The sequence below is a fragment of the Sorex fumeus genome, unplaced genomic scaffold (genome assembly GCF_029834395.1).
Source record: "Sorex fumeus unplaced genomic scaffold, SorFum_2.1 ptg000006l, whole genome shotgun sequence".
In the NCBI taxonomy this organism is placed as follows: domain Eukaryota; kingdom Metazoa; phylum Chordata; class Mammalia; order Eulipotyphla; family Soricidae; genus Sorex; species Sorex fumeus.
In genome coordinates, this window is record NW_026606063.1 from 4,534,376 (window position 1) to 4,820,317 (window position 285,942).

Here is a 285,942-nt window from a genome sequence, read left to right on the forward strand (position 1 = left end):
AAGTGGTAGTAATCAAAACAGCATGGCATTGAAGTAAAGAAAGACCCACAGGCCAGCGGAACAGAGCTGACTATCCTGACACAGGTCCTCAGGTAAATACTGAACGGAAAGCCTCTTCAACAAGTGGTGCTGGAAGACTGGTCGGCTATCTACCAAAAAATGAACTCAGTGATTATCCCTAAAGAAATGCCTTTTCTTTTCTTTTCCTCTGGTATTATACTGAGGGTAAGAGCAGGCAGCCATAGAATGGAATAGTCTATGTACCAGAGATCCATCACCAAACTCACAGAGGCTTTAATGATGTTTTTAATGGTGCTTTTTAACATAGGATGTACTTTCATTGATTGAACTTCCAAGAGCCCTTGAAACTCACAAAGGAAGGACTAGAAATTATCCAGTGTATAAATTAGAACGTGGAGAAAAGCAAAGACCCCCGTGACGTGTGTGAGACGCAGGAATGCAGTTCCACGCCAGGATTCAGCATCCACGCCAGCCACCCCCGTGTGGCTTCTGCAGGAAGAAGACTCGCAAATCAGAGTCCTAGGGGATGATTTCAAGAGGAACAACATTAGAATCACTGGAGTACCAGAAGGTCAGGGATGCAGGCAGAGTCGGCTCCACGGCTGCCTTCAGTCCCGGGTCCCGACGTCACCGCTGAAGCATTTGCTCCGGGATGTTGGTCATGTGGCACCTTCACGTGACTGTGCTGATGAGCCCTCCTGAGGCCTGGAGGATCCAGTGCGGAGGGTTGGCCTGGTTACCAGTGGCTTATGGTTGAGTCAAAGTTTGGATCCTGTCCAATTTTCCCCTTGTGTGTTGTTGATTTCAGCGTTAAGCCACGCCCCAATCTCTCCACTCAAAGCGTCAAGGTTTCCATCGCTAGGTTGACTTTCTGTTTTTTCAAATCACTTCGGGACCATAAGAGCTGATCTAACAATCCCACAAACTTGCAGTGTGTGTTTTTCCTATTTGTTCTGTTTTTCCAAAGAATGACCTAATGCATCTCAGGCTGCGAGAGGATAAAAACTAGGCGGAAAAGACAACAATGGGTTTTCTTGCTCTTTCTGCTGAAATGCCTCAAGAAGGAATGTCCTGCATGTGACTAGGATGACGGTCGCAGAAAATGGGAATGTTCTGCCAGCTCTCCGCCAGAAAAATCAGAAAATCATGAGACCAAGAAGGTAAGACATATAAGACATTTGTTTATTTCTAAAAATAATAATAATATTAATAATAATAAAACAACAACAATCACTCTCTGGTGTTGTAGGAATGCAGGTGTAAGAGACTGGGAGGAGAGAACAGCCGGTCAGTACTGATTCCGAAGCTGGTTGCTCAGGTCCTGGAGCTCCGTGACGAGCGCGTCCATGGCGGCCACATCCCCGGCCAGCTCCTCCGAAACCTCCCCAGTCGCCACATCTGTGAACAGTTGCTGCAACGTAACAAAGCAGGTGATCAGACGGCGACAGCCTCTGTCCAGCGAGTCAGGCCTGAGGGCCCTTGGCTTGGCGGTGCCTCAGCACAGAGGCGACGCTGGTGGCCCCCTGGGCAGTGCCAGCTGCGCCCACCGGGCAGGGCAGGAAGACAACCGGGCACATGCCCCTGAGTTCTGCCGGCAAGGGCAACGCCACAGGGGGAGATGTGGACGGGCAGACGGGATCCCTCGAACAAAGCACCATGCGCCGGGCAGACAGGCAAGACCACTTCATAGTCACACTGACCACGGCCGTTAGACATGTGGAAACTAAGTCCGGAACAGGACTCAGGGGCCACGGAAGACAAAGATTTGGTGAAAGCAAACTGGAAAAGCCAAACAAATAAAAGACACACCCTCCTGCTGCAAAAAGGGTAACTCTGGGAGGCTTACTCTACTCTAATGATGCCGCTATGGGGAGCAGAACGGAAGTACAGCGGGTAAGCCACCAGCATGCGGCCGACCCGGGTTCGATCCCTGGCGTCCCATATGGTCGCCCGAGCACTGCCAGGAGTGATTCCTGAGTGCAGAGCCAGGAGTGAACCCAGAGCACTGCTGGGTGTGCCCCCCCCCCCCCAACAATAAATGAAAACAATGCAACTATAGGGCTGGAGTGGAAGTCACAGCAGGTACAACAGTTGCCTGGTTCGCGGTCGGGCGGGGAAGAGAGGGAGGAGGGAGGGGGCGGGAGTGGGAAGGGCGGGGGGGGGGGGAGGCAGGCGAGCTTCTGGACTGTGTGTGCATGACTAAACGTCACCACAAAGCTACCTGCTTTCTACCAGCCGGCTGCCTTCCCGTGAATAACGTACGTGCGTGTGTGTGTGTGTGTGTGTGAGGTTACTACGACAGATGGGGGCATGTGAGTAGGGCCAGAGAGGGGCTCCGTGGGGTCCCAGAGACGGGGCGGCAGCTAAGCGCGGGGCATGGTGTGAGGCCCGTGGGTCTGGGCTCTCCCAGACATTTTCCCACTTGGGGAAACTCACAACCCCCGAATCCAGGCAGCGCTGGTGTCCAGCGTCGGGCCAACCCAGAGCGGCAGGACAGTGGGCAGGGCCCTTACTCTGAGTGTGACCGACTCGCTTCCATCCCTGGTGCCACCCAGGGTGCCCGACCCACTCCGGGAGTGCTCCCTGAGCACCGCCGGCCTGACCCACAGTGCTCCCCGCCCCCGAGGGCGGCTGGTGGGGGTGTCCCGTCCCGGCACTCACCTTGGCCTTGGCCAGCAGCCCCCGCAGGTTCAGGCGCACGGAGGAAAGCACCTGCACGGCCTCCTGGGGGCTGGCTTTGGTCCCGCTGCACCTGATGGCCACTGCGTGGGGAAGGGGACACGTCACGCCACGGGAGCCGCTTCCTTCCGACCTGGTCTTCGCCTCAGGGGCTGCCCCCGGCTCTGGCCCTCCCAGGCTTCCTCGGCCTTGAAACCGGAAGCGGGGCCAGGCGTGGCCACCCTGGAGGGCGAATCCTAAGGGCACTGCCCCAGACGGCATCGAGCCAGGTGGGCGATGCCACGGCAAATGGCCATCCACGCCATGTCCTCCAGTCCCTCCAGAAGGGGTCTCGCTCCGACCGGGAGGGGTCAGCTCTCGGGGACAGTTTTGGGGTCGGCAGGTTTACGTCGGTAAGAACCGTTTCGAGGCAAATGGCAGCCTGCTCGGGTCAGGCCACGCTGTCCTGACCAGGGTCCCCGAAACCAGGACTTTGGCACCAGTGTCTGGCCCCCGTGTGACCTGCCCTGGGCCCAGCCGCCCCCACCAGCCCCAGGCTCGGAGCTGCAGCTTGGGGCAGCCGCCTCGTCTAGAAGGGCCAGGCGCCCCAGCAACGGGACACTGGCACTTGCCAGGGGTCGAAGGCCACGAGAGGGACGGTGGGGTCCCAGCCGGCTTCTCAGAGGCCAGGTGAGACTTCGCCCCACTCGGCGCTGCACCATCTGATCGGACCTGCTGTCCGGGGCCCTCAGAGATCTGCAGGGCCAGCAGGGCCATTAGGGTTAGGATTAGGGCTAGGGCTGTCACCTGAGCGTCGGGTGGGAGAGACTCTGTGCAGGCTCCGTGGGGCCCATGGGGTGTCCCCGCTCTGGCCGGTCACCACTCCCCACACGCTCCCGTGCTGGGATCAGACTTGTGAATCTTTAATTTTTGGGTCACACCCAGTGATACTCAGGGTTCTTCCTGGCTCTGCACTCAGGAATTACTCCTGGCGGTGCTCGGGGGACCACAGGGGATGCTGGGAATCGAACCCAGGTTGGCCGCGTGCAAGGCAAACGCCCTTCCCTCTGTGCTATTGCTCCAGCCGCGAGACTCGTGAATCTTTTCATCCGGAAAGGGAGACGAACCACCCCCCCCCGCCCAACACTGTGCCTGGGACCAGGTGTTTAGAAACTGCACCCGGGACACTGAGACATGCCCCGGCCCCAGGGTGACATCACGTACCGCGTGCCAGGTCCAAGGCGCTCTGGACCACGGCCCTGAACGACGGCACCTCCTTCTCCCAGCAGCCGGCCTGGGTGTCGCACTTGTAGGCCTTGGAGAGATACTGGAATGCCTGCCGGGGGGGGGGGGGGGGGGGACAGAGCCACTCAGGACGGCACAGGGCCGCCAGCCCGAGGGACACCGGAGGCCACGGCCTCTCCACGGCCGGAGCGGAGCAGCGGCCCCGTGGAAAGTGAACCAGAAGAACGGGGAGCGGCGGGCGGGAGGGAAACCATGGCAGGAGACGCCCGCGGCCGCCCCCACCCTTGGGGATAGGACGGGGCCCACAGGGAGGCCTGAGGGCTGGGTGCGGAAGGCAGGGACACGGGCAAGGGAAGGGAAGGGAAGGGAAGGGAAGAAGAGGAGGAAGGAGGGAGGGAAGGAAGGAAGGAAGGGAGTAACCCCTGAGCATTGCCAGGTGTGAAAGGAAGGGAGGGAGGGAGGGAAGAAAGAAGGGAAGGAAGGAAGGAAGGAAGGAAGGAAGGAAGGAAGGAAGGAAGGAAGGAAGAAGGAAAAGGAAAGGAAGGCAGGCGTGCAGGCATGCGTGTGTGCGTGCAGAGAAAGGCGTGCGGCCACCCCGGCCGTGTCCCAGCGGGAACCAGGTCCCTCTGGCATGCTCCAATCTGCTGCCGGTGCCGACCGACCTTGTCCAGTTCCTCGGGCGCCCCGTCCTGTCCGTCGCCGTAGAGCCGGGCGTACAGCCTCCAGATGGCACCGTCGCTGGTCACTCTGGACGTCACCCGGCCCAGCAGCTCCCGCAGCTGCCCCTGGAGGCAGCCGGCACCGTCCCCGTGGCGGTCAGCCGTGCCCTCGACGGCCGCGCGGACCAGGACCGTCAGCACCTGGGCAGGACAGGGGGTCACTGGTCAGTGGGCGGGGCCACGCAAGGCAGAGAGCAGCCCCCGTGTGACACGGGAGTTGCGGGCCCGACACCAGGTGCCCTGACACCGCCACCCCGGCGGGGGTCCTGCGGCCAGAAACAGACCCAGGGCCGGGGAGGTGGGACAGTGGGAGGGCATCTGTCTTGCACGTGCCCAGCCCGGGTTCGAGCCCCGGCACCCCACAGGGCCCCCGCAGCTCAGAGCCAGGAGGGACGCCCTGAGCACTGCGGGGGGGGGTGGCCCCAAATCCAAACACCAAGAAGCCAAAAGAAAGTAAGACGAGGCCCCAGACAAGTGCACGGGGTGGAAATGGACAGCAATGGCCCCATGAGGCCCGAGGGCCGAATGCCTGGTGGTCAGTGGAGGGGTGGGGTGTGGGGGGGCCGGGGGTCTGCTGCGGCCTGTGCCCTGAGGAGACCGAGGGGAGAGGAGGGGGTGGGTCCCTGTGCCTGCCTCCAGCACCCGGCAGAGACCGCACTGGGGCAGAGCTGGCTTTGAGCCTTCCTGCCCCAGGCTGAGCCCCAGGGACCCCCACAAAGGCGGCCTTGGGCCGTCACCTTGCTCTGCTCTGCTCGGGGGCCACTTCCTGTCAAAGGTCAGACCTTAGGGGCAGGAGGTGTGTTTTGTCCTCCATGGGGGGTGGGGCTGGCTCACGCCAGGCGATGCTCAGAGCTCACTCCTGGCAGTGCTTGGGGGACACTGTGGGTCGTGGGGGGAGGGGGGGGTCGAACCCAGGTCAGGGCAAGGCAAATGCCCTCCTGCCCCTGTCCTCTCTCTTGGGGCCCCTGGGGATGGGGGTTTTAAACTTCCATATATCTCGATCCTTCTCTTACTGGTACCGGGCTTCTGTGTGACAGGGGAGAACGCCCGACGCCAGTGCCGCCCCCCTTTCTCCGAGGGGACGTCTTCATCGTTGGGACGAGGGTGAGGTGGCACTAGCCAGCCCTGCGCCAGCCGGCCTCTCCCGAGCTCGGCCCCGTGTTTACGCGCCGACTCCTCCAGTCCCGTGAGGGGCCGCCAGCCCTCGCCCTGAGCGAGCCCCCCATCCCCCTCTGCCCCCCGTCCCTGAGCAAGACCCCCGACACCAGGCCCTGCTCCCCGGGGGCCACACCTATCTTTGCCCGTTCGAGTCTATCTGGGTGGAAGGTGGCCGGCGGCGCTTCAGGTTTTGGCCCCCGACACCTGGCCGACCCCCAAGCCCCTCTTGAAAATCCTATTCCGAACATCCCCGGATGTGAGCGTCCGCCCCGTCGGCGTTCTCCACTCTGCCCGGCGCGTGCCCAGGCGGGTGCTCACTCCTCCCGGGACAAGGGCGTTCTTCGCCTCCGGATCTCCCCTACTCGTGACGAACATTTGGCCACATAGCTCTTGGATGTGGTCATGGATTCCTTCCCCTTTTCTCTTCCATCGCTTCCAAGCGCAGGGGACTGGGCACGTGTCCACTCCGGCTTCCTAACTTTCCTCTGAGGCAAAACAGGCGAAAGCAGAGTTGGCAGACTGTCACCGTTTGGAATCCATCGTGTGTGTGTGTGTGTGTGTGTGTGTGTGTGTGTGTGTCAGGCGGCCACTGTGTCCCTGTCCTCTGGGCCTGGGCCTGGGCAGATGTCCCTCGTCGTGGAGACAGCCCTGCTGGCCCTCGCCGTCCACGCCTGCGTCCTGCAGGTGAAGCTCAGGCCTTGGGAACCGCGGGGAGCCCCCAGCACCCCCAGAGGAGCCCGTCCCCTCCCGCCCACCCACCGCTGCCGCTGACTCGCTCTCTTATCCATACACTGCGTTTTTCTTATTTTTTATGCTTAAGATTTCGGTCTCTAGGAGAGATCGCGCAAAACGTGCCTTCCTCAGGCTTGTGCGATGAAAACGACAAGCGCTAGTTAATGAAAGAAATGGGTGGGGGTGGGGGGCAGTGGAGGCACAACAAAACAAAAACATTTCATGCTCACGGACGGGAAGAATTTTTACTGCTAACGTGACCGCCCTAATCCGATCATACAGGCTGAAAGCGCTTCCACCAAAATTCCAACGGCCTTCCTCACGTGCAGAGTTAAGGTTCAGTGCTGGATTCCTACGGGACGGCAAGGGACGCCAGGACAGACAAACCAATCCTGAGGAAAAATCGGAAGGGGGTCCCCGAGGTGGCCCCGAGAGAAGGGCCCCTGGCCCGCACGCAGCTGCCATCGCACCCTTGCACCCTGGGCCACAGAGGGTCCCCGAGACCCACCAGGCGTGGCCTGAGCACAGAGCCGGGGTGGTCCCTAGCCCCAGAGCCAACGGTGGTCCCTCTGTGGCCTTTTGGCCAAGCTCCAGTGTCGACTCTGTTCTTATCAGCTCAGCAGAGCCAAGAGCGGCCGCAAGCGCTGGCCCCGTGTGCTCCTCCCACTCTCCCCCACACAGGAAAAGGACCGTCCTGGGCCCGGGAGGTAGCGCCAAGAGCTGGAGTGCTGCTTTGCAGGAGGGAGCATGCCCTGAGCACTGCCTGGAGGAGCCCCTGCACAGCACCAGATACAGCCTGACGACTGCACATGCAGGAGCGCATCACGCAGCCTAACTTCAAAGCACATTCCAAAGCTGCAGTACTCAAACCAGTGTGGTCGAGTCTACAAGCAGCCCGGGAATCCGTGGCACGGAATGGAGAGCCACAGATACACCCAGACGCCTGCAGACAGTATCCAGGCCACAGATGCGTGGCTCCCGGGAGGGGCCGTCTCTACGACCAAGGGTGTCGGGGAGACTGCACGTGAAGGAATGAAACTGGATGACGTTTCCTGTCACAAACACAAATGCACTCCAGAGAGGAACCGGGCCAGCAACGCTCGGGGGACCCCGTTGTGGTGGCTGGGATCTGAACCCGGGTCAGTCTCGTGGCGGGCAAGTGACTCGGACCCACTGTGCTCTCTCTCCATCCTCCACAGATCTTCTTCACTGTGAGACCTTACGCCCTAAACAGAAAGACGAGACCAACGGCGACCCACTCGCCTCGGCCAACTTCAGTGCTGCATCAGGAGATCAAACTCCAGAGGTAAGAAAAACGAACACAAAGATTCGCAAATGAACTAGGAACTGAAAGGCTTCTGCACGCCAAGGAAACCGTCATGAGAACAGAAAGATCCCGTCGCACGCGTTCTACGAGTCCAAAAAAACGCCAAGAACTCACAAAATCAGCACCACAACACGCTGACTCCCTGACAACAACAAAAAAAAATGGGCCAAGGAGGGGAACAGAACTTCCCCAAAACTGACAAACTGTCAAAGGCACAAGTGTGAAACGCTTTCTCCCGCTCTGCCCAGGAAAGCCAGCACCCACCTCACACCCGTGAGGCTGGCAGCTCCCATCAGCCCCAGATCAGGGGCTGCTGCAATACAGAGTTTCTCGTCCCCTAAGGGGGGTGGGGTGGGGGGTCTCAAGTCGGCCCGGCGTTCGTGGGACACAGCATGGAGAGTTCTCAGAATACTTCAGGCAGATGGGCCAGCTGAGCCGCGCAGCAGAAGGCTGTGAAATCATGACTCCGAGAGGACGTTTGTGTCCCAGCGATCACCGCTGCTGTCCGCAACCCAGGACCTGGCAACGGCCCCCGGGCCCCGGTGACGGATAGGCGGACGAAGATGAGGAGTGAAGCGCAGTGGGCAGGACTCAGCCCATGAGGAGACCCTGCCGCATGCCAGGGAGCGGACGGGTCACAGGAGTAAAGGAAGTCTGAAGGCAGAGAAACAGCCGAGGGTTTAGTCCCAGACTAACGGGAAGAAAAGGAGTCGAAGCAAACAGTTTCCTTGGCTCTGCAGGGGCTGCTGTGGAGGTGCGAGATGGGGTCCGAGGGACCGGTGGACACCCCCCAAAGCTCTGCAGATGGGGCAGTGTGAAGCTGAGGGTTTGTGGGGGTTGTGGGCTGGGCGCGGCAAGGCACATCCAATGAGATGGCATTTATGTACAACAGCCTACGATGGGTGCCATCATGCCAACTGATGAGAGCACGTTTAGTATTCTGAATTTGTCTTTCTCTGATTTCACTTATCAGATTCCACCCACAGTGGTCCAAGAAGCAGTTCAGTTTATTTTCAGGGCTGAGTAATACTCCACTGCACATCGCATTTTCTTCATCCGTTCCCCTCCTCGTGGATACTTGGACTGTTTCTGGGTCTTGACTGGTGTAAACAGCGCTGAGGCGAGCACAGGGGTGCACAGATCCTTCTCAATGAGTGCCTTCCCTTCCTTCCGGCCCGACCAGAAAAGGCACAGTGACTCATAGGACAGCTCCGATTTCAATGATGTGAGGTCTCTCCATCCTACTCGCAGCACCAGCTTACAGCCCGGTCCACTGTGTATGAGTGACTCTCTTGTGTACGAGCGACTCCTTTTCTTGACATCCGCGTCAGCGCTTGAGGGCTCCTGGCTCTCATGCCATCAGGTACAAAGCAAAGGCTCTCGGTGGCCTGGTGGCCTGATCTGCAGTGTGGGCTGGATTTGGAAACGCGCATCTTAGCAGGGACCTTCCCGCAGGCCCGAAGGCAGGACCCCCGGGGACAGATACCCAGAGGTGCATAGCCGTGACCCAAGTTTCACAGCCGGTCAGGGCCTCGGAGCCAGCCTCGGCAGGGGGAGGGATACTGACGGTCTCCTCTCGGATACTGTCTAACCCTGACCCCAGCTAATCCGCGCGGCCAGTCAGAAGCAAAAGGGCAGAGACACAGTAAGCATCCAGGGCACGCTAATCCCCTCCTCCCTGCTCACAAACAGCAAATGCGGGACGACGAGGCAGCACGCACATTCTTTTCCCAAAATGACCGGGCCAAGTCATCAAAGGAGAGCCGGGAGCAGGGCGAGAAGAGGGCGAAGACGGCGAGAGACCAGCTCACAAACCCACGCCCGGATCGGGCCGGGGCGGGGCTCGTCCTGGGGGACGCTCGGGGTACGACTCCGGGAAGTGACACAGCAACAAGCGAGTGTCAGCATCGGGAAAGGTGTGTCTGAGCACAACTCGAGCAGCTGTGAAGCCACACGCCTGAGCTCTGCGCGTCTACGCAGCGGTCAGAATGGGGGGACAGAGAGAAATGGGAGAAGGGGACGAGAGAGAGGGTCACCCAGCCAATCCTCCACAGAAGCCAGAGAGGGGACAGTGTCAGGCTGACTGATCCGCTCTGCGTTCAAATGAGCACAGATTCTCACACACACACACACACACACACACACGGGAAACTTGACATGACAGCAACCTCATCCACACAGAAGCAGAAAAGCTCCGTCACGGGGCTGCAGCGAGAGCACAGCGGGAAGGGTGCCTGCCTCACACAGGCCTGGCCCGGGTTCGAGCCCCGCTAGCTGGAATTCCTGAGCGCAGGAGCCAGGAGTCAGCCCTGAGCATCACTGGCTGCGGCCCCACCCCATGCCAAATAAGAAAAGCGACATAAAAAGAAAATCCGAAAGCAAATGAAAATAGCCTGGGGTCGGGCGGCGGCCGGCGTAAGAATGCCAGAGTTATTCTGGAAGACACCTGCTGCCAAACTTGCGGCGTCAAATTAAGTAAAATTGTTTTTAGCGGAGATAAAAATATTCTGAACACCCCGGCGAGTGCTCCTCCCCCCGAGGGCCGCCCCGTCGGCCCCAGGTCATGGGAGCCTTGTCGTGTCCAGAGCGATAGAGGAGCGCTGAGGGGCCGGCAGGCGGAGGCCCCAGTTCAGATTCCCAGTGCTGGATGGCCCCCAGCACCACCGGGTGAGGGCCGGACCTTAGCCCCGGGCCGCAAAGATGACCCCTTAACTGGGACCCGCCACGGCCTTCGAGCCGTCAGATCCTTGGTGCTGTTTCCCCAGACCCCCCCAAAACGCCAGGCTCACGGCCACTCCGAGGGTCCCAACGGCCCTTTGCTAAAGGGCTCCGTGAACAGAGGAGATTGCACCTCGGGGGCTGCTCCTGGGAAGACATCACAGACCGGCCGGGACACTCAGCCATGCCAAGGACACCCTTGGCACCCGCTCCTGCAGGCCGGCTTGTTTCCAGTACACGTCATTGCTCTTGGGGCCAAACCTGGCGGTGCCCAGGGCTTGCTCTGGCCCTGAGCTCGGGGCTCAGTCCTGGTGGGGCTCGGGGGACCGTATGTGATGCTGAACGCTCGGCCCCAGCCTGGCCTGACTCGTCACATGCGAGCGCCTGCAGGAAGGCGAGTCACAGAGCACCAGGGTCACAGCCTACAGGGGCACACACACGCGACGGGGAAACGTCAGAGTTCGTGAGGAAAACTCCGCCAGAGAACACGCAATTTTTAGACACGGCATCTGGCTTTCGCAGAAATGTGCTTAAAACAAATTCCTAGGCATACTGACGGTAGTGGGCTGGAGCGATAGCACAGCGGTAGGGCGTTGGCCTTGTGTGCCACCGGCCCAGCTCGGACGACCCGGGTTCGATTCCTCCGCCCCCCTCAGAGAGCCTGACCAGCTACCGAGAGTATCTCGCCCGCACGGCAGAGCCTGGCAAGCTCCCCGTGACGTATTCGATATGCCAGACACAGTAACAACAAAGTCGCCAATGGAGACATTACTGGGCCTGCTCGAGCAAATCGATGAACAACAGGAGGACAGTGACAGTGACAGTGACTTTGTAATTATATATGCATGTATATGTACACACACATACACACACACACATAGATACATATATAGAACTGGGCTGGAGCGATAGTACAGCAGTAGGGTGTTTGCCTTGCAAGCTGCCGGCCTGACTGAGCCGGGTTCGATTCCTCCTCCTCTCTCAGAGAGCCCAACAAGCTACCGAGAGTATCTCGCCCATACAGCAAAACCTGGCAAGCTCCCCCTGCCGTATTCAATATGCCAAACACAGTAACAACAAGTCTCACAATGGAGACGTTACTGGGCCCGTTCGAGCAAATTGATGAATAACGGGAGGATAGTGACCGTGACTGACAGTAGCGGCTTGATTCAGAAAACCCAGTCCGAGCACGGCGCGCCCAAGGAAATACCCGTGAACAGCCCACCTGGACATCTTTGTACTTGTCCCGCAGGTCCAGGAGCCGGTGGTAGGCCTTGATGGCTTCGGAGAACTCCCCCACGTCGGTGCAGGTGAGGATGTAGTTCTCCCAGATCTGCCAGTGCTCGTAGTTGCACTTGAGCGCTTCCTGCAAGGTCCGGAAAGCCTTGGCCCTGCGGGGAGCCGGGTGCAGAGGGCGATGACGCAGGAGCACCCAGGGGAACCCTCGCCGAGCACACAACGCTCGGGAGACTTGGCCCGGCCCCGGCCCTCGCGCTGATCAGGAGGCTGCGACGTCCAGGACCCCCAAAGCAGCTCAAGCTCCCCTGCAAAATGGCCTCTTAAAAACTTAAGGATAGGGGCTGGAGCGATAGCACAGCGGGGAGGGCGTTTGCCTTGCACACGGCTGACCCAGGTTCGATTCCCAGCATCCCATAGGGTCCCCTGAGCTCTGCCAGGGGTGATTCCTGAGTGTAGAGCCAGGAGGAACCCCTGTGCATCGCCGGGTGTGACCCAAAAAGCAAAAGACAAAAACAAAAACAACAAAGACCTTAAGGATAAAGGAATCGCAAAACAGGAACAAGGAGAAATGAAGACCAGGAGGGAGAAAATAAAAACCTCACGGATGATGACCTCTCAGTTCCTACACTGCAAACCATAATGCCCGAAAGGAGAGAGAGAGGGAGGGAGGGAGAGGGAGAGAGACAGAGACAGAGACAGAGACAGAGAGAAAGGCGGGCAGGGGGCAGAGGGTGGCGGGGGGGAAACTGGGGACGCTGGTGGTGGGGAATGTGCACTGGTGGAGGGACGGGTGTTCGATCGCTGTAGGACAGAAACTCAAACAGGAAATTTTTGTAACTGCATCTCACGGGGATTCAAAAACAAAAAAAAGAAAAAAAAAACCACCTAACCGTGTATAGACAATACTCTCTGAAGCCTGCAGCTCAGCCAAGAAATACATAATGGAGCATTACAAATATCATCTCCGGAAGCTTTGAAATATATTCCTCCAAAAAAAAAAGAAAGAAAGAAAAGGAATTCACGTAGGGTGGAGGCTCAATTGAAAAAAATCAAAACCAGTGGCTGGAGCACAGCGGGTAGGCAGGGCACTTGCCTCGCACTGGGCCCACCTGGACACTACCAAGAGAGACCCCCGGGGAAAAGCAGCCCAGAACGGCGGACACACGGGCCTCAGCCTGGGTGCATGGGCACACTCCAGGGGGATGGGGGGCGGGCGGGCCTGGGGGGGGGGGGGCGCGTGCCTCTGCCCCCACCCTGCACCGGCACAGCTGCGCCTCCTGGGGGTTCCCGGACCACCCTTGCAGGTCCCTCTGTCACGCTGGCAGTGGGTGAGGTGGACCCCAAGATGCCGGACTCTGGGCGCACGGGGCCTCGGCCTGTTTCACAGCCGGAGGTCCACGCGGAGTGTAGGCATGTCAGCGGTACCGGGGCCTGAACCCGGGTTAGCAGAGCACAAGGCAAGCGGCCATGACCGAACACCGCCTCTCGGGCCCAGACTCCAGCCCCGTTCCCAGAAGAAACAGCTTCTATCTGTCGTTCTCAGTGAAGTCGAGAGAGCAGCGGATCAGAAGCCACAGGCCTGGCGGGCTGACGACAGGCTCGCGGGCTGGGACCAGGGGAAGGCACAAAACCTCAAACAACAGTTCTTTCCAGAGAGACAGTTCCGGGGCATAAGGTGTTGCCTTACTGCACATGGCCGACCCGGGTTTGAGATCCTTGGCACTGACCCGTGAGCACAGAGCCAGGAGTAAGCCATGAGCTCTGTTGTGAGTCCTCTTCAAAAAAAAAGAAAATCAAAACAGGAATTCTCTTGGAACCGCATATTAAAATGTCCTCGAGAAATAAACCTCACTCCAATGACTGCACAGAGCCATTTTAACGCAGCGATGTGAGTTGGGTGAACGGGAAAGAGGGCGGGTCCGAGAAAACCTGCCCTGACTCTGGGAGCGAAGCCCGCCACACTCGGCAGGGGAACTTACTTCTGTTTCAGCCGGATGTAGGACGTCGAGAGGTTGTTCCAGGCCTCGGCGTTCTGGAGGGAGAGAGAGAACCGTGAGACGCTCTCGGGCACCCCGGGAGGGCAGCCGCCCAGCCCACGGCTCTCGAGGCCAAACACCAGTTCATCCGTGGGTGGGAATATTCGACTTCTAGGATTTCGAACCAAAAAGGTCTCGGGTGCAAGAGACAACAAACTAGGAAATGGCCACGAGAGCCAAACTAGGAATTTATTTTCAAGTTTCCATGTGCAAAAGAACTGGGCAATGAACACCCGGGCCCACCGGACAGACTGACGAGCTACAGCTCTGAGCCACGCAAAAGGCCGTTTTTCCCCACGTGCAAAGGCTGGGCTGTTCCACTGCCGGCTCCTCGGGGAGCAAAGGAGAAATGTTCCCCGGCGTTACTTCTCAGGATTTCACCAAACATCTTTCTCTGCCCATTTTGCCAGGTCACGACCAAGCAACTGCATCTCTCGTGAGGACGGCAAGAACCGTACTGGTTGCTCTTGGTCCCACTGTCGCTACAATGGGAGCCTGGAGTTCCTGCACATGACTCAAGCTCTCAGAAGCGAAGGGTCTCTGCACGCAGACCCGTCACGGTCAGGACCAGACTGGCTTATCACCCGAAAAGCCACGGGCAAAGCGGACAAAAGTTAGGGATCTGCCACTGTCCATAAGCGACCAGCCGGCTCAAAACTGAGTCCCTGGGAGAGGGGCAGCAAGCACAGGTCTCCGCCACCGAGGCAGACATCTACGCATCTCCGCCATCGAGCTAGACTTCTCCAGAGCAGGCCCTTTCAGGCCACAGAGCACAGGGGCAGGCAGTGCCCAGAGCACAGGCCAACCGAGCCGGAGAGAGAGAGGGGGGAACCCAGAGCACCCCGCTCTCTCTCCAGGTGCCTCCGCCCTCAACAGCACGCACGCTGGGCAGGACTCTGGAAGGGTCTCACGGGGGACACAGGCCAGGGCCCAGCCGAGGCTACGAGGCAGCGGTGCAGAGTGGGGCGTCCTCGTGACCACCTGTCCCCAGCCTCCGTCCAGAAAGTGGACACTGTCAGCGACACTGTTTCCCCCGGGGGGGCAGCTCTGACCCTCCTCACCAGGCTGAGCCGCAAGTGAGTTGAACGCCCACGAACGCTCACGGGTGTTCTCAGGGGGATCAGAACCCAGCAGCCAACACATCTTCGTAGGAGGCGACAAGAACAAACGCCTTGCTTCCTTCAAGCAAGCAGGAAAAGCTTTCGGACCAAGACGGATAAGCAGCTTCCTCGGGCGATGATGCAGTGAATATGCCCAGCAGCGGCTTGGTGAGAGCAGGGAAGTGGTGTCGGAAGGGGCAGGCTCAGACTCAGAAGCATCATCACGTGTGTGACCAAAGGTCTGAAGAAGGGCCGGCACGAACGACCGGGGAAGCTCAGGCGGACAAGGAAACCAGACTAGGAGCAAAGGGAGAGATCTGAGCTAAAGAGTCAAAGAAAAAAGACAACACCAACTGCAACCTACTTGGTTTCTACTGAGACAAAACCAGCGTTGTGTAGGTTTAAGGTGTCCACCTACCGCTGTGACCGGCGTACGTGCATGCAGGGAAAGTATGAGATTCAGAGAGTTTAACAGCATCCCGGAGAGAGCAAGAGGGAAAAAAAAAACAACCCCCGAGCAAGAAGACAATTATCAAAACAACCCAGACAGAAGAAGGGGGGAAAAGGCAGAACAAACACACAGTGTCGAGGCCTGCTGGGACCACACAGGTGGCCTAAAAGAGCGGAAACTGGAATATCGGAAGGCGTGGGGGGTGGGGGACATTTGCAGAAAGGGGCGGGGGAGGTGGTGGGGTGGCCAGGGCACTTGCCGGGCACCCAGGTGGTCTCTGCGCCCCGCGAGGAGGGCTCCCGGGCACAGTGCCTGCGTGCAGGGCAGATACACCAGCAACTGCTGACGACCGGAGGGGCAACTTTCAAGGCAGAGGAAGACGGTGACAGACACAAGGAACAGAGGCCCGGAGCACAAGCACACAGAGCGCACGGTCCTGCTTCTGCGTGACACCCACCGGCTGCCGCGGAAACGCCGAGAGGACGGGGGCCTCGAAGGGCCGGCCACAGGCTCTGCGGACGAGCGCCACGTGTGTCCCCCAGCACAGGGCCAGGAACGGGCCCCGAGAATGTCCCAGACGGTAGCCCCACAGCAGAAATGACAGCCGGGCGAGGGACACCCCACGCTATCATCCGGGCACACAACCAAAGACACAGTTCACAATCGGTGGCACCAGACACACGGGAATAGTGCGCAGGCAAAGTCAGGGCACCAGGGACCCCGAGGCAAAGGCCACGCCGGCGGGGCACAGGAGGAGTGTGGCCACGGTGCGGGGGAGGGGACACAGGCTCCCCGATGCCTGCTCAACACGCGGACACGGCACGCATCACGCGGGATCCAGCCATCCTCGAGATGCGTGTCCATTCACCGTCGTTTCCATTCACTGCATTTAAGGAATGAAAGTTGGGGTGGGCTGTCCCCAGGGGGTGTCCTAAGGGCGGGAGACAAGCTCTGCGGTGAGAGCCCCAGTGCCCTGGGCCCCACCCTGGGGGCACCCAGTCCTGTGCAGAGAAGGGCAGTACCAGGTGCCCCCCCATCCCACCCCAAAGAGCATCTGAAGAGGTTCATGGATTTAGTGACGTCCAAACCTCCCCACGGAGAAAGCCCCAGAACCAGCAGACTTCACTGATACATTTCACAAAACGGAAAATTCCTTTATAATCTCTTGTAAAAAAAAAAAAAAAACATAAGAAGGAACAGCTCCTAATTTATTCCACGAGACAACTATTACCCTGAAACCAAGCCCAAAGAAAGACATCGTAAAAAATACATATATATATAGAGAGAGAGACCAGCGTCTCTGAAGAATTTAGATGGAAAAATTCTTCAGAAAACACTAGCTGGGCTGGAGAGATGGTGGAAGAGATAAGAGATTTTGCTTTGAAATTGGTCAACTCTGGTTCAGTTCCCAGCATTGTCAGAGGTCAATTCTGAGCACAGAGCCAGGAAAATTAAGTGTGGACCCCAAAACCAAAACGAGAAGACCAAGTATTAGCAGGGGCTGAAGAGACAGTACAGCGGGGAGGGAGCCTGCCTCGTACGCAGCCTACCTGGGTTTAATCCCCGGCATCCTATACGGTCCCCTGACCACAGAGCCAGGAGGCAGCCCTGAGCATTGCTGGGCGTGGCCCCCAAACAAACAAACAAAATTTGAAAATGAGTAAAAGCCGGGCCAAGTGGAATTTACCCCAGGAATGCAAGGTTGAGCCAACAAGCAAGTAATTTACTGAAATAACAGAATCAAGGATGGAAGAAACCACACAATCATCTCAAGAGACGCAGAAAAAGTGTTTGGCAAATTCCACTTTTTGTTTTGTTTTTTTGGGTCACACCCAGCGATGCTCAGGGGTTCCTCCTGGCTCTGCACTCAGGAATTACTCCTGGTGGTGCTCAGGGGACCATACGGGATACTGGGGATCGAACCCGGGTTGGCCACGTGCAAGGCAAACGCCCTCCCTGCTGTGCTATCGCTCTGGCCCCCCAATACCTTTCCATTACAAAATTACTCAACAAACCAGGAGTGGACGGGAAGGTCCTCAGCCCGATAAGGGCACCTGCAGAGAGCCAGGCTTAAGGCAGCCTCCTGGTAAAAGACAGAAAACCAAAGCCGTCCCGTAGGTCAGAGAGGAGGGAAGGCCCCGCCTCTGCTCCTTCTACTCAGCCCTGACCCCAAAGGACAGGAAAAAGAAAAGCGCCCCAGAGGGAGGGGACAAGGCTGCCCCCACAGCAAGAGGCACGGCCTTCCGTCCGGAGGACCCTCATGAACTAATGAAACAACTGCTAGGACTGAAGAGTCCAGGGCTGCAGGACACCAGACGGACGCTCAAGGGATGAGCTGGGCTCTACACAGTAGGAAAGAACATTCTGGAAGTAACACTAAGAATCCGATTCCTTGATAAGAGCCCCAAGAGCGAATGACGCAGAATAACTCAACAAGGGCGGAATCTCGGGGCCAGAGTGACAGCACGGTAGGCAGGGCGTTGACTGGACAACCCAGGTGGGATCACCGTTTGGCCCCCAAGCCCCGCCAAGGGTGAGCCGTGAGCACTGCTGGGTGTGGCCCCAAACAAACACATAAAATGTATGAAATCTATACTCTGGAAATTACAAATGACTGTGGAAAGAAGACGGAAATAAACGGAAAAACATCCCACATTCATGGATTAGAAGGTTCAATATCGCTTCTTGCCCTGCTGAGACCATAAGCTGCCTCCCACGAGTGGCTCTCCGGTACAGCCATGGCCCCAGAGGCACAAGGACCTAATTCGGAACCCAGCAGCCTCTGGCAGAAATGTGAATGGACTATGCAGTAAGCCACGTTGCTGTGTCCCCCCCACCTAGAGGGAAAGGGTGTCTGCCCCCACCTCCCCCCACACACACCGCCCCCCGGGCATGGTAGCCGCTGCCTCAGAGCTTATTGGACAGCCGGGTATGAGCCGGGGGTGATGGGGCGACTACGGCCTCATGGGATGGGGGCAGAACCGACACGTCCTTCTTGCCCTGCCGAGACCACGAGTTGACCCCCCCCACGCGTGGCTCTCCAGCACGGCCATGGCCTCAGAGGCACACGAACCACTCTCGGAACTATTTGGCTTTGGGCAGAAGTCCCTCCAGACTTCGTGGTCTTCGTAACCAGCAATAGAAAACAGATCATTTCATGATGCCTTTTCAGCAGGTTTGATTGTTGGGGGGAAATTCCAAATAATGACGGTGCATCTTTTGTTGAACTAATGAATGTAATCAAAGTACAGAGTTAAGTGGAAATCATCTGCCTCACAGGCCCGGGGTGGGGTGGCATGGGGGGATATATTGGGGGTCTTGGTGGTGGAAAATATGCACCGGTGAAGGGAGAGGTGTTTGATCATTGTATGATACATTGTATGATACATTGTATGATACATTGTATGACTTAAACCTAAAAGCTTTGTAACTGTTGTAAAAAAAATGAGTATTATTAAGATGGTATCAAAAATACTTCCCAAATTGATCTACAAGTTTAAAATCACAGCCAGGCGGCTGGAGTGATAACACAGTGGGGTGGGCACTTGCCTTGCGTGCAGCTGACCCAAGTTTGATGCCCAGCACCACATGTGATCCACTGGGCCTAGCCAGAAGTGATCCTTGAGCACAGAGTCAGGAGTAAGCCCTGATTGTCAGCTGTGTTGCCCCCCACCCCCAATACATAAATATTATAACTAAAATAAGGGCCGGAGCAATAGGACAATGGGTAGGCATTTGCCGTGCACGGGGCTGACCGGGGTTCAATTCCCTGCATCCTCTATGGTCCCCCAAGACCGCCAGGAATGACTCTGCGCCCAGAGCCAGGCACAAGCCTCTGAGCACTGCCGGGTGTGGCCCCCAGAGCAAGAATATATCAATAAAATCATCACCATGGTGGGGCAGGAGAGACAGCCCACTGGGTAAGGTACGAGCCTTCCACAGAGCTCCACACCGCCTCCCGCGGGCCCCCGAGTACTGCCTGGTGTGGCCCCCAAACCCAGCCACCGCTCCCCCCCAAATCACCGTTCTCAACATGGCATGGGTTCTAGCTGGGGGTGTGGGAGTTGGGGCTCCCAAGGGGGTCCCTGGGCAGCCTGGAGTGTCCGGCTGGGACTGTGAGGCCACACCGGGCCGGGAATCAAACCGGGGGATGCCGGGGTGACCCTGGCTGAGGCTGTGGTCAGGGTTGGGAGGATGGAGGCAGGTGCCCGCTGACAGGGGTCTGGCCGCCGAGCTGGACCCTCCGCTCTAGGCCTGGGAATCGGGGACCAGGGTGGAGAGAAGGGCAGGGGGGGCGGGGTGGGGGGCGGGCACTGAATGCTGTGACAGACACAAGGACTATCTTCTGGTCTCCCTTTCCCCGTGCTGAGAACCGCAGCCCGTGGACGCCCGTGGGAGCCCCCGTCCGCCACCCTCCACCACGACAGCGGCAGCCCGGAGCAGCGGGAGCATCGGGGGCCGCGGCAGAGAGCAATACTCACGTCAGGCTCGAGCGTCACGCAGCGCTGGAAGGCTCGCGCCGAGCCCGCGTAGTCCTCCAGGGCCAGGTAGGCGCAGCCGAGCGAGAACCACACCCCCAGCTGCAAAGGCCAAAGGAGGCGTCACTCGCACGCAGGGCGCCACGGGGCACCACAGGCGACCCAGCCACCCACGATGCAGAAGCTCCCGGCGAACGTCACAAGGAAACTGACCAAAGACAGCCGCTGTGGTCCAGGGCGCAAACGGGAAAGGGAATTTTTTTAGCAGACACCCGCGTCCTCTGACCATCTCCATAGCTGGCTTCGCTCAGTGACGTTTCCCTACTCACGTTACTGGTTTGGGAGGACTAAAGTACTTTCAGTTTTTTTAATACATAATTTAAAAACTCAAAATCACAAAATGACCTGCTGGCTGGAGCGATAGCACAGCGGGTAGGGCGCGTGCCTTGTTTGTGGCTGACCAGGCTGACCCGGGTCCGATTCCTCTGCCCCTCTCGGAGAGCCCGGCAAGCTACCGAGAGGATCTCGCCCGCAAGGCAGAGCCTGGCAAGCTCCCCGTGACGTATTCGATATGCCAAACACAGCCACAACAAGTCTCACAATGGAGACGTTACTGGGCCCGCTCGAGCAAATCGATGAACAATGGGAGGACCGTGACCGTGACCCAGTGACCTGCTGTCTATTTCAAAGCTGTCACTCATTGTTCACATCAAATCTGGCAGCGGTATTTTCAGCTGCTGCAATTCTGAACACATACGCACACACACACACACATACACATACAGTTCACAGAGGACAGTGCTGGCACGAGCCACCCTGGGGGTCCAAGGACCTGTGACGAATCCTCATCCACCAGCCCCGGAAACTGACTTGCCCGGTGGCTCGACAGCCTGGGAGGCGAGGCCCAACCCCGCTGCTGGAAACGCCCTTCTGCGGGCACCGACCCTCCGCTCCGCTCACAGGGCTTTCTTCCATCAGAGCTTGACTCTGCAGGGTCTCTTTAGAGAAGGGGCCGCTCCCAGTGGTCCTGGGGCTCAGGGTCTCTGCTGGCCCAGCTGAGGCTCTGGGGACGGGGTGTGTGTGGACGCGGTGCCGGCCCGGCTGACCCAGCCAAGGCACGCGCTGCCCACGTCCCCAGCCCAAAGCCCTTTCTCGGCTTGGCTGGCTGAGGGGCCACACCCAGTGGGTCAGGAAACCATACGTGGGATCGGGGATGCGAACCAGGCTGGCCACGTGCCCCGCAAGCACGTCCACCCGGTGGCATCTCGCTGGCCCCATCAGCCAATATTCTTTTTTTTTTTTTTTTAAATGCTTTTTGGGCTACACCCAGCGATGCTCAGGGGTTACCTCCTGGCCCTGCACTCAGGAATCACTCCTGGAAGTGCTCGGGGGACCCTGTGGGGTGCTGGGAATCGAACCCGGGTTGGCCGTGTGCTATCGCTCCAGCCCTCAGCCAAAATCCGTAACAAGACGAAGCTGACCAGGAAAGTACTTTCTGCTTCTACTTCTGTGCGAGTTTCACGGAATTTAGACCCGACCAAGTTACAGACCTGCTCCTCCGAGCTCCCGGGGTCCCCTCGGGGGCTCTGCAGACTCCCTTCCCCCGGCCCCTCTCTCTCGCCTCCCTTCCCTGGAACCTTCCGGGGGCAGAGGGCGGGCCGGGGCGCTGACCTGCATGGGGTTGATCTGCACGGAGCGCTCGAAGCAGGCGGCGCAGTCGCGGAACTGGCGGTGGCGCAGGTGTAGGAGGCCCTTGCAGCGCTGGGCGCGGGCACTGCGGTGGCCCGAGAGCTCCCAGGCCCGGTCGTAGCAGCTCTGGTCCCCCAGCACGTCGCCCAGCAGGCAGTACAGGCTGGGCGTCTCCTTCTTGGCCAGCTCCTGCCTCAGGATCTCCTCGGCCTGCAGGAAGGACAGAAAACCCCAGCGGCCTCAGTGGGGGCGTCTTGCTGTCGGTGGAGCCCGGCACGGCCTGTGTGCCAGGCCACCCCGAGTTTGGTTTGCGAAGCCTGGGAGGAGACGTGGGCCGGGGGCCGAGTAAGAGGAGCCCACGGAGGACACAGAAGGCAGGGACAGGTCAGTGTTCCCTTTGTTTCCCAAGAGGATCTGTCTGGGGGCCGGAGAGATGGCCCAGTGGTTAGGGTGCTGGCCTTGCATCTGCTTACCCTGGCTCGATCTCTGGCACCACAGGGGTCAGAGCCAGGAACAGTCCCTGAGCACTGCCAGGCGTGAACTCAAGACAGAAAGTTAACCAAGAATAGCCGAGATAAGTACCAGGAGGTTCACTCCATGGCTTGGAGGCCAGCCGCACATGCTGAGGGAGAAGGCAGCTCAGATAGAGAGGGGAGCACCAAGTAAAGGGTGTTGGGAGGATGGGAGGATCTTCCCAGGATAGGAGATGTGTGCTGAGAGTGGACTGTGGACCAAACATGATTGTCACCCAATGCCTCCTTTGCAAACCACAGCACCCAAAAGGAGAGAGAGAACAGAAGGGAATGCCCTGCCACAGAGGCAGGGGGGGATGGGGGGACGGGGGTGGGAGGGATACTGGGATCCGTGGTGGTGGGAAATGGGCACTGGTGGAAGGATGGATGGGTACTCGATCATTGTATAACTGAAACCCAAGCACAAAAATTTGTAAGTCTACAAATGTACCTCATGGTGTTTCATTAATAAAAATCTAAAAAAAAAATAATCAAAAAAAAAGAAAGTTAATCAGTGTTCAAAAGCTAATAAAATTAAAACTCAAGTGGAAATACTAAGCATCAGTCGGTATGCCCCTGCGCCCCTCCCCCCAAAAAAAAGTGGAACTGGCCCGTTTGGCCATTGACTAACAACGGGGCAAGGGGTGGAGTGACGTCCACTCAGTGGATTCTCCTCTGTACAAAAGCTCCAGGGGCACTGCCCAGGAGCCGCGCGGCTGGGGACAGACTCCCGAGGACATGCAGAGCACAGGGAGACCGAGGAAGTCCGCAGAACTCCCCGTGCGGAACTCCCCACAGGTCACCCGGGCGGGAGAGGAGAGCGGCCAGGCAAAGTGGGGCAGAGAGCTGGGGGCCCGGCACGCACACCAGTCACACGGCAGGAGGACGTACGCTGACAGAGACACGCCAAGACCGTCCCTGAGGCAGAGTGGGACACAGTCTTTGGGTTTGGTTCTGGGGCCACACCCGGCAGTGCTCTGGGCTTACTCCTGGCTCGGTGCTCAGGGCGCACTCCTGGTGGGGCTCGGGGACCAAACGGGAGGCCGGGGATTGAAGCCCCGGCCGGCCACACCCGAGGCGAGGCGAGCGCCCTCCCCGCCGTCCTGTGTCTCCAGCCCCCCGCAGGATTCTCGCAGAGATGATCTCATGGTGTAGCTCGAATGGAAACGAATTCTCCCTCCTTTCATTCGCCTGAAAATGTCTTTATTTCGCTTGCATCTAGGAGGGGCAGCTTCACTAGACCACGGTTCCTAACGGCCCGTCTCCCCATTCCTTTTCACGTCCAGTGATTTTTCATTAAACGATGAACAGAACAGGTAAAACGCCCGGGCCGGAGCCACAGCACAGCAGGCAGGGCGCTGGCCTTGGCCGTGGCGGGCCTGGGTTTGACCCTCGGCCCCCCTTACGGCCCCCGAGCCTGCCAGGGGCCGTGTGCGTGGGGGCAGGCACACAACGGTTCATGACTCAGAGCTCCGAGGGGAGACGACATCTCGCCTTCTGCTGCGAAGACGGGTGGGACTGGAGGCGAATGAGGGAGCCAAGAGGAGCGAGGTGACCTCACGCATCCCAAGCAAGGGATGCGCCACCCCCGACAGAAGCTGGGGAGGGGCAGGGAGAGGAACATTCTGACCACAGCCTGGGGCCGGGGCTCAGCGCTTAGGGGGCTTGCCCTGCCCGTGACCTGCCCTGTCATCATTCCTGACACCCCAGGGATGCCCCAACGTCGTCAGACCACAGTAAGGCCTGAGCACCGCCGGGTGTGGCCCCCAAATCCCAGGCAAGAGAAGTTTACGTTTTTTTGTTTTTTATTTTTTCGGTTTTTGGGTCACACCCAGTGATGCTCAGGGGTTCCTTCTGGCTCTGCACTCAGGAATTACTCCTGGCAGTGCTTGGGGGATCGTCTGGAATGCCAGGGATCGAACCCGGGTCGGCCGTGTGCAAGGCAAACGCCCTCCCCGCTGTGCTATCGCTCCAGCCCCAACAGTTTACATTCTTATGAACCAATGTTCGCGCAGTGGAAAAATGAAAGAGAAAGCAAGTCAAAGAATTCTTGCGGGCTGAAGCGAGTCCAGCAGGGAGGGCGCCTGTCTTGCACGCAGCCGTCCGGGTTTGACCCCCAGCACCCCAGATGGACCCCGAGCCCTGCCCTGCACCCCTCTAGCGGCCTGGCCAGAGAGCACTGGCCAGCGAGCACCTCTCCCAGGGATTCACCCTCTGGGCGACCAATGCCTCCGGGCGTGCGAGCATTTCACAGCCAGGCCTGGCGTGGGAAGCGCGGGTCCCCGCTCAGCAGGAGGCGGCCGCTAGCTTAGCGACTCCGGCCGGGGCTCTCCTTCCGTCCTGTCCCAGAGCGACCGACCCGCTGGAGGTGGGCGCACCTCCAGCTGCACTGCGGGCCCCTCACCCCGGGGTCTGTGTGGCTCCTCCCTGCAGGGCCAGAAGCTGCCCGGGCACCAGGGACCAGGTCGAACTTGTGGCCCGTTCCAGCAGCCAGGACAAGAGGCCACAGGCCAGAGCCAGAGAGACGTACGGCGAGGGGAGGGTACCTCCCAGCACGCGGCCCACCCGAGCCAGTCCCGGCAGCCCGTATGGTCCCCTGAGCCCACAGAGCCAGGAGAAACCCGGAGCACTGCCGGGTGCGGCCCCAAACAAACGCCACTAACCACGTTTCCAGCCCGAGGGGCACACCTAAGCGGCGCGTGGCCACCACGAACATGGGGCACTGGCAAGAATCCTGCCAGCCCCAAGAACTCCCTCCCCCACTCCCCCTACACACACGCACACACACACTTACATACTCACACACACACGCACGCACGCACTGGCACCCCATGCATCTGGGCGCACCCCACTGGCTAACCCCAAGAGCTCGAGGCTGGTGGGGAGGGCCCGAGGGAGGGGGTCCCAGCCGGTCAGCGCAAGGGAGCACTGGGCCTCGTTCCTCCAGCCCTAGCCCCCCGCGCTGTGCTCCAAGGGCGGCCGGCTCAGAACGGCCCTTCACTGCAGGCCGTAGGCGCGGCTGTGCTTGGCGAAACCCAGACTTTCCTGCATGGGTGGGATCAGGCCTGGCCTCCCGGGGCCACCTGGGGCCACCTGGTCGGAGTCACGGGGCTGCCTCGGGGCAGGCTGTCAGCCAGCAGAACCCCTGCCTTCACCTGCAGGGATGGGGGAAGGGCCGTGGGCGGCAGGGGGTCGGGGTGCTGGGCTGGACTCTGCATCAGCGCCAGGCCCGTTCCCGCGTCCCTGCAGAGGCAGCACTGGAAGGGGTGAAGTTGGCCCAGGACTCTGCCACGCTGGGCCGAGGAAGGTGGACGGCAGAGAGGAGCGACAGTGGTGGGGGGCAGAGGGGCCCCCCCAGACTCCTTCCAAGGGAGCTCCTGGTCCCAGTCCCCACTCCCGGGGTCAGGCGTCCACTCACTGCTCTGTATTCGCTGTGACCACCCCCAGGGCTCCCGCTGTGGGCACCCCTGGGTCAGGGCACCCGCTGTGACCATCCCCTACCCGGCCCGTCCCACACGGAGCGTGGGAGCGTCACACTCGGAAGGGTCGGGTGCTATCCCGGGCTGTCTGGGGTGGGTGAGGGGACAGGGGCTCAGATGCAGCCCGGTGAGTCTAAACTCGGTCACCAGAATCCTCCCCTTCACCCGTCAGGGGCAGAGCCAAGGAGACTCTGGGGTCCTGGTCCACGTTACGGCGACCACAGAGCACTTAAAGAGCATCGTGTAAGCACAGTCACAGGAGCACAATGATAAAGAGCAGACCCGGCGCACATACTTCACTCGCTGCCGGGTTCCCTCCGCACTGCCGGGGGTCCCCCCTTACTCCCCTCCCACCCCCCCCACCCCCCACACACACCGAACAAGCAAACAGTTAAAGGGGCCAGAGAGATGGCACAGTGGGGAGGGCGCCTGCCTTGCACACTGCTGATCGGGGTTCGATCCCCGGCATCCCATACGGTCCCCCCAGCCCCGCCAGGAGTGATCCCTGCGTGCAGGGCCAGGAGGAAGCCCTGAGCATCGCCAGGTGTGGCCGCGCCCCTCCCCCACCAATAAAAGAAATAAAACACTTGTAACTTAGAGAGAATTCTGTGCAGCTGGGCCACGAGGGCCCACAGAGGCCTCGAGGAGTCGGGAAGCCAGAGAAAGGCCGTCGGAAACACCCCTCGCCCATCCCCAGCCCTGCCGGCTCAAGGCTGGGGCTTGCACTTAAGGACCAAATCTACTCCCCAGAGTCAAGCTCTGTCCGGAGGTTTGCAGAAGCTGCTAGAGCGCGCCAGACAGTCGTAAGCAACTGAAAGCTAACGGAGGCGAGTGCGTGCTGGCCCCTGGCCACGCAGACCCGACCCGACACCATCAGGCAGGTACTCGCTCCCTTTCGAGCACTTCACGGGGAGCCCCTCAGCCAGAACGTCCGAGGCCCCCACGACAGGGGGGTGCATGCATGAGCCCCACAACACAGGCATGAGAATTCGATACTTTTCCCAAGTTGCCTTTTAAAAATGAATCACACCACTAAACACTGAAGGCAAGGATTAAAGGTTCACAAACTCATAGTGAAATCACAGCACGGTGACAGCCACTGGCCCGGGGCCAAACACGGACAGAAAGAATCTCGGCTGCTCTCGAAATAAAACATTTGCTTCCAACGTGAAGCGAGCCTTCGAGGTCTACAGTCAAACCCGCAAAGGCGGCACTGGAAAAAGCAACAGAGCCGGGAAGGTGTTTCCGGGACAGACAAAATGCTCGATTCAACCTTTAAAATCGAGACTTGAGGGGCCGGAGTGACAGCCCAGCAGGTAGGGGCCCGACCTGCACCTGGGTTTGAGCCCGGCCCCCGGTCTGGTTACCTGAGCACAGCGGGGGGTGCCCCAAACCAACCAACCCAAGAGAAATGCAATGACCACAATCCAAGTTTCAGGGACGTTCGACCCACAGCAGATCTAGGCGAGGCGGGGACTGTCCCTGCAAGGAACAGACGCACGTCGCTTGGGGGGTGGCCTGCGGTCTTTCTTAAAGGTCCCCTGCAAATTCAAAAGAATCCCTAAGACGGCCAAGAGCAAGCTCAGGGTGGCACGGGGAGAACAGGGTTCGAGCGCCAGGAGCCAGCCCAGCCGGGCCCAACCCCGTCCCCAGCAAGACCCCAATCAGCGAACAGCAACGTCACTCGGGCCAGAGTCACGCCAGGCTCTAAAGGGACGGCAGCCCCACGACACCCTTCCTCCTGCGCCGGTCACTCAGACCCCTCCAACCCTCACCCACCCACAGCCCCTCCGACACCCACACTCACTCAGTCCCAGCACCCTCCCGATGCCCCACAGGGAGCGACAGGGGCTCCGTCTAGCAGATCAGGCTGCAGGGACCCGCCACTCCCCCAACTGCTATTCTAGCAATCACGACGCTTTGGTCAATGCTGGAAACGGGCCACAGTTGAGTGTACCTTTTCGATTTAGTTCCTGACCTGTGAGAAGAACCAGGCCCGTGAGGAGGGCTGTACCGGTTCTGCGCTCCCCTGGCCGTTGCTAAACACCCCTGAGGGCGGAGGGTCACCGGGTGGGAGGGCGTTTGCCTTGTATGGGGCCAGCCTGAGTTTGGTCCCCCAAGCACCGCCAGAAGTGATCCCCGAGCACGGAGCTGGGAGTCAGCCCTGAGCACAGAGCCAGGAGTGAGCACAGAGCCGGGAGTCAGCCCTGAGCACAGAGCTGGGAGTCAGCCCTGAACAGAGCTGGGAGTGATCCTTGAACAGCACCTGGTTTACCCAGAAACCAGAGTTAAACAAAACCCCAAATTCCCTTCATTCACGAGGGCAAGCCAACAGCTGAGAAACAGGCCAGTGCACCACCCCTAGAGCACGGTGGGGAGGGCGGGCTGGGTGCTCACCCACCGCACTCGGTCCCAGGCCGTGGCTCTTCCGAAGGACCTCCCGCCAGCTGAGTGCCCGGGAGGCGGTGGCTGAGCCATGCCGCCCTCTGGCTCTGCGCTCAGGGTCCCTCCCGGTGGGGCGGGGCTCCCTGCGTGCTGCCTCGGTCGAACCCGGGTCGGCCGTGTGCGAGGCGAGCGCCCTCCCCGCTGAGCTGTGGCTCCAAGGACCCCCCTTCTGAGAGTTCACTCTGTGCTCGTGCTCCAGGAAGCCAGGGAAGCAAAGCGACCAAAATGCCCCCTCGCCCCCGCAGAAGAGACGGTTCCCGGGGCCGGAGCGTGGCCGGAGGCGGAGTCGGGCCCGGCCTCTCTCCTAGACGGACAGACACCCCCCCCCCCCCACACCTGCAGAAGGCCCAGCAGGAAGCGGCAGTTAAAAATACATTCAAGAAGGTTCCTGGGCCGTGAACGTGGGAGCGTGAATGGGCCGAACGTGGGCTGGAAAAGACGCGAGTTGAGAAGCTCCGAGCACGGCCCAGATGCAGCCCCCCGCCCCCGCCCCCGCCCCGCCCCTTCCCGTGCGCCCGGGCCCCCCATACCTTCCCGTGCTGCCCGGATCTCTCGTAGCAGATGACGACGTCTTCCCACATCTCCAGCTTCTTGAAGATCTGCAGCGCCGAGCTTGTGCATCCCAGCTCCACGAGCAGACCCGCCAGCAGGCGCTGCAGACGGTGAACACGTCCTGCTGGGCAGGGCCCGACCCGGGGACGGACCCCTCCCGCCTCCCGGCGCGTCCCCCGAGCTGACCAGGAGCGCGGGGCGGTTCAGGCTTCTTTAGGACGGGTGCGGTTACCTAAGAACCGCTCAGAAATCTCAACAGGCAAACCAACACCTTCCCCGAAGAAGACCAGAGGGACATGCAGGAGCTGGAAGGGCTCAGCCTGCACACAGCCCAGCCACGCTGGAGCCCCCAATCCCGGCCCAGGGCTGACCCCTGAGCACAGCTGGGTGTGGCCCCCAAACTAAACACACCAGCAAAAAACACAGAACGACTGGAAAAGTCTGTTTCCGGCCTCAGCGAGATTCTATTAGGACCCTCTGTGGCTGTTGAGCTGAGCACTGGCACAGCCTCTGTTAACGCCGGGGGAGGGGGGCGGGGCTGGCAACGGCCCTCACCCGGGGGCACTGTGGGTGGGAAGACGGGTGAGCCTCCAGATCTCAGCGACAGGACGCAGTCAGCACCCCTCTCTCCTCTCCCTCTCTCCAAGAAGCAGCCGGCCTCCTCTCTCTCCGTCTCAGGTACCTATCTCCTGATTGACTTATTCTGGGGGCCGATGCAAGGAACTGTGTCTGGCTTGGTGCTCAGGGGTCACTGCTGCTGGTGCCAGGGATCAAACCTGGGGCTCTCGCAGGCTGAGCCTATGCTCCGGTGCTCCGTGCCACTACCCAACCATAATTCTATCTATCTTTCTTTTTTTTTGGGGGGGGGGTCACACTTGATGAGGCTCAGGGGTTACCCCTGGCTCTGCACTCAGGATCTGCACTCAGGAATTACTCCTGGCAGTGCTTGGGGGGCATACGGGATCCCGGGAATCGAACTCAGGTCGGCTGCTTGCGAGGCAAACGCCCTACCCGCTGTGCTGTGCTACTGCTCCGGGCCCCCCACAATTCCATCCTCATGAAAATGAGTATTTATCTGACCACCGAAAGATGGGTAAATCCCCAGCGCCGTGGGCAGACCAAGGAAACATTTGGTCTAAATTGCACGCGAACAGTTTGCTGTTCTCGCAATGCTTCTGTTCGGAACAGATCGAAGCGACGCCCACCAGACACACGTTCTGTCTACAACGGCGGCCCCGAGTCTGCGGTGTTCACCCACCACAAACCACAGGGCCCAGAGCACTGATGCTTCACGGGGCGGGACCCGACAGGTGTCAAAGCGTTTCGCTTAGTCACTTCTTCCCGATGAGCTGCTCCCTTGCGTGACTCTGCCCCCACCCGGCCGTGCTCAGGGCTCACCCCAGGCAGTGCTCGGCAGACCCACACGGGCGCCGAGGACCCCAGCCAGCTGACCCTCGCGAGGCAGCGCCCTCCCCGGCCCGGCGACACCAGCAGAAGTACCTGCACGGCCCAGTGCGGCGGGACACGGCAGCAGTGGAAGACCTTGAGGCGCTCCAGGACGGACGTCGTCACATCTTCAAACTGGTCCGCCAGAGCCTTGGTGCAAACGTCAGAACGGATCGGCGTCATGACTTTTGCACAGACACACAGTTTTGTTTCGGGGCCACACCTGCTGGTGCGCAGGGCTTACTCCTGGCTCTGTGCTCAGGGGACCACAGGGGTTGTCAGGGGTCGAAGCTGAGAGTCAGCCACGTGCAGGCAAGCGTGCCCCCCCCCCCCCCCCGAGGTACTATCGCTCCAGCGGCCGAACATGACTCTCTGCTGTTGTCAGCGTGATACTGATGTCCCGGCGGGGAGACCAAGCCCAGGGCCCGGTTCTGGTCGCCGGCACACACCAACACCACCGTAGGCCCGGAGTAGCCCCCGAGCACCACGCGGTGCGACCCCGGACACAACAAACACAGGAGAGACAACGAGTAAATAAATCACAAGACCACGAAATCAATCTATGAAGAAGAGCTGTGGGTCTTTCTTTTTTCCTTAAGTTATTCTTAGAAATACTCGAAAATGCTCTCAGGAGCATGGACACAGACACGTCCAGCACCCGACCCGCCCAGGGCTCCCTCCTGCCTGCTGCCCGGGGCTCCCGCCCGCCCGCCCGCCTGCCAGGGGCACTCACCTGCCCGCCCGCTGCCCGGGGCACCCACCTGCGTCTGCCGCAGCGCCCGTTCCATGCGCCGTGAGCTGCCACGCTCCAGCTTCGTCCGCAGGATGAGGGCTGCCGTGTGCACGGCCCAGAACTTGGGCTGCGAGAGCAAACACTGCAGGGGAGGCCGAGAGAGAAGGGGGTGAGCTCCGGGCCCCCGCAGCGGGGCGCGACCGGGATTCACCAAAGCACCACAGGTACCCGGAAGCCCCGAGGTGGGAGACCGTCAGGACTGCAAACACCCCCCGAGCACGGGACGGCAGGGAGGGCGCCCACCTTGCACGCTGCCAATGCAGGGTCAACGCTCCATGGTCCCCCACACTCTCGGGGGGTGACCCCGGAACACAGGGTCAGGAGCAACCCCTGAGCACTGCCGGGTGAGTCCCAGAAACCAACACCACACAAACCAGAAAACGCCACAAACCCTAACGACGCCAAAGGCTCTGCCTGGCCAGGGCCCAAGGCCCCAGAACGTGGCAAGAGAAACGTGCCGGGACCGAGGGCCAGGCCTGGCCGCTCCACAGGACACACGCATGTCCCCCCGATGGGCCGGCCGCAGCGGGAGAGGCGGTCTGAGAGGCTGGTGGCCGGGCTGTGGCAGCCACAAAGGCGCGGGCCGAAGACGGAGCCGAGACAAGGGGAGAGACGATTCCGGGTGGCTGCACGCCCTCGCGTCTGACTGAGGACGACCCTAACACACGAGGGTAACAGCACTTCCTACTCTTGACAGTAACTGAAGGTTTTTAGGGAGCAAAGAGGCTTTTACTCTCCGTCCTTTCCCGCTCGCTGAAGTATCCAACACAGCACGTAGCTTTCTCACCTCACGTATGTGTTCTAAGTCACTGTAATACCACGTCTCTTCCTCTATGAAAGAACCAATTTAGTTGAGTCATTCTTCCCCACCCCTCCCTCCTTTTTGGGTCACACCCGGCAATGCTCAGGCGTTATTCCTGGCTCTGCACTCAAGAATTACTCCTGGCGGTGCTCAGGGGACCATATGGGATGCTGGGATTCGAACCCGGGTCGGTCGTGTGCAAGGCAAACGCCCTACCCGCTGTGCTATCTATACTCCAGGCCCAAGAGTCATTCTTTTCAAATGCTATTTAGCACTCCATCAAATGACTGAGACTTGATGCTCAGACTTACCCTTTCGGGGGATAATCAAGTTCTTTTGAGCCTGGCGGTGGTGGTTGTGTTATTTTGCTATCACGTTTAACACTAGAGAATATAAATCTACAGGCAGGATTGCTCCCTTATAAGTTCACAAGTAGAAATTTTAATTAAATTTTACTTTGAATAAAAAAAAAAAAGAGAAAGAGGAGGGGTTGGTGTGATAGCACATTTGCCTTGCGCGGTGCTAACCTGAGTTCAATCCCCAGCATCCCATATGGGCCCCCAAGCCACTGGGGGTGATTCCTGAGTGCAGAGCCAGGAGTAATCCCTGCGCATCATCGGGTGTGACAGAGAGAGAGAGAGACACACAAGATGACCATCCTTACTTTCTCTGGCTTTAAATAATTAACAGTGTCTGGATCACACCCCGGGCAGTGCTCAGGGATCACTCCTGGTGTGGCCTGGGGACCCTGCAAGACGCGAGCGATTAACCGGCCTGCTGAACCGTCTCACCGGCCTGTGGCTGGGGCTTGGGAGCGCCACTGGCGAAATGCTTGGCCGCCGTGACCTGAAAGTGTCAGGTGCCGCATCCTTTGGTCATGGTCCCAGCCATCAGAGTCCCCTCATCAAAGTTCCACTGTCTTTCCAGTCCTCGTCGTCCTCGTCGTAGTCCTACTCTCTTCTCTTTCTCCTTACGGCACCGTTTTAGAGAGACCAAGAAGGGTGGGCTGAACATCGTCATGACAACAAACAGAGGTAAAGCCCCTCCTTCTGGGGAAGTTCTAGATGAACTCAAGGACAAGATCTCCTCATCCGAGCGTTCAGCACACCAGATTACGAGGAGACCCGCTCAAGGGCGGGATTCCATCCAGGGTGCGTGGCCTTCTCCTTTCCTCGGCTGGTAATCCATTTAAACAACCACAGTCAATTTACTTCTCGTAGTATTTCTAGTCATTTTGCATGGACACAGTAAGAGATATAGTGAGCTTAAAGGCTGGCTCTTCCTGGGAACGACTCGCTAGATGTCCCGGACCACAGTCATCAGGCAGGTGAGTCTTTCCTAACCCCAGCAGGGTCCTTATTCAGTTCCTTCTTTTTGGATCATGACAGACTTCGTTCCATGACCATGCTCTTAACTTTTTTTTTTGGCTTTTTGGGTCACACCCAGCAATGCACAGGGGTCCCTCCTGGCTCTTCACTCAGGAATCACTCCTGGCGGTGCTCTGGGGACCATATGGGATGCTGGGAGTCGAACCTGGGTTGGCCACATGCAAGGCAAACGCCCTCCCCGCTGTGCTATTGCTCCAGTCCCCTTAACTTAACGTACTTATGGTGCTTAGCTTCTCCTTTCGAAGCCAGGGGAGCTTACTGCTTGCCCTGGGTCCATCCAGTCCCTTGGTCGGGACTCTCCTTTTGGGAGTATTAGGAAGTCAGGAAAACGGAGGCTTAAGTCAGGTAAATATGATGGATGCCCAGGAGTAACCACTATTTCAAGTCAATTACACTCCCATTTACACAAGCTTAGCATCGACCGTCTTCCTGTGTACACAAAAAGGACATCGCTAAACCGTGCAAGTGACGTAACGGAAAGAGAAAAGCAACGTAGGAGTATTAGTGCCCGATGGAACTGGGTGTGCCTCAGGGGCACTGTTGTGGGAGTAACCCAATACACCTCAGCTCCCTGCGGGAGGAGCAAGGACAACCCGATGTTGTCCCCAACAGAGGAGGAAGAACAGGAAGGAGAACAGACACTGGCGGAGGTTTACGGGCGCCCGGGCAGCGCTGGGGCGCTGATTCTGCGCCTTGATATGCTGACACGCGCTTGTGACCGTGTCACCTGCACTACAGGAATAATTTCCTGGGAAAAGATCAAGGAAAGAGAAACGCACCCAGTCCCGCCTGGCTTCTCTCCTTCCCCCCCTCGGCCGGGCTCCGGGCAGACCCAGGCAGGCTGCCAGGATCACTCACAAAGCAGCGAAACTTCCGCCAATGAAACCGACACCTGAATGAACCGCGCAACAATGAGAGGAAATGGACAGCACAACCGAGTGCCACGCCGGGCGCATCGGGGAGGAAGGGACGCAGGGGAGACGGCTAATTTTAGACGGCACTCGGTGGCGCCCAGGGCCTGCCTCGCAGACGCCGTGTGACTCGGACTCTCCCAGTGCCCTGAAGCGGGCAGCCCGGCGTCCCGGGAACGGCCCGAGGCCACAACCTCCCAAGTGCCAAGTGCTCCTTCAGGACTAGCTTTGCCCCACAGGGCTTAGTCAGGGCCTTTCCTCGAAGCAAGCCACATTCAACGTGGAAATGGCTGGACGCTCTCTCCAACAAGCAACCCCGCCACAGCTGCAGTGAACTAGGATGTCTGTCGGAACTGAGCAACCGGGCCAAGCACCCTTCTTGCATCATGCAGGAAATCGTTTTTTGGGGAGGCAGGGAAGTTTGGGGCCACACCAGCTGGGGGTGGAATCAGGGTCGCCCTTGAGCCAGGCGACACCTTGGCCCCTGTACTGTCACTGGCCTATGCAGGAAATCTTGCCTGGGGGACAGCAAGGGCGTGGGGCTGCTCCCCGCAGTGCTCAGGGCATCATGTGCCTGCAGGGATGAATGTCTGCAAGACAAGCACCACAGCCCGGGACGTTCTCTCTGGCCCTATGCAGAAATCTTTTTTTAAGTAGCTTTTAGTTCTTGAGCCCACACCCGGAGCTCAGGGGACCATATGGGATGCCGGGGACCAAACGTGGGTCAGCCGCGGGCAAGGCCAACGCCCTCCCTCTGCCCCTCTGTGCAGGGTCTTGGCCACAGCCTAACCCCATGCCGGGCCCCACGGGGGGCTCTGTGGCCAGGGGTGACCCCTGGGTGCTGCTCCTCGCTGCCCCCCATGCCAAGGGGACAGGTTGGTGACCAGCGTGGGGCACGTCACTACACCCTCCCAGCGCCCTGAACTCCTGACACCAATGTCCAGCCCCATGAGCTAGGGCGCCCCCAGGCCTCTAAGGACGGCGGCTGCAGCCCTGATCAAGCCCTGAGTGGGGCAGGGCGGATGGGCAGCATGGATGGGCCCTGCCCACCAGGTCAGCAGCGGCGGAAGGGGACCTGACAGCTCTGACCTGAGAAGCAGCCAAGACACAAAACAGTCCAGATGCACCTGGACCGTCCCCGAGCTGAATGCTCACTTGGACATCTTGGCCCGGTGGCCAGACGGCGGCAGGGAGGGGGCGGGGGCCCGCTTGGACCCCCTGGCACGGAACAGCCCCTGCAGGGCGGGATCCCTGAGCAGAGCACGGCGGGGGCCCGGACCCACGCCCCAGTTGCTGTACCATGAGCACTTCCTTGGGCTCGGCCGAGACCCGGCTCTGCTCCTCGCAGAGGCCCTCTGGGCTCTAGAATATTTCAAGCGCCAAGCGCAGTCTTATCAATCCTCTTCTTTTCAGTTTTTTTATTTTTGTGTGTGTGTTTTGGTTTCGGTTTGCCTCTGGGCCACACCTGGCGGTGCTCAGGGCTGACTCCTGGCCCCAAGTTAAAATTCAGAGTGGAGAGACAGGACCGAGGGAAGGAACTGCCCCAATCCCATCCCAAGCACCCCAGGAGTGAGCCCCGAGCCCAGCCGCGCTGGCTGCAGCACCCCAACCCCAAACAACCAAAAACGAAGAGTCTGAACCTGAAGCGAGAAGCACACACCGCCCCCAGGGGGAAAAAGGGCCTGTGACCCCACGTCCTCCCCCCCCCCCCCACGAGGCAAAGGGGCACAGGCCAGAAGCAGAAAGGAGAGGCAGGACTCACAGCCGTGAAAGCCAGAAGCTCCTCCTCCGTCAGCTTGTGCACCGGGTTATTCTTCTGGAAATTTGTGCTTTAACAGACAAAAAAAAAAAAAAAACAAAAAAAAGTCACGCATCAATTCAAAACTACAGGTTTTTTTAAAATTTTTTTTATTTTATTTTTTTGCTTTTTGGGTCACACCTGGCGATGCACAGGGGTTACTCCTGGCTCTACACTCAGGCAGTGCTCAGGGGACCATATGGGATGCTGGGAATCGAACCTGGGCCGGCTGCGTGCAAGGCAAACGCCCTACCCGCTGTGCTATCCCTTCAGCCCCAAAACTACAGGTTTTAAGGAACAAAATACAACGATCTTCGACATGACAGAGGACACGTAAACATCTGAAGGCACACATTTTGCTATTATTGTACAATTTACAACGTATGTGAGCTTCCCAAACTGAAATACAATCTCTTCGTCAGAAACAGGCTCAAGTGTTCAGGGATCAGAGCACCGTGGCCCGAGGTGGCCAGAGGTGGGCGGTCCCGGAGGGGGCTAAAAAGTTGGGGCGTGGAGAAGCCCGTCACCACAGATTCCAGGCTTGGAAAACCCACGCGGGGCACCGGAAACAGAGAATCCCAACCAGGGGCGGGAAAGAGAGCCGAGCAGGCAGGGCGCTCGTTGTCCCCCACGCGGTCAGGCGGGTTCAATCCCTGGCACCCCACATCGATCGTCCCCGAGCCAGGAGTCAGCCCTGAACACAGCCGGGTGTGGCCCCAAAGCACAAACCAACCCCCCAAATGTAAGTGCAGTGCACAAGTGCAGGCACACACGAGTGTTCACAGCGCCCGGCACTTGCAGCTTTGGCTCCAGTTCTGAAATTACTCTGACGAGCTGGAGCGATAGCACAGCGGGGAGGGCGTTTGCCTTGCACACAGCAAACCCGAGTTCGATTCCCGGCATCTCATATGGTCCCCCGAGCACTGTCAGGAGTAATTCCTGAATGCATGAGCCAGGAGTAACCCCTGAGCGTCGCCGGGTGTGACCCAAGAAGCAAAAAAAAAAAAAAAAAAGAAAAAAAAAGAAATTATTCTGAAAGGTTAGAGGGAAGGGACCCGCCAGGATTTCCACTCCACACTAGGGCCCCCCGGGGAACTAAAGGACAGTGCTGCTCTTTGACACGGACGGGTCTTCCCACACAGTCACGGTCGCCTACTTTCTTTTTTTGCATGTTTATATTTTTATGACTTACAGCAGTTTTAAAGGGATGCTGCCAGTCTCATACAAAACAATGTCGCCTATTTTAAATACTTATCACTGAACAAAGAAGACAGCTGAGGGCCTTCCCACTGAGAGAGAGTGAGGGGCTGGAGCGACAGGGCCCGGGGACGACCCCCGCATCCCATATGGCCCCTGAGGCCCACCAGGCGTGATTGCTGAGCACAGAACAGGAGTCAGCCCTGAGCACTGCCGGGGGTGGCCCAAAACACAGCAGAAAAAGCTTTTCAGGGGCTGGAGCAATAGCACGGCGGGGAGGGCGTTTGCCTTGCACGCGGCCGACCCGGGTTTGATCCCCGGCATCCCATATGGTCCCCTGAGCACCGCCAGGGGTAATTCCTGAGTGCAGGGCCAGGAGTAACCCCTGAGCATCGCCGGGTGTGACCCCCCTCCCCCCAAAAAAAGAAAAAAGAAAAAAAGAAAAGAAAAAGGTTTTCAAAGAGGACGAGCAGCCCTGAGGGGCCCAGCCTCCTCCCCGCCCTGCAGAGCACCAGGACCCCGCGCTCACCAGACCCCCAGGACCACGGCCAGCTCCTCGGCGCACAGGTCGGGCGTCCCGCGGTGCTCGCCGTCCGCCAACTTCACGCTGTCCAGCACCGTGTCATCGTCCAGCTGCAGGTCCTGCGCGGCACGGGGAGGGTGGACGGGAACAGCGCCCCATCAGTCTCTGCTGCGGCCCGCGGCTCACCCTGCTCCCACCCCCCGCACCTGCCACAGGTGATTCCTGAGCACAGAGCCAGGAGTCAGCCCTGAGCACTGTCAGGTGTGGCCCCAAGGGGGGGTGATTTTCTCTACTGTATGAGAGATTTCAAAAACACCCACTGGAGAACTGGGACTTCTGGGGCCGGAGGGATGGGACAGTGGGTGAGGCGGGGCTGGCCAGGTTCGATCCCAGCATCCCCTCGGGCCCCCGAGCCCCACCCGGAGCGAGGCCTGAGCGCGGAGCCTCCCTGAGTAGCCCCCAAACAAACGGCAACAAACAGAGGGGATTCTTGAGGTCAGAGTGACAGGACTGTGGACCGGGCACTTGCCCTGCATGGGCCGAGTTGGGTTCCATCCCAGGACCCCCAGGACCCTGTGTGGTCCCCCGAGCCCCGCCGGGAGTGACCCCTGAACAGAGGCAGGAGGGAGCCCTGAGCACCGCCATGTGTGGCCCAAACAAAAACAAGCAGTCGAGAAGAATGCTGAGTCCGGGGGGGGGGCGGGGGGCAGAGAGGGGCTGGGGCAGGGGAGTGGCCCCCAAACAAGAAGAAGAAGCCTGAACCCACTCGCTCTAGGACGGCGCCGAGGAAAGGGCCGCAGCTGACACAAGAGCGTTCCCAGGGGAGCAAGGGGGTTCCCCCCCCCCAGCACTGACGCCCTCAGGGAACGGGCCGGCCGTCCCCTGCGGCTCGAGTCCGCTTTCTGCACAACCCTGGCAATAGCAAACCCGAGCACTTAACCAAGAGCATCGAAAACATGTTTACAGACGCAAGAATCACAGTCCGAGCAGCGAGATGCAGAAGAGCCCCAGCTGAGCACTGTCCCCCGAGCCCCCGACCAGAAGTGGCCCTGTACCTCACGGCTCACTAGAGCGATGCCCAGTGCTCAGCCACACGCAGCAGTGACCCGAGGGCACCCGAGGGGGCTGAGGGGCCGGCAGCACTCCGGGGCGCAGGCCCCAGGCCGATCCAGCACCGAGCCCCAGCACCCTCCCAAAGGCGCCTGGGTGACAGCAGAGCCGGCAGGGCGGGTAGGGGCGCGGGGGACGAGGCCACTTGTGCGGGCCCCGGGTTCCAGCCCCAGCAGAAGCCAAAGCAGAGGCCGCCCCGAGCTTTGGAATTCTAGAAAATGCTGCTGGAATGCAGAGCAGATGAGGGTCAGGGCCGGGGAACAGCAGCTGGGATCTGTCTGCGCTGGATCCCAAAACCGCGGGGTCTCGTGGGCACACGGAGAGCCACTGTGGGAAGTCGTGGCCCCCGGGGTGCTTCTGCCCCCCCCAGACCTCAGGCAGCCCCTGGAAATAATGAACAAACACGCGCTTTTTTTTTTCTTTTTGGGTCAAACCCAGCAATGCTCAGGGGTTCCTCCTGGCTTTGCACTCAGAATTACTCCTGGCGGTGCTTGGGGGACCCTGTGGGATGCTGGGAATCGAACCCGTTTGCGCGCAAGGCAACCGCCCTCCTGCTACTGCTCCAGCAACAACACACGCTTTTTATTCGCTGCAAGTCTGTCCTCAACAGCAGGAAATTTGGGGCAGGGCGCTTGCCTTATACCAGCCAGCCTGGGCTGGAGCCCGGCACCCCACGACTGACCCCTGAGTGCAGAGTCCCGGGGGGGGGGGGGGGGGCAAAGCACTTTCTAGAAGATTTCCCGAAAGAACAATAAAAGCACAGGAAAAAAGCATAGAAGCCTCAAAGCCCTGGCGTGGTCCGGCCAGAGCGTGCTCCGCTCCCGGAGAAACCGCAGCCCCACGCCCCACACCCAGGGGTGCTGCAGAGGGGCCCCAACTCCCAGCCCACCCCACACCCTTCTCCAGCAGGACCGGCAGCTGCACAGTGCCCCCTGGTGGCCACGCATCTTCGGAAAACCGGCAAACCCCAAAAGCATCCCTGGGGTCAACATCCCTGGACAGGGGCCGGGTGCAGCCCACAATGCGCCCAGTCTCGGAGGTGAGGTGCACCTTGGGCCTAGACTCTTGGGACCACCGCGCAGTTCTAGAACCTTTAAAACTCCCGATTGCCAACAGCCAACCGCACTGACGCTGGCCTGGGCTCAGATGCTTCAAACAAACGTGACCCAGGAAAAATCTCGCTGAGACTAGCTTCACGATGAAGCTGAGACTAGCTCCCATCCCAAGCACTTCTTCGGGGGCGGGGTGGGCGGGAGGGGGCCAGCCCGCGATGCTCAGGGCTCATTCCCGCTTCAAAGCCCTCGTCCTGTGTCTGGCTCTGGTTTGGAGCCTGCGACGGCTCCTTTTGTTTCTCCTGAGGATCCCCCTGTGCTGCTCAGGGGACCGTGGGCAGAGCCGTGGGCTGTGCCCGGGTCAGCCACGGGCAGCCCTGATGCCCTGGATCAGTTGCCAGGCTCTCACCCTCCTGGATGGCCAGGACAGCACAAGAGCCCAAGCGCCTGGCCCTGCCCGAGGCTCCCCCACAGGCCAGCGCTGGCCACAGAAACCTGATCTGTCAGACACACGCAAGGGCGCGAGAGAACATCAACTGTCATCCAGATCTTCCAAGCGCTCGCCCGGCTCTTTCCGGAACCAGCAGAGTGGGCCCCCAGAGTCAGAGCTCGGGGTTCACTCCCGGCACCGCAGGAGAAGCCCCAAAGCCCAAGTCAAAGCACCCAGCAATGAGCAGTGCACGCCATCCCGGTACCTTGGTTAAGTGCTCCCGCGGAGTCGGGGCGGGGCTGAACTCTTGTTCTTCGAGGGCGGCCCCCTCCCGCCGGACGTCCAGAACAAGCTGCGCCACGTAATTCTCCTGGAACCGCGTCCTTTTCCCCAAAGCGCCTGCGGGAAACGTAAAATGTCGTCACCGGTTTCTCGGTCAAACCAACTGCCCGCTCGAGAACATTCTTGATATGCGCCGGGTGCTGACTGTCCCCTGAGCCCCATCAGGCGCGATCCCGAGTCCAGAGCCCAGAGTGGGTCCTGAGCACGGCCCGGCTGGCCCACGGAACAAGCCCAACGCCCGCCCGAGATACAGAGCGGGTCCAAGGCGAGTTCACGCAACCGTGTCTGCCGAGCGCCGCCAAGAGGCGTGTCCAGGGAGAAAGAACATTTATCATTTCACGCGGGTCCTAAACCTGAAAGAATTCAGTAACATCTTCTTTACAACGCCGAGACCGAGACACGGAGAATCAAATCCCCGCCCCCCACCCCACCCTCACCCGTCAGGTCGATGCGCAGCTTGCTGATGCCCTGGGCGATGTCCAGCTGCTCTTTGGCCTTCTTGTACTCGTAGTAACACAGAAGCGTGTGGGCACACTCCAGGTGGAACTGCACGGCCAGGCAGCGGCCGCCGGCGCCCTCAAACAGATGCTCCAGTTTCCTCACTGCCAAACAAAGGGTGACCCGGACTTGGGGGCCAGGAGTCTCCGACGGGCAGGGCCCTCGCCACACAGGCCGCTAGCCGGGCCCACTCCCTGGCACCCCACCGGGCCCCCGAGCCCCGCCAAGAGTAATCTGGGTGAGTGGTGTCGTCCCCTTCACACCCCGGAACAGAACCTTCTGGTCCCTGAGCGAGTCCCAACCACACCACAAAGCTCAGCTCTCCCTGATGGTCACGATGGTCACACCTGACTGTCCCAAGCACAAAGTCGGGGCGGGCCGCGCCCATCACTCCCGGCCACCCACTCCTGCAGGGGCCCATTGGGGGTATCAGTCCCCATCACCTGGACCCCAGCGCGTGCCGGCAGCCCGGTACCCAGGGCCTGTGGGCAGGAAGACGGGTCTCCCCCTCCGGGCCCGCCCCAACCCCGTCCTCTCCCGGGGCCGAGCTGTGGCCGGGTGGGCTGGACAGCACAGCGGGGAGGGCGCCTGCCTTGTACGGGGCTGACCTGGGTTTGAGCCCTGAGCCCAGAGCACTGCAGACTGTGGACCCCAGACAAGAAAACCCCAAGAGCAACTGCACAGAGAACTCCTTCTGTTTAAGCCAACCGTTTGCTCCTAGATCAGGAAAAAAAATTTTTTTTTTTTGGGTCACACCCGGCAATGCGCAGGGGTTACTCCTGGCTCACGCACTCAGGAATGACTCCTGGCGGTGCTCGGGAGACCATATGGGATGCTGGGAATCGAACCCGGGTCGGCCGCGTGCAAGGCAAACGCCCTCCCCGCTGTGCTATTGCTCCAGCCCCCAGGCAAAAATATTTTTAATGTATCAAGTCAGAATCCGTTCTCTACGGACAAAATCCGATGGGATGAATCCCACCCCCCATCCACACGGCACCTGAGTCTCCGAGAGTAACAGGGCTGAGGAGACAGCTCAGAGCGGGGGCCGCGAGGGCAGGGCCCGGTGTCGCCCGGCGCCCACAGTGCCCCTGGGTCCCCGCGCCAGCAATCCAAACCCAACGGCACTGCGTGGGCCGGCCCCGGCTCAGTCCCAGCACCACGTGTGGCCCCTGAGCCCACCAGGAGCGACCCCCAAGTGCAGAGTTGGAAGCGAGCCCGGATGTGGCCCAGAAGCCAAGTCAAAGCTAAAGCAACGAAGACCCTGAGAACTATTCCAGCTCAGGGGCAGGAACACGGCGAGGACGGTGGCGGGACGCGGTCAGCGGGCACGGGGACGGGCGCTGAGAGGAGGGGCCGGGCCCCACACGGAACCCCAGTAGCAAGAGGCTGGAAGCCACGGTGCCAACGAGTGCCTCAAAAAAAACACGCCTTTCATGGCGCGACAGCACAGCGGGTAGAGCGCCCCCCTTGCACGCGGCCGACCTGGGTTCGATCCCCGGCATCCCTTAGGGCCCCGAGCACCAGCAGGAGTGATCCCTTAGCGCGGTGAGGAGGACCGATATGCGCGGCCTTGGGCTCGTCCCTAACTCCTCTCTGAAGTGTCCAGAACCTTCCCTCCCTGTAAGCAAGCGCTGCAGACGGATAGGCTTTGAAAAAAGGCCACTCTGGGGCCCCGAGGGGTTGAAGATTTCCCATCAGGAGGAGAAGGAAAGGGTCTTCTTTGTCTCGGAGTGGAGAGACAGGACCGTGTGTGTGTGGGGTGGGGTGAGGGGGGCCGGTGGGCCTCAAACCACAAGTGGGGGGCCAGAGACAGGACACTGGGAAGGCCTGTCGTGGACCCAACCCCAGCTCCATCCCCAGCACCACACGGTGCACGAGGCGGGGTCCCCGCCCCGGCCCCAGCTGACGCTACCCACCTTGCTCGATGCAGTCCTCGGCCAGGGCACGGAGCCGCGGGGAGCGCTCGTCCAGCAGCTGCTGGTGGATGCCCACATACCGCAGTGCCCACCAGGGCAGGGTCTGGGGAAAGAGGCCATGGGTGAGAGGCCTCCAAGGGACACAGGCTGCGGCCCCACCCCCGCTCAGCCGACTCCAGCACGGAGACTCATTGACTCTTTGATCTCACACGGACCGGCATGTCCAAGCCGTGCCCGCGCCCTGTGACACTGGTAGTGTGGGCACGTGCAGGGCTACCCTGGCCAGTGACGCTGCCGGGAACCCGGGGCCTGGCGCTGGCCAAGCCTCCCAGCCTTTCCACTCTTCCTGCGTCGGGATCCGGGGTGACTCCAGGCTGCAGTGCTCAGGGTCTCACCCAGCACCCAGCAGTGCTCCGTCTCCTGGTCACAGCAGTGCCGGGACCCCAGGGCTGCACCGTGAGGTGCTGGGAACTGAACCAAGGCGGCTGCTTGCGACCCCTGAGGGGCCGGAGCAACAGCACAGCAGGGAGGACGTTTGCCTTGCACGCGGCCAACCTGGGTTCGATTCCCAGCTTCCCTTAGGGTCCCCCGAGCACCGCCAGGAGTCATTCCTGAGTGCAGAGCCCGGAGTCAGCCCCGAGCATCACCGGGTGGGACCCCGCCCCCACCCCCCACAAAAAGGCCGGTGCCCTAATCCCTGACCCATCTCTTGGCCCCAAGACCAGGTCTTCAAACTGTTAACAGGGCCGGAGCGATAAGCACAGTGGGCGGGACTCTCGCCATGCACGCAGCCAACCCGGGCCCAGTCCCCGACACCCCACAAGGTGCCCAGGCACTGCCAGGAGCAATTCCTGAGTGCAGGGCCAGGAGCAACCCCTGAGCTTTGCCTGTGGGTGCGGCTAAATGCCCGCAGGTGGGGCTAGGTACCGGTGGGCGTAGCAGGGATGTGGGTGGGTGTAGACGGGGGTGCCTGCAGGTGTGGAGGTGGGAGCCAGCGAGTGTAGCAGGGGGTGTCAGTGGGTGTAGCGGGGTGCTGGCGGGAGCGAGTTCCGGGCCGCACTGCTCCCTGCAGCTGCGCTCACTGCGGCGCTGCCCGGGGGTCCCGCTCCTACCTGGATGCTGGAGAGTTTGGGCCCCAGGCACACCAGGATGACACGGGCCAGCAGCAGCAGGACGGGTGTCGCCGTGAGGCTGTAGACAGCCTCTCCATCCAGAACGAGCGTACGCAGAACAGCCGTGTCCAGGCCCCTGACCTGAGGGCCGAGAGGGGCGTCAGAGCCGGCCCGGCACCCAGGCTGGAGGAAACACCCTGCCCAGGGACCCCAAGGACCTCGGGACACTGGGAGTGCCCCACCACACACACACACCACACCCCCAAACACACACACACACACACACACATACACACACAGACACACAAGCACACGCACACCAAACAGTTCACAGAATATGAATCTTTATGGACTGGGATGATACATTTTCCCTTTAATCTTGCTTTAATCCAAACACAGTAACAACAAAGTCTCCAATGGAGACATTACTGGGCCCGCTCGAGCAAATCGACGATCAACGGGAGGGCCTTTACCTTTACCTTGCTTTAATCACACCCCCCAAACACACACCCCCCCCCCAAATATACACATACCCCAAACACAACACCAAATACACACCCCCAACACACACTCCCAAATACACACCCCCCCAAACACACACACACCCAAAAGCACCCCCCCAAATACACACCCAAACACATACACACATCCCAAACATACACTCAAACACACACACCCCAAACAGTTCACAGAATGTCAATCTTTACAGACTGGGATGATACGTTTTCCCTTTAATCTTGCTCTGAAGTCAAACAGCTCATCTATATACCCTGGACAAAGGAGAACGTTCTAGATGCGCTGGGAACATGCCAATTCTGGTGGTCACCCCCCCGCTTCTACTACAGGGGAACAGGTGACTCGGGAAAATGCTGGGGCCGGGCCGGAGCACAGCCCAGCAGCTGGGGTGCCTGCCTCGCACACGGCTGACCCGGCCTCGGTCTCCCCCCCCCCCCCACACACACACGAGTGTCCCCCAAGCACTGCCAGGGGCATGGACCTGCTGGACTTCGGCTCTGGCCTCCCGCCAAGGTCAACCTTCAAGGGCTCCGGGTGGGCACTCAAGTCCTGCTTCTGTCCCCGACAAGGGCCCCCGGAGGAGCGGTCAGGCCCATCCCGCCCCGCCCCGCCGAGCCGACCCTACCTCACTGCCTTGTGGACACAGAGCGGCCGGAAGGAAGTCCTGCGGGCGCAAAGCGACAGGGGGCCCCGTCCAGTTGCTCTGAACGAAGAGCTGAAGACTGCTCACGCCAAGGAGGAAGACCAGCTGCTGCCTGCACAGGGGGGCAGAAATGGAGAGCACAGCGGGGAGGGCGTTCGCCTTGCACGTGGCCGGCCCAGGTTCCATCCCCGGCATCCCAGATGGTCCCCCGCCAGGAGTCATTCTGGGCACAGAGCCAGGCGTGACCCCTGAGCATCGCCAGGCGTGATCCCCAAACAACAACAATAAAAAAGTAACACAAGGGAAGGAGAGGCAGTACAGCGGGTAAGATGGCTGGCTTGAAGCAGGCGATCTGGGTTCAATCCCTGGCACCACATAAAGTCGCCCAATCTCTGCGTGGAGTAAGCCCTGAGGAAGCCAGGTGTGGCCCCAAACTCAAAAACAAAAGAAAAGGAAGTCTTACCTGTGGCTAAAGCCTATCAGACCTAAGCATCTGGAAGTTCAGGTCAGGATGAGCACTTTCCACCCAATCAGATGTCAGTGTCCCTGAAACACACACCCTACACCACTCTGCTTGTTCATCCCAACAGGATTGTGCCTGGGGGCCAAACACGTCTACTCGGTCTTTCTGCTTCCTCGAGAATCCTGACTCCATAGACTACACGGAAAATCTCATTCTTCTCCGACCCGTGGAACAATGCCTTCCCCGGACAAAGCACCTTAAACGGATTCAGTGTCCCCATAAGGCAGTCAGTTACTTGGCGGAAATTTCAGATAAAAGCCCTACCTTGTAATTTTGTCGAAATCTGTGGAGCTATCCAGAAACGTTGCTATCTGCTTCTCGAGGTAGCTGCCAATCTCTCCTTCGGTCGCCGTGGCTGAATTCAGGATGCCCTGAGCCACGGGATGCGAGAAGACGGCCTCATACTTCCCTTCGAGCAGCAGGTGCAGGAAAGAGCCACTCTCTGGAAAAGGAGAATAAGGCCCAAGCCTAAGGCCTCGCCTCGCGTGAGCTGCGGCCGGCCCTGGTTTGACTCCGGAAATGTTTAGGCTCCCCCGAGCACTGCCAGGTACGTGAAGACCAAAAGTACACGTGGCCCCAAACCCAAGACAGGAACAAATCCAAGAATTCAAGTCATCCTTTTAGGAAGCAATTTTTTTCATCATCCTCAGTGATGCTCAGGCGTAACTCTCGGCTCTGCTTTCGGGAATGACTCCTGGCAGTGCTCTGGGGATGAGACGGGATGCCGGCGATCAAACCTGGGTCAGCCAGGTGCCAGGATGCCCTCCCTCCTGCACTACGGCTCTGGCCCTAAAGCAACTTTTCACGCTACGGCTCTGGCCCTAAAGCAACTTTTCACGCTAGCAGGTAAATCGAATGTCAGTAAGGAAAGTGCATCCTGAGAATGCCACCATACAGTATCCCAAAGCTCGGGGCAAAGTCCCATCATTCTCTCAAATATTTTGGAAGAGCAACATGACGGACCTGAGACTGTGGGCAATATTCCTCAGTAGCCTACCACCCTTGTGATGGGGACGGAGAGTCCGACTGACCACAGCCGTTTCCTCAGCTCCTGTGAGGTCTGCCCCACTCCCCCGACGAAAGGCAGCCTGACTCACTGTCCCCTAAGAGCCTCTGCACTTTGACCCTTGTGATTTCTTTGCTGCCCAGCTGTTTTCTGCAGGCCGGGCTGACCCCTAACCAAAACTCAGCTTCAGCCTCCTTTCTTCCGTGAAACTTCTCCAAACCTCCTCTCCTGCACCTGGACAGTTCCTAAACGACGCCGGCTCTTCATCCAGCCTAGACCCACGGCCAGAGGCGTCCGAGTCCCACTAGCGGAGACTCCTCTGAACTCTCCATCACGGGTGGCAAGCATCCCGTCTCTGCTGCCCCGCTCTCTCCTCTGCTTGCCAACTGTGCGCCTTCACCTTATGACTGGGCCCACTAATGCCCCGATGTCTCCATCCGTCAAAGAGGACTGAGGGGCTGGAGCGATAGCACAGCGGGGAGGGCGTTTGCCTTGCACGGGGCCGACCCGGGTTCGATTCCCAGCATCCCATAGGGTCCCCCCAAGCACCGCCAGGGGTGATTCCTGAGTGCAGAGCCAGGAGTTAACCCCTGTGCATCGCTGGGTGTGACCCAAAAAGCAAAAATATATAAATAAGTAAGTAAATTAATAATAATAAAAAAAAAAAGGATAGCTCCTACGAGGCTGGCAGGCAGGCACTGTGGGCATCCACTGTCGGCCCAAGTTTGATCGCTGCGGCTCCTGGAACAGCCACAGGGCACTCACTGAGCAAGACCAGGGAAAAGTCTCGGAACCGCCGGGTGTGGCCCCAAAACCAACCCAGGAACCCCCGGATGTGCGCCCCCTCCCCCACCAAACCCGAAAATACGGATCTGAAGCGCCTAGGAAAGCAACAGACGGGCTGGAGAACAGCTGGACAGCGAAGGTGCTGGCAGGGCCGGACCCCCGCCCCCAGGAGGGTGCCAGCCAGGGGCAGGGCCAGGAGCAGGCCCGGCCCGGAGGGGTGGGCGCGCGGGGGGCGGCGCCGTCGCTGCATTTCCCCGCCCCCCCCGCGGGCCGGGGGCACGGCCAAGGGGGGCAACGGCCCGACGGGACGCGGCCCCCGAGCAGGGACAGCAACGACCCGCCGCGGAGGCTGAGCCCAGCAGCCGCCGTCCCCCCGCGCCCCCCGGGCCTGAGCCCTCGCGGGGGCCCCGCGCTCACCCGAGTCCGCGACCCCGTCCTGCTTCCAGCGCTGCCGCTCGGCCCCCGTGGGGAAGCCCCTCAGGACGGCCGCCTCGGGGCCCCACATGGCCCCGGACCCGGCGGCGGCGGGAGCGGGCGGCTCTCCCGAGGGCCCACCGAGGCCGGAGTGGACGCAGGACGCTCGGGGCGGCTACGCCCCCACGTGCGGAGACCGGGGCCAGGGCGCGGCCATGACGGCTGCGCGAGGCACCCTGGGAAAAAGCCCACCCGCGCGGCTTCCGCCCCGGGGGCCAATCAGCGCGCTCGGTGCCGCGCAGGCCCGCGGGGGACGCCCCGCCCGGCGCGGGGATTGGGCGGGGCGGCCGCTGGCCCCGCCCCCGGGGCGGGCCCACGAGGTCGGCGCTTCCGGGATCCGCCTCTTATTTCCGGGCGTCCAGCTGCCTCCCTGCCCGGCTTGCGCCCGCGGGGTCCGAGGGCATCCTCCTCCCGCCGCCCCAGAGTGGAGCGTGGGGGGCGACCCTGGCGGCGCCAGGGGGCTCCCGGATGACCGAGGTGTAGAGAAGTGGGCTATCCCGGGTGCCAGGCCCGCCGAGGAGCAAAAGCACCCCGGGGTGGGATGCAGCTGCGAGTGCAGGGAGAGCCCGCCCCGGGGACCCCCCACCCACCCCGGGAGCCAGGCGAGATGCTCGCGTCGGTCCGCCCGGGACCCCCGCAGCCTCGGCCGGGAAGCGGGGCCGGCCTCCTCGTGGACTGACAGGGGTCCTCACTGCCGTCACCACCACTGGGCACCGCACTTGGGTTCCCGGCAGAGGAAAGCCCCTGGGGATGGGGGTCCTGACTCTTCCCCCTGCACCGCCGGGGTCTGGCCGCCACAGGCCGCTTTCCTGGCCAGGGCGCACCAAGGACCCACTCCGGGTTGCGGGGTGCTGCCCACTCACCCCTGGCGCTACCCGGGTCAGGTCTTAATCCTGTGCCTGGCACCAGGATCTTAAAGGGCAGCTGGGGGCAAGGGAGCGGGAGAGAGAGGGGGTAACGTGCCGGCATTGAGCACCCACACAAGAGAAGTGAGGTGCTCAGATTCAATGCACGGTCTACCCAGTCTTTTTTTCTTGGTTCTGGGGCCAAACCCGGAGTGACTGAGGCATCACTCCTGTCGGGAGTCCTGGGACCGTACCTGGCCCTGGGGATCAGCCGCCTCCCGCCAACGCCCCAGCACCGTAGCCTGGCTCCCGCCACCTCACCACCTTTCCTGGCGCATGTCTCACTGCACTTCTCTGCCAGATGGCAGGGCCAAGGCAAACTCCGGCAGCACCTGCTCGGCCCGGTGGGCCACCGTGGGATGGCAACGTGTTTTTTTTCTTCTTTTAGGGTCACACCCGGTGATGCTCAGGGGTCACTCCTGGCTCATGCACTCAGGAATTACTCCTGGTGGTGCTCTGGGGACCCTATGGGATGCTGGGATTCGAACCCGGGTCGGCCGCATGCAAGGCAAACGCCCTACCCGCTGTGCTATCTCTCTGGCCCGCAACACTTCTTTAGAAGACAGTCGTGCTGGGTGTTTTGAACCGGCCGTTTGGTTCCGTTGGTTTTGGATTCCTTCGGATCCTCTTGGCCATGCATGCTGCGTGCGGCCTCCTTGGAAGACGGGTCGGTACCCATCCTCCCCAGGCTCTTCAGCCCGCACTCATGCCACACCACACACATCAGTGGGCACCTTCCCGCCCCTCACACTGTTCCCCTTGGGACCTGGCTGCAGGGAGTCGCAGGATCATCTTGAAACTTCTAACCTCCCCCCAGTTCTAGCAACATCCGGGGCTCCAGGGCCACGGGGCTTTACTGCCACCTCAAAACGGCCAGCACAGACTCCGGGTGGCAACTGTTTCTCCAGCCCCTGCCCCGCCAAAGCCGTGACCTCACGCTGGGCCATGAGTGTCAGGTTCACTTGCTCTCCTTGCGTGGGACGCTGCCGTGCCTGGCAAGTGGCAGCTTCTGCCTTTCACAGCCTTCCCGGACCTCTGCCCAAGAGCGCTGGGTCCGAGAAGGTCCCTCCTCGGGGCTCCCACAGAACCCTGGGACAGCTCAGGGACCAGAGGGCCGGGCAGCGCAGGAAGCGCCACGAAGCGTGTAGGCAGCTGCAGGTGCGGTACAGAGCGCTGCTTTCACCTGGTGGATGGAAAAAAGGAGTGTGCCAGGTCCGGTCTGGGTTCCGAAGGACCCGCTTGTGCGTCATCTGCTCAAGTGTTAATTCTGGCGGCGGTCCTTCAAGAACAGGAGCCAGACCTTTTAGTCCTGACCTTGGGCTTCCTTTTCTCGAGTCTTCCCCGGGGAGATGCGGCTTCCCGTCGGGCTTGGGGCGGGCAGCTGCTGGCACCACTTGCTGGCCCTTGGCAGCGGGGCCAGGAGCAACCACGCACTGCAGGGGGTGACCCAAAGGCCGCCCCGCTCCTGCACAGGAGAAGACCATTTGGGCTGGGGACGCAGCTCAGGTGGACGGCACTTGTGTGCATGGGAGGGGGGCCGTGCGCCTGTTTCTGGCACCAGAAGGAAAGCCCAGAGAGAAGCCACTAACGCAGGACGTCCCGTGGTCTGCACCTTGGCATGGTCCCTGAGGGTCTAAGGGACAAGAAGCCCCCAGGCTGCCCCACTGGCCCCCTGCGGCAGAGGGTGCTGCGAGGGGCTTCCTCTATCTTGGGGGGGAGGGACAGACAGAAACAGACACAGAGAGACAGAGACGGACAAAACGGGAAAGGGGCCGAGGGGTGGCCTTCGCGTCCCCTGGGGTCCCAGATGGGGCTGACCGGCAGGCACGGGACATGCCCCGGTTCCGGGGTGCTCTGGGGTAACGGGTGCAGGGTCGCTGTGCAACTTGGCCGCTGCGTCTCGGAGGCTTCAATTCAAAGAACAAATGCACCCAGAGGCCCAAATGTTGGCATAGAATAAAATCATGTTCATTTATTTTCTTTCTGCGTCTTAGAATTAGAAGGCATAAAATTAAATACGTTGAATGTAATAAATTCATCCATACAAGTGCAAGTTTTCCATCTATAATGCATTTTATGGCAGATTTACCATTTAAAAAATGTATCAGTAAATCAAAAAACAGGGAGTATGTCCATGTAACTTTTATTGAAGTGTACGTAAGAGGTCTTCAGAAGTCAGACAGAAGCATGAAGGTGTGGCCAGACAGACCCAATTCCGTGAAACGGGGCCGACTTTAAATAGCGGTTGTAAGAATGACCAATATATATCCTTTGTTAACAACCCCTCACTCTACAGTAAAAAAAAAAATAATAATAATAAACATTCAGTAAACATTCTTTCCTAAGGTAGCTCCCCTTGTAGTTCAGTGATTTATCCGCGTCTTCGTATACACAAATTTGCCGAACAGACCAATCAGTGGTTCTCACAATCGGGAAAAAAAAAAAAAAGCACAAAAAAGTTTCCACTCTGGTACAGTAAATGAAAGACCGCTGCGAGTCCGCGGGGTCTCCTGCAGGGCGTGGGCCGGGCCCCACGCGTCCCCTCGCACATCATCGGTTTCTTACATACAAACAGTGACATATTTGGCTTGTGCTTCGGAGCCGTCGTGCCCACGAGGTCCGTGTCCACGCGCTCAGAGCTGGAAGTCGCCGGGGAGGTCTTTGCTGCCGCTGGCCCTGCCCTGCTCGGGCAGCAGTGTCTCCTCGGGCCCCGCCGTGGCGCTGCACAGCTCGGCGGTGTCGGCGGCGGCGTCGGGGTCCAGGCCGTCGGGACAGGGCAGCTTGAGCAGCTCCTCCCGCAGCTGAGCCGTGTGGCGCTGTGGGGAGGGAGGGCGGGTCACCGGCCAGCCACAGCTCCGGGGCTGTGAGCCCCGAGCATGGCCCAAGCCGCCCCACGCCAGAACGGAACCGATCCCGGCTCCCCCCGGGGCCGGAGCGATAGTGCGGCAGGGAGGGCGCTGGCCCGGCTGGCGGCCGGCCCAGGTTCGACCCCTGGCAGCCCGCACGGTCCCCTCCCCCGAGCACCGCCAGGAAGGCAGGAACTACTAACCCGCTGCTACTTAAGGGACAAGAAACTCCACCCTACAAAACATATGCACGAAAGATGTTTCATTGAACGCTGGGAACAACCCTCAGAAATAAATGCATGGGGAGATTTCTTGAATTTAAGCAAACAAAGATGCTGACGGATTGGTTCTGTATCACTTAGAGATGATCAGAGAGATGGTGAAGGAAAGCAGTTTGGGTTTGGGTTTCAGAGATGATGCGAAGTTTCATCCATAATCCTGCTAAAAAAAAACACTCAAATATCGCTGTCACTGGCTTTGTAAAGTCATCAGGTTTCAAAGTCAGCCGCTGACTTTCAAAGACACTGACCAACATGTACAGAACCGGTTTTATGTTGCAGGGACTTTACGGAACACCAACAATAAAAAATCATGAGAGTAAGAAAATATAATCTGACTTCACAGAGGAACCAAGACGCAAAACAAGAGAATACAGGGGCCCTGGAGACGGTACAGGCGTTCCTGACGCCTTGAAGGCGGCTGACGGGACAGAGGGTTCCCCAGACACTGTCAGGGTCTCTCCCGAAGTCAGACCTGGAAACAGCCCCGGAGTAGCACAGGGTGTGGCCCACCCGCCTGGGCTCCCCCTGCAGCCACCGGCAAGGATGCAAAGTCCCTTGACAGGCTGAGTCCAAAGCTCCAACTTCCCTCCCACTGTGAACGGGGAAGACAGCAGCGTAACAGCGAGAGAAGGATGAGAGCGGGGCGGGCACGGGAAGACGAGTCCTTCCCGGCACAGTCAGGCGCTGCTACAGCCTTCCACCCTGAGCGCGGTGAAGGCGGGCCGGCTGGGGAGAGGGATTTCCCGGGAAACCATCTGCGGGACACCGGCCAACGGGGTCAGGAAGCCAATGAGGGTGTGCGTGGGAAAGACAGTCGGACCTACCACAGCAGACCGTGAGGGTGTGAGCAGGGAAAGACAGTCGGACCTCCACAGGAGGCCACTCAAGATGTGCGGCGAACAGGCAGCAGAGGGAGAAGTGGGGAACACCAACAGGCGTGCCAGATCTGACTGGGCTCAAGGTCACTCCGGCTGCACTCAGGGCACCGCACGTGGCAGTGGGGAAACAGGAGCTGGCCACGGTACAAGGTGACAGCTCTGCTCACTGTCCTATCTCGAGGCCTGAGTCATGTTTCTGCCCGGGATTTGGGGCTTTCTCCAGCGGTGTGCAGAGGTCACTCCCGCAATGCACAGGTGACCCCGGGCCCCACACGCACACAGAGAACAGCGGGGAGCCTTGGTGAGAGCAGAGCATCACTGTGTCGGACACGGCCTCGGGCCGCCCAGCTCTATTTACGCTGTCTGGCGGGTGGGGGGTAAGGGGGGGTGGAGGGGCGCTCCCCAGAAGTTGCCTTGCACACAGCTCCTGATCATGGCGTGATTTTTTTAAGAGGTTTTAAGGACCAGGGAGACATGAGTCAGAGCCACAGCACAGCGGGTAAGGCACTTGCTTTGTCCCTTTCCGTAGGGACGGGCCTGGCATCCTCTAAGGTCCCACGAGCACCAGCAGGAGTGACCTCGGAGTGCAGAGCCAGGAGTCAGCCTCGAGCACCGCCCACGCGGCCGAAGGACAGGGACGCTGCTGGGTTTGCGGCAGCTCAGGTTCCATCCCTGCTGCCACGGCCTGAGCAGCTTCAGGAGGGCTGAAAGGACAGCCAAGAGAATTCTTTTTTCATTTTTTTTGCTTTTTAGGTCACACACCCGGCAATGCTCAGGGGTTACTCCTGGCAGTGCTCTGGGGACCATAAGAGATGCCAGAGACGGGATCCAGGTCGGCTGTGTGCAAGGCAAACGCCCTCCCCACTGTGCTATCGCTCCAGCCCCCAAGACAAATAATTCTGAAAGGAAATAATGGAGGGAAGAGAAACACTAAATGTTAAGCAATCAGTGAGGGGAGGACACACCCAGGCTCAAAACCCAAGAAAGCAAATCGCCAGCAGCAGCCTGACGCGCCGCCTTCGGTGGGGACAGGGCCCCCAGACCCGCTCAGGCCAGCTGCCGCCCCAAAGCCAAAGGACCTCCCCGCTTACTGGACTTTAAAGCAAGCCCAGCTCCCACTTGGCTGTACAATCACAAATACTTCCGTACCTAACGGGACAGTGAACATGCCACATAAGACACGAACAAACCCGTGTTGTCGTCAGCTAACCACTTTCGAACAGAGCTACAAAAATGGAAGCAACTGAGAGGGAAGATAATGTCGGAGAACAAGAATTAAGAGAGGGCTGGAGCGACAGCACAAGGGACAGGGCGTTTGCCGTGCACGCAGCCAACCCGGGTTTGATCCCCAGAGCACTGCCAGGAGTAACCCCTGTGTAGCACCGGGTGTGACCCAAAAAGCAAAAAAAAAAAAAAAAAAGAGTTAAGAGAAAGGCAGGTTGGCCCAGTAGGCTCAGGCCAGGAAGCGGGGTGACCAGCGAGGGGACCAAACCCCGACTCCGGTGCCAGGCAGCAAGGGCGGCCTTGCGGGCAGCAGCAGCCTCCGTGCCGGACTCCGGGTCCTGCACTCACTCTTGGCGTCGGGGCCAGCCCCTCCGTGCGGGAGGAGTGGACTCGGGGGAGGCGGCGCCCGCCCACACTCACCTTCAGCGCGGCCGCGTGGTGCGACATGGTCCGGCCCACCCGCTTGTCGCTGCTGTACTGCTGGATGTCCGCGATCCACTCCTCGCACTGGGCCATGATCTCCACGCGCTTCAAGTAGAAGTGTCTGTGTATGACCTGCCGGGCAGCCAGGGACAGGAGGGGCTCGCGTCAGACCCGAAACGCAGCGACGGCAGCTTCCGGCGAGACCCGCGCCTGCTCCCGGCAGTCCTCAGTGAGGGGACGGGTCAACGCGGAGACGATCAGGAAACCTGCCCGACGGGCACCAACCCAGAGAACCCTAAGCTAAGCTGCGCCCAGGCGAGAGGCTTGTATGCTATGAAGTTTAAGGCACGACTAAAATTTAAAAAAAAAAAAAAAAAAAGAGGAGCCAATGGCCCAGAGACACACAAAAGAATCTCCGAACCGAGCCGCTTGCTGCAGATTTCTCCAGCCTCTAGTTATCTAAAATTTTAGAATCCCAGGAGTATTATGGGGAGACTGTCTGCCACAGAGGCAGGGGGAGGGGCGGGATGGGGGCACGCTGGGGACACTGGTGGTAGAGAATGTGCACTGGTTGGTGGAGGGGGTGGGGGTGGGTGTTTGATCATTGGATGACTGAACCTCAAACAGGAAAGCTTTGTAACTAGATCTCACGGTGATTAAAAAAATAATAATAATAAAATTAACATTATGGGGAAAAAAAAAGTCATGTGGAGTTCGTGCCCAATTCAATCTGCTTAATTAACGGCTGACTAAATAGCTGTACTCCTACATTTAAAAAAAAACAAGAGGGGCTAGAGAGAGTGGACAGCCGGGAGGCAACTGCCCTGCATGGGGCCAACCCGGGTTCCATCCTCAACATCCCCTGTGGTTCCCCAAGGCCTCCAGGAGTGGTCCCTGAGCACAGGACCAAGAGGAAACCCTCAGCAGTGCTGGCCTGGCTCCAAAACACACAGCAGCAAATCAAACAAAAAGAAAAATACAAAAAATGGGAAGGTGGGGGGCTGGAGCGATAGCACAGCGGGTAGGGCGTTTGCCTTGCACGCAGCCAACGTGGCCGACACAGGTTCGATTCCCAGCATCCCACATGTCCCCCGAGCACCGCCAGGAGAAATTCCTGAGTGCAGGAGCCAGGAGAAACCCCTGAGCATCGACAGGTGTGACCCAAAAAGCGAAAAAAAAAAAAAATTAAAAAAAAAAAGGTATCTTTCACTCAAGAATTAACAGAAGAAGTAACATTGTGAAAATCACAATTTTACCTGAAGAGACATTCAGTTCCAATGCTCTCGCAAAATCCCAAGGGCATTTGATGGGCAGAACAAAATCCTCTTAGAAATAAAATACCCAAAGAGTGAAAATAATCTTGAGGAAAAAACACAATTAGCGGCACCACGTTTCCAACTTCAAGCTAGAATACAGAGTGAGGATGAGTAGGGGCCAAGAGGGATCCCTGAGCACTGCCAGGGAGCCAAACCCCCTCATACCCCCTCCAAAAAAGAGTCCAAATGGCTCCAAATCAAATAAAATGGAAACTGAATACCTGTCCAAAAAATTGTGTTGATGGCCACCAAGTGCAGGCAAGAAGCTCTGTTCCCTTATTAACAGAAATGCCAATCCAACTCATCTCTCTGGATAGGGCATCACCCGCTCCCCCGTACCTGCCAGGACGGTTGTTACTGAGAAGTACCGATGGGGTTTCCCGCACCCCACATGGACCCGAGCCCACAGCACCGAGCCCCGAGGAAGCCCCGAGTACAACGAGTGGGGCCCCCCACACCCACCCACAAACAAAGCACAAACAAGGAGAAACACCCAGAAATCATCAGACTCCTTTTAGGATGTGATGTCCCGAAGCTGCCTGGGCTGCTGGAGGACTGGTTTACTTTGCAATCGACTGGAAAAGTTCGAGCAAAACCTCAACGCGAAAAGGGAGAAGAAAAGGAAAAGGAAGCGACCGAAGGCGGCCGGGACAGGCGCACCTCCTTAAAGCAGGGGGAAGGGTTCCGGATCTGCTCCAGCATCGCCCACTTAACCGTTGCCTGCCGGATGTTGCCGTCGTACTCGCGGGAGCTCTGCGTGCCGCTGGGCGTGCCCCTGGAGCGCTCGTAGCCCGGCTCGTTGAAGTAAGGCTCCGCGACGAGGATGAGGGACTGGACGGACACCAGCACCTGGGAGAAAGGACGCCCCGTGAGTGGCCGGGCCGGCGTCGCACGGAGAGGAGCGACAGGCGGCCCGGCCAGGGGACAGCGAGGCTCCCGCTGCTTCCTCGCTCCGGGAACGACGGACGAAGCTGCTCGTGACGCCTGTCACGTCCTCCTGTCCGGGGCTCAAGCCGGGGCCTCCTGCACGCGACGTGGGGGCTCTGGTGGGCTGCGGGCCCAGCCCGGGCAGCTGCGAGAGCATCTGTGTGTCTTCTTTTTCTTTCCTTTTTCTTTTTCTTTTTCTTTTTTTTTTTTTTTGCTTTCTGGCTCACATCCGGTGATGCACAGGGGTAGTTACTCCTGGCTCTGCACTCAGAACTTACCCTTGGCGGTGCTCAGGGGACCACGTGGGATGCTGGGAATCGAACCCGGGTCAGCCACGTGCAAGGCAAACGCCCTCCCTGCTGTACTATGGCTCCAGCCCCCTGTGTGTCTTGCCGTAACTGGGTATTTTTTGTTTTGGGCCAAGGGCCACGCTGGTTGTTCTCGGGGCTCACTCCTGGCTCTGCGTTCAGGAATGACTCCTGGCCGTGCACGGGGGACCAGAGGAGGTGTGGGGGGCTGAAGCCAGGTTGGCCGCAGGCTGGCGAGTGCCCTGCCCACTATGTATACATCTCCGCAGCGCCACCACCTTCCGTTCTTGAACTCTCCGATCCGTGAGCACCCCATCTGACTCGAGCATACTAAGCCTGGGGCCAGAGCGACAGCACCGCGGGGAGGCGGTCACCTGGCATGTGGTTTACTCCCAGCACGCCCATGGTGCCTGAGTGCATCTGCAGTGAGCCCCAGGAGCACAGCCAGGAGTAACCCTGCCGGGAGCCAAAGTGTCAGTCCAGCCTGACCTGCGATTTAAGACTCATCTCTTCTTGGAAAAACGTTGAAAAACACATTGTGTAAGTTGCTGAGCTATGCCCGGGCTAAGTGCCACGAGCCCACCGCTAGGGCTCACACCATGATTTTTTGGAAATCTGCATGCTTTGTTCATTCCCCATTTTGCCCTCTTCCTCACGTAATCAGTTATATGAGGCCAGCTTGGGAGAAATAAAGTGGGAGCTTGATCAGTCTCCCCTTCTCTCCCCTCTTCTTCCGCCCTCTCTCTCTCGACTAGTCCTGCGGGTCGGGGCATAACCCCAAAACGAAACAAAGCAAAATCAAATAAGAACCCCTACGTCTTATCCGGCCTCACCGTTACCGGCCGCACATGGCCAACTATGTTGCTTCTTTTGTCCTTTTGGTTTCCTCGTTGTGGCCACGCCCAGCCGTGCTCGAGCTGCAACATGCGTGGCCCTTGAGCCAGGTCTGCGTGTGCAAGGCGGAGCCCTGCGGCTGGCCGGGTGCTCTTCATGGGGCCATGCGGGAACGGGGAACGTTTCCCACAAGCTGAGCCTGGGCAGTCGCGGTGCCCCCTTCAGTGGCCACTCTGTTCCTTGGTTTCCCAGTCACCCCTGCGATAGTCTCCTCCTGTGGTGCCTGAGCTCCTGACCCTCATCTCCCGCAGGCCAAGTCCTGGCCCCTGTCACCTCCCCCAGCTCGGGGGTCTCCAGTTTAGGAAGAACAGCAGGCAGTAAACGGGAGGACGAAGCCCCCACACTCGGGGATGCCCGGGGCTTACTCCTGGCGGGGCTCGGGGACCCTATGGGACGCCGGGCAGGGATCAAACCTGGGTCGGCCGCGTGCAAGGCAAACACCCTCCCCGCTGGAGTTTCGTTCCAGCCCCAAATGCTGACTTTTAAAATCACGCAGAGACAGATGATTACAGAAATCCTACATCTGGTTCCTCTTGAGGATGGCATCTTTACTGATGCCCAACTGGAACAAGCTATTTCTAGGTATGAACTGTCACGCTCATATTTTTGGGATCTGGGCCACACCTAGGGGTGTTTAAGTCTGACTCCTGGCTCTGTGCTCAGGGGTCACCACTGACGGGACACGGGGAAACTTAGGTGGTACCGCGAATGTGGACCACGGCTGGCTGCGTGCAAGGTAAACACGGTCACCCCTGTACCACCTCTCCGGTCCTGACTGAAACAAAACTGTTGACTTCTGTTCTGCCTCTCATCACTGCTGCCCAAGGCCTGTGGGCCACCTACACTGGTCGCAGGGCCAGGAGTCACAGTGGCAGCGCTGGGCCCGGGAGAAAGGCCACAGCAGCGCCCACCCTCCGGGACTCAGTCTACACGTCGAGCAAGTAAGCGATGTGAAAAGTAAGTCACGTGAGCATGACCCTCCATCTGACCCCGAGGAAAGGCAATCATTCTTTCGTATTTGGGGACCACGCCGAGCTGTGCTCAGGCCTCCCCCGGCTCTGGCTCAGGGATCACTCCTGCTGGGGTTCGAGGGACCAGCTCTGGGGCTGAGGACTGAAATCCGTCCAGCCGCATGCAAGGCAAGCATCTTACCAGCTTCCGACTGCTCCGGCCCCAGCATGGAATCACTCTTGACCCACAGTTCTAAGCACAACTGGAACTGTGTAAAAGTTACACGGTTCAGACTATTACGAAGTCAGTTACTGCTGGATAAGAAACCTATGGCGTAACCAAAGGAGAAAGAAATCTTCGAAAGGCAGCACCACGGACTAGATGCAGTGCTTCAGACCTGGAGCCGCAGACACAGTGACCCACGGCCAGGCTGTGGCTCCACACGCCTGGCGCCTGAGGCCCGGGTGAACCCGATACCGCAGGGCTCTGAGAGCTACTTGGGAGGCCTGAGGGGGAGAGGAAAACTCATATGCCATCCCGAGGGGATCTGAAAGAATCATTTTTTTCATCTCTTCCTTTCATTCGGCAGAGCCTGGTAAGCTACTCATGACGTACTCGATATGCCAAAAAACAGTAACAATGAAGGCCCTCATTCCCCTGACCCTGAAAGAGCTTCCAATAACCATCGGGCTATACTAGCGCATAACAGGGACAAATGGAGACGTTACTGGCGCCTGCTCGAGCAAATCAATGAACGACAGGACGACAGGTGATACAGTGATTCCTTTCACTCAAAAGCAGAAAGTCGGAAAGGAATCCTGGCAGAGTGACTTTCGTGAGCACAGCTGAGCGAGTTCAGTGTCTTCTTTACTGAACACTGTCTAGTAAGTTTGTACTTCAACTATTATATAGAAATACGGATGGAAAAGCCAAAAGTAACTCTTGTTATTAACACACTTAAGTCTTCTACACTTCACTAAGGTCGTGTTAAGACAAAGCGTCTGAAGGTATTTGCCAGGCTGCTCGATAGTGTTTTAGGTCTCCCAGTGGCCCCTGGCTTTGACTTCAGCCCCCTATGGCTGTGAAACAGAAGCCAACAGCCCTTCCTGCAAGCAGCTGAGCCCAGCCCGGGTTCTGGCACCAGCAACCCCCACGCACACCCAAGGGGGCCCCCCAGTCCCACGGGTCAACCCCTAGCAAAGGGCAACTCTGAGGAAATGCTCCGACTCAAGATTCTAAAATTCAGGTGGCTTTCACTGCATGGACTTTATGCCAATGAATCTCCTTAACGTCTATCTTTTACTATTTGTGTCCTCGGGTATTAGACAAACATTTAAAAGGCCCCCGTGACTATTTTCTAAGCAAAACTGCCAATGAAATTTGTTTACTTGCAAAAAGCTCGAGGTCTGCGGGTTCCACTTCTCCTCCGGCCTCCCGTGCCACGTGTTCAGGATGCTTAAGCAGACCTGCGGGAGGGGCGAAGAGCGTGAGACCTGCACCGGGAAAGACGCCGTCTCCCCGAGCCAAACTGCCGCACAGCAAATGGAACGAAACGCGAGCACGTTCTCAAAGAGATCGTTTAGGGCGAAAGAGATGGCCCAGTGGTTAAGGCGCCCGCTGAGCAAGTGGCTGACCAGGGGACCCAGGCCCCCAAGTTCTGCCGGCATCACCCCTGAGCTCAGAGCAGGGAGTAAGCCCCGAGCAGTGCTGGGCGTGGCACGAAACCCCAAAACAAGAGCCAAGAGGAGCCTGCTAGGGTCCGCCTAGGAGACAGGCTGGCATCCCCGCCGTGATGTCTTTACAACGGAAGAAGACACAACCACTGTTACGCTGTTAGGAATATTTTCAACTAGGTCCACACCTGGCCCGGCTCACAGCTGGTGGTGCCTGGGGACCCTCTGTGGTGCCAGGGATTAACCCTGGGCTGGCTGTGAGCAACACAAGTGCCCCTCCTGCCGCACTCGCTCTTTAAAGGAAAACAATTTCCACAAACAAAAAATTTCAGCGACAGGACTGTGAGAAGTGCAGAGGGGAAGGCAGCTGGCGCGATAGCACAGCGGGGAGGGAATTTGCCTTGCATGCAGCTGACCCGGGTTCGATTCCCAGCACCCTATACTGTCCCCCGAGCACCTCCAGGAATAATTCCTGAGTGCAGAGCCACTGCATTGCTGGGTATGACCCAAAAAGCTTTAAAAAACAAACAAAATAAAAACACACCAGCGGCCGGCCAGACTGATCCCAGGGCTGCCAGGAGGGATCTTGGAGCTGTGAGCCCGGAGTGACACCCCCCAAATGCACCCCCTCAAAAAAAAAAAAAAGCAACAAAAAGATGTTATTTTTCCCCAAATCTCAAAATTTATTCAATTTTGATAATGGAATATCGTTTAATGTTATCAGATTTAATATTGCCTCCTTATTCAAGTTATTAAAAATATTACTTTAGTTGGGAGGGTGAGTCCATATAGATATAAAACCTTGCTCAGACATAAAGTCGGGGCTGGGATGAGCACACAGACCCCCGCAAGGGTCCTGGGGGTGTCAGGATTCCCTACAAGAAACCAGGGGAGAAAGCAGCTCTTGGCATCGGCCCAGCGCAGCAGCATTGAACACAAAGCCCAGGAAGCGACGCGCGGGCGGCGGCAGGGACAGGCTCGTTCTGCAGTGCCCCATCCCCACAGACAGGCAGGCCGGAGATGCCCAGACACACTCTCCCGCTACCCAGTACCTTGCCGTCGTTGTAGAGGTTGGGGTTGAACCGCACGCTGTGGCCGCCTGTCGTCTCGAGATTCACGAGCGGCGGCGAACTGGGGTAATCTTGAGGGAAATACACATCGAACTCAAAGCAGCCGTTTGCGTAAGGGGTGTCGGCTGGGCCAGTGATCAGAACCTGGGGGCAAGCACAAACGCAGGCTGGGTTGCTGGCTTGCCAAGGACACGCAGGCGTGACGCGAGGGGCTCCTCGCGCACACAGGACGCACGTGTGGACACGCACGCACGCCCAACTGGGAGAAACAGACCGGCACCTGAGGTTTCTGCAGGAGGGTGGCCGCCAGGAGCAGAGCCCACACAGTGCCACGGGCAAGGTGAGGGCTCCAGCCACGAGTGTCAGAAAGATGGACAGCGACCTCGACCACACGCCTTGAGACAGGACCCCGCCCGCCGCCAGGCGCCACAGCTGAGGGTCCCCGCAGCGCACCAAGCCCCGCTCCCGAGACCAGGTGATCCCGGCACTGAGACACAAGGTGCACCGGGCTGCCGCTGCACCATAATCTTTAAGGTGCATCCCGCTGCCAGCCAGGGACAAACACTGATGGCCGATTGACATCTCTGATGACCGGAGAGAAACATTTGACGCTTCCCGGGCACTTGACAGACCACACCCAGCCTAAGCTTTCTTCCAGCCATGGTCCTGCCAAGAGGGCCAAGCCCTGGACACTGAACCCCCCCGCGCCCACCCCCAGGCCAAGGGGCCCTTGTCTGCTGTGGCGAGCGGCCAGCGGGGCCCTACCTTCATGATGTCCAGGCGCTCCTCGTCGCAGCGCACGAACACGCTGGACGAAGACGAGAGGGGCAGCGAGGTGGACAGGGTCACGGCTTCCTGGGCCAGGCGCCGGGCCCTGGCGGCGCTGTTGGCATCGTTGGCGTTTTTCACCTGAGACATGTAGTGGTAATTCACTTTAAAACCCAACTTGCCATCCTCGTCTTCAGAAACCATCTCAAATGTATCTAGAAGAAGAAGAAGATTTAAAAAAAAAAAAAGGCACTAAAAAAAAAAAGGGAGGGGAAAAAAAGAAAACACCAGAATGGAGGATAGTTGTTACACAGACAAAAATCAGAAACCAATCATACTGTCCGCCCAGATCACAGAGCTGCACGGGCAGCGGCTGGCTGGTGTGTGTGAGCCCACAGGGCGCCCGTGGGTCTGTGCTGGCGCGACGGGACGGAACGCAGAACGGGCAACGCGCAAAACAGGGCCGCGGACATGTGCCCTAGTCAACGGCCTTGCCTGCACCAGACCCGGGTTCAAATAACACTTCTAGCAAAAAAAAAAAGCCAGAAATCTATCTCAAACTGAATCCACGCTATGTTCTCACGGCCAGATTGTATTTTATCAAGTTGTTAACCAACAATGTAAAGCAGTAAAATTTTAAAAGCCAAGTGCCATGGCTAGGGAGAGCGTCCAGGGAGAACGGCAGTGCCCGGCAGCCCAGATGGCTCCCCGCGATTGCAAAGATATGCCTCTTGCCTGCCCTGGCAATTCCTTTCTTAATCTGCCACAGGGAACGATGCCAGGAGCCGGAGGGCCAGCCCGAGGCACTTGCTCTGCACTTGGCCAAGCCTCGCCTGCCCTGGGCTGCTGCACAGGGCCCCGAGCACTGGCACGAGTACTCCTGCAGGGAAGCCCTGGGCCCACTGGGTGTGTCCCAAACACCCTCCTCCCTCCCACTGCACACAGACACCCAAAGGGAAAGAGAATCCCGGGAGCACCAAGGCAAGGATGCCCACCGAAACGCAGCATCTACCAAAAATGTCAGAAAACGCCGGAGTTGAGTGGGTCAAAGAAATGACAGAGCGTCGCGTGATGGCCAACAGCAAGGGGCGCCAATGGGGGCCGGGCATCCAACTCGGGGCCTCGCATGAGGAAGCATGACCTCTGACCCTGAGCTCTGGCCAAAGTGCTGGGCAACGTTTTATTCATTTTTTTTGCTTCTTGGGTCACGCTCAACGATGCACAGGGGTTATTCCTGGCACTGCACTCAGGAAATCACTCTTGGCCATGCTGGCGGGTAGGGTGTTTGCCTTGCACGTGGCCAACCCGGGTTCGATTCCCAGCATCCCATAGGGTCCCCTGAGCACCGCCAGGAGTAATTCCTGAGCGCAGAGCCAGGAGGAACCCCTGTGCATTGCCGGGTGTGACCCAAAAAGCAAAAAGAATAATAATAATAAAATATTTTCTGAAGACAGAGCTTCTCAAGGACAAAGGTTCAATGCTGAAATAACTTGCCCCGCAGGTACTGAGCCTAGGGCAGAATGAATGAGCATGGCCAGCTGTTGCTGCCAGCAAAAGCAAAACCAACGCAGGAAACCAAAAGCACAATGGTGAGACAAGCGGCATGCAGAAAGGAGGAACCATTTAAAATCCTGAAGCAGAAATCCCAGGACTCGGTCCCGCTCCTGTGCCTGCTCCTGCCGCTCCCAGCCCCGAGGCGCCCTCGAGTCTCGGGAGCCAGACACACGCGCCGAGGGCTACACCTGGTTTCCCCAATAGGTTTACTGTTCACCCGGCTCTTTGGTTTGGAGTCACACTCCGGGTAATGTTCTGGGGCCCACATGTGGTGCCACGGACCAAACCCAGGTGAGCGACATGCTGGCCAAGCGCCCCATCCGCTGACCACCTTTGCGGCCCTCACATCTGCGGTCGGTCAGAGTTTTGCGATTCCAAGCCGGGAGCAGATAGCATTCCGGCACTTGCTGTCACAGTCACAGAGACCCACAGTACGGAATGAATGAGAGGAACGTGGGTTCACTCTCCCAACGCCAAGCGTGGATTAAAAGGCTGGAAGCAGGCGACTGGAGCGACAGCACAGAGGGGAGGGTGTTTGCCTTGCAAGCAGCGGACCCAGGTTCGATTCCCAGCATCCCACATGGTCCCCCGAGCACCTCCAGGAGTAACTCCTGAGTGCAGAGCCAGAAGTAACAACCCCTGTACATCACCGGGTGTGACCCAAAAAGGAAAAAAAAAGGGGGGGGAGTCGGAAGCGGGCGGCTGGCCCATGTCCCCAACACTCTGGGTCACTAGGCGGAGCCCATTCAGGCCGCTGTGAAGACCACCTTACACTCAAGAGCTTGGTCAGCAATCTCCCAGGTTACACCACAATTTTAAGTAAGGAGTCAAAAAAAAAAAAAAGCAGTACAGTCTTTCAAGTTATTTGGTAAAAGAGAAAAACAATTTAAAAAAAAAATCAATGTTTCGGGCACTCAGAACGTGCCCACTTGGGTACAAAACACTTTGGAATGATCTGCAAGGACAGAAAGCCAGCGGGTTAAGGGCAACAGGCATCGACAAAACCTGGGCCCGTAGGTGCGGGACGCTGATGTCCCTGCCCCCGCCGTGGTCACCTACGCGGGAGACCGATGTCCCAGCACGCTCCGACCCAAGGAGTCTCAACACAGAAAGGGAACTATGCGTAGCTACACTTCCAAGAGCAACCTCAGGGGAGATGTTTTCTTTGAAAACGGCATATAAACAAGCTCCAGGTTTTGGCTTCCTTCAAACCAAGCCGCAGTGAAATGGAGCCACTGCGAGCCCTCCCTAGACATTCGGTTCCTTCTGTCACTGATCTGGACAGGATACAGTACGTAAGCGTAACTACAGAGACACGAATTAAAAAGATAGAAGCCATCGTATTTATCAAATAACAAAATAACGAGCAATGCGTGTTAGAAACTTAAGTCTTTAAAGCAGTAACTGAGTAGTACAACTTAAAAATGTAATCCAAAACTTACCAAACTGTAATTTCTTCATAACAGCCACGTATTTTTCTTCAAGTGATTTCAATACTGATAAAGGTTTGGGTTTCATAGCCACCTTCTTTGAGTATTCACCTAGTTTTTTTTCTGTTATTTAATATTTCAAGATAAACAGCGTTAAGTCAACATTCTTAGAAAACTAAAAGAAAACACAATCAACTTCTACGTTTCAAAATGTGAACTCCAAAACCATAACACCCACCAAGCTCTTGGCAATTCTCACTATTGTGACTCGATAAGAATGAGAGACTTTTATTTTTCATCAACGGAACTTATCAACGTGACAGCTTGAACCACCAACTCGGTTTCATCCACAGCAGAGATAAAATGGTAAGTGACTCAGGTCCATTTATACCTTCTATAAGCTATAAAAAAAATGCCAATTTCTACTAAATTCTCATCCATGGTCTAGAGCTAAGGGCGGGAGGGCAGAGAAATTTGCCAGGCTGGGGGTTCTCGTGACTCTTCCCCAGGGACCGCTTTGTCACCCTCCAATTACAGGACTCTCGGGGCAGTAAGAGACAGGCAAGACGCTGGCTGGCCGCTAATGGAGTCCTTCTTAGCAATTCTACGTAGCTCAGTTGAAACATTTCAAAACGAAGAGACTGTTCATAACTGACTTGCAAAATGGACATCGAACAGAATTTGAGGTACAGCGGCTCGCCTCACGCCATCTAGGCAGAGGGACGTTTTTAAATGCAGTGGCCAGGAAGTGAACCGGAGCAGGGGGACCAGACGCACCTTGGCTGGCCCGCCGCAGACTGGTGGTGGCCGAGCACACGATCTCGGCCGTCCTCTGGATGTCGGGGACCAGGAGTGTGAGTCCCTCTGGCTCCGGGTCGGCCGCGTCCGGTTTCACTCCTGTCTTCACATTTTCCCTTTTAGACCTGAAAAATACAAAGAATCGCGTAGGAAGAAGCACCAGAGAGATTTTAGGACTGAAAAGTAAGCATGGCCCTCAATCAGTAAAAGTTCTTAAAAAGAGCCACGTGCCAGCGTGTCCCTGGGCCCAGAGCATCTGCATCTGGCACGGAGAACAGACCTGGTTTATGCACAATATTTGTACGACATCTATGCTAACTGTGAAAGCTGCACATTCACCCAGGATACCGCAGAGACAAGTGTTTCAGGGAAAATGCGAGCTAAACTAGGGGCTTGAGGACAAGAGAAGTTTAACTGAATACTTCATCACCACCTACTTGCAGTCTAAGATGTACCCACGCTTCTATCAAACTGCGAGTCAACATACATGTGACAGCAAGTTTTCCGTTTGTAAGTAATTTTTTCAGCGTACAAACTTCAGAGATGAATGCAACAGAGTTTCACGTCACTGACAATGAATACAAATTTCCTCTCTCCCCTATTTTGACTGGGTCTGTTACTCGTATCAGAAACATTACGTTACTGATTTCATATTAAAAGCCATACCTCTATTACTTCATCGACTATTAAAATGAAATTAAGTAACTTCCGAGAGTGTTTAGAATACTCCTGTGGTCTAAAATGCGATCAAAACCCCCTCTCGCGCCTCTCGGGCTGCGTGCCTACCCATGCAAGAGCCTGACACCTGAAACGACCTCACAAAGCGAGAATGCTAAGAGAACCGTAAGAAAAGCAGGAGAAACCGAAAAAGCCTTAACGAAACAGGATTTATTTCCGACAGACCAATCAACCACTCTTTAGTCCGAAGACAAAAATCTGTGGAGAAGCAATTCTGGGCTTGGCCTCATGCAAGGCAAACAGCCTCCCCGCTATCCTGTCTCGGGCCCCATCCCAGGGGTTTTTAAGAGAGCAAGAACTCACCCAACAGGATGACCCACGTCTTGCTGGATCAGAGCCCTCTCGCCTCTAGCTTCTCCCTGGCGGTCCTCAGGGGACCGGGAGTGAGGCCCGACAGACCGCCCACTTGCGGTGCTGGGGGTCACCTGCGGGCCACGTGCCTCCACCGCTTGCTTTCACTATCCCCCGGGAGAGGCAGGGAACAGCTCTGCCGCCACCCAACAGTCACACGGTGGCTCTCCAGGGCTCCTCGACGCACAGACAGACGTGCGGCTGTGGGTGCTCCAGGCCGGGGAGCAGGGGCGCTTCTGCCGGCACCGGCAAAGCCTCGCCCTCTCAGAGCTATGGGACGGGCTTAGGAGTGAGTCTCACGGGATTTCTTAAGTAAAGAGGCTATTTGACGAGCCTAGCTCAGAGTCTCCGATCTGGCCTTTTCCACAGCTACTCACAAGCAATGTGAGAGGCAGGAGGGAAGAGAAGGCGCCGGGGCTGGCCAGGCCGGCCAACGCTCAGGTGGCCACCGGCTACAGCACTCCGCCCGCGGGCACCATGCCGGCTGCCCAGCTTAGACGCCAGGAAGAATTTTACAGTATCTTCACCACAACAAAAGATGGGGTCAAACGTCCTACTATCGTCTTTCAAGAGACAAGCAGTGTTACCCCGTGTATCTTCCCGGCTCCCTTCTCCGGCAGGGAGAGCGGCATAAGCCCAGGGGTTTCTATGTCCTGACCACTGTTTGCTTCTCATGGTTTCGGGCAACAGCCCAACTACCCAACAGAACCAGCGCCTTCCCAAACGCTGGGTTTCCCTGATCAAGACCAAAACCAATGAGTGCCCAGCGATGACCAACACTCTGCATCATTCAACATATGCCTTCGCTGAAAACGTTTCAGCTCCTGGAGCTGGAGTGATAGCACAGTGGGTAGGGCGTTTGCCTTGCCCGCAGCCTGACCCGGGTTCGATTCCCAGCATCCCATAGGGTCCCCCGAGCACGCCCAGGAGTAATTCCTGAGTGTATGAGCCAGGAGTGAGCCCTGTGCATCGCTGGGTGTGACCCAAAAAGAAAAAAAAAATTTCAGCTCCCAAAACAGCAGCAAGATCAACCAGGTCAAACTTGCATCCCGGCAGGACGAAGGGGAGGTTCGGAGAGAGGCGCCCACATCTCTCTGGATTCCAGCTCCCAAACCACACACCGTGCGGGGGACGGAAGGAGTGAGCCCTGAGCACGGCTGGCTGGGGGGGGGGGGGGGGCGACAAACCCGAAGCGAGTCCTGATCCACCCCAGAGGCAGGCAGCACCGAGAACCTCCCTGGGAGCGGAGTTCCCCACAAACCACGATCAGCGCATCTGCAGACGCAAGTCCCAGAGCGAGGGAACGAAGAGCGTTCCGGGATGCTGCAGGGGACAGGGCGCCTGCCGCAGAGGTGGTGGCCCCGAGCACAGCCAGCAGCAGCCCCTGACCACTCACAGGTTTGGCCCCATGCCCACCCGGGCCCAGCACGAGGGAAAGAAAGGAGAAGCTGACGTGTCTTCTCTTCAAGTCTTTGGAAACCTCAACGCAGGGAAAAAGACATTTCGACCCACGGTGCGTTTAAAATGTAACTTTCCATAAAGACACCCACTAAAATGCTGACGAATACAGAATCTTGTCTTTGGAAAAAGATCGCAGGAAGAATTTGCGCCTGTGTGTGTGTTGGGGAGGAAGGGAGGGATAGAAGAAGGGAAGGAGGGAGGGAGAGAGAAAGAGAAAGAGAGAGAGAGAGAGAGAGAGAGACACACACACACACAAATACACAACAGGAGTAACTCGCACCCAGAGAATGATTCAGCAACTGAGTGGCCTGGGGCGTTGAGTGCAGAGTTAGGTGCCACCCAGCACGCAGTGTCAGGTCTCGGGCAACGAAGCCCAACCCCGCGTGGGTCCCAAAGGACGGCGAGGCCGCCTGCCACTCTGCCCGCACACTCGCGCCCCTAGCCCGTGTCCCCGGAGCCCCGCAGGCCCCACGAGAGGCCGTACCGTAAGCGGTTGGTGTAGGTGTCCACGCAGGTCTTCATCTTGGCCAGCAGCGTGCCCACGGAGGCCTGGCCCTCGGGCTGCTCCTCGTCCTCCTCGCCGTTCTCCGTGGACAGGGGCAGCAGCAGCGGGACCATGGACGCGCAGGACGCGATGGCGCGCAGCAGCTCCAGCACGGCGCGGTACAGCGGCACGTGCCTGGCCATGTCCAGCACTGCGGGCGCGAGAGGGCGGGCGTCAGGCCCCCGCGGCGGGGCAAACAGGGAGGCCCCCGACCCGGCCGGCGTGGTCTGGGGGTTGGCTACCGCCGGCGATGCTCGGGGGGCCCTCCTGGCAGTGCACGGGGACTCGAAACCCCGGTGGGCTGAGTGCAAGCAGCTTCCCCGTAAATCCATCACAACGCACCACCCCCGCGTGAGCTCCGGGTTCGATTCTGTACACCGCGTTGTGGCGGTGAGTCGCCCGGTGAGGTCTGCGGCTTTCCTCCCTCAGGAACCGACTGTGTGACTAAGAGCAGGACCCCTCCCGGCTTCTGTCCCCAGTATCCCCCGGAGCACAGTACCCCATCAACATCCAGGCACAGAAGCAAAGGCCACGGCAGCCGAGGGACCCCCGGGACCACAGAGGGTGCCCTGAGAGCCCCCAGGAGTGACCCCCGAGCACAGGCAGGCCCGCGCCCGCCCTCTTCCCTGGAGAAAAACTCCAACTGCACGCCATCCCCACAGCACCGGCACCCAGAGTGCTGGGAGCCTTGTCTGAGTGGCCGGGGGGTGGGGGCCAGCAGGGCCGCCCAGGACACTGACCTGAGTCGTTGCGCAGGTAGGAGGACATGGCAGGGATGAGGCAGGACTGGCTGAGCAGCTCGAGGAGCACTGGTGGGAGAGCACTGCTGTTCTGGCCCCCGCTCTCCTGCGCGGCCTGGGCCTCCCCGTTCACCGTCCCGCTCACGGGGTTGATGTAGCTCGCCAGAACCTGCGGGACATGCAGGGGTCAGGTGGGAGCGTGGCCGGGGCCCAGCAGCACGAGGACCGCTCCGAGGCCTCTCAGCGACGACCCAGTCCAGACTCGCCCCATCTTCGAAGCGGCGTGGCCCCAGAGAGCACGCGACAGGACGTCAGTTCCCCGGGCCCTCGCGGCGCCCTCCCAACAGGACTGAGCACTGTGCTGGGGCAGGGGTGAGAGCCGAGCCCCCCGGCTGCACTCCACACACTCAGCTTCCGAGGGACCATGACGGCGTCTGTGCCAACCCCAGGGAACCAGGCGCCAGGCCTTCGCCATGCAGGAGGCGGTTTCTAGGGGCCACACAGAGACTCCTCCCCCAACCCCCCCCCCCCCGCCCCTGGGGCTGGCTCCTCTGGGCTCAAGGGTCCCTGCTGGCAGTGCTCAGGGCACTCTGCCTTGTGGCAGGGCCGGGGACGAGCAAGACAAATGCCTTAGCCTTGGCGTTACACTCTGCCCGCCCCGATGAGATGAGGACGTCAAGCCCCTCTTTCAGCCCCGACCCCCGGCCCTTTGCACTGAACACCCTCGGGTCAGAAGGAGGAAGCGGCTCCCACTCGCTCGCTCCCTCCCTCCCTCGGGGGTTGGAAGCATCTTCCCATCTGCGGGGGAGGGGCCACGTCACAGGCAGGAAGAGAAGCTCGTGTGTGCGCGCGTGTGTGTGTGTGTGTATGTATGAAATCTGTCATGCAAGGTCAGCGCCAGGGAGGACGCGCGGCTCACCTGCAGCAGGCACGTGACGTGCTCCTCCTCCAGCCGCTGCTTGGTCAGGGCCTGCTCCACATCCCAGCCCGACGCCGTGGAGCCGGTGCCGAAGCCCGTCCCCTTGGCCCAGTACAGCTGCTGCTCCTCCGTGGACGCGGGGTTGGGGGAGCTGGACACCTGGGGCTTTCCACGGAACAACACGCGGCGTTAGTGTGGGCTGCCTGGCGCCCCCCCATCCTGCCACCGAGGCCTCGGAGCTCACAGCGCCCGGCCCAGGGGCCACGCACCATGGCGCGGAGCATCCGGGAAAGAACAGAAAAACGAAGAACTGAACGTTTCTGCAGAGCAATGACAAATTGGGACATGCCATCGGCGCCACTCATAAAACCAGATCAGGGAGGTGAGGACAGAGAAAGGCCGAAAGCTAGACAGACGGGAAACGGAACCAGGAAACGGGCACTTAATTGGCAGAGAAAAAGCCCTTAATTAAATTTGAGGGCATTTATAACTATTACTATGGCTTTTTGGGCCACACCCGGAGATGCCCAGGGGTTACTCCCGGCTCTGCACTGCGGAATGACTCCTGGCGGTGCTCGGGGACCATCTCGGATGCTGGGAACTGAACTCAGGTCGGCCGCGTGCAAGGCCGAGCCTAACCTGCAGCCTGAGGGAAACTCCCCAGGCAAGCATTACTCGCAGGCGTGCTCCGAGATGCGGTGAGTGACCGCGGAGGGCTTGGGAACCAGGAGGGCAGCTGCCCCCTCCTCCTCCCGCTCAACGGCCTCCAGGCCCGCTACCAACTACAGAGCTTGACTTTCCCTGTCTGCTCATTAAACTTTCTCATTTTACTTTCGTTCTATGAACATGACGCAACAGAGTTTGGTTAAGAGTTTCGTTCTCCTTTTATTTGGAGGTCTTGGCAGGGGCAAGTTAGTGCCACAGCTGACGGTGCTCAGGGGACTCTCAGCTTTGTGCTCAAGTTCATGTGCAGAGCCAGTACCTTAATCCCCATACTCTCTCTCCCACCTGTTCTGTCTCCTTCTTAAATACATGAATTATGGGGCCAGAGTGACAGAGCGGGTAGGACCTTGTCCTGTGCACGGCCAACGGGGGTCACCCCGGCACTGCATATGGGCCCAGGTGCAGAGCCAACAGCCCTGAGCACAGCTCTGCGTGACCCAAACACAAACACACATTAAATCAAAAACTTAAGTAAATAAATCTACGAATGTCCCTTGTAACGTATTTTAGTTGTAATTCTGATTTTAATCAGTAAACCGTGTAGTTGGCTAAAGCTGTTGACAGCCTTTACATTTTATTTATTTGAGGGGCTTGCGGAGGAGGGCTTTGCTCAGCCCTGACTCCAGGCTCAGTGCTCAGGGTCACGGCTGGTGCCAGACAGCGTGTGATGCAGGGGATGGAACTCAGGGTCCCACGCAAGGCAAGCCCCGGGCCCCTCTACTACCTCTCTGGCTCCCATTATACTGAAGAATACAAAAACGAAGTCTAGGGCCAGAGCCACAAGACAGCGGGGAGGGCGTCTGCCTTGTAAGCGGCTGCCCGGGTTCGAGCCCCGCGTCCCATATGGTCCCCCAGGTACCGTTAGAAGTGATCCCTGAGCAGAGCCACGAGTGGACCCTCAGCATCCCGGTGTACAGCCAAAAGCAGCCCGACACCATCCACTGACTGCCCTTCCCATGGTCCAGGGGGCGAGACCTACTTGGGGCTGTGAGATTTTACACATTTTGATGGCTGTACAGTTGTAGGTATTAAATGTTTTCACTCTGACTTCACAAACGATCAATGAAATATCTTTTCACGTTATTTAGTCACTAAATCTTTCTAAGTCGCAAATTTAATCTATAATCCTGGAGCTTTCTCTTTTCCATGCTGCAGCGGTGAGGAACAGAGCTCAGCTAAACGGAGTTCTGGGGGCCGCACTGGCGTTGGCACGTGCGAGGCGAGCACCCTCCAGACCCGACATTGGGACTTTTTTTTGTTGCTTTTTGGGTCACACCCGGCGATGCTCAGGGGTCACTCCTGGCTCATGCACTCAGGAATTGCTCCTGGCGGTGCTCAGGGGACCATATGGGATGCTGGGAATTGAACCTGGGTTGGCCATGCTGGCTACGTGCAAGGCAAATGTCCTACCTGCTGTGCTGTCGTGCCAGCCCTGACATTGGGACTTTTAAAGACAGTCCCTCCCCCTTTGAATGAATCCACATCTTTGTGCAGAGGGGAGGTGTCTCCCCGGGAGGCCGGCTGGGACATCAGCTCAGCTTAGCACAGGGCCCTCGGACACGGGGACCGAGCCCAGGCAGGCGCATGTTGTGTGCCTGAACCACCTCCTGAACCCTGGTGGGGGGAGCACTCCCAGCCCTGTGCTACGGGATCCCCCTGGCTCCCCGGGAGCAGGAAGCCCCACGGGCAGCGCCCCAAAGCCCTGGTCCCCAGAGTGTGTGGAGAGTATGTGGTGCACGGACCACCTCCCAACAGAGAAAGCCCAGCGAACACCGCGACCAAAAGCCACGAGCACCGAGGGCGGAGTGGAAGGCAGGTGAGCAGATGCGGCAGGACTCCCAGTGGGCAGTGCCACCAAGGCAGGCACAGAGTGGAAAGGGCAACCCCCGGCACGCCCCTCCCCCAGCACAGGCCAACACGCGGCCCAGGGTGTCCTCGAAGTCCAGCTGCATGGGATCCTCATGTGTGCGCCTCCCGGGCAGTGCTGTGTGCGGGGGCCACGCCCAGGGACACTCAGGCGCAGATGGGACACCCGAGAAGATGGGACGCTGGAGTCAGTCGGTCCCGAGGCCAAGCGCGCGGCCTGGCGGCCAACCCGAGACTCCCCCTGGCCCTCCTCAGCGGCTGCTGGTGGCTTGCAGCCACACCCACGGGCCTCAGGGAGTGTCCACCTGGGCGGGCGTACACAAGGCAGCACCTGACCTGCTCCGCTCTCTCCCCGGCCCTGGTATTCCTGTTCAACACTTCATATACCTTATGAACACAGACGCTGGGCATATTTTTTCGGACCCTGTTGTTCTTTTCTTCTTATGCCAATCTAAAAGACACCTTAGGGGGCTGGAGCGATAGCACAGCGGGTGGGGCGTTTGCCTGGCAGGCGGCCGACCCGGGTTAGATTCCCAGAATCCCATATGGTGCCCCGAGCACCGCCAGGAGTGACTCCTGAGTGCAGAGCCAGGAGGAACCCCTGCGCATTGCCAAAAGGCAAAAATAAATGAATAAATGACGCCTCGGTAAAGCTGACATGTTTGGGGGTACATGTATCGTGTGTATGTATTGACCTACGCTACGACGGCCTCACTCAACCCACCCGTGCCAGTCATTGTTTTTTGAACTTCTGCTGAGCAACCAAATGTCTCCAACAACAAAGAGATTTTTTGCTCTCTGCTTCCTGTGCTGCCCTGCCTAGAATCGCCCTTGAAGTTCAGGAGAGGACAGAAGGACCCCGACGTAAACCCAGCATGCCCCTCCAGGGAACTACGGGACGCCCAGGAAGCTACTCGGGTCCTTTTGATGTTTGCCCAGAGGCGGCCTCAAACCACCAAGTCGACGCTGGGGCAGCCGCGAGCCCAGAGGAATCTGAAATCTCTTTCTGCCCCGGGGGCGCCACGCACCTCGGCCTGGTTGAGGCTGGAGCTGGGCACGCGGGGCGCGTGGTGGCTGAGCGCCGACAGGCACGCGAGGATGAGGTGCAGCGCGCCGATCTCCAGGGCCATGCGCCGCAGCAGCACGCCGTCGTCCGTGGTCAGCGGTGTGCAGCTCAGCAGGGTCCGGAGCACGTGGAACGGCAGCGTCGGGAGCACGTTGGCCGACGGGGACTGCAGAATGTGGCCTGGGTCCGAGAGAAACAGGGAACGCCGCATGCTGAGCCAACCACGGACAGCCCGGAAAGACGCTTCCGCAGAAACATGACTCAGAACAAAGCGGAAAGAAAGCAACCACGGAACCACAGCCCCCGTGTCAGAAACACCACCAAGCTCTGAGACCGCGGGCAGCTGAGGGGCTCGGGGAGCCGGGCCAGGGCGGAGGCATGTCCCGTCCATACGGCCTGGAGCACGATGCCTCCTCCTGCGCCCACCCAACCTCTCCTCGGGGTCCCAGACAAAACGATTTACTGCGAAAACATTCTTATCGTGGAATGAAGACAATTTCCTGCCCTGGAAGCAGTTTAAGCCGTGAAGTAATGAAAGAGTAACACTGATAGGTTTTTTCTACTGAAAAAGTACGTATTGAGCTGAAAATATCAAAACATTTGTAATCTGGATGGTGGCTGAGATTAGTGCAAGGGAGATGACCAGAATTAAGGCGGGTTCTCCCTCCATCTCGCTACATTCACGACAGATCCTCCCCCTTGTTTGTAGTTAAAACTAAAAAAAAAAAAAAGTCACGGTAATCAACTTGTTTTCCTCCAGCCACGTAAGTATATAACAGGTATGAAGCTGAACTTGAACCAGTTGGTATGTAGAAGCTATAATTTAGTAATAATGATCAAAATAAATTTTAACCTGTCAATATTTTGGAAAGAATTCCATCAACGTGAAAAAAAAACAGGAAAGTAAAAAGTGTGCAGCCTGATACTGCATGAGCTTCAGCTACAGAACACACAAATAAATCATCTTTTTTTGCTAGCGCTACTGAGCGTCACAGAATATAAGCTGGTCGTGACAAAGGATCAATGTCTCTGGAGTGAGCAGCCGGTTAGCTGCTGGCCGTGTGCGCAGCGAACCCCGGCTCAACGTCCAGAGAGAGTAACCCCTGACTCGGGCTGTGTGTGTGGCCCAGGAAAAATCCAAGAATGAAAGTCAGAAATGAAACAGAACGAAAGGGTTCACTTTCTCAGGTAAACCAAATGAAAACCCGTTTCTCACGACTCCACTCTAGGTAGTCAGTCCCGTGAAAACCACCCCCACAGCTGCCTGTCGCTTCACATGTGCCAAACAGATGCTACTTAGGGTCCTGAGCTCCCGGGGCCCTGCCACGGTCACCACCGGGTTCCTTCGGCGCGGGGCTGTGGGCAGTGGGTGCCGACTCGGCAGAGCCCAGGGGCTATGGCTGGCGCCCGCTGCCTCCACACACAGCCGCACCGACTGTCATCTCAGTTTCATCTCAGCTTCGTGGTTCGGTTCTGGGCCACGCCTGGCTCAGCGCTCGGCGACCACAGTGGCGAGGCCCAGAGGCCCCATGTGGTGCCGGGGACTGAATCTGGACCAGCTCCATGCAAGGCAGGAGCCAGCCTTGCTGTCCCCCTTCTCCGGCCCCTGTTGACACATTCGAGTAAACCTTCATCGTCGGGAGGCGGGGAGTCACCTTTTCAGGACTTCCCACGGCCTGCTACAACAGCTAGTTATTTATTTCTTTGGCCCCGAGGGGTGGGGGGATATTACGCCTGGCGGTGCTGAGGTGCTGGGAACCAAACGGGGGTCAGCCACGTGCAACCCGGGCCCCCGAGGCCTGCACCCTGTTGGCCCACTGCTCTCCACCTCGAGCTGGGGGCGGCTGCACAGGCCGCCCCGCCCGCCCCCTCTCTCGGGGACCTCAGCGGACATCACGGGTCTCTGAATGAGTCAAAAGTCTCCTTCAGGGACCACCAGGACCCAACAGGGGAGCCGCGTGGCTGGGACCCGCGGGCCCGGAAACACGGAGCTGCCCCGAGACACGCCGCCCGGTCCGACAGTTCCACGCGGCGGCTGGCCCCCCGGGACCGAGGCCAAGCACCGGACTCACGGGGAGCCCCCGGCAGCAGGGCCGCAGCGTTCCTGCAGGTGCCAGCAGACGCCTTCGCAGCGCATCAAGTGGGATCAAGGGGTCGACTGCAAACCGCCGGGCCAGCGGAGGCCGAGAGGCGCGAGCCGGGCCCGGGGAAGCCCCCCTCCCACCCGCCCCCCGCAGCAGGACGGCGCCACTCACTCCCTTCGCCGTCGTCCGTGACGCCCAGCACCAGGCGCAGCAGGCACTGCGCGTGCTTCCGCTCCTTCAGCAGCACCTCGGCGTAGCCGGGCAGGCGCAGGAACAGGCCGAAGGCGGCCAGCGAGTGCGCCGGGATGGGCGACATGGTCTGCACCGCCGACTTCAGCGGGGGCGGCTCGGCCGCGATGGTCTCCGGCGCCTCGTAGACCAGCTCCCCCGACTGCTCGATGGTCACCCACTCGAACTGGTCGCTGTCCTTCGGCTTCTCCTGGGCGGCGGACGTCACCACCGGGGCGCTCACCTGGGGGAGAGGGAGAGACGTGGCGCCACGCCCCGCCCCGCCCCGGACTGTCCCCCTCTCGGCAGGGGGCAGGAGGGCGCCTGGCCGAGCTCCTCCAGGCATGAGCCACCGAGGCTTTCCCCCGAGGAGAGGATCCCTGCTCCTCAGTCCTACCGAACCCGTCTCCGCTTCCCGTGAGCCTGGCCATGAGCACTTTAAAGTCAGGTGCACCCTCCCGTCACCGCCGGGACCTCGGCGCAGAGACGAGACGCATCTCTGGCCGGGACAAGACGTGCTCTTCGACTCACCCGGCCCGCTGTCCCCGTACGTTTTCATGTATTCATCAGAACAACTCCCCGCTCTGAGTTTCTAATGACTGACTCCTAGGGAAAGCGTTTTCATCCAGCAACGATAATCCAGACCACGTCGAAGTCTCTTTCTCTTGTTTTCTGACTGCGTTACAGGTGTTTACAGGAAGTCTAGTTCTAGCCTTATTTTTATCAACCACCTTATGGTCAGGGTTCTAACATCTCAAAATAAAAAGATCGGGGGCTGGAGATGTAATACAGCAGGTAGGGCGTTTGCCTTGCAGGCGGCCTGACCCTGGTTCGATTCCCAGCACCCCATATGGTCCCCCGAGCACCGTCAGGAGTAATTCCTGAGTGCAGAGCCAGGAGTAACCCCTGAGCGTCGCCCGGTGTGACCCAAAAAGCAAAAAAATAAATAAAAATAAAAAACCAAAAAGATCTCCAGGTGGGCGATGACTCACCAGGGAAGGCCCTCCATTTGCACGTGGCCACACCCTGGTTCTATGCCAGCATCCCAGAGGACCCCTGAGCGCCCGAGAGCCAAGGCCCCACCCTGTAAAGCAACAGCCACCTGCTCGGCACGCTCAAGACCCAAGCTCCACGACCTCACTTGGAAATGAGAGTTTTCGCAGAAGTCGTCAGTTAAAAATAAGGTCACTGCGAATTCAAGTGGACCCTGAATCCCAGACCTGGTGTCCTCAGAAAGGGGAAGAGAAGCAGAGACGCACACAGAGACGGGCCCGGGGAAGCTACTGGAATGACGCAGCTTTACGGACCCCCGGGAATCACTACAATGCAGGGACCTCGGGGTCCTGGGGAGGCTGCCCGCCGGCCACCTCCTGCCCACGACTCCTCTCTTAGGCTCAGCCAGTTTGTGGCAACTCCAGGAAACAGATAAAACACCAAGAGTGCCTCAAATCGAGAGAGAGTTTCCGCTTGAGAACCAAGCCCAGCCCATGCATGGGCGGAAAAGGCGGACAGCGGGTGGGACTCCCGTTAGGGGGAGCAGCCCTGGGAACCGTCCGACCTTCCAATCCAGGGCTGCTAACACCCCCCCCCAAAAAAAATCACACCCAAAGGCACATGCCACAACCACGAACTCAAGGTAAGTAAGTGCCACGGGGTCGTGATCTGGGCAAACATGCTCACTCCGCTGGCTCCTTGGTGCCAGCTAGCTCTCAACTGAAACCCGCATGCAGCTAGCCTCCGAAGGTCAGAGCCTCTGGGCCTCCAAAGGTGTGCACGCACTAACGCCGTCCAGCCGGGAGGCTCACCTGCTGAATCACCTCCGGGTAGAGCATCGGGAGCCGCTCGGCGATGAGGGCCAGGCCGCCCATGCCCGCGAAGACCTGCAGCGGGGACGGGATGGGGCAGGTCTCCAGCAGGGCCTCATCCAGCACCCCGTCCATGCACTCCTCACCGGGAGACAGGGCCTCGTCCTCGGGACAGTTGCCGAGCAGGTCTCCGTGATCTGGAAACACCGAGGAGAAAGCCTGAGAAAGGATCTCGCTCTACAAAGCGGGTTCGTATTTCTTAACGAACCAAGGTAAAACTTCGCTCCCGGGGACCCGCGTGGGCTGAACGGAACCCAGCTTCCCACACGCAGACAGGCATTCCAGGCCTGGGACCGCGTCTCCAGGCGAGAAGGCGGAGAGTTCCCCCTCCTGGGACGAGATACGGCCATGCAAAGAGTGATCGCCAAGTGGGGCTCACAGAGCAGGAGCGCCCCAGCTCAGCAGAGAGCCCGTTCCTGCAGTGCTTGTGGGAGGCCTAGCCCTTGGCAAAGGGAAAGGGAGGACGGGAGGCAGCTCAGGGACCTACAGCGTAAGAGTCTGGCCTGTGCGGGCCGGAGAGACGAGACCGTCCAGGGGAGAGGGGGCTTTCTTATCATGTGGACGGCCCAGGTTCCAGCCCTCACGCCACCAGCAGTGGCCCCTGAGCACCCTAAGGTGTGACGCAAACAACATCCCCCCCCCCCGAAAATGTACCTGCATCTCAGGGTTTACTCCTGGCTGTGCTCAGGACCGTATGACATGCTGGGAATCGAACCCCGAGCCAACCGCGTGCAAGGCAAACATCCTACCCAGGTGTACTATGACTTTGGCCCCTATCGTGTATGTTTCCTGCTTCAGAATTTCAATTATTGGGCCAGAGGCAGTACCGGGGCGAAGGCACGTCCTGAATGCAACTGAGCCCTGCAGCACACGGCCCTCTAGCGCAAACACCTGGTCCCTGGCCTGATGAGCAAGGTGGACACTAGTGTCTCCACACTCACAAAATACAAGGAGACTCAAAACAGTTCAGGAAATAACTAAAACCACGCATGCCGGCTCATCAACAACCTCTCACAGAGGAGAACCAAGAGATCAGTCCATACACAAGGTCAGATCACAGAGAACACTTGAAAAGACAGAGCAGGTAAGACTCTGGGGATCTGCACGAAAATTTACAAGAACCGAGGAAAGCTACTGGCGACAAGCTGAAATTTAAACAGAGGAATAAACGGAAGCTAAAATATGACAGACCACATTCACACCAGGAAAATTTTCCTTATAAGGCAATTATAGTAACGAAATGTTTTAAAACGATCAGAATAGCAACTGAGGAAAATGACTATCCCACGCTTTAGAAGAAGCAACGCGCTTGTTCCACCCCCGAGACGCCCATGCTCGCTCTCCTGCACACACAGTCCCCTCTCTCCCCTCACATCTCTCCAGGAAATCATCTCCCAGGCGCCAGCGATCGAGGCGTGGGGAGTGCCTGCCCTGCACACAACTGACCAGAGCTCCGAGCCCGGCCCCCGGAGTGAGCCTGAGTGCAGAGCCGGGGGTCAGCCCTGAGCACTGCCCAGTGCGGCCTCAAGACAAACACACAGCAACGATTTCCCTTCACTTTACGTAAAAGAGGCAAGAAAGGGCCTAGGAGATGATACAGAGGTTGAGGCATTTTCTTGGCAGCCCCAAACGGCCCCGGGCCAAATCCCGACCCACCAAGGGTCCCCAGGGCACTGATAGGAACAGCCCCCAAATGCTATCAGGTGCGACCCAAACCACCCCCCCAGCCCCACCCCCTTCCCTCAAAGAGCAAGAAAAACTCCCATTTGGAACTGTTTAGTGCTATGCAGTGGTAAAAGCAAGTAAAATGCAATCACTTGGTTTCTTAAAAAACGTAAAGGCGGAAAATATTAACCAATAACAAGAATCAGAAGTCCATTATATAATAACAGGACTCTCATTTTCATAGAACAAGCCGCACGACTCATGCAAAACCGCAAGACTGCATGGCGGCTGGGGAGCAGGTGTGCAGAGCTAAATGCGGCCAGAACGAAGACGACGTCGCACTGAAGGGAGCACACTGGCTCACACTCGCACCGTCACAGAGAGAAAGGAGAATCTCAAGTACCTCAAACTTCAGGTCGGTTACTGGCTACCAAAATACCTGCTTCAAACCCTCCCGGGCCCGAGCAGGGGGGTGGGGCGGGGGGAGTGCACCTGAACCCCAGGGGCCGGCTCCTGTTTGCCCACCAGAACAGAGCCGGCCGCCAGGAGTGTGGGGGTGACAGAGCAGGCGGCAGGCCAGAGAAGTCTGGTCCCCTCTGGGCCCTACGGACGGGCACTCCCACGCACGTACCTTTCTCGGGGTGTAACCGTTTAAATGAATCTGTTTTCGACAGACTTGGGTCTGTGATCACTCGCGATCCCAATTTCACAGTCAGATCTACTGAGTGGTAGCCCTGAGGAAGTTTTCGGTCATACAGGATTGTTAAGAGTTGGGCGAGGGTCATTTCAGCTGGCAACGGCTGGCCTGAAAATAAAACAACAAACTTACACCCGAAACCCAAGGAGACATCAACTGAGGGCCTGAAAGAGAGGTCAGTGGTTAAGGCTTCTTCCTGTGCAGCATGCCGCGACCTGGATTTGATCCTTGCACACAGGGACAGGAAGGAGCACGGGACACAGCCAGGGACGGACCCAAAACCAACCCACACCATCCCGAAACTCAAGCAAACCAACCCCACTCAACGCATCTACCGCTGTTACAAGAGCCCGGGTTTGGGATGGATTTTAAGATCGTCTCTTTGCAGACTCTTGGCGCTGTCCTCAGCAGTGACCCCTGGTGGTGCCGTGGGCCCATGAGAGCTCCTGGCATTGCACCTGGCATTGCACCGAGGTCAGTGCATAGCAACTGCTTCACCCCCAAGACAATCTCTCCACCCCCCCCCCCAATTTCATTTTCTCGTTTCGATGGCCCCTCCGGGTGCTGTGCAGTGACCCTTGGCCTCGCATACCCTATGTGGTGCCAAGGCCCTGAGTGGGATCCTTGGCCACCACAAGCCCAGCCAGGCCGGCCGGCCGGCCCTGTTAAACCTCCAGCCCACCACAGGCCTGGCCAGGCCAGTGACCAGCATGCCCTGCTGACTCTCCAACCCAGTTCCATATTAAAAACATTTTGAGTCAGCACTTGGAAAGTTCTTTAAAAAACCGCGAGGCAGGGTGGGATGGGGGAGATGGGGGGTGGGAGGGATCCTGGGATCAGTGGTGGTGGAGAATGGGCACTGGTGGAGGGATGGGTACTCGATCATTGTATAACTGAAACCCAAGCACAAAAATTTTAGGTCTACAACTGTACCTCATGGTGTTTCACTAATAAAAATTTTTAAAAAAAAAGCTCAATCTGAATTTCACAGAAAATAAAAAACCAACTTGCACACACATGACAAATGTCTTGACAAAGGGTGAACAGGTTATTGAATAAATCCCGTCAAGGCACATGGGAACAACAGAACAGAGAGAGGCAAAGCTTTTCGCGCACACGGCCAGACAGCACGACAACCTCTGAAGGCCAAACGGCTCCTCTACACGACAGCGAAGTACTGGCCTCAGGCCGATCACTTTCCGGCAGAAAACACAGCCTCGGGGCACTGGCACCCGAGTCCCCCACTTCCGCTGGAAAAACAGGGCCCCGCTGACTCTCGCCGCTTCAATAACACCTGACTAGACGACACTGGGGGGGTCACACATCCCATATGGGGCGAGTATAAAGTTAATAAAGGAAGTTCCTTGCTGCCTCGAAGGGTGACCTTACCTGCCAGGAGTTTGTGGAACAGGTGGAACACGGGGACCGTGATCACTTTGCCGGCGGCATCTGCGCCCGAGGAAGTGCTCCCCACCTTATCGGGCATGGTCCTCCCTCTCCGGGACGGGGGCCGCGGGGGCGTCCCTGACACGGCACGTTTCGACTGAGACTTCAGGCCTAGAGAGAGGGACGCGGAGATGCGGCAGGGGCGGCGCCACACGGTGCTTTGCCCAGGCTTCTGAGTCCTCCCGGACACCCCCTCCCGGACTGAGCCCCAGACAGCCTCAGGACCACGAGGGCAGTCCCCCAGGCTCAGGGACGGAACACGAGACGACGACACGCCTGGCAAGTCCCTGCCGCTGTCCCCCTCCCGTCCCCACCTCCAATCTTGCGTTTCGTCCCCGCACATGCCAACTCTCCCGGGCACCCCATCTGCACCCTCTGCAAGCAAGCAGAAACTGGCACTGTGACCCCTGGCACGGCCCGGGTCTGCCCACGGGGAACCTTCTGCTGTCGTTTTCTTTTTCCCTTTTTCGATTTTGGGGACACGCCCTGTTTTGGTGATCGGGGTTCGCTCCTGGCTCTGTGCTGAGGGACGGTGACCCCTACGGGTGCTGGAGTCCAGCCCACATCCTCGCCTGTGAGGACAGTCTCCCCCATTGCCCCAGAGTCTGGCCCAGACTTGATTCCACAGACCAGCCAACTCAAGGGGGGACCTGAGTGAACTCAGACTTCCCGAGAAACTGAGGCCATCGCAGCTGTGCGAAGTGAGACATTCCGCAAAAGGAGCATCCGCTATCGTGGCCGAGACTCTCCTCCTTAAACCTGGCACAAATGAGGTGATTATGTGCGTACTGCCCAGCTGAAGAGGACTGTCTCAGAGACATGTCTGATACTCTTAAAAACAGATATGCACTGGTGAAGGGACGGGTGTTTGGTCATCGTATGACCGAGACTTAAACCTGAAAGCTTCGTGACTGTTCTCACGGTGATTCAATAAATAAATTAAAAAAAAAAAAAACAGAGTAAGCTGTGGGCACAGGTGGCATTTCACATCTAGGATTAAAGACGACACTCGCAACAGGGCACCGATCCACTTTACCACTTGAGATTCCCAACGACAGGTCCATTTTATGGAAACCAGAAGTCCACTGAAAACCCACATGCGTACCGGAAGCAACGACAACACTGTAATTCTCCTGCAATCCATTTTCTGCCTTCACTTTTTCCTTCTCTTCATGGTTTTTCTTTTCTTTGTCATCTTTTTGCTCACTGATTAGCTTAGCGGTGATACTCGGTGTATCTGTAAGAAAACGTACTCTAAAATACAGTGCTCCTTTCAAAATCATTTAAAAGTACCACACACGGTGGGAAATGGGCACCGGTGGAGGGATGGGGACTCGATCATTGTATAACTGAAACCCAAGCACAAAAATGTGTAAGTCTGCAACTGCACCTCATGGTGTCTCACTAATAAAAATTTAAAAATTAATTTAAAAAAAGTGCCATACAGAAAGTTCATCCAAGATTGTGACAACCCTCGCAGAGAGGCAGAGTAAAGGAACCGGGCAGTGCGACACTCGCCCAGGCTTCCGGCCAACCCCAAGGACCTCAGCGCTGCTCCGAGGCCAGGATTTGCGTCGAATCCTAGAAAGTCTTACGAATTAACGCAGTCTTCCTGGAGGGGCGGGGAGAACATGGGCGGCCACACTGGTGGGCAGGTCACCAAATGTTTGAAACAACTGCATGACCAACAACTTTGTACATCAAGTGTTTTTAAATAAAACTATCTTTAAAAAATAGACATATACTATTCTCCAAGTATTCGTAATATTACCTGATTAAAAGTTAAACTTGAGAGGCAGAGAGCAGGGAGGGGCTGGCCCTCAGTCGACAGGGTTCAACCCCCAGCACCCCACACAGTGTCTGGGCCCCCGCCAGGAGTGAGTCCTGAGCACTGCGGGTGGTAACTGCAGCACTCTCCTAAGACACTCCCAGACACCCCAAGGGCTGTGCTGACACACAGCAAACGCTCAGGCTCCTGACGGGTCACCCACCACTGCCGGGCGACTGATCGGTATCTGATGCCGCAAGGATTGCTTTTCCTTTAACTAATCTTTGTGCTTTTTAAAGGGATCTGAAAGGTCTTGGGGCCCAAGCAGGAGCCCTAACGGGATGTCCCTCTGCTTCCTTCACCGGTACGAATAACAAGTGTGAATTCTACCTCCTCCGCTTTGATCTCCCGATGACTCATTTCTTCCTGAGAGCCAGCGAACGCTTATTACTAGGAAACCAGGCTGCAAATCTAACACGCTGCAACGTCTCTCCACTTGGAGTAAGCCTCTACTGCGGGAAAGTCCAGCCCGGGCATCCCACGAGCAGCCGGTGCTTTCCGCTGACCTCGGCACCCCCAGCACAGCAAACACAGCTGCAGTGCACCCGCCTGGACTCTCCGCAGGTGAAGATGACACCCAGAGACAGTCCCTCCGCACCCAACAGAGCTAAGACGAAACACGTCGGCCTGACTTACCCGACACTCTGTCCAGAACTTCTGACAACGTCGTGGAGACGGGCAAGTGAAGCGTGCGGAACTTGTGGCCTGCTCCGTACATTGGATGCTGGATGACGTGGCTAGTCGCGTTGATTCTACCTTTGTACAGCTGAAAATTAATTCGAAGTAAGATTTTCAAGATCTTTGTCAATACAGTGAGTCTGGTGGTGGGGAATGTCCACTGGTGGAGGGATGGGTGTTTGATCATTATGTGATCGTAACTCAAACACGAAAGCTGTAACTATCTCACAGTGATTCAAAAAAAAAAAAAAAACACGCAGTGAATCATGAAGTAGCCAAAAGCAAAAAATAACCTCAATTTTACTGAACTATTTGAATTTATCCATTTCTTTCAATATAGCGCACAGGTAGGCCACAGGTGTTTGGTGAAATTCTGAATATTTTGTGAAATTTTCCACCAATGCTAATGTCCCAAATCCCCTGTCTTTCTTGCTTTGTGTTGGGGTCACACCCAGTGACGCTCAGGGATCTCTCGCGGTGGGGCTCAGGGGGCCATATGGATGCAAGCACCCACCCCGCTGTCCTATCTCCAAGGGCCTCTATTCGTCACCTTCTCCACAAATCCTGTTGCAGTGCTGATGAGAAAGACTATTTCAAGGTTTCTAACCCCTGGACATTAGAACCTAGCAACGACGACGTGCTCCAGTATGACATTCCAAGTATCTGCACACTCACCGGGCAGGGGGACTGGAGGAACATGGTCACTTTCTCGTCCTCCAGCATCAGCTGCAGGAATAATCTCCGGACAAACCCAGAAATGTTCCCCGACGTGGGCAGGTTCCCCCTCTGGGGAGACGTCTGGAACAGCTCACAAAGCACCTGGAAAGGCAGGAGGATTTGATCCGTTAACGCTTATACGTTATCGGCAGTGTTTCACCTGCAAAATGTACTCTTTCTTTTCATTTTTGCTTTTGGGTCACACCCAGTGATGCTCAGGGGTTCCTCCTGGCTCTGCACTCAGGAATTCGTCCTGGCGGTGCTCAGGGATGCCGGGGATTGAACAAGGTCGGCCGCATGCAAGGCATGCCCTCCCCGCTGTGCTATCGCTCCAGCCCTGCAAATGCACTTTTAAAGGAAATTAAGAGTGTGGATTAAAAAGCTTATTTCAATACTCAAACTGGCAATGAAATGTTTCACTAGAAAACATCGCACAAAAGTGCAAGTCTTAAGGTGCAGAATAAAGGGGCCAGAAACGCTGCTCCCTCACAGGTCCCTTTTGGGGGTCAACAGAAGAAGTTCAGGGCTACATAGTTTTCCTTAATGACCATCGAGCTGTTGACTTCCCGTTAACTTCAGTGTCCCTGTGGTTCCAGTGCAACATGTGTCACCCACAGCGATACATTAAGAACAGAAAAACAAAGCCACAACAGGAAGCTGAGGGGTGGTTAGGCCAGAGAGCAGTGGGACGGAGCTTCTCCGCATCAGCAAGAGCCTGAGTGAGCCGTGGAAAACCGATGACCACGGAGCTGGACAGACGCACAGTGAGGAGGTGCTCGCCGGGTACCCGGGGCATCTGGGTTTGATCCCCGGCACCCAAGCACCGCAAGCAATGACCCCTTCGCACAGACCCAGGAATGGACTCTGGGCACCACCAGGGGCGCCCCCAATCCTGTCATGAGAAAAGCCGGAGGGGGGAGAGGCCACGGCTGGCAGCGACCAGGTCCAGGCTGCGCTCAGGGACCACGTGTGGTGCCAGCGTCCCACCTACGTCAGCCACGAGCGAGGCAACTCGCCAGCTGCCACCCCGGGTCTCCAGCTCCCGTCCGTGACTCTGGAAACAGACACATCCATGGCTGAACTGGTAACTCGAGCCTCTCCTAGCAGATCCCCAACGACAAGTTATTTTCCGCTATGAACGATCTTGCTCTTCATTTAGAAAATTAAACCATTTGGTCTGTTTCCAATCAGCATATTTGATTCCTAGATCTGGCTAGAATACAAACCGCCAAATGAGATCACTCGGGAGAGCCTACTTATTTTTGCACACTGTGAAGTACATGGGCTGGAGCGATAGCACAGCGGGGAGGGCGTTTGCCTTGCACGCAGCTGACCTGGGTTCGAGTCTTCCATCCCTCTCAGAGAGCCCGGCAAGCTACCCAGAGTATCCCGCCCACACGGCAGAGCCTGGCAAGCTCCCCGTGGCATATTCGAGATGCCAAAACCCAGTAACGACAAGTCTCACAATGGAGACGGTACTGGTGCCGCTCGAGCCAAGCGATGAACAGCGGGAGGACAGTGCCACGGTGCAGTGTATAATTCTCTCAAAAGAAAACAAACTTTAGCACTACTACAGCCCAGCTTGGAGTTAAACGCCACGGTCTAACGATTAGAAAGCAACAGATTCTGACAAAACGCAAGCCGAATCCAATCTTTAAATCATGCTTTCCTTTGGTTCCATAGACGCTCAGGAAATTACATGCCTGGGGGAGTTGGTGGTGGCGTTCGAGCAGCGCCCGCTCTGCGTTACCAGCCACGGGCAGGCGCGGCCAACAGGCTGTCCAGCAAGTTCTATGCTGCCCCCAGCACTGCGGGCCCCAGTGCAGCACCCAGGAAGCAGTGCCTGGCTCTCCAGGGCTGCGCCTGGCAGGACAGAGCCGTGGGGTGCCGGGCATCGAACGCAGGACCTCATGGACAGTCGGTTTCTCTGGCTTAGGTGCCCTCCCCAGAGACTGGGGTCAATGCCAGACTGCCCGTGACTGTGTGTTTTCCTCTTACAGGGTGTGTGTGTGTGTGTGGGGGGGGGGGGGGGTTCTCCAGCAGCAGTGCTCACAATGCGTGGCCAACAGGAAATTAAATTAATCTCATGCCATGCCAGGAAGTAAACCCAGGGTCCCTCACCTTTGAGGCCAAGCGCTGCCCCTCCCTCACCCTGCCCCTGGTGGCGGAGGTGGGTTGTTGCATTTCGGGCCTAGCCTGGTGGAGCTCACCCGGGAGGCTCCTCCTGGCTCCGTTCCCGGGGACCACTCCTACCCGAGGGACCATATGGGGAGCCGGGGATCAAACCCCAGTTGGCCGCGTGCCAGGTGAGACCCCCACCTGCTATGCCGCCCTGGGGTGGGGGTCGGGGGAGGGAGTTCTGACCAAGAAAGGCCCGACCTTCTCGTGGAATCTCCAGGGTTCCTTGTCCCTCTTCTCCTCGGCCGAAGGAGGGACTAGGGGATGGAGAGCCCGCACATTTTTAACCACGGTTCCAGACTCCGACCCTGCAACGCACCCACCCACGGCGCCCACCCGCGGCCCGGAGCCCGTGCGAAAGGAATCGCACCCGGGGCTCCTGTGACCCACGCCAGCCCCCTCCCCCCATCACCTGGGCCATCAGCTTCTGGTTGTTCGGGTGGCACGAGATGCACTGCAGGAAGAAAGCCACGGCCGCGTTCTCGATGGCCGTCCTCTGCTGCGTGGTCAGCCCAGGGGGCGCGCTGGTGGGGAGCGAGGCTGGCCGGGCGCTGGCCTGCGGTGGGCCGAGGGTGGCGGCGGCGGCGGCGGCCCCGGCCGTGGAGCCCGAGTGGCAGAGCAGGAAGAGCAGCGCGGTCCAGAGCGGGGTCACCTCGGAGCCCCCGAGCCAGTCCTTCATGACGTGGCTGTTGCCCACCTCGGTGAGGAAGCGGAGCACGGGGGCCACCAGGTCGGCGGTGATGGGCATCTTGGGGCACGGGGCCACGTGGTGCCGCCGGAGCTTGTCCTGGGCCGCGTCGGGCGAGGGGGCGGCGCCGTCGGCGGGCGGGACGTGGCTGGAGCAGAAGGCGGCCAGGCTGCGCACCAGCAGCGAGGGCAGCCCCGAGTCCAGCAGCTGCTCCACGGCCTCGGGGGACTGCGACGAGGACGCCAGCGTGGCCAGGTGCGACTCGGTCAGGGCCGGGGGCGCCTGGGCGTTCTTGGAGTCGTCGGTCAGCGCGGCGCCGCCGCCCAGGTCCTGCTTCTTGCTGTCGTCCGTCATGGGCAGCCGGCGGTGGCACGGCACGGGGGGCGGCGTGACCCCCATCCAGCCCATGAGCAGGGAGAAGTAGGCCGGGTGGATGTGGCACATGGAGCACAGCAGGCTGTCCACCGCCTTCTTCAGCACCATGCTGCAGGGCAGCGACATGGACCAGTTGAAGAGCAGCCTGGGAAGGGCGGGGGCCACGTCAGGAGACGCCGCCGCCGCCGAGCTCGGCCCGGCGAGCTCGGCCCGGCAGCGGTGACCCGCCCGAAACCCCTCCCGGAGACGGCGGACGACAGGGAGCCTGAGGGTCTGGGCAAACCGAAGACTGGACTTGCCGATGAGAAGAGAAAGCTTTCCAAAGAGATCGAGAGCACAGAGGGGAGGGCGTCTGCCTTGCAGGCGGCCGACCCGGGTTCGATTCCCAGCATCCCACAGGGTCCCCCGAGCACCGCCAGGAGTAACTCCCGAGTGCAGAGCCAGGGGTAACCGCTGTGCATCGCTGGTTGTGACCCAAAAAGAAAAAAAAATCCCAAGAGAGGTCTCTTTTAAAAGAGATCATGGGTACTCGATCACTGTATAACTGAAACCCAAGCACAAAAGTTTGTGAGTCTACAACTGTACCTCATGGTGCTTCACTAATAAAAACAAAAAAAAATTCTTAGCTCACACATAAAACACATATGCATTTAACATGACTGATATTTGAAAATAGCACTGGTGAAAAACGCTGATTTATGGATTATTCTGACAATATAAAAAATGACAGTCTCTTCGAGTACCCCACTAAGCCCCTGCAGTCATCAGACAGCCTCTCGGCATTTCGGGCGCTAACGTCCCTGCCCCTGAGAGCACCTCCCAGGCAAAAGCACCCCGGACAGAGGACATCTGCCACGTGGCACCTTCTGGCGGAAAGAGCGGCCGACGAGAGGCATCTGTTTATTCCGCAGAGACACAGAGTCTGTGCGGCACCGCAGCAGACGTGTGCTTGGTCCTCGTCTGACCGCTCCCGTCGGAGCGCGGAGCCAACTCAGACTGGGAGCACCCCCGTTTCCCCCAAAACCCGCGGAGAGGAAGCTCCCCCAGACTCACTCGAAGAGCTCCCTGTCGAGCAGCGCGGGCAGGTCGTACTCCACCAGCAGCTCGTAGCTCTGCCAGAGGATGGCGGCCACGCAGTGCAGGTGCGACGGGGACGGCATGAGCAGCCCGTACTCCACGGGCGAGGCGTTGGGGCTCACGGAGCTCAGCCGGCCGCTGCGCTTCATGGCGGCCACGCGCGCAGAATCACTCACCCACTTGAGCAAGGCCTGGATTCTTAGAAGAAGAACACGGATTCACATGACCAGCTACCCCCGGCGGGCGGCCTGGGAGGGAGGGGCCGCTGCCGCCAGCCTCCCGCGCTGGGGGACTGTCCTCTGAAACGGGGGGACCCCGAGGAAGTAGACACCAAGGGCGGACCAGTGCTCGGGTTTCCTGAGACCTCACTACCGCGAGTCCGTAACCAAGCGTTTGAGACAGTGCGACTCGGCGACTGGACTCACTGTTCACGAGATACATGAACGTCCCCAGTCACGAGATACATGAACGTCCCCAGTCGCTGAGCAGTAGCTGAGACGGTAAGAGTGTGTGTGCCAAGGCTGATTTCACCGGGGTGCCTCAGACGGGAGCAAGCGTCGCCCCCCACCTGCCCCCTAAAATCCCTGGCGGCCGCCAACCTCCAGAACCCGCTGAGAAGTACAGGTCGCGGGTCCAGGGCCGGCAAACTCCAGGCCTCAAGGGAAAGGGGATGGGCCGGTCCCTCTCATCCTCCCATTCCCAAGGGACCCTGGAGCTCATGCCCACAAACTGCCTCCGGCTGCTACTTAAGCTCCTTTACGGCCTTGACCCAGAGACACACAGAAGAATCTCAGGACCGAGCAGCTCGCTGCAAAAATTTCTCCAGACCCTAACTATCAAAGAATATGTTAGAACTCCAGGAGAACACGGCCGTGAGACATCTTATGCTATTCATAGCAAGACAAAATAAATCAGCTAGCATCTACCTCTTGGGCAGGATTGAGTGGTGGCGGGGAAATTCAAAATAATGACGGTGGGAAGGTACCACGGTGGTGGGACTGACATTCTAGTATTGAACGTAATCCATCATTGTGAACAACTTTATGAAAATCAATTTAAAAAATTAAAAAAATATAAAGTCTATGGCAGTAGCTCGTCGATCTTTGTGCAGCCCTATCTTCGAGGCCTTGAGTCCAACAGCTGAGTGTTACCCCGGAAAAACATCCTCGCATGCGTTTCACTCTCCCCACTATCCCGTGGAAGTGAACGTCACCAAAAGTGAAAACTTTCCCAGGTGAAAGCTTCCCAAGAAGCGGGAGGGGGACTGTGAAGTCAAAGTTCTGACAGGGTCTCCCTCGTCAGAGCTAGACAACGAGGACGGAGAATCTGATAAACACAGTCGGTAAGAAACAACTACCACGGGCATGGACAGCACCCAAAGAGTCCGAACACCTAGTAAGGACAAAACAGTCTGTCCAGGGGCTGAAGCAATCGCACAGCGGGGAGGGCGTTTGCCTTGCACGCAGCCAGCCTGGGTTCAACCCCCAGCATCCCATGTGGTCCCCCGAGCACCGCCAGGAGTAATTCCTGAGTTCGCAGAGCCAGGACCAAAAAAAACCAAAAAACAAAAAGAGTCTGTTCAGCAAGTGCTACCTGTGATAGATGGATGAGGATGCCCACGGCTTACTAACCCTGCGTCACAGAAAGGGCGATGGGAAAGCAGCGTTCCGTTTTACTCCATTCTGCACCTCAAAAAGCGTGCAAGAATTCTACTGGGATTCTAGTTTGCCTCAGACATATTCGAATAGACAGAGATCGATGTTCGACGCTCACAAAAATCACAGGGAAGAGAGACGCCCGCTCCAAGAAGCATCCCGAGCTTCCATGACATGGAAAGACCCCGCAGCAGAAGTGCCGGGCCAGCTCACGCGTGGGCGTGCGTGCCCACGTCTCCGCTGAGCAAAGCGAGGCCGTGATCTACCTGTCTTTGGTGCCGGGGTCCTGCGTGGTTCCGAGCTGGTAAAGAATGTCTATGGTGGAGTCCGAGGAGAGCCCGTTCAGTCTTCCGAACAGCAAAGGGCTGTTCAGATCTGGGGACAGAGAACGGAAGGGCGGGAGAGCTGAGGAAGCCGGCCAGGCGGGAGGCTCCCTCCTCCACGGCGGGGCTCTGGCAAGCCCCCGAGCAGCAGATCCCCGGAGAGAGGAGAGCGGCTCAGGGCGCCTCCAGGACAGGCCCGAAGACGCGTCCTCTGGCCCCGGCAATGCCCGCGTCCCGCTCACCCGTGGGGTCGCTGCCCGAGGCGGCGCAGTTCCGCAGCAGGATGTCGATGAGCTTGAGGCCGATGCGCGTGGACTGCAGGCCGATCTTGACGAGCACCACCTCGATGTTGGGCGAGTGCATGCCGCAGTAGGGCGACATGAGCAGGGCGGCGCACGTCTGCAGCAGGTTGGCCGTGGGCGCGGCCGCGCTGGCCATCAGCCCCTCCAGCTCGCCGATGTGCGTCAGGCAGTGGTGCAGCAGCCGCAGCCACCCGATGCTGCAACACACAACGCGAGGGCTGCCGCAGGGACCGCGGGGACGCGCAGCCGCACTCGGGCCGAAACGCACGGTGGGGGGGGCCGACGGGAACGAAACCCGGGGTGGCCGTGCACAAGGCCAGTTCCCTCCCCGCTGTGCTCTCTCCCCCCCGCCTGGGAAACCAGCGGGTGTGCATCTACAAGCAGAGATAAATGCTGGTGCGCGCGCACGTGTGTGTGTGTGTGTGTGTGTGTGTGTATTCAGACACACATACACACACATACGCACAAACTTCGCAGGATCACAGATATTACAAAACTATAATATCTCGACAATTTCGGGGGGAGAAACATCAGAGTGTTTTTTAAATGCAAAAAAAAAAAAACCATACTAAAACCATCCATTTACCATAGGAGCTGGAGAGATAGCACGGTGGGTAGGGCACTATCCTGGCACGCCGCACATCTGGATTCAATCCCCGGCACCCAGATCCCCTAATCCCCAAACCTGAGTGATTCCTGAGTGCAGAGCCACAAGTGGGACCCGAGAACAGCTGCGTGTGGACCCAGACCCAAACACACAGTTCTTTTATTGTCGACTCGCCGATAAGGGCAGGTCGCGGGCCTGCGGTGCACGGGGGAGGCCCGGGCTCGAACCCGGGCACTGCACAGGTCCCTGAACACCACTGAGAGCAGCTCCAGAAAGTGACCCCAGCACAGAGCCAAAGTGGTAACCCAGAGACCCCTGGGCAAGGTCCAAACACAAAGACGGAGCCATAAAAAAACGCCAACTCAGGAATAAGGATGGACGCTGGTCTTCGGGTCCTTGGGTTTGACTCCGACCCCTCTGATGATGAGCATGGAGGAGATTTCCATCACAGCACTGTGCAGGAAAGACAGCCCAGGGGATAAGGTGCCTGCCTTGCGTGCAGACGACTCTGGGTTCGATCCCTAGCACCAGGCGGTCCCCTGAGCACCGCCAGGAGTGGTCACTGGACAGACACGGGAGGACACCTGAGCACAGCTGAGTGTGACCCAAACGGGGAATAAGAAGGTCTGTACGGAAAATCTCTCTGGCTGTGACAGGCATGCGAAATTCCTTTGGAGGGGAGTTTTCAAGCCGCAGCCTGGAGGGGTCCTCCCGAGGTACCAGGCCAACTCCCCTCCCCCCAGGAACTATTCAGAGAGTCAGGACCCACACTCACTCACCAACGCAGGCGACCACCTCAGGAAGTAAACACACACCAGCCTAAAGCTGAACTACACCCAGCTTTCCAATTCTGTAAAATTACTCTTTCTCGGGGCCAGAAAGATACCCCAGTGGGTGGGGCCCTTGCCTTGCAGGAGGCCAACCAGTTTCAGTCCCTGGCGGCCCATAGGGTCATCTGAGCACTATAAGGAGTGATTCCGGAATGACCCCAAAATTAAAAAAAAAAAAAAAAAAATGAAAAAAAATTCAACAGTTTGACATTGATGTGTGTTATTGTGGATTTCTTAAAATTTTACTGTTAGGATTTATTGAGATCCTTATACCTGTTTAAACCACTCCCCCCCCCCCCCCGGGGGGAAACACCCCTTCCTATTATCGTTAAAACACTTCAGATCCTGCAGACACCCTGAGGACACAGAGATGTACAAGCGACAGCAGAGAAGAATCTTACACAACAAACTGGTTAACCTGAATTCACTCTTATGCGTTGCCGGGCACTGGAGCCCGGCGCAGGCACGTGGGGCTGTGCTCTCGCACCGCGTTTCATCCCAGCAGAAAAGGCGGAAAAAGAAAGACCCGAGATGCAGCCCGGTGGGCCGGCGCGCGCCCCGTGCATTAGCGGGCCCAACATCCAATCCCCAGCTCTGACGGTCCTCTGAGCACCGAGGCGGGCCAGTCCACGCACCAGGGCGTGTGGCCCAGGCACCAAAACACAACAAGGAAGGAAACGAAGGGTCAGGAATCAGCCGCAAGGGAAGGCACGGCAGTGCCTGCAGAGACCCCGGGGGAGACCCAGCACTCCAGGGACCCACGGTGCGTCTCCGGCACGCCCGGTCTCCCTCGCAGGACTGGAAAACGAGGCAAGGAACGGGGCCTACCTGGTTTTAGACACCTGGTCTTCCGACGGAAGAAACGGGTTGTTAACGGTGGCGGACGACGTGGTTCCGAAGGCGGTGAGGCCCAGCAACTTAATCTGAGACAGGCCCAGGGTGCCGGCGTCTCGCGGCCGGTGCAGTCGCAGGCAGACGGCGGAAGCCACTTCGGCTCTGACCAGCTGGATCTTAATGTAGGTCAGGCCGCTCGTGATGACGGGGGTGGACAGGGGCAGCATGTTCACGCCGTCCGCGCTGACTTCCACGGACACGGAGGAGGGACAGGCTGGAGGGGACGGGAGGCAGCGTCACCCCTGGGGGCCTGGGCGTGAGGCGGGCCCGTCCGAGATGGCCCAGGCTGTGCTTGGGGGCCCCATCCTTGCCGCCTGAGGCAGGTGCTCAGGACACAGGGGCCCGGGGAAACCCAGACCGACGCCACCATCAGAGCCCAGGGCTCAGACCGGGGACGGACGCCTAACGCCCGTCCTCAAACAGGAAGAAAACCCTCAGGCGGACGCACCCTCTCCCCGGAGGCTGGTTTGAAGTCCGGCATCCAACAAAGCCCACCTCACCTACACCACACAAGCACCCTGAGCACTGTCCCGGAGCACTGCCCCCCCCCCGAAGAAAAACAAAAACCAAACTGGGGTGTATCTGACCAGATTTCACCAGGGCCTCGAAACCAGCCACTTCGGTGACTGTCCCGGTGCACGCTGGAGACGCACGGCCCGGAAACCCCACGCCTGTCACAGCTGGGTCAGTCCCGCTTCCTCGTCCCCACCCGAGCAGAACCGAACCAGCAGCACTCACTCGCCAGGGACGCCAGGTGGGGCTGGATGTGGATCTCCTTGAGCAGCACGGCGGCCGGCAGGTGGATGGTCAGGTCGCACCAGGCCTCCTCGGGCAGGAAGATGTAGGACCAGGCGGCCGAGCGCGCGCGCCGGTGGGGCGGGGTGGCCTGCAGGAGCACCTCGGCCGGCTGGGCCGTGGGGCTGCTGGAAGTGATGGTGCCTGCGGGAGGGAGTCGGCGTGACACGCGGCCCCGGCCACGGAGCCCTTCGAGTCGTCATGCGAGCAGGAGAACGGGCGTCAGCTGGGAGCGGGTCGGCCACAGCTGAGCGCCGTTTCCTCCGCATTGTCGCAGCACTTAGGTGCTCCGCTGGGAACAGAGTTCAAGAACCGCGCCATCGGGGCTGGAGCGAGAGCAAAGCAGGGAGCGCCTCGGCCTTGCAGGTGGCCGACCCGGGTTCGATTCCTAGCGTCCCATACGGTTTCCCCAAGCATTGCCAGGAGTGATTCCTGAGTGCAGAGCCAGGAATGACCCCTGAGCATCGCTGGGTGTGACCCAGAAAGCCAAAAACAAAAAAAAAAAGAACCTCGGTACCGTTTTCTTACAGAGCGACAATTTCCTACAGTGCTCTCCCTCCCCGCCACCCCTGCCCCCCAGAAACGAACAGGGGCTGAGTAACACAAGCACAAGGTAATTCTCCAATAATTCAGCAAAAGCACCTCTACTACAGCCTGAGGACAGCGTCGCCCTCTGAGGAGCCAGCGGCGCTTGGTATGGGGTCTGGCAGGGGGCCAGGGCGCGCACCACGCCGACAGCAGCCCTGGGAACACACGCGCCCCACAGGTCACAACCAGAGCCCAGACCCCCGGGGAGGCAAATAAAAACAATTTATGAGAAGAGAAATCTTGACAAAATATGGAAAAAAAGTATAAAAAGCAGTATGTTTCGGAACAGGAGAAAAATAGCTCTGCTGTAAATCGGGAGATTTCTTAAGAATAACATCCAAAACAGGCAAAATTAATCCGATAATACCAAGTAACATTTACAGTAAAAACTGATAATCAAAATAAAGGTGTTGAGAGGATCCTCCCAGGAGGGGAGAAGCATGCTGAAAGTAGACTATAGACCAAACATGATTGCCGCTCAACGCCTCTTTTGCAAACCACAACACCCAAAAGGAGAGAGAGAACAAAAGCGAATGCCCTGCCACAGAGGTAGGGTGGGATGGGGAGGATGGGGCCTGGGAGGGATACTGGGACACATGGTGGTGGAAAATGGGCACTGGTGGAGGGAGGGGTATTTGATCATTGTATAACTGAAACCCAAACACAAAAATTTGTAGGTCTACAACTGTACCTCATGGTGTTTCACTAAGAAAAAAAAAAAAAACCTGGTAATCAGAAACTCCTACAGAGTTTTGCTGTGTTTCGATTTAAATTCAGAAATAAAAACCCAAATTTCACCCGTGGTGACTTATAACGGTTTAACGCTATAAACTTTGTAATTTTCTTTTCTTACCAAGGGGGGCAAAGTTATGAATCCCTTCCGCATTGTCTGGCTCAGAGGGTAGCATTCTTGTTTTCAGAGTGCTATCGGCAGCTTTATTTGGACCAGAGTCCAGAAACTTCATGATGGTTGACACCATACTTCTTGCAGTGTTGACAATGGCTCTTGTACTCGTGACCATATTGTTGCAAATCAGCTGGACGCCACCTGAATTCGCAAAGAGCACCAAGTGAACCTTCCCGCAAGCTGGACGGCAGATCACACAATTCAAGGCTGGCTACACGACGAGCATGTAGGTACATTTTCGACTCCCCTCGGAGTCTACGCTCACCCATATCGTGGAACGCCTTCAGGGCATCGCTGGTGTCCAGCACCCTCAGTATAAACCACAGTAACGGCTCCGACAGCTGGCAGGTAGCGAGAGAGCCCTGCAGGACACAGCGACAATTTCCCAGCAGTGAGAACAATGGAACTGCAGGATGCTATAAGGATGCTGTATTCAACTCCCATCTGCCATGGACTCTGCAGAAGACTGTGCTGCCTCTTAAACAAGTACCCACCCCCCGATCTCTCCCCTCAAGTTTCTCTAAAAAAGGCCTTTCAATCGGCTATTCGGACAGGCCTGGGACATGACACAGCACGTACTGGCCTGGCATGCAGCCGGCCCGGGTCTGACCCCTGCACGGCAGACGCTTCCCCGAGCATCTCCAGGAGTGACCCCCGAGCACGAAGACAGGAGGAAGCCCTGATCACAGCTGAAGGTGGCCCCGAACACCACCACCTCCAGACACCCCCCTCACAAAATCCCAAAACCATTATAAACGAAAGCCTTACACATTTACCTAAAATCTGAATCAGAACGTAAACAAGTCTCAATCTAACTCAGAACAACTTAAGAAACTGTCCTTGCCTACTCTACTAATACAATTTTCTGGGCTAACACATATTAATTGCTATTCACTAATGCTGATTTCATTTCAAAACTGGAACCCTCTGAAATTATTGCATCTTCCACTAGAAACACATAAGTACTACACAAAAAAAACTCTACCGGGGCTGGAGTGATAGCACAGCGATAGTGGGTTTGCTTTGCATGCGGCCTGACCTGGGTTCAATTCCCAGCATCCATACGGTCCCCCTAGCATGGCCAGGAGTAATTCGTGAATGCATGAGCCAGGAGTCACCCCTGTGCATCACTGGGTGTGACCCAAAAAGCAAAAAAAAAAAAAAAAAAATCCTACAATAGTAACCACACAAGGACACATACAATATTCCTGAAGAAATTATCTAATGAAAAGAGTACATGGGGAAATGGTCGACTAGAAATCACAAGGGCCGTAGCAGTCCCAATATCTTCAAGTAAACAAGTACAATATACTAGCACACAGTTCTGTAAAAGTTGCCCTAATCCCTTTCAAATAAAAGGAAACTTGAAAGAAGCCTATTTTAACTTTTCACTTTAATGTCTAGAAAGAACGTTTTCTTCTTCCAGTATGCTATTTTGGAAGAAAAAATAAAAATCCACCTGTTGGGCTGATCAAACGCCTATGGCTTTTAAACATAAACACGAAGGCGTTCCCCTTAAGTCACTGCAGCTGTCAGTGAAAACGCTACTTCGAGGCTGTGATTCACGCTTGACTTCTTTAAGCGCTCGCAGCCCCGCCTGCAGTTCCTTTCCCAGCACACGCTACGTCCCCTCTGCCCTGTCGCCCTCAACCGCTCCCGGCCGGGCTGGACTGACCTGCCTGCCCATGTAGCCGCAGGCCATGTAGGTGAGGATGGGCTGCAGCATCACGTGGACCGTCGACGCCTTCTTGCTGAGGGTCGTGAGGATGGTGAAGAGGCCGTCCCCGACGGAGATGGCGTCCAGCCCACCATGGAAGTTCTCGTGCTTGGTGAGATGCAGTCCGCTTGCCCCTGGTTTAAATGACAGAGTTTCTTACCAAGTATCTTCAGAACCAGCGACTTGTACGAGGTGCCACGAAACAAGCTCCACCAGGGCCCACGGCCATCTGTCCATAGCACCGACGCGGGTGGCCGGGAGAAGTTCAGCCACTTTAATCAATTCAGCACTAACGTCTATGTTCAGGAATCAAATGAGATCCAAAGAGGGTTTCCTACTCTGTCCTCACCCGGAGCTGGCTGAGGACCCACGCCTGGCTCTGAGGCCTCGTTCGGGTGGGCCTGCAGGGCCCGGAGGGAGCCCAGAGCGCAGGGCTGTGAGGCGTCGGTGCAGCCCTGACTGGGGTTATTCATCAGGATGCGAGCGTTTTTGAGAGCCGAAGTGTTATTTGGCATAAACCGACAGATCATGTCAAGAGCAGTGGGAAGCCCTCCCAAACACACTTAGGAAAGCTCAGGCCTTAAGACCTTTGGGCTCGTTCGAGATTTCACACAAGAACTATTTTAACTTAGAAAACCTCTTTGCGTGGTTAATACTCATGCACATTACTCTTAGTAATTATACCATGAGAAAAAAATGAGAATACTGATGTAATCACCAAGTTTTTGCTTCTATCTCGTATAGTAGCTACGTTTCTGATAATAACAAAAAGTTTACTGCTAAGGAAGTAATAGCGAACTGGATTTTATCACAGTTCACGGAAGTTCCATTATTTAAGTAGCTCTCAAAGACTTAGAAAGGTTAAGTGATGGTACCTGATAAGGAAGTTAAAGAGACTTTTCCCTTAATCTTTCAGGCAAAATATATTGTATTTTCCGTTTGTTAAAAACAAAACCAATATCCACATGCTAGAGAGATAGCAGAGCAGACTTGCCCGAGTTCATTCCCCGGGACCCCTGAGTTCTGATGCCCTGAGCCCCACCGGGAGCGAGCCCCGAGCAGAGAGCCAGGAATTTTTTTTAACAAAAATTTAAATAAATAAAAGTTTTTTAAACACTCATAGAACTTTTCATCTTTAAATGCTGTGACTGAAATCACCCCACAAAGATCACTATTAGGGGACGGAGCGCTAGGAAAGTGGGTAGGGCGTCTGCCTTGGGCTTAATCCCTGGCATCCCACAGGGTTCCCCGAGCACCACCAGGAGTAATTCCTGAGCGCAGAGTGAGGAGTAAATCCTAGGCATTGCCAGCTGGGACCCAAAAAGCAAAAATAAATAAAAATCACTAATAAAAGTCATTAAGTAGGGGCTGGAGTGATAGCAGATCGGGTAAGGCCTTTGCCTTGTTTGCCTTGATCCAAAAAGCAAAAATAAATAAACAAAAATCATTAAGTAGAAGGGATGTATCTGCACGTGCCCTGAAAGTACAGACAATGGCTACACTAGCACGCAACAGGGACGAATAGAGGCGTTACTGGTGCCCGCTCGAGCAAATCGATGAGTAACGGGAAGCCACGTGATCAAGTAGAAGGGACGGTGGCAGTCTGCTGGGGACTGTGTTACTCCGCAGAGGTAAGCGTGAGGTTCAGACCAGACACGTCCCAGGCGGTGAGGAGCTGGAACTGCATGCAGCTGACCTGGGTCTACACATGCAGCGCCCATGCACGACCAGGAGTCGTTCCTGAGCACGGGCTGACTCCTGCATTTCAGCAACCCACCAAGAATCGCAAAACGGAAACGCTCCTGGAACCCGTTACAACCTCCACAAATCAAAACCACACGGCGCCCACTTCCGACGCTCAGTAAGAAACCTCCACGCGAAGAGTAAACGGAAACGAAGGCGCGTGGCTGGGACAACGTGTCCGGTCCCGCGAGCACGGCCACACCTACCGATGATCATGGCCATGGCGCTGCTGTTACACAGGCCCAGCGCGGACAGGATCTGGCTCATGATCTGCTGGTTGGCGAGCACCAAGTCAGCCACGTAGGCGGCCGCCCCCGGCACGCTGCCGCCGCCGCCGTTGCCGTCCTTGCCTCCCGAGACCTTCTCCTCGTCCGAGACACTGTCCGTGGTGTTGGCGGGGACGGACACCCTGGCGCTGTGCTCCCGGTTGCCCGAGAGAGGCAGCTGGACCAGGATGTTGACCAGCTTCAGCAGGTCGAACATGAGCTGGTCCCGGGTCATCTCCCCGCACACTGCCTTGGCGTCCCCCGGGCGGATGAGGTTGGCGAAGAGGCCCCCGAAGCAGGCGCGGGCGCCCACGGAGCTGTCCGACCCGCTGCGCGACATGACTTTGTCCGAGCAGGTGATGTAGTGGTGCACCAGGAAGGTGACGGACTCGATGACGGCCGAGATGGTGCTCACCGACACGACCTCGAAGTTCTGCTCCAGCGTGAATTCCAGCAGCTTGATCTGGGCGTCCAGCGGCCCCTGCCCGGTCTGGAAGGCGCCCCTGCGGGAGGAGGGAAGGCAGGCATGAGCCAGGAACAAGAGAGCTCGCTCAGGTTCCGTCTCGTGGGGACAGGCTGGCTCTGAGTCAGTCCTTGATTCTGCCCCCGGCTGCACCTCAATAAATAAAAAGTTCAAAAAAACTGAAAAAATACACTGCCTTCCAAATAGAAGTCAAAGAGACGAGCAAAGTTTGAAACCCTAACCTGAAATATTTCATGATCAGAGGGCAACCCCCGTACTAGAATGAGCTGTCTTATGCAACACTTTTGGGGGGCTGAGGAGAAGAGAGAGGCCGATGCTGGAAATATTTTAAAAAATAATAATAAAAAACGTTTTTGGAGGGGTGAGAGACACGCACACACCATGTGACGAAGAATGAGCCAGCTGCACGCTGGACGCACACCCTAACCCCAGTATGACCTCTGTGGGTTCACCGTGAAGGTTTGATGAGGAAGTCTCGTCTCCTAACGATCCCAGAGTCATGCTCTTCATTTGTTTGTTTGTGGTGGGGACCGACCGGGGGCAGGGAACAACCAGCAGTGCCCAGGGAAACAAAGGTGGAGGCAGGGATGGGACTGAGAGAAGCCACGTTCAAGGCCAGCGCCTAACCTCTGGACAACGGCTTCCGCCCAGGTTCATGACCTTGTCTACAGAGAGGCCGAAGGGAGAGTGAAGTGCGGTCGTTGGGGGCTTGCGGTGCGGGCAGCCAACCACCTTCGATCCCCAGCAACCCGCAGGGTTCCCTGAGCCTCAGCAGGGCTGAGCTGTGAGCCCAGATCACCACCCAGTGGGGCCCCCAACCTACACAGACAGAGAAGGCTGCACCTACAGTCGAGACTAATCCTCAAGATGATTTACAAATGAATGTTTACGTTTTACATACGATTGTTACATGAAATTAGAATGTAACTTTTTTTTTAATCAAAGAGTTTATTTAGAGAAACAGAAACAGCAGGACAGGGAGAGAGAAGAGGAGAAAAGGGAAGAAAGAAGCAGGTGCCTTTTGCAGGAGCAGTTAAATTCTCATTCGAAAGTGACAGAATTTGGAGAACAACAACTTTAAGCAATAGGATATGGAAACAAAATTAATTTTACGACTTGAATTAATATAAACAGGAGTTAATTTTCTAGAGAAAAACAAAGATTCTGCACCACACTAAGTCGATCGATTGCCTCGAGCAGGCCCCAGTAACGCCTCCTTCGCCCTAGCCCTGAGATTTTAGAAAGTGCCACATTCGAGGCTCTTTCAGAGTTAGGAGAATGAGACCCATCATTGTTACTGGTCTTTGGCATATTGGGTACGCCACGGGGAGTACGCCACACTAAGCGTAAACAGTATTTTTTCGTCCTGCCACACGCCTTTTCTAAGCCTGGAACCCAACTCTGTTGTCCAGAGAGAAAATTAGGACCTAATTCCAGAAAAAGAAATTCCTTTACATCACAGCATCAAGTCACATTCCGACACTCAACTCTCACTGAAACAATTTATGGACGCCTATCAACCTAACCTTCCACATCTTTGGTATTTAGGAATATATCAAACGAAAAGGGAACCAAGACACAGGAGGTGAATTTGCAAATTTCATGCAGTCTGTTAAGAAGCATTTTTTTTTCACCAACATTACAAAGAAATAATAACAAAGTTACTTAAGAAACTGTTTCTAGCTGAAAATTGAATCACTAGTAGCTTAAATACTGACAGAATAATTTCCCCAGTTTTCCCTACTAGATTTCTGAGAATTAATCTATAAAGCCATCAAAAGCAGATTTGTCATAATTCACTCCCCGGAGAATACAGAAATTTCGTGGATCTGAGAGAGTCGCAATGACTAAGAGCTATCAGAACATACATCAACAAAAAGAAAACACTTCAATAAACTCTTTCCCGCTTAGTGCCTAGTATTTTCTTGCTTTATGCTTCCCACATGAAGGTCAGGATAAATGGGGAGGGAGACTTTATTTGCAGGGTTACATGCTGCCTCGCTCAGGGATGTCAGTATACACTGAGATGTACCTTTCTGTTGACAGTATATGAACGAGCTTGAGCAGAAATTCACTGAATATCTGAGGACAGGTTGAAGAAAGGTGCACTTGGAGTCGGGTGAGAAATTCTTGCATAGCCTGGGTAGCTGTTGGACCAACCTGAAGAGAAATGAAACTCGACTGAAATCTGTGGACTGACAACATTTGCAAAGTTATTCACTGAGAAGCCCTCAACTGTGGTAAACCAAGCACTGCCCCCAATTTCCGTAAGAGAAAAAAATTAAAAGGCGTACACAGAAACCAAATCAATTCTCGATTACTGATGTACTATGACCTGAAAAGTAGGATTCTGTTCACTTTGCATTATAGTTTAGAACTTACATTAGGTATATTTGAGAGTTAAAAATACGTAAAAATGTATCTCTAATGTTTCAAGACCACAAAGACTTTCTATACAGATTGTACAAACTTTTATCCCATCGCTAAACAAAAAAACTCAAGTTCAGTTGGGAAAAAGTTCCACAATAGGCCGTTCCCGGAAATGAAGAGAAATATCGAAACAGGTAAAATTTTCACAAATTTCCTTCTACGAAAATATTTCTTGACCATCCCATTAGCTACTTAGTGGTAACAGGCAATATTAAATAAATTCTTGCGGGCCTGCAGGCAAGAGGCCGGCTGGGAAAATGAAGGCAAGGGAGAGGGAAGGTGACCGGGTGATGGGGCTGCGGATGGGACCGCAAATGCCGTAGGAAGTCATCCCGACCCCCTCTGTAAACCACCACGTTTAACTAAAGTGGGGGGAAACTAAAACGATGGACCGATAGCACAACGGGTAGGGCATTTGCCTTGCATGCGGCCGACATGAATGACCCACGTTCGACTCCCCCGCCCCTCTCAGAGAGCCTTGCAACCTACTGAGAGTATCTCGCCCACATGGCAAAGCCTGGCAAGCTCCCCGTGGTGTACTCGATATGCCAAACACAGTGACAAGTGTCACTGGGAAATTTATGGGAACTAAACTAAGTCTACACGTTCATTCACACAGGAAGTAATATTAACAAAAAGACTTTCTTGCCACTCAATGCATCTTAGCACTGTAGCACTGTCCTCCGTTGTTCATCGATTTGCTCGAGCGGGCCCAGTAACGTCTCCATTGTGACACGCTACTGTGTTTGGCATATCGAAAAATATATGTTAGATTTCTAGGCAATTCTCCACAGAAGGAACATTTTCAAGTCAACGCTGGGGCCGGCAGAGATAAAAAACAAGGACTGCGGAGATGCGTTACACACGGCCAGTCCGCATTTGGGCCACTGAACACAGAACCAGCGGTGTGGGCCCAAGCCAAGCCGTTAAAAACATACATAAGCGTCATGAGTACTATCTTCATATGTGGGGAAATCTATTTCAGAAGCTTGTAACATAAAAAAGAATCTTTTGAAAGACACGGCTAGTGGTGGTGGGAAATGTGTGAGGGTGAAGGCGTCAGCACACCATGTGACGGGGACGCGACCGGGAACGACTTCGTAACTGCGTATCTCCGGGTGATTCGAGAAAGATTTTTAAAAATATCAACAGCCTGGACCTGGTGGGTGGCTCAGCGGCAAGGAGCAGGGTGGGCGTCTAACCCTCCACGTGCACCAGCAGGCTGGCAGCTCTCCGGCCTTCGAGCCCGGGGCCACAACAGAATCATCTCAAGCACACGGAACTCCATTCCATCCGGATGTCAACGTTCTCCGTCCATTCACTTTAACATATCCGGAATTAAAGACAAAAAAAATGTAGCAAAAAACCCAGCCAACCCGGGTTCGATTCCCAGCATCCCCTATGCCCCCCCCCCCGCCCGCCAAGCACCGCCAGGAATTCCCGAGTGCAGAGCCAGGAGTAACCCCTGAGCATCGCTGGGTGTGGCTCAAAAAGCAAAAAAAATTAAATAATTAAAAAAGCAGAAGAAAACGCTAAGAGCTGTCAATCAATTTCAACGAGGCTACTGCCAACCACTCGAAATATTTCCTTACGAAGTCAAACGAAAGGTCGCCACAATTACTTACAAACTCAAAACACAAAAGAGTTCCTGGACGCCCTGGCCGAGTGTGTTACCTGAGGACTGTGTTGGTTTGTGCCGTGCGGGCTCGTGCCAGACAGAAACTTGACCAGCACGTGGATGAGGTTCGGGTCGGAGACCAGCAGGTGGGCGGTGCTCTCCTGGGCCCCGATGGCGCTGCTGGGACCCGCTGCAAACAGAAGGCTCGTCAGTAAACGCCCTCAGTCCTGGGCCCCAACAACGGAAATGCAGGGCTTCCAATGCCATTGTCCTCGGGAATTGGCCCACTGCAAGCGTCTGATGGGTGAAGGAGCGTGACTCCCTCCTCTCCTCACTGGCTCTCACAAGAACACCGGGTGTCCCCTCAGGACAGGCAGGGAGGGACGGGTGGATGGACACGGTCCCCTGCCTGAGCCCCTTCTCCCTCATTAGCTTCCTTTTTCAGAAACAGATCTATCTTCAGGTGACTTTTAATCCGGTGTTCAAAAATATATTCAGCTTGAGAAGTTTATTTTATACGACTTATTTGTAGAGTGTCACAGTGACGACCAGCGGTTTTCAGAAACGAATTACATTTCCTCCATAAGTCAAGCCTTTGAAATTATCTCTAGAAAATATTTTCCCAATTTTTTAAACAAAGTGCCACTTTCGTGCTCAGCTATGATTTAAAGTACAAGTTTTATTTGTGACACCTTTTTTATTTCATATCAAGCCCCAGAAGAAAGATAAAATATAGCCACTTGTCATAATCTAAAAATTTCCACTGGAAAAAAATCTTACTCTATTTCTCTAGATTGAATTTGCATGCTGCCTCAAAACAATCTCAAAAAATATCAGGAAAAAACCCTACATCGAAGAGTGAGTCGTGACCACAGCGCCACATGAGACAAGAGTCAGAAGGGCGCGTGTCACAGCCGCAGGAAGCCTGACGTGTTTCTCTGAGATAGCGGCCGGATCGTAAACTTGACCGAGGTGAAAAGAGGAGAGTGAGTTTAGAAAACTCAAACTCTGCTTAGCCTGACAAAAAGGTACCTTGTTCAGAGCGTATCTAGTTTGCTTTGGTTTCATTTTAGTTTTTAAAAGGTGGCTCCCAGGGGCCCGGGCAGCAGTACGGTGGGGAGGGCGCTTGCCTGGCATGCGGCCACCCAGAATGGTGCCCGGCACCCCGTATGACCCACCAAGCCTGCCAGGAGCCCTGAGCAAGTGGGAGACGCAAGCACTGCCTGGATCCAACCCAAACCCCCGTCAGCCCACCGAGAACTCTCTCCCCAACTCTCAATGGAGATTTGAGATACTGAAGAGGAGATTCGGTTGACCTGTCTGTACATGAACTTGAACAATCCTTTCTATTCCATGCAAAGGGGCATCAGCAAACCTAACAACGGGGCCTGAGAGTGGCTGACAGGGCTGGTGTGCCCGCCCGCTGGCCACAGAAGTACCCACCAAGCCCGGGCCGGCAGCCCCCCGCACTGCCAGCTGACCCAAACACCAAAACGAGCACACAGGGTGGAGAGCGCAGCGGCCGGCCACGCAGCCTGCAGGCCAACCTCAGCTCGACCCTGGGACATCATGGTCCCGGACAATCCCCCAAGACCACCGGCGTCCCCTGGGAGATGCTCACAGGTCAGCCCCGAGCGCTAAGCCAGCAGCCTGATGCCAACCAACCCACAAGACAAGGACAACGCACAGACTGAACATTTGTCTTGAGATCTACACTGACCACTATACAATAAACTATCATTACAGTTCATTCTAGTACACACGTGACTGTGTAACTATCAACTCCAATACTATCCTACCGTAAAATCGCATCCCTCTAATAAACGCAAATGCTTGTGGGAACAATGACTGGGGCCTGTGACAGCACGTAGGTGAAAGCACACTATCAGTGTGCATGGAGAGTCCGGGACGGGCCAGGGAATGCGCAGACAGCCTAAAGAGACGTTGTGTGTGCGAAAGGCCTGGAGTCCCTTCAACAAGCCACCGCAGAGCACCGAGCTACGAGCAGCCCTCGAGCGACACTAGCTGTTGGCTCCAACGAAAAACGCAGGAGGAGCACAAAGGGAAGCCCTCATCCACCAATGCAGAGCCCTGCAGAGAGAAGAAACTCAGTCCTCCCTGCGGCGCCATCCCTGCCTCCCGGCCGTTCCTGAGGACCAGCTGGCGAGAACCCTGGGGCCGTGTCAGGTGCCGACAGGCATCACTCACAGTTGAGCTGCATGTTCGTCATGAGCGTCAGGCTGTGGAGCACCAGGCACCAGGTGCGGAGGAGGCTGCTGGGGTGCCAGGCGAGCACCGTCAGGAAGGTCGTCACCGACGCTGCGGAGAGAGGCAGGGGCAGACGGGTGAAACAGAGCCCAAACGGCTACGAGGAAATCAAAACGGAACAATGATTTTTTTTTTTTTTTTTTTTTGCTTTTTGGGGTCAGACCCAGCGAAGCTCAGGGGTTCCTCCTGGCTCTGCTCTCAGGAATCCCTCCTGGTGGTGCTTGGGGGACCATATAGGAGGCCGGCGATCGAAACTGGGTTGGCTGTGTGCAAGGCAAACGCCCTACCCTCTGTGCTATAGCTCCAACCCCCAAAACAACGGATTTTAGATGCAACCTTTTAGTATGGGTTTATGAGCACCGTCCTCAGAATGTACCCACGGAAAGAGCCTCCCTCTGACGTACTAAAGCATGGAGGAGAGTGACTAAACCTTCCAGCTATTAGGTCTGCAGCCTGGGGCTTAATGTGGGGCCACACCCAGTAGTGTCCCGGTCCCACTGGGCCAATCAGGGTACCGAACTCTATCCCCCTGGCCCAGACAGCCGCGTCTCAACCACTGTCTCTTCCAAACTTCGAAACTTCCTACAGTAACCTAATTTGCGATGCATTAAATCCTCACTTTCTGTAAAACCAAACACTGGGTCTGTATAGCACAGCGGGGAGGGCGTTTGCCTTGCACGCGGCCGACCCAGGTTCGATTCCCAGCATCCCAGAGGGTCCCCAAGCACCACCAGGAGTGATTCCTGAGTGCAGAGCCAGGAGTAACCCCTGTGCATCGCCAAGTGTGACCCAAAAACCAATAACAGCCAAAAGAAAGCTAGGGTGCACTGCCTAGCAGAGGGCCACACGGTCTGGGTCTGTGTGGTTCAATCCCAGGCACCCCTATGTTCCCCCGAGGCCCACCAGGCATGATCCCTGAGCCACGGAGTCGGGAGTTAGGCCCCGAGCACCCTTCCTTCTAATAAACGCATCCTTCTAATAAATGCAAATGCGTTTATTAGACCCAGTGTTTGGTTTTCACTTTGGAAATGACAGGAAAAGGCGATTCTCTGTTCCTCCCCATGAAACCTGTAGTGAATTGTCACTGAGTGTGGTAAGTGTGGACTGCCCCTCGGGCGTCCAGAAAGGATAGCACAAAAACTGCGATCTCGCCAGTCACGGCAGGTGAAATGATCGCAAGGAAATTCACGTGAGGAGTCATACAGCATGGCGAGTTCCAGCTGCGAATTGTTCATAAACGCTAAAATGAAAACGGCCAAGATGGAAGCTTTTCCAGGCCCAGAATTTAACTTGGCCGACACGCGGCCTGTCTCAACCCAACCCTTGCCTTTCCCGGCCGCTGTCTGCCACGCGAGCGGGGGTCTCGCCAGAGGGCCTTACCTTGGTTCAGGGAGATGACAGGGACGCGGCTGGCGTTGTACAGGAGGATGTCGGGGCCGCTCTCTCTGCTGCCAGCCGAGCTCGAGTTCAGGCTCAGGCTGAGCCACAGCTGCAGCAGGGATTCCAGCTGCGGAGAAGCAAGGGCAAGGCAAGCAGCGAGGCTCGCTGTGAAGTGCTCCCCGGGGTGCCGGCCAGCGGCAACAAGCACGCGCTAGAAACCCCCGGGAAATAAAATCTAACTAGATGAGAATTTGCGGAGACGAGTGACTTTCGAGAACAAAAGACGAGAGTCAGGATCTTCAAAGGCGGGGTCGATAACCTGCCTGGCTGGGACTGAAGTACCAAAAGCATTTATTGAATCGCGTACAAAGTCCGAGGCTGCCCGGGCTGAGTGCAAGCCACGTGCCCTGACCACTGCTCTAGTCTCTGGCTCGAAATCATAGACGTGTTTCAGTTTTTAAATGACCGACGGTGGAGCTGTGGTCATCAAGTTTATCCAATATTTTTCGGAGTACGATTTTCATCTCTGACGGATTAAGAATTACTTCCGCAGTTATTTTCGTTTTCGCCTAAGCTGACAAACGGCGTGTGAAAAGCATCACTTTTTCGAGAAGTCATACCTGAACATGATGGACTTGGAGCATAGAAAAGAGTTTGTTGAAGCAAACATTTAACATTGGGACGGACGATAACTGGATGATGAGCTGGCCGGACTGGTTCGCTGCCTGCAACCCACCAAGAAGTGAGTCGTCCGTTCCAGTGGGAGACTGTGAGACTGGAAAAAAAGCACAATTATGACTTCATACCTCAAGACTCAGGAGAACTGACAGCAAAGCGAGGCAAATTAAGATCGCTTTGCTTTTAATTTGAAACTCTTAACATTCTTGGGACTATTCATGCTTCAATTATCATTTTTAAATGTTTTACCAAAATAATAAAATGCTTTCACAACAGTACTTGAAAGCAAAATACAATCAGTGAAGCAGTTCCCAAAACCAGAGAATTTGAAAACCAAAAAAAAACCTTTCTCTCTGGAACTTTTTCAGAAATATGTTTCTAATAAAGTCGAAAGATAATCCTTAATTTTTGAGATGGCAGTATTATTAGAACAATATAGATTCTGGCTTACTGATACTTAACCTTGATTTCATATTTAAAATACTTGGAAAATTAAAAAAAAAACCTGACATCCCAGTCATAAAATAATCTAAAAAAATAAGTTTGTTTTCCAGAAAATAGAGAAAGATAAACTCTTCATGTCAGATCTACCCTAAGTTTAGCGCACTTTATTGAACGAGCAACACCTTGAAGCTTGATGACAACCGGAAAGAATCTCAAGAGAAGCAGCTGCAAATCACGGCGGGCCTTCCCCTCAGCTGCGACGTCAGGGCTGCACCGAGCGAGAGCTGCTGGGACACTGGTGACCCGAGAGCTCCCCACTACATGGGGTGAGACACAGCTCCCGCAGTCGGAAGGCCTGACGCTCAAGAACAACAGCGTGGGGGCCGGAGCGACAGCACAGCGGGGAGGGCGTTTGCCTCGCACGCGGCCGACCCGGGTTCGATTCCCAGCATCCCGTAGGGTCCCCTGAGCACTGTCAGGAGTTAATTCCTGAGTGCAGAGCCAGGAGTGACACCCCCCCCACCACCAAAAAAAAAGGACAACAGTGCTCCCACTGTTTTCTACCTCTTTCTCTCCCCCAACCCCTGTCTGTCTCTTTTTCCTGGATCTCTTAAAGGAGGAGGAACAGAAAACTGAAGACAGAACTGAATTAAATTCAGGGAAGCCCAGGACGTCCCCACTACCACGGGCTGTGCAGTGACCGTCCAGGGCCGGCAGCTCTGCGCCCCGGACAGCCTGGCCGAACCCAAACTCCTTGCTGCGAGCACAAGCAGTTTCGAGCTTTCCTCCCCATGCCGGCCTTCGGGGAACCACAGCATCAGACCTCGGGCTGTCGGCGCAGGCCGGGGGGCGCTGGCACCTTCAGGCCCGCCAGCCCTGCCTGTGTGCCGTTCCGCTCCTCTGCCTGTACAGTGAAGCTGCGACTCCTGCGGTTCACTCGGCCCCGTGGGCTGCTGGCCTGACTCTGCGGCCTCCATCCCAGCGCTAAGAGCTGCGCCTTGCAACGGCACCAGCAGTTCGGAGATGATGCAATACGCGCCCTCCAGCTAGTCGGCGCCCAGGGCTCCCTGAGGATATCAAGGTGGAAATTCCATTTCCTCACACTGCCCTCAGAGCAGAAACGGATCCTGAAGGCACCACAGGAGGCCAGTCCATTTCACTCCGCTCTGTCGGTTAATGAATGATTTTTCTTTTCTTTTTTTCTTTTTGGGTCACAGCCGGCGATGCACAGGGGTTCCTCCTGGCTCTGCACTCAGGAATCTCTCCTGGCAGTGCTCAGGGGACCCTATGGGATGCTGGGTATCGAACCTGGGTCACGCGCGTGCAAGGCAAACGCCCTCCAGCTGTGCTATCTACTGCTCCGGCCCCCTGAGTGATCTCCTCCCTCCCCTCCAGCATGGCAGGGCTGCTACATTCCTCGCCTCACGGGACCTGAAATGTAGAAACCCACGCCGTGTGCGAGGGCAACCCACTGAGAGAGAACAGCCAGGCGGGGGGAGGAGGCGGCGCCCGCCCGTGCCTGGGACTCACACGCAGGAGACGTGTTGGTCAGGGCCTGCAGCACGGAGTCCGCCTCCAGCGTGGACATCATCTTCAGCATGAGCTCCGCTTGCTGCTCAAGGCCGACTTCCAGGCGAGCATCTAGGGCTACAAGAATGGTTTCAGCTTAAAACAAACGTTACTTGATACTACTCAGGTCCTAACTCCTAGAACAAAATGCTGACAGCGGAGTCTCTAAGCAATCAGCAGAATGGCCTGAGCCGAGAACGTGAGGGGCTGGAGCCGTAGTACAGCGGGGAGGGCGTTCGCCTTGCGCGAGGCTGATCGGGGTTCGATCCCCGGCATCCCACATAGTCCCGAGGCCCGCCAGGAGTGAGTCCTGAGTGCAGAACCAAGGAGTCACCCCCGAGCACAGCCAGGTGGGGCCTGAAGACAAAACGAACAAACCCCCGATCTGAGCTTTTCAGAGCCTCGATGGTAACAGCATCTGCAGAAAGGCGCCAGAACGGAGGCTGGGCTTAGGGAGAGTGGTGGAACGAGCAAGTGGACGAATGGAAACATGCGAGGAAGACCAGACCTGGCCCCCAGCTGCAGGAGGAAGGAGAAAGGAAGACAGAAAAGAACAAACCCGTAAAGACCACAGCCACGTTTCTACTGAACTCCTGACGTTCTGGACGGAAGCCAACACCCCCCCCCCCCGCCTCCCCTCCCTCTCCATCAGAAAGACAAGGAAGGAAATAACAGCAACTCTTGCCAGTACCCACATCAGTTCCTAAAGCACAGCTCTCCGCTCACAGGCCTGCGAACGGCCTTCTTACAGACACTGCCTAGCCCCGGCGGAACGAAGTTGGGCAAGTCCGTAACGGATCTGCGCCAAACAAGTGCTCAGAAAGGACGAGCCCGTGGCAGGAAGAGGCGGCGCTGGGACAGGCGTCCCACTGGCCGACCTGGGAACACTGAAACATCTGAATAAACAACGGCCACACTATAGACCTACACAGTTAAAATAGTAAATTTTGTTACTTTTTCACCTGCTCGGGCTGGAGCGATAGCACAGCGGGTAGGGCGTCTGCCTTGCACGCAGCCAACATGGCCGACCCGAGTTCGATTCCTCCGCCCCTCTCGGAAAGCCCGGCAAGCTACCGAGAGTATCTCGCCCGCAGGGCAGAGCCTGGCAAGCTCCCCGTGACGTATTCGAGATGCCAGACACAGTAACAACAAAGTCTCCAATGGAGACGTTACTGGGCCCGCTTGAGCAAATCGATGAACAACGGGAGGACCGTGATTCACCTGCTCAAGAACTAGCAAAAAACTATAAGAACCTCGTGAATACACAAACAAGCGATTTAGCTTAGAAATAAAATAAACTAGTCCTCTTTTTTTTCTTAAACAGCCTTTTAAAAGAAAAGTTATTTTTTAAAAAGAATAGTGACGTACTGGATAAGCCAAACACAGTAACAACAAAGTCTCACAAAGGAGACGTTACTGGGCCCGTTCGAGCAAATCGATGAACAATGGAAGACAGTGCAGTGACAGTGACCATGGAAAAAGAGTACCAACGGCAGCAGGCCCAGGGCGGAAGTACAAGGGATGGAGCCACTATCCGACCCTTCGGGGACACGGCCCCCCAGTACCAGGGCTCCGAGTTCTCAGCCCCCAACATCACTAGGCGTGGCCCAACAACCCCAAAAAAGCAGCAAAACAAGAACTGTTAACTGCAACCAGGACAAGGTAATATGATAAGGCACCTGACAGGCCACGGGGGGAACCCGTGTGTAATTCAGCCAAATACAGTCATGCAGAAAAGGTCTGAAATATTGTACAAAAAAGGCCTCTTCCTCTCAGTGCCTGTACTGCAAATCACAGTGCCCAGAATCAGAGAGTAAGAAAGAACGTACGGTCACAGCGGCAGGGGTGGGGGTGGCGGGAGGGACACTGGGAACAGCCGTGGTGGAGAACGGGCGCCGGTGGAGGGACGGGCGCTCGAGCAGCGCGCGGCTGAAACGGAATCGTGGAAGTCTGCGACTCTCTCACGGTGATCCAATACAAATGAAAAATGAAAAATAAGTAACGCCAAAAAAATAAAATGCCTCCAGTTTTCAGAGCACCTGAGCCGCAAAGGGAAACTCTGAACAGCTGCCGGGCTGAGCGAGAGAGACCAGGAGACGCACAAGTGAGCGCGGGGGCGCGGTTCCGCAAAGGGACGGTGTTCAGATCTGGAGGCGCCACCGGGGTGGGACTGTGTCGGGAGCAGGGACGAGTTCCCGCACTGATCTGACGTGTTTCCCAAACCGCTTTATGAAGAATAAAGCAGAAAATACAACACAACTCGCGCGGGGTTAGCGCCCTGGCCGGGCTTAGTGCAGGGAGCGCCAGACGCCTCTCGAGTTTCCATTTACAATTTTCCGCAGGATGTTCAGTCTGCTATAGTCTACATCACAAGAAACGCAGAAACAATATTCGACAAGGTTGCAGGCTGTTCCCAAATCAACGACAAAAACTCATGAGAAGCCCTCAGGATGCCACAGCCCTCAGGGTTGGGTCGCCTGCCCCGCATAAAGTCCCCAAACCACGGTGCCCGCACGCCCCAGGGGCACCCAGCGCCTGCCACAAGCCGGCTCCCCGCTGGGCTGGATCCCTCCGGAGACAGAGAAGCGGAGAAGCACTCACACCCGGGCACCCCAGCGCCGGGGGCCGCGCTCACCCTGGGAGACGGACACGCTGACGGTCTGCGAACCGCTCTTCTCCGTGCTGGCCGCTGGCTTGACCACCTGGACGCCGATGCCGCCGATGTAGGGGTTGTAGTTGTAGGTGCTGTAGTCGGCGCCCCAGTAGTCGTACCACGTGCTGCTGATGGGCTTCGGGGAGAGGGAGAGCGGGAGGGTCACGGGGCCTCCTCACGGGGAATGGGGCGTCACGCGCACTGTCCCACCGCACCCGCGGCTCGGAGCAAACATCCAACCCTCCCGCGCAACGCCCGACACTGGGTCCCCGTGAGCTACAGCGGTCCCGCACTGACATCATCTTCACTGCAGAACAAAACCGAAAACTGAATCGTCCATTTAGACCCCGAGAGGTAAGTCAACACCCTTCATGAAATAATGAGCACTGGGGTGGGGCGTGGGGGGACTAAGGGAAGGGAGGGCGGCCTGGGTGTCAGCCGCGGCAGCCTGCAGACCCCCATGAGCCTCCCGGGGATCCCGTCCCTCTTGCGAAAGGAATGCCACGGTGCCGGGGGCTGGGGAGAGAGGGCAAGGAAGGGGCAGGGCTGACCGGGGCTCCACCCCCAGTGGCCGTACGTTTCCCCGAGCCCTGCCAGGAGTGCTCGCTGGGCACAGAGGCAGGAGGAAACCCCAGGGGTCACTTTTTGTGTTACTTTATTCTAATACAAAAAAATAAATAAAACAAATGAAGGCTGGAGAACTGGCCCACGACTGGAAGTTTATCCTAAGTGGGGGGGAGGGGAGTGGGCAGCTGGGCTAGAGAAGGGACCACTGTGACAATGACAGCTGGAGACGATCCCTCGCGACAAGAGCGGAGGACCAGGAGGAGGAAAAGGGACGGACAGGATATGCGGGATGACCTTAGAGCGTCTGTACCAAAAACCGTAATGGTCAAAGGGGAAGGAGAGGAGGAGGGAGGGAGGGAGGGAGGGAGGAAGTGTTGGGGGGGGCGGAAACGGATTGATGGGGGACAGTGAGTGCGAGTCTGCCACAGACGGGGGGGGGGGTGGGGGGTGGAAAGGCGATGGGAGGGAAACTGAGGACCCTGGGGGTGGGAAACGTCCACCGGTGGAGGAACAGGTGCTGGAACACTGTCTGACTGAAACCCAGTCGTGTACAACTGTGTAGCTGTTTACCTCACAGTGATTTAACTAAAAAAATTTTTTGAAGAATGAAACAAAAATGTTAACTGTACTACATGCAATGCTAAGAAAGACTGCACCGAGCAGACTGCCAGTGGGCATCGAATTTCTCTTCTTCTGACCCCAAAACCAAACCATGCCAACTACCCCCGCTGGTACGAGAGCCAGTCACTACCCTTGGGCGCAGGAGGCGGCCGGCTGTGTCCCAGCATACCTTAAACACTTTCGCGGCAAGAGGGTCTTTCTCCAAATCAATATCTAGAGGGTCAATGTCGACTTCCATGAGATCATGAAGCAGCTCAAGATCAATTTCTTTATCTTTTTCCAACGAGGAAAGAGGAGGTGCGCCTTCAAATCATTCAAAGGGGGTTAATAGTGTGGTATTTCGCATGAAACTCGTATTTTCACTACGTAACGTTACTTGTTACAACAGTGAAAAACAGAGGTCAGAGTTGTAAAACAGTGTCCCCCTTATTTTTCTATTTTCATTGAAACGAAAACATTCTCATGTGCCTAAAACTCTCAACAGTCTTCTAGACTTAAGACCCTGAACTTCCCACTACAAAATAGAGCTGTAACATCCTTTAGCAAGCCTGGCTGCAGTTTCGGGTACACACCGCCCTCCCTCAGGGCACAGGGCAGATACTCCCCCTGGGGCACAGAGCGGGCAGACTCCCTCCCCTCGGGGCAGAGCACAGGAACTAGAGCAACGGGGGACTGCTAGCAGACAGAAAGTCTCCCCCACCTTTAGGGGAGATGAGGGAAAGCCTCTGAGGACGAGCTCTCTCTGCACCCGACTCAAGACCCCGCCACGGGAGTAAGCGGCCCACATCTGGTTCCATTAAAGAAAGTTTAGGGCGGGAAGACTCCGAAAAATGACCAAGGTGCCTAAAAGGACTAGCTCATCTACCAATGAACAACACAGGGCAGGAACTCAGCAAGGCCTAAGAAGCAGAGCGGCGCCAAGTCTGTCCTGAGAAGGCATCGGGGAAGGACGGTGCGTGTGAGCAGGACAGACACGCGGTATCTGCATCCAGAGGGCACTCGCCTGGCCCCACAGCCGATGTCGGCACATGCGGGAGAGCGTGACCCTATCACAGCGCAGTGCGAGTGGATCGTAAGAGCTCCGTAACCCACATTCACGACAGACATCAAAACAAGGCGGCCACTAGGCGGAGGGGACTGACCCTCGGGGCCAGACCGCACGCGCACCCGCTGGCCCCCGCCTACCTGTCATCTCATGGGTCAGCGGCTCGTCGATGGTCTCCAGCAGCTGCGCCGCCGACTGCTGCAGGGAGTCGTCCGAGTCGCCCGCCGTGGCGCCCGCGTCGTCGCCCACGGTCCCCTCCTCCATGGCCTCGGCGGCCACGGGAGCCAGCAGCTCCCCTGCAGGACAGAGACGGCCGGACGCGCTCAGCACCCAGGAAAGCCCGGGCGGGGCCGTCGGCAGCGCCCTCCGGGCCACCGGGCGCTCCCCGGCCAGCCGCCCTCGGAATGACATCATTAGGAAGGTGCCAACGGCACCTGGGTTCACAGAAGAGAATCTCGGCCTTCCAGAACCTTCCCAAAGGTCACATGAAGAAACAGTGACAGCACAATAATGGCAGCGACCAAGAAGGTGACTAGCGGCAGCATTCTCGTGCTGAGCCAGCCCACCCAGCACAGAGAAACTTCCATTTGCCACGGCCGTCAAAAGAACGAAACGCAAAAGTCATGCAAAACGGTTGCCACCTCTGTAACTTGTTGGTATTTTTTATCAGGGAAGGGGATTCCCTTAGCGGATGAAGTAATAAGCTGATTGAGGTACCCGATGGGGGAAAAACAAAAAATATCAATCCGGGGGCTGGAGCGAAAGCACAGCGGGAACAGCATTTGCCTTGCACGCAGCCGACCCGGGTTTGATTCCTAGCATCCCACAGCGTCCCCCAAGCCACACCAGGTGCAATTCCTGAATGCAGAGCCAGGGGGAACCCCTGAGCATCCTCAGGTGTGACCCAAAAAGAACAAGAAAGAAAGAAAGAAAGAAAGAAAGAAAGAAAGAAAGAAAGAAAGAAAGAAAGGAAGGAAGGAAGAAAGAAAGAAAGAGAGGGAGGGAGGGAGAGAGAAAAATCCATCCTGACCAACCTGACAAAATGTCCTGCAGCATACAGGTCAGCGAATACTGCGCCCACGCGCCCCCCCACGCGATGTCTCCGCGGTTGAAGTCGGTGCCGACCAAGAGCAAGAGCAGCCGCTCCAGCTGGGGCTCGTTCACGATCTCGCACAGGTGGATGGTCGGCCTGGTGGCGTTGGCGATGCGCGCCAGGACCTGCAAGACACGGCACACGGCACAGGTTCAGGCTCGCCAGGCGCGACTCCACAACGCAGGGAGGGAACCGGCTTCAAGACTAAGACAAGCTCAGCTGAGGCGGAGAGCACAATGAATTCGAAAAACCAAATGCACAATTTCGGTTCGAAATCTTGGTGTAGGGGCTGGAGCGATAGCACAGCGGGTAGGGCATTTGCCTGGCACGTGGCCAACCCGGGTTCGACTCCCAGCATCCCATATGGTCCCCTGAGCACCACCAGGGGTAATTCCTGAGCACAGAACCAGGAAGAACCCCTGTGCATTGCCGGGTATGTGACCCAAAAAGCAAGAAAAAAAAATCTTGGTGTGATAGTTCGTAGTTTCTACAAACAATGAGTATGCCAGGGCATTATATAGTCCCCTCATTATCAAATGTGAACATTTCCTGTTTCGACTGCTTTTCTACAAGTAAAATTACAGACCTCCCCCCGCCCCCTCCCACATGACCTATGTCACAAAAATCTCCAAGAATCCAGCCTAAGTGGAGTAGAGTCTGAATCCGCGAGGCACGGTAGCTGGGGGCGCTCGGGCAGGAGGGATGCAGCCAGGCAGCGGGCACTCGCCCTGAGGGCGTCAAACCCTGGCACCACCAAAAATAAGCTTTCAAGGCACGGGAGCAAAAACATGTCAATCAATTCCAAGCATGGCTCTTCACGAGACCCACAAGTGTGTGAGATTCCTCCTGGTGACAGCAAAACAGGAAGAGGTTGGGGCAAAACTGCCCTTTCCTGCCTTCCGGGGAGAGACAGCGTCGGGCCGGCACGGCGAGCGCCGCCGTCTCTCCCCGCTCACTAACTCTCCCTCACTGCCCGCTACACTCACGGTTCAGAATGACACCCGAGAAGGACTCACCTTGCAGACAAATAACAAAAGGTCGGCATGACACGTAAAGTCCATGGAGAGGAGAAACAGAACAAGTTTTTGGACTACAGAAATACAACGCTCGTGGGCCAGGGTGAAGGGAAGCGGCTCTATCTCGGGGCTCTCCTTGGTCGTTGTCACTTCCGTGTCTACGTTCGAACGAGACCACTCTGCCGTCCGACGTAACCGAATTAAATCCTTAAAGTGCTGCACACAAATGTACATATTTAAATCAACGTTTACTATCTAAAAATCACTTCCGCATATTTATGGAATAAAAGCGTTTCCCCCCCAAAACTACCGCTTCTAAAAAGTACAGTTACGCTAACTACAGGCATCCAAAAATAGCGTGACTGAAAGCTGTCAATGGACTTCAAAAAAAATCACTATTTGAAAAGGGTATAGAATCTATAACAAAAGTCACATTCTACAGGAAGGCTACAGTAGATCCATTTAACATTTTAAACATTACCAGAAGACCTTACACATACTCATGAAAGGTACAAAATCTGTCAAGAAACCAGTACCCTTTGTCAGTAGTCACTTCAAAACCTGATGGAGTAAGTGTAATTTCTTGTCGGTAGAAACAGTGAGCAAATTTTGAAGCTCCGTGCTATCTTCCCACATTTAAAAAATGCTTTTGTGTTTCAAAATTTTTATTTACAAAGTAGTAAACGTAATTTCTACCGGAAAGGACACAGAAGAAAAGATCTGACAGTATCGGGAGGCGGACATTCAACGGACTGGAATGCAATCCACTTCAAAAGCAATACACTAAACTTTCCATCGAAAGTGACTGTGTATTTCCTTGAGTGAAAAGCTACTTTCCCCTCCACTACGAAAATAATGTCGCGAACACGCGAGTACTTCTAGCGATTAGCAGAAAGACATTTAACTTGGTCTCCTGAAAATGAATGACACTTCATGAGTCAAATGATTCTAAATACTGAAAGGGAAAGTGACGTTTTAATGATAACAGCATTAAGAAGCGTAACTCATACCTTTGTAGTAGCCTGCTTTAGTTTGGCTTGCTCTACTAGAAGTTTATATGATGATCCTTTGTTACTCTGAATTTTTTCTTTTTCCATCTGTTCCACCAAAGCCTTCTGTTTTGCTTTTAGTAGGTTAAGTTGCTTTTAAAAAAAATTTAAAAAGCTAATCTTACAACTAACAATGTTAAAACAGTAACGTAAATTTTAATACTCCTCACAAAGTTCATACATCAAGCCAATGTATAACAATTCCCTGAAATACCTAATAAATCAATTTCAACTGCAATTGATTTTTAAAAAAAAAATTATTTTCAAATTTTGGGTGGCAGAGGGTTGTGGCAGTGCTCAGGAATCAATCACTCCCGGCGGTGCTCAGGGAACCAAATGGGAGGCTGGAGACCAAGCCATCTTGGCCACGCTTCAAGCAGGGCCCTGCCCGCTGCTGTCCTATGGCTGACCCCTATTTTCGATGTTTTTTTAGTAATTATTTTTTTCTGGGGTGGTCCATGGCCCCTATTTCCAATTCTTGACTACCAAATCTCTCCATGGGACAACGCGGAATGAACCAACCCCTTAGACATGGGGAAAGGAAACCGGTCACAGGTGCTGTCGGGCGCATCCCTGAAGGGACGGCCAACGGCACTTTGAGAGAGAGAGAGGCCTGGAAGGGTCAAAGGGCAAAAGTCTGCAGGTGGCGGGTGAGCGGGTCGGGACTGCGAACTCCAGAGTCCCGCCGGGAGAGACTCCCTGAGCACCGTGGCACACGGCCTGAACGACACAAACAAAAATCTTAAGATTTATTTTTAAATAAAAGGCAAGGTCTACCTGTGCTCTTCTCATAAAATATCTCCAGCTACGGCGGCATCCAGACTAAACTAGGGGCCGACCACCCAAGCAGGCCCCAACAGGCCACCATTCACTGCGTGTCCAGGCCCAGGGTGCCGGTCCGAGCACTACGCACAGAGTCCCCTCAGGTACCCGGGCACTCCCACTGGCCACCCAGAAATGCCGAAAACCGACACTGAGCCGAAAGACCAGAGGCAACCCGAAACTCTCCATGATGAGCCCCATCAGCACAGGCTCAAAGGTGTGCAGGGGAGGGGCGTTCGAAATTCCCACTGAATGAGGCAAGCCCTTCGCAACAGTTAGCTGGAAACGCAGAATATCAAGATGAATGACTTTCACTGGGACACTGGAGCCACGGTTACAAATTAATAACTTAGTTGATTACGGACATCTTTGCCTTTAAGAGAACATTCCCTGAGTGTGTACTACCGATACATAACTTTTCAGGGCTGGGAAAAAATACAACCCTTAACACTAGAGAGAGAGGTCTGCTGGCTTGACTACAGCTCTGTATACAGAGGGAAAAGGCACGTGAAATTAAACCGAGCCTACACATACCATTAAGTGACCAATACATAGGTTTGAAGAACACTGATAAAGACTATTATAAATCAGTATATTCAGAAAACGGTTCCAAAAATTTTGCAATTCACACAATTAGGATTTAAAACAATGTATGATGATTATTTTGAAACCACACACTTAGCCTGTTGTTTTGAATAAGCACTGGCTGCCACCTGCTTTTTCACATGTCTGTAGACATATAAACATATAATTCCATATGTATTTTCTTGGTGGGGAAGTGAGCCTTTTCCTAGTACAACAATCAAAATCACAGAGTAAAACTAACGTACGATTAGCTATCTCCACTGTTTGGTCAACTGTACACAATAAACAATAAAATGTTCACAAAGAAACGTTTCAAATTTACAACGAGCAAGTTCTGATCATTCGAAACCAACCAGGTAAGAACCTGAGGTACCTGGCCACACTCCCCCACCCCATTTAAGATTTTTCTGGTGAAAAAGGGTGACAAATCCAAAACATTTAGGGCCAGAGAGACCGTACAGCAGGTAAGGCACTTGCCTTGCACGCGGCCAACCTGGGTTCGATCCCGGGCATCCCTTATGGTCCCCTAACACCACCATGAGTAATTCCCGAGCCCAGAGCTAGGAGTAAGCCCTGATCACAGCCTAGTGAGGACCAAAAACAAAAAAATAGAAGAAGTTTAATAATAATACGCCCTCCTATAGGTTCTTTTCCATCTTCCTAAGCTAAATTAAATACAGCGAGTATAAACATTTAAGCGCTCAAAATAGTCTAGGCAAGTTTTACAAAATTAGCAGCAGCTAAAACTGGTCAAGGGTTTAAAAAAGAAAAATGAAATGAGGAAGCGGCTCTTCTTTTTCTCACATGAGACCGAATACTCGGGGCTGGAGAGAGGGCGAGGGGCTGACCCCAGGCCCAGCATGTGGACAGCCAATGTGTGATGCCCGAGAACCTTCGAGAGACCAAACTCTTCTCTCTCACAAGAGAGCCTGAATGGATTAGCACGCAGCTGAAAACACAGAAGCAAAAATAAATGGTGCAGTGCTAAATTCACTTAACAAGACCCTGAGCGTTCACGGACTTGCAAGAGTCCTAGGCTTTCAGAGAAAATCCTCTCTGCCTGGTGAAGGGACGGGTGTTGAAACGTTGCGTGACTGAAATCAAGCACGAACAACTCTGTAACTGTGTTTCGCACGGTGACTCAAGTTTTAACAAGGGGTAAGTGTGTGTGTCTGTGTGTGTGTGTGTTGTGTGTGTCTGCCTGCGTGTCTGTCCTTGTGTGGATACACTCCATCATCGCTCTCCTGGTTCTGCCCTCAGGAATCACCCCTGACGGTGCTCAGGAGACTACATGGGGTGTCAGAGATCGAATCCCAGTCGGTCCTACACAAGGCAAGCATCCTGCCCTCTGTCCTGTCGCTCCGGCCCTGTGGCGCTATTCAACATTCCCGTTCGAGACCACACGTCAAGGATATAGAATACAGCATAGAGCCCACATATGAGAGTGAGTGAGAGCGACCTTTTCAAATACTGTCACGTGGGAGCAGAAACCTTACGGGGAAGGCACCACCTCGGATGTGGCCAGCCCTGGTTGAATCCCCAACTCCCCACAGGCCGCCTGAGGTAACAGTCACCAAGAGGGGCCCAAAGGCGTCTGAGCAGAATTTGGGAGGACCCCGAAAGAAATGAAAAGGTGACAGGAACAAATTCTAGCCCATAAGAGGAGTCTTACAATTCTAGCTCAAAAGAGTAAGAGAAAAATGAAAATGCACAAAGTGAAATGCAACAGAATAAAATCTATTGATAATTTCGAGAGAAACCACAACACTAAGACAAGTCCGTAAGAAGTAATGAGTGACCTGTGGAAAAAAGTCCCACAGTAACACACAAACACATGAGCGGCAAGGTGTGGGCACGGCTGTCAAATGAATGAGAAGATATACACGAACCAGACATTTCCAAACCAGCTTCCAGACAGCGAGCCCGAAAGTCAAGGGCAATCGACAAGGAAGCGGACAGGAAACAGGCCGCAGAGGGCGGGGAGCTGCCTGCAGGCCACTGAGCCCAGCTCAACCCCCAGCATCTGAGCTGCCCTGACTGAGCACAGACCCCTGAGCACCACCAGCGTGGCCCAAACACGAGAACCACCGCCAACGAAAGGAGGGAAGTGGGCTCACAGGTGCTGTAGCATTCAAATCAAGGAATGTCGTCAGGAAGAAAAATGACCACGGAGACAACTCGGAAGATGAATCAACCTCCAAAGTACCCACAGGACTGAAGAAGCCGATCGATGCGTGACGCCAAAGTTGTTGTGAAGAAATCACTTCTCAAATTCGAATCCAGAGATCTTGTAACTGAACAAGATTCCCTGCTAAGAATCTACAATTCGGAGACGCCCCAGATGCAGGGGGCGTGTACTCTGGGGGTTTTACCCAAACTGCAGAGTCAGCCGGCTCTGGAAACGGATCGAATCCACCCCAGAGCAAAGCAAGTGGGAACCGTCTGAGCACAGCGAACATTCTGGAGTGCAGGCCCCGACGCGGAGAGAGCGGACACGTCTCCCTCCCGAGGTAGTGCTGGAACCAAGCTGCCTCACGCCTCTGGCCCCACGGACAAGACAACCTGACAACCTGACAACCAGGCACTTCCGGTCCGCTAAGCACTGCTCAGAGCAATCCTCTCCTTGGGCGGACCCACCCCGGAGGCCCCCACACAGCACATGCGTCGACCGAGCACAGGTCGGGCTGGCAGAGTGCTCCAGGGACAAGAAGAAACATAAAGACCGCATGAAACAAAAAAAGAACAAACTATCCAAATGTCTGGGACACAGCAAGAGCAGCAATAATGGGAACAGCGCGAAAATACAGGCACACAGCAGGAAACAGGAAAAACCCCAAATGAAGAAGAACCTCGCAGGTTGAGAAACCAGAAAAAGAACAAAATAGGCAAGGAGAATACAGAAAGTAAAAAAAATAAAAATCAAAACAGAACTTAGTGGCATGCAAACGCTGAGACAAATGGTCAATGAAACAAACGAGGATTAAACAACATTGACAAACCCTTAGCCAGACTCGGGTGAGGAAGAAGAGAGAAGATCCAAATAAATCAGGTCTGACGTTAAAGGGTGAAAATCACAACAGGTGCCTCAGAAAGGCAAGGAATCCTGAGAGATAACTACGAACATCATCTATGCCACTAGAGATACAAGAAGAAACGGACAATCTCTTTGACTCGGAGAACTTTCTAAAATTGAATTAAGAGGGAGCAGAAAACCTAACCAGACCACCGCAAGTAAGAAACCTGAACACTACTTCAAACTCGGCCTCAGAACAAAAGCCCAGGTTCGAACAGGCCCCGCTGAGCCCCACGGCATCGCCAGAGGAACCCTGGGCCTTCCAGCTCTGGCGAAATCCAAAAGAAACACATGCATCCTCCGTAAAATCTGTGGACCACATTTCCCAAGTAACAAAACGAGAGCTAGTGGGGGGGGGGGGGGAACAGACTGACGATATTCGGGATAAAGACGATGCAAAACCCTCAACAAACTCCTACGGCATCTTGAAGGGCCAGACTGACAACGCAGCCGGTATGGCGCTTGCCTTGCATGCAGCCAATCTGGGTTCAATCCCCCGCGCCCCCACAGGGTCCCCCAAGCCTACCAGGAGGGAGGCCTGAGTGTAGAGCCAGAAGTTAGCCCTGAGCACCACCAGGTGTGGCTGAGAACAAACACAACAGAAACTTCAAGGAAGTCAGCACAACTACCTCCACGGTTATGTGATTCAGCCAAGTGGGACTCACTCCTGGACGCAAACAGCGCGCAGGCGGATTACTGGAGTGTACCCGTATCCCACAGGCGTAAAGTCAAAGATCACAGAAATCAGTTAGCAGATGCAGAGAACGTTGATGGCCCAATGCAACAACCCTCTAACGAACGAGGGGGCAGGGACGTGTGGAAGGGAGAGAGAAATGGGGCACCAGCAGGGGCGGAGGGTGACGTGCCCAACGACCCCACAACAGAAGTTAAAATGTTTAAGGGCTAAAAAATGACAGGAACAGGGGTAGGAAAAAATAGGTTGAAAGGACATCACCAAAATCAGTAAACTACACAGAGCCAGTTGCCATTTTACAAATAAAGAAACTCAGTCTCCAAGCATTCGACAATCTCCCTAAGTTCAGTTCATGTCACATGTGAGATTTTACGGCAAGTGAATCTCATGCACCATCCAAAAGAACATTCTCAGGCGATGGAAACTGTCCTGAAAATTACCTGTTTGTGATGAACTAGCTGCTTCCTGATTTTTCTGGAATATAAGCGCTCGATGGTATAGCCACCCTTGGAAGCCCGATGGAGGCTCTGAGTGTGAAGATTGTTGTTGATGAAACTCCACTGGTTCCCTGAAAGCAGGACAGCACATCAGTAGCAACTCTGCACAACTTGACTCTAAACAGCTCTGAACAACTGATCTCAGATTTATAACAGGTGAAACAACACAACTTTTGACTATAATTTTAAGAAGCTACCTTTAGAAAGATTGAGATCTTACATTGCTCTTAGATAACACTGGTCATTAGTTTCTTATTTGCGATAACAGCTTTCTCCACAACTGTAGCACTGTCCTCCCGTTGTTCACAGATTTTGCTCGAGTGGGCCCAGTAACGTCTCCATTTTGAGACTTGTTGTTACTGTGTTTGGCATATGGAATATGTCACGGGTAGCTTGCCAGGCTTTGCCATGTGGGCGAGATACTCTCGGTAGTTTGTCGGGCTCTCCGTGAGGGGCGGAGAAATCGAACCCAGCTCAGCCAGGTCAGCCGCTTGCAAGGCAAATGCCTTACTGCTGTGCTATCGCTCCAGCCCTGTTTAATAATTTTATCCAGTACCCCTCTAGTAATGTTTCTCAATTCTGATAAAAACAACAAATGTTCACTATATTTCACGCTTTTTATGCAGTGCACAAAGAAAAGGTAACAAAATAGGTTCAATTAATAACTGCTCAAATGAGGGTGAGGAGTTCAAACCCAAGTGCACTCTGTCATTCTTCAACAAATTTCAAGCCCATTATATGCTACACTGAACCCAATCTATTCATGCGTGCTCGAGTCAAAGGCATGTCTTTGTTCACGTCCCCTGAACACATCCACCTTCTCTCCGTGTGTCTAACTGGTTCAAATTAGTCCAAGTCGTTCAACCACACAGCAGGGATGCGGCTCAGGGGCAGAGCACCCTCTGAGTGGGTACGACAGGGGCTCAATCCGGACCTGCCTCTCTCCCCAAGAGTCTTCAAACTATCTGGCTCGACAGTAACCGGACAGTAAAAAGTAAGGGCTTCTGACAGGTTCATTACAGCTTTAGTCACAGCTGTATTTTCTTGTGTATCTTATCACCGTGTAACAGTCAAGTGGACCAGAGACACACACACAGAGCAAATCTCCTGCACGTGAGATTCACCAGACACCTATGATATAACGTACACCATCATGAACTGGTTCACCTACAATAAGGGATTTTAGAAGAATATTAGAATCTTGACAACATTTATAAGATGTATGTTCCACGTCAAATTTATCTCAGCATTTCTCTCAGCATAAATGCCAGCAGGAAAGGGGAGGGGAGGGGAGGGGAGGGGAGGGGAGGGGAGAGGGGAGGAGAGGGGAGGAGAGGGGAGGACTCTGCAGTCAGGGGTTACCCCAGCTCAGCTGCACACGCTGGGCCCAGTGGGCGGAATTCACTGGAAGTGGCCCTCACCCGCCGGAACACTGCCTGAGGATTCGACCCTCTCCTCTCCCCTCCGAGGCCACTAGTATTAATCAGTACTTGGAAACGGTAAAGAGCGCGCCACGTTATAGTCAAGTCATGCCGCTTCAAGGACCCTCCCAGGAGTTCCGTTCCCTTCGTCCTAATGCTCGCATGAGCAAAGGTGACCACCGGGAAAGCCAGGACTGCCAAGGAATTAAACGCTTTGACCAAGCCAGTGGCCTTGTCCACAGAGACCATCACGAGCTGATTCTATGCTCCGACTCCGAGAACTTCAGACTTGGCGTGAGTCATCACAGCAGGAAGCATTCGCCCGCCATCAACCGCAAGGTCGTCACGCTCACCTGTCACGAGCCGCTCCCTGTCCTTGCCATTCAGGGGTTTCTTTGCGGCAGCTGCTTCATCTTCAACAGTGGCCACATAGTCGAGCAGCCTGGACACCAGCATGACCACCCAACTGATCATGGGAATATCGAGGACACCTACGCAGAGACAAGAGGGACAGGCGGGAAAATCAGAGGACTCTGCGTTCTGATGACACGTAAGAAGTTATACCCAACATTCCACGAATCCAAACACAACGCATCATTAACACGAATATCTGGGATAAGCACCAGAACTGAAGCCTACACCCATGAATGGAGTAACGCCTGGAAATAACGGATAAGAAATTCTTCATGGTACATTCGACATGACACTTGTTGAGTTAAAATTAACAGGCTACTTGTGAACTAGACGAGAAAAAAAAAGAAGGTATGAAGTATAGGTATAAAGGTATGAAATGCTAGTGTTAGTCCTACAAGGCTGAGTTTTAAGATATTTAACAGAAGCTCATTCTCCAGCCAAGACTCAGAAACTCATAAATAAACCTCAAGAAAGATCAGCAAGCCGCACAGAGCCTCCAGAGCCCGCGCCAGGCTGAATCTCCAGAAATGAGATCTGCTGAAGAACTCAGGTTTGCGGGTTTGGTGACCAAAATCTCCAGGCTGTCACGACGTCGAAGATGGGCTACCTCCCCCTGTTTCCCTGTTCTTCCGGGAGCCTGGCAGTCACGCCCATAAACTGCCTCTGACCCCAAATAAGCTCATTAACCAGCCAAGATCTAGAGATTCACAAAAAAATCCTGAGAGAGATCAACAAGCTGAAGAGATGCCTCCGGACCCCAAAGTCACCACCCAGTTAAAACTCTAACTCCAGCAGTTTCACCCCATTCAAAATTTTAGAATTCCTGGAGCGACGGCTCGTGCCCACCCTAAGCCCCCATCAGGAGTAGCACACCACCTTGGATGGGATGTCAAGCAGAAGGCAACCAATCTTGGTTAAGAAAACAGTGACACACTAGGCTTAACCTGTGACAATAGCAGTCATCCCTTATACAAGGGCTTGATGGCTCCAGGGTGAGAGACAACAATCTCCACATACTTTCTTCTAAAGAAATCTTTTTTGATCATTTTTAGCACATGATTCATAACAAACAATAAAAAATAAATTATTTGCAGCTTGCTATTGGGGCAGACGTGGGTTGTGGTTGGGAAAATTGGAAATAATGATGGTGGGAAGGTGGAATGATGGTGGAATTGGTACTGGAATACTGAACGCAATAAATCATCGTAAACAACTTTATAAAAATCAAGTTAAATTTTTGGGGCTGGAGCAATAGCACAGCGGGTTGGGTGTTTGCCTTGCATGCAGCCGATCTGGGTTCGATTCCCAGCATCCCATATGGTCCCCCGAGCACCGCCAGGAGTGATTCCTGAATGCATGAGCCAGGAGTAACCCCTGAGCATTGCCGGTTGACCCAAAAAGCAAAAAGAAAAAAAAAGTACCATTTTTATTCCAGTGACGTACTCCAAGAAAACTCATCAATAACCAAAACAACAATGATTATTTAAGATTTAAACATAAATACAAACTTGATTTAAGAAGTCCTAAAAAATATTACAATGATTTTCATTTTCAATATTTAAGAAATGAGAGGATAAATTCAAAGGGTGATAACCAGGGCCCGAGAGAGCTCACACGGGGCCTCTTTGCAGAGAGGGGGCCAAGTTTGATTCCTGACACCGCCTGGTCCTCAAAATCCCCGAGAAGCACCTCTAAGTACTGCTGAATGGGGCCCAAAAACCAAGCATAAAGGATATTAGAGTAAAAAATAGGAATTATAATGACAATCAGACACTGTCATTTTGAAGTCTCTGTCACTTAAAAAAAGAAGTCAGAAAATGAGCAGTAATAATAAAGTATGCATCCCCTCAGGGCAGGGACAAAGTACAGGTAAAACTCTGGATTACACGGGCCTTGCACAAGGACCCCACACACACATACACACCCTAACTGTCAGGCCATTTCTGAGAACAAAGACAGGAATAGCCCCCAAGTTCCTCACGGTGTGGTCAACAGATCTCCACCCCGAAAACAGAAGAAAACCTATTTCAGATGAGTTTATATGGAAGAATACTTAAAAGAATCGCGTGTCTTTACTTAAGATCACTTGCAAATACCTTCTGTCCTCCGGTGCATGGGTAACTGTGGCTGAAGAGGTGACAATAAATTATCCAGGAGATTCAGTAAACTTTCCAGGACTCCACTGTTACTAAGTGATCTTTGACCAATGCAAGAAAGTAACATAAAGACCCTACAAGTGGAAAGATAAACATCCGATCTGAAGAAACTGAATTAACCAAATTTTAAGATAATTTACTTAAAATGTTGCATAACAAACGTCATAGTACTATAACAGAAAATCTAGTACTTAGCGAAATTATTATCTGAAAGTATGGTGTTAAAACCGACACTACTGGGTATATTACCTAACTTTATTTTAGCCTTAAAAACTTCACTTGAGCACATAAAATAAATGACATTACCTGATAGAAATATTTTTAAACACCAATTTGTGAACTATAAAAACTCAATGAGGAAACTAAAGAATACACTTTAGTTGGGGTCAGAGCGATAGTACAACGGGGGCGGGGGGGGGATTTGCCTTCCATGGGGCTGACCAAGGGTTCAATCCCTGGTGCCCCATATAGTCCTGAACCTTCCAAGAAGGATCTGAGTACCACCTCTAAAAATACTGTGTCCTGGGGGTTGGAGCGATAGCACAGCGAGTAGGGCGTTTGCCTTGCACGTGGCCGACCCGGGTTCAATTCCCAGCATCCCATTGGTCCCTGAGCACCGCCAGGGATAATTCCTGAGTGCAGAGCCAGGAGTGACCCCGTGCATTGCCGGGTGTGACCCAAAAACAAAAACACTGTGTCCTTCAAAGAGCATTACCCAAATCCACAAAAACATACGGCTTACCTATACATTCACTCCACACACAACACACACACACACACACACACACACACACACTCTTACTTCTAAAACCTGAATCTCGAAGCAATCAGGGCACGCTTTTCGGACCTACCTGTCCTGTGGGAAGATGAGAAGCTGCTCGGAGTTATACAACTCCTGGAGAACATTGGAGAGGAACTGCCCCCACCACCTCTCACCACCACAGAGCTGCACGAGCAGGAGCCCGGTGTGCAGGCGGATCTTCGGGGTCCCGCTGATGCAGAGGTGTTTGAAGAGCTCCTCGCAGGCCTGGGCGTGGAACGTGCTCTGCAAAACTGCAGGAACAGAGTGTCCTATTACAAGAAAGCAGACAGTCAACTTTCCTGCTGAGACGTTTGCCGGCCTCATCCGCACGCCGCGCTCCATCTCTCTGCCGGCGCTTCTCGACCTAGTTCCTCGGGCGTCCTCGGGGCCGGGGCAGCGGGCCTCACGTGAGGCCTGGGTCCCTCCCAAGCACAGCGGGACGGGGGAAATGCAGGCGGGGAATGGCCAGGCACGGGCAGAGTCGGCACGTAATTCGATTCTACTCTCTGTGGAGCCTGGGGGGAGAAGCAGCTAGGTTTGGGGTCTTCTCGGACATTCAGAGTTCCTCAGGAGCCAAAGCTATAGGGGAGGGGGTCGAGGCACTCGTCCTGTCCACGACGGGCGCGTTCGCCAGGAGCGGCTCCTGAAAGCATAGTCAGGAGGAAGCTCGAGCACCACCAGACGAGGCTCCCAAGAGCCAGACGCCACCTGAGGAGTAAGCAGGGGTCCAGGAAGGTAACACGGTGGGTGGGGCAGCCGCTCTGCACAAACCCCACGGCGGGTGACCGCTGGCAGCCTCCAGGGCAGCCCTGGGAACTGCTAAACCCAAGCGAAGCGAGAGCCAAGCCCCAGGGGCGGAACACAAACCGTTTGAGGAGTGCAGGAGGCTGAGCAGGGTGTCCAGCAGGTATCGGATGACGGTGCGGAGCTGCTCCGTGGACGAGGCCTGGATCACGTCTTCGGGGTCCGAGGCCTCACACAGCGTCTTCCGGCTCGCGCCCAGGGCGACGCGCAGCCTCTGCACCGCGTTGTGGGCCAGATTGAGCTGCAGCTGGAGCTGCACGCAATCCTGGTGGGCGGAGAAGACCCTGCTGTCCTCCTCCACCGCCTTGTCCGGCTTCCGCAGGAAGTACTGAGCGTTGTTCGCGCTGTTGAGCGGCGGAAGATCGATGCTCTGCAGGAGAGTCTCCAACCGGTGACAAGCCAAGTTGTACCTGCAAGTGAAAAGAGCGCACGTCAAGTCGGCACGCCCATTTCTGCGACAACACCACTGCACGTGACGACGGAAAAACTGATGATGATTCAGGTGGTAAACATGGGGACTAGCAACTGCATCTGCAAACTCATTTCATCAAAGGACGACAAAATGTTAGATGTTCTGTGCTACTCGTGAAAACATTCTGCAGTGAACTGGAGATGAGAAGCATCAGTGGGTGTGCATTTCCCGATCATCCGCAGAGTGCCGGCTTGGACGTCCCACTTTTAGTACGCGAGCAGATACTGGAGTGGAAGCAGGTATTCAGAGTGTAGTGAAATCTCACAGTGCACTTTCAACGCTACTCAAATCCAGAAAAACGGTTATTGTCACCTCTATAATCTTCGCTTACAGAGGACCAGATTCTTCTAAAGAGAGTGTTTCCGGTTAAGAAAGATGTTCCTGAAAGTCTGTCTATATCTATAGCCACTGTGTGTGTTTTCCTTTTGTAGAACAAATAATACAAAAAAAAAAAACCAACAACTTTAGGACACGCACTAAACACGAAATCTCTAACACCTTCAAAGAGGGGCACGACGGGGCCTCGCACACCCCAAGTCTCCCTCCCCTCCCCCACTCCCCCACGATGACGCAGGCCTGAGCTCCACACTCCCAGGGTCACCTGTCTGGGCCAGTCCCGTTGGAAGGGGCACCCGGGAACCCGTCAGTGTATACTGCATCATAAACACTGAAGAGTTCACTGCCTAGGGCTCTGGGGTGCTGAGTTACTGCCTGCCAGTGTCCGGCTTCCTTCCACGCACCTCGAAGAGGTATCTGACTGGGCTGGAGCGACAGCACAGCAGGGAGGGCGTTTGCCTTGCACACTGCTGACCCGGGTTCGATTCCCCGCATCCCATATGGTCCCCTGAGCACCGCCAGCAGTAACTCCTGAGTGCAGAACCAGGAGTAACCCCTGTGCATCGCCAGGTGTGACCCAAAAGGAGGGCAAAAAAAGAAAAAGTATTTGACAAAAGCATGGAAGACCTGCGTGAGACAGACTGTGGCCAGAGGGAACCGGCACCATTCGCACTGACCGGCACTGGATGTCCTCCTGCAGAGCGACCATCATGGCCAGGTGCTGGTCGATCTCGGGCTGGTGGGCAGACTCCCCGTCTCCCCGGAGAGGATCGTGCATCAGCTTCAGCTCACTCTCCCACGGCAGGATGTAGGTGTGGCCGTAGTAGAACCCGACGGGGATCTTGGCCCTGGCATTGGTGCTTCCGTAACGTCCGATGACGGTGATCTGAAATCGGAAAATGAACGGGTAGGTGTGGCCCAACACGACAACGCAGACTTCAGCGGCGCACAGCAAAGGGCAAGGGGGTCTCTTGGCTTATCTGGTTATGTCGTCAGGGATTTACTTTCATGAATCTGCAGACCGGCGGGGGGATGAGGTCGTGCAGGATCAGCGAGTGCGTGCTGATGTCCGTGGCCACCACCAGGCGCCGCCCGTCCACCTCTTCGCCCAGCGTCCAAATGTCAATAGACAAGGAAGCCAAATCTCCACACGTCGGAATTAAAACGTCCGTCAATAGGATTGGTTTGCCAAAGTCCAAGGTCACAAATCTCCTTGCTCCTACAAAAAAAGAGAACTTGTTTGCCCAAAAAAAAAAAAGGCACAGATACAGATTAATCGAATGAGACACTTAAAAACTATGGGGCTGGAGCGATAGCACAGCGGGGAGGGCGTTTGCCTTGCATGCGGCCGACCCAGGTTCCATCCCCGGCATCCCATAGGGCCTCCTGAGTGTGTGACCCAAAAAGCAAAAAATTAAAAACTGAAAAGATCTGGATCACTCAATCTGAAAGACGAAACCAACTTGCCATGGTATGGTTTAACAAAATGGAAATAAATGATTCTCACCAGTTTTATACTCTGAGTCTTAAGTAAAAATATACTGCTTTTCTGAACGCAAACACGATCGTATGCGAAGAGTTCATTTAAAACGAATCAAGTAAAGGAGACAGCGTAAGTTAGCCACTCTGGCAAATGAAGCCATTTTCACAAGGATCCATCCTGCTCAGAACGTACTGGGACCGAGTAGCAACTTACACGGGGCCAAGAGATGCAGGAGAGCAGCTAAGATCAACCAAGAACCTCCCCGAGACACAGAGAACTCCTCTGAAACAGTGTTTGCTTCTCCCAGGGACACACAAATCCCTCTGAGATAGAGGGACCAAGCACAAGCACCACCCTGCCTGCCTGACACTGGCCTGGTGGCGCGCTCACAGCAGGAGCGCTGAGGAGGGTGTGAGCGCCCAGAGACGCAGCTGAGCGGCTGCCACTCACAGGGCAGGGTCAGCTCAGTGAGCGAAACAGGAAGGGAACCAACAAGGCCGCGACAGGCGTCTACACGCCTACAGCCAGTCCAATCCTCAGTGGAGGAGCATCAAAACGACGACCAAGGCTCCCCTGAGCAGAGACGGTCAGACAAGGAACACGATTCTCCGTGCCACAGACTCAGAATTTAAAAAAAAAAAAAAAACAGACTGATCGCATCGCAGGCGGGGCGCTTCTCCTGCACCCATATTCGATCCCTGGCACCCCGTATGGTCCCCCGAGTTCCCCAGGAGTGATCCCTGAGCACAGAGCCAGGAGTAACCCACGAGGACTGCAGTATGTGATCCCAAAGCAAAACAGAAAAGGAAAGAAGAAAGGAGGGACGGAGGGAGGGAGGGAGAAAACAATAAAGGAAGAAAAAGAAAGAAAAAGAAAAACCCAGCAGAAGGCCCGGGAGCCAGGCGCCACAGGCTATGACAACACAGGCATCAGGCCGGAACCACGGGCCGAGCGCCACCCAGGGTGGACCTGACCCGACACCCTCACCCCAGAACCCATGGGTGTGACCCCCATAAAAACAGCACGACTTCCGAATGACAGAATCCAAGTCACGGGGAAAATAACTGCTCACAGATCCTAAGCTCACACAGCAAATCTTACCAATGAACAGTCACCTGCACAGAAACCATGGGATTTTTTTCAACCCTCCACACCAAAGTGCATAAAGACCACCGCAATAAGCCATAATCAAGTATGCATTGATCCACTATACTTCCTGCGGCGGACAGGCCTAAGCACTGTTACTCCGGAAGCCCAGAACAGCAGAATTTCAAGATTAAAACCGACTACGGGGCCAGAGACACGGGGCAGAGGGGAGCACACGCTTGCTTTACACGGCGGCTCACCCGGGTTTGATCCCCGGCACCCCATATGGTTCCCAGCATCGCCAGGAGTAACCTCTGAGCATCTCCGGGTGTGATGCCAGAAAAATACAAAAAAGGAAAGAAAAAAAGGCAAAGGCTCGAAGCCAGATCCCCCTCACGGCTGCACCGAGCGCGGGGCTCACTCCCATCAGGACGCGGGGGAGATTCCTGCGCAGATCCAACTCCCAAACCCACTGAGACACAGGCCACGGCTGTGCTTCTGATGTGAGTGTGGCCTTCTGTGGGGCTGCTTCTCAGCAAAAACTTCTCAGGCGAGAACAAATGTGATGAAAAGCAAGCCTGTAGAAAATCCTCTCCTCGAAGGCGCTGGCCGGGCTGGGGGTGAGGTCGTGGACCCGTGAGAGGCCTGCCACGGGGAGGGGTCCCGGGACTGGCGCCCGAGAGCCCCACTCGGAACAGGCCCGGGAACAAGGCCTGGCGCTTTCGGAAGTCGGAGTTACCTGAGTGCATCCGCTCTATGATGATGGACTGGTGGGGCGGAGGCTGCAGGAAATGCGACGCGTGAGAGATCGCGAGGGCGAGGCCGGAACCAAGTGGGTTCTAGGAAGGAAAAAGATTCGCAGCTCAAGGTCAGCGTGACATCGTCAAGGACACTCATCACTCACTGGGCCGAAGCGACGGCACAGCGGGAAGGGCGTCTGCCTTACATGCGGCCAACCCGGGTTCGGTCCCCGCCAGCCCAGATGTCCCCGAGCACCACCAGGAGTAGCTCTCGAGTGCAGAGCCAGGAGGAGCCCCTGAGCATCGCCGGGTATGACCCAAAAAAACAACAAAATGAAAATTTAAAAAACCCAACTCATCATCACAGTGCCAAAGTGATACTCTACAATATTTCATTAACAGATCTGCTACGGAGAGTCGTAATAAAATTTCTCAGTTTTCAGTCACGAAAATACTTTGGCCACAGAGTGAGCCGGGTCGCGGCCCTGGCCCTACGGGCCGGAGACTGGGCTCGTCCCCCGGGACTGGAGCAAGCCCTGAGCACCGCCCGGCCTCCCCCAACGGCCGCCCCCGACAGCTGCCTGCAGGCCGGAAGCGCGCAGAGGCCAGCCCGCGCCGCGTTACCATTCTGGACTTGTTGGCGTTCTTGCTCTGGGTGGCGAGGCTGACGGCCGGCGGGTCGATGACGGAGCCGGGGAAGAGCTGCGCGAGCTCGGCGTTGATGACCACGGACACCGCCTCGTTGGGGGGCGTGAGGGGCGGGGTCATGAAGAGGGGCGTCGTTTTGGGGGTGGGTGGGATCACATCCGACGGGTGAATGAAGAAGCCCGGGGCGGCCCCAGGGTGGGAAGGCACAGAGGCGTGGACGGACCCCACGGCGGGCACGCTGGACGTCGGGGCGGCTGCCGCGGCCGCCGTCGTCTGGTGCAACTTGGCTTCCAGCTTGGCTTTCTGCAGGAGGAGTTAAAAGCAGCCATGGAGACGGACCCGCCTCCGGGCATCTGCGTCACCAAGACAAACATCATTTTCTACTAAATGACATACTTCGAAAACCGATTTAAGAATGCAGAGTTTGCTTAACAGACTTCATTACGTTCATTATAAAAAGCTTATTGTGTTTTTCAAACGAGGGCTCTCTCAAAGCAAAGGTGAGAACCAATCGCACTTAAACGTAAAGGGGAAACAACGTCCCGCTCGAAACCCAATATTACCGGGAGATGGACGCCCGGCTAACGCAACGGGCTGGCTGGCCTTTAAGGCCCGATCGAAACTCCTGACCAGTACTCCTAGTCGCAAACTCACGTTAAATTTCAACGGGTCTTAAAATGGAAGTTCAGTACACGTGAAAACATCAAATCCTATCTACAAACCGGGAGGTCACGGGGACTCAGACAGAGAATGGACCGACCCACAGGACTGCCAAAATCAGCACGTCCAATTCCCACTTGGGTGCGTACCGGACACGCGATGAATGAATTTACGTATTTTTGAATTCCAGGATGGCACCAAGACATTACCTCCATGTCTGCAGAAAATGCTTAGCTCAGATCGCTCAACCTACTTTCCGCTAGGGAAACAACGGTCCTGTCTACAGCACGTTCGCGGCTGTTGAGGTTAGAGACAGCATGAACAAAGAGCCAAAGGGCCTCCAACCTGTTGCTGAAGCTTCAAAAGCTGCTGCTGTTTCTCTTGCAGCACCTGCAGCTGTTGCTCGGCTGAAGCCATTGCATGAGAGAGAGACTGCAAAGCTACCTGGGCTGCTGACGTCAGGGCCGTGGAGGCCTCCCCGACCGTCCCCGATGACAGTCCACCTACTGCAGGAGTGACCCCGAAGGAGCTCACTGGCGGGAGACAGGGAGAGAAGAGAGCGGGTGAGCAACGGGCGGGCGCGGGAGGCGACACAGCAACCGCGCGGGGACCCCGTCGCACCGCAGGTTTCCCCGGGACGAAGGACCCTCGGCCCACCAGTGTTTGAGGGGCTCAGGGGCCCCCGGGGAGGCTCGAGGGGGGCCGCGAGAACATGTCTGAGTTTTTAAAGACACGGCTGAGGGGCTGGAGCGACAGCGCAGCGGGGAGGGCGTGTGCCTTGCACCCGGTTTGACCTAGGTTCGATTCCCAGCATCCCACATGGTCCCCCGGGCACCGCCGAGTGTTCCTGAGTGCGGAGCCAGGAGGAACCCCTGTGCATCGCCGGGCGTGACCCAAAAAAGGAAAAAAAAAAACCCACGGCTGAGGGGCTGTAGCGATAGCACAGCAGGTAGGGCGTTTGCCTTGCATGTGGCCGACCCAGGTTCGATTCCCAGCATCCCATATGGTCCCCCGGGTACTGCCAGGAGTGATTCCTGAGTGCACAGCCAGGAGTAAACCCCCCGAGCATCACCGGGTGTGGCCCAAAAAAAGAAAAGAAAAAAGAAACAAATAAGAAAAACATCACTGCTGAATGCAACCACCGGAGGCAGCTGGACACCGAGTCTGTTTCAGGAGTCTTCCAAACAGAACTTACTCTACCTCCCCAGAGCCCAACACCAAGTCTCGGGTTAGAAAACTATTTAAAAAAAGAAAAAAGAAAAAGAGAAAAAGAACAAGCTGTGAGTTCTCCTTCACAGAAAGCACAGCCTGGAGAGAGAAGGCCACAGACGCAGAGGCGGTGTGCCCTTCCCCTGAGCCAGTCCAGGAGCAGAGCTGAGGGCAGGCAGCGGCCTGGACCCACAAACAAACTGCAACAATCACAGCAGAAAACAGTGAGAAGAACAATGAAACCTTTGCAATGGGGCCAGGGAGAGAGCTTGCGGCAGCCAGCACCGCCCCCGAGGGCCACAGGGCAGGTATGTGGGACCTTCGACGTCCCCCAGCTTCCAAGAAACCTCCGAAGCTGCCGAAGAAAACCAACAAACAAAAAAAGACCTCCTCCTGCAGAATTCACCGAAGCCAAAGCTACCACGGAATTCAGAGGGGTTTTTATTTTATTCTTGGGTTTGGGGTCACACCCAGCGGGGCCCAGGGCTTACTCCTGGCTCCGTGCTCAGGGACCACCCTGGGTGCTGAGGCTTGAACCCAGGTCGACTGCATATAAGACAAGCGCCCTGCAAGCTGTGTTATCAGTCGGGCCCCAGATTTGGAAACAAACATCAATATTATGAGCTGTACCTGCTTGAATTAACGTGTGTCAAAACAGAGGTACTTCCCCAAGGGGCTGAAGCGACAGTCCAGGGGTAGGAGGTCTGCCTTACGAGTGGCTGACCTGGGTTCGATCCCCAGCCCCGAGCACTGCCAGGAGTAATTCCTGAGTGCAGAGCCCAGAGTAACCCCTGAGCACTTCTGGGTGTGAAAAGCAAAAAAGCAAAGGAAAAAAAGGCAAAAAAAAAAAAAAAAAAAGATACTTGCAAATTGACACAAAATCCTTCCATATGAACAGTGAGAACAAGTTACACAAAATCAATCCCTACCCCGTTGTCCAAAACTTAGTTTTTAAGTGCAAATATTTCTTTTGCTTCTGCTTCGTGGCCACGCCTGGCGGTGCTGCCGGGGCACTGCGAATCCGGCCCCACACCTCAACACTCCCGACTGGGCTGCAGACGAGCTGGAGCACTGCTCACGAGTAGTCGCTCATCAGTCACCCAAAAGGAATCCGCAAGGGGCTCAAGCCCCTCGGCCCCAGCCACGGGACGCACCTCCACTCTCACGACTTCAAGTGCAAGGAATTCCAGTCCGACCGAACTACTCGGGAAAAGAGCCTCTAACTCTGGTCAGCTTGAGCTTCTCCAAACCAGGAGAATTCTTCAAATGTCACACAGACCCAAAGGACCTGTGGCCTCCTCTTGCCCCTTGGGACTGACGACTGCACGGAGGGTGGGAAGGACTGGGAGCCTCCGGGCCCCTGAGCCAGGCGTGGCCCCGGGTACCCAACCCCCCCAGAGCTCCCCTCCAGGGGGACCCACCAACAAAGTAAAAGCCCAGGGGACAGCCACTTCGGGTGGGGGAGAGGAGGAGAGAAACCCTATGAACATATTTTTTTTTTTTGCTTTTTGGGTCACACCCGGCAATGCACAGGGGTTCCTCCTGGCGCTGCGCTCAGGAATCACCCCTGGCAGTGCTCAGGGGACCACATGGGATGCTGGGAATCGAACCCGGGTCGGCCGTGTGCAAGGCAAACGCCCTCCCCGCTGTGCTATCTCGCCAGCCCCTGAACATACTTTTTAAACATGATTATTTTTGTAATCTGAAATGCCTCCGGAAACAAACTTCTATTTAGCATGACAGAAGAGAAACATTGATCAAGTTGACATAGCACGTTTACACATTTATAGAACATTGTAGAAACAGTCACGTCGTTAAACCGCATAATATAGCAATAATTCTTATGTTATTATAGCATACAGCGCAACAGTCACAAACGTTGACAGACGACACTCGCTTCAACGCTATCGGGAACGCGCGCGCACGGCCGAGCGGGGAGGAAGTAATGAAAGAGGCCGATACCCGTGAACGTACTTGCGTCATCCCTCTCAATTCTGGTCCCGTCACTAGTTGACACACAGGTGAAGTGCAGCGGCTCCACCTCGAGCAGTCCCGTGAGCGACGTGAAGCTGCCCTCGGCGGCCGCGCAGCTACTGCCCTTGCCGTTCCCTGGGGAGGAGACGAGCGTGAGTGGGGGGTCGGGGGGGCAGCGGGCGGGCCGCGGGCCAAGGCGGGGCAAGGCCACGGCCGCACGCAGCGTGTCAGCTGCCGGACGCCGAGGGGGGAGGAAGGGCCCGGCAGGGCGAGCGGCTGGGGACTGCCGGGCTCCAGGAGGCCGAGGCGGGAGCTGCCCGGGGCGCCGGCCTGACTGGCCCACGCGGAATCACACCAGGCCAGTGCGGCAGACGCTCGGGCAGGCAATCCACTGGCCCTCACGGGGATCTCGAAGTAAGAAGAATCTTGGAGAAACGACCGGCAGACGTGGTTCGGTGACAATTTGCCACTCACTGGCTTAGTGTTCCCAGCTCACCCGGCCCGGCCGGCACCCACGGGCCAGACCAGCCCCAGGAGAGCTGACTCCTGGCACTGTGTCCGCCTGTCCCTCCGCAGCCATTAGTTCTACTGGTTTTTGCCAGGTAGCTGGTTTTGGTCCCCCACATCCCACACAGAAATCAAACCACCCAGTAATTACCCTTTACACCCTGACACTTCACAAATCACTTTAAACATGGGGGGGGGGAAGATAGTGACAATAGCTATCACCCCCATCTGTTGACTAAGCATGGAATCAGAACGACCAACAGGGTCACTCAGATAAATAGAAGACAACGTTACGAGATAGCAATATTTATCTGAAAACGCTTAATATTTTGTATGTATTATCGAATTCCTGGGCTGGAGCGATAGCACAGCGGCAGGGCGTTTGCCTTGCACGCAGCCAACATGGGCGACCCGGGTTCGATTCCTCCGCCCCTCTCGGAGAGCCCGGCAAGCTACCGAGAGTATTCGATATGCCAGACACAGTAACAACAAAGTCTCCAATGGAGACGTTACTGGGCCCGCTCGAGCAAATCGACGATCAACGGGAGGGCCTTTACTTTTACTTTTACTTTTATCGAATTCCTGAAATAAAGTACACGTGAAAATCCTGAAAATAATGAGCAGTTATTAGGAAAACCACCGGGCTCTATGCTGCGTATGTGAAGAGCCGATCACAGCAAAGAAGCTACAAAGGGAGGAAGGGAGCCGTGGGAGGGAGGGGGGAGGCGACGTCCACAAGTCCCCAGATTTTGTGACATGAGCGCTACGTCGAACACAACTCCTCAGCAACACAGCAGAAACCAAACTTTTTTTTTTCCTTTTTGGGTCACACCCTGCGATGCTCAGGGGTTACTCCTGGCTCTGCACTCAGGAATCACTCCTGGCGGTGCTCGGGGGACCATATGGGGTGCTGGGAATCGAACCTGTGTCGGCCATGTTGGTTGCGCGCAAGGCAAACGCCCTACCCGCTGTGCTATCACTCCAGCCCCAGAAACCAAACTTTTGAAAGTGAGAAGATGACAGATTAAGAAATCCCACCACCTGAGACCCGACAATTCTGACCTCTCTCCTTCTCTGACACCCACTGGTTCTCAGAACGCCTGGCTCGAGGAGCACTTTAAAGCGAGTATCAAGCACTTCTCCACACAAGGCGTCAGAGATACGAGACAGAGACCCCACCTTCTGATGAAGCACACTCTCTTCCAGTGGCTAAAAGGCACGAAACATCTCCTATACTTTGGATTTCTTTTTCATTTATTTACTTTTTTTTTTTTGGCTTTTTGGGTCACACCCGGCGGTGCACAGGGGTTCTTCCTGGCCCTGCACTCAGGAATTACTCCTGGCGGTGCTCGGGGACCATATGGGATGCTGGGAATCAAACCCGGGTCAGCAGCGTGCAAGGCAAACATCCTACCCGCTGTGCCATCGCTCCAGCCCCAACGCAAAAACATTTTTATATCCTCGCATTTTCAACACCTTGACAGGCAGGACCTTCTCGAGAGGGCCTGCCGTGCGATGCCTGAAATCTTATCAGAAAGCTCGCAAGCTCGGCTGCATCGAGATGACTTGGCCTCACTCGTGTTTTAGGGATCTTTCACAGATACCGTGACCACTGGGAAAGTGCTGAGCTTCCCATGTATGTCACTGTCACTGTCACTGTCCTGCCGTTGTTCGGCGATTTGCTCGAGCGGGCCCAGTAACACTGTGAGGCTTGCTCCTGTGTTTGGCACATCCAATACGTCACGGCTTTGCCGTGCGGGCGAGATACTCCCTTTACGTAGCAGTAGTTAATATACTTCACACAGTCTCCAGTAACGGGAAGTGGAACCAACAGCCGCCACCCTAGCGCACCATCATGAAAGTCTTACTGTGAAGCTGTGAACCTCAGGAAAGAATACATTTTCCAAGGTTGTAATTTTTTTTAAAGCTCCTCTTTTAAAACTCGTAAAAACTATGAATTGGATGGACAGACATCTGCTCATGATTCTGAGGTGATGCCCGCCCAGCAACCAGACGTGAGTAAACAGAATCGCATTTTCTAAAATGCTGTTCCTTGGGACTGGGGCAACAGGACCGTGGCAAGGAGCTCGCCTTGCACACAGCTCCCCCGCACCAAAAAAGCCCTCCCAGCTCCGCCAAGACTGAGCCCTGAGCGCAGAACCTGGGTCAAGCCCTGAGCACCATCACTGGTGTGGCCCAAAATGTCAACCCCAACGAAAAAGGTGTGATTCCATTAAATCAGAGTACAGCCTGAGTAAGAGGAAGAGCTGCTGACTTTCGTTTCCTTGAAGTAACAATGGTACTTCAGCATCTACTAAGCGCTTTATCCCTGGCCTTCCACTGTGTTACCTATCAGACCGTTAAAACGCGATGCCTGCTCAGAAATACGGTTATGGAGGGGCCAGAGTGACAGCACAGTGGGTAGGGCACTTGCCTTGCATGACGTTGACCTGGGTTTGAGCCTGCATGTCCCAGATGGTCCCAGGCCCACCAAGAGTGACCCCGGAGCACAGAGCCAGGAATAAGCCCTAAGCACCAAAACTGGCTCAAAAAACAAACAAGAAAACAAAGGCCTAAGGTTAGGAAAAGGAGATGGAAGGGAAAGAGCCGCGGTGAACTGCGCTGTCAGAATGCTGACACCACGAAGGCAGATGTGGTGTTATGGGAGTACTTATAGTGGGTCCAATTATTCCCTTAAAACACATAGTACTGCAGCACTGTCCTCCCGTTGTTCATCTGTTGGCTCGAGCGGGCACCAGTAACGTCTCCATCGTGAGACTTGTTGCTACTGTTTTTGGCATGTCGAATACGCCACGGGGAGCTTGCCAGGCTCTGCCATGTGGGCGGGATACTCTCGGTAGCTAGCCGGGCTCTCCGAGAGGGACGGAGGAATGGAACCCGGGTCAGCTGCGTGCGATGCAAACGCCCCTTAAAACGTAGGCTCAAAAATATTAAAACAATGGAAAAATTAGACAGAAGCACACATGCAGTTAAAACTCGGTGTAATGAAGTGACCAAGAACATCTGAAACAGGCCAAAGAGACCGTGTGCAAGATGCCTGCCAACCCGGGTTGGATCCCTGGCAGGACGCAGAGTTCCTCGAGCCCTACCAAGGGTGACCCTGAAGTCTCAGCACTGTCGGGTACACCCCCCAAAGAAAAGTCTGTAAGTGAAATCAGCACACATTTTATTGCATGAGCGCAATGAACAGTTCTGAGTAACCCACAAAAACACTTCCAAGTCCTGCACTGGAATCAGCCAAAGCGGAGTGGAGGCCAAAATAAAAAAAATCTCACGCCACAAAAAAAAAAAAAAATCTTTTTTTCAAAAAAAAAAAAACCGACTCATGTCAATGTGGAGAATGTAAGAACATATGCGAAAAATAAAAAAAAAAATCAAGTTAAGAAAGCTATAACTGCAGCGTGGCTTGATGGAAACTGGTTCAGCCAGCCATTCCGTGCCCACGGGAGGTCAGGGGTAAGGTGAGGGACATGCACGGAGAGAAAAACAGGTAAACCCCGTGATGGTCCCAGCGAGAAAGGCCAGGGGGACAGTCCGCTTTCTGTCTCGTGCCAGTGACGCCAAACTAGACAGAGCGCCTCATGCCAAGGACGAAATGCCAACACGGTCCTACAGAAGGCTCCGAGCCTGGCACAGAGGCCGTTTCTTCCAGGTCTTCGGGGAGACTGTGCAGCTGTTTTTATCTGGTTACTGTCCTCAGTGGTCTCCTACTGCCCGTACTGACCCACTCCATCCTACCGACACCTCACACACCTCACCTAGAACCACTCAGAAACTCACGTGCCCCTTGGACAGGCCCTGACAGGAACTGAGGCCTAAGGCAGGAGCAGAGATCACGAAAAAGCCCGGAACCCATCACGGAAGAGCGCACACCCTGACCATGAACAACCCGCACGGACGACACAGCGGGTGAGCGCGCAGGCTGAGTATCCCAGTAGCAGACCTGGGAAAGGCCCGGTCGGAGCCGAGGGTACAGCAGGTGGTAGAAAGGCTGAATATTCCGCGAACAACCCAAGGAAAGGCCCGGTCAGAGCTGGGGTACTTTACAGTAATTCGCATTTTCGTCATTTCTTTTTCACAATTCATAATATATTCTAAAATACACAAAGTTAGAAATGATTTCCAGAACATGTCTAACAGGGTGATTATTTTACTATCGTTACAAATAAGCTCGCTAAAATTTAGAGCTGAATGTCATTTGTAAATGCATTTAGTGACTAAATGAAAACGAACACGGTTACTGCCTTGGGCAGAGGCCAAAACACACGCGTGGCACTTGGGCTGCTACCGGAGGACGGTCCCCTCCACCTCCAGAGCTAACGTTCCAGAAAAACAGAGCCAAGCCTGCCGGGAGCGTGTGGTGGCACAGGCAGAAACCGCTTCCTTCCTGCGCAGACTCGGCCTCGTTTTCTGGAATACGCAGCAAGTGTTCTTTTACTTGAGAGCAAAGGCACAAAAAAATGCAACTGGGAAGCGGACAGCAGCTACGTCAAAGGCTGAATGTCGCGATGGGCCACGCAAATGAGAGCAAAAGAAAGACCCAAGCTGCAGCAGCTCCAAAATCGACTTGTGTTTTGAGGGATGGAGGTTAAGAAAGAAAAGTAAAGGGCTTCGGGACGGAAGGTGTGAAGCCGGCAGGCACGCGAGCTCCGGGAGACAGGGCACCGTGTGGAGCAAGTGACGGGGACAGGGGTGGGGCCCGGGGTCCCTCTCCCCAAACCCGCTACCTGAGAGGACGTCGGAGAAGTCGATCTCGTCCGACTGGACCCCGACGCTGCTGCTGGCCACCGTCTTCCAGGAAGAGCCGTTCATCTCCAGGTCAAAGAGCACCGGGTCGAAGGGGGAGCTGTACAGCCCGTACCTGCAGAGCGAGAGACGCGTCCTGCCGCCCATCCCGCCAGCGACTCGCGCAGGACGCCCCGGCCGAGGGCCAGCGGGGCTGGGCACAGCGGCACCGGCTACCGAGTCCAGACGCGACTGGGAGCCGCTGCCGGGTGACGCCGGAAACAAACAAGAACTGGCAGTTTGGGGCAGGGGCGTCGGTACAGCGGGGAGGGCATCTGCCTTGCAGGCAGCCGACCTGGGTTCGATTCCCAGCATCCCGTCTGGTCCCCTGAGCACTGCCAGGTGTGGCCCAAAAAAGCAAAAAAAAAAAAAAACCACACAAAAAACCAAACGTGCAGTTCGAAGAGGGCAGCCGTGAGGTGTAGCCACGGATACGCTTTCATGGTCAGAAATTCTTTCTGCCATTCTTTAAGGAAATATTTTTAATCGTGCTAATCAACTTTTTTGGGAAGAGATTTGGGAAAAAAAAAAAAAAGAGGTTGGTGGGAGACACTGACCAAATCTGGCCCTTTCTTATCTACCGGTGGGGCAGCTGCCCCCTCAGAGCTACACTCCAAAGGCCACGGGTCTGTCCTAGACCCGCCGAGAGGGGCTGCCTGAGGCCAGCAGGCGCAGGACGCACGGCCACTCTGTGCCTGCCACTCGAGGCAGAAGCCAAAGGCGCCACCCGCCTCCCATCCACACCAAGTGCACTTGGCCCGTTTTTAGGAAATCGACCAGCAGGTACGGGTTTCCAGTGATGGGCAATAGAGATTTACGTCAAATCTTAGCAATAGGGAAAACAAGCAACTCGAAGTGATTCCGCCACGAGATAGTCACTTTCAAAAATATCAGCGAATCCACTGAATAAACATCACCGGCACTTGCAGAACGTCTAGACGGCACGATTTCAGAGAAAACAGGGGGAAAAGTAAGCTTCAGCCTTTTCATGGTGAAAATGCTACCCTGGGGGCGGGAGCGGCAACGGCACCAGGCAGTGACGGGATGGCGAGCACAGCTCGGGATGGTCCAAAAGCGAAAATAAAGAAAAGAGGACGACAGGACTCGAGATGATGGGTTGAGAGCACCGTCCGGAGCAGCCAAGGCCCCGGGCACCACTGGGTGTGCCCCCGCCACCCCCGCAACACACACACACACACACACACACACACACACACAAAGCAGGAAGTGGAAAACCCTGGTTTTTAAGGGAGCGTGGATCCGGCAGCCGCCCGCGCAAAGGTGGCGTGTCGGGAGTCGGGCGCCCGCTCACCGCCAGTCCCAGGTACCTGGTCTGCAGCAGCGCCTCCATCGGCGTCAGCCGGTCCTGCAGCTGGCGGGACACGGCGGTGAGCAGGGACGCGCAGGCCGTGCTGCAGCCCGCCAGGTCCTCGTCCTTCACGTAGTTCAGCAGGACGAAGTACCAGTACACAGAGCCTGAAAGCAGATCAGCGCGTCACCCCCGCTGCGGCTGGGCTCTCCGCACACTCAGTAACGGTTCACTTCACCTACAGGGGTTTTCTGAAGTCTGACCCCAAAATAACATTTAAGTTTAAAGGGTAAATCGACAGCCCTTCAGAGTAACAAACACCATTAAAACATTAAAAAAAAAGAGAAAACAAAATGATATATGTATATATGCCAGTATTTTCTGAGCACTGCTACCGTATACATGTGATTTGTTTTGTGAACTCTAATCTACTTGGTAATCACAGTCATAATTAAATGACGGTGGAACTGGAGCGATAGCACAGCAGGGAGGGCGCTTGTCTCGCACACGGCTGACGAGGGTTCGATTCCCAGCATCCCATATGGTCCCCCCCCAAGTACCGCCAGGAGTAATTCCTGAGTGTAGAGCCAGGAGTAACCCCTGTGCGTCGCCGGGTGTGACCCAAAAAAGCAATAATAATAATAATTATAATTATAATAATAATAATTAAATGATGGTTCCACAGTCTACAGGTGCCAGGGGAAAAAAATCATCAACTACTCAGAAAAGTTCCATCCGCCAACGCCCCTCCCCTTCCCACAGCACACAGGCCTGTCACCACCTGGACCATTTACTCTGTGCCATTCTATCAACTCCTGTCTTGAGTTTGTGACATCTGATTTACTCTCAGGGAACACCAAACAACATCATTTTAATGAGGTCCAGGAAAGTATCCCAATATGATGAACCGGTTGGCATTTACTTAATTATCACTGAACTTTTTTCCGAGTAATGTTAACAAAGAGACTGTAGCCCACCCAATCAAAACACATCATAAACTGTTTGCAGTTCATTTTAAAACAAACTCCGGTCAATATGGGAGAGAGCAAGGAAGCATTTACTACACAACCGAACCGCACCGAGAGAGGTTTGCTCTAACTACAAACATCCGGGACTCCTTCCACTCACCGCCAGTCGCTGCTGCGGGTAAAAATGACATATTATCAAGCAAGGCCTTCAACAGAACAGATCCAAATCCTGGTTGACATGGGTCACATTTGCCATTACTAGAAAATTTTAAGAGAAAAAGTCAAGACGTTACACAAGGTCGTCAGTGAAAACCTCCGTGCGATACTCGACGTGAGAGTGCCGCATGTCCCAGCGTCGGGGAAGGTCTGCGGTCAGGCCCCGAGGTAGGAGGGGGTGTCACGCCGAGCCCCTCCTGAGCATCAAACACTTGTCACCCAATGGGCCACCAAATGGGACAGGGCACAGAGTCGCTCTCAAACACTTCCTAGGTCATTTTCAGGTGAAGGATTACCAAAACAACCAGGAAGCAGGAGTGAAAGTTGGTTGAGGAAGGGTCCCCACTAGCGGACGCACACCCTGAGCCTCTCCTGAGAGGCAGGAAGTCTGCTAGACTTCCTTGAGTAGGAGATTCAGCACGACATTTCTCAGAAAACCCCAGAATCCCAGGGGGAAAAAAATCTCATCAACGTACAAAAATTCTCATATGTAGATGTGTGTGTGTGTGTGTGTGTGTGTGTGTATAATGAGAATAGGTATGTATGACAGTTGGTATATATTTGAATTTTCTAACACACACCCACACGCACATGCATGTGGGTATGAGTGTGGGTGTGTGTTTGTGTGCACGCACGCACATATATACACACTCTGCTGAACGACATTCTACTACTGCGAGTGCCCCTATAAAGCATGCAGTGAACTGGAGAGGAAGCGGTTCTCGATACCAACCTAATGCACAGTGCCAGAAACCGGGCACATTTGTGGGCTATGCTTCGTCCTGCCTCAAAGAAGCAAACTCGTACAATGTCGGAGAGACATTTCCTTGTTTTTGAAAGCAAGCTCTCATTTCCTTCCTTTGAACTAAGGAAAAAAAAAAAAAGACAACAGTAAGACTCACCTTGAACTTCAGTGACAGGACCCCAACCCCCAGGGCGCGGAGAGCCCAGCTCACCTCCCGGGGCCGTTGGAGTGCACGCCGGCCAGCCAACACAGGGCGTCCAGCACGAGGCTCTGCGCGTGCTCGGTGCTCTGGCCGTCTTCAGCTTTTCTACACAGCGTGTTAAGGAGCTTCTCGTGAAATTCTGAAAACTGCAACATGGCACATCGCTGGACCCTACGAGGAAAAGAAACGCTGAACGTTAAGAGCACGCCTGAAAACGACCACGGTCTGGTGAGCCGCGACCCATTAGGCTCGACCATCGCCATTCTGCTAAATCGACTTCAAAACCTAAATCTAACGTGAAACACAGAGAAATGAAGTTCACAAAACTTTTGGAGTTCTGACAAAGAAAAAAACGCCAGACCACACGGAGCTCTTCCCTCCTGCCACACTAGGACACCCTGCGGCAACAGCACGCGAGGAGGGCACTTGCCGGGCACGCAAGCACCATGGGTTCAATCCCCGGCACCATACGTGGTCCCCAGATCTGGCCAGGAGTGAACGCCGAGCGCAGAGCCAAGAGTCAGCCCTGAGCACTGCTGGGTGTGGCCCCCGCTCCTCCCCCAAAAAAATATTTTTAATTTTTTTTTTTTTTTGAGCTATACCCAGCAGTGCTCAGGGCTGACTCCTGGCTCTGCACGCCGGGATCACTACCGGCAGGGCTCAGAGGACCATACTGGGTGACAGGGATCTAACCGGGGCAGCCACGTGCAAGGCAAGCACCGTACCCCACTGTATTGTCTCTCCAGCCCCTGGGCTGTGCATTTACATACAAAAAACCCTAAATAAGTCCACAGCAGGGTGAAGCTATGAAACAGGCAATTCATATGCTCAGAGATTTGAAGATGGTTCAGTGAGCTGCGGGAGCCTCATTCCACCCCGGTACCACCCCGTGGCCCAAAATCCAAGGCCAAGACCAAAACCAAACTCGTACAAGGAACAGCGAACACGCAGAAGTAAAAGATTTTAAAAATCTTAGGAAATACTCCAGACTAGTGCCCTATGAGACCTCCCCGTGTACTAGTTTTCTGCCTGGTATTTCTGGTTCTGACTGTGCATTACAGGATGTTTACTGGTCCTCTTCTACATTCACTGCTGCAGGAACGGAAGAGTTCGAGAAACCGAGAGTACCTCTCCTTAGAAATCGAAGTTTTCTTGAATCTTCGAATGGTGACTGAAACCTCCTGCAGTAAGTCACAGCCCCGAAGGTTTTCAGATTTACGGGGGCCACTTGCATTTTCATTCTTAACATTAGATGATTTTTCCTAAACATACAAAGATAAATAAGTAAAAAAAAAAAAGGATCCAAAAAAATAATTGTTACTCACTATGAAAGTTTTTCAAATACAGAGGAAAAGAATGATCTACGGTCACAGCAGAAAAGAGATGAGTGTGCCCAGCGTCACTGGGTGGACCAGCTTCAAAGATGGAGCTAGTGAAAAGCTCAATTTGCCTAACACTAAAGGGAGTTACTGGCAGGTCCCAGAAACCAGAGTCACGCCCTGAAAGTAAGGACCAGCGCATGCAAGAGATGCCGGCAAGATCATTTCCTCCCAGGCAAGTCCTCTGCTTAAGGTAGCTCAAAATATTTCCTCCTTCCGTATCTCTAAATTCACTGCAAGGAAGTAAAATTAGAAACAAACCAACTTTCACTGGGGCGGGGGAGGGGAATGAAGGCCACAGAAGGCAGAAGTGCATTACAGCGTTTAAGACAGAGTGAGTGGAATTCAAAATGACAATCCTTACCTTGCCCGCTGCGACTTTTGCCAAGAGCGAGGCGAGGGAATAGCCTTTGTTACTCTGGGTTTTCAGGGCTGGAAGTCTCACCACAGGACGGACCCCGCCATTACAGATCTCATCTGTCCCTCTTTCGTTCACTGCCTTCACGTGGATTAGAAATGAACGGTACTTTCCTCCTGCCATACCTGAAGAAGCGGTGCAGAGTGTGATTAATAACTGAATTACGAAAAAGCAGAACTTCACAACTGTTTTCTCCGGTTCCAAGGATTTTGGAGAGAAAACAATCATTCTGAGTAAATTCTGAGCCACTGAGCACTTGAGCACTGAGTATTTCAAAGACGCGTCATCTGGCTCCACTCTCCATTTTATCCAAGTCAGTATTTCTATGATAACATAAAATCTTGTTTTCACTGGTGTTCTAGAAACCGTACTTCTGCAATCAGCAACTCGAGTGTTTTAGTGCTTTTGCCCACGACTGCAACATTTTAGGCGGCTAACACCACATGGTCCTGTGAACGTGATGAATGAATGATACGTAGTCACAAGACTGAACATCACAATTTGCACGTCCCCGACCAAAGATGAACGCGTGGATGAGGACAAACATCACTAAGAGAAGACACAGAAATTAAAATGATCGCTACTGTTATGATCTAATTTCTTCGGATGCCACTCCACACCAAAATCTATCTGAACAAGGAAACCCGGCACCTGGACCATTGTTGGCTTCGTACCACAATAGCTACTACCTAGGTGAGAGCCAAGGATTTTAAAATGCACTTTAATGCACATTTGAAACACGCTTTAGAATACGGTTAAAGGACACATATATATTCGCTACTCAGATTACTACGTCTGTTCTTACTGCAGTAACTACTAGGCATCCAGCAGCCAAGCGTCTTGAAATATACATTTACATCCGATCCTCTATTACATCTGCCTTTCCCAAAACAACAGATTTTTTTTCCCTAGAAGAACTCTGAAGATGGGGCCCAAACCCTAGGGCGGCAGGTGCCCGCACGCGGCTGAGCCGGCCAACCCCGCCGGGACCCTGAGAACCCCGCCAGGAGCCGGGGGCCCGAGAACACACAGGAAGGACAGAAAACTAAAGCGGCTGTAAGCACGCACGGAAGCAGGCTGACGACACGCGGGACTGGGCCCAGGGTCCCCCGCATCGGGGCAAGCGCCGGCCCCCCCCTGCGCCCGCCCGAAACAGGGCGCAAGTCAACGGGGAGGAGCGCGCAGGGACACGGCTGTGGGGTCCCCGACGCCGCACTCGGTCTCCAGCAAGGCGCACGAAACAGCGTGCGTCGGGACAGACACATCAGGGTCACTTCCCGGAAGAAAGAACCGCGACTGCGGGGACAGCGAGGGACCGAGGGAAGGCGGCGGCTCAGACAGGACCTCGGGAACCGACGGCGGCCAGCGTCACCTTGTCCTGCCTCACCTTTCACGAGCTTGGGGCTCGTCAGCGTCAGCATCCCGGCGTGCCCCGACAGATCAAGGCCGCTGGCGAGCCACACGGGCCCACAGAGGATGTCTTCCTTATGGTCCTCTAAAAACGGGCACAGCCGAAGACCTGAAGGAGAGAGAGCAGAAGAGAAGGCCGCAGTTCTTTCTATGGAACCGGGTCGTAATGAGAACGTGGCACGTCAGAAGAGAACGTCCATCCCGAGTACAGAACACGCCACACGAAATGCCGTACTTGGGAGGCACTGATCACTACCACCGTGCTAAGGACGATATGATCAGCAAGCTAGTCTGCGGTTTTCCCCTCACGAATCATACGTATTCACCTTGATTTTCAAAGAACTTATAAGAACATGACACGATTTCAAATCCCAAGATATTCCAAAAACCAGAAATGCAGGGAGAGCGCAGCCGTGTTCAGAGGAGCTGAAGGTTAGAGCGTAATGCCAAAGCAGAATTACGGGTTATTTTTTTAATCGTGTGGTCAAAAATCAAGTTTTCGCAAGCCGCAGAGAAACCTCTGCCCAGCACGATGCGTCTGATCGCTAATCCTCTCACTGCATGAACAACAGCTCTGTCATTGAACTCACACGGTGATTCCTCTACTTCCATGCGCTGCATTTCTTCCTTCAAATCAACCAGGGACGGTTTCCCATTTTGTTCCACGTCAATGTTAAGAGCTGGAGACAAAGGAAAGGTGATCTGCCTATCTACTGCTGTTTCTAGAGGATAAAAATATTAGTCAACTTAATTTCGCTTAAGAGCAACGATTAATGTGCCTAAAATTCAAAAAAAAAAACTGATCAACTGGAACTGTAATTTTCATCACAGCTGCTATAAAAACAGTTCTAAGGAAAAAAAAAAAAGAAGAAGAAATTTAGATTCCCAGGTACTGTTTTACAGACTCTTCTAACGGTAGGAGAAAACTCATCTGAAGAAGTAACGTCTGACGGAAGTGCACCATGGGATGCGGGGGAGTCCTTTGCTCTGCTTTCTCTCCCCCCTCCCCCACCCCTTTTCGGTAAATCAACCCCAGGACCTCATGTATCCAGGGCACCAGCTCAACTCTACAACTCCCTGGCCCTGAAGTTCTTAGTCTCAGAGGCACAGAGCAAGTACCTGAAGTTTAAAAACACGAATGTCTAGTGCGGTCCCTGATCCAAGTGTCTTAGAATCTAACATGATTCAAGAGAATGCGAACAGACAGGCACAGAGACACACAACATGCAGACGCACACGTACGTGTGTGCATATCTGAAGTGGGACAGTTGTCCCGTTTCAGGGTTTTTACCTCTAGAATGGAATCTACGATTTTTCTTAGATAATCTCTAGTCTTTGAAATTAATCTAGTCACAGGAAAAGGCTGAGAATACCTGATTCCCAGTTTGCTAAACAGAATCCAACCTATCTTAATCGAACTTGGAATCACAAGCAACCTACGCGCTAGTACGACACGGGACATTTGCTTTCATAAATAACCTACGAGGGTAAGTGATATCCATAAAAATTTTTTAAAAAAGTAAAAAATAAAAAGTTCTTTTTCCAATTAAGTCTCCTCTCAAGAAGAGAAAGACGTGGGCTGATTGAGTAATGAGAAGAGCAAAACTTCTTCGCGAAAGAAATTCATTTCCCGAAGAGTGTAATTCAATCAGAAGAGGGCTGCAATTCTGAACAATACCGCACTACTGAAAAGCTTTGGAAATGCTGTCTGGGTCAATTTTTCTGAATAAAACCACAAAGGCAAACAGCGAGGGGGGGCCCGGGGGGGGGGGGGTTGGAGGGAGGGAAGGGCCGGGGGTGTCAGACCTAGGCTGCCAACTTGAAAACCGGGCCCCTGCTTTCCCAACCGCTACGAGGGGCGATCTCCAAATGTGAGAGTCTCCCCAGTCTTACCGTTGACTTTCCCCAAGCCCGGAGCCTTATTTTTCAGCAGCGTCACTTGGATCTGCGGAATGTTGGTGATGTTTGAGTTCAAGACGAACTTGAAGTCCACGTGTCCGACCATACACGCTTTGGGGAGAACCAACTCAAACACATGCTCATCCCAGCTGTTGCTGTGAACAGGAGGGAAAATGTGAAACGGAGCCCAACAGGAGAAGCCGGTCTTCTCCGCCCCGCGAGCCCGACCGTCAGCTCAGCCCGGAAGCCGAGGTCAGGGCCCCCAACCCGCTGCCGCCCACACCCGCCCAGGAACACACACCCGTCTCCTGGCACCTGGGCTGCCCTCTAGACCACCTGCTCTCATCCCGGCAACACAAAGACCTGCTCAACGGACTCGGTCCGAGCAGCGAGGCGCCCTCTTTGCGGCCTGGCTCTCCCGGCAGATCTGTGAGATCTGCGTGTTCTACTCCTGGCACCCAGGCGCCATAACCAGAATCCGGCGCCACCGTTCACGGCCGCCACCAGTCGCCAACGTGTCCCTCCCGGGCCGACTGCAACTGCGCCCGACGGAAAGAATGCCCAGGTCTCCTCCTGCCCCCTAACGAACGTACCGCAGCAAAACCAGAGCCAATATAGTGGCCTTCTGGCGTCTAATGTAAAGACTACATCCAATCAGTCCTTTAGGGAGACAAAGGGCCATGCAAGACACCCTCGGGGCATCAGTGCTTTAAACCACAGCGGCCCAAAACGGGGGTGGGGGGTGGGGCGGGGCGCTGCAGCCATCAGTGGAGGGAAGTGAGTGGACACGGGTGTAGGATGGGTGCTGGGCTAGCGTATGCCAGAAACGCAATCACAGCTTCATCTTAAAAAAAAAAACCCTCTTTGACTCCCAAGCACCAGCAACGCCCCAGCCAGGCCCGTCTCACGTCCCACGAGGCGTGACTGACCGGCCAGCGGAGTCCAGCTGCGCTCTGACCACCCTCTCCCCGGCTCACTCTGCGCCCGCCACACTCTGGTCTCCAACCTCGCCTCCCTCTGGCCTCTCCGCCAGTGTCCCTGGGAGACGTGCCCTTTCTTCCTCACGCCCGGTCACAACTACCCCACCCCCCGCCGGCGCTGAATGCCTGCCCCGTTTGTCCTGACTCCGCGGCCACAGGAAGTGGCTCTCCCCGGTGTCTGAGCCGGCCGAACACGGGAACGCCCGCCGACTAGACGCGCGGGCGGCGGCTCTACGCGTTCTCTCCCGGCCTCCGACGCCCAGCGACAGAGGGGGACCCCGGGCAGTCAGTCACCCGTCGGCCTGCAGCTTCCAGGTGCGCGTGTGCTGCGCGGCGTCCCCGTGGTGCTGCTGGTGCAGGTGCTGTGGGTGCCGCCGCTGCTGCTGCTCCTGCTGCACCTCGACCCAGCACGGGGGCACCGTGGCCGAGAAGCGCGGCGTGAGGGTCTCGAAGCGCGTCAGCTCCACGAGCGACGTCAGGACGTCGAGGGTGAACGGCTGCTCCACCAGCAGGTCGACTCCTGGGGGGGGGGGGGTGAGGGGGGCAAGGCCAGGGTGAGTGACCGGCCGGCGGGGGGGCCTCCGGTCCCAGCCCAGCCCGACAGCCCAAGAGACAGTCGGGAAAGCGGACAGGGAAGAAAAGGCGCGGACGGCACGGCAGACTCAGAAGGGGCCGGAGGACGACTGGCGCGGCGAGACGGGCCAGGCCGAGCCCTGAACGTGGGCCAGCCCAGGTCTGGGTCTGCGCGACAGAGACGGCAAGGTTCCTCGAATCAAGGCTCTCCCCTAGCAAAGGAATTCCCAGCGGGGCCAGGAACCAAGCCCAGCTCAGCCCCATGCCAGGCCAGCGCCCTACCCACTGTGCTCTCTCCCCGGCCCAATTCTTCCATTCTTACTCAACTGACCTACTTCTCTGTATCTCTGTGGCATTTCCCAATATCCTCTCCTCCTCTTCTGCATCTATCAAAAATACCTTTCCTTCAGAGCACAATTCAAGTTCTGTCTTAAAGGGATTTCACCCCCCCCCTCAGAATCCCTAAAAGCATTCTCTGTTTCTCTTATATTTATCTTATATTTGTTTCTTATTACTCCCTTTTGAAACCTGTAAAGTGGAGCCAGAGAGACAGGACAGCGGATAGGGCATTTGCTGTGCACACGGCCGAATCGGGTTCGATCCCCAGCATCCCATTGGGTCCCCCAAGCACCGCCAGGAGTGATCCCTGAGTGCAGAACCAGGAGGAACCACGAGAATCGCTCAGTGTGGGCCAAAAAGGAATTCTCAGCCGAGCTCCAACAGGCTGTCCCCTTGGCCGTAGTGAGGGGCACCCTGAGCGGGGCTGGGGGGCGTCAGAGGCACCTGCCACGCGAGCAGGCCAGCCTGCACGTGCCCTGCCGCGGGGCCCGTTTCCCTACTCCCTGGGGGCTGGGTTCCAAGCCCGCGGGTCTCTGCGGAGAGATACCCAGTAGTGACGGTAAACGTCTCCTATCAGACAAAGCTGCAAGGTGGCTGCTCTTTTTTCATGTGACAGAAGTCTAAAATAAACAACTGAAACGTGCAAAGGACAGGTCTAGAATGTTTCCCATTTAATCCCGAGCCAGACTCAGTCTCCGCGTGAGCGCCCGCAGGCGGGGGAATCCCCTCAGCTCACTCCCTTCTCTCGCGCCCAGTTCCTCCTCCTCTGCTAGGCAGATTTTCTGAGCACTGCGTTCCCGCGTCACCGATAAACTCAAGGAAGGGGGCCAATCAACAGCAGCGGGTAAGCGCTCGCCTTGCACACGGCCCTCCCGGGTTTGATCTCGGGTACTACGTGGGGCACTCCCATGTGTGGTGACCCCTGAAGCACGGCTGGGTGTGTCCCAAACCCAAAGGGAAAAAAAGAAAAGCTCCCAGCGGGTTATCTTCTTTAAACCACATGACATGGTTGATCCCAAAGTCAGCATGAGTCAGTGAATGCCAACTCGGGGTTTCCCTGCCTCCCGGGAAGCAACAGGACGGGAGCAGTTCTGTGTACCCTGAAGTCTGACTCAGTGTCATCCAACCCGAGCTGACGGGTGGAAAAAGCCCGACATCCATTATTGGGCCACCAGGGCTGGAGCAATAGCACAGCGGGTAGGGCGCTTGCCTTGCATGCAGCCGACCCGGTTCGATTCCCAGCATCCCATATGGTCCCCTGAGCACCGCCAGGGGTGATTCCTGAGTGCAGAGCCAGGAGGAACCCCTGTACATCGCCGGGTGTGACCCAAAAAGGAAAAGAAAAAAACAAAACATTGTTAGGCCACCAGTCACTGAAAGTTTTGCCTTTAGTGCCAAGAAAAAGATCAAATGCCCAAATAGAAACGTCTCCAAAGAGCAACTGCAAACTTAGCATCAGCCCAATTTGGAATTTTGAACTGAGACACATGCCTCAGACCAGAGTAACAGGCGGCGCACATGCTGTGGTCCCAGGGACCAATGAGCACCGCCAGGCGCTGCCCCAAGTGTCAGGCCAGGTGTCGCCCCAGGTGTCAGGCAGGCCTGACCCAAAACCAAAAAAGCGATGCTCACATCGTCCACCAAAGATGCAGTGACGTTCTCTGGTCAGCCAGGTTTGGGTGTAACACATTTTACCAGGAGTAAAATGCTGCAGCACCATGGAAGGCACGCAGAGAGCGAGGAAGGGGGCTCAGTGCAACCGAGAGAGTGACACGGAATCGCACACGAGACACCGTGAGAAGGGCGAAGCACTCATGAACATCCACAACATGAAGGGCACAAGGCCAGTACCTCTTCTGAAAAATACAGTTTCAGAGCACAAAGTGTAGAATGCAGGTCAGAGAAAAGGCAAAGCCAACAGGCAGTGAACCGCCCCCAGAGGTTCACAGCAAAGTTGATCCCAGCCCTGGGAGATAACGTCTTTTTTTTTTTTCCTGCTTTTTGAGTCACACCCGGCGATGCTCCTGGCTCTGCACTCAGGAATTACTCCTGGCACTGCTCTGGGGACCAGGGACCAGGGACCATATGGGATGCTGGGGATTGAACCCGGGTGGGCAAAGCAAACGCCCTCCCCACTGTGCTATCGTCCAGCCCCGGGAGACACTGTCTTAGCACTTTCCAGGTCCCGGATGGGGTTGGGACACTGGCAGCGTGAGCCGTTCTATTCACGGCACACTCGAAACACGCTTAGGTTCTGTTTCTTTCCTAACCAGAACAAACGCTCCTCGACGCCTGGAATCATCCTCTACGTCTTCAACTAGCTGCAAGTTCGGAACCAATCCTCAGTACTTCTCACATCTACCAGCACTGCAACACTTCCTCATAATTCCCTTTCTGACATAATGGTCACGGAGAAAAGTAAGGCTGGTCCTTAGAAAAGGTCATCCAGCCTGGGGACACGGCCCAGTGTCAGGACACTTGCCCTGCACCTTGCGGGAGGGTTCCCAAAGCAGCAAGCGAGACGAACTCCGCGGAACTGAGCACCTTCAACAGTTCAAGAGTTAACCATGAGAACAGAAATCATGTTAAGATTACATACAGCTCAAATGTTTGCGTGTCACTATACAAGGGCTTCAGATAAAAACTTCGTCTCATACCTGAAATGCCAGGACTTGAAGGATTGGATAAAGGTCTGGAACCTTCTGAAGATGGTCCTAGTCCTTTAGAAAGCGATCCATCCACAAGTATATCGGCTTCATCAATATCGTCACAGGTCCCTCCAATTTGGAGAAAATGAAGCTCGCCACCTGCAGTGTCACAAAATCTTGTTAGCACTGGCACTCAGGAGCTGGACACACACACACACGCACACACACGCACACACGCACGCACACACGCATGCACGCACGCACGCACGCACGCACGCACGCACGCTACCGAGCTAAGAGACTCTCTCCAGCCCAAGCAAGCCGCCCCCCAACGGGAAGGTGGTCCCAGAATTTACTAATCTAATGGCCAAGGGACTGCAAATCGAAAGGTAGGTTTAATCAAAGAACATGACAAATGCACGAACATGTGAGAAGGTTTTTATCTATGACTCTGCACGACACTCTTGTGGAAGCTTAAATCAATTCATTCTGGGGGCCGGGGCAACGGGACTGTGGGCAGGATGTCTGCCGTGCACAAGGCCGACCGGTTTCGATCCCTGGCGCCTCCACAAGCACCCCTCTCCCCACCCCCAGCACCCCCAGGAGTAATTCCTGAGGCAGGAGTTAACCCCTGAGCATCACTAGGTGACCCGAAAAGTCAAACAATAATAATAATAATTCATTTAGTCTTCACAGGAGTCCTGCGGGTAGGCGCTGTGGCCGCGCTTCAGATTCCACAAGGGAAACTGACCCCAGCGGCTGTCGAGCCCCTGACCCCAGTCTCTGAAGGCGGCACTGGACATTCTGAATCTCTGAAGCGCTCCGTGCCAGAAAATCTGATTTCTGTTTTCCCTTTCTCACAGAAAAAAATCTTGATTTGCTACTAGGACCCCCCAAAAGATTTCAATTGATGAAAGTACATTCTAACCGTATCTGCTAATTAACATGGGCATGACAGGATAAGGACCATAAGTCCTCTTCCTGGAAAACTGGGCCACTGACTGAGACCGGGGAGGCTGTGATCCGGGCAGACACAGGCTGGGTGAGGATCCGCTCCGAGGCAAGGAAAGCACTAGAAAGGACCAGGAGGCAACTGTGGTGGCGGAAATGAGCTGAAACAAGGGCTCCTGGGTGCACCAGCAAGGGCAGCCTGCCGCCAGGTCTTCGGAGAAAACAGAGAAAGAGAAGCTCCTTGGGTCACCCTTCTGGGCAAAGTACTGAACACCTTGGGCTGATGTCACAAAATCTCGTGGAGCGATAGCACAGCAGGTAGGGCGTTTGCCTTGCATGCAGCCGACCCGGGTCCGATTCCCAGCAACTCATATAGTTCCCCGAGCACCGCCAAGAGTAGTCCGGGTATGAACCAAAAAGCAAAAAAATAAAATAAAATAAAAACCTTGGGCTGAATACGAAGCTGGGTGGATAAAAGCTGATCAAACAGAAACAGAGAAACTGTTGAGAGGAGTTGGGGTGCATTTCAAAGACCCAGCCCAGGTGGGGAGAAGGGGCGTCAGAGTTCAGGGCGCCCCCCCCCCGCCCAGCATGCAGCTTTGGGGGCAGTGCAGGTGGAGACCAAAGGACCCACCTGCACCACAACCCCAGGAACCTGCACTGCACAGCAATTTGGGATTCGACAGTGTATCCCGGCAAGTGAGGTCCCCTGAGCACACCTGGGGAAACTGGACCCCCTCCATAATCAAATTTCGACAGTTATTTATAATCAAAATCACCGACACGGAATTTAAAACTATATGGCATGGGAAGAAAGTGGACATGTTTAAGAACGCCAAAGCCAATGAAAATTATCTCCAAGTGCCCCAAATCCAGTTCAGAGAAGAATTCAAAGAAGCCAATGTAAATACTGCCATACCATTACAGGAAGCCAGGTCGAGGAAATTGGAATCCCTGAAGGTGAAATGAATCAACAAATAATTTAAAAAATCAAAAAATTAAAAAAAGTCAGAAAAGAAACAAGAATTAGTATTAAGGACCAAAAGGAAATTTCTGGAGTTCAGGAAAAAAAAAAAAAAAGCAACCGCAAAGTTCAGTAGAGGTACAGAGCAGATGGGACAGTGGCCAGAAGTAGCAGCGAAATTAAAATAGACAAAGCAATTAGCCGGGAGAGTAAACAAAGCCTGTTCTGAACACAGCACGGAGCAGAAACAAACAGAAAACGAGGGGGCCGGGAGGACTGGCCCATGCACGGAGGCTGGACAGGGCCAGGCAGGACAGAGGAGGAGGGAGCACTAGGTAAGGAGTCGGAAAGGAGCACCCTGGACAAGGACCGAGTGCTGAAAGGAGAGGAATGACCACAGCGTGACCGTTCGGGAACAGAATGTGGCCAAGCACAGTGCCTGAAAAGGGGGGCGGGGGGTGCCCCGGGGGAAAGGGAGGTGGGGGGAGAGATCGAAGGAGAACGAGAAACGAGAACGAGAGAAGAGCAGGCCCGCCTTAGAGGCCGAGTGGCGGGGAGGGAGACCGGGACACCGGTGGTGGGAATTGCAGGCTGCAGAAGGGACGGGTGTTGGAACACGACGGAAACCCAATCGTGAACGACTTTGTAGCTATGCGTCTCACTGTGAGTCAACGAAAGAGGAAAAAATGCACTTTTCTGTAAATAAGAAGCATCTCAGATTTAGGGACAGATCAAGCAGAAGAGCACAAATGTGGTGGGCATTCCTGTGAACAAGGAGAATATCAAAATATTAAAGAAATCGAGGCTAACACGGGGTGCCCCCCTCCCTGCAGGAATGGACAAAAAATGCCCCAAACATTGGGGCTGGAGCAGTAGCACAGCAGGTAGGGCGTTTGCCTCGCACGCAGCCAACCCGGGTTCGATTCCCAGCACCCCATAGGGTCCCCTGAGCACCGCCAGGAGTAACTCCTGAGTGCAGAGCAAAGAGGAACTCCTGAGCATAGCCAGGTGTGACCCAAAAAAATTAATTAATTAATTAAAATCCAAACATCATACTACAATCAGTTCAATGAACCTCAAGCAGATCAAATACGTACAATGTCAAGTACATACATTATAATCAGACCACAGAAAATCACGATCGATGAGGAACTTTGAATGCAGGAACTCAAAAAGGGCCGCTCAGAGCCAGGTGAGCTGCAACAGCTGACGGAGGAGGGACAGCGAGTCCGGGCAGGACACGGGCACCGGGCCTCGTCCCCGGGACACAGGTGTCAGCTGCCACCCACAACAGAACCTGCTGGCACCCGGACCACCAGGAGTAGGTGAAAGGAAATTTTCCAAATGATGATTCAATAAAGACATTTCCAGGTAACCCAAGAAAAATTTTTTTGCTAGGCAACATGTCTCACTTAAATACATCAAAACAGTCCCGCAACAGGACAGAAAGTAACACTAAACATGCAAGACAGACTCTTCTGTAGTGAAACGTGATTGTCATTTTTCTCGTTTTCTTATGAACTCTTTAAAAAGATACTGTACAGAATACCTACAGCACTTTTGGGGCGAGAGCTGTCATTCGTCTCAATGCAACACAAGACAGAATACAAACATAGCAGAGAAAAATCAACTCAGGGGCAAGGTTCCGTACTGACTCAAATCAAGTTAGTATTAATCTGAAAAAAAAGAAACGCCGACAATAGAACCCAAAACAGGATTCAAAGTGCAGGTCAACACCCGCACCCGCCAACACCCAGAATTAATCAAGAAGCGCCCGTGGGCCGGAGGGACAGGACAGCCAGGAGGGCATCGGTCCTGCATGGGGTCGACCCCAACTCAACCCTGACACCCCCAGTGCCGCCCCGAGCACCGCCAGGAGGAATTCCTGAGCTCCGAGCCAGGAGCAGCCCCTGAGCACGGCCGGGTGTGGCCCTCCCCTTCAGAAAAAATAAGGCAGCTCTACCCACCAAGACCTGGCAAGGTGGGAGAGACCCGCCAAAGAGGGGTGAGGGGGACACCAAGACCACACAAACCCAGAGATGCAGCAGCCAATACAGGGAGCGAGCCAAGTGACTTCAGAATTCCGGAAACTTCCAGGCTCCCGGGGCGAGGCGCCCTCGCGTTCTCCACCTCGTGTTCACTCCCGCATTCTGAGCGAGGATGTGCGGACTCAACCTCTGAATTCCAATCAACGGTGGCCGCACTTTTAAAATAAACGTGTTAGATCTGGGACCGACTCCACTCACAATTCCCCGCGAGAAACAGACTCCAGAGGAGCGTGTCGGGTCCGTGCGCGTCAACCTGCAAGGCGAGCGTCCAAAACTCAGACACCTGCTCTACACGGCCACACAGAAGTGATTCAATTCCCGGGCAGTTTCTCCTCCTTCGTGAGAGTCAGCGTCCTCTCGTAGGAGATCAGACTTTCCACCGTGCAAACTCCAAAACCCCTCTGTCTGCTTCATCCTCTGAATCCCATCTTCCCCTGAACTGCCCAATTTCTCGCGGACTCGTTTGCAGCCTCGGGTCCTAATTTCACCGCATGTATGCATGTCCTAAGACACCAGCGTTGGGGCCAGCCTCCAGGGCAGCGCTCCGGTTCTGAAGGGAGGCTGACTTTCCTTACACCGCGGTCCACGGTACAGCTTCTGCTTCTGGAGCGTTCTAGCAGGAAAAGGCACTAAGACAACAGACCGTGCAAGCTGACTGTCCTCTATCGGCACCGAGACCTTGGCCTGTTCACGGTGTTCTTCCCCTCCACCTCCTGCTCGGTAAATGAAGACAGTGACAGCACTTCCTACACCAAGTCCCGGCAGAAAGAAGTGCGCGATTATGCACAGCCGTGCACTGAGCACTAAATGCCAATTATTCCTGCTAGCACTCGAGTGGAGATGTATTTGAGCTCCCACTCCCCACGCCTCGGGGCCCGAGAGACAATACAAGGGTACCTGCCTTCCTGTGGCCAACCCCAACGCACAGCATCCACTGCCCTGGGTACCGCATCAAGGTCAGCCCCGGGCCTGGAGGCAACAGCGCAGCCAAGGGCACTGGGCTCCCATGCTGCCAACCCTACGCCATATGGGGTCCCCCAAGTCCTGGCCCCGAAGGGCACAGTCAGGAGCGAGGCCTGGGCACCACCACCAGGTATGGCCAACGATAATTAAAAAAAAAAAAAAAAAAACTTCAAAGGCTAAGCCCTGACCCACTCAGTGTGATTCAAATATCTGACATGTGAATGAAAGAGAAAGGCAGTCCCAGCACTGGTCATGGGTCTCGGCAGTGAAAACTCCTGTGGTCCTCTGTGTCCCGGCCACATGCAGCTGGTGCTCTGTGGACTGGCTGTGGCAGTCACAGGGCCGTGGTCCCCCGCCAACCAGCACACCTTGGAGCTCTCTCCCCAACCTCCTGAATTCTCTCGGAAAAGATTAAAAACCTGCCGGAAATCTCGTCCAGGGAGGAGCTGAGGACGGCCCTGGTGCAATCCCCAGCTCACACAGACACCAGAGGGAAGAAAAACCCAGGTGAACCCCTACCTAAGACGTTGAGGGAGATGGCTTTCTTCCCAAACCCAGGGATTTCTGCCAAGCGCACTGGTTGTTTTTCTCGCCCTAAATACCCAGAAACCATCAGTGATGGTCCCGTCTTGCCTCTCCCGTGAGCGCTCCTTCCCAAACACGGCCGTCCTGCTCCAACTTCAAACACACACTCAGCAAAGGGAACCGAGGCAGGGACGCACGCGGGGGGCTTCACTGCGCACACTCACTGCCAGCCTCGCTCGGGCTGTGAAAAAAGCTAGTAATCATTAGCAAATTTGGTTTTGGTTTTAATTCCAGAAGGAAAGAAGGGTCCGTTATCTCTAGCAGAATCTAAAACTCACCTTAGCTGGTCTTGACATTCACTTGCTGAATTCGGTCCTGCTGACCCCAGCCCAGGAACTTGCCCCAGGGCAGGTTTGCCTCGCGCGCGCGCGCGGCCAACCAGGGTTCGATTCCCAGCGCCCCATGTGCAGGGTCCCCCGAGCACCACCAGGAGTAATTCCTGAATGCAGGAGCCAGGAGTAACCCCTGTGCATCGCCGGGTGTGACCCAAGATACAAAACAAAATACAGGAACTTGCCCAGTGGACAGGGCACGAACTCACAGTGAGAGAGGCAGGTCATTTCCTTCAGGTCAAAATCAAAGACACGCCCTGACCGGCGAGGAGAAGCCCTCCGCGGGACATGGGGGACGACAGCGGCGGCGTAGAGGGGAGCCCCCCACCCCGCCCGGCGGCACCTACCTCGGGTGCACGCGCACAGCCGGTCTGTGCCCGAGCAGTAGATGACGGAGACGAACGAGTCCTGCTCCTCGGTGCCCTCCTTCCTGGGGGGCTCGACCTTGGCCAGAATCTCGAAGTTCGAGAGGTCGAGGATCTTGACGTAGCCTCCCTGAGTGGTGATGACCAGGTGCCCGAGCGAGGCCGCGTCGGCCTTCCGGTCCCTGTCCAGGCCGCCCCTGGCGGGCAGCTGCAGGTCCTCGGGCGGCTCCTCCCCGTCGTCCTCCCGGTTGTCCAGGATGTCGGGCGGGAGCAGGAGCAGCGAGGTGATGGTGTCCTGGGGGTCCTTGATGTGCTGGACCTTCACGGGCTCCTCCTCGAGCGTCACGATGCGCGTGGCGTAGTTCATCTTGTACAGGACCAAGTAGCCGCCGCTGCGCCGCGGCTCGGGCTCGAGGGCCAGCGGGGCCTGGGCGTCGGCGAGCCCCGCGCCGTTCACCACCGCCAGGCCGGGCTCCGGCTCCCCCTTCCTGCGGCTGCAGAGCGCCGAGTTGAGCTTGTTGAGGTTATTCAAGGCCTCGACCTGGCTCACGGCGCTCAGGGGCTCGGCGGGGCACGTCCGCAGCCCCACCAGCAGGTGCAGCCCGTCGGCGCACGGCGTCACCGAGTCCACGCACAGGTCCTGGTCCTCGGCGAACTTGGGCAGCCGCAGGCACTGCACCAGCGTCCCCGGCTTGGGCAGCACCGAGCCCCACTTCTCCGAGTCCGGGGACGCCAGGCCGCTGGCGGCGGCGGCGGCGGCGGCGTCGGCGAACTGCTGGATGTAGGTGACGGGCGGGTCCTGCAGCAGCAGCTGCTCGTGGCTGTCCAGCTCCATCTCGATGATCTGCGGGACCGTGAAGCCGTCGTCGTGCAGCGACTTGCCCGTCACGCCGCTCATCTGCGAGAAGACCCGGCCCGCCTTCTCGTCCGACTCCTTGATGCTGAAGAGCAGCAGGACGGGCAGCGTCCTCCGGGCCAGCGGGGAGCCGAGCTCGGAGTTGGAGCACGACTCGTTGTCCGTGGAGCCCGGCTCCGACGCGCTCTCGCCCGGAGTCCTGCCCAGGCCGTCCAGGGACCGGTGCGAGTGGCTGCTGGCCGGCGAGCCGGCGGGGGACTTGTAGGTGAGCAGCGCCCCGGCCAGCAGGCAGGGGAAAGGGATGTTGTGCTGCTCGGGGCGCTTGTCCTTCAGCTTCTCGCTCTTGCCCGCCAGGCCCGGGTTGGCGCCGAGCTCCTCGAGGTCCTTCACGGTGTCCTCGAGCACGTTGGCCACGATCTCCCACTGCAGCTTCTCGGGCTGCTGCAGGACGCTGAGCGCCGTGACGTCCAGGCTCACCTCGACGGCCTCCTTGTGGGACGTGGGACCTGGGCAGAGGGACACGCGTCAGAGAGCCACGCCCGGAGCCCCGCGCCCGCCACGGTCGCACTGTACTCACCCGGCAGCGCCGCGTCACAGCGGCAGGGTTTAAGGAGCTTAAAGCGGGAAACGCACTCAGGAAGCCCCAGCCGTGTCGCAGAAACTCAAGATCTTTTTTTGCTTTTTCTTTTTGGGTCACACCCGGCGATGCACAGGGGTTACTCCTGGGTCATGCACGCAGGAATTACTCCTGGCGGTGCTCGGGGGACCATGCGGGATGCTGGGAAGCGAACCCGGGTCAGCTGCGTGCAAGGCAAACGCCCTCCCGGCTGTGCTATTGCTCCAGCCCCTCAAAATCATTTTCAACTCAAATATTTCCTAAAACATACGTCAGCCGAATAATTTCTTCCCCAAAGGTAAAGGTAAGGTAAAGGCCCTCCCGTTGATCGTCGATTTGCTCGAGCGGGCCCAGTAACGTCTCCATTGGAGACTTTGTTGTTACTGTGTCTGGCATATCGAATACTCTCGGTAGCTTGCCGGGCTCTCCGAGAGGGGCGGAGGAATCGAACTCGGGTTGGCCATGTTGGCCGCTTGTAAGGCGAACGCCCTACCGAAGTAGAATTTCGCTCTTTCTCGAAGCACAACATCGCCTCCATGAAAATGCTGCCCGTACTCTAGGGTGTCCGAGAGAAGTGACGGCACCTAGTCCCTCCGCCGCCACACTTCAGCCGCTTGCACGAGAAACACTAACTAGGACAAACATGTCATTTTAAAATGAGACACTGGGTCAGAGTGATAGCACAGCAGGGAGGGCAGCTGCCTTGCACATGACCGGCCCGGGTTTGATCCTGGTTCCCAGAGCACCACCAGGCGTAATTCCTCAGTGCAGAGCCACGAGGAACCCCTGAGCATTGCTGGGTGTGACCCAAAAAGCAAAAAAATCAAATCAAATCAAACATGAGTGGCTTCTCGTATTGCCTGCTAATTTTTAGTTTAAGTGAACCATTGCATTGTTTTCTTATTAACCTAGTGCCACTGAGTCTTCTTCAAACTGTCATTTTGGGGACACACCTGGCAGTGCTCAGGGCTTACTCCTGGATCTGTGCTCAAGAACCACACAGGGGCTGGAGTGATAGCACAGCAGGTAGGGCGTCTGCCTTACACACAGCCCGACCCGGGTTCAATTCCCAGCATCCCATATGGTCCCTCAAGCACCGCCAGAAGTAATTCCTGAGTGCAGGAATCAGGAGTAACCCCTGTGCATCGCTGGGTGTGACCCGAAAAGCAAAAAAAAAAAAAAAAAAAAAACCCACACCTGGAGGTGCTCAGGGAACCATACCGGGGTGCCAGAAATTTAACCTAAAACTGTTTATTAAAAAGGGAACTAGGACAAGTCGAGAGAAATAGTACAATGAGTAAAGCGCTTGCCTTGCACGAAATGATCTGATAACCAGTTTGATCTCTGGCACCGTACAAGGTCCCGAGTCTTACAGGGTGAGCCCTGAGCACCAGCCAGGCATGATCCCTACGCAGAGCCAGGAAGAGACCCCTAACCACCAAGAGAGGTGTTATCGCTGAGCACAGAACAGGAGTGAGTCCCGAACACAGAACCAGGAGTGACCAACATCCTAAGTAGTGTACCCCTATAGCTGGTAAGATCCAAAACCAAAATTAGCAGAGAGGGGCGGAGAAGGGGAGAGAAGAGGGGTGGGTGAGACAGAGAGACAGAGACAGAGGAAAGGAGGGAGGGGAGGAGAGGAGGGAGGGAGGAGGGAGGACAGTGCCTGCCACAGAGGCAGGTTGGGGGGGGGGGGGGGTGGCGGGAGGGAAACTGGGGGTGTTAGTGGCGGAAAACGCACTGGGGCAGCAAGGGTGCTGGAATGTTCTACGACTGAAACCCAACCTTGAACAATTTTGTGTATCTCACAGTGAGTCAATAAAATATCTTTGTTTTTAAAAAAGCTGTGGAATAGCACGTATGATTTACTTTAAGCACTTTAAGGAAGAGTAAACCTCTCCCACTGAAACCAGCTTTCATTAAATCGCCCAAGTGTTTCAACATAAAAGACTTAGCTTAGGAGATACGTATCATACTACAAATTATTTATAAGCCCTCAAAGGAAAAAAAATTCAGATTTTGAATTAGAATCATTATCAAACTATGTAAGAACATCCCGTCCTAAATGAACCATCATACATTAACAAAAATCTATAGTGATTTTCTAGACACTGAGGTGTGAGTATCTCACCCACACGGCAGAGCCTGGCAAGCTCCCCGTGACGTATTCGAGATGCCAAACACAGTAACAAGTCTCATGATGAAGACGTTACTGGGCCCGCTCGAGCAAATCTGATGAACAACGGGAGGACAGTGAGGCGTAAACAGAGCTAAAGTAGGAAAAGTGAAAAAGATCCAAGAGGCAGAAACGAAAGGCAGAAACAGCAAGACGGACCAAAGCGCTCGGCCCATGCAGCCAGTCCAGCTTTGACCCCCCGCACCCCGCGTGGTCCTCCAAGGCTGCCAGGAGTGATCCCTGAGCACAGAGCACACTGGCTGTGGCCCCAAAACAAAGCAATAATAGACGAAAGTGTTACAAAAATTCAACCTGACAGTGACAGTACTTAAACCCCGAGCTATTAACACTATTTGAGATGAGGGGCCAGTTCAATCCTCGGTACCCCCATGGTACCCTCAGTCTGCCAGTCGTCACCCCTGAGCACTGTGCTCCTAGCTCTTAGCACCGCCAGCTACGGTCAAAAGCAAAAACAAATCTGAGACTAACGATAAACACTGTGTATAAATACTATACTTAAAAATAAAGGGCCACACATAGTGACTCAATTTAAAAAGTGTTTTCAATTAAATAAAGGGCCAGAGAAAAAGGAAAGTGGGTAGGGTGTTTGCTTGCAGGCAGCCGAGCAGATCCCCACATCCCGTAGGATCCCCCTGAAGATGGCCAGGAGAGATTTCTGAGTGCAGGGCCTGAACAGCCCCTGGCTGTGGCCCAAAAACCAGGGTAAATAGAAATAAAGCAAACTCCACCTTAATTTCACCTTAAGATGCCGACCAAATCAACATTACTCGCTGCTTATTATCAACGTCTAACAATAATTTAGCATTCTTGATCCACCTGTTTTCGTTGGGGAATAAGAAAGCCGAAGTTAGATGCTGCCTTTTCAAGTAGTACACAGCCTGCTAACACGTGAACACATGGTGAGCACTCGCCATCGATGCCCTGACACCGGAACCAAGAGTAAACCTGTCGATTTAAGGTCTCTGAGCTCATGATTCTACTAATTCAAGATCTTTAACGTACATGTTTATACATCTAGATGAAAACAAGAGCTCACAGTAAGAAATTCCAATATGAAAGTCTATGCAAATGCGAGAACTGGAAGAAAATAAACACCTTTACATACCTGTCACAGAATCTGATCTGGAATGCTCCTCACTGTCCGAATCCTCCAGTAAATCATCACTTAAAATAAGAGACAAAACGTGAAAGATCAACTTAAATTTTCAAGCAAAGAGCACACGCTGGGCTGGAGGGGAAGGACTGCACGCCGACGACCTGGAGTCGAGCCCCGCACCCAGCCGGCCCCCACCCCTGCCAGGAGTGACGGCTGTGCAGAGCCAAGGGGAGCCCTGAGCACTGCTGGGTGTGGCCCCAAAGGGGAAAGGGAAGAAAGGGGAGGCCGGGGAAGGGAAGGAGCCGGGCCGGAGGGGAGGAGGGGAGGAGGGGAGCATGTGAGGGAAAAGCTGCCGTTGCTTTGAAAGGTCAACGTGAGCACTACGCAACTAATAAAACAAGCTTGAAGTCTGAGACCAAATCTGACGATGCGAAAAAGGAATCATGCTAAAACGTTAAATAATTATCAGAAATCGGGGCTGGACAGAGAGCACAGCCGGGAGGGCGTTTGCCTTGCACGCGGCCGACCCGGGTTCGATCCCCAGCATCCCATATGGTCCCCTGAGCACCGCCAGGAGTAACTCCTGAGTGCAGGGCCAGAGTAACCCCTGTGCATCGCCGGGGGGCGTGACCCAAAATGCAAAAATAAATGATTATCAGAAGTAGGTGTAGTACAGCCAGAATTTCTAGGGATCTGCGGCCTGCTAAGATACAATAAGGTTTGGGTAAATAAAAAGGTTTATCTATGTGATTACTACCTACGCAAACACATATATGACTAAGTACAGATACCTTGTACAGCCTCTTGTCCTAGAGAAGAGTGAAGTTCCCCGAAGCACGCAGTGGGACTCCCATCTCAACCCCCAGCACACGCGTCTCATCAGTTCAACCACTGAAGAGGACATACATGTCGAACGGCAACGCACGTTTCGCTTGGGAGTGCGTGCAGGTGCGACGTGAACGCACGCTTATCTCGATACGATACAACACAACAGTGCGTCCCTAAGCTGCAGAGCTGAGACAAAGTCCTAACCCAAAAGCAGCGTTCCTTCAGAGACACCGACTCCTTCGCGGCCCACTGATTCCTAGACAACCAGACGCCGAGTGCACAGACTCCACAGCCCACATGGAAATAGTCAAAGGCCGAGCCCACCACTGTCCCGCGGGCCCTTCAGGGATTAACCGTAAGCAGGAATGACCCGGAAGCTTCGTGATCCACCGTGTTCAGCGTTCACAGTCATCGGCCGGACAGTGGTTTTCACAGACCCTCACAAGAAGGACGAGAAAGGAGGAGGAACTGCCCCAATCCGAAGGCTGTGGGTTTCCCACCGGGTTGCTTAACAAGCCTGTGCACGGATTCCCGGGGGAGAATGGACACGGGTACCCGCCGTGCAGCTGGCGCCCGACTCCAGGGGACCCGCCAGCCAGGCCAGGCTGGGTGCAGCCGAGGCCCCTGACGGGGAAACTCCCGCCCACCCCAAAGGAAAAGAAAGGAGGGGCTGGGGAGTAACATGAGAACCCCAAGGTAGCAGAGAGCAGACCCACCCCGCAGCCTCTCCTGGGCGTGGGGACGCCTGCACGCCGCCCGCTGCACCAGCCGAGCCAAGCCCTGGCTGCCAGGAGGGTGTCGGGGCAGTTCCCGACGTGTGGGAAAACGGCAAAGGCTGTCCCGGGATCCCGGCCCAGTTCAGAGTGACGGCGGCGTGAAGTGGGACCAGACTCCGACTCCCTCGCGCCCGCATGAGTCGAACAGAGCGACCCACACCCAGGCAAACTGAAAGGGGGAGAAACCAGCACCCCGACTTCACCAGCCTGCTCCTACGGCAGCAAACAGCACGCCTCCCTCTCGCTGACGGCTGACACACCAACCACAATCAGTCACTCAGAGCAAGCACAGGTTACTCCACATTAGTTTCAGGTGTCGGTGGGGGAAAAAGGCAAAACCGGAACCACTTGGCAGAAGGCGAAATGGCCAGGACGGGGTCTCCTTAATGGAACCGTTTCAAAAGGGCGATGGTTTCCAACTGCATAGAACAAGGCAGAATAGAAGTCCACCGAAAGACTGTGGCAATTTCAAGTAATTTTCCCCTCCAGGAAGGAGAAGACCAAGTCACAAACCAAGGCTGGGGTGCACCTGGGCTTAACCCTCAAAAGAGCCTGGGTTAGTCACCTGCACAATGAAAGCGTTTGGTTTGGGTTTCGTTTTTTAAATCAATTACATAGCTCCTTCCCATTTCTAACCATTTACTATCTTCATCTCCTGACCAGTATGGCTTTTGGCCGCTTCAGGCTCCAAGAGGAACACATCCCTGGGGAAGCAGATACCTCCCAACACCGCGCCGGGCTCGCATACCTATCTCCTTCCAATTTTGGAATATCTGAGCAGCTCGAAGAGTCTTCCAGCCACGCCAGGGTCGGTCTCCGGGACTCGACGGCAGAGCTCGGTTCTCCGGCCAGAATGAGCTGCTGGACTATTGCTGGGTCATACGCGTTGATTTCGAACTTTAAGTGCACCTGAAGGAAGGAAAGGCCGCCAACACCGTTAAGCTCACACCCGACTCTGTTCCCGCTGCCGGCCTGCTGCTCGGGACGGACGCCCACCTTCATCAGCTTGGAGACGTCCCACACGCAGATCTTGCCCCGTTTCGTGGCCGCGGCGAGGAAGTGCGGGCAGCTCCCAGACCCGAAGCAAGCGATCCGGTCTGTCCCGTCCGCGCAGGGGAACTGCGCGGGGCTGGTGGCGAGGGTGACAGACAGCGGCACGTTCTGCGTGTGCTCGCCCTTCACGAACGGGCAGTTGGGGGAGTGTCTCTCGTGCTCAGACCTGGGCGCGGGGTGAGGGCGAGACGTTAACGGAAGAGCAAAGCCGCTGGGTTTGTACGTCAAGTACGTCACACAGAACTTCGGAATCCTCTTTAAACACAAGACAAATTTTACAGGTTATTTTTTGAAAGGGCTCAAATAACGGATCAGACCCCTCACCCCTGCCAGGGGAAAAAGGAAGATGAAGAGGAATCAGGGCCTTTCCTTGCGGGGGAACGAGGGAGACGGGGGTATGGAGAGGCCTCCATTTAAATTAAAATTCGAAATAAAAAAAAAAAGAAAAAGGTTGCACTGTTTTAATAAGAAAAATGATAAGTATCTATTGCCTTTTTAAAAAATGGCGACAGGACAGTGGGTAGGACGTTTGCCTTGCACATGGCCAACCCGGGTTCAATTCCCAGCATCCCATATGGTCCCCCGAGCACCGCCAGGAGTAATTCCTGAGTGCAGAGCCAGGAGTAACCCCTGTGCATGGCAAGGTGTGACCCCGCAAAAAAGAATTTAAAGAAAGTCTACAAGACCCATGTGGAATTTTTCCCCCGGAAGGTGACTACGGTTTCTGCCAGGAGAGTTTGTTGCCAGGGTAAGGATTTTTCTGCCTCAGATTCACCCGGCTTATCACTGCACAGATCTCAGAATGACTTCCACGACATTTAAGAACTCTTTCTTTGGCAGGGGTGGGTACCTGCATGGTGGGCCCAGGGCTGGCCGCATCCCAAGCAGGCTTCCTGCCCCTACCCCAGCTGTACTCTCTCTCGGGCCCCAAACAAGCTTTTCGGACCGTTGTGCTATTACAAAAAAAAAAAATTTTTTTTTTTTTTGCTTTTTGGGTCACACCCAGCGATGCATAGGAGTTACTCCTGGCTCTGCACTGAGGAATTACCCGTGGCGGTGCTCAGGGGACGATATGGGATGCTGGGAATCGAACCCGGGTCAGCCGCATGCAAGGCAAACGCCCTACCCGCTGTGCTATCGCTCCGGCCCCATTACAAAAATTTTTACTCCAACATGTTCAACCATTCACTTGACTAGCAGCTCTGGCTCAACTGCTCAGAAAGTCAGACCCAGACGAACTGCGAAATGAATGCTAAGTGTAACACACAGATATATTGAATTATTAAAATTCTCGGAAGTCCTGGTAGCTGTTCACTGAAAGTCTGGTATTCCCTGGTCTCCTGGGGGTCTGAATATCTCCTCTCGGCTTCATCCTGAGATTCTTTATGGGGCCAGAGTCAGAGCACAGCGGGCAGCCGCTTGCCCTGCACAAGCCTACACGAGCCCGACCTCTGGCACCGCGCACGGATCCCCGAGTCCACTCAGAGGGGACCCCTGAGCTCGGGGCCAGAAGCAAGTCCTGAGCGCCCGGCCATGGCTCCAAAACATGGAGCTCGCACAGCACAGAGGCAGGGGCTAGCGGACCGGCCGGCACATGCCCTGCTCGGGTGGATCCGGCGTTCACGCAGGAAATTCCTGGGCGCAGGGCCCGTCTGCCCCACTGCCCCGCAAGAAGGAGGGAGAGGATGAGAAAAGGGCCCTCCACTGGTTTGCATCTCCCATCTTTTCTCCGTGCAGTGTCCATCTCCAGCAAGGGATGTGTAACTGGCTCAACGGTGGGGATCGTTACACAAACGGTGCATATGCAAATAGGTATTAAGCATCTCCTTGTACAAGCAAATATACTTTATGTGCCCCAGATACCAGAAAGCTATTTAAACAAAATCTGCACACGTCAGTGGCCAGAACTCAAACAACACACAGTGAAACCTCAGTAAATGCCACTGCTTATCATTAAAAGCTCCGCGGAGTATAACGAAAGCAACTTCTTAGAATTTCTTCTCGGATACCCTGAGGAAGATATTCTTTGCAACGTCCAGTTGTGATCTAGTGACTGTTCCTTTCACATAAATGCTTGCTGAAAAACAAAACGCTGAATGATTTTGCCTGAAGTCTCACATTAGAAACTCGGGTTAAGACTCATTCAAAGACGTGAGGAATCTTCCCAAATACTGGCAGCAAAATCTACTCGAACACTCAAACTTCCTCCGTCCAACCTACTTCCCCTTGGAGCGCTTCTATTTTATTCTCCCTGCCTATTCACCAGCCATTGAGTATCAGGCATCACTTGGGCATTAGTACGACACTCACCTAACAGGAATCTTCTGAAACCAAAATTTATTTTCGTATTTCCAGGGTCAAGAGACACTAGACATACAAAACCTACTAGTCCAGGGGTGAAGATTTCATGTTCTCCTGCCCGTACGTCTCTGTGCTCATAGATGAACCCGGGACAACCTACAGCTGCGGCTTTACCCTTCACAAGGGCTTTGCCCCACAGAGCCAGGAGTAAGCCCTGAGCATCGCCGGTCGTGGCCCCGAAACCAAACACACGCACACACAAAGCCAAGCCAGCCGCAGCGCCTCCCCAGAGGCAGGCTGGTGGATGTGAGGGAAACTGAGGGTAGTGGGGGAGGGGAGGGCAGGGCAGGGGACGCCAGGAAGGGACGGGTACCAGGACACTGACTCCTGAAACCCAACCAGGAGTAACCCAGAAACTCTGCGATCACAATGATTTAATAATAGAAAGCAAAAACAAAAAAATCAAACCGAAATAAGGGCAACGGGGGGGCAGGTCTGACAGCCACTCCGAGGGCGGGAGGAGGAGCGAGTCTGACCCCGAGAACTAGACGGGTCCCAGGCTCAGAGCCAGACGGGTCCAGCCCCAACTCCAAAACCCCAGAAATAAAATCTTTGCAAACAAACGCTGGCATCTGACTAGTCACATGCGATTCTACAAATTTTTCTTTCCATTGTCTTTTAGAAAGAAAAAAGAAAAAACAAAAAATTAAATGGGTTGGGGCTGGAGCAACAGCACAGCGGGTAGGGCGTTTGCCTTGCACACGGTCGACCCGCGTTCGACTCCCAGCACCCCATAGGGTCCCCTGAGCAACACCAGGAGTCATTCCTGAGTGCATGAGCCAGGAGTAACCCCTGTGCATTGCCGGGTGTGACCCAAAAAGCAAAAAAAAAAACTAAAACAAAATTCAAACAGAAATCCAGGGGCTGGAGCGACGGTCCAACAGGCAACGCACCTGCCTTGCGGTTGGCCGTCCCAGAACCCCGGGCGGCCCCCCACGTCCTGGCAGGAGCAAGCTCTGAGCACCGCCAGAAAAAAAGGGAAAGAAAGGCGAGCCAGCACCTGGTCCAGCCTCCTCCAGGACGCTCCGCCGGCCTGCCCACGCAGCCAGGGGCGGCTGGGGACGCCCATCCCGGTCACCTCCGCCCGTCTCCAGTCAGGACCGACTCCCTCCTTGGGGCCGCTCCCTCGAAAGATCCTGAAGCCGAGGAGACCTTGCGTCTCTCAGGCCAGCGGACCGACGAAGGAACGGACAAGGCGGCAAGACCAGAGCACGCGGAAACCGGACAGCTGCCGAGCACCGTCACGGCGACACTCACCAGGGCTCGTCGGTGGGTTCCCAGCACACGAGACACACGCTGCAGGTGAAGCACATGGCACGGTCGTCTCCCGAGGACGCGGGCTGCAGCGGGCACAGAAGCAAAGGGGTCAGTGCCGCCGCGGCTCCACACTGGCAAACGCAACCAGCAGAGACATCTAGGCACCCAATATATAATGAAATCTCACATGTTAATATAGTTGCTAATTTAAAAAAAAAGACTGTTCAGAACCAAGAGACAGAGAAGCTGGTAAGCCACTTGTCTTCAATGCATCCACCCGGATTCAATCACCATCACCACGTACAGCTCACTGAGTCCCGCCAGGAGTGAGCCCTGAGCACAGGGCCAGGCGAGATCCCTGAGCACTGAGCCAGGAGTGAGCCCCGAGCACAGAGCCAGGAGTGAGCCCCGAGCACAGAGCCAGGAGTGAGCCCCGAGCACAGAGCCAGGAGTGAGCCCTGAGCACAGAGCCAGGAATGATCATTGAGCACAGAGCCAGGAGTGAGCCCCAAGCACAGCCACGTGTGGGCCAGAAAATAAAAATGTTAATCAGAAAATAACCAATAAGTTAAAACTGGAGGCACACAGAGACTCAATGTGACATAGTGTCTTCAAATTATTTTAAATATAGTAAAATATTCCTCCGCCCCTCTCGGAGAGCCCGGCAAGCTACCGAGAGTATCTCGCCCGCAGGGCAGAGACTGGCAAGCTTCCCATGACATATTCGATATGCCAAAAACAGTAAGCTCCAAGTCTCACAATGGAGCTGTTACTGGTGCCCACTCGAGCAAATCGATGAACGACGGGAGGACAGTGCTATAAATAAGCATAATGCTTTGCATCAATATGTATGTATCTGAAATAACACATCAAAGCCAGAACTGAAAGATCTCTGAAAGCTAAATTACATTTTTAGTGCTCTTGACATATTTATTAAATAATTCAGATATTAAGATATTAAAACCGTGATTAGATTTCTTTTGCAAAGATGAAATACATTAAAAAAATAATTGAAAAACTACAAGGCATCACTTAGTGTACTATTTTATGGAAATGACACCAAATAACAAAATACTTCAAATTCAACCACTGAGTTAGAAAAATATCAATATTCCTAATATTTTTTTTTCGCAGGGGCTGGGGGGACGCACATCTGGTCGGGCTGGGGCTTACTCCCGCTCTGCCCTCCGCGATCCCTCCTGGCAGGCTCAGGGTATCCCAGGGGGTGCCGGGCCTCAAAGCCCCTGCACTCCAGCCCCAACCCCAAGCACGTCGGCGTTTCCAGTATTAGTCTCCAAGCTATGCTTTTGGGGGCGGGGCTGGGGGGGGCGGGACAGGACTCTGGGGGATACTTGCAGGATGGATCCGTGACACACGGGGGTCCCCTCAGGGCCAGCCGCGGGGAACACGGACGCTTGACCCCCCCAAAGCCATTCCTCTCCCCACCCCACACCAAGCTCCTGCAACTGCAATTCGGACAAGCTTCTTGCACAATATTCAAACACGCATGGGGGTTCTGATTTAAGTTTAGTTGATACGCTGAGGGTCATACGGGAAAACTCACCCCCAGCCCCGGTGTTTTGTTGAGCTTTTGGGCCACCCCCAGCAGTGCTCAGGAGCAGTGCCCAGGAGCGTGGGCGACCGCCTGGGCGCCAGGGCCCGTGCCTGGGCAATTCTCCACTGACGGGACTATCACCCCAGCCACACTCCCCAGACTCTATAGAACGGGAACTTGGACGATTTCAAAGTTTAGCGGATTTCTAAAACAGCGACATCTAAGAATCAGATTCTTGAGCTGAAACCGTCCATGCTACTCATTTTAAGTTTCTGGTCATTAGCACGCTCTGGCTACATAAATGCACTTTCCTGGGGCCAGACCAGTACTTCAGCAGGGAAGACATTCGCCTTGCACGCGGCAGACCCAGGTTCGATTCCCAGCATCCCATAGGGTCCCCCGAGCACCGCCGGGAGTCATTCCTGAGTGCAGAGCCAGGAGTCAATGCTGAGCACCGCTAGGTGTGACCCAAAAAGCCACCCCCCAAAAAAAGGGTCTTCCTTCACTTCCTTGTACTTTTAGATCGTGACGCTCTTGGTGCGGTCCCATTTTCATTTCTTTTTGCCGCACTCATCCTTGCCCCAGACCCTCTCTCCGGTCCGGAACAAGGCTGTACCCACTCTCCCCACTATAAACTCCATCTCCTCAGCGCTGCAGGCAGGGCACCCACCCACCCACCTCTGCACTGCAATGAGCTCCCTAGTACTTTCTAGCATAATTAACAAGAAAATCGTCCACTGTTTGGGAAATGCATCTCCCTAGGAAAGGAAACCTTCCCGGACCGAGCCGGCTGGCGGTTAGGACACAGCCGGCGACACAGCCCCGGCGGCATCACCGTCCTGCCAGGGCCGAGCACTGGTGCCGAGTACCCCTTCCAAAGTCCCGTTCCCAGGCAGCGCGGTGGGAACAGCCCAAAGGGCGCAAGGCCCCAGAGCCAGGCCCAGCACCTGGGCCCACAGCAGCTCCCAGGAGGGGTCCCCTCGCTAAGTGAAAGCCAATACCCTGCGGTGGGGACAGGGCGGGGGTGCGGGCATCAACTCCACACGCACGCGGCTCTGGGCTCCGTTACCGGCACCAAGAAAAAGAAAGGATTTCCCAAGTATCTGCAATGTTTTGCTTTTAGACATCTAAAAACTGAATACCTGATCACTGTATAACTGACACCCAAGCACAAAAATGTGTAAGTCTACAACTGTACCTCATGGTGTCTCACCGATAAAAATTAAAAATAAATTAATTAAAAAAAATAAATAAAAACTGAATACCTACTATGGTGTCCGGAATGTAGAATTCATGAACCAAGAGCACATGTCTAGAAAGAGTATCACGTAGAAAGGAGATAATGTGTGTATGTGGTGTGTATGTGATGCTTTTGATAGCTAGAGACGTGGAGGCCGTCCGAAAAAATAGTTACAAAACATTATCCTGGCTTTTAAACACTTTGAATTTTTTTTTTCTTTTCCTGTATAACACCTGACACAGGAAACAGCATTTTGATCAACAGAGTAAGAACCAAAATAAAACTCACATAAGATACTACACACAAATACAGAGCCAGGTCGAATCACATGTTCTGTTGTGTTTTGGTTTGGTTGATGGCTCACACCCAGCAATGCTGGGAGTTCCTCCTGGCTCTGCACTCAGGAATCACTCCTGGTGGTGCTCGGGGGACCATAAGGGATGCAGGGAATTGAACCCGAGTCAGCCACATGCAAGGCAAACGCCCTCCCACTGTGTTATAGCTCCAGCCAGTCCCCGATAACAAGTTTTTAAAAACGAAAGTAAATGCTGACGACTCTACCAGAGTCACAAACGCGTGCCGACAATGTTTTCGATGATCTTTTACCTGATGATAAAATCCAGCTTGAGCCATAGGGTCTGGCTGGGCCCATCTGTAGCCCACGTGAGGCCATGAGGTGAATGTCTCCCGTCTGTTGGCCTCACTGTACATCAGCGATCTGAAAGGAAACAGAAGAAGTTAAGAGAACAAGCCGGGGAGTTAGAGTGATGGGCCTTGTTAACGCAACAAGGAAAAAATGTCCACCAACTGGGGATTGTCCAATGATCAAGCTCAATTAGAACGATCCCTTCGGGAGACTTTCCCTGGGGAGGCGGCGGCTGCAGTTCCCAGGCAGGCGCCGGGGGCAGCAGCCTCGCGGCCCACACTAAGGTGGGCACATCTTGAACCATAACCAGAGGCGCCGGGGCTTTTGCAGGGATTTTATCTCGCACCCAAATCGAGAGAGGATTTTTTCCGAAGTTTTTTTTTTAAAGTAGAAACAACGCATTTTCTGTTCTGTTTTCGGAGATGTTCCTTTTCTGGGCAAGCTGTATTCTTTGGGGAATAACCAAAAGGGAAATCTTCACGTACTGGCCAGGCCAGAGGGATAGTCCAGGAGGTAAGACACTTGCCGTGCAGGTGGCCAACTCGGGTTCGGTCCCCGTTATCCCACACGACGCCCCTAGCGGCGCCTGGAGTAACCCCTAAGTATCACTGGGCGTTCCCCACTACTCATAGTGAACCTGCAACAGAGGACTAGCGTTCGTGTTTTTAAGGAACCACACCAAAATCAGAAAAAAAGAGTTTCAACGGCTTCAGTAAGTAGAAAAGCCAAGGCCAGCCCAGCTTCTCTGCTCCGATCAACAACAGACAGGGACAACAGCCCAGTGGTAGGGTGAAGGCCTTGCACGTGGCGGGCCCAGGCTCAATTCCTGGCACCCCAAGCCGCGCCGCCCCCCCCCCCCAGCACCGCCAGGGGTAATCCCTGAGCAAGCCAGGTAGGGCCCAAAAGACAGAACAGAGGAGTACGTGAGAGCAGGCAGGGGAAACCCCCAACACTAAGGCCTGCCAGAGACTTGGGGGGGGGGGCTGTTCCTTCAGCTCCTCCTCCAGCTGACCACGTAATTTCCGGAAACAGTGCAGTGTGGGGTGAAGGCTGGGCCTTAAGCTCTACCTAGACGGCAGCAAACGCAAAGTGGCGGGGGCTCAGAAAACACTCCGTAGGGGCTGCAGCTGCCTCCAGAAGCCCGCCCACCGCCCCACCCATCCACACCTGCACCAATTCAGGCCAATTCAGACTCACGCCGCCTACTCGGGTTCCCGGATTCACGGGGAGAGAAACTCCAGAGGCTCCCTCAGAACCAGCACTGGGGACGCTTCCCACCTCCAGAGCACAGGCTCCAGGAGCTGGGCCCCAAATAGAGCGTTTCCCACAGACTGCAGCGACTTTCTTTAGCAACTCTGCGGCTGTTGGCAGAGAAAATAGCTCTGGAGGGCTGTTCTAGAATCTCAAAATAGGCTCAACTCAGACAAGAAACACATCGAGGCACACATTCTTCTTCTCCCGCTCCAGACAAATTCCGAAGAATATTTAGAAGACGGCAGAGCACACATCACCGCACAGTTATTCTGATGCAAAATAAAGTCTCTTACGGTGGAGCGAGCGAGGGGGGACCCTGGTGGGGGAATGTGGTTGAACACTCAGCCTGAAACAACTGGATTATGAACAACTTCATACACCGTGGTGCCTCAAGAAAAATTTTTTTGAATAAAGTCTGTATCTGCCCAAAAGATAACAATAAAGATTTGCTGGACGGGCACCAGTAAGGTCTCCATCGCAAGACTTGTGGTTACTGTGTTTGGCATATCGAATACGCCCACAGGGAGCTTGCCAGGCTTTGCCATGCGGGCGGGATACTCTCCGTAGCTGGCCGGGGTCTCCGAGAGGGACGGACAAATCGAACCCGGGTGGGCCGCGTGCAAAGCAAATGCCCTACCCGCTGTGCTATTGCTCCAGGCCAAAAGATACCAATATTTGGAATTTTTAAAAGATTTCCCAAATGTTAGCACAAGGTATTTATATAATAAAATCATTTCGGAAAATACAACTAGTTTACCGAGAAATGGGCTGGAGCGATAGCACAGCGGGTAGGGCGTTCGCCTTACAAGCGGCCAACATGGCCAACCCGAGTTCGATTCCTCCGCCCCTCTCGGGGAGCCCGGCAAGCTACCGAGAGTATTGGATATGCCAGACACAGTAACAACAAAGTCTCCAATGGAGACGTTACTGGGCCCGCTCGAGCAAATCGACGATCAACGGGAGGGCCTTTTACCGAGAAATAAACAAGGACTGCAAACTAATATAAGAGCCACTAAGGTAACAGAATTTAAAAGTAAACGTATCAGGGGCCTGAGCAACAGTACAGCAGGGAGGACGGAGTTTGATCCCCCAAGCACTGCCTGGAGTGATCCCTGAGCACAGCTGGGTGTAACCCAAACCCTTGCAAAAAAAAAATCAGGAATTCACCAATAGTGCCTTTACTATGCTACCCATAAACACAGTCCAGGAAGTATAGGGATTCAGGATTCCTATCAATGGAAACATCAAGACTTCGTGGCTCTGAGACAGGCTTTGGGATGGTTTCCAACTGGCCACCGTCACGGGGGCAAACACGGACATGACAATACATGGAAGCAGCGTGGGGCTCTTGGAATCGGAGGGGCAGGTAGGCGGGTGCTGGGGACCCCCACAGCGGCGGGGCAGGGTGGGGGGTCCCCCCCAGCCCCCCGCCATAGAGCCCCGGGGTGACCCAGAGCAGAGCGTGACAGCTGCAAATACTGTTTTGGGTGCGGCCCAAAACGGAGAGACGCATCTTCCAGGCCCTAAAACCACGCCTAAGGATACCAATCCACTTTCAGTATTTCAAAATAAGTCAAGACTTATTTTGACTTTCGGCGGACTGCTTTTTTTCCCTGTGGTTTGGTGGTCACACCTGGCCGTGCTCAGGGCTTACCCTGGTTCTGAGCTCAAGAATCACACCCTAGCGGCCGGAGCGATAGGACAGCAGACAGGGTGTTTGCCTTGCACGTGGCCAACCCGGGTTCGATCCCCGGCATCCCAGAGGGTCCCCCGAGCATCTCCAGCATCCCATAGGGTCCCCCAAGCACCGCCAGGGGTAATTCCTGAGTGCAGAGCCAGGAGGACCCCTGAGTGTCGATGGGTGTGACCAAAAAAAAAAATCACACCCTATCTCTCTGACCCCTTGAAGTCCTTTTAATCCATTCACATTTTGCTCATATTTCAAGCCTAATCCCGAGAGGCCTCCTCGCTCCCGAGGTCATGGCCCATCGTGCCAAGCGCAGTGCTACCTGTCCACGGAGCGGCCCGGCCCCACCCCGAGCTCTGGCCGCGCGCTGGGCAGGAGGTAGGACAGTCTGTCCATCACTGAGGACGCCACAGGCAAGGCAGCAACGTTCTGGTTGATTTTCTTGAGTTCGTTCACAATGGCACTGGCGACGGACTTCAGCACGTGGTGAGGAAGATGAAATGTCACTGTGGCCCACTGCAAGAAAGAGGGGCGTCAGCACGGGAAACCAACCGAGGGTCTGGCCCAGGACAGGAAAGGCAGATGACGAAACAAAACACTCTTTCCCCACACACTCATCCGGCAGCAGTGAGTGGGGTGAAGACGGTCCCACTTCTCCCTTTAAAAGGTGGGGGAGGGGCTGGAGCAATAGCACAGCGGGTAGGGCGTTTGCCTTACACTCGGCCGACCCAGGTTCGATTCCCAGCATCCCATATAGTCCCCCAAGCACTGCCAGGAGTGATTCCTGAGTGCATGAACCAGGAGTAACTCCTGTGCATCGCCGGGTGTGACTCCCCAAAAAAAAAAAGCAAAAATAAAATTAAATAAATTAATAAATAAATAAAAGGTGGGGGAGACCTCCACAGGCCACTGGGCAGTCGGGTTTGGGCCCTCAGTGACTAGACACGCGGGGCCTCACAGGATGGGGGTGGAGCTGGCCCTTTCCTCCCCATCCCAATGCCACCCCGAGTCGCCGCCCATAAACGGCCTTTCTGGCTCCTGATCAAGCTGCTTAACGGCCACGATCCCAGAGACTCAGAAACGAATCTCAGAACCCAGCAGGTTTTGGCAGAAATCCCTCCAGATTTAAGTTTTAAAATTTCAGAATTTCAAAATCACGCACCCACTACTGCAGTCATGCGACATCATATGTTATCCATAACCAGCAATAGAAAACAAATTGTCGACTGTTGCCCTTTCAGCAAATCTGAGTGTTGGGGTAAAATCCCAAATAATAATGGTGGGTCTGGTGTCAAACTATTGAATGTGATCAAAGTAGAGCGAGAGTACTGTGGAAATCATCTGCCCCACAGGTAGGGGGAGGGCGTGGGATGGGGATACTAGGGTTTTGGGGGGTGGAGAATGGGGACTGGTGAAGGGACGGGTATTTCATCATTGTATGACCGAGACTTAAACCCGAAAGCTTTGGAACTGCTCTCACGGTGATTCAATAAATAAAATTACAAAAAATAAAAAATATTAAAAAATACATAAATAAAAGGCAGGGGGAGAACTCGAGCAGCCTCGGGTCAGTTTGTTCCTTTAGTAAGGCGGGCGGGGTAGCACAGTGGGCAGGGATGGAGCAGTGGCTGGGCCTTTGCCTTGGGGAGTGGCAGAGCCAGGAGCACAGCCCAGAGCACAGCTGGGTGTGGCCCAAACACAGAAGACAAAACAAAGTCAATCCAAAGCACCATCCCCCACAGTCTGGCTTCTTCGCAAAGAAAGCCCAAATTAACCCCATTTACAAAACCATGGTCCATTTCCCAGCTCAAAACCTTAAAAAGTCTGTCATCAGCTTCTTGACCAATAGGAACACCAAGTACAGAAGCTTTGAGGAAAATGAAGCAAAAACCTTTCCGTGAACTTCAGTAAAACTATCTAACTTTAAGTGACTCATGAACACACTTTTAAGAGGGGAAAAAAACCCTCTGGAATGTGTGTCGGGAGTTAGGGGAAGAGGAGACCAAGAAAGGCCAAGGATGCTCCGTCTGTCTGCCGGTCCCAGTCAGGGTGCCGTGCCGTGGCTCCTACCTTCGCGACTTTGTGGTTCGCTGCAGTCTCGTGAGATGTGTTTTTCAAACCGTCTTTGAGCTGCGTGATGAACAAATCGTAACCTTCCGTACTAGAAATATCGATCTTTTCTAAACATGCGGATAAAAGTTGTTGTGCCTGAAGAAAAAAGTGACAGAAAACAAAACATATCAAAGATGACAAACGCCGTTTCTACTCAGGTGTCGTGGCTTGTAATGGCAAGGCCCCAACAAAGACTACAGGAAAGCATACCGTCTGCTTCGGCATTTTTAACAGCTTGAAACAACCATTTAAAAAAACTAATATTCCTCTAAAAACAATGGTTTAAAGGGCTGCTACACGTCAGGAGATCAAGTCAAAAGCGACACATTCCAAATAACACCGGGGACGAAACCGCCAGCAGGATGTCTAGACGGGTGCCAGGCAGCGAAGACGGGGCTGCTATTACTAACCAAACCGAGACAGAAACCGCGGGCAAGCTGAAACCGCGAGCAAAAGGCGGAGGGAAAATCCCAGGAGACGCGAAGGCAGGGCCTGAGAGATGGCGGGGGCGGGGGGGGGGGGGGGGCAGGAAAGCCCGCCCAGACCAGCGCAGCATCTGGCGACTCGGGTCTTGCTGGGGGTGACCCCTGAGCCAAGCGCCAGCAACGCCCGAACCCCAGCAAACCACACCAGGTGTGGATGCAGTGAGCGGCAAGGAGGACACGCCCTGCTGTCAGGAAGAGGGAAAAGCCTCCTGTGCTGCCGTGAGGGAAATAGGCATCCAGGCCAAGACCGGGGTCCAGACAGGGGGGCCCGTCAACACTGCCAACGAGAGCAGCAGCGATTCAGGCAAAAGGGAAGAAGCTAACAACAGATGCCGACAGCCAGTGAGGGGAGAGATGCAACCGCCGGCCAGGGATTAGCTTCCAAGGCAAAGCCAAAAGGAAAGTCAAGTTTGAAGGGAAAACGTCGACCGACCCGAGGGTCTGTTCACAGAAACCCGGTCTCTGACTGCGATTCCGGAGTCCTGTTTAAAGCTGAGCGCTTTGAGGCCAGGGATGCAGCTCAGGGCAAGATCACTCGCCAGGCGCGCGTAAGGCCCAGTTAGATCCCCGTCTCTTAAAAGATTAATTTTTCAATGTGGATACCATCTATCTATCTAATTCGATACCATCTATCCTATATAGAAAATCCTCTCATAAGATACCGCTTTCATTAAGATTTCACTTGGGAGGAGAAAAATTCACAATAGAGAAAATTAATCTTCGGTCCAAAGATTTTCGATATAGTCCTCGGCATATCCAAACTTTCTGAAGACGAAGAGGACTAACCCGTCTGCAGAATTCAACTTGCAGAAACATACTTCCAATGGCAACGTATAACATAAAACACAATTCTGATGTGACATTAAATCTGAAAGCTCACTGGACAGATTTTGCTATTTTAATTTTTTTTTTCTTTTTGGGTCACACCCAGCGATTCTCAGGGGTTACTCCTGGCTCCGCACTCAGGAATCACTCCTGGCGGTGCTCGTGGACCACATGGGATGCCGGGGATCGAACCCAGGTCGGCCATGTGCAAGGCAAACGCCCTACCCACTGTGTTATCGCTCTGGCCCCAGATTTTGCTATTTAAAAAAAAAAAAAAAGCAGGTCAGAGAGACAAAACAGTGGGTCGGGCATGAGCCTTGCGCAGGGACCAGGCTGGATGTTCACATGGTCCCCTGAGCACCGCCAGCGATGATCCCGAACGCACAGCAAGGACAAAGTCTGGGCACCGCTGGCCTGGCCCAAAACAGGAGGAGAAAAAAAAAAGCCTAACTAAAAGCGAGAAACTGACAAATGATAAGCCTATTCAAAGATTGGGAAGGGACGGGGGAGGGAGAGCGTCCCTCAGACTGGGTCCCTCAGAAGCCACCGCTCTGCCCGGAGAAGCCAAGTGCCCCACACGCTCCTCACACCGCCTCAGAGCACCTCGTCTGAGTGAGTGGGGCAGGGCAGGGCGCGGGGAAGGCCCCGGTCACAGTGCTCTCTGACAGCCACACTTAAAATACCACTTCAATAGGTGCGAATAACTACAGGCTAGGCGGGTATCTAAACAAAGCGTAATTAATATGCCAATTTCTTGTTTTTATTGGGGCATATATGTAATGCCCGCAAATGACAAGTGTTTAACAGTCTGAGATGGCAGTGAACAGAAAAATCCGTATTTCCTCTCACCTCCGTAACAGGTAATTCCAGCTGAACCGCGTCATCCTGCTTGGAGACCGGAGTCTGCAGCGCCGTGTCTAGCAACAAGATCCCGTTCAGGTCTTTCCTGCACCCCACTGCGTAATCATCCACAAATATAACTTTATCCACGGCAGAAATATACTGACATTTCACCTGTCCACCCGGTTTAGCTGTTAAAGGAACAAAAATTCGATGTGTTAAAAAAAAAGGTTTGTATGAAAACTGAATGTAATAGGTAATGCTGAATGGTAAAAATAGCTCTAACAGACATTAAACTGGAAATGTGTTATTATATATTGGGAGAAATCAATAGGGAATGATCAGAAATTGACAACTCTATTGCTGTTGCTAAAGATACGTCCATCTAAGGCTGGAGAGTACAGTGGGTAGGGCACGTGTGTGTGTGTGTGTGTGTGTGTGTGTGCGCGCGCGCACGCATGGGTGGGGGGGAGGAATCCCACCCAGGTTCTATCCCGTGCACCCTGCACATAGTCTGTGACCACAGAGATAGTTGGAAGCCCTGAACAGAGTCAGGGGTGGAACGGAAACAAATCTTGAATAAAAACGCACAAGCGAGACCTCCTTGGGAGCTACATGAATGTACACGCGTGTGGGTGGGGGCAGACGGCAAACACGAGATACGGGAAAGGGTAATAGGTTTAGGGGAAAGTTCCTTACGCTTTAGAAACTGAAGCGTTCCACGCACAATTTCAAAACAGTCAATATTTTCACTTTCAAAATCATCATGGAGAGTTCCTCGTGTCACTCACTTCAAAACGCATCTAGGTATGCGAGAGAACTAAGCACAGCCTCGTTCAAGCACCACAGAGCAGAAACACACCGCACCCCCCCACCCCCAAGCGGAGGGCCCTCCTGCTGAGGACTGACCCGAGGGGTCTCTGTGAGGTCTCCCCGGGAAACATCTCCGAAGACACTGGAGTGGAGAGTCCAAGCAACTGGACAAGGATGTGAAGAGACAGAGCAAAGCTCTGACTAGAACACCGCTGGGTCCCTCCGCCGCGACAAGGGTCAAGGCGGTGAGTGGACGAGGAAGGTGTGGCACACCCGCTGGGAACGCCCTGAAGATGCAAAGGCCGATGCAACCATGCAGCTGCCTGCAACAACCCGCATGGGCTGGGGGCTGTCGTGCTGAGCGGCTCAGTCTGGAGGACAAAGGCCAGAAGGTCTCCCCCATCCGCATCACACAGGGTACAAGGCTGGGGTGCGTGGGGGGGGAGGGGGGCGTTGATTACCCTGGCCAGTAGTGACAGGAGGAGGGCAGGAGGAGGTCACGGTAAAGAAAAAGAGAAAGAAACAGAAGCAGGGGCTGGTGCAGCATTGGTACGGGACAGGGACTGTCCCTAGCACAGAGCCAACTGCTTCAGGGGTTAGCTGAGCTTTAAAAAGTAACAAGGAGCCAGGCGAGGCCTGGGAGGCAGCGGCAGTGGCAGCTGAGGGCCCTGCGGTGCAGGGATGCTGCAGGCTTGGAACTCTGGTGACCAACTCTGTAAACCTGGGGGCCTTAATTTAAAACACCAAAACTAGAGACTGACAGCGGATTACCAAAACATACATGAATGAAACAAGAAACTGCGTGGAAAGGGGCTGCAGCCACAGTATACAGTGAGGAGAGCACCTGCCCAGGTGTGAACCCCAGCATCCCACAAGGTCCCCCGAGCACCACCTGGAGTAACTGCTGCGTACAGAGCCAGGAGTAAGCCCCGAGCATCACCGGGTGTCGCTCAAAACACACACACACACACACACACACACCCCAAAAACAGATAAGGTCGGTTAGGGTACCCTGCTGCTGGGCTCTGTCCCTAGGACACATCACTTCCCTCCCTTTACTTTGCGGGATTCCATTTCTCCCCGCTCATCCTCCCTGAGCCTGAAATAAAATCCAGTTCACTGCTTGCCTTTTCCAGGAACTCTTTCCTATGTCAAAGACAAAGGGCCCGGGCGCTGGGGCGGACGCCCGTCCCAGAGCTTCTGACCACTGGCCACTCGGGTGGTGGGTCCGGGCCACGCAGACCCGGCAGGCAGCCAGACCACTCGCTGGGGGGTGAGCAGGGCCGCGAAGGCCTCAGCCCCACCCTCCCTGGCACCCCCCCCAACAGCTATTTCCCTGGCCCCACCGGAAAGCAATCCTGACCTGCTCAGACAATCTCTTACAATTTGCTTCTCAAAGGGAGGGAAAAAAAAAGGCAGAGAGGACAGGGCTGGGGCGACAGCAGAACAGGGAGGGCGGACCTGAGTTCAAGCCCCAGCATCCCCCAACCCCCAGCATCCCACGTCCACCGAGCAGGAGCTGAGGTGTGGCGCGCCAGGACGCCGTAGAGCTCCGCCCAGGGAACAGGCTGACCAATCAGAATGGAGAATGGGCCGCTGGGGGGCGGGACCCGGCTGCCGGCTGCGGAGCCGAGGAAGCCCCGCCCCAGCCCCGCCCTCCCCACCACGTGTCAGGGAGCCAGAACTGGGCCTGGCACAGGCGGGCATCTGGGGGCCTCTGGGGCCAGGGCGGGACAGGTGGCAGACAGGGCTCGGGGGCCCAGGAGGGGATGTGGTGCTGAGCAAGGGGCTGGCCCCCGCACGCGCGTGGCCGTGGCCGGAGACCAGGAGCACCGGGATCATCGATAGGAGCGGGCACGGCTGGGAGGCCGGCGACGGGCACGCGGGGCGGGCAGTGCGGGCACCAGGGCCGGCCGTGGGGGTCCCGGGAGGGAGGCAGCCCGCGGGGCGGGGCAGCGGCGGGGACAGGAGGGTCACGGCTCTCCTGGACGGCTGGCAGGGGCCTGGGCCCAACCGACCTTTCCCTGGATAAGAAAGAACCTCTGACCTTGCAGCCGCAGCGCTGAGTCTCAAGAACCCGCCAGCGCAGGAAAAATGCGCTTTCACGCTAACGATTTGGTCCCAAGAAGCACCAGGTGTTAATTCCCGGGTGCGGAGCCTGGAGAGACTGGAGCAAGCCGCAAGCCGGGTGTGACCCAAAACCAGACAGACAAAAAGGCGATGTGATAATCCAGCACCACTGTGCTGTCTGAGGGTCCCCAGCAATGCCATGGGCGGACCCTCCCCCCCCAGAAAGACAGGCTAAATCATTTATCAGAGTTTGTTGTTTTCTTGGGTCACACCTGGCAGTGTCTGGGCTCACCCCCAGCTCTCCACTCAAGGAGCACTCCCGGCTCTACATTCAGGGAGCACTCCCAGCTCTCCACCCAAGGGAGCACTCCAGGTGGTGCTCTCGAATGCAGACCAGCCACGTGCAGGGCAAGTGCCCAACCCGCTGCACTCTGGTTTCTGAAGCAAAGCATTACGGCCGATGCCCTATCTGGAACGGTCTCGGAGAAGATCCACGCTGACCAGGCTTTTAAACCACATGGAGCAAGTGCCAAAAGGCAGTCCCACAAAGGCGGAGCGCCCAATGGGCTGGGGCATGTCTGACACGCAGGGCCAGGGCCAGCCGCGGCCCCACATGGTTGCATTCCCCCAGCAGAGCGCCACGAGGAGCCCCTCAGCACTGCCGGGGGTCGCCCCCGTGCCCCAGAAACGGAAGCAGCAACTCTGAACAGAGGAAAACTCCTAAGTCCTCCCTCTACTTGAGGGGCCAGCAAACTCCTCGTGAAAAAAGTCAGAGGGCAGCAGGGAGCGAGCACACTTGCCTCGCACAAAAAACCATCAAGGGGGTAAGTATTCTTAGGCTGGCATGCCAGAAAGCACCGCAGGCAACACAGAAAGAAAGGGGCGTGGTGGGGCGGCTGAACCCACCCGCAGGAGTCAGACACTCACTGTGCAGGCAACTTCCGAATTGTGGGTTAGAATTCACAGCCACAAGCTGGGAGATGGTACACGCCAAAAGAAAGAACAACGGGAATCCTGAAAGATGGTCCGGGCAACTCGCGATGACAGTAAGAATACATTTCTATGGGCAACAGCAGCCCAAGTTTCCTCACTGTACCGTCCAAAGAAATTCTGTAACAAAAATATCCTTCAGAAATGACGGGCGAGACATTCTCAGATACCCGCGGTGGAGAAATCTGTGGCAAATCTGCTCAGACAGAAGGCACAAGGCATCAGGGCGGTGCAGCAGCAAGGAAGGAGGCAGAGCCCGGCCCGACCCCACCCAATGCACCCACAGCACAGCCCCCAACACCTCGAGGTGTGGCGATCACTCCAGCAGCAACAGGGGACAGAGAATCACGACAGAACAGCAGCGATGATCGATAGCTGGGCAAACGAACTCATTATTCTTCCCCCAATTGCTTTAAAATGAAGTACGGCGGGGCCGGAGGAGGAGTACAGTGGGGTAGGGCATTTGCCAGCCGACGGGGTTCGATCCTCGGCATCCCATAAAGCCCCCCAGGCACTGCCAGGAGCGATCCCCAAGTGCAGAATCAGGATTAATCCCTGAACACTGCCCCAAAACCAAAAACGGATAACAAAATAAAATCTATTGGGGGGTGGCCTTGGTGAAGAGAAGCGGACACGGCGAAGGGGCTGAATTCACAGACCGGATGCCTGAGACCCAATCATGAACAACTTCGTCACCTCACAATGACTACACGAAGAGATTAAAATCAAATATATTCGACAACTGTAAGCAAAAGCCACTATGTATCTGTTTTAATACATGTTGATATAATAAATAAGTCAATAAATAATAAATAGAATAAGTCAATAAACTAACTTTAAAAAGTAAAGGCATAAAATGGTGGAAAGTTCCTCTATTTCACCAAAGTGATGAAAACTGATAATTGAAAAAGATTAACAAGGGGCTGGAGCGATAGTACAGCAGGGAGGGCGTTTGCCTTGCACACAGCTGACCCAGGTTCGATTCCCAGCATCCCATGTGGTCCCCCGAGCTCCACCAGGAGTGATTCCTGAGTGCAGAGCCAGGAGGAAACCCCTGAGCATCGCCCAGTGTGACCCAAAAAGCCAAAAAAAAAAAAAAAATCAACAAAAGGAGCAACCCCTGAACATCTCCGGGTGTGGCCCCAAACCAAAGTCAATTAAATGCCATTCAAATGTGATTAACAGAATTTAAGTCCACACACTCCAATTATTTTTAGTGTACAAGACACATGTCTCCTTCTAAAAGGAAGAAAATTAAGGAACAGAAAACATCAATCCCAGCGTGCATTGATCAGAGTGGCTGTAGTGTCAGGAAGGGCCAAGCCCGGGAAGAGCTACGTGACAGGGCGGCATGTGCAAAGGTGGGGAAACCCTAAATACACGTAGTTCTACAAGAAATTCAAATACAAGGAGCAAAACTTAACAGAACAAGAGAAAACTGGATCTCCAGAATTACAGTCGAAGACTTCGCAGCTCACAGGGATTAATCAGTAAGTAGAAAAACCAAGCCCCCCCCCAAAAAAAAATTTTTTTAAATGTGAGCAACATCATTAACCAATGACATTTACAGATCATTCCAGCACATATGGTCCCCAGCCCCGCCAAGAGCCATTCAATGAGCAGAGCCAGGAGCCAGCCCTGAGCACAGACAGGTGTGGCCCAAAAAAAAAAAAACAAGACAAGCGAAATTGACAAGCCTCTGGCCAGCAAGACTGGCAGGAAGAGAAAAAATACAAATTATCAGCACGGGGCTATCAGGGAGGTAATACAAACCAGCTCCTGTGGACACTAACCCGTATCTCTCATCCAGGGCGGGGAGCTGGCCTAGGGGGGAGGCCTTAGTGGCCCATCTGGCGCTGCGTCCTGTTTTCTGTGGCAACTGAACACTTCCTCAGGCCTCTCCATCTCACTCACTGTTTGCAAGACATATCACCATCCCAATAACTCGGAGGCAGCGTCTCTCCGCGTTTCGGCTTGCCCTCCCCAAATGATCCTTGAAGTTGAGCGTGGCGTGACGTTGTGCGTCCCTTCCCAACACTCTTTCACCAGCTGCAGTTCTTCAGAGCAATGTCCCTCACGGTCTTTGACCATTCCTGAAGTAAATTGTTTGACATTGCTGCCATCGAGTTGGAGAAATTCTCTATGTATTCAGATATTAATTATCTGTATAAAGGGCTACGTGACCTGCGGTATTTTTCTCCTGTTTCATGACTTGCCCTTTTACTCTTGTGAAGTGTCCTTCAAGGTCCACATTTTTCATCTTGAAGGAGCTAAATCTGCCGACACTTCTGGCCACCAGTCCCCTGGTGTCACCTCCAGCCAATCTACCAAACCCAATGCCATGAATCTCCCCACCACACCTTTGCTTTCTTTTAAAGTCTTTGCTGTGGTCTGAGTTTTGCGTAGATGGTTAGTTAAGGGTCCAGTTTCAATGTTTTGTATGTGGCTATGCAGTTTTCTTAACACTAATTTTTTTTCTTTTTGGGTCACACCCAGCAATGCACAGGGTTTATTTACTTCTGGCTCTTCAGTCAGGAATTCTTCCTGGCGGTGCTCGGGGGACCATATGGGATGCTGGGAATTGTACCCAGTTCGGCCGCGTGCAAGGCAAACGCCCTACTGCTGGGCTATGGCTCCAGCACCTTAACACCGATTCTCGAAGACACCGTCCTTCCCTCCACCGAACAGACGAGGCTTCTTCGCTCCAAAAACCATTTGAAGGGCCAAGAGACAGTACAGGGATTAAGGCTATCGATAAAGGAATTTGCTATGCCTGAGGACACTGGTTTGATCTGTAGATGGTCCCTGAGCACAGCCAGGGCTGATCCCCGTGCACACAGCAAGGACTAAACCCTGAGCACCACCTTGTTGTGCCCAAAAAAAAAAAAAAAAACACACCTATTTGACCACATTCAAGAGGATTTATTTTAAATTAGCTGAAAATCAAACACTCAATGAATCCTCCGTTCCCTTGTAGCACTCAGTGGTGAAGCAATTCCTGAGTAAGGGCTGTGAATGGGCAGAGCCCAAGAAGGCAGGGGTCTGAAGGCCGAGCAGGGGCAGAGTGTCCCATCTCCCTCCCACCCCACACCACCCCAGTCAGCCCTGGCCCTCTTCCTCGGACCCTCACACTAACCCTGAGCCGGGCCTGGGAGACCCTGAGTACCTCTCTTGGAAATCCCCAAGAAAAATGTTTAAGAAGCTCTGAACAAAAGCTGTAAAAAGATAAGCACACCCTTCATCACTCTGACTGCTGCCTCATCACCTAGCAAACCTGGAAATCAGCAAGGCCTCCAACTCCAGTGGAGTTCTTTTTAAAATATAGTCAGCAGGTCGGGAAGTTGGTGGGGCCAGTCCACGGGCCAGGCAAAGCGCATACCAGCCGGGTTGCATCCCCAGTACCTCACAGACTCCCGGCACCACCAAGCACCGCCAGGGCGGCCCGAGTCCCCAGCATCACCAGATCTTTTTTTTTTCTTTTTTTCTTTTTGGGTCACACCCGGCAATGCTCAGGGGTTACTCCTGGCTTTGCACTCAGGAATCACTCCTGGCGGTGCTCGGGGGACCCTATGGGATGCTGGGAATCGAACCCGGGTCGGCCGCGTGCAAGGCAAACGCCCTCCCCGCTGTGCTATTGCTCCAGCCCCCAGCATCACCAGATCCGAGCACACGAATACCTCTGGGAGTGGTCCCCAGACCCCCGGGGCACCACTCGAGAGCACCCCCAAAATAAGTTACAATTTCAGTAACACAAAATGAGATTCTTTTGAAGAGAGGTCTATTCGTCAAATCTAAAGTTGAGTATTCATGGAGAGCAAAACAGTGACAAAGTGTTTAGTGGGTAGATGAAGGGGTTAAGAAATAAAATGTAGGTAGGGTCAGAGAAATGGCCCTGGGCTCCACCAGGAGTGATGCCTGAGTGCAGAGCTGGGAGTAACTTTGAGTGTCACCAGATATGGTCCAAAGGGGAAAAAAAGGTAAAAGGAAAAGCGAAAATGCAAAGCAGGGACAGTATGAATACGAGCAAGAAAACAGCATCTTTGTAAGCATGGAAGCAGTTCCTCCAAAGACACGCTCTTAGGGCACAGAGTCCAGCTGCAGCGAGAGGTGCTCCCTCGCACTCGGCGCCAGGATCCCAGAGCACACAGCCAGGAGTGAGCCCCGGGCACCACTGGGTGTGGCCAAACAAAGGATGAAGGTCGGGTCAGAAGAGGCGAAGGTCAAAGTCCTGCCTGGCATGGGGCCACGGGCCTTACCCGCGTCCAACACCCATGTGGCACGGCCCGCCAGGACTCTGCCCTGAGCCCAGTCCATGTGGCCCGGAGAACCAAAGAACCCCGATTGTCTCGGCCCATGAGACAGTCCAGGGAGTGGCTGCTCCGCCAGCAGCTGGCTGGCACCCCGTGTGGCCCCTGCGCAGGGCCAGAAGCCCTGAAGCACTGTCAGGTGTGGCCTCAAACCCTGGCCCCGCCCCACATCAAAAAAAAAAAGCAAAGAATCCTAATTTCTGTATTCATTTTCCCAAGAACAGCCACCAGACCGCTTATAATTATCTAATAGCATCAACTGGGAATGTTTTGGGTGTTTGCTCAGGATTTGCTGGATTAGGGGGCCCCTAACTGGCAAGGGAGGAACTGAGTCTCCTGCCTCCGCGCCTGGCTGTCCTCACCGGGGGCAACTTGGAGGAGGGTGGGTTGAGTTTCCCTCCCCACCCTAAGCAGAGCCCCGGCAGCTGAAGACCTCCGGTGCCAGCCACAGCCATGCTCAAGACCATTCTCCACACATTCAGACGGGCCTCACGCACGAAGGAACCGGCCGAGGAACCCAGGTGTGCGGGACCCGGGGCGTAGATCTCCAAACCTGCTCGGATTGGAACTGGGGCCTCCTCCACCCAGATCCCCCGTCTTCCAGTATGTGGGCGTTACACCCACCACCTGCCCCCGGCGCCCGTGTAATGCCATCAACGGCCAAGACCCAGAGACTATAAAACCCTGCTCCCAGAAGCATTTTCAGCCACGCGACATCTTAATATCTAGTTCCTACTCTGGAGGCTACCAAAAAGTATCCTACCCTCACGGCAGAGGCTGGTAAACTCCCCGAGGCGTATCGGTAGGCCAAAAACCAGGAGCAACGATGGGTCTCATTCTCCTGACCCTGAAAGAGCCTCGAATGTGGCACTTTTTAAAATCTCAGGGCTAGGACGAAGGAGACGTTACTGGGGCCTGCTGGAGGCAATCGATGACCAACAGAAAGACAGTGATACAGTGACAGTGAACGGGCAGTGCTCAGGGAAAATAGAAGATGCCGGAGACCAAACCAGAGTCAGCGGCATGCGAGGCAAGTGGCCCCTGCCTGCTGCACCCTCACCGGAAACATCTTGGGGCAAAACCCCACCGGAAATCCGCGGGGGGGGGGGGGGGGGGGGGACCTGATCCTTAGGAACTGCTCCTGGGCCTGGAGAGCGCCCAGGGGGAAGGCGGGTGATGCAGCACCCAGGACCCTGGCCATGGGACCACGGCCACAGCAGCACGCGGACCCCGAAAGCAGTCAGGGGTCACTCCTGAGCGCAGCGCTCACATCCGGGGGCTCAAAAATCCCAAAACTTAGTATCATTCAAGTTTGAGAGAAAGCACGAAACAGTCGACTCCCTGAAATTCTGGACCTTCTTCGGACCCCAGCGGACGTGGCCGGGTCCGCCCTCTGCTCTCTGACGAAGATGCTCGCTTCCAGACATCACGCCAGAGGACCACGAGGACTGTGGCCGCCCACCACTGATGCCGACTCTGCACACAGCAACACAAAATCGCGATTTCTTCTGAGGGAAAAAACCACTTGCCACACCGTTTTTATAGAGGGTAACTTTTCCTTTTCTGTGGGGTGCAGGGGAGCTGGAGCCTTAGGGGTGAGCTGTGGCGGGGCTCCTGGGGCCCCGTGTGGGGCAGAGCGCACCGGCCCGGGACCTACCCCCCTTATTTGGAGTTCTATCTCCTGGGATTTACCTGAAATATGTTGTATCAAATAACCTGAACAATTTCATGTCCAGAATCAGTTTAATGTCTTTGTGTTTGTTCCAAGGGTGGGGGAGCCCCACCCGGAGATACTCCCCATAGCCCTGTCTGCTGTACTATGGCTCCAGCCCCAGGGCAAGGCCACAGTTCTCGGGTGGGGTCCGGGCTGGTGGTTGGCAGCAAGAGGCCGTGACGGGGGACGCGGCCACCCTCCAGACGCCCGTGCAGCCGCTCAAGGGGCCCTTCTCAGCCCCAGCCGTGCAGACGGAGAGTGAGCCGGCACCAAGTCCCAGGTGCAGGCCGGCCGGAGGGGCACCGGGTAAAGGGCTCCCGCACACGCCGGGGGAACACCCGGGCAGCCGCGCCCTGCCACGGCCGAGCACTCGGGAGACGAGCACTCAGGAAGCACGGGGAGGGAGAATGCCATCTCGGGGCAGGACACAGGGAATCTCGGGCGCTGCTCCGGTGTGGATGGCGCAGCGGAGGGGAACGGGCAGCGCGGGGCACACGAGGGCACACCCAGGGCGCAGTCACGGGTCCAGGAGAGCCACTGCCCCGAGAAAACGAGCCTTCACCCAAGACAGCCTGATCTGAAGCCCGCGGCTCCAGCTGGCCCCCAAAATGAGAAAGAAAAAAGAAAATGCAGAGTAAAGCCCAAAATGAGCAGGGGAATTCGTAGCCCAGCTCCAAGCTCACCAGCAAGTGTGGAAGTCAAACAAAGAGCAGAGCGACACCCACGGTCTGTGAGCACCCAATGACCAGGAAAACCCGGGCAGCGAAGGAAAGTGAAGCCCACATGCGCTGAACTTTTAAAACTGCCATTAACAAAAGTTCACTCTACTGCTAGAAAAACGTCTTGCCAGGAAACCAGCAAGTTTCTGGGCCAGAGCAACAGTCCCGCGGGGAGGGCTTCTGCCCTTCACACGGCTGATCTGGGTTCGGCCCTTGGCACCCCATATGGTCCCCCAAGCACTGCCAGAAGTGGTTCCTGAGGACAGAGCCAGGAGCAACCCCTGAGCATGACTGGGTGTGACCCAAAACCAAAAAGAAAGAAAGAAACCCGCAAGTTTCTGAATCAGATACGTCGTCACCGAAGCATAACAGCCAAAAGGGACTGGCCACATCACTCTAAGTTTTCAGGAAGAGCTCGGATGCACCCACAAGATGAATTTCACGTAGGGCTTTCAATTCCCAACTCTGTAATGGGTTTCTTTTCCTTTTGTGTGGGGGGAAGGGGAGAGGACCACATACCGGGCTGTGGTCAGGGGTCTGTAAGAACTCCTGGCAGTACTTACTATGCAATGCCAGGACTCTAACCCCAGCTGGCGGCGGGCACCGTAAGCATTACCTCTCTGGCCCTAGGCAGTGCTCCTGGAACAACTGAGCCCAGAGAATCGAAGGGCAGCAACAGCAGCCACGAAATGATCATTTACAATCTTTAAAACGGGGACCGGGGGCTGGAGTGATAGCACAGCGGGGAGGGCGTTTGCCTTGCACGCAGCCAACATGGCCGACACAGGTTCGATTCCCAGCATCCCACATGGTCCCCCGAGCACCGCCAGGAGCAATTCCTGAGTGCATGAGCCAAGAGTAACCCCTGAGCATCGCCAGGTGTGACCCAAAAATCAAAAAAAAAAAAGAAAAAAAAAAACGGGGACCTACAAGATCTTGCTTTTCACCTAAATTAACGTACGCCCAACTCAGAAGTTTTAAGGAACGCATTTGCCATGGGGTCGGGGAGAGTATGGACACGCTTGCCCTGCACGTAGCCACGCCTGGTTGGATCCCACCTCCCACGGAATCCCCCGAGTCCTGCCTGGAGTGACCCTGAGCACAGAGTCAGGAGCAAACCTGAGCACAGTTGGTGTAGCCCAAAATGCCAAAAAAAAGGGGGGGGGGGGGGGAAGGGGAGAGTAGTTTGGATATTAAGGAGTCTGGACAATATGCAAACTAAAATTCTAAATTCAAAACAATAACACTCTCCACTCAAAAAAGTTTACAATAAATAATATAAAACAGACTTCACTTAGGGGAGCGTAGATGCACTGTCTCAGGCAGCAAGAAAAAAAAAATACCCCCATTAGACACTACTGAGCAAACCAACGCTACTCCACTCTTTCATATCAAAGCATCAACGAGATGGAGGTAGCAGGATGAAGAAAGGTAGCGAAAGTCAGAAAGTCTCCTGAACTCAATTGGGGGGGAGGGGGCGGGAAGGGGAGAATTCAAAAAAGCTTGACAATCAAAAAGGTGGAACAAGGGGCCAGAGAGACAGTCCACAGGTCAAGGCATACACAGCGAACCAGAAACCCACCACGACCACGACTGCATCTGGTTCCCTCAGCACTGCCAGGAGTGATCCCAGAGCACGGAGCCAGGAGTGAGCCCCGAGCGCAGCTGGCATTGACATAGAAAGAAGCAAACCGAGGTTTAACTGAAGAAGAAGAGAAGTGACGGAGATCTACACGTGAATAAGAGAAACCTGGGGGCCGGCGCACACCAATGCATCGCCAGTGAACATTTCTAAGTGCATGCCTGTATTAACACACTTAGCATCACGTGCAGAATGTGGAAGAGGAATGCTAGTTTAGCCAGGGTCACAGAGCCAAATTCAAAGAGAAGACAAAAGAGGCTGAAAGGCCCGCAAACGGGGTTCTGACCAAGCCACCCGTTTCCAAAGCCAGGCTCCTTCCCAAGGGAACAAAACCACAAGAACAAACAATATGTGAAGGAAGAATAAAGCGCCGCCAGGTGTGGGCCAAAAACGAAGTTCCAAGCAAGAAGGGGAAGACAGACAGCGTGGTCCAGCACTCTGGCTTTGAAAACTCCACGCAGCTAGGCTGCTTGCCCTGCATGTGGCCGACCCGGGTTAGATCCCCGGCACCCCATAGGGTTCCCCGAACCCCACCGGAGCTCTGAGCACGGAGGCGAGAGTAAGCCCTGAGCACCACTGGGAGGGGCCAAGCCAAAAGCCGAAAAAGATGCTCAATGACCCTTCATTAAGGAATCGCAAGTTAAGGGGCTGGAGCGATAGCACAGCGGGGAGGGCGTTTGCCTTGCACGCGGCCGACTCGGGTTCGATTCCCAGCATCCCATATGGTCCCCTGAGCACCGCCAGGAGTAACTCCTGAGTGCAGAGCCAGGAGGAACCCCTGAGCATCCTCGGGTGTGACCCCAAAAGGGAAAAATTTTTAAAAAAAGACTACACTCTGTAGTTCCAACTATGACACTCTAGAAAAAGTAACACTATGGAGAGAGATAAGAAGAGAAAAAGAGGAAAAAAAAAAGAATCAGTGAAGGGCAGAGCACAGGATGCTGGGGACCGTGGACCTGCGGCAGCATCTTTCCTGCAAGTCTCGAGATGAAGGCGGGACAGGAGAGGAACTCCCACTGCAAGTAAACAATGGACTTTGGGTGGGTTCGATGTGACAATTACTTCCGAGGTGTTAGCTGCTGACCAGAGGGTGAGGGACACGGAGTAGACAGGAACTCTACTCATTTTTGTTCAACTTTGCTTTAAACCTCAAGTTACACTAAAAAAGGTCTTGGGGTGTGGATTTACTTGGCAAGCGCAGTGGGTAAGGCGTTTGCCTCGCACGCGGGTGACCCGGGTTCGATTCCTCCGCCCCTCTCGGAGAGCCCGGCAAGCTACCGAGAGTATCTCGCCCGCACGGCAGAGCCTGGCAAGCTCCCCGCGACGAATTCGATATGCCAGACACAGTAACAACAAGTCTCACAATTTGTGGTGAGACGTTACTGGTGCCCGCTCGAGCAAATCGATGAACAACGGGAGGACAATGCTACAGGGCTAGTAAGCTGGTCATTCATTCAACATAGCCACCATACCACATGACCGATCAGAAGTGTGTTTTGTACAAGACACTCTAGGGAGGTTGTGAACAAGGAGGCAAGCGTCTTCCCACCAAGTTTCGCCCAGTTCAAAAGGCTTCGCGTCCGTGAAAAGCTGACAGGAACTGAATTCAAACAGCTCAAGAGAGAAAACAGTACACGAGGGCCAGGAAGTGCATCAGATAAGGAGTCTGCCTTGCACAGGCCGCCTGGTGCAAACCCTCTTGACACCTGGATCCCCAAGCAGCACCCGAGGGATCCCCAAGCGCGAATCCAGGAGCAAGTCCTGAGAAAGTCCAAGTCAGCAGCCGAGGAAGCCGGGAGGCGGGCACGCCAACAGACCCTGACGGCGCCGTATGTGCTCCTGGCTCAGTGACTCACGTCGGGCTAAAAGGATCCAGAAGTCACGACACTCCCTAGATCGGGGCAAGATTGATCCAGCTGCAGGGAGGAAACTGCCTTCTAAGAACGAAGGCCACTGCGGGCGTGAAGAAAGGAAATTCAAAGACCCAGTGAAGATCAGAGAGAAAGGTAGCCAGGCGGCTGGGGGAGGTCCCTGAACACCAACGACAGGTCAAAGGTCTCCACCCGAAAGGGTTGGCTGACCTGGCACCAAGGAACGTGCATTTGCTGGACTCAAGGGAAGGGTCCTGTAAACATTCCAAGTCAGTTACTCTGAAGAGACAGGCTGCATCTTGTGAACAGTGTAGAAGACCCCCAGGGAAGACCTAAAGAGGGCCAAGGGCATAATACAAAGTGCCACTGGGAACAAGCCACATCTCGGGACACTGGGCATGGCCCGGCCAGTGCTGACCGGGCTGTGGCCTGGGGAGGGAACCCTCGGTCGCTGCTGGTGGGAAGGTCCGGCCCCGCCTCCACGGGGAGCACTTGTGGTGCCCTGCAGCTAAACACACACACACACACACACACACACACACACACACACACAGAGAACAACCCAGACCCCTGGGAACACGGGAAGGCACCATCCCCCAGGGCCCCCACTTCTTGGCATCTCCACCCAAAACGTGAAAGCATTCAGAGAGATCCACGCGCCCTACAGAACCACCCAAGGGACCAAGCTCTGGGATGTGTACTCGGTGAAACACACTGCAACCCCAAGAAAGAGCAAAAACACTCAATCTTGCTTGCACAGGGCTGAAACTAGAGAGTACACGGAGAGAGACAGAGAGCGTGGGGTGGCCTTGAAGACGCACAGCGTGGGAGCACAAAGGGCCGGAGACCGCCGTCCCAGGGCACAGGGGCTGGGGTCTCTTGCTCTGGGGGGTGTCAGGGAGGGGCCTCGGGGCCTGGGGGAAGGCAGGCACTGTGATGGCGAGGGGGACCGTGTTGGAATGATATGAACATGAAACCACACCAACAGTACAGACGTCACAGCACCGCAATCAATAGAGATCAGTGAAAAACAAAAAACTGGGGGGCTGGAGCGATAGCACAGAGGGTGGGCCGTTTGCCTTGCACGCGCCCGACCCGGGTTCGATTCCCAGCATCCCATAGGGTCCCCCGAGCACCGCCGGGAGTGACTGCTGAGTGCATGAGCCAGGTGTGACCCAAGTGTGCATGGCAGAGTGTGACCCAAAAAGCAAAAAGAAAAAGACAAAAAACTGAATCTGAGCCGGACCTGGGGTTGGGGCAGGACAGCAGGGTGCCCGGTGCCGGGGGGGATCAGGCCTCCCCCTCTTCCGGCTTCTCCGCTCTTGGCCTGACCAGCAGCTGAACGTTAGCTGTGTGCACGTGGTGGTCATTCCTATTTGTTTTCTTTGCTACTCATTAACAAAATGTGGGAAAAAAACACTCGCCACTTGGCCCTGCAGCTAAACACACACACACACACACACACACACACACACACACAGAGCAACCCAGACCCCTTTTGCCTGGCAGCTGACCCCAGACACCCGCCACACACTCCGCCCGACCCACCCACCACTCCCCTCCCGGCAGGATGCCTTCCTCTGAGGGAGAGAAGAAGTGAGCTCCCTGCCAATGAACCAGAAGAGAAGTAGGACCGGGCCATTATTGGCGTCCTTCCCCGTTCTATTTATGGGGCTATATTCCTCTCCTGATCATTAAAAGCGAACCTGTTACAAACCGACAGGCTCCACGCAAAACACCAAAGTGCTTCCCCGATCATCCGAACAGTTGATACGCAAAGGACACAGCACAACCATTGTCAGCCGTCACCGAGAAGCTGAACTTCCCGTAAGAAGGCTTCAGAATTGACCCATTCCTTTCAAATACTTGTGCCACTCTTTTTGCCTGCAATAAACCCTTCCACATATTTTCATCACCAAGTCAAGCCTCCTACACACGTAATCTGCAATCACATCCAATACTATTCCGGGGCCTGGAGCGATAGCACAGCGGGGAGGGCGTCTGCCCTGCACGTGGCCGACCCGAGTTCGATCCCCAGCATCTCATTCGGTCCCCCGAGCACCACCAGGAGTAATTCCTGAGTTGCAGATCCAGGAGGAACCTCTGAGCTTCGCTGGGTGTGACCCAAAAAGCAAAAGATAAATAATAAATCCTATTCTAAACGATGCCCAACATATCTCAACTAAACTATCCCGAAATCCATGCCATGTCTTAAGCACTGACCTTTACACTTGTGTACCTGAAACTCTTCCCCCCACCCCCTTTAGTAATCTGTTTTCTTCACTTCCACAAACAGAAGAGAACCCAGGACAGGGAGGTCCAATTGCCCCAACCAACGTTTTTCTCAACTGCGTCCTCTAAACAGGGGCTGAAGTGATAGCACAGCAGGGAGGACATTTGCCTTGCATGTGGCCGACCCGGGTTTGATTCCCAGCATCCCATATGTCCCCTGAGCACCACCAGGAGTAATTCCTGAGTGCAGAGCCAGGAGTAAGCCCTGTGTATTGCTGGGTGTGACCCAAAAAGCAAAAAATTTTTTAAAAAAAGTATCCTCTAAACATAGAAACCCCCTAGAAGGGGCTGGTGAGACAGTACAGCAGGTAGGGCACTCGCCTTGCACACAGTCGGTCCCGGTTCAATACCCAGTACCCATATGTAGTGATGCGCAGGAATGATCCCTGAGCACAGAGCCGTGAGTAAGGAAGGCATTAAGGCACCCAAAAAACTGACCGACCCATAAAACTCCCACTTGTCCTGCAAACACTTGACTGGCCTCTGCAGACACACCACTCCAGGACCGGAAGCACGCAGAGGCCCGCCTGTGTTTGGCATGAAGGAGGCACGGACTCAACTCCAGGCAGCCCCGTGTTCCCAGAGAGAGCACCTCTGGGTGTGACGTGGAAAAAGGAAACCCCAAGACATGCTACACCCGCTTAGTCAAGCTCAAACATATTCAAGGGCACTGAACATACTCAAAGGAAGACTCACCGCGACACTAAACCCAACCCAACCTGGGGGGGGTGGAGGGGGCCTGAGAGGAGCGAGCCTCTAGCACCCAGAGGTCTCCACTTGCCAAGGAAGGCCGGGGCTCCTCAACGGAGTCAGGAGACGTGATTAGTCACCGTTAATTATCCCCTACCCCTTCGAGTATTTTAAGCACATCTGAAAAGGTTTGCAAGGGGGCCGGTGCTGGCCTTGCGGGCGGCTGGGCCCGTTCGATCCCTGGCACCACGTACCCAGCACCTAGGAGGCAGGGGGGGAGCGGGAGGGGGAGGAAGAAGGGCAGACAGGCAGACAGAGACACAGACAAAAAGCGCGGAACATAAAGACCAAGAGGGCAGACCCAGCCAAGAGTGCGCCAAGAGTGGGCTCTGAGCACCGCCGGGTGAGGGAGGCCCCAGAACCAAACCTCGAGACAGCACGTTCTGAAAGGAAAGCAGAGCTTTCCACTCCCTAGCTGGAGTGCCTCCTCCTACACATGGACATGCAGTGACCGCTCACGGCTGCATCGGGGGCACCCCTGGCGCTAGTGGCGCCAAGAAAAAAAAAATCAATTCCATGCAGACAACTCGGAAGTCTGGACACACGTGAGACCTGTCCTCCGCACAATGCATTTCTTTCGCAAGCCTCACAGGAACCGTGTCACAGGCGCACAGGGGTGTTACGTGGCCGATGTACGTCTGACAGATACCTAGGCTTCCTCCCTTCATCTCTGTAGCCCTCAACCGGCCTAGCCTTGACTCGCGCTGGAGAAGGAGGGCTTGAGTGGGCCGAGGTTAACACTGAAGTCAACTGGCAACAACACACACCTATTTCCACTTGGCCAGATGAGGCGATGTCCTATCGTGTGCATGTGCGTGTGTGTGGCTGGTGTCTGCCTGTGCGTGTGTGTAGCCGGTGTCTGCCTGGACGTGTGTGTAGCTGGTGTGCGCCTGTGCATGTGTGCGTAGCCGGTGTGCGCCTGTGCATGTGTGTGGCTGGTGTCTGCCTGGACGTGTGTGTAGCTAGTGTGCGCCTGTGCATGTGTGTGTAGCCGGTGTGCGCCTGTGCATGTGTGCGTAGCCGGTGTGCGCCTGTGCGTGTGTGTGGCTGGTGTCTGCCTGGACGTGTGTGTAGCTGGTGTGCGCCTGTGCATGTGCGTGTAGCTGGTGTGTACCTGTGCGAGTCGGTAGCCGGTGTGCGCCTGTGCGTGTGTGTGCAGCCGGTGTGTACCTATGCGTGTGTGTGGCTGGTGTCTGCCTGTGCGTGTGTGTGTGTAGCCGGTGTGTGCCCGCGCACGTGTGCAGCCGGTGCGTGCCCGTGTGCGGCCGGCGAGTACCTGCGCGTGTCCAGAGCCGGCGCGTCCGTGCGTGTGCACATGCGAGCGGCGTGCACACGGGGCGGCCGGCGCGTGCCCTGCCCGTGCGCGGGTGCCGCGGGTGTGTGCCGGGGCACGTGCGCGGGGGGTGTCCGTGTGGCACCTGCGTGCGTGCCCGCGAGCCCGGCGCCGCTGCCCCTCGGCCCGCCCCGGCTCCGGGCGGCCCCGCGAGCCCGGGCGGGGCCAAGGCGTCAGCGGGCCGGGCCCGACCGACGCGCCCCGGGCCCCGGGCGAGCCCCGCCGGCCCCGGGACCCCGCGCCGCCGCCGCCCCCCGCCCCCACCCCGCCCCCCCCCCGGCCGCGGCGCCGCCGCCGCCGCTTCCGGGCCGCCCGCCGGGCCGCGCCCTCACCGCCGAGCGCCGAGGCCTGCAGCGTGGCCCCCGAGGTGCCGTCGATGACTTTGAGGGTCCCGCGGCGGGTGACGGCCAGGATGGCGTTGAGCGCCGGGTGGTAGGACAGGCTGTGCAGCCCCTCGGCGTCGCCGCGCAGGCAGCCGTCGCGCAGCACCCGCCACTCGGCGCCCGCGGCCGCGCAGCCCGGGCCCGAGCCCGCCGCCATCTTCCGGCCTGCGCGCCGCACAACCGCGCCGGGGAGCGGCGCCCTGACAGGCCCGGGAGGCGCCGCGCCGCCGCCAGTCACCATCCGGGGCCGGGGCCGAGCGAGCGCGCTGGCCGGAAGTGAGGTCAGCCGCCGCCGCCGCCGCCGCCGAGCGCGCGCGCGCCCGCCCGCCCGCGCGGAGGGGGAGGGACGACGTCGGAAGGTCGGCCGCGCGCCCGGGGGCGGGGCCTGGCGGCGGGGCGGGGCCTGGAGGAGGCGGGGCACGGGGCGGGGTCTGCAGGAGGCAGAGCCGGGTGCCCGGAGGCGGGGCCCGAGGACGGGGCCTGAAGCGGGAGCGGGGCCTGGAGGAGGAGGGGCCGCGGGATACGGGGAGGGGGGACGAACGGGGCCTGGAGGGGCGGGGCCTCGGGGCGGGGCGGGGCCCGGAAGAAACTGGGGCCTGGGGGCGGGGCAGACGGAGCCTGGAGGGGCGGGGCCGCGGAGTATGGGGCGGGGCCTGGAAAGGGCGGGGCCTCGGGGCACGGGGCGGGGCCGCGGCTCGGGGGTGGGGCCCGGCAGAGCCTGCTGCCTGGGAGCGGGGCCTGAGGATGGGGCCTGGGGCGGGGCGGGGCCGCGGGGCACCGGGCGGGGCCCGGTAGAGCCGGGTGCCCGGAGGCGGAACCTGGGGCGGACAGGGCCTGGAGGGGCGGGGCCGCGGCGCAGAGGGCGGGGCCTCGGGGCCGCGGCACGGGGCTGGGGCCCGGCGAGCCCGGCGCCCGAGGGCGGGGCCTCGAGGGGCGGGGCCACGGGGCGGGGCCACGGGGCGGGGGCGGGGCCCGGCAGAACCCGGGGCGGGGCCCGGCGGACACGCGCATGCGCCCGGGCCCTCGCGCCCGCCCCGGGTCTCCGCGCCGCGCCCGGCTGCCCCGCCGGCCCCGCGTCCGCAACGTCCGAGTTTCTGTTTCCCGGGCCGGAGCGCTGGACGGGGCCCGGGCCCCGGGTGCTTCCGCTGGGCGGGCTCGGGCGACCTGGGCGACACGCCCTGAGGTCCCGGGCCCGCCGCCTTTGCAGGGCGACCCGAAGTGGACCCGGGGCCGCGAGTCCCTCCCTCCCCTCCCCCTCGCCCCCCCAGAAGTGCCCCCTAGGAGGGGACACTCGAGCTCTGTCCCCACCCCCGCTTCCGTGGGCTTTGAGGGGCGGGGCGAGGCTTTGGGGCCTGGGAAAGGAGCGGCGCGGAAGGGACTGGGAGCGTCCCAGCCGGGGGTCCGACACGGGGGTCTGGGGGGGGGGGGCAGGCCACGCCCCCGCTCGCCTCGGACCGAGCCGGAGACTGCCCGCTTGTCCCGGCCCACCCCGCCGTGGCGGGCGGTCGGTTCGGTTCCGCCCGAAGCCGAGGTTGGCCAGGTGTCCGTGAACACTTCCGTGTGCGGTGCCACGTGTCCAGTCGAGCCTGCAGTGAAATCCGAGGAGGAAACTGTGTTCGGGCCGGAGACCCCGCCCTGCACCAGCCCCCCACCCACTCCCTGCGTGGCCCCGAAAGAAAACGTGTAACAAACCTTGTTAGGGGTGTTTCCGGAAACCCTCCGATTTTCTTCCTTATCACCTGGGTGAAGGTTTATTCGGTTTTATTTTGATCCGAGAGGAGGTCAAAAATAATCTGTGAACTGTGTAAAACTGACAAGTTTGGGGGGCTGGAGCAATAGCACGGCGGGTAGGGCGTTTGCCTTGCTTGCGGCCGACTCGGGTTCAATTCCCAGCATCCCATATGGTCCCCTGAGCACTGCCAGGAGGAATTCCTGAGTGCATGAGCCAGGAGGAACCCCTGAGCATCGACAGGTGTGACCCAAAAAGCGAAAAAAAATTATTTTTAAAAACTGACAAGTTTTATAAAGCCCGGGGCCAGAGAGATACTCCAGGGCCTAAGACAGACCCTGTTCCGTCCCCTTACCACCTACTGCTTCCACCGCCTACTGCTTCCCAGTGCTCCCGAGCAGCACAGAGCCGGGAGTAAGTGCTCAGCACTGTTAGATACTTTTCTTGACCCACCCACCGCTACCACAACCCCCCAACCCCCCGCCCGTCAAAAAATGTCAATTGTGCTCGTGAGTGTGGGATAGCTCTGTGGGCTGGTGCGTGGGGAGTGGCCTTTGCCATGCTTTGCCTGCGGTGGGCCGGGGTTCAGCCCCCAGCACTGGGTCTCCTTAGCATCTCTGGGAAAGACCTCAGAGCACAGACGGGGAAGTAGCTCCGCCAGGTGTGGCCCCAAACCAACCCAAAAAAGCTCATTGCCGGCCCACATTATCTCCGCCTGGGTGCTCAAGAGTCACTCCTGCAGTGCTTCCCAGCAGGCTGGGTGCTGGCTAAGAGCAAGGCAGGTACCTTTCCCCCTGCAGAGAGAACAGCCCTTCTTACCCAATATCGAGCGTGAAAATTAACAGATATCTGGGGCCAGAGAAATAGGACAGTGGCCAGGGCGCTTGCCGGGCTCGTGGGTCTGTTCAGGCTCTTTCCCGTCTCTCATCAGCCCACGAGAATGATCCCTGAGTGCAGAGGCAGAGGGGCCCGAAAGCAAAAACCAAAAGAAAATCAAATCTAAATATCAGATTGTGGGGGCTGGAGTGATCGCACGGCAGGGAGGGCGTTTGCCTTGCACGTGGCCAAACCAGGTTTGATTCCCAGCATCCCATATGGTCCCCTGAGCACCGCCAAAGCCAGGAGGAACCCCTGAGCATCGCCGGGTGTGACCCAAAAAGAACGGTCACGGTCACGGTCCTCCTGTTGTTCATCGATTTTCTCTAGCGGGCCCAGTAACGTCTCCATTGGAGACTTTGTTGTTACTGTGTCTGGCATATCGAATACTCTCGGTAGCTTGCCGGGCTCTCCGAGGGGGCGGAGGAATCGAACTCGGGTCGGCCATGTTGGCTGCGTGCAAGGCAAACGCCCTACCGCTGTGCTATCGCTCCGGACCCAAAAAGAAAGAAATAAAAAATATCAGATTGGAGGTACTGTGGCTTCATTTGTTAACTCTGTGAACTATGGAAGGCCATCGAGATGTTCCAAGAAGTCGCAGCAGCAAGTGTCGAATGGAGATGATAAAAGTATGTGCCCTACTTAGGTTAGTTACAATACTTGTGACAATACTTGTTCATTGTCAAAATGGAAGCAGAGGAACTTCCTGTCTTGTCCAAAGTCTAGACAGAGGGGTGACAAAGCAACAAGCGACGGGCCGGAGCAAGGGTGCAGTGGGTAGGACACTTGTCTTGCCAAGAGCATGCCCAGGTTTGAGCCCCAGCCCCCTGTCTGGTCCCCTGCACAATGTCAGGAGTGATTCCTGAGCACTGCTGGGTATGACCCCCCCCCAAAAAAAACCCACTAAAGTTTAAAACCCATGGTGGTTTGTATTATTTTGTTTGTTTTGGTTTGGGGACCACACCGGGCAGTGCTCAATGCTCGTGGCAGGGTGGGGGCACCGTAGGAGGTGTTCGGAATTCAAGCCAGGTCCGCATCCCACCCACTGTACTACCAGGCCCCTAGACCCATAGTCTCACAGCAGAACTCAGATCCCAGCTACCTGCCGGCTCCAAAGGTCACCACTGCCTCCCAGAAAATCAGCACCAGCTGGCCTGGAGAGAGCAGATGCCTTTATCGACCCACTCCTGACCCCAGGGTCCACCACCTGGCCCAACTCCCCTCCCCCACCAAGAGAAAGCTCTGCAAATGAACTCTAGATGTCCCTAAAACTTGTATTTTTTTAATTTCAGGACATTAGCAGACGCTGGGGGAAAAAAAATATTAAAAAGGGTTTTTTTTTTTTTGGTTTTGGATTTTGGGGATTTTTTTTGGTTTTTTTGTTTTGTTTTGTTTTCAAAGCGTTAGTACAGCAGGTCGGGCATTTGCCTTGCACACAGCCGATTGCCCACCTTCTCATATGGTCCCCTGTGAGCACTGCCAGGAGTAATTCCTATACATCACTGGCATGTCCCAAAAAAAAAAAGGGAGGTGGAGGGTCCCATCTCAACATCCATTTGGATTTGGATCACACTTTTCCAATACTCCAAAAGGTTTCCCTCAACAGGCCTGCCTTGGAGGCAAATCAGAGTCTTACTGCTAACAAAGAAACGTAGTCACCTTGAACAACGGATTTAAGCTTAGTGTACTTTTTTTTTCAGCTTGTCCTATATTAAATGGAGGCAGGAAGGCAGGAGCAAGGGCCTGAAAGGCCAGTGCACATGCTCTGCACCATGTCCCATCCCGAACTCAAAGTTGTCTCCGTAGCACCCACAGAAGCAGCCCCGGCCCCAGTACAACCAGGCAGTAACCCCCAAGCCTCACTGATACCGCCCAAGACAGACGATACAGCAAATAAGACATTAATGCATAGGGCCAGATTTTTATCTTCTCATCTGTCCTTTTGGGGAGGGGGGGGTAAAGATTAATTGGGAGAATTTTTTCCATTTTCTATGAATTTAGATTGCTTTCATTTGTTGGGGTTGATTTGGTTTTGCTTGTTCGGGTGGGCAACTCCTTGTCATGTTAAGGGGACCATGTTAAAGAGCCCAGTTTTGTGCTCAAAAGTGACCGCTGATTGGGGCTGGAGCGATAGCACAGCGGTTAGGGCGTTTGCCTTGCACGCGGCCAACCCGGGTTCGATTCCCAGCATCCTATTTGGTCTCCTGAGCACCGCCAGGGGTAATTCCTGAGTGCAGAACCAGGAGTAACCCCTGTGCATCGCCAGGTGTGACCCAAAAAGCCAAAAAAAAAAAAAGTGACTGGTGATTTGGGGCCTGTGAGACAGTACATTGGCACTTGCCTTGCATGCAGTCAACCTGGGTTCGATCCCCGGCATCCCATATGGTGGCCTAAGCCCAAGCCAAGTGTATTACATGTCGTACTATCACTCTGGAAAGAGAAATTTGCTAGAATCAAAAAACAGGCACTGGGGCCAAGGAAAACGCTCAGAGGCTAAAGCAGATGCTTTGCATGCCAAAGGCCCAGGTGCTGCCTGGAACAACCCTTGAATGCTCTAGAAGCATTCCCTAAGCACTGCAGGCGGTGGCCCAAGGCCGTGGGAAGCGAGCCTGGAGGGTGGGGGAGTGAGGGTGAAAAGGGGCTCAGAACACAAAGGACCACTCAGTGTCTTCTAGCACTTGCCTGGCAAGCACGGGTACAAACGCCACGGCCACATACAAGCACTCGGTCCATCTTGACATCTCTGCGGTTAGGGATCCCCTGAAGAAAAAGCCCCAAAGAAGGTCCATGCCTTAGGAAGTGACCAGGGCAAATATGCGTCCATGAGCTTAATCCCCAGCGTTACACACGCACCCGGATGCCCCTGACCGCTCCACGCTCTGAGATCCCCGGCAAGAGACAAGAAGAAGAGGGGCCAGAGAGATAGTACGACAGGTAAGACACTTGGCCTGGCCCAAAGCCAACCTAGGTCCATCCCTGGCACCACAAGTGGTCCCCTGGCAATCAGGAGTGACCCCTGATCGGAATTAGGCGTAAGCCCCGCGCACAGCTAGGTAGGATCCAAAAACCAAAAAGAAAAAAAAGAGGGGCCACGGAGATAGTCCAGTGGGTAGGGCGCATGCCTTGCAAACGGCCAACCTGGGTTCAATCCCCAGCATCCCAGATGGTCCCCTGAGCATCACCAGGAGTGACACCTGAGTGCAGAAGCAGGAGTAACCCCGGAGCATCGCAGGGAGTGCCACACCAAAAAAATAAAAAAATATATAAAATCAAAAAATAAAAGCAGGCCTGGCTGATAAAAAGTGCTCTGTCACAAAAGGACACATGCTGGATGCATGCAGTAACAAAGGGAGAAGAGAGTAAGACTGAGACACGGCACGTCTAGTAGAAGCCGAGGGCTACGAGGGCGGTGATACACCTGGTCCAGAGTTCCGGTTTGGTTTCTGTGCTCGGCGGGATGGCGCTGTGCTACCTCTCCACTCTCTTCTCCGGTTTGCCGTCACTGCGGCGACAGAGCGCTGGTGGTACCCACTGCGGTTGCAGCCTAGATTGCATGGCTCATGCACCCCGACACAGTGCACGTGGTTGTCCCCCACTACTGGGGTCACGCGTCCTGGTCGTGAGACCACTCACCGTTTCGCTGCAGGGCTCATGGGGTTATGTACACACGAGTGACCCCAGAGCAGCCAGAAACTGCACCACGGAGAGCAGAGCTGCCAGGATCGGCTCCACGCAGGTGGTGGTCCCATCCCAAGGAGCATGGCGGGTGTTCAAGCCCCAGCTGCTCCATAAATGGACTAACATCACTGAAGCGTAGGATTAAAAACGGTCAACAGGCTGGAGAGAGAGAGAGCAGGGGCTAACACGCGGCAGACCCTGCACCGCCCACGGTCCTCTGAGCACTGTCGGGACTGATCAGAAGTAATCTGGGAACACGGGTGGACACGTCTCCTTCCAAACAAGTTACAATGAAGGCTGGTCATATGGCCTAACGTCAAGTGCCTGTCTTGAATGTAGAAGACCCGGGTTTGATCCCTGACACTACTGGAAAAATATGGTTAACATGGTAGGACTATGCGATGATTAAAACTGATTTTTTTAAAAAATCTACAAACTAGGCTGGAGCAATAGCACAGTGGGTCGGGCATTTGCCTTGCACACGGCTGACCCAGGTTCGATTTCCAGCATCCCATATGATCCCCTGAGCACCGCCACGGGTAATTCCTCCAGGAGTGACCCCTGAGCATCGCTAGGCGTGACCCAAAAAGAAAAAAAAAGTCTAAAAATTGGGGCCAGATGGGACCGGAGTGATAGCACAGCGGGTAGGGCTTTTGCCTTGCATGCGGCCGACCTGGGTTCAATCCCCGGCATCCCATATGGTCCCCTGAGCACCACCAGGAATAATTCCTGAGTGCAGAGCCAGGAATAACCCCCCTAAGCATCGCTGGGTGTGACCCAAAAAACAAATTAATTAATTAATCAAATAAAAATTGGGGCCAGAGAGATAGTAGTACAAGAATAAGGGGCTTGTCTTTGTGGTCCACTGGGTTCAACCCCCTGTACTCCATCTGGTCCCCAAAGCCCACCAGGAGTGACCCCAGAACAAAGAACTCATATCAAACCCTAAGCAAGCTGGGTGTGGCCCCCAAAACAAAAATAAACTGGCAATACCAAATACTCGTAAGGATGAGGAGCACTGGGAACTGTTGTTTCCTACTAGTAAGCAGACAAAGAGGCAAAGGCAGATGGTCGGCAGTTTATGTTTTGATTTGGGGCCACACCTGGCTATGCTCTGGGCGTGCTTCTGGTTCCCGGCTCAGGGACCGTTCCTGGCAGGGCCTGGGGGGCCGTAAGTGATGCTGGTGATCAAACCCGGGTCGGCCACGTGCAAGGCCAGCACCTTACGTACCTGCTGTGCTCTCTCCAGCCCCGGTTTGGCAGTTTTTTTACAGAACTAAACAGTTTGGCTATAATTCGATCCATCAGTAATTCTTAGGTATTTACCTAAATAGAAAACGTATGTTTTTTTTTCTTTTTGGGCCACACCCGGTGATGCACAAGGGTTACTTACTCCTGGCTCTGCTCTCATGACTTACTCCTGGCGGTGCTCAGGGGACCATATGGGATGCTGGGAATCGAACCTGGGTCAGCCGCGTGCAAGGCAAATGCCCTACCCGCTGTGCTACCGCTCCAGCCCCAAGAGAACGTATGTTTTAAAATCAGGGTAGCACTGTAGCACTGTCTTCCCGTTGTTCATCGATTTGCTCGAGCAGGCACCAGTAACGTCGCACAACAAATTGTGAGACTTGTTACTGTGTTTGGCATATCGAATACGTCACGGGGAGCTTGCCAGGCTTTGCCGTGCAGGCGGGATACTCTCGGTTGCTTGCCAGGCTCTCTGAGGGGGTGGAAGAATTGAACCCGGGTCGGCCGCATGCAAGGCAAACGCCCTACCCACTGTGCTATCGCTCCAGCCCATGTAGCAAATATTCAAACGAGAACTTTGAAGGCGGAAGTGGAGAAGGGTTCCACGTGAACAGCAGTTGAACATGGGTCAGTCGGTCCTGAGAGATGTTTTAAAATACATTTTAAAAATCTATAAATGAAATAAATGTTTATTTTTGTTTGTTTGGGAGCACACCTAGCGGGGCTCAGGACTTACTCCTGGCTCTGCACTCAGAAATCACTCATGGAGGCATTTGCGGGACCCTATGGGATGCCGGGATCAGAGCTGGGTCGTCTGCATACAAGGCAGGTGCCCTCCCCGCTGCATTTTCATTCAGCCCCTAAATGAAATAAATACTTAAAGCATCTTTATACATAATCACCCAAACTGGAAGCCACTAAGAAGCCCTTCAGCAGGTGACGAGATGAACAGTGGTATGTCCATTCAGTGCATTAATGTTCCGAGATCAAAATCCTGAAAGACAGGGAGGAAAGGTCAACGGAGACTGTTACACAGCCAAAGACGCCGAACTGAAAAGCAGGGTGACATCCTGAAAAAACGCAGAGCCAGGGAAACCTGCAAGGATCCGTGACCTCTGAAGGTGTGGGGAGGCGGGAGTGAGCAGGTGGAGGGCCAGATGGCAGGAGGGTGACACTATTCTTTCATACTGCAACATGGATACAGAAGAGTAAACATTTGTCCAAACTCATCAAACGGCCCCCAAACCAAGAAGGAACCTGGGTGCAAACTCCGAGCTTTATTCCATGACGGCCGTGTGTGGCCGAGAACACATCATAGTAACCCTTGTGCTCCAGAGGGCGGGAAACCCAGTATGGCGCAGGGGGTGTGCTAGCACTCCCGTCCACCCGCTCCAGTTCTCTGCCAACTGAAAACCTTACTAAAAGTAACTATTTTTAAATGGCTAAAATGGAAAATGTTACATGTGTTTAAATTTTTGTTCAAGGGGGCTGGAGAGATCGTACAGCAGGTAGAGCCTTTGCCTGGCCCGTGGCCAACCCAGATTTTATTCCTGGCATCCCATATGGTCCCCTGAGCCCCGCCAGGAGTAATTCTTGGTGCAGAGCCAGAAGGAACCCCTGAGTATCACTGGGTGTGGCCCAAAAGCCAATAAACTCATAATTTTTTTTAAGCTGTTACGAGGACTGGTTAGAGAGTACAGCTGGTAAGGCGCAGCCAATCCTGCTCGATCCTGGCACCAGCTGCTCCCTACCCCTGCTCGGAGTGATTCCTGAGCACAGAGCCAGGAGTTACCCCTGAGCATTCCCATATGTGCTCCAAAAGCTAAAAAGAGAAAGAAAGAGAAAGAAAGAAAGAAAGAAAGAAAGAAAGAAAGAAAGAAGAAAAAAGAAAGAAGAGAGAGGAAGGAAGGAAGGAAGGAAGGAAGGAAGAAGAAAGAAAGAAAGAAAGAAAGAAAGAAAGAAAGAAAGAAAGAGAAAGAAAGAAAGAAGAAAAAAGAAAGAAGAGAGAGGAAGGAAGGAAGGAAGGAAGGAAGGAAGGAAGGGAGAAAGAAAAAAGAAAGAGAAAGAAAGGACGGAAAGAAAGAAAGAAAGAAAGAAAGAAAGAAGATAGAAAAAAGAAAGAAGAGAGAGGAAGGAAGGAAGGAGAAAGAAAAAAGAAAGAGAAAGAAAGGACGGAAAGAAAGAAAGAAAGAAAGAAAGAAAGAAAGAAGAAAGATAGAAAAAAGAAGAGAGGAAGGAAGGAAGGAAGGAAGGAAGGAGAAAGAAAGAAAGAAAAGAAAGAAAAAAGAAAGAAGAGAGAGGAAGGAAGGAAGGAAGGAAGGAAGGAAGGAAGGAAGGAAGGAAGGAAGGAAGGAAGGAGAAAGAAAGAAAAAGAAAGGAAGGAAGGAAGGGAGGGAGGGAGGGAGGGAGGGAGGGAGGGAGGGCGAGAGGGAAGGAAGGAAAGAAAAGGATTTTAAAGATTCATTGGAGAGGGACTGAAGAACTAGAAATAGCACAGCAGGTCAGGGCTGGCCTTGCAGGCAGCCACGGCTGGCTTAACCCCCAGCACCGCCAGAGGTCACTCCTGAGCACAGAGCCAGGATGGGCCCCAGCGCACCAACCTCCAACTCCCTGGGGAAAAAGGAGCACAGTACACTTGTCTTTCCGTCACTGAACTGGGAGTGGGTGGCCAGCTTGTCCTGACACAGTCTCACTGCCGGTCACTGGCATCGGAGAGATGAGTGCGGGGGAAGCTGGTGATGTCCAGGAGGGAAACGCTGTCAGGGAAACAGCCGTGGTGCCAGGGTGTGGCCTGCAGGCAGGTGATGCCAGTCCCTGGGCCCGGCTCGCCCCAGGATCCTCCTACCTGTGCAGGCGCACACCGCCCTGGCGAGCTTCCTGGGGCTTCGTACCCAATGTGGAGGGAAACAGCGTTCACTGTCCTCACGCGGGCCAGCGCTGGCTCCCCGCCTTTGACACGTTTCACTGTCTCTTCTGCACATGAGCCCTAGCAGAGGCGGCGCACAACCACCTCCCTGTGGGCAGCTCTCTCCAGACAGGCGGGTGGAATGACCAGGGCCGAGAGAGGCACCTGCTGTGCACAACTGCCCTGGGTCGGGTTAGGCACCATGCGTGTACGGCCCTGAGCACAGAGCCCTGAGCAGTGCTGGGACAGGCCCCAACCCACCCTCAAAATAAAAGGTGGCGGGAGGGAAGGAGATATATTGTTTGTTTTTGGCTTTGGGGGGTCACACCCGGCGATGCTCAGGGCTTCCTCCTGGCTCTGCGGCCAGGAATTACTCCTGGTGGTGCTCGGGGGACCAGATGGGATGCCGGGGATGCAGCCAGTTGCTGAGTGCAAGGCAAAGGGGGAGGAGGTCTACTGTATAGATTACATCCTCGGCTGGGGGCTGAGCGCCTACGCCTGACATGCTGAAGTCGCGAGTTCGATCCCTGCTACCACCCAACAGGCTGATCGGGCTCCCGGTTGTGATTCCCCACACCACCACAAGATTAGGACACCAGGAGAGCCTCACAACCCCCAGCACTAAAACGACAGCGAAAGGAAGCGGGGAGGGAACCTCATTAAAATAGGATTGCTTTTTAATTACTGGGGTTTGGGGCAAACCCTTCAAATGCTTGCGCTTGAGGCAAACGCCTTCCCTGCTGTAGCCCACAATTGGAAGACCAGTCAGGGGGTGATTCAGCTCTTGGTCCAGAGACAAAACCTGGCACTTTCCTACTCTGGGGTGCCAGTGAGCCGCTCTCTGCTCCCAGGAAATGTTGTCCTTTTGTTTTTGCTTTGGGGCCAAACTACACACACACACACACACACACACACACACACACACACACTGTGCTCAGGGATCACTCCTAGTTGTGCTCAGGGGACCCTGTGAGGTGCAGGGGATGGAACCCAGGTTGGACACTTGTAAGGCGAGCACCCCACCTGCTGTCCTGTTTCTCGGAGGCTGCTGTGGTGTGCTGCAGGCTGTTGGACTTGGTTAAGCACCATTAAGGGACGAAAGAGAGTCTGATCTGCTGGCCAGGAGGGGTCTCTCCCAGAGCCTGGCCAGGGCAGTGACCACCTTGGGGTGGGGCGGGGCTCAGGGGTCAGGGCAGAGCAGGAAGAGAGTGGTTGGCACTGATGAAGGGACATTCCGGGCAATCAAAGCCAGGTGGCTCTACCCCTGGGGTCAGATTCCTGGCCCCAAGGCTGTTTAAAGGTAAAAGGCCCTCCCGTTGATCGTCGATTTGCTCGAGCGGGCCCAGTAACGTCTCCATTGGAGACTTTGTTGTTACTGTGTCTGGCATATCGAATACTCTCGGTAGCTTGCCGGGCTCTCCGAGAGGGGCGGAGGAATCGAACTCGGGTCGGCCATGTTGGCCGCATGTAAGGCGAACGCCCTACCACTGAGCTATCAGCGATAGCACCAAGGCTGTTTAAAGGTAAGAAAGGTAAGAATCCAGGGGGCTGGAGCCATAGTCCAGCGGGTTGGGCATTTGCCTTGCAGTGGTCCATCCAGGTTCAATCCCCAGCATCCCATAGGGTCCCCCAAGTATCACCAGGAATAATTCTTGAGTGTAGATTCAGGAGTAACCCCTGAGCATCACCAGGTGTGACCCAAAAAATTCCTTAAAGATTTAAAAAGAGAGAGTCCAGAGTGCAGAAAAATGCAGGCCAGGGGTTAGGACGCCAGCCTGGCATGCGGCCCGCCGGGTCCACCCTGACACCACACAGAGGTGCCCAAGCATGGTGGGGGCAGCCCCTGGGCACTCCCTCACTGTGCAGGAGCGGGAAATCCTGAACCCTTCAGAGCTCTCTGTAACTTCCCCCTGCCTCCGCCCCATCACCCTCCCCTCCAGATGGGTCTGGTGCCGCCAGCAGGTCAACCTGTACCTGTGAGGCGAGAGCATCAGCAGCCTGATGGTGCCTTCAGACTTCCAGATACCCCCAAATTGCTGCTGTGTCTTTGGCCAGACCCCAACAACTTGGGGCCAAGTTTACCAAGAAAGTAAACGTCCAAAAGTTCGGTATGTGGGAGACACACCCACAAACCACCTCCAGCTCAGCTATATAATTGGAGGCAAGACCTCTCTGGTTCCCGATCAAACTACTTAATGGCCATGATCCCAAAGACTCAGAAACAAATCTCGGAACCCAGCAGCTTTGGGCAGAAATGCGTCCGTTCCCCGCAGTAGGTTACTGGAGTCGGGCCACCCCAGGAGGGAAGGAGTGCTGTCCCTCTTCCTACTCCCCCTTGGCAGCTCGGTGGCCATCATCCTCCAGCAGCCAGGTTTGGGCCTGCAGTGACAAGACATGTGGGTCCTTATGGGATGGGGGTGGAGCCGGCCCTTTCCTCCCGGCCCCAATGAGACCCCAAGTCGCCGCCCCGACCCGACGGCCTCTCTGGTCCTGATCAAGCTGCTTAACGGCCATGATCCCAGAGACTCAGGAACAAATCTCAGAACCCAGCAGGTTTTGGCAGAAATTCCTCCAGATTTAATTGTTAAAATTTTGGAATTCCAAAATCGCGCAGCCACTACTGCGGCCACACGATATCACATGTTGTTCATAATCAGCATAGAAAACAAATTATCCACAGTTGTCTTTTTGGCAGATCTTAGTGTTGGGGTCAAATCCCAAATAATAATGGTGTGTCTGATGTCGAAACACAGAATGTAATCAAAGTAGAGAGAGAGTAAAGTGGAAATCATCTGCCCCACAGGTAGAGGGAGAGGGTGGGATGGGGGTATACTGGGGTTTTTGGTGGTGGAAAATGGGCACTGGTGAAGGGACGGGTGTTTCATCATTGTACGGCCGAGACGTAAACCTGAAAGCTTTGTAAGTGCTCTCATGGTGATTCAATAAATAAATTTATAAAAAGGAAAAAAAAAAAGTAAGGTGGAGTTCATGCCCAATTCAATCAGCCTAATCAGAGGCTGAATAAATAGCAATACTCCTACATTAAAATAAAAAAAAATAAAATGAAATGAAATTTAAAAAAGGGAAACAGCCAGTTCTGGAGCTGTGGTCCGGAGGCGCGGCGGCCTCCCTGCCGGCAGCTGGCCCAGCAGCTCTCAGCCACTCACCGGGCCAAAGTGCTCCCGGGTCGGCCCAAGCCTGCGCCCCATGGCCTCGGGGTCCTCGTGGCCACACCCCCACGGCATGAAGTTTCTCTGCCATTTTCTGTACGTGAGACATGTGATCTTAGTGTGTCCTCAGTGCACGGGCTTCCCGAAGGACACAATGACACAATGCGTAGAGACGTTAGGTCTCTCTCTGCGGGCAGGAAAATGAAGCTGTTCTCCGAGGCTGGCCGCGCCCTTCCCCAGAGAACCCACCTTGATGCCAATAACGCCCCGGTTTTCTCCTGGTTTTCTCCTGTGCTTTGTCCAGGCTCATGGGCACTTGCGGTGAACACACAGTCCAGTCGGCCAAGAACCGCGGGGGGAGGGCGAGAGCAATAGGTCAGCGGGTAGGGTGCTGTAGGGCCCCCCAGCCCCCACCAGGAGTGACCCCTGAGCGCAGACCCAGGAGTAAGCCCTGAGCACTTGGGTGTGACCCAATCCACCCGTATTTAGATAATACGAATCCATCACCAAGTTGCAAACTAAAACCAGTCGACAACCCCATTCAGAGCAAACCACACACACCGGGACTGTAAGCCGCCCAGGGAAATGTTCCATCTTGGGTTCGGGGGTACACATCTGCCTGAGGGGGTCCTCCTGTTCCTGCGCAACGTAGTGCTCGCATGGGCCCGAGGGGTCTCTGCACCCTCTGCCCCCTTCCGCCCTTCTGCAGTCTAATTTCCGGGCGCTCAAAGTTCTGCTCCTTGGCCGCCAGAAACGACACTCGCACCTTCCTGTGTCCCCCCCCCCCCGCCTCCCTGCGCCCCCCCCTTCCAATTTTACCACTCCCTTCTCCGTTTCTTTTCTTTTTTTTCTTTTCGGGTCACACCTGGCAATGCACAGGGGTTACTCCTGGCTCATGCACTCAGGAATTACTCCTGGAGATGCTCAGGGACCTTATGGGATGCTGGGAATCGAACCCGGGTCGGCTGCGTGCAAGGCCAACGCTCTACCCACTGTGCTATCGCTCCAGCCTCCCTTCTCCGTTTCAGACCAAAGGGTCACATTCTCTCCTCTGCAGCAGTGGCAGGGATGGAAGCCCCCTCCCCCCCAACACACACACACACACCCCGTGACCTCAGTCTGCGGTCTCAGGATAGACCTTACAGCTGTTGGATCCAGAATGAGGTCCCCCGTGGCACTGGAAAACATGACTAAAACCCAGAGAATTTGAGAAAATCGGTCCAACTCACGCTTGAGCTCCCTGAAAGCTGGCAGGGGACTCAGTCTCACTCCGTGCTTGGGAGACGGTGGTGGTGGGTACTGAACCCAGCACTCCCGCAGCCCGAGCGATCACCTCCCTGGTCCACACCTCGGGCCACTTGGATAACCTGAAGGGCTGACACCTGGCTCTGCACTCGGATCACTACTGGCAAGGCTCAGGGGACCAGACAGTGCTGGGGATCAAACTGGACCTGGCCACGTACCGAGCAAGCATCAACCCCCCGCCATCGCTGTGGCCCCAGAAGGACTGCAGTGAAGGGAGAAGCATCACTTACTTCCTTAGAAAGGAGAACGGAAGCTCTAATTTTGAAAACAAGAAGCCTTTGTGTAAGTACATGGTTGAATGCCCCAAATCAAGGTAGCCGAGAAGGTGAGAGCAAACAGAAGTTTCCAGAAGGGCAATGCCAGGAGACCCGGCCCTAAAGGCATCGCCTGGCGCCTCCCAGTCATCCGGGTGGCTGAGGGGGCACATTTGTTTCTCTGGGGAAAATGAAAGACTTATCGTAATTGGTAGAAAAAATAGGAACAAACAAAATGATTCTCTGGTCCCCACAGTTCAGACATGAACCGGATGAAAACGTGGCTGGATTTTGTTTTGTTTGTTTTTGGTGTGGAGAGTGGAGAGGTGTTACCTTTCTGACCACTCCTGATTTGGTGCTGGGAGACCGTGGAGTGCCAGGGATCAAGAGGGAAGGGGAGTGCTCCCACAGGCAAAGCAGGTGCTCCCGCCCTTCCCACGTCTCCCAGGAAGGAAGGAGATAAGAGTTGCTCTGCCTGTTCTCTCTCTCTCCTCCCTCCCTCCCTCTTCTCTCTCTCTCTCTCTCTCTCTCTCTCTCTCTCTCTCTCTCTCTCTCTCTCCTCTCTCCCTCCACCGCTGTCTCTGTCTCTCCAGGAAGGAGGTGCCGGCTGTCTCTGCAGCGTAACAAGGAGCAGGGCAGGCTTATGGCCCTTCAAAGTTCAGCACGGTTCCGGACAACCACCTGGACCTGGCCACGTGCTTACAGCCCGAGAGCGGGGCAGCGTGGTCACTGATCTGAGAGGGAGGCCGCTGGGGGTGGCCGGAGGAGGACAGCAGGAGGGGCGGGCAGGAGTGACTCCAAATACCTACCTGCCGTCGGATACACCAGGAGCGGCACAGCATGCTGGAGGGCGTCAAGTAGGAGGCAACAGTCTCCATGAACAAAATGTACATGGAGAAAGAGAAAACATCTGGCGGGAGCAATAGCAGAGCGGGTAGGGCCTTTGCCTTGCACGCAGCCAACCTGGGTTCGATCCCCGGCATCCCATATGGTCCCCTGAGCACCGCCAGGAGTAATTCCTGAGTGCAGAGGCAGGAGTAACCCCTGAGCATCGCCAGGGAGGACCCAAAAAGAAAAACAACAAAAGTGGAGCCTGGTGTAAGTAGGAGAAATGGGTGTTTTTGTTACTGTAATTTTAGGGGCCAGAGGACAGATAGTACAGAGCTTGCTTGCAGCTCACCCTTACTCCATCCCTGAACCCTGAGCACAGAGCACAGAGCCAGAGCAGCCCCTGGGCACCGGGGGACCCCACTTACCCCTCCCCCCACAACAACAATAAATAAAACCCCTGGATAAGCGATGCCGTGTTAGGGCGAAACAACATAAGGGAGGTGTTTACTTCATCACACGTTCCAGGACTTGTGTATCTCCCGTGGGCTGTTTCTCCCCCTTTGAAGAAATGTGAAAAGCGTATGATTTTAAAGCGAAAAGTGAAAAATAGCTTTTTTATCTGAGGAGAACGGGAGATCCTGTAGGCAGAGCCTAAGCACGCCATCTGGTTACAGGGAAAGAAGTCCCAAGAGCCCTCACATTTTTATCAGCCTGGAAGGTCTCAGACAGACCTCCCCACGCTAAAAATAGCGCGGGGCGTTTGCTCGGCTGTCTCGAGTGAGTTCCAGGCCCCGGTGGCAGAGGTTGGGGTCCTACAGATCTTTGTCTGCTCCGTGGTTGTTTGGGGGTCATGCCCGGCAATGTAGCACTGTCGCACTGTCCTCCCGTTGTTCATCGATTTGCTCGAGCAGGCCCAGTAACGTCTTCATTGTGAGACTTGTTGTTACTGTGTCTGGCATATCGAATATGTCACGGGGAGCTTGCCAGGCTCTGCCGAGCGGGCGAGATACTCTCGGTAGTTTGCCGGGCTCTCCGAGAGGGGCGGAGGAATCGAACCTGGATGGGCCTGGGTGGGCCGCGTGCAAGGCAAACACCCTACCCGCTGGGCTATCGCTCCAGCCCAGCAATGCTGAGGTTATTCCTGCTTCTGGCAGTGCTCGAGGCCCATCTGAGTGCGCTGCCCCGGGCGGGTGCTCACCCACCACACTCCCCAGGGCAGCGGCTCCCAGAGGTGACCTTCTGCCAGCTGAGGGAGTCGCTCCTGGCAGGGCTGGGGTCCCTATGCGGTGCCGGGGATCGAACCCGGGTCAGCCACACGACAGGCAAGAGTCCTCCCCGCCGTGCTCGCACTCTGGATCTTGTCTCTGTCTCTGAGTCCCGTGGCAGGAGTCTGAGACACAGGCAGGATAGGCTAGGGTCAGCCTCTCATGCCCAATCTGACCCATTCTTGGTGTGCTGCTGGGGCTCGAACCCAGGTCTCCTGCCTGCAGGCCTGGGCTAAACTGAGCCACATCCCCAGCCCCAGGAGTTTTGGATCTAATCTCCCTTCCTCACCTGCATTTTATTAGCTTTGTTTGTTTTGGGGGCCACACCAAAATAATGCTTCAGGTCAGTTCTTTTTTCGTTTGTTTGTTTTTTGGGCCACACCCAACGATGTTCAGGGGTTGGTCTCACTCTGCACTCAGGAATTACTCCTGAGGGTGCTTTGGGGACCCTATGGGACGCCGGGGATCAAACCCAGTTTGGCTGTTCGTGAGGCAAATGCCCTTTCTATCACTCCAGCCCCAGGTTCAGTTCTTTAAAACCCAATCAAGTGGGGGAGCTAGCACCTGGGTTAAGGTGCTTGCCTGGCATGGGACCAACCTTCCATCAATCCCCAGCACCACATACTGAGCATTGCCAGGAGTGAGCACAGCACTGTGAGTAGCCCCTGAGCACAGTGGAGTTGCCCCAAGCCTGGAGTCAATGAATCAACCAATCAATGAAAAACAAAATTGGGGGCTACAGAGAGTACAGGGCCCAAGGCCTTGCGTTGAACAACCCTGGTTCCATCTCCAACACTGGTCCATCCCCTGGATAGCACCAGGAGTGGCCCTCCCCACACAGAGAGCCAGGAGGGACCCCCAGTACTGCTGGGTATGGCCCCCAAACCCAATAATAATAATAATAATAATAATAATAATAATAAATCAAACACTTTCACACTCATTCTTCTCAACTAAGGACAATTTTGCCCCATGAGAGATTCTGTAGAGATATTTTGTTTTGCTTCTTTGGGTCACATCCAGCAGTGCCCAGATGACTCCTGGCTCTGCGCTCAGGAATCACTCCTGGCGGTGTCAGGGCACTATGTGGGGCGCCAGGGATCTGCCCCAGGGTGATTACATGCAGGGCAAGTGCCCTCCCCGCGGAACTATTGCTCCAGCCCGTCTAGAGACGTTTGCGAGTTATTTCTTTGGCTCTGGAGAGATTAGAAGGCTCCCTAATTATGCGGCAATGCACAGGGCAGCTCCCCCTTATCAAGAACTATCTGCACCGCTGAGAAACCCCGTACTAAACGTCTCACTCACCAATGCCCGGGAACTGGGGCAGAATTTCCTGTGTCTGAACTTATTCCACCCTCATCTCAAAACTCAGCTAGCCAGAGATCTTTCTATGCCGTTCTGGGTAACTAGGCTCCAGGAGAGTGGAGAAAAGCCAACGCTCGTTAGACGGGAGGCGAAAGCCAGCCGCTGTGTGTGCATTCGGGTGCAATGAAATCGTGTCAAATGTAATCAAGACACGAATTAGGAAATCGTTTTAAAAATAAGGTTGCACTTAGCATTCTCTTTGGGGCGGGGAGCTCGCTCCCGTGGGCAGGAGGGAGAAGGACTCGGGGCGCAGTGGGTTGTGGTCCCAGATCAAAACATCAAAGAGGGCCAGAGCCAGAGGACAGCAGGGAGGGCATTGGCCTTGTGCTCGAACGCCCCAGGTTCGATCCCTGGCATCCCATCGGGTCCCAGGGATCCCTGAGCGTAGAACCAGAAGAATCACCATCAGGTGATTCCTGAGTACGGGGCCAGGAGTAACCCCGAGTGTTGCCTGGTGTGACCCCAAAACCCAAACAAACAAAAACAGCAAAGAATTCTGTCCCGGAGGGCGGTTCCTGGCCTGGAAATCTCTGCAGGAGCTCAGGGCACAGACCCTTGGCCCCCACCCCCGGCCCCCAGAATGGGTAGCTGCTGTCCAGTCTGCGCTGTCCTCTGCAAACTCACACTCCAGGGAAGTCATGTTAGGAGCAATCGATCCCTGTCCCTGGGCCACCCCAGTGAGCGAGAGTTTGAAGGTGTCCCCAGGGCCTCTCCCTCAGCCCCTGGTTCCATCCTGCTCCCGGACAGGAAGTGCCCACACAGCGCTGGTAGGTCTGGTCTGACGGGTCTGGGTTTCACGCGCAATGGCTTCTTCGGGAGGACAGACCTGGGTGTCCAGCCACGGGAGACACGAGTTCACTGACGTCAGGAGCTATATATAGTCCCTTGTGAGGTGCTGAGTTTGATCCCTGCTACACACGCCCCGCCCCCACCCCCCTCCCGACAGCAGGAGTGCCCCCACCAGTAAAAATGGGGTCGGGGACTGGGGGCAAAAGGGTAGTAGAGGGCGAGGTACTGGCCCTGTCCACAGCTGACCACACTCACTCCATACCACACTCCGCAAATGACTCTTGAGCCCTGCCAGGAGTGATCCCTGAGTGCAGAACCAGAAGTTAAGTGCTGAGCACTGCCGACTACAAATCATGCCATCCCCTCCCCCACCAAAAAAAATAAGCACAACAAAGTCAACGAAAACCACCACCCACAAAACCGTCAACTTGCAGAGGCCTTGAGATGGCTCAGTATGTGCCTGTCACCCACTGCGATGCCTCGGGTGCAAGTCCCGGCATGCCCACATGCATGTTCAGTGCGAGCTTCTGGCAACCGTCAGCAGGGAAGGTGGAGCAGCAGAGCGCAGCTCCCGCACGCGGCCAGGCGCAGAGCACGCAGCCAGTGGGTGCCCGCCCTGGCACATGCCACACCCAAGCCCGGGCGGGCGCCCTGGCTACTGGCAGGAGCAGCAGCAGCAAAGGGACAGTGGGGTGGGGTGTGTGTATGTGTGTGTGTGGGCGGGGGCGGGGGGCGGAATCTCTAGGAATACACATACACAAAACTCACACTTTTCTGGAGAGGTTGTGCAGGCAGGGCTATTCAGTTCTGCCATTCTGAGGCCTGGGGTTCAATTCCCAGCACTGCTGAGGTCTCCTGAGCATCACCCCGTATGGACCAAAAAAAAAAAAACACCTCCCCAAAAACATTTAAAACAAATCAACCCAACCCACTGCATTTCTTTTCTTTTTTGCTTTTTGGGTCACACCCGCGATGCACAGAAGTTACTCCTGGCTCTGCACTCAGGAATTACTCCTGGCAGTGCTCGGGGGACCCTATGGGATGCTGGGAATCGAACCCAGGTCACCATCTGCAAGGCAAACGCCCTCCCCGCTGTGCTATCGGCCCCAGCCCTATTTTCTCTATGTCATGGTGAGCTGCGGGGGTGGGGGTGGGCTGGGTCACACCCAGCATACTCAGGACTTACTCCTGGTTCTGTGCTCAGAGGACTCTGCTTCTGGCTCAGTATGTGCCTGTCACCCACTGCGATGCCTCGGGTGCAAGGCTGGCTGTGTGCTAGGCGGGTGCGTCCCAGTCGCTGTCCTCTCTCTCCCACCCCCGATGCACATACTTATTTATTTTGGCTGTAAGGCCACACCCGGCGATGCTCAGGGGACCGAAAATTACTCCCAGTGGGCTCAGGGGACCACCCGGGATGCTGGCTAACACCCTCCCCACGGTGCTGTTTCTCTGCTCCCCCACCCCCCAACTACACAGATTTAAAGTCTACAAGTTAGGGCTGGAGTGACAGCACAGCGGGTAGGGCATTTGCCTTGCATGCGGCCGACCCGGGTTTGATTCCCAGAATCCCATATGGTCCCCCGAGCACCGCCCTGAGTGCAGAGCCAGGAGGAACCCCTGTGCAATGTCCAGGTGTGACCCAAAAAAGCAAACAAATAATAAAAAAAAAAGTCTACAAGTTAGTAAGTTCAGGCCCCCATGAAACCTTCACCACAACGAAGAGAATCAACGTGACCATCCCCCGCACAAGGCTGTCTTTGGACTTCATTTCACCGTGCAAAGGACTCCTGAATACCCCCCCCCCCCCCACACACACACCATGCCTGGTGTCTGGTCGCTGCCCTCCCCGCTTTATCTCGCGGGCATCATGCAGTGCCCCCCCCCTTCCCGCCGGCTGAGCCATTTTAGAGGAAGTCACCTTCTGCCCATTACCTCTAATGATCTCTGCGACCTGCTTTTCCTAACGCCCAGGACAGCGCCTTTCTGTAATCCGACTCCAATCCGCATTCGGATCTCACCAATTGTCCTCAAGTTTCCTGTAAAGGAATCCGAAGGTGTTCAGGGTCCGGAGCCTCGAGTGTCCCCTCGCGGTTCTTGGTCTTTTGTAGTAACGAACACAGACAATGCGGCAGGGTCAGGCGCGTGGCATCGAGTCGGCGCCTGGGAGAAGAGCAGAGGCTGGGCTGGGCTCCTGGGCGGGGCGGCAGGCAGAGGGGTTATGTCCTCCCTGGCCGAGGGACACTGACAGTGCTGGTCGCACCTGCCAGGGCTCCCCAGGGACAAGCATTAGCTTAGCCCCAGCATTTAGGAGGTTCTCTTGGGACTTGATCACTTGACTTCCCGTTAATCATCGATTTGCTCGAGCGGGCACCAGTAACGTCTCCATTCGTCCTTGTTGTGTGCTAATGTAGCCCAACGGTGTCTGTTCGTTCTAGGAACACGAAGAGCCTCAAACCGATCGTTCAGGGTCTTGACGAAGAAGTCTGAAGTCTCTTGGGACTAAACATTATTATTACATTTGGACTGGGAGGCAGGCCTGCTGGTGCTGAGGGCTTACTCCTGGCTCTGTGCTCACTGTTGTCTGCAGTGCTGGGTTGAACTCAGGCCGGCTGTGTGCAAAACAAGCTGGACTAACTTGTACTAGCTCTCCAGTCCAGGTAAACGTTTTGCGACCCTGGAAGCTTCACCACCGCTTTCAGCAGGGGTCACAGTCGCTGACCATGGTTCTGATAGAAAAGATGACTTCGTTTCTGGTTTTTTTTTTTGGCTTTTTGGGTCACACCCAGCGATGCTCAGGGGTTACTCCTGCCTCTGCACTCAGGAATTACTCCTGGCGGTGCTTGAGGGACCATATGGGATGCTGGGTATTGAACCCGGGTCTGCTGCTTGCAAGGCAAACGCCCTCCCCGCTGTGCTATCATGGCTCCAGCCCAACTTCTTTGCTCTTTGGCGTCCAGGATTGAACCGAGGACCTCACACCAGGTTCTCCGCCAGTCACATGCCCGAACCCTCTCAAACAGCAAACTTCTCAGTTCCATGCGGCTTTCCACTTCAAAATTCTTCTGCTGTTTTCTTTGCTCAGTGGGTCATTTTCCTTTGCTTTCAATTGAGGTTCAGACTGCAACGAATGGTCAATGAGCGCTCCTTCAAACTGGTTGTTGGGGAGACTGAGGAAGCGCGGGCTGGGCTCATGGTGGAGGTGGGGGGGTCTCCCCGTGGTGCAGGACCAGCTACTCCACCTGAGGGTCGGGGACTGCAGGTATGGGCCTGCGGGGCGGGGCTTCTGCCAGCAGCTCAGAAACCACCAGGCCGCGCCCAGAGATGTCTGTGGGACCATGAGGCCACAGGCTGCCCATTGGGGTTTTTCGTTTCAGGTTTGGGGCCATCCTTGGCTCTGCGCTCAGGAATCACTGCTAGTGGCTTCTCTCTCCCCACTGTACTATCTCCGGCCTCGCATGCACTGTGTTAACCCTAGAAGTAGCCATTTTTCTGCAGGCTCTTGGTTCTAGTGAACAGAGAATGGGATTTCGGATCCAGGATCTGGAATAATATGGGATCCCTTTTTCCTCCCGGGCTTGCTGCAAGGTCAGCAGTGGAAAGGAGGAGGACTGAGGGCCAGGGAGATGGCTCACAGGGCTGGGGCATGGGCTGGCACATACAAGACCCTGAGTTCGATCCCCGGCACACACCCTGCCCAACAGCACCAGATGTGGTCCTGGGTGGCCCTCAGGGATTCCAGCAGCATCACTGGCAGGTGAGCACTGCTGGGTGCAGCCTGGGGCACTGTGAGCACTGCTTGAGAGCCTCCCCCAAATCAAAACAGAAGAATTCATCAATCTAATACACGTACACATGCGTACGTTAACTTTCCTTTATATATTTATTTTTGATTTGGGGGCCACACCCGGTGGTGCTCAGGGCTTACTCCTGGCTCTGCCCTCTCAGGGCTCACTCCTAGCAGGGTTCAAGGTACCAAAAGGGATGCTGGGGATCAGACCAAGGTCAGCCATATGTAAGGCAAGTATCGTGCCTGCTGTACTATCTCTCAGGCCCTACGCTGATAATTAATCACAATTCCATGAAGCAGATATGACTTTTACTAGTGTCGATATGCAGCTAAGAAACTGAAGCTTGGAAGAAGTTGTCGGATGTCTCCCAGCTAAGGGGTGAGGCTTATGCTTGTTGGTTATTAGACCAACAGGACTGGGTTGGGTATTAGACCCCGAGTAATCTGGCTTCAAGCGTCTCCTTCGTTTTGATGTTAGGGCACATCACAGGGCTGTTCGGGATGCAGTACCAGGGTCAGCGGCATGCAAGGCAAGCACGGAATCCCCAGTTACCTCTCTACCAGTCCTTTTGTTTGAACATATGATAGCAAACAATTGATATTTGCCTCAGTTAAGGTTAAAAATTCTGGTGGTTGGGCCGCAGAGATAGTACAGCAGGTAGAGCTGTACTTGCACGCAGCCGACCCAGGTTCGATCCCTGGCATCCCATATCGTCCCCCAGCACAGCCAGGAGTAATTCCTGAGTGCAGAGCCCGGAGTAACTCCTGAGCATCGCTGGGTGTGACCCAAAAAGAAAAAAAAATTGTGGTTCCCAAAATACCGTAACCAAAACAAAAAGGCAGATCACAAACTGGAAGAATATATTTGCAAATGAATAACAGTTTGGTTCTGGAATATAGAAATGACGCCTATAAATCAATGCAAAATAACAATCCAATGCTGGAAAACATAATAATAGGTGTGGCAGAGAAGATAAGTAACAGCAATAAGAACAGAAGTACAAGAACTTTTCACTGAAAGGAAATGTGAACAACCAACAAGCATATGAAAAGTTCACGGATAAGCACCTTAAAACCACGATGGGTTTACACCCTTGCCTTGGGGCTGGAGAGATGGGACAGTGGGTTAGGCGCTTGCCTTGTGCAAGTGGCCAAGCTGGGTCTGATCTTCGGTATTCCATGTGATTCCCCAAGCTCCACCAGGAGTAACTTCTAAGTACCAGGAATAACCGCTGAGTATTGATGGAAGTGGCCAAAAAAGATAAATAAATAAACCACTACCGGGGCTAAAGCAATAGCACAGCGGGTAGGGCGTTTGCCTAGCACGCGGCCAACCCAAGTTCGATTCCCAGCATCCCACATGGTCCCCTGAGCACCGCTAGGAGTAATTCCTGAGTGCAGAGCCAGAAGTAACCCCTGTGCATCGCCAGGTGTGACCCAAAGAGCAAATAAATAAATAAATAAATAAACCGTTGCCTTGCATGCACTTGACCCAGGTTCGATCCCCGGCATCCCATCTGGTCCCCCAGCACTGTCAGGGGCAATTTCTGAGTGTGGAGCCAGGAGTAACTTCTGAGCATACTGGGTGTGGCCCCAAACCAACCAACCAACCAACCCACAAGAGCTGGTTAGATGGGTTCTGGTGAGGAGCGGCCCCTAAGCATCAGGCAGGGAGCAGAGCTCTGTTCAGACCAAGCCAAGAGCTATCTGGCGACTCCCACTGAGGAGAGACATGCCTGCACGGGGGTTTCTTGTTTTATATGTTGGGGGTTTTGTTAGGTTTGGGGCCCACCCAGCGATGCTCATGGGTTATTCCTGGCCTTGCGCTCAGGGATCACTCTTGGCGGTGCTCAGGGGACTATGGAATGTGGGGACCAAACCCAGGTTGGCCGTGTGCAAGGCAAGCGCGCTACTGCTGTCCTACTGCTCCGGCCCTGCATGTAGTTTTCATTAGAGACCTATTTTTCACATGCGCGAGATTCTGTGAAGAAGAATATTCATCTCTGCATTGAACCTAACAGTAAACATTTGGTAACAACCTAAATAATCACGGGAGAACAGATCCACGATATTTGTATACTCATTCAAATTCTCGACAGCTGCGAGGAATAAAATAAAATGCGCAGTTCTCTCCCCCCAGAGATGAAGCAGGATCACAGGCTTACCTACAGAGAGCACACGGCATAAAAACGGAAAACATCTAAAGAAATGGAAATCAGACTGAACTACCTGGGGCATACTGCCAAAGAATTATTTCCATACAGAGTAAATGCGTAACAATGCTTGGAAACGAAATCACCAAATGAAAGGCAGTTCCTAAAGGGGGGGGGGGGGGGACACACCACCAATAGGGTGGGAGAGACAGTTCAATCTCTAGCCCCACCTATGGTCCCAGGGCCGTCCAGGAGTGATCCCTGAGGAGTCATGAGTCCCAAGCACCACGGTGCGGCCCCAAACTCACACAAAGCAGAGACGACTTTCATCACATCACACGCTGATCTGGCAGCCTCGGTTTGTTTCTGCAGTGCTTGCTAAGCGGTCAGTGCCGGGCCCGGGTGAGCCCCCACGCGCACCCCTCGGGCCTGAGGTGACATTTCCAAGACTTTATGTTCGAGGTTTTTGGATCTTTTCTACCACTGTGTACAGGGGGTGGGGGTCGTACCTCCTTTGTATTTTGGGGCGTCATGAGAAATGTTTCCAGGCCTCAGTAGAGGAACTCGCCTGATACCGAGGCTCTGGCTGGGTAACAGGCCGGCTGAGGCAAGGCGGGCCTGGCGCACGGCTCAGGCTGACCCCAGACTCAGTCCCCCTCATCTCATCCCTCGGCCACGACCCCTGGGCACAGGGCCAGCCCCCGCGCACTCTGTCGTGTATGGCCCCAAAGAGAGAGGGGTCGCGGGGTCTGGGAAGGGTTCAGCGTTCTCAGACGCGTCTGAATCAAACACTGACTCGTGTTCTCTCGTGAGCCGTGGCCAGCCAGCACAAGCCTCGGGCAAAGCCCAAAGCGAGCACCCGCCCCGAGACCCAGAACGCACCAGTGGGAAACTCGAGGAAACACCAGCCATCTTTGGCATCAGATCAGGCCCGGGGGTTTTCCCAGGATCCAGTGAAGGGCCGAGGGAGCCCCATTTTACACCCACACTGGAAGTTCCTCCAGCCGGGACTGAGCAATCTCAAGCTGGAGTGGATTCCACTCCGGGCAGTGGAAACAGCCTGTTCTTTGCCCTGCCCATGACATGCTCCGTCCGAAAGCTGCTGTCACGGCCAGCGCCTGGTGCAGGGCCTGATGCAGAGCCGGGGGAACAGCGGGAGTTTCCGCTTCTTTTCTGCACAAGGGGAGAAGCGGACCTCCACACTCTGCCGGATGACGGTCAGACAGGGAGGCCGAGCTCCTGAGCCTGGCCTGCTCCCCGCCAGCCATGCGGTGCCACTCTACCAAGCGCAGACACACACAGAGCGGATTCCTGGTGGGAGACAAGTTCCAAGGGTGCCCGTCGCCCACAGCGGGGTCTGAGCGGTTAGACACAGAGGAGTGAGCGCACGGGTTAGGTCCCCGGCATCCTGTGTGGTCCCCGAGTACCGCTAGGAGCGATCCCTGAGCACAGTCTGCTGCCGTCAAAGAAGAAAACGAAGAATGGTGTAGAGAACTTGCAGGGATCTGCATTGTGGGACAAACTGGGCCAAGGACGGCTGGCTTGGGTCTCTGTGTTTTGTCTTTATTTTTGGTTTCAGGGGCGCAGCCCGGGAGACTGAGGATGTGATCGGGGCCTCCCGGGCCAGGCCCGCACTTGGCCCAGGACGCTCCCCTGCGTTAACATTCGTGTGAAGTCACAGCCAGTGCGAGTCAGTGGGGTCTGCACCAGCATCAACACGTGAAAGGTAAACGTGATGGAATTCTATTTAAATAGGGCTGAGGGGGCGGGGTGACAGGACAGCGAACAGGCGCTTGCCTTGCACACGGCTGTCTTGGGCTTGATTCCCGGCACTGCACAGGGTCCCCCGCTAGTAAGTATGTCCTGAGGACGCCGGTGTGACTCCCCCACCTCACCAGGGAAGGCTATGCCCGGAATGAAAGACCGCACAAAAGCTTGAGGGAAGGTTCTCCAGAGGCCAGCCTGTGGCGTGGGTGCGCACGGGTCTCTGTGCACTAGCCGGGGAGCAGGTCGGGCGCTGGGCCGGACACCCAGAAGCCGAGGGGGAATGTGGTTCCAATCAAAGGCCAGCGGAAAGGTCGGGAGGAGCCACGACTCGAGCTGCAGACGCCCGCCAGGTGGGCGCGGGAGGACTGACGGCAGCGGCGCCCTCCTCCGTCCCGGCCTTCTCCCGATGCATGTGGGAGGCTGGAAAACACTCATAGAGTGAAAACATTGTCTTCTGACAACCTAAAGAATTAAGACCTCTCTAGTTTTGGCAAAGCCCACTCTAAAAATAGTTCCACATTCTAAACATTTGCTCTGACTTCTAAATTTCTAATTAAGAAAACATTCAAGGTTTGATGAGAGTTCTAATCTACTTCTACTTCTGCAGTTCTAGCAGTCCAGGCTAGAGGTTATTACTGTCTGAGCTCTTTAATCATAGTACTTTTTCTTCTTTTTTTTGATTTCTGGGTTACACCCAGCAATGCTCAGGGGTTACTCCTGGCTCTCCACTCAGGAAATACTCCTGGTGGTGCTTTGAAGACCAAATGGGATGACAGCCTCGAACCCAGGTTGTCTGCGTGTCAGGCCAATGCCCCGCCTGCTGTACCAGGTTCCCATACCTATTATTTCTAGAAGCCCTTTTGTTTCAATGATTTCAATTCAGGACAAAGCATAATAATAACAAATGTTGATGGGGGAAGAGGCTTACATACATGAGGGTGTATAGACTAAGTTTATGCAGTATTTTTTGTAAACCAACGATAAATCGATGTTATTAAGAATGATAGTAGCTAATGTTTATCAACCATCAGAATAACTGAACATGTTTTATATTAACTAGCTCAGTCATCACAACAGCCCTTTGGACTGTTAATGTGTTTGCAAGACTAAAGGGATCCCTCAGCACAGAGCCAGGAATAAGCCCTGAGAACTTGCAGGCGTGATCCCAAACCGTCACCCCCCACCCCCAAATCTAACCAGTTTTACGGAATACGACAAACATGTTTTTATTAGTCTGCAGAAGCACTATTTTGCTGCTTTAACATAATTTAAAAATGAATTTCAAACATTTAAACAAGAATGCCTGCTTTATATTTTTAGTCAACGTCCATTTTCACTAATTTTTGTTTTGTTTTGGGCCACACCCAGCGACGCTCAGGGGTTATTCCTGGAGCTGCACTCAGGAATCACTCCCCGTGGTGCTTGGGGGACCCCATAGGGGACCCTGGGGCACTGAAGCCAAACTGGCTGTGTGCAGGGCAATCACCCTACCCGCTAAACTATCTCTCTGGCCCAAATTTTCCCTAATTTAGAACTCCATTAGTATATTAATATTGGGAAAAATTTGGGGTCTAGACAATTACATTAAAACTATTTTTAAAGGGCTGGGAAGCCAGCTCACGGGGCTGGAGCACGGACTTTCCACATAGAAGGTCTGAGTTTGACTTCCCAGAACACCGCCCAGGGCCATACTCCCTCGGCGGGCCCTGGAATGACGGAGGTGGCAGTTCAGATGTAACTGGGGAGCGCTGCTGCTTTGTTGTTCTGGGGTCAAAGCCGGCAGTGTTCAGCTGACCACACGTGGAGCCAGGGACTGAACCTGGGTCAGCCCTGTACAAGGCAAACCCCTCCGTATCCGCTGCACCATCTCGCTGGCACCTGGGGAGGTGCTGCTGGTTTACTTGAAGGCAGATTTCCAAAGTGGAGCTGAATTTTTTTTTATCTGGAAAGAGGTCCGTTAAGTTTGAGGAATCGCTGCTCTAGATCCTTCCTTACTATGGTGTATTATTTTAGTTTACAGATGTTTCTATCACTGTGGTCTATCTGTTTAAACTAAAAAATCAATAAATGTAATTTACCAAATCATCGGACTTAAAGGTAGCTTCACACTTCTAGAGCTTGTATGGAGAGGAGGGGAGACAGAGATGGGCCTCATGCCTGACTGCCGCTTGTTCATGCTTCCTGATGAAGTGGCCGAGGGAATCCCCAGGAAGAGGGGGCCATCAGCTCACTCTTCCGGACCAGACAGACCAGGACAATGCAGTCATTTGCTAACAATTAGCGGGCATTCCTGGTTCTGTTCTGCAGGTGGGGAGTACACCCACGGCCCCACGGCCCCAGGCGTGCAAGGCAAGAACTCCGTCGCTCAGCTACCTTTCCTGCAGGTGCAATTTTATGGACATATTTTAATTATTTATTTTACAAAGTAATACGAAAGGTAAATCTAGAGCCTGGACTTGTTTGCAACAGAGATTCATTAGAAATTTTAATATCTTAGTGAATATTGTACATCTCTTGAAGATCACTTACTACTTCTTCCAGTATCAAGTAATACAGGACAAGTTGTTATAAAACAAAACACACGGCTGGGAACCATTTTATTGTTTCTAGTTCATTCAACATTGTGCAGGACCACAAGATCTGCAGAGGTCTCTTTTCCAGCGATTTTTATAATTTCGGGAGTACCACTCAAAAATATTTACTGATGCTATAAATATTACCATTCGACCACATTTGACAATTTTAATGAAAGCCATAGCTATTACACCTCTTCTTCCTTTGGTCAGAAAGATAAACAGAAACTCTAGATCAGATGTTTAGACATTCAAAATAGTTTTTAAAAAGCACACTCAAACAAATGAAGTCTACATGAGTAAATTTTAAAATTAGTTTTAGTAGTTAAGAATTTTTGACAAGGATATTTTGAAGCATGTATGAGCTTTTAAAAATTATATACAATTTAAAAAACAAATTTAAGTTTACAAATAAAAAAAGATTAATGGCCAAATCAAAGAAAGTTGAAGCATCAGACTTAAAATATCTTCATTTTTAGGCTATCCAGAAATATATTTTGTGAATAAGAATTACTTCATAAATATATTTTGTATAAATATAAATATATATCTACAGGATCTGCAATGCAGGAGAAAACCCTTTAAGGAAAAAAATTGCACTTTCAGATGATTAAGATGTTCTTTTCAACCTTCAAGCGAAATCGGATTACCAAAGCAGTGCTTTGGGCACAGGGTTTTAGGTGAGTATTGACACAACCTTAAGAACACAAGTCTTATAGTTTATTCACTAGAATATGAAAAATCAAACAGAATTTAGAATTCTGACCAAAAAACTCCAGACAACGGCAATTGTTTAATTAAATACAAAAAGTTGTTTAAAAGGACCGTAAGCTTGCTTTCACATCGGTGACACTGTCAATTTAACCAGCAACGATTTCCCCGATCCCTCTCAGCAGAATTCCCAGCCTACCCACGTGACACTGTCTCTTTCTACTCACGTATGAAGTCGATCATACCCCGGTATATAAGGACAAAAAGTAAATGTATAATAAAAAGATTGGATAAATCAGGAGAGGCTTTTTGGTCTTGAATTCTTCACCCACCAACAACGAAGCAGCACTGTAGGCGGCCCAAAACACACCAAACAGCTTTGAAGACACAAAGGAACAGAAGGCAGCGCGTGAGGAAAGCAATTCATGTCAAGCTGTGAGGATCGCAGGAGAAAAACAACATTCACAGTCCTGTCTTCCTTTAGTTTCTCGGGGGTGTTCTGGGTCACACCCAAGGTGCTCAGGCTTGCCAGGTGCTGGGAGGACCTTCCTCCAGGCTGGGTGCTGGGATGGAGCCCTGGCCTCTTGCACGTGAAGCACACGCATGTCAAGCCACCGTCCCAGAGTCCCTGGATCTACTAACCCTGCCTACTGACTGTAGCCAACAATAACTTCTCCCCCTCAGAGGCTCTTGGATTTCTAGGAAAGGGTCTTCTGCTACCAAGCTTGTCCGGCAGAATCACCTGGGGTGTGCGTTAAAAAAAGAATTCCAAGGGCTGGAGCGATAGTACAGCAGGTAGGGCGTTTGGGTTCGATTTCCAGCATCCCATATGTCCCCCCCCAAGCACCACCAGTAGTAATTCCTGAGTGCAAAGCCAGGAGTAACCCCTGTGCATCACTGGTGTGACCCGAAAAAAGAAAAAAGAAAAAAAAAAGAAAGAATTCCTGAATTCACTCCAGCTACATAAGAATCTCTGAGGGAAGGGCCTGGTTTTGATGCGTTCAAATTCGGCTTCTGTGTGGGTTTTTTTTTGGGGGGGGGGGGGGGTGCTGTGCTCAGAACTGCCTCCTGGCTCTGCTCTCATGGACTCCTCCTGTCATGGACCCCTCCTGGCAGTGCCTAGGGGACTGCAGGTGGTGCCAGGGGTCTGTCTGCTCAGCAGACCGCAAAGGGAGTGCCAACCTGCTGCCCGGTCGCTCCAGTGACACTAACCAATCCTTGAACAACTCTCCATGGGGATTTATGATCAGGAAGCTTTGGGGGGGGGAAAACTATGATCGGCCATACTGCTGAAAGAAGTAGGATTCTCACAAAGTACAACTTTTTTCTCTTACTTATTCAAATAAGTAGGAAAACACTAAAACACTTTAAGTGAAAGCTGCATTTTCCTACAAATAGGTACAAATACAGGATTAAGTCAAAGAAGGAAAAAAATTACTTTTGGTGCTGGTGATGGAAACGATGGACCTATACATGCAAGGTATGTGTTTTATCACTGAATAGTATACCACTGGCTCAAAACATAACTTTCATTCAAGAATAAAATGAAATACTGTCACTGTCACTGTCCTCCCATTGTTCATCGATTTGCTCGAGCGGGCCCAGTAGTATCTCCATGGTGAGACTTGTTGTTACTGTGTTTGGCATATCGAATAGTACCGGTAGTTTGCCAGGCTTTGCTGTGCGGGCGAGATGCTCTCGGTAGCTTGCTGGGCTCTCCAAGAGGGGTGGAGGAATCGAACCCGGCTCGGCTAGGTTGGCTGCGCACAAGGCAAACGCCCTACCGCTCTGCTATCGCTCCAATATATATACATATACATATATATGTATATATACATATATATATATATATATATATATATATGTACACACACATATATATGCCAGAGGTGGCCCAGGTTAAAACTTTGGCACGATAGTCTCTGGACAACACCAGGAGTCGCCCCTAAAAATGCTCGGTGTGGCACAAAAACATCAAAAATAAAGATTGGTAAGTTACCGATAAAGATTTAATGGTTAAAAAACTATTACTCATAAACCTTTTTGTAATGGTAGTTAAGTGAGAGTTTTGCAGCGTATTACTCAGCACACCTTTGAAACAAGAAACAAACTGAATAGTTCACTCACTGTTCACGAAGATTATGTCTTTAGAGAGAAATTTCCTGTAAAAGGGTCTGATGTGTGTCTGAGAGCATAGTAGGTGGCCCCCTGCTTGCATGGAGCTGACCCAAGTTCCATCCCCAGCCCCACATATGGTCCCTGAGCCCCACCAGGAGTGTAATCTTGGAGTGCAGGGCCAGGAGTAAGCCAACAGATGTGGCCAAAAAAGGAAAAAAGAAAGCTCTTATATTTAGAAGAAGAGGGCTACACCCAGCAGTGCTCGAGGGCTACTCCCTGCTCAGTGCTCACAGGAGCTCCATCGGCGACCATGCAGTGGCAGCGACTGAACCAGACGCACGAAAGGCAAGCACTTGGACAACTGTACTACCTCCCCTACCCTACGTACAATTTCTATCCTAAATTTTCATCATCAGAAAGGCTTCCCCTTTATACTAATATGTGCATAACGAATATTGAGGAGGCTGGGGAAGCAGCTCAACGGGTTGGCATAAATGCCTGCACGTACAGTCGTGGGTTCAATGCCGGGCACTGTTTGACCTCCCCAGCACGGACAGGTGGCGTGCTGGTGGCCCTCAGCACTGCTGGGGAAGCCCAATAGAAAACAAATCAACAGCACCAATTTTCGGTTGACCTCTATAGCTCATGATGACCAGAGGGCCAGGGATGTGACTCAGGCACAGGTCAAATGCCTTTTTTGGGGGGTGGGGGGGCGTGTGAGCCATACCTGGCAGGCAATGCTCAGGGGTTACTCCTGGTTCTGCACTCGTGAATTTCTCCTACTGGGGCTTGGGGGACCCTATGGGGTGCCGGGCATCAAAGCCGGGTTGGCCACAACCACACGGAAGGCAAATGCCCGACCTGCTGTACTATTGCTCTGGCCTCACAAACGCCTTTTATATGTGAGGTTCTGGGACTGATCCCTAGCACTGGGGCTGGGGGTGACTAGAGGATCCGGCTAGCGATTCTGCGAGTGGTTTCAGAAGTCTACAAACCTGCGTTTACCCCAGGTGAAACAACAGCAGCAGGAAGTGACACTACTGAAGATTAGAGCGGCATGTCCATGAAGGCTACATCGCTGAATGCCCCATGGCAAGACACTCAACTGCGGATTAACAAAAGGTTTTAGGCGCCCACATTTGGCAGTGCTGGTGCCATGGGGTCCTTGCAGCGTTCACCAGTCTGGTCGGCCTAATACCAGGGTCACTGGGTCCCTTGAGGATGTCATTCCCCTTTACTTCCTCCCCAAAGAGTTTAGGATAAGGATGTAGAGGAAAGAGAGATCTCCTTGGTCTTCTAATACAAGCTATCACCTGAATGCCTACTCTGTGCCAAGCACTGTACCAGACATAACAGACTTTCATTTAATCTTTACAACAATCCCTAAAAGTAATGAAGATTCCCATTTTACGGGGGAACAAATAAAGGGTAAGAAAGACAACTGCTATGGCAGAGAGCAGGCAGATGGCAAAACCAATCTTTGAAGTGATGTGAATTCAGAAGTGGTTAGTCCTGCAACTTGCTTTCTCAATACCCAAACCCTGCACAAAGCCAGCACTAGCTTCTAGGGATTCAACTCTAAAGTGGTTTGTTTGATAGTGGAAGCAAGAAGATAAATAAAACTCGATGCTGAAGGTTTAGTTCTACGCTCCCGAGTATCTCAGGCGGCGTTCTTCACCCTTCTTATGCCTGTGGACCGGCCTCTGTCCTCTTCACCAATGGTCCAGGCAGCAGGCCAGTGGTTTCTGCCTCGGAAAGGCACTGGCCCAGAGATCAATGGTGGAAAACAACTGCTGAGGGGCCAGAGATGTGGCTTAACGGTGGAGAGCATCCTTTCAGGGCCTGGCTCCCGCGCCCAGCACCAAAACCAAAACCAAACAAAAAGACTTAAGACTTCAGTGTGGAGACAACACAGACAACATTTTGAATGCGATGATGCTGACAAGCTCCATGGATGGGCTGGGAGGGAGCTTGGCAGGGGAGCGCCGGCTTGGCCAGCAGCAGGCCTGGGACTGATCACTAGTAGCACACTGTTCTCTGAGCAACACCAGAAGCCAGCCCGAGCACGGAGCCAGGAGTAGCTCCAAAGGACCATCAAATATGAGCCAGGAAGAGCTTCAGAGCACCACCAGGTGTGGTCCAAAACAGACCACACACCATAAAGGAATGCAACATGACATTTGCTCTATGGCAAACATACAAGTGCCTCAACATTTATTGCAAAGTTCCTTAAAATGGCCAGGGCTACAAGCCGGCCACGCCTGGGGCTTGGAGTTCAGTCCCGCACACTGTGTGGCTTCCCACCCCCAGCGCTGCCAAGTGTGGCCCTGGCGATTCTCCGCCATCATAGGGCCCCAGTGTAGGATAACACTGTTCTGTCCTTCCTGCATGGCCTCAAGAATAGTTGATAGCTGATTGTTGATTGGACTGAGGAAAAGAGAAAAACACCTGAAGGAGGTATTTTGCCAGGGGCAGTCAGGAAGGGCTTTCTTATGTTGATTTGGCTACGGACTGGGTGGAGTGTCAGCCCAGACTAGAGGGGAGTTGGAGACAAGGGACTGGAGAGACAAGGGAGCTGGAGAAAGAGAGCAGGGCTGCAAGATGGACCACGAAGAGACTAGCAAGGAGACGTGTGCTTGAGAGAACCTAGGCCTCCATAACATAAATCTCTTCTGTGGGATGAACTTCCTTGTAATAAAGTGCTACAAAGATCAACCGGCGTGGCCCTCGTCTCTTCCTTCACCTGCCCTTGGCCAACCGCCGTCCTGATCCAGGCCACACACAGCGGCTCTAGGGCACCAAAAGCGGGCAGGGAGGAAGAGCCGTCCGTCCAGAGAGCCCACGAACACACAACCTCCTGGGTGCATACTTTTTTACACCCTAGCACTGGTGCTCCCTGGCTGCTTGCTCCAGGCCCCCTGTAGCTCTCTGGAGCTACAAAGTGCTTCAAATAAAGTGCCTGAAAAGAAACAGCGACATCTGGGCTGAAATGACAGTACAGTGGGCCAGATGCTCGCCTTACGTGCAGCAGCCAACCCAGGTTCAATCCCCAAGCACTGCCAAGAGTAATTCCTGAGTGCAGAGACAGGACGGCATTGAGCACCACAGGGTGTGGCCCAAAACAAATACAAAGCAATAGCAACATTCCTTTTAGCTTGTACTTCCACCCACTAATACTTGATATTAGTCAATATTTAAAGTGGTTACATACCGGGGCCAGATGTGCTAAAGTAGTGAACACACACCAAGCCAAGTACAAGGTTCCAAGCTCAACCCCCAGCTCTGCGTTGCCTCCCGCACAGCTGCTGGTAGAGCCCCCACAATTTGAAAATCTTATAATAATAAAATGGACATGTTGATGAATGAAAATTCAACATGCATAACAAAGTCCTAATGTTCGTAACACAGAAGAATCAACTTAGTAGATCACATAGCTCATCTGATAAAGAAACTATTACTTCAGTGAGTTACAATCCCTAAATCCAGGACATTTTTTTAAGGGGGGGGCAGTGAGTGAGGGGTAGGAGGTGTTAGGCCACACCCATAATATTCAGGGGCTATTTCCAGCTCTGGGGTCAGAAGTGGCCCTTGGTAGAGACCATATGTAGTGCCGGGATGTCTAGTGGGGTCAGGGGCATGCAAGGCCAGCACCATTAACACCTGTCTATTTCTCCATCTCTCTCAGGGCAATTTCTATTCTATGTTTTGATTGGGGGCCGCACCCACCAGTGCTCCGGGCTCATGCCCAGGCTCTATGCTCAGGGTTCACTCCCGGCAATGTTTGGAAGACTATGCACAAGCAGTGCCCAGGATGGAACTGGAATCAACCACATGTGGTGCAAGTTCCTAACCCCTGGACTACCTCTTCTGTGACTTCAGGGCAACTAAAAGGGGAAAAAAAAAACCCCACAAAACCCCACAAACCTAAACCAGAAGAACTCTCAAGCACAGAGAAGAAAAACCTCAGCATTACGAAAATGTTTTGAGATTAATAACCTAAGGCCTGATTTGCCTTTTTTTTCTTTTATCCCACCCCAGATAAAAAATTTCTAACATGTAAATGGTAAAAAAAGAAAAACAACTGATGAAATCAGTAAGGCCACTTTTCCAAATATTACCAATTCCTGATAAATAGCCATAGATTGCAATATTCGTTTCCAGAGAAATAATAAGCCTTTGCTACGGAAAACAGCAAGCTACCGCTTATAAACACACTACTTACCTTTATAAGGGTAGATACCACTTCAAAAGATCCAACCACCAGAAGTATAGGGGCTATTACAATGAGGGGAAGTAATGAATATCCTATAACTCCAAGAACCTGGCCGTATGCAACCTGTGAATTTTCAAAGTTTTAAATTAGTATCATAGAAATCAAGACTAATTTTAATCACTATTAGACATAACATAGTTTTCTGACCTCTCATAAACATGCCAATTAAGACTTGAAACTTTTTTAAATTGAGTCACCTTGAATTAAAATGCTACAAAGCTGTTCATGATTGGATTTCAGGTGTACAATGTTCAAGACCAATCTCTTCACCAGTGTCCACTTCCTCCTACCGATGTCCTCACTTTCCCTCCCACTCCCCCAGCCTGCCTCTAGGACCGAGTTTAGTTTAGCATAGTTTAAGCGATAGGACTCCAGTACTATCAGCATGATGGGCACATGGACAGTTACTGCACCCACCACCAGTGAACCGCTCAACATCCTCCTCTCCACCATTTTGTTTCGTTCTTGCTTTTGGTCAGCCCTGGGATGCACAGGGTTTCCTCCGGGCTCTGCGTTCAGGGATCCGGGCAGTGCTGAGGATCCTTGTACTTATCTCTCTTGCCCTGCACTTACGAACAAGCAATTTTTCATGAACTTATGTTGTGAGTTAACAGTTACCTCACCTCTCCAGTGATGACTTGCTTTTTTTTTTTTTTGTAAACTGGATGATATGAATTTAGAGTTAGAAAGTTGTTCATTATTAAGTTTCAGGAGACAATGTGCCAGCATCAATCCCTTCAGCCAATGTCCACTCCTTCCAACGCCCCAGTTTCCCTTCCCAGCCCCAAAGCCAGCCTCTGTGGCAGACACTTTCCCCCTCCCCAATATCACAGTATTCCCTTCCCTAATTGATCCCCACACCCCACACAGTGGCAAGCTTCCTGCTGAACACTAGTTCTGCTCTTTATTTCAACTGTTTTTGGGCCCCTGATATTCCCCAATGAGTTTCTTCTATCCCACACCTGGAGATCACGCTGTGTCTCTCGCTCACTTGACTTCACTTAGGATGAAACTCTCCCCACTCCATCGATATAGCAACAAAATTTCAGACTTCATCTTTTCTTACAGTCAAGTAGTATCTCACTGTGTGTCTGTACCACAGTTTCTCTCTCTAATAACCTGCTCTTGGACACTTGAATCACTTCCAGACTGTGGCTATTGTGGATAGTGCTGCAGTGAACTTAGGAGTGCAGACGGCTTTCCTGCATTGTCTTGGGGCCCTTGGGTTATATTCTCAGGAGTGGAACTGCTAGGTCATAGCAGTTGACCTAGCAGTCAATTCCTAGATTTTCCTAGCAGTTGACCTAGCAATCAATTCCTAGATTTTCAAGGAATGACAAAAGGGTCTCCCTAAAATGCCAATCAGTCGACATTCCCAATAGCAGTGAGCGAGGGTCCCTTTTCCCCTACGTCCTTGCAAACACCAGTTGTCACTGTTCTTTTTGATGGGCGTCCATTGCTCTGGTGTGAGGCATTTCTCACTATTGATTTGATGTGCATTTCCCTAATGATTAGTCATACAGAGAATTTTTTCTTCTGCCTTTTGGCGATTTGCATTTCTTCTTGGAGAAAGTTTCTTTTAATCTCTTACCCCATTTTCTGATAGCATTAAATATTTTTTTTTCTTGTAGAGTTCTACCAATGCTTTATGTATTTTGGTAATTACTCCATATTGGATGAACAATGGGCTAATAATTTCTCCCAGGGCTGTTTTTGTATTCTGCCTTGTTTTTGTACTGTCATCATTTCCTTTGAGGCACAGAAGCTTCCTAATTAGACCCATTTGTTTATCTTTGCTTCTACTTGGTCAGTGGTGTTTCATCCTTTAAGATGCCTTGAGCTTCAATGTCTGGGAGTCCTATATTTTGCCCTATGTACCATATGGGTTCAGGTTTAAGATCGAGTTCTTTAATCCATTTTGATTTAACTTTTGTGCATGGCGTCAGAAAGAGGTTGAGTTCTTTTTTTTCTATGTGACCGATCAGTTTTTCCAATACCTCCGAAGAGGCTTTCTAGGCTCCACTTAATATTTGTATTCTGACCATATACTTCCTCAAGTATATGGAAAGTCTCGGTTCTGTCTCTGGATTTCAAATTCTATTCCACTGATCTGAGATTCTGTCCTTATTCCGGTATCATGCTGTTTTAATTAGTACTACATATGAGATGAGATCTATCTTTTTCTCTTTGTTCCTTGTAATATTTGATTGCATAATACTAGTAAGTTGGTCATCTACATAAAAGCAACCCTGGGACAAGAAATAATTATAACAAATATAGCTATTGGTGACATTTGCAGTATCATCATTAAAAAAAAATACTATGTTCAAAAATACTCACTTCTCCACCAAGAACTCTGGCAAGTAAGAAAATTGTTAGTGAACCAAATATCCAAATGGTTATAATCCATGAGACCACCTTAAGAGAAAAAGAAATTTGAGCACTCAACATCATTGTACAAATAAGAAGGCAACTTTAAAAGAACTCAATTGTTTTCCATAAGATAATCTGGTATATACAACTTCTAGTAAGAGATCTATTTTTGGGGTGACCAGGTATATTTCCAAAGCTTAAAAAAGATTATACTGTGCAATATAATTTTACAACCCAAACTGAAATTCTTAGTATGTCCAGTTGCCTAAGGAAGCCACAATAATTCGAGATCTATATGATTTTTTAAAATAAAGACATTTATTCCCATAAACTATTTCCATATACTTTGTATTTATTATTTTATAGGATAATGATACTGCATATATTTCCACATACTGTCTGCTTAGAAAATAATATTTCAATAGAAATATGAGCACATTTTTCATCAAAACTCTGGTTTCCCAATAATCTTCCTACCTAACAGGAACTAGGACTCTTTAGGAGAAATTTCAGGAGTGGGGCAGGAAAATTAAAGGTGAGGCAGGAATAACTTCGTCAAAACAGAAGGAAAGGGAAGTGTTTAAGACTTCCTCTCGGATGGAAATATGTCAAAGAAGGAACTCCCAGAGTCTAAAGCTGGAATAGTCCGAGCAATAAATCATGACAGTTCTGGATTGTAATCCCAGAAACAGAATAATAAATCAGAGTTCTTATCGACAAATAAATATGATTAAAGTTAAGAGAAAGAGAACCGTTCTTTAGAGAATACTATTTTATATGGAAGGAAGGAATTTGCTCGAGCGGGCACCAGTGATGTCTCCATTGTTGAGACTTGTTGTTACTGGTTTTGGCATCTCGAATATGTCATCACGGGCAGCTTGCCAGGCTTTGTTGTGCAGGCGGGATACTCTTGGTAGCTTGTCGGGCTCTCCGAGAGGGGCAGAGGAATGGAACTTGGGTCCCCCCCCCTTTTTTTGCTTTTTGGGTCACACCCAGTGTTGCACAGGGGTGGATCTGCACTCAGGAATCACTCCTGGCAGTGCTCAGGGGACCACATGGGATGCTGGGAATCGAACCCGGGTTGGCCGCGTGCAAGGCAAACGCCCTACCCGCTGTGCTATTGCTCCAGCCCCTCCCCCCCCCCTTTTTTTTATTAAATACAACTTTAAATGGAGAAACTGGGCATACTCAATCGAATCACCCAACCAATTAATCATTTTTGTTATCACCCTACACAAAACACAGCAGGGGCTTGTAAGATAGCACGAGGGTTAAGTAAGGCACTTGCTTCACAGGTGGTGGACCTGGGTTCGATCCCCGGCACTATTATGTTTATCACCCCTAAACATGGCGACAAGTGATCCCTGAGCACAGAGTCAGGAGTAACTCCCTCCTGACCACAGAGTCAGGAATACCCCTGAGCAATGCGGGGGTGTGGCCCGAACCCTTTCTCCAAGCCCATACAGGACATACCAGTAGCACAATACTCTGTGATTGGATGCAAAGAAGAGACAACACTTTTGTGGTATTCTCGCCAGAAATGTCCATCTCCAAATCTATTCATGAGAAGCATCCAGCAAAGCCCAACTGAATGACACTGTCTGGGGAGTAATTTTTCTTGCAGCCTTAAAAGCTTTTTTGATTTGCTCCATTTGGGGGCCACACCTGGTGTGCTAAGGTCGCTCCTTGCGCTCGGTGAAACATGTGGTGCTGGAGATGTATCCTGCAGAGAGCAGACACTCGGGCATGGGAGGTAGCTCTCCATCCTATCTTTCTGTTCTGGGACCACATGCAGTGGTGCTCAGGACTTACTCCTGGCAGTGCTCAGGGTGCCATATGGGATGCTGGACTGAACCCAGGACAAGGCAAGCACCCTACTTGCTGTACTACCACTCCGGCCCCCTTCCCCTTATCTTCTATTTACATGAAAGAGATACAGAATGCAAGATTTGCTCAGAATTAGGGCTGACTTTTATGCAACCCCAGTATGTATGTAAAGTAAGTATATAAATCAATTCCTTATCGATAATAATCAGAAAGTTTCTTTTATTGGGGGTGAGGGTTGGGATAGAGGCATACAGGATGAGCCACATGCCCGCAAGGCAAGCTTCCTACCCACTGTCCTCTCACTCTGGCCACCAGAAGCTCCTCTACTTGTCTGGGTTTTTTTTTTTGTGTGCGGGGAGGTGCCCAGCTCTGCGCGTGGGGGTTGCTTCTTACAACGACCCAGGGGGCTGAACCCAGACTTCCTGCACGCGAAGCCTACAACTCAGCCTGTCGAGCTCCTCTCCAGCCCACAGAACTGACTTTTGGGGAGGGCTGAGGAGGGAGTTTGGACCACACCCAACCTTATGTGGTGCTGGGGATGAAACCTAAATCAGCCAAGTGTGGGGCAAGAGTCCTATCTACTATACTCTTTCTCCTGCCCGACGATCTTGATTTTCAAACAGATTTTGAGAGGCCAGAGTGACAGTATAATAGGCAGTGTTCGCTTTCTACATAGCTGAGCCGAGTTTTGATCTCTGGCATCCCATATGGTCCCCTGGGCCTGCCAGGAGTAATCCCTGAGCACGGCCAAATGTGGCACAAGACAAAAAAAAAAAAAAATAAAAAAGATAAAACATTTTAAAAAGATTGGATGACCCTATAGAGAATTGTGACATACAGTTCAAGAAATGTGTTGATCAGCGGTTCCAGATCAGCGGTTCCCAAATTTATACGGTTTCCGATTCAAGTCACAGAATACATACGATTCAGTGTCCTTCCCCATTGAAATCTTCGAGCAAACAAACAGTAGCGTCCCCCAATATCACGGAGCCTACCTCCTCCTCTGTGGACTGTTCCAGAAGCCTCCCCCAGTGGTGGTGGGGGTAGATCTCACCTATACTGGGAAACACTGTTCCAGATAAAGAACTAATGGTGGGTGGGAGCCCCAAACTCCTATTCAGCTTCTTCACTGGCCTTTATAATTCTACAGAATACCTAATACCCTATTGTGAAAATCTGTTACAGCAACAACAGGAAACTAACTTATTTCCAAATACCTCTATGGAAAAAATGTTTTTAGTCTCCTAAAGTCTTAGAGATGATGAAACAATGTAATATGTGTTTCTGATAATATAGATAAGGACTGTCACTGTCCTCCCAAGGACAAGACTCAGAGACTATAAAAAACCAGCTTCTAGAACTGCGCGGCCGCGGATGCGGCCATATGATGACATCTTATTATGACATTATGACAATCTTATTATGACATCTTATTATCTCATTCCTACTTTGGACAAACTGGCAGGCTACCAAATGTAGCCTGCCCACACGGCAGAGTCTGGCAAACTCCCCGAGGCGTACCCAATATGCCAAATACCAGTTTCAATGATGGGTCTCATTCTCCTAAAGAGCTTTGAATATAATCTCTGGGCTAGGATGAAGGAGACGTTACTGGGGCCTGCTCGAGGCAATCAACGATTAACAGGATGATTTGTGATTTGTGATTTTGTGACTGTCCTCCCATTGTTCATCCATTTGCTCGAGCGGGCCCAGTAACATTGTGAGACTTATTACTGTGTCTGGCATATCAAATATGTCACGGGGAGCTTGCCAGGCTTGCCATGCAGGCGAGATGTTCTCGGTAGCTTGCCGGGCTCTCCAAGAGGGGCGGAGGAATGGAACTCGGGTCGGCCATGTTGGCTGTGTGCAAGGCAAACACCCTGCCTGCTGTGCTATCACTCCAGCCCGGAGATAAGGACAAGATGTATAAAAAGAAACATTATTGGATCAGAGAGATGGTAAAAGGTTAAGGCGCTTGCCCTGTACACAGCTGACCCAGTCTGGAACGTCAGTACCATACATGTTCCACCACGTCCTGGTAAGAGTGATCACTAAGTATAGAGTCAGGTGTGACCCCAAAATGCAATTTCCCAAAATGCAAAAATACTGACAGAATCTGGTCACTGGTTACTAAACACACACACACACACACACACACACACACACACAGAGATATTCTGTTTTGGGGCCACACCCTGTGGTGGTCGGTGATACTCCTGGCTTGGTACTTGGAGTTGCTCCAAGTTCTCTGTTGGGCCTGACATTCAGTGTCAGGGCTTGAACCTTTCCCAAAAGCAAAGTTTGCACTCTGCCCACTGAATTCTCTAACTCTCTCTGGACCTATTAAACATATTTTTAAGAACAATTAGAGGCCATAGAGGCAGTACAGTCGGTTTGGCAAGTGCCACACAAACTGCTGAACAGGGTTTGATTCCTGGCACTGCATGTAGTTCCCAAGTCCTGCCAGGAGTGACCCCTGATCAGAGAGACAGGAGCAAGCCCTGAGAACAGCTGGGTGTGTCCCCAACCAAACAACAACAAACCCAACTGGAAAAACTAAAAATAAGAACATGATTATAAGTATTGTGTCTCAACCTCTTCCTCCACTGGGAAACAGAAAAAAACAGAGCAGCAGCCCTTCCGGTCACTTCTAGTCAGCTGAGAGGAGTCATAAAATTGCTTTTTGTGTGAGTGACGTAGTGAAATGTTGGGAACACACCGACCTACAGCACTGTTACTTATTAAGAACAGTTCGAAGGATGAACAAGAGAAACAGAGTGAAGGCATTTCTCAATGCAGTGAACATTAGTTAGTGTCCGGCTACCTTTGGTTTGGAAACTCTTGGAAATGTTTAGAACTGCATCAGCAGGACATACTTACCCTAAACTGTCCATATAATGATATCATGGAAAAGAAAAGAACAACAGCCAGAGGACCCCAAAAGTCAGGGTTGTCTCTAACCACTTGTCTATTAAAACCAAGTGACGGCATTGGCATCAAAACACATCGAATTTTGTAGTAAATATCCTTTAGATCGATATCCAATTCCTCCCTAAAATTTAAAAATAAAAAACTCTTAGAATGCACATATTTCTAAGTATAGACAATACAATTTAAATTTAAATATGATCACCAACAAAATATTTGCATTTAGTGTACTGTATTTCACTGATTCCAAGATACACATTTTCAACACCTGGCATCTCTAGAACTGGGCTAATCGCACCCTGACTGAAGATTATTGGAGATTACCTACAATTGTCTACCCAGCGCAAACATGAATATTTTCAGGATAGGCTTTTCCTTTTGCAGTCTTCTGGAGATACATAATTGAGGACAACTTCAAATACAATTCTCTTAAGACTCTTTGGGTCCAGACTGATTATTCAGACTAGAATCCATATGAGATCCTATGTTGTGTTTATATTTTCATTCTCTCTTTTTGGGGGTACTCAGGTCTCAAGACATGTAAGACTAGTGATCTACTGACAAGCCACATCCCTGAGTCTGGGTTTACACAATATCAAGGAAAGTTTCCATCCTAGCACTCACCCAGCATCAAACCGAGACAAGCAAAGTCCTTTCTCTTCTTGTCCAGTTAGTTACTTCTCATTTATCCTTACATGAAGAAAACAGCCCCTTGATATTCTAGCTTTATGCTGTCTTAAAACAATAACTACATTTTTTTCCTTTTTGGTTCACACCCGGTGATGCACAGGGACTACTCCTGGCTCATGCACTCAGGAATGGTCCCCTGGCGGTGCTCAGGGGACCATATGAGATGCTGGAACTCGAAGCCGGGTCATCGCGTGCAAGGCAAACGCCCTACCTGCTATGTTAGCGCTCTAGCCCCTAACTATATTTTATAATCCAGTGTTTTAGACTTTATGAAATAGGTATAATCACTGTCACTGTCCTCCCATTGTTCATCAATTTGCTCAAACGGGCTCAGTAACATCTCCATTGTGACACTTGTTACTGTGTTCGGCATAGCGAATATGTCACGGGTAGCTTGCCAGGCTTTGCTGTGCGGACAAGATACTTTCAGTAGCTTGCCGGGCTCTCTGAGAAGGGCAGAGGAATCGAACCTGGGTTGGCCAGGTTGGCCATGTGCAAGGCAAATGTCCTACCCACTGTGCTATCGCTCCAACCCAACGAAATAGGTATAATAACCTTAAGAATTAGAATATTTTAGTACCAATACCTACTACAAAGAATAACTTGATAAAGCTTCAACTTCATAAACATATAGTTTCTGTGTTCTTTTCCAACACTGTTAAATCTTTACATTAAGCAAGTTTTAAGCTCTGAATTGATCTTAAGCTGAATGTTCTACAGCAAACACCCAAGCACTTGCTTTGTTTACTTAGTTGGCATATATACTTGAGTGAGCCCCAGACCCAGGTAAGCTCCAGGAGTTTTGAGCATATTTGTCTCTTACAAAAATATAATCCCTCAATTTTCATCATTCAGTAAGTTAAAAATATTCTCTCACTTTTTTTATTAGTAAAATTGAAAACAGCTAACATTGACCACACCCCACAATTTTTCCATAAAAAATTAAACATTAAAGAATATAATCACCCCACAAATTAAGTTATAGGAACAAAAACCACATCATCACACACTGTTTTTACATACAAGAGTGGCTTATTGTCTTCAGGATCATCATCTTCAACTTCCAAAAGCCAGCCATATCCTCTCTGTCTTAGAAATGTAGTTGCTGTAGATTCTTTGATAAAATCTCCACCAAGGTTTAATTTGACATCTGGGGGTGCTATTGAGCCACTGAGATCTGAACAAAAAAAGAGAACAAAACCATAAACTAAGATTAAATGTGTGAAATTTTAACCAGTATGTGCACATATTCAGTTAACGTTAACTATTCGGAGATAATCTAATTATAAACACTTGCTGCATGTATCTCCCTTATTGCAGGGGCAGGGAGGTGGGTTGTTTTGGTGCCATACCCAGCAGTACCCATACCCAGCAGGGCTGGGGCGATAGCACAGCGGATAGGGTGTTTGCCTTGCACGCGGCAGACCTGGGTTCTATTCCTTCGCCCCTTTCGGAGAGCCCAGCAAGCTACCCAGAGTATCCCGCCCACATGGCAGAGCATGGCAAGCTCCCCTTGGCGAATTCAATATGCCAAAAATAGTAACAACAAGTCTCACAAAGGAGATGTTACTGGTGCTCGCTTGTGCAAATCAAAGAACAGGGGGACAGTGCTACCAGCAGTTACTCAGGGTACTCCTGGTTCTGCACTTACGAATTACTCTTGGTGGTGCTTGGTGGAACATACAGGATGCTGGGAATGGAACTGAGGTCAGCCAAGTGCACGGCAAAAGCCCTACCCTCTGTGCTATCACTCTAGCCCTGTACCAACAAATTTTATAACTGAAAAATACCTAAAAATCATTTTATGAAACCAGGGATGCAGCTCAGTCACTAAGAATATTCTATGCAAGACTGAGACCTTTAATCACTGGAAATACAAATAAGTAAATGAAATCACTTAGTTTACAACAAGAAAACAAAAGATTAGAAAGCTGAAGACATTCAAAATGTTTCATAGCTAGACTGGAACTGAAACCAAGACTTTTAACAGTAACTTTAAATGGAATAAACATACAAATTAATAATGTAATTTTGGATTCCCTTCATTATCATGTGCTTCAGAACAAAATAGTCACATAAAAAGCATTACAGGGTTGGAGAGATTACAGTGGGGTAGGGCGCTTACCTTGCACACAGCCAACCCAGGTTTGATCCCCAGCACACATAAAATCTAAGCAATAGATTCCTAAGCGAAGCCCAGAGTAAGCCCTGAGCACTGCCACGTGTGGCCCAAACAAACAAACAAACTAACAAACAAGCGTATTTCAGAAGACCAGGTATAGTACAACAGACTGGAGTACATGCTTTGCATGCAGCAGGGCTGGGTTTGATTCCTAGTACCACACTGGTCCCCTAGCATAGCCAAGAGTTACCCCCAAGCAACAAGCTGAGAGCAGCCACTGAGCATCACCAGTTGGGGCATGAAAGCCAAAATAATGTCAAAAATCAAACTTAGGCCCTTACAGACGTATATATGCAAACCATTCCATTCATTTATTTGATAAGGAAAAACTACAATTTCTCTACTTTCTCATACATTCTTTAGTTTAAATCACTAAATATCAATACTCAGCGCTTCATATATAAATGCTAAGGCCTGAAAAAAATCCAACTTATGCAAGTTCCCTGGCATTTCGGTTATCTCTTCATGATATAATTACATCGTTTACCTTTAGTTCTGGTAAAAAACTAGAGCTCTCATAGTCTAGCCACTGATGTACCTAAAGCAGCACACATGTGTTTGGATTTAACATACTTGCTTTTATTCTTATATGGGCTTAACTTCTGTCCCTCTCGGAGAGCCCGGCAAGCTACCGAGAGTATCCCACCCGCACGGCAGAGCCTGGCAAGCTACCCGTGTCATTTTCAGTATGTCAAAAACAGTAACAATAACGGGCCTCATTCCCGTGACCCTGAAAGAGTCTCCAATACGGCAGCACTGGGAAGGACAAGTAAAGAGAGGCTGCTAAAATCTCAGGACTGGGATGACATTACTGGCGCCCGCTCAAGCAAATGGAGGAACAACGGGATGACAGTGATACAGTGATAAAGTGAAAAAATCGTTTTGATTTGGGAAGGGGTGGTCAGCTCTAATAAGGGGTAGGGTCAGAATGTGACACAAAGGTTAGAAAATATGCAAAGAATAAATGAGACTTGGGTTTCATTCACAGCACACGGTTCCCACCACAATAAAAAAAAATGAAGGGAGTGGAGGTATTCTGTTACATTACAAAATTCCACGCATGGTCGGCACAGTGCTTCAAAAATTACAGAGACCCTGAGTTTCGTCCCTAGCATCACACACATACAAAGAGGCTACAGAAGGGCCAGAGAGATTTTTAACAGCAGTTAGGGAACTTGCCTTGCACGTGGCTAGCCTGGATTCGATTCCCAGCACAACATGTGGTCCTATGAGCCCCTGCAGGAGTGATCCCTAAGTGCAGTGACAGGAGTGAGCCCTGAGCACGGCTGGGTGTGGCCCCCCCCAAACAAAGGTTACAGAAAATCACAGTTGTATAGATGCCACATTTTCTAGTCAAAAGAAACTAGAAATAGTAAGGAATATGCTTAAAATAGTCCAGAATCAAGAAAAGAAGAAACAGTTTTGCAAGGCAAGGTAAGATCCTAGTAAACAACCATGACAGTTGTTAACTGCAAGTCACAAGATTCGTAAGGTACTTCAAAAAAGTAATCCTGGCAAAAGCGAAGCAGAACATTCTTTCTGTTTGTTTTTTAGGCCCCACCCATCAGTGATCAAGGTTTACTCTTGGCGGTGCCTGGGGAACCGTACGGGGTGCCAGGGATAGAACCCGGGTCAGCTGCATGCAAGACACACATCCCACACACTGTGCTATGGCTCCAATCCCCTAAAAAAAACAGAACATTTTAAATACCTATTTTCCTTCACTGGAGATCATAAAAACTATAAAGAAGAGTTTATTTTACACGCCAGTCTAAACTCTAGGTTAGTTTTTGAGAACTGACAGTAAAATCTTGGCTTGAACTTCAGTCACTGAGTGTCTTTGTTATGAGTCACACTGAGACAACTGCAATTATAATCAAGCTTGCATCATGAAACTAAGTCCTAGTTTATCTACTAATTAACAGAGCAAATCATTAATGGCTTCTGGTTCTAGTTTCCGAGTCAAGGTTCTTTTCATGTTTAATACATGAATACAATTGAAAATAAATTATAGAAAAGAATATATGTGTATATTTAATTTCGGGACCACACCCAGCTGTGCTCAGGGTTTACTCCTGGCTCTGCACTCGGGAATTACTCCTGAAGGACTGGGAAGACCCTATGTGGTGCAGGGATCAAACTCGGCAAGGCAAGTGCCCTACTGACTGTACCACACACCAACCCTATTAGAACTTTTTAGAAGGGAATTTCCTAGCATTTGTAAATGATTCTCTAAAATATCTGTTCTGCTTCTTTGTCTTACCCTTATCTTGAAAATGGAAACCCTGATAGTTAGCTGGAATTTCGTTCTTAGTATTTACAGTGCTTTTCTTGATTTAACAAGAGGAAGATTCAGATCATGAAGTCTTCAGGACAGCAGTAAAATTACAGGTTTTGGAGTTATGAAACAGGAAAGGACCTTGACAACTGTTTCCTGGCCTCTACAAACAAAGTGCATTCATAGTTCTTTATATGTTGACATCAATGGCTCACACTTCACTGTGGCTTCATTAACACAAACCGTGGCACAAGGGTCAATGTGTTAGTCCAGACTAGAAAAGGAAATAATGACAGAGCAAAGGAGTGCGGATGAAGAAGTGCATGTCTAGCAGCTGGTCATAGCCCGGGTGCCAGGGCCTCGAAAAAGGGTCTTTATGAGTTCATAGTATTTTCCATTTCACATAAAGTAGAAAACTATCTTGGGCCTATGTAGGAATTCCAGAACCAGCAGTCTGTGGTTACTCTTCCACGACCCCTCAAATACACCGCACTACGGGTAGGAAAATCCCACAGGAAAGTCCCTCAAGTTGGTAATTAGCCTAATATGTTAGTAAGTTAAGGATCTCAGAAGAAAATGGAGGAAGCTTCCAAGCGACCCCAAGAATGCAGATGACATCAGTTAAGCCTTTTTACGAAGATGGCACTACAAGCCAAGAAGGAAGCCCTGGCCCTTCCCAAAGTTGAAGCCAAAGCCAAAAGCTTTGAAGGCCAAGAAGGCAGTGCTGAAAGACGTCCACAGACACAGAAAGAAAAAGATCCACGCATCACTCACTTTCCGAAGACCCAAAACGCTGCAGCTGAGAAGGCAGTCCGGATCTATGGAAGAGCTCCCCCAGGGGAAACAAGCGCGACAAGCCAGTTCCCTGCGACCACTGAGTCAGCCATGAGGAAGACAGAAGATAACAACACACTCGTGTTCACTGTGGATGCCCAGGCCAACAAGCACCAGGTCAAACAGGCCAGGAAGAAGGCCTGTGACATGGGCGTGGCCGAGGGCATCTATTCATCTGGCTCCTGACTATGACGCCTTGGTTATTGCCAACAAAATTGGGATCATGTAAACTGTCCAGCTGGCTAATCCTGTCACTGTCACTGTACTCCGGGTTGTTCATCAATTTGCTCAAGCGGGCACCAGTAACATCTCCATTGTGAGACTTGTTACTGTTTCTGGCATACTGAATACGCCATGGGGAGCTTGCCAGGCTCAGCCGTGCAAGCGGGATACTCTCAGTAGCTTGCTGGGCTCTTCGAGAGGGACAGAGGAATTGAACCTGGGTTGGCCACGTGCAAGGCAAACACCCTACCGGCTGTGCTATTGTTCTAGCCCTGGCTAATCCTAAATACAATTTTATTCACCATGAAAAAAAAAAGTTAAACCAGAGCATAAACCAGCCTGAATTCAGTCAACCCTGAATACATTATAAAACCCAAGAATTCCAGGCTCGAAGGCGCAGAGCTGGGACTTGGCGGCTGGTCCACAAGCACACTGCAACTAGTGCGAATCCCTGGTGTTTGGTGCTGAGCACCAGCAGCTCTACTGGAGCTCAGCAGTCGGCAGTTTTGCGGGGACAGCTACAAGCGATTTCCAGGTGCGTCACAACCAGGTATGCATAAACACCACAAATATGGGTGAGACCCCTAGCGAGCACCACAATTAAAAAGATGTGTCAGGCCGGAGAGACAGCACAGTGAGTAAGGTGCTGGCCTTGCACACGGCTGACCTGGGTTTGATTTCCGGCATCCTATACGCTCCCCCAAGCACCACCAGGAGTAATTCATGAGTGTAGAGTCAGGAGTAACTACTGAGCATCGCCATGTGCGACCCAAAATAAGTCATTTATGGGCCTTGCTTCAGAGATTCATAAACAAATCTTGAAAAAGATCAAAAGCCACAGTTAATCTTGGACCTACAGAAGGCTAACAAACCAAGACTGACTGGAGGGGGTGGATCAGCCTGGTGCCCACCCAAACAGAGCCCCCGACAGCCACTAGCTCCCACTATCCAAAATTGCCTCTGGTCGCACTTTACCATCTAGGGACTGACATCACCGAGATATTAACCTGCTGAAGATGAGGGTATGTGGATTTTGTGGCTGAAATCTCCAGTCACAAAAGGTTGGGATGGGCTACCTCCCCTCACCTCCCTGCACTTCCAGCAGCCTCAGCAGCCACGTCCACACTCCAAAGCTGCCACTGCATGAAAAAAAGCAACTCCAGCTTGTACCTTCCTGACAAAAACACGGACAAAACCAGTACCTATACTGCAAACCATAATGCACAAGAGAAAGAAGAAAGATGCCTGCCATAGAGATAGTTGTGGGGGTGGGGGGTGGTAGTGGGAGGGAATCTGGGGACATTGGGGGCAGGAAATATACACTGGTGAAGGGACGGGTGTTGGAACATTATATGACTCAACGCCCTAAACAAACCGATGACCTCTTAGTACCTGTATTGCAAACCACATGCAAAATGCTTGGTCATCTTTACAGATGAATAGTTATCATTTATTCAAAAATGTAATGACATGGGGCTGGAGCAATAGCACAGTGGGTAGGGCGTTTGCCTTGCATGCGGCAGACCCAAGTTTGATTCCCAGCATCCCGTATGGTCATGGTCCCCCAAGCATCGCCAGGAGTAATTTCTGAGTGCATGAGCCAGGAGTAACCCCTGTACAACACCGGGTGTGACCCAAAAAGCAAAAAAAAAAAAAAGTAATGGCAATAATCACTGAATTATATCTACAACTTACTGATTGCAACAAAGCATTATAAATTGTAGATACTATCATTTTTTATAGGAATATCTTAGTCTGAGTGGCTACAACGAAATATCCTTGAGCAGACAGCTTATCAACAATAGAGTCAGCTCATCAGAGGAGCACACGTTCTGTGGGCTAGAGAGTTGGGGATGACCCCCAGCACTGCCACAAGCAACTCCAAAGTACAGAGCCTCCCAGAGCATCTCCAGGTGTGGCCTCAAAAAAAACAAAGAAAAACAAAAGTTATGTACTTTTCAGGCCAGAGAGACAGTACAGGTAAAGCATTTGCCCTGCTGACGGTCAATCCTGCAGTTCAAATACCTGGTACCACACAGTTGCCCCAAGCAACACCAGGGCACAGTGCCAGGAATACCCAGGAGTACTACAAACCATAAAGATTTACAAACCATAAAGACTTGACGTGTGCAAACCATAAAGATTTCTTTCTCTTGAGGCTGAGAGTCTGGGAGCAGGAAGCTAGAAAGGTCAAACTTGCACACTTCTCTCAGGATCCTCACAAGGCAGCAAGGAGCATGGAGCTCTGAAAGGCTTTCAGAAAAACACTAGTCCGAGGAGTGTGGAGCGAGCAGGGAATGAGGCATTTGCCAAGCCTGGTTTCATCCCTTGGGCTGGAGCGATAGCACAGCGGTAGGGCGCTTGCCTTGCGCGCAGCCAGCCTGGCCGAGCCGGGTTCGATTCCTCCGCCCCTCTCGGAGAGCCTGGCAAGCTACCGAGAGTATTCAATATGCCAAACACAGTAACAAGTCTCAAAATGAAGACGTTACTGGGCCCGCTTGAGCAAATCAATGAACAACGGGAGGACAGTGTGTGTGTGTGTGTGTGTGTGTGTGTGTGTGTGTGTGTGTGGTTTCATCCCTGGACAGCAAGCACAACCAGGAGTGATCCCCTAGTGCAGAGTGAGGAGTAAGTCCTGGGTATTGACAGATGTGACACAAACCAGCTCCCCATAATAACAAAAATAAGATAAAAAGCAAAGTACTAATTCCAATCATGAGAGCTCTCTCTTCACGACACACGAACCTTCCAAAGCTCCTAACCACAGTCACACTGGGAACAAACATCCAACCAGTTCAAAATTCAATGCAGTTTAAGAAGGGTGATATACTGGGACCAGTCCTCTTCTGTGACTTGTCAATTTACCATTTTCCTGGAGTTATGGTAAAAGTATCCAGTTTTATTTTGGAGAGTTTTAAGGCACACGTGGCTGTGCTCCAGTTATATTCCTGGCTCTGTGCTCAGTGATCACTCCTGGCAGGGCTCTCGGTATCATATGCAGTGCTGGGAATTGAACCCGAGTAGGACACATGCAAGACAAGCACCTCGCCTGCTATCCTCTAACCCAAATCTGGAATTTAATCATTAAAAAAAATATTTGCAGTGGTAGAGGGGGAAATCTCTCAAATTCTGCTGCTCAGGAGGCCTGGGGGCCCTCTAGCAATTCTTGGCCAACCCACCCATGGTTCAATGCAAGGACCCAAGCATACGATGCTGCTTGGATCCTGCGGGCCTCAGGGCCTCCGGGGCTGCACCCAGCGCTCCTTAGGGGAGCACGAGCTGCTGGAAACTCACCAGGTCGGGTGCATGCCACGCAGACACCCTAGGCACTGTACAATTCCCACTCCCTGCCCCCTTTTAAACAGGGACTACCCTTGTAGATGGAAAGGAGATCTTGCTACGGCCGGCTTAATCCGTCTTTCCACATTCCTTACAGTCCAGGAGCTGGTAACCCAAAATCTGATTCCTGCAGTTTCTTACTTCGGTGAATGGTACCAATGTCCACCAGGTAAGACAAAAAGTTTTATCATCCTTGACAATTCCCTTCACTAGCTGCGCACCACTACTCATTCAACCAAACTGATAAACTGTCATATTAATCTCTCAGTATGTTTTGAACCTGCTCAGCTGTCTGTATTTCTCCACTTTTCACTCAACCAGTGCAAACTTCGATGTCATGCCTGTGTGACTGCTTTCTGCCCAAGTCTCCTTTCAATTCACTCCCTTACATGTAGCCAAGACTCTTTAAAATGCAAATCCTTCACTCCCTTGAGATCCTTCAGTGGCCTCCTTCTGCTTTTCCAGCTCTGTGCCAGTTTTCTGCCTTCCCTCTAGACCCTCTGCTCTCGTCATATGAAGCCTCTCAATTTTTTTAATGAACCAGGATCCCTTTCACCCAAGGTTCCTTGGATTTTCCTTCACAGCATCCGTCATGGCTTATAAAACCACAAATCTGTGATTATTTGCTTAATCACTTCAAGTTCTAGGTTGGCAGGGACAAAGTGCTTTTGTTGTTTTTTTTGTAAAAATCAACTGAGGAAACCTGGGGGACCTGAGTGGGGAGGGCGTTTGCCTTGCACGAGGCTGACCCAGGTTTGATCTCCCGCATCCCTTGTGGTTCCCGAGCACCAGCAGGAGCAATTCCTGAGTGCAGAGCCAGGACTCGCCCCTGAGTACTACTGGATGTGACCAAAAAGCAATAATAATAATAATAATTAAAATTAAAATTAAAGAATCAATTGAGGGTCAAATCCTATAGTAGTGATGTCGCAGGCATGGGCAAGTGATGCTGGGGAACAAACCCAGAAACTTTGAACACGCAAAGCTCTTTTGCTCCATCACGAAGCCACATCCCCCATTCTGTTCTGATCATATATCTCTGATTCTAAATATAGTGCCTGGTTTACAGTCTACCACTGTGTGCTGGTTAAAAGACTAATTACTCGAAGGACAAACAGCACAACATATCTTAAATCAACACAAGGCAGTAAAGGCTTTTACTAAAGCAAATGTGTGTCTTGGAGCAACCTTAGCTGCCAGAAGAAAGCCGATTTCAGATGGGCGAGACCAGGGGCTGGAGCAAAAGCACAGACGGCAGGGCACTTGCCTTGCGCTCAGTCTCTCTGGGTTCAATCCCCAGCATCCCTTAGGATTTCTAAGTGCAGAGCCAGGAGTAACCCCCGAACACTGCCATGTGTGGCCCAGAAACAAACCCAAAAATGGAGGGAGGGAATGGGAGAGAGACTTGAGCAGGGAATCTGGTCAGAAGACAATTGTAGAGTGGAGATGAAAAATGACAAGGTCCTGAGCTAAGGGGTGCCCACAGAAAATTAAGAATGGTTACACAGTTCATCTGGAGTCATTCCAATATAATCTGATAAGCGGGGAAGGAATAAGAAATCTAAGGGAAAACAGGCAGGGGAAGGTCATGACAAAAATCTCCAAAAACTGTGGAAGGTTAGGGATAAATTATTATCACACAAATATCAAAGGAAAGAGCCCACAAAAACCCTGTCTTTATTTTAAAGGTAAATGGTTCTGTAGTGGAGGACTGAGGACAAACCTAGAGCCACAGGCCATGGGCTACATCCCCACCCCTAGGGAAGTGTATGTCTGTACGGAGCCGGCAGAGGGGCTGGAGACAGGACAGCATGCAGGGCACCTGCTTGTATCAACTGACCTGGGTTCCAACCCAGCTCCTCATATGGTTCCCTGAGCACAACCAGGAGTGATTCCTGAATCACAGAGCCAGGAGTAAGCCCTGAGCACAGCCAGGTGTGGCCCACAAACCCAACCAAACACAACGAAACAAAACAAAACCCTTTCTTTTAAGATTTGGAGGAAAAATTAGTATTTCAATATAGACAAATATGACGGGAAAATTCTTGTATCACCATTCCGGCTTGGTAGTCTCTCTATTCGTGCCTTTGCAACTATTGCTGAGTTAACAACTTTATCTTAATCAAAAAGGTATCAGCCATCAAACACTTACCGAGTTCCTGCTGTATACCAAATACCAGGGGAGGCAGTGGGTAAGGTAAAGATCACTGTCACTGCCACTGCCTCCCATTGTTCATCGATTTGCTCGAGCGGGCCCAGTAATATCTCCATTGGAGACTTTGTTGTTCCTGTGTTTGGCATATCAAATACATCAAGATAAGGTAAAGATAAGCAATAAAACTCAGCTTCTAACCTCAAGGAGCATATAGCTTAAATGAGAATTGTGAGGTCCAAAAAGACCGAGATATTTGAGATATCAACACTGTACTCAACCGATTACTATACTTGGCTACCTGAATGTTCCTCTTCCCCGTTTCCAAACTGCGATTTCCCTATCTACCCTTTCACACAGACGTCCGTGCCAGAGCTCAGAGAGCGTGTGCTCTGCACGCAGGAGGCCAGGTTCCTTCAGTAACCCCCCAGACCACAGGGAGCAGCTGCCGAGCACCACCAGGTTAACCCCAAACAGAGCAAAATAAAAAAACACAAACAGACCTCATCTGTCTCTGACGGCCTTCTTGGTCTTCTGTTGCACAGTTAAGCACTTCCTCCTCTGATTAAGACATTACGTTCTTTATTGTTTTATTTTTCCTTATTAAACCATTTTATGATGTCATGTATTTCCCTGTGCTGTTCCTTGCTCCATCCTACATATATGAAACACTGATCCTACAAAATTCAGCAATATATCCCTTATCTTTCAGTTAAAAGGTAAAGGTAAAGGCCCTCCCGTTGATCGTCGATTTGCTCGAGCGGGCCCAGTAACGTCTCCATTGGAGACTTTGTTGTTACTGTGTCTGGCATATCGAATACTCTCGGTAGCTTGCCGGGCTCTCCGAGAGGGGCGGAGGAATCGAACTCGGGTCGGCCATGTTGGCCGCTTGTAAGGCGAACGCCCTACCCGCTGTGCTATCTTTCAGTTACAAAAGAAAAAAAAAACCAGTCCTCTGGGGCCAGGGAGATAATACAGTAGATAGGGGGCCTGCCTTGCATGCAGCCAACCCAGGTTCAATCCTCAGCATCCCACATGGTCCCCAGAGTCTGCCAGGAGAGACCCCTGAATGCAGAGTGAGGAGTAATCTCTGAGGAACACTAGCTATGACCCAAACCAAACCAACAACAAAAAAAAGGTCCTCCTCTTTGGCTTTTTTGGCGGGGTGGGGTGGGGTGGGGTGGGGTGGGGTGGGAGTTGTTTGGGCCACACTCAGGACTTACTCTTACATCTGCACACAGGGATCACTCCTGAAGGGCTCTAGGAACCCTATGGGTGCCAGGGACTGAACTCTGGTCTGCCGTGTGCAAAGCAAGCACCCCAGCCACTGCACTATCACCCAGTTCCTCCTCTTCTGCGCTTTAGAAATATTATAAACCAATGCCTCTCAAGCTTTCGTATGCATTAAAATCATTAAGAGAACTTGTTTAAAAAAACAAATCAGGGATGGAGTGATAGTATAGTGGGTAGGGTGTTTGCCTCGCACATGGCCGACCTGGGTTCGATTCCCAGCATCCCATATGGTCCCCTGAGCACCGCCAGGAGTGATTCCTGAGTGCAGAGCCAGGAGACCCAAAAAGAAAAAAGAAAAAAAAAATCACACTTGACTGGACAGTACAGGGGTTAGACCGCTTGTCTTGCAAGATGACCAGGAGTGATCCTTGATCACAGCTATATGTGGTCCAGAAAGCAAAAAAACTCTTTTTCTTTCAATTGAAAGAAAATTACAATGGACAGATTCTGAATTAGTAAAAATCCCAGGCAATGCCCAGGTGTTGCTGTTAACATAAAATAGGCAAAGAATTATTTGATGCAAAGTAAAGTCCATGGATTGCTTGAAGTTTTATACTCCACTAGTACAGGGGTTAAGGTGCTTGTCTTGTATGCCTCTGACATGGATCCCCAAGCACCAGGATTGATCCCTGAGCAGAGCAGGAATAAGCCCTAAGCACTCTCAGATGTGGTGCAGAAAACAATTAAAAAACTTCTATACACTTCATTAAACTTTTGTATTTATACACATGAATTTCATCACAGGTTTCATAAGAAGTTTTATACCATAGTAGTGAATATGCTGAAGCGATAGCACAGCGGTAGGGTGTTTGCCTTGCGCACAGCCAGCCAGGCTGAGCCGGGTTCGATTCCTCCGCCCCTCTCGGAGAGCCCGGCAAGCTACCGAGAGTATCTCGCCCGCACAGCAAAGCCCGGCAAGCTCCCCATGACGTATTCAACATTCCAAACACAGTAACAAGTCTCAAAATGGAGACGTTACTGGCCCGCTCGAGCAAATCGATGAATAACTGACAGTGACAGTGAATATGCAGTCCAATTCCACTATTCATTTACTGGCTAATGCACACATAGCTCATGTTCTTCTAACTCGTACTTGTGGGTCTTGCTTATGAAAAAAAGGCTTGGAATTACAGAGTCAAATATTCACGCTGAAGAACAACTGAAAAACTGTGGAACCAATACTGAAATCCACACAACCACAGCATTGTAAGTAGGGATTGGAAACTTAACTCTGCGAGATAAAGCAGTAAGTGCCTTGCTTCCTTGCTTTTGCAAAATATCAAAGTACTTGCATACTGTTATTATTACTATTATATACTATGAAATAAGAAAACAGAAGTTCAAAGAGACTAGTATCACATAAACAGTAACCGGTCAAGTTCAGGATACAAAAACAAGACTCAAAAAACCAGACTTGAGATGCAACATTCAGTCTCTAAATACTCTGAGAAGCACCATGATTTAGTGAAAAGAATTCGAGAAGAGGACTAGCTCTCGATTCCACATCCAACAGAGGGAGACTACTGAATTTCACTACATCTCTAATAGAACTCAGCAGGATTCTTCTACAGAGGCACATGCTCAAGATACTCTGTAAATTTACACTTCACGACGTCTTTATATAAGGGGACACTACAGGGTACATCTATCCTCGTCTACGTATCCTTGGACAGATAAGGAATCGAATCTGAGTAACTCTGGATGCCATCTAGAGAGACTATATTATTTTCAAGGTTTCTTGGCTAGTATACAGAGCCAAGGGGTTGAGTAGCTGTATAATTCTGTCAGATGGCTTAGCTGTATTTGAGGAAGTTAACGCCTGAGGAGAGAATATGGAAAAAAGAGAAACAGAACCTTGAATGCACATTAAGACCTAACACATTCTTTTAACGTCCAGTCAACCAAGAGCTGGCATTCTATTCCTCCCTAAACAGTAAGCCACCAAATGAAGATGAAGCGATTAAAATATTCTGGGTTGCTACACATTTCACCTAGTATTCATGTTACACTTAAAAGAAATGTAGCCCTTGAGGGTACAGTGCCACCCAAGCAGGTCAACCTGTACCTGCAGGGCGAGTGCATCAGCAGCCTGATGGTGCCTTCAGGCTTCCAGATACCCCCAAATTGCCGCTGTGCCTCTGGGTAGACCCCAACAACTTGGGACCAAGTTTCCTGAGGTATTAAAAGGCCAGAAGTTAGGTGTGTGGGGGTCGTGCCCACCTCCAGTTCAGCTAGACAAGCTCGTTTATCAGTCTTGCTTCCGAGACCCATAAATAAATCTCGAAAGAGATCAAAATCAGGCCATTTAAGCGCATTAACGGCCACGGTTCAGAGATTCACAAACGCATCTCGGAAGAGAGCAGCACGCCACTGAGACGTATCCGGGGCACCTCGGAAGGGGGCACGCGTGTCCCTCTGCCTGCCCCAAATGAATCCGGCAGCTGCAAACCTCCAGAACCCCATCGCCTCCGCAACTTAGTCGACCTTCACAAGCTTGTCACGAGACCCCCACGCAAGGAGAATGAATCTGCTGAAAAACCCACGCATGCGGGACCAGTGACTGAAAACTCCAATGTTCAAGGAGTCAGGGATGCGCGACCTCCCTCCACTCCCCACCTTTCCCGTTTCCTGGCAGTCACGCCCAAGAACTGCTTCTGGGCACCACTTAAGCGCGTTAATGGCCGTGATTCAGAGACTCAAATGAATCTTGGAAGAGAGCAGCACATGAGAGATGCCTCCAGACCTCAAATACCTAAAAATGTCTAGAGTTCCGGGAGTCTGGGGCCGCTTTTGCGGCCGCACGACTTCTCACACTAGGCGTAACAGGCAAGACAAAATGAATTATTTCGCCTCTGCCTACGGGGCAGGCCTGGGTGGTGGCAGGAAAATGGGAAATAATGGAGGCGGGAAGGTGCAACAGTGGTGGTGGGACTGGGCTGAAATGTTGAAGGTAAACAATGACTGCGAACAACTTTATGACCAAGAAAAAGTAATGTGGAATTCACGCCTGCTTCAGTCAGCTTGATCAGTGGCTAAACAAATCGAAGTGCTCCTATAGCAAATAAATAAATAAATAAAAATGAAAAAAAAAAAAAAGAATACGTGTGTAGCCTTAAAATAGAAGCTTGCTTTATAAAGGCTTTACTTCAAACACCAAAAGCCTGACCAGGGGCGGGAGCCACAGGACGGCAGGGAGGGCATCTGCCTCGCATACAGCCAACCCAGGTTCAACCCCCAACACCCCATACGGACGGTTGCCGGAGCACTGCCAGGAGTGATTCTTGAGCACAGAGCTAGGAGCGACCCCCCCCCCCCCCGCCATTGCCCGGTGTGGCCCCTCCCCCCAAAGAAGCTTAGACGTGCATGTGTCCCCCAGGCAGACAAGCAGCGCCGTGTCCCTGTGCTCAGGACTCCAGTTTCAAAAATAAATGACAAAATGAGGGGGAAACACACAGACAAGCACACCCCTGCCCCCCCCAAACTAAACCCAGTCATACTGACTGGGCACCACACACACACATACCCCTAAACTAAACCCAGCCACACACACACACACACACACACACACACACACAACTAAACCCAGCCATACTGACAGGATACACACATACACACACACCTTAAACTGAACCCAGCCATACTGGCAGGACACACACACACACACACACATATACCCCCTATACTGAATCCAGCCATACTGGCAAGACACACACACACACACACACACACACACACACGCAAAACTCAATCCAGCCATACTGACAGGACAGACATGCACACACACACATATGCACACACCCTAAACTGAACCCAGCCATACTGACAGAACACACACACACACTCACACGTGCGGATACACACACACACTGAACTGAACCCAGCCATACTGACATGACAGACACACACATGCACACACCCTAAACTCAGCCATACTGACAGGACACACACACATGCACGCACACACACACACGCAGACACACACGCACGCACAGACACACACACGCGCACAGACACACACACACACACATACCCTAAACTCAACCCAGCCATACTGACAGGACACACACACACACACACACACACACACACACAAGTCAACCCAGCCATACTGACAGGACAGACATAGACACGCTCACAGACACACACACATGCACACACCCTAAACTGAACCCAGCCAGTGACAGGATGCACACACACACACACACACACACACAGTCAACCCAGCCACACTGACAGGACAGACACACACGCACGCACCCTAAACCGAACCCAGCCATACTGACAGGACACACACACAACTTAACTCTGCCACACAAACAGGACAGACACACACACACGCACACCCCCTAAACTCACACACACCCTAGACTCAACCCAGCCAGACTGACAGGACACACACGCACACACTCACACACACACGCACACAACTCAACCCAGCCATACGGACAGGACAGCCACACACTCACACACGCACACACCCTAAACGGAACCCAGCCAGACTGACAGGACACACACGCACCCGACCCCCCCCCCCACCCCGCCAGCCCGGCGCGCGCGCACGCACCCCCGGCCGGGCCCCGGGGCGCCGCCCAGCCCCGCGCCGCTCACCGTCCGCGTCGGCCGAGGAGACGAAGGTGAAGTCCCCGCCGGGCGGCGCGTAGGCCGGGGGCGGGCCGGGCGGCTGCATGGCGCGGCGCTGGGAGGCGGCGGCGGCCGCTCGCTCCTCGCTCCTGGCTCGCCCCGGCCCGGGCTCGGCTCGGCCGCGAGGGCGGCGGGCGGGCGCGCGCGGCGGGGGCAGGAGCGGGACGGCGAAGGCGCCGGCGGCCGCCCGAGCGGCCCCGCAACGGCGACTCCGCGGCTCGGGCCTCAGCGCGACGCCGGCCGGCCGGGACCACAACACTGGCAGCGCCGCCGCGATTGGCCCGTTGTGAGCGGCGCGCCCATTGGCTCCCGGCGCGGCCCGCCCACTGGCTCCCGGCGCGGCCCGCCCATTGGCTCCCCGCGCCCCGGATCCGGAAGCCGCCGGCGCCGCCCGGAAGCGCCCGGCCCCGCGGGCACCACGCTGGCTTCCCCGCCCCCTGGGCGCGCCCTGGCTTCCTGCGGTCCCGCCTTGGCCTTGCCGTCCCCGGCCTGGGTCTCTGGGTGGTTGGAAGGATCCTGCCTGGCAAAATAGATAAATAAAAACCAAAAAAATAATGAATTTTTTGGGGGTCACACCCAACAAATGCACAGGGGTCACTCCTGGTTCATGCAGTCAGGAATTACCCCTGGCGGTGCCCGGGGGACCATATGGGACGCTGGGAATCGAACCCGGGTCGGCCGCATGCAAAGCAAATGCCCTACCCGCTGTGCTATCTACTCCAGCCACCCAAAATAAGTAGATTGTTTTAAAAAACTTTGCCTGTCACTGTCACTGTCCTCCCATTGTTCATCAATTTGCTCAAGCAGGCCCAGTAACGTCTCCATTTGTGACAATTGTGTGTGACAATTCTGTGGTTGGCATTGTCAAATACATCACGGGGAGCTTGCCAGACTTTGGCCATGCAGGCGAAGGAATAGAACCCCGGTCTGCCAGCCTGGCTGCGTGCAAGGCAAATGCCCTACCCGCTGTGCTAAAGAATTTTGCCTATTCAAGAAAAAGAGTTAGCCGGCTGGGAACGTGTCAGTTAGAGGTCACCCCTCGACTGGAGGCCCGAGAGGCCACGGCCCTTAGTCACTGCACGGGCGCTTAGTGACTTGTCTGCGGTTTGGTCCTGTTTTCCTCACCCAGAGAGAAAGGAGGCTGGACGGAAAGTAAGAAAGAAAGGGAGCCAACACTGATACACCAAGAGTAGCACACTCTATTTGATGGGATGTAAGGTAGAAGACAACCAATCTTGATTTATATATATATATATATAATATATGTCACAGTCACGGTCCTCCTGTTGTTCATCAATTTGCTCGAGCGGGCCCAGTAACGTCTCCATCATATGAGACTTGTTGTTACTGTGTTTGGCATATCAAATACGTCTGGGGTAACTTGCCAGGCTCTGCCGTGCAGGCAAGATACTCTCGGTAGCTTGCCAGGCTCTCCCGCTGTGCTATTGCTCCAGCCTATATATATATATATATATATACATATATACATATATATATATATATATATATATATATATATACTCAAAACTCTAACAACTTGTTAAAAAGAGCTCTACTTCAGGGGCTTAATGGCTCCAAGATGAGATCTAACAATTTTCACACACTTTCCTCTAAGGACACCCTTTTGGATCACTTTTAGTCAATTAGTCACAATAAGCAATACAAAAGAAGTTGTTCAGCATCTGCCTTTGGGGCAGGCTTGGGTGGTGGTGGAAAGGTGTAGTGGTGGTGGGGTTGGGGTTGAAATATTGAATAATCAATTACGGTGAACAACTCTTTGAAAATAAAGTTTTTGACTAAAAATGAAATTTAAAAAGACGTCACCAGAGCAAAAGAAAAAGAAAGGGAGCGAAGCTATAAATCGCGACCCAGAGGCTGGGACTGGAGTCCTGCCTAGCCTCTTAAACTTTTAAAAATAAATTTCTTGGTGATTTAGTGTCTTCAAATGTCTGATTTTTTTAGACTTACATACCTATATATTGGAGTGTGTAAGAATTTCATGGATGAAAAGAGATCACGAGGAGAAAAGTTTAAGAAGCCCGCATCCAATATATATACACATAATGTGTTTTTGCAGCACTGTTCGTAATAAAGATCTAGAAACAGTCCAAGTGCCCAACAACGAGTGAATCAAGAAATTGTGGTAGGGGGCCTGAGCGATAGTACAGCACGTATGGTGCAGAGTCCAACCTGAGTTCATTCCTTGGCACCACAGGGGCCCCCCTGAGCACTGCCCTGAGTGCTGAGAAACAACCAGGAATCAGCCCTGAGCACCACCGGGTGAGCCCCCCACTCCACCCTCCCCCAAAAATAAGTTGTGATATAGACGCCAATGAACTCAGACAGTCTCTCACCCTGTTCGTTCCATTCTAGGCCATGGGTTCCGATGTGAAGTTCTTCAGCTGATCTTCTCGGTCCTATCTTGGCATTAAAATCACCCACAATGATCTTGTAGAAGGTGTGGTCTTCTTTATAGAACTTCTCTAGCTCCATGTAGAACTTCTCGATTTCTCTTTCATCATAATGAGATGTTGGTGCGTAGACAACGAAGATAGAAACTGCAGGCAGTGAGCCACATCTATTCAAATGTAAACGTCCGATTCGGGTTGTTAGGCATTCGAATGAATCAATGCTCTTGGCCAAGTTTGTGTTGACAAGGACACCAACGCCTCCAACACCTCTTTTATCGCATGTTCCGAGGAACAATTCTTCTCCAGTGTCGAAAACAGCATGGTGAGATTCGTGCCTTCTTGTCTCGGTCAGACCAATGATGTCGTACTTGATCATTCGCGCTTGTACCATCAGGTCCTCGATGGATGCATCTGATGCTAGCGTACGTGCATTGAAAGTACAGACGATCATTTTTGTCTTCCTTCGTTGTGGCAGCCTAGGTCGGCCTTGAGATTTTGTCGGCCTCTCCTTTCTCATCCTTCTCAGTGCTGCCATGTCGGTGAAGCCTTCAGGGTCAGGTGAATGAGACCAGTTGTAGTTACTGGTTTTGGCATATCGAATACACAGCGGATAGCTTGCCAGGCTCTTCCGTGCGGGCGGAATACTCTCGGTAGCTTGCCAGTCTTTCCGAGAGGTATAGAGGCTTTTGGGGTGACCTCTAATCCCCCTTGTAGGTGTTACCATATTTGAACCCTATCAAATATGGTACGACAATTCCAGAAGACAGGTATTTAGTGTCTTATGATGTGTCGCGCGGCCGCTTGCGGCCGCGCGGGTCCGGAAAGCGTCCTGGAGTGTGGCGACGGCTGGGTAGTGGAAGTAGTGTCGAGAGTGGAAGTCTGCCAGTGGGGTATTTATCTGGGTAGGGTGGGTCTCCTGTGCACAATTCGATCCCTGGGTGGTTGATGGAAGCAGACAGGGCAGGGTAGGGTGGGGCTCCTGATTAGAATCCCTTTGTCACCTGTGGTGGTGGGAGCAAGCAGAGAAGCTCTGTCCCTGGGTCCGGCAAGCCTGGAGTCCAAGGTCTCAGAGAGTTCCGCTTACCTTGTTCTGTGGGTCTTCAGTTGTGCGTGGGTCTAGGCCGGAGCTGCCGCGCGGGTCCGGAAAGCGTCCTGGAGTGTGGCGACGGCTGGGTAGTGGAAGTAGTGTCGAGAGTGGAAGTCTGCCAGTGGGGTATTTATCTGGGTAGGGTGGGTCTCCTGTGCACAATTCGATCCCTGGGTGGTTGATGGAAGCAGACAGGGCAGGGTAGGGTGGGGCTCCTGATTAGAATCCCTTTGTCACCTGTGGTGGTGGGAGCAAGCAGAGAAGCTCTGTCCCTGGGTCCGGCAAGCCTGGAGTCCAAGGTCTCAGAGAGTTCCGCTTACCTTGTTCTGTGGGTCTTCAGTTGTGCGTGGGTCTAGGCCGGAGCTGCCGCGCGGGTCCGGAAAGCGTCCTGGAGTGTGGCGACGGCTGGGTAGTGGAAGTAGTGTCATGATGAGTTCATCATGTCGACCAAGACCATTCATGGTAACTCACAGTTCCAGAAGGCAGAATCTAAACGATGGACATGGGAGTCTCCCGGTGGACGATTCCACAACGAAATAGACCACATCATATTCAATCGACGGTTTTGCCTGACTGATGTCGCTGTTGTCCCAAAATTTCGAACGGGATCGGACCACCGTCTCCTTCGTGCAAAATTCTACTTCACAGAGCGGGGAGAAAGGGCTGCAAAGTTCAAAAAGAGAACTCCCAGAACGACCACCAACTGGGAACTCTTTGGTACTATTGCGGCAACATGGGAAGATGCCATTGTTGACAACATTGACGAGGAATACGATCGACTGGTTCAGCACCTCCATGAATGTGCGAGGAACGCCAAGAGAGAGATAGCCACAAAAAGTCGCCTATCTTCGAAAACTCTTGAGCTAATTCGCCAGCGTGGTTTGGCGCATGCCTCAGGCAACCGCAAGCTAACGTCCGAGCTCGCAAAGCAGTGCAGAGATGCGATCAAGGAAGACCTCAAAGAGAGAAGAGCAGAAGTACTGGTAGATGCGGCAGAAGCCGGGAAAAGTATTCGTAACGCCCGCCTGTCCTTCGCCAACTATAAGACCAAGATGACTGCCCTCCGACGTCCTGATGGATCCATCACATCCTCCAGAACGGCAATGGAGAAGATTATCCATGACTTCTACTCAAATCTCTTCGATAGCCATGTCCACTTGCCGACATACCAAATTCCACAGGATGGGTATGTCGTTCCCAACGTTCTCCCTTCCGAAATCCGACACGCCATTTCGTCAGTAAAGAAGCAAACAGCACCCGGCCCAGACAAGGTCAGACCTGAACACCTGAAGAACCTGCCGTCAGTACTCATCAATACACTGGCTCGGCTCTTCACTCGCTACCTGTCTGAATGCAAGGTTCCATCTCAATGGAAAACCAGCAGGACCGTACTACTGTTCAAGAAGGGAGACATCCATGACATTGGCAACTATCGCCCGATCTGCCTATTGTCTGTCATCTACAAGTTGTTCACTCGAGTCATCCTGAATAGGATTGGCAGAACACTAGATGAAGGACAACCATGTGAGCAAGCAGGGTTCCGCAAAGGATTCAGCACCATCGACCATATCCACACGATAACCAAACTCATTGAGGTTTCTCGGGAGTTCAAGATGCCGCTCTGCTTAACGTTCATTGATTTAAAGAAGGCCTTTGATTCTGTTGAGACGGAAGCGGTCATTGAAGCCCTAGCCAATCAGGGCATTCAAGCCCAATACATCAGGATCCTCCGTGAGCTGTATTGCGGATTCACTACCAGGATCTCACCATTCTACAAAGAAGTGATCGTTGATGTCAAGAGAGGGGTGCGGCAGGGTGATACCATTTCACCAAAACTCTTCAGTGCCACCCTCGAGAACATCATGCGACGACTGGAATGGGAAGGAATGGGAGTGAAGATAGATGGTCGGCAACTACACCACCTCCGCTTTGCTGATGACATTGTTTTAATAACACCAAACATCAGCCAAGCGGCACAAATGCTGGCCGACTTTAACCGTGAGTGTGGAAAGGTAGGACTACAGCTGAATCTTACGAAGACAATGTTTATGAGAAACAGCCTTGTTCCTGACGCCCCATTCGCTCTCAATGGAACGACCATCTCCGAATGCAACAGCTATGTGTACCTAGGTCGAGAGGTCAACATGACAAATGACCTGGCACCCGAGCTGCGCAGGAGGAAGAGAGCGGCTTGGAACGCCTTCAAGAACGTCGAAGAAATAGCTAAGAGGACGAAGAACCTCCGGCTCCGGGCACATCTCTTTGATTCCACTGTTCTTCCTGCATTAACATATGCCTCAGAGACCTGGGCCCTACGCAAACAAGATGAGAACGCCATTCAGGTCTCCCAAAGAAGAATAGAAAGAGCTATGCTTGGAATATCACGTTTCACTCAAATGAGAGAACGAATCCGGAGTTCTGACATCCGTCGACGATCAAGGATCAGGGACGCTGTCTCTTTTGCCAAGGTGTCGAAAATCAGATGGGCTGGTCACGTAATGAGATTTAAAGACGACCGTTGGACTAGAGCTGTTACTGATTGGATTCCACGGGATGTCAAGAGACCGCGTGGCCGCCCACCTACCAGATGGTCAGACTTCTTTGTCAAGATCATGAACGATCGGTTTGAGGCCCTCCATGTTCCCGGAGCGAAGAGATGCCATTGGGCTACACTAGCACGCGACAGGGACAAATGGAGACGTTACTGGCGCCCGCTCGAGCAAATCGACGACTAACGGGAAGTTAAGTGATTAAGTGATTAAGTGATAGACGCCAATGGAATATTACTCCACTTTGGAAAAAAAGATGAAATTTTGCAGTCGCTGCAACTCAAATGGAATTAGAGGCTGTTGGGTTCAGTGAATTCCAGAAAGTAAAAGAATAATAACAGATGATCTTGCTCATATGCAGAGTGCAAACAAAGGAAGGAATTAGAGAATCCCAGTGCAAACAAAGGTTGAGACATATCAGTACAACTGGAACCAGGAGGTCGGGGAAGTAGGGAGCAGTCATGGGATCATGGTGGAGGGACCTTGAAACACTGGAGAAGGGATTGGTGTAATACCTCTGCACAGTGTAAATCAGTTGTTTCAATAGTATTGTGAACTATGATACCTCAGTAAGAAATAACTCTTAGGGGCCAAAGTCATAGTACAGTGGGCAGGGTGCTTGCCTTGCATGTGGAGCCGTCAGGTTCCATCCTATATGGTCCTCTGAGCACAAACAGAGTAATCCAGGAGTAAACCCTGAGAACTGTGGGATGTGGCCCCCAAACCTAGCAAAAACCTTTTTGTTAAAAAAGCAGCAGCAAGCATCATGACGGATCTTGGAGACACAACTGAGATATTCCAGATAGGCCCAGCCTCTGAGTCCAGTCCTGCCAAAGCCCCAGTCCTACCCACCCACATCAGCTCCCACCACTGCCAGAGAAGTGACCAAACTTCATGACTGATGTCAGAGAGACGCCAGAGAGATGCAGGCAAGTTGATCATCCCAGCGCCAAAGCTCTTGAACTGTGTGGCTACCTATGTGGTTGAGCAACACCTCCAAACTTTACGGAGATAATAGCCCAGTAGAACTTAGATGAGAGAATTGAGTAGAAGCCCACTAAACTCAGAGTGAACACAATAACACAAGACTACTCAATCTACACATAACAGCTGAGTAAATCCTTTAGCAACACCATCACTAGATATAAGTTGTAACAAACAATAAACTGTTTTGTACCTGCCAAGGCAGCAGGCTTGGGAGGTGGGTGGGAAATTGGAACAATGGTGGAGGGAAGGGCATGTTGGTGAGACTGGTGTTGGAATAAAGTTTCACACACACACACACACACACACACACACACACAGCAGGAGCAGCAGTCCTGGTCTAGCTCCTTTTGAGGTAAGATAGGAAGAGAATTAAGCCAATATCTAAATCTCCTGCCTGAGATAGTCTAGAACAACTTCACTATAAGAGCCTGTCTGTTGATAAACATACCAAGGTTTACAAACCCACCTAGGTTTTAAAAAGTGTACATAAGCACACCTATATTCATTTTACAAGCTACATAATTTTAACTTTCATTTAGACAGTGGTTTTGAGGCTGTTGAGATAGAGAAGATGAATCAGCAGTGGAGCAACAAGAAGGTGCCACCATCAGTGTCGTAAAACAGAATGTCAGGATTGTTTTCTCCAGACGGCAGCAATTGATACAAAAAGGACGGATGATGCAGGTTGAGAGATGCAAGTAGGGAGTTGTTTTGCACCCAGGTAACCCGAGTGTGTTTTTGTTTTGTTTTGGGGCCATACCCCGCTGTGCTCAGGGCTTACTCTTAGCTCTGCACTCAGAGATCATTCTTGGTGGGCTCAGGGGACCATACTGGGTTCAGGGGAATCAAACTTGGATTAGCCATGTGCAAAAGAAGGGTCCTCTCCTCTGTACTATTACTCTGGTCCCAGTGACTGACCCAAATTTGATCTAATATGATTCCCCAAGCACCACCAGGAATGATCCCTGAGCATAGATACAGGAGTTAGCCCTAAGCATCACCATGTGTGGCCCTTTTTTGTAAGGATTACTGAAAATTTGCTGGTGAAAATTGGGGTGGGGTTGGCTGACAATTTGAATAATATTCCAGAGGCTATTTAGTGCACTTGAGAAATGAAGTCATTCCATTTACTTTACGTGTTCAATATATGTGTCATGGGAGAGAATGTGAGATTTCAGAGATGAAGAAGAGAGCGTCGACGGAGGTTGGAACTCTGGATTCTTTCTCTCATATCCATCCTGCACAATTTGGTATGTGGGCAGGTGGACGTGGCTATTGAAAGAGATCTGAGTAGAAGTCATGGATAATCTTCTCCATTGCCCTTCTGGAAGATGTGATAGATCCATCAGGAAGTCAGAGGGCAGTCATCTTGGTCTTGTAGTTGGCGAAGGACAGGCGGGCATTACGAATGCTTTTCCCGGCTTCTGCCACATCTACCAGCATTTCTGCTCTCCGTCGACGATAAAGAACCAGGGACGCTGTCTAGTTTGCCAAGGTGTCGAAAATCAGATGGGCTGGACACATAATGAGATTTGGAGACGACCGCTGGACTAGAGCCATTACCGACTGGATTCCACAGGATGTCAAAAGACCGCATAGCCGCCCACCTACCAGATGGTCAGACTTCTTCGTCAAGACCCTGAACAATCAGTTTGAGGCTCTTCGTGTTCCTAGAACGAACAGATGCCATTGGGCTACACTAGCACGGGACAGGGACAAATGGAGACGTTACTGGTGCCTGCTCGAGCAAATCGATGATTAACGCAAAGTCAAGTGATCAAGTGATCAAGTGAAGAAGAGAGCATGAACAGTATAGCTTTCCAGCGGTGCTCAGAGATTACTTCTGTTTCTGTGTTCAAGAATCACTCCTGGCAGGCTTGGGAGACCATATGTGGTGCTGGGGATGAACCCAGGTCAGCCAAAAGCAAGACAAGTACTTTACTCCTCTGTCCTGACTCCAGTTCTTACGTGAACAATATTGCACATTATTCTAAGGACTTTTCCCCTGAAACTATTGGGAAACAAAGGAATTGAAGAAAAGGCATGATGGGTCATCCTTATGGGATGATGCTTAAAATAGACCTAGTCAGACATATCTCATTTCGTCCCACATCAGGCTACTGGGGGGGATTTCTTCTAGTGATGCTCTAGAGGGTCAATCAAACCTGGGCCTCTCTCCAGCATGCAAAGCATGCACTCAGCCTGTGAAGTACCTGCCCCGCAGACTTGTGGTGTCTTCTCTTGGCAAAGACAAGAGTTCTGACTTGGGCAGGATAGCAGCACTCAGTATAGTAAAGAGAATATGGACAAGTCTGACAGCTAGGCTAAGAGTCCACAGGGTTTAGTGTTCAGTGGGAAAAGATGGGAAGGGAAGAATATGTATCCAAGACTCTCAGGCACGTGCTCAGGTGATTGGAAGTTTTATCATCAAATGAGGAAGTAGAGAAAGATTGGTTTGGTAAGCAGATAAAGCTTTTTTTCTTGTTCGTTTTTTCTTTTTGGGTCACACCTGGCGATTCTCAAGTACTCCTGGCTCTGCACTCAGGAATTACTCCTGGCGGTGCTCTGGGGACAATAGGGGATGCCAGGGATTGAACCCAGATGGGCTGTGTGCCAGGCAAACGCCCTCCCCAGTGTCCTATCACTCCAGCCCCCAAGCAGATAAAGTTTTGACTGTCATGACTTTGAGAGCATGCTGGTGGAATTACATTTTTTGGCAATGAAGATACAGTGCATAGAGCAGAGTTCTGAACTGGAGGATCAGCGCTGTAGTCACACCCAGCAATGCTCAGGGGTTATACCTCGTTATGCATTCTGTTATTACTCCTGGTGGTACTCAGGGAACCATACGGGATGCTGGGGGTCGAACCTGGGCCAGACACGTGCCCAGCAATCACCTTACTTGCTGTGCTATCTCTCTGACTTCTCCCCACCATAAGTTTTTTTTTTTTAATTTTTATTAGTGAGACACCATGAGGTACGTTGTAGACTTACAAATTTTGTACCATGAGTTTTTTGATGTTTGTTCAACTGATTGGTCTGAAGTTAGTATTTCTCCCCATGCCAGTGCTGCCGTCTGCCTCGCTGCTAGTGGGGGGAACTCTAATTCACGCTGACCGTGACAATCGCCCAAACAACTAAGGAGATAATTTACTTCTGGCCTGTGTTTCCTTTTTACTTAACAAAAAATAAAGGGCATTGACACGCTGTTGTTTCCCTCCCTTGTCCTCTGACTGGAATGCTTGTTGCAGTGAGCAGGGTCACACCCGCATGTTTGTTGAGCGTGCTCACACACTTGGTTGTGGTGCTCACCGGGGTCATACTTAGCTGCAGGACTTTGCACACATGTCACCGGGGGGGTCGCACTCCGTACTTTGCAGACAGTGTGCATTCGGGGTGTAGATATCAGGGGGCTCACTGTGTGGTGCACACTCAATCTAGCTAGGGGACACACGTGCTGCCCATGGCAATTGCCCGTCCTCGCAGCACAGCTCACTGAGGTCTCACCCCTGTAGCCATGTTCAGTGGCACCGGGCGCAGTGACTCAGGGAATTCCTGTGGCATCCGGGATCACAGACAGCAGCGCCGCCAGGCTCTGGGATAATGTATTTCTTCCTTCTCTCTCCTCCTCCTCTTTCTTCCTTCTCCTTTTCCCTTGGTCCTCTCTTTTCCTTCTTTCTCTTTTTCCCTTCGTCTTTCTCCTTCTCCTCTTCCTTTTCCTCTTCCTCCTCTCCCTTTCCCCCTCCTTCTCTTCCTTTTCCTCTTCCTCTTCTGTTTTGTTGGGCCATACCTCCTCCACTCTGTGCTCAGAAGTGCCCCCTGGTGGTGCTCAGGGAACCACATGTGGTGCTGAGGATTCTACTCTGGGTTGTCAGGATGCAAGGCCTTAATCCCTTAACCTCTGGCCCTGCGAACTCGGCCCTTTGAGTCATCTCTCAGCCCATACTTGACTAATACAGTCCTTTTTTTTCCTTTTTGGGTCACACCCGGCAACGCACAGGAGTTACTCCTGGCTCATGCACTCAGGAATTACTCCTGGCGGTGCTCGGGGGACCATATGAGATGCTGGGAATCGAACCCGGGTCGGCCGTGTGCAAGGCAACGCCCTACCTGCTGTGCTATCTCTCCAGCCCCACTTGACTAATAGATAAGTAAATATTTTTTTGTGAATTCTTCCTATCATTCAGCATAAGGGTTTTTTTTTTTATATCTGTTGGTAGACATTTGGATTGTTTTCACTTATAATGCATCTGCTTGTGAACATTTCTGAATAAGTCTTTGTGTGGACATAGTTTTCACTGGGTAAATGCATAGGGCTGTGTGGATCGGCCCCTTGAAAAATTACAAAAAACAAATGAGTGTCAGTGCACATTGAGTCCAAGTTGGTCCATGGCTCTCCAGTGCCCTCAGAGCACCATGACCGAGTGTGTCTGTGACCCGTCCTTGCAGCAATAGCAATAGACAGGGGCTTGGGGAGACCATTTTAAAATGATCTTATGTATTTGGAACCTCTGTGTATTTATTTGTTGGGCTTTTGAGGCTGCCATGGCAGGGTCCAGATCCCTCTGCAGTGCCAGCAACAGAGCTGCGGTCAGGCGTGTGCCAAGTAGGGGCCTAAACTCCTGCACAATCTCTCTGGCCCCTGTGACTTCTTAAGGAGATAATTTACTTAAGGAGATAATTTGTTTTTAAATGTACCCTGGGCTCAGCCTCCCTTGCCCATATCACAACACGCGATGTGTATTTTTATCAAAATCTCTCTTACTCTCCTTGGGCTGGAGCGATAGCACAGCGGTAGGGCGTTCGCCTTACAAGCGGCCAAGATGTCCGACCCGAGTTCGATTCCTCCGCCCCTCTCGGAGAGCCCGGCAAGCTACCGAGAGTATTCGATATGCCAGACACAGTAACAACAAAGTCTCCAATGGAGACGTTACTGGGCCCGCTCGAGCAAATCGACGATCAACGGGAGGGCCTTTACCTTTACCTTACCTTTACTCTCCTTGTATTCATCTAAATAAAGCTATTTTATTTCAAAAAGTTCAAGATTAAAATGTATCCTGTTCCATAGAAATAACTGAGTGGGCTTAAGTGCATGCTGTGTAAGGTTTGCCATCAGGGATGACCCAAAACTTAAAAAAATAAAATAAGCAGATGAAATTTTGGAAAGAAATCCAAATCCACAGAGAGGAAGTGGCTTTAAGAAGCTGTAGCATGCTCCAAGCAAAACAAAACAAAAGGACGTATTAAAATGCTGAAAGAATAAACCATAACATTGGAAAGGTAGTGGAAGTCTGCCGTTGAGGTATTTATCTGGTCCCGGTAGGGGAAGGGTGGGTCTTCTGTGTGAAATCCAATCCCTGGGTCTCTGGCGGTTGGTGGAAGCAGAAAGGGCAGGGTAGGGTAGGGTGGGGCACCTGATTTTAATCCCTTTATCACCTGTGGTTGGTGAGAGCAAGCAGAGAATCTCTGTACCCGGGTCCGGGTCTGGGTCCATTGAGCCTGGAGTCCAAGGTCTCAGAGTTCCGCTTATCTTGTTCCGTGGGTCTTCAGCCGAGCGTGAGTCTTGGCCTGTGCATCCCAAAAGCGTCCTGGAGCGTGGCGGCGGCTGGGTAGTGGAGGTAGTGGAGGTAGTGGAGGCGTCGGTGTCCTTGTCAACACAAACTTGGCCATGAGCATTGATTCATTCAAATGCCTAACAACCCGAATTGGACGTTTACACTTGAATAGATGTGGCTCACTGCCAGCAGTTTTCTATCTTCGTTGTCTATGCACCAACATCCAATTATGATGAAGGAGAAATTGAGAAGTTCTACATGGAGCTGGAGAAGTTCTATAAAGAAGACCACACCTTCTACAAGATCATTGTGGGTGATTTTAATGCCAAGATAGGACCAAGAACATCAAAGAACTCCATATCAGGATCCATGGCCTAGAATGGAACGAACAGGGTGAGAGACTGTCTGAGTTCATCATGTCGACCAAGACCATCCATGATAACTCACAGTTCCAGAAGGCAGAATCTAAACGATTAGGAAATGGGAGTCTCCAGATGGACTGCTCCACAACAAAATAGACCACATCATATTCAATCGACAGTTTTGCCTGACTGATGTCACTTTTGTCCCAAAATTCCAAAGGGGATCGGACCACTGTCTCTTTTGTGCAAAATTCTACTTCACAGAGCGGGGAGAAAGGGCAGCAAAGTTTAAAAAAAGAACTCCCAGAATGACCACCAACTGGGAGCTCTTTGGCACTATTGCTGCAACATGGGAAGATGCCATTGTTGACAACATTGATGAGGAATATGATCAACTGGTTCAGCACCTCCATGATTGCGCGAGGAACGCCAAGATAGCCACAAACAAATGCATCTTCGAAAACTCTTGAGCTTATTCGCCAACGTAGTTTGGCGCATGCCTCAGGCAACCGCAGGCGAACATCTGAGCTCACAAAGCAGTGCAGAGATGCGATCAAGGAAGACCTCAAAGAGAGAAGAGCAGAAGTGTTGGTAGATGCGGCAGAAGCTGGGAAAAGCATTTATAACACCCACCTGTCCATTGCCAACTACAAGACCAAGATGACTGCCCTCCAACATCCTGATGGATCTACCACATCTTCCAGAAGGGCAATGGAGAAGATTATCCATGACTTCTACTCAGATCTCTTTCAATAGCCATGTCTATCTGCCCACATACCAAATTCCACAGGATGGATATGTCATTCCCAATGTTCTCCCTTCCGAAATCCGACACGCCATTTCATCAGTTAAGAAACGAACAGCACCCGGCCCAGACAAGGTCAGACCTGAACACCTGAAGAACCTGCCGTCAGTACTCATCAATACACTGGCTCGGTTCTTCACTCGCTGCCTGTCTGAATGCAAGGTTCCGTCACAGTGAAAAACCAGCAGACTGTACTACTGTACAAGAAGGGATACATCCACGACATTGGCAACTATCGCCCAATCTGCCTATTGTCTGTCATCTACAAGCTCTTCACTCGAGTCATCCTGAATAGGATTGGCAGAACACTAGATGAAGGACAACCATGCGAGCAAGCCGGGTTCCGCAAAGGATTCAGCACCATAGACCATATCCACACAATAACCAAGCCCATTGAGGTTTCTCGGAAGTTCAAGATGCCGCTCTGACTAACGTTCATTGATTTAAAGAAGGCCTTTGATTCTGTTGAGACCGAAGCGGTCGTTGAAGCCCTAGCCAATCAGGGCATTCAAAATCAATACATCAGGATCCTCCATGAGCTGTATTATAGATTCACTACCAGGATCTCACCATTCTACAAAGAAGTGATCGTTGATGTCAAGAGAGGGGTTAGGCAGGGTGATACCATTTCACCGAAACTCTTCAGTGCCAATCTTAAGAACATCATGCGACGACTGGAATGGGAAGGAATGGGAGTGAAGATAGATGGTTGGCAACTACACCACCTCCGCTTTGCTGATGACATTGTTCTAATAACACCAAACATTAGCCAAGCAGCACAAATGCTGGCCGACTTTGACCATGAGTGTGGGAAGGTCAAACTATAGCTGAATCTTACGAAGACAATGTTTATGAGAAACAGCCTCGTTCCTGACGCTCCATTCGCTCTCAACACAACGACCATCTCCGAATGCAACAATTATGTGTACCTAGGTCGAGAAGTCAACATGATGAATGACCTGGCACCCGAGCTGCACAGGAGGAAGAGAGCGGCTTGGAACGCCTTCAAGAACTTCGAAGAAATAGCTAAGAGAAGAACCTCCGGCTCCGGGCACATCTCTTTGATTCCACTGTTCTTCCTGCATTAACATATGCCTCAGAGACCTGGGCCCTACGCAAACAAGATGAGAACGCTATTCGGGTCCCCCAAAGAGGAATAGAAAGAGCTATGCTTGGAATATCACGTTTCACTCAAATGAGAGAAAGAATCTGGAGTTCTGACCTCTGTCAAGGATCAAGAATAAGGGATACTGTCTCGTTTTGCCAACGCGTCAAAAATCAGATGGGCTGGACACATAATGAGATTTGGAGACGACCACTGGACTAGAGCCGTCACTGACTGGATGCCATGGGAGGTCAAAAGACAGCGTGGCCGCCCACCTACCAGATGGTCAGACTTCTTCATCAAGACCCTGAACGATTGGTTTAAGGCTCTTTGTGTTCCTAGAACAAACAGATGCCATTGAGCTACACTAGCACGCTACAGGGACAAACGGAGACGTTACTGGCGCCCGCTCGTGCAAATTGACGATCAACGGGAAGTCAGGTGATCAAGTGATCAAGTGAACATTGGAAAATGTAAATGTTAATTTATTAAATGTAAATGTTATTTAAAAATTAATGTGGTTGGAACAATACGTTGTTTTTCTGTTTGTTTGTTCTGGGGCCACATCCAGCCATGCTCAGGGCTTACTTCTGGTCCTGCACTCAGGGATGGCTCCCGGCAGTACTTGGGATGCTGGGATTTAACAGCTGTGTACAGGCAAGCCCCCTATCCACTGTTCTATGGCCCTGGAACAATATATTGTTTCTGTAAAATTCTTAGGAAAGGGTGTGTAAAGATTTATGCCAAGGTTTTAATAGGGATCATCTCTAGAAATCACATGATAGGGTGGTTTTTCTTTTCAATTTCCCCAATAAATTTGGATTAGTTCTAAGATAAGAACTTAAAAGCAAAAGAGGCGTCCCATTTCTATATGTCAGCACAGCACAGTTCCAGTCACCTGAAGAAACCAGCCTTTCTAGACAATATTTAAAACAGAGGAGTTAGATTAACAAATTAAATACAGCAGCTGACCACTCCTGGAAGGTCAACAAACCCTTTATTTAAAGAACCAAGACAGGACACAGATTCCTGAAGCAAGATTCCAGAAATGAGAGGCACAGAGTGAAAAGACCCAGATGGTTCCCGGAAGTCTGCGCTGGGGTGAGGGCTCTCTGTAGTTTATTAGGATGATATATTAGGATTTACATCCTCCTTGACAAACTGGTTTCTGAAAGCATCTACCTGGAAGCAGATTTTTGAAAACACAGACAACTCTCCCATTGTGGTCAGGATTATGAGTTGGTTGCTGTTGTCTAGGGTGACCAGGAAATCGACCCAGTAACTTGAACACTCTCAAAACCAAAACAAAGCAATAGAAGGGATGGAGGATAGTACAGTGGGGAGGGCGCTTGCCTTGCACGTGGCCGACCTGGGTTCTATTCCTGGCATCCTATATGGGCCTCCAAGCACTGCCAGAACTGAGCCCTGAGTGCAGAGCCAGGAGTATGCCCTGAGCACTGCCGGATGTGGCCTCCAAACCCAAAAAACAAAACAAAACACCTTAGAAAGGATCCATGAACTTTGAGATGCAGCCGAAGGCAAAGTTCTCTCCCAGTAGCCTCAGAAACTCTGGTGTCAGGTTCCCGAGAGCTGGATACAGCCTGGAGAGCTCCAGGCGCTTTGCCAAGCGATTAGCCTGACTTCTGGCTCAGATCACTTTTTTGTCAGGTGGGGGAAATCTCAGGGCCTACCTTGGGACATTGGCATGAGGCTTCCGTGACACTCCAAGGAGCCTGTCCCAGAGTGCCTGGCACTGAACAGGAACTGCCATAGTGGCTGTATCACGGAGGGTTATCAGGTCACAGTTAACATCTCAGTTTCAGCCTAGCCAACTGTCGGAAAAAGGAAGCCCTCGGGTAGCAATGAGATGCTGCTTTATCTTGACCAGGTGAGCAGGGATTGAAAAGAATGACACTGTTGAGCCCTGTTTGAACCTGCCGAGTGGACATCACAAGCAAAATGTACCCTCCAGAAAAGTTTTTAAAAATGTCCGGCCCAGAAGTTCCCTTGATCACTTGACAACCCGTTACTCATCGATTTGCTCGAGCAGGCGCCAGTAACGTCTCCATCCGTCCCTGTCACCTGCTGGTGTAGCCCAGTGGTGCCTGCTCTCTCTAGGAATACGAAGAGCCTCAAACCATCATTCAGGGTTTTTTTGGTTTTTGTTTTGAAGCATTAATTTGGAACTTTATTTTATTTACTTATTTATTATTATGTAGGAGTACTACTATTTTTTCAGCCTCTGATTAGACTGATTTACTTGGGCATGAACTCCACCTTACTTTTTTTTCTTTTTTATAATTTTATTTATTGAATCACCATGAGGTTCATAGCTTTCGGGTTTAAGTCTCGGTCATACAATGAAACACCCATACTTTCACCAGTGCCCATTCTCCACCACCAAAAACCCCAGTATACCCCCATCCACACCCTCCCCCTACCTGTGGGGCAGATGATTTCCACAGTACTCTCTCTCTACTTTGATCACATTCAATATTTTGACACCAGACCCACCATTATTATTTGGGATTTTACCCCAACACTCAGATCTGCTGAAAAGGCAACAGTCAACAATTTGTGTTCTATTCCTGGTTATGAATAACATATGATGTCGCATGGCTGCAGTAGTGGCTGCGTGATTTTGAAATTCAAAAATTTTAACAATTAAATCTGGAGGGATTTCTGCCAAAACCTGCTGGGTTCTGAGATTTATTCCTGAGTCTCTGGGATCATGGTCATTAAGCAGCTTGGTCAAGAGCCAGAGAGGCCATTCGTGGGCTGTGATTCAGGGTCTTCTTGGGACAGGGAGGAAATGGCTGGCTCCACCCCTATCCCGTGAGGCCCCGCGTGTCTTGTCACTGAGGGCCCAAATCTGACTGTCCAAGGCCCCTGGAAGATGGCAGCCACCAAACCGCCAAGGGGGAGCAGGCGGAGGAATATCACCCTTTCCCCCCTGGGGTGGCCTGGTGACAGTAACCTACTGCGGGGTCCAGACGCATTTCTGCCAAAAGCCATTCACTTAATCACTTAACTTCCCGTTAGTCGTCGATTTGCTCGAGCGGGCGCCAGTAACGTCTCCATTTGTCCCTGTCGCGTGCTAGTGTAGCCCAATGGCATCTCTTCGCTCCGGGAACATGGAGGGCCTCAAACCGATCGTTCATGACCTTGACAAAGAAGTCTGACCATCTGGTAGGTGGGCGGCCACGCGGTCTCTTGACATCCCGTGGAATCCAATCAGTAACAGCTCTAGTCCAACGGTCGTCTTTAAATCTCATTACGTGACCAGCCCATCTGATTTTCGACACCTTGGCAAATGAGACAGCGTCCCTGATCCTTGATCGTCGACGGATATCAGAACTCCGGATTCGTTCTCTCATTTGAGTGAAACGTGATATTCCAAGCATAGCTCTTTCTATTCTTCTTTGGGAGACCTGAATGGCGTTCTCATCTTGTTTGCGTAGGGCCCAGGTCTCTGAGGCATATGTTAATGCAGGAAGAACAGTGGAATCAAAGAGATGTGCCCGGAGCCGGAGGTTCTTCGTCCTCTTAGCTATTTCTTCGACGTTCTTGAAGGCGTTCCAAGCCGCTCTCTTCCTCCTGCGCAGCTCGGGTGCCAGGTCATTTGTCATGTTGACCTCTCGACCTAGGTACACATAGCTGTTGCATTCGGAGATGGTCGTTCCATTGAGAGCGAATGGGGCGTCAGGAACAAGGCTGTTTCTCATAAACATTGTCTTCGTAAGATTCAGCTGTAGTCCTACCTTTCCACACTCACGGTCAAAGTCGGCCAGCATTTGTGCCGCTTGGCTGATGTTTGGTGTTATTAAAACAATGTCATCAGCAAAGCGGAGGTGGTGTAATTGCCGACCATCTATCTTCACTCCCATTCCTTCCCATTCCAGTCGTCGCATGATGTTCTCGAGGGTGGCACTGAAGAGAACACTAAACGATGGACATGGGAGTCTCCCGGTGGACGATTCCACAACGAAATAGACCACATCATATTCAATCGACGGTTTTGCCTGACTGATGTCGCTGTTGTCCCAAAATTTCGAACGGGATCGGACCACCGTCTCCTTCGTGCAAAATTCTACTTCACAGAGCGGGGAGAAAGGGCTGCAAAGTTCAAAAAGAGAACTCCCAGAACGACCACCAACTGGGAACTCTTTGGTACTATTGCGGCAACATGGGAAGATGCCATTGTTGACAACATTGACGAGGAATACGATCGACTGGTTCAGCACCTCCATGAATGTGCGAGGAACGCCAAGAGAGAGATAGCCACAAAAAGTCGCCTATCTTCGAAAACTCTTGAGCTAATTCGCCAGCGAGGTTTGGCGCATGCCTCAGGCAACCGCAAGCTAACGTCCGAGCTCGCAAAGCAGTGCAGAGATGCGATCAAGGAAGACCTCAAAGAGAGAAGAGCAGAAGTACTGGTAGATGCGGCAGAAGCCGGGAAAAGTATTCGTAACGCCCGCCTGTCCTTCGCCAACTATAAGACCAAGATGACTGCCCTCCGACGTCCTGATGGATCCATCACATCCTCCAGAACGGCAATGGAGAAGATTATCCATGACTTCTACTCAAATCTCTTCGATAGCCATGTCCACTTGCCGACATACCAAATTCCACAGGATGGGTATGTCGTTCCCAACGTTCTCCCTTCCGAAATCCGACACGCCATTTCGTCAGTAAAGAAGCAAACAGCACCCGGCCCAGACAAGGTCAGACCTGAACACCTGAAGAACCTGCCGTCAGTACTCATCAATACACTGGCTCGGCTCTTCACACGCTACCTGTCTGAATGCAAGGTTCCATCTCAATGGAAAACCAGCAGGACCGTACTACTGTTCAAGAAGGGAGACATCCATGACATTGGCAACTATCGCCCGATCTGCCTATTGTCTGTCATCTACAAATTGTTCAC

At 53.7% G+C, this 285,942-nt stretch overlaps 3 protein-coding genes across 4 annotated transcripts; all 3 read right to left on the reverse strand.

Annotated features, from left to right (window-relative positions):
• Positions 1-1,198: 1,198 nt before the first annotated feature.
• TTC27 (tetratricopeptide repeat domain 27) lies at positions 1,199-47,874 on the reverse strand. The gene is made up of 20 exons (XM_056128011.1): positions 47,769-47,874; positions 45,824-46,001; positions 45,019-45,148; positions 43,878-44,018; positions 42,766-42,868; positions 40,789-40,953; positions 40,275-40,408; positions 37,424-37,536; positions 35,662-35,728; positions 30,767-30,880; positions 30,060-30,155; positions 28,538-28,660; positions 21,554-21,781; positions 19,886-19,984; positions 13,797-13,849; positions 11,804-11,969; positions 4,587-4,784; positions 3,904-4,015; positions 2,683-2,783; positions 1,199-1,432 (listed from the first exon to the last, which is right to left on the reverse strand). The coding sequence occupies exons 1-20, from the start codon at positions 47,854-47,856 to the stop codon at positions 1,310-1,312; spliced, it is 2,532 nt and encodes an 843-aa protein (XP_055983986.1). The 5' UTR covers positions 47,857-47,874; the 3' UTR covers positions 1,199-1,309.
• A 2,800-nt stretch (positions 47,875-50,674) lies between these two features.
• Positions 50,675-204,845, reverse strand: BIRC6 (baculoviral IAP repeat containing 6). Of its 2 annotated transcripts, none has more exons than XM_056128023.1 (74): positions 204,548-204,845; positions 185,724-185,905; positions 183,523-183,660; positions 181,775-181,968; positions 178,472-178,583; positions 175,071-175,153; positions 171,396-171,618; positions 171,148-171,308; positions 168,805-168,863; positions 164,013-165,392; positions 157,832-157,981; positions 154,557-154,782; positions 153,277-153,437; positions 151,974-152,063; positions 151,361-151,492; positions 149,920-150,098; positions 149,305-149,438; positions 148,186-148,347; positions 147,963-148,094; positions 147,174-147,271; positions 146,065-146,212; positions 144,679-144,812; positions 139,412-139,558; positions 136,586-136,773; positions 135,557-135,883; positions 134,932-135,031; positions 132,628-132,842; positions 132,301-132,509; positions 130,879-131,225; positions 130,061-130,280; positions 129,150-129,283; positions 126,993-127,130; positions 125,162-125,289; positions 119,509-119,640; positions 118,499-118,714; positions 117,424-117,607; positions 116,530-116,685; positions 115,514-115,647; positions 114,139-114,292; positions 111,465-111,581; positions 109,433-109,587; positions 108,813-108,939; positions 107,373-107,483; positions 105,221-105,354; positions 103,149-103,276; positions 100,573-101,135; positions 98,582-98,757; positions 97,172-97,268; positions 96,853-97,047; positions 95,355-95,555; positions 94,551-94,830; positions 92,226-92,482; positions 91,927-92,035; positions 89,982-90,203; positions 88,278-89,073; positions 85,646-85,789; positions 84,929-85,058; positions 83,570-83,701; positions 82,408-82,575; positions 80,953-81,126; positions 78,597-78,793; positions 76,735-77,035; positions 74,442-74,659; positions 70,825-70,989; positions 69,906-70,074; positions 69,106-69,316; positions 66,051-66,196; positions 65,286-65,396; positions 62,287-62,504; positions 61,504-61,665; positions 60,167-60,244; positions 56,359-56,547; positions 54,380-54,514; positions 50,675-51,546 (listed from the first exon to the last, which is right to left on the reverse strand). In XM_056128023.1, exons 1-74 carry the CDS (start codon positions 204,837-204,839, stop codon positions 51,364-51,366), a joined length of 14,598 nt encoding a protein of 4,865 aa, XP_055983998.1. In that variant the 5' UTR covers positions 204,840-204,845; the 3' UTR covers positions 50,675-51,363. The 2 variants fall into 2 exon arrangements, with proteins under 2 accessions (XP_055983998.1, XP_055983992.1); XM_056128017.1 differs by having other exon boundaries at positions 151,974-152,105.
• A 29,455-nt stretch (positions 204,846-234,300) lies between these two features.
• YIPF4 (Yip1 domain family member 4) lies at positions 234,301-266,317 on the reverse strand. Its single transcript, XM_056124235.1, has 6 exons — positions 266,122-266,317; positions 250,237-250,390; positions 248,476-248,647; positions 243,736-243,813; positions 241,345-241,458; positions 234,301-235,381 (listed from the first exon to the last, which is right to left on the reverse strand). Exons 1-6 carry the CDS (start codon positions 266,198-266,200, stop codon positions 235,244-235,246), a joined length of 735 nt encoding a protein of 244 aa, XP_055980210.1. The 5' UTR covers positions 266,201-266,317; the 3' UTR covers positions 234,301-235,243.
• Between the last annotated feature and the right edge of the window lie 19,625 nt (positions 266,318-285,942).

Coding starts and splice junctions, on each gene's coding strand:
- YIPF4 (XM_056124235.1), bottom strand. CDS start 266,200: ATGCAGCCGCCCGGCCCGCCCCCGGCCTACGCGCCGCCCGGCGGGGAC. Junction 250,391..266,121: donor CTCCTCGGCCGACGCGGACG/GTGAGCGGCGCG, acceptor TTTTTTGTTCAG/ATCTCAGTGGCTCAATAGCA. Junction 241,459..243,735: donor CCAGAGTTCTTGGTGGAGAA/GTGAGTATTTTT, acceptor GAAAATTCACAG/GTTGCATACGGCCAGGTTCT.
- TTC27 (XM_056128011.1), bottom strand. CDS start 47,856: ATGTGGGGCCCCGAGGCGGCCGTCCTGAGGGGCTTCCCCACGGGGGCC. Junction 44,019..45,018: donor TGTGTCCACAAGGCAGTGAG/GTAGGGTCGGCT, acceptor CTCGGCCCTCAG/GTCAGGGGCCTGGACACGGC. Junction 11,970..13,796: donor TACATCCGGCTGAAACAGAA/GTAAGTTCCCCT, acceptor GGCTCCCCGCAG/GGCCAAGGCTTTCCGGACCT.
- BIRC6 (XM_056128017.1), bottom strand. CDS start 204,839: ATGGTGACTGGCGGCGGCGCGGCGCCTCCCGGGCCTGTCAGGGCGCCG. Junction 171,309..171,395: donor ACGTCTCCAAGCTGATGAAG/GTGGGCGTCCGT, acceptor TCCTTCCTTCAG/GTGCACTTAAAGTTCGAAAT. Junction 135,032..135,556: donor ACGCCAACAAGTCCAGAATG/GTAACGCGGCGC, acceptor TTTCCTTCCTAG/AACCCACTTGGTTCCGGCCT.